This window comes from Bemisia tabaci, chromosome 3 (genome assembly GCF_918797505.1).
Source record: "Bemisia tabaci chromosome 3, PGI_BMITA_v3".
In the NCBI taxonomy this organism is placed as follows: domain Eukaryota; kingdom Metazoa; phylum Arthropoda; class Insecta; order Hemiptera; family Aleyrodidae; genus Bemisia; species Bemisia tabaci.
The window spans coordinates 57,200,564-57,488,921 of record NC_092795.1 but is presented as its reverse complement, the minus strand read 5'-3'; the positions used below and the strand labels follow the sequence as shown (position 1 = coordinate 57,488,921).

The 288,358-nt window shown below is 40.3% G+C and overlaps 4 protein-coding genes across 8 annotated transcripts; 2 read left to right on the top strand and 2 right to left on the bottom strand.

The window, feature by feature from the left end:
• The first annotated feature begins 59,684 nt into the window (after nt 1-59,684).
• LOC109034172 (high affinity cationic amino acid transporter 1) lies at nt 59,685-88,374 on the top strand. 3 transcript variants are annotated; one of them, XM_019047175.2, is made up of 13 exons: nt 59,685-60,134; nt 65,769-65,897; nt 66,464-66,622; nt 66,889-66,993; nt 67,352-67,501; nt 68,056-68,180; nt 68,619-68,719; nt 68,961-69,100; nt 70,226-70,328; nt 70,828-71,021; nt 71,895-72,052; nt 72,324-72,432; nt 88,349-88,374. In XM_019047175.2, exons 1-13 carry the CDS (start codon nt 59,906-59,908, stop codon nt 88,357-88,359), a joined length of 1,713 nt encoding a protein of 570 aa, XP_018902720.2. In that variant the 5' UTR covers nt 59,685-59,905; the 3' UTR covers nt 88,360-88,374. The 3 variants fall into 3 exon arrangements, with proteins under 3 accessions (XP_018902720.2, XP_018902719.2, XP_072154982.1); XM_019047174.2 differs by lacking the exon at nt 88,349-88,374 and adding an exon at nt 72,776-73,106; XM_072298881.1 differs by lacking the exons at nt 72,324-72,432; nt 88,349-88,374 and adding an exon at nt 72,776-72,918.
• Nucleotides 88,375-111,605: 23,231 nt separating this feature from the next.
• On the top strand, nt 111,606-276,664 carry LOC109034134 (acid sphingomyelinase-like phosphodiesterase 3b). Of its 2 annotated transcripts, none has more exons than XM_072298883.1 (10): nt 111,606-111,961; nt 161,560-161,641; nt 207,080-207,139; nt 211,684-211,822; nt 249,194-249,396; nt 258,242-258,396; nt 265,306-265,501; nt 269,011-269,126; nt 270,094-270,287; nt 276,307-276,664. In XM_072298883.1, exons 2-10 carry the CDS (start codon nt 161,566-161,568, stop codon nt 276,533-276,535), a joined length of 1,368 nt encoding a protein of 455 aa, XP_072154984.1. In that variant the 5' UTR covers nt 111,606-111,961; nt 161,560-161,565; the 3' UTR covers nt 276,536-276,664. The 2 variants fall into 2 exon arrangements, with proteins under 2 accessions (XP_072154984.1, XP_072154983.1); XM_072298882.1 differs by lacking the exon at nt 111,606-111,961 and adding an exon at nt 160,888-160,947.
• LOC109034135 (uncharacterized) lies at nt 191,000-203,656 on the bottom strand. The gene is made up of 3 exons (XM_072298880.1): nt 203,346-203,656; nt 193,400-193,654; nt 191,000-192,418 (listed from the first exon to the last, which is right to left on the bottom strand). Exons 2-3 carry the CDS (start codon nt 193,615-193,617, stop codon nt 191,272-191,274), a joined length of 1,365 nt encoding a protein of 454 aa, XP_072154981.1. The 5' UTR covers nt 193,618-193,654; nt 203,346-203,656; the 3' UTR covers nt 191,000-191,271.
• Nucleotides 276,665-277,318: 654 nt separating the features above from the next.
• LOC140224334 (HIG1 domain family member 1A, mitochondrial-like) lies at nt 277,319-286,118 on the bottom strand. Of its 2 annotated transcripts, none has more exons than XM_072298884.1 (3): nt 285,959-286,118; nt 284,807-284,898; nt 277,319-282,716 (listed from the first exon to the last, which is right to left on the bottom strand). In XM_072298884.1, exons 2-3 carry the CDS (start codon nt 284,877-284,879, stop codon nt 282,514-282,516), a joined length of 276 nt encoding a protein of 91 aa, XP_072154985.1. In that variant the 5' UTR covers nt 284,880-284,898; nt 285,959-286,118; the 3' UTR covers nt 277,319-282,513. The 2 variants fall into 2 exon arrangements, with proteins under 2 accessions (XP_072154985.1, XP_072154986.1); XM_072298885.1 differs by lacking the exon at nt 285,959-286,118 and adding an exon at nt 285,642-285,930.
• Nucleotides 286,119-288,358: the final 2,240 nt, after the last annotated feature.

Here is a 288,358-nt window from a genome sequence, read left to right as displayed (position 1 = left end):
GGTAACTAGGGATAACTACGTCCTATGTAAATGAAAAATAAAGAAATCTAGACGTCAAAAACTGTTGCGCAACTTTCAAATTTTTATTGACAATTTTATTTATTTACTTAATTATTACTACTTTATTTTTGACTTTTCTACTTCTTTACTACTTTATTTTTAAGTTTTCTACTTTACTACTTTGTTTTGAACTTTTCTACTACTTTCCTACTTTATTTTTATTTTTTAATTGAAAATTTTATTTATCTACTTTTTAATTTATTCAAGTCGAATTGTTATTCCCTCTCCTATCTCCTGTAAGCAGACTTTAAAAATAATTTTAAACGAGGCGAACGATGGGAAAGAAGTATTCAATGCAATAAGCCAGCAGTCATAATGTCACAATTATCGTATATTGAGGAATGGCAACTCTGATTTTATTGAACATTCGTTCGTTTGTTATTTTGAGGTAGAGCGCATTGTATTTTCGTGGAAGCCGACTATTTACCCAATGCGAGCAAAGCCCAACTGGTCCATTTCGCTCCAATTGAAGCAGGGAATTGTGAAGTTAATCGTGCAACCCAACGTATGCACGGAGGAAAAAAGTAAATGACTGTGCCGGAGCTTAGGCAAACACTTTCAAAAAGCATTTGCGATTGATTTACCTCCGTCCGTATTGTTTTTTAACGCTGGTCTATTTGCAATGGTCGTTAATGTTTAGGCCGAGAGCAACGCGACAATGCTAAGCCGAAATGGCAAATAAAAATGCTAAATGCCAGACGATGTTTACTCAAATCTCATGTAGCCACGTAATGTCACAGAGGCATAAACGGCAACTTTTTTCCGTGTTTCGTTGCTGGAGAAATATTTTCAAATGGAGCATTCCGGGATATTTTGCTTCTTCAGGATAAAATTTGTCGCATGGATTCCGAAAAGTAAGATAACAGTGGGCTGATTGTTGAAATTGACAGACAAAGCTATAGACAAAGACGACATAAGGAGTATGGAGCAATTCTATTGGTCGAAACGGGTGGTTCTTACCGACTAAGGGAAGGAAATGATGGACCACTAGGAAGACTCTCGTGGGTTGCCGTTAGTTAGTCTATGGCCTACGTCTTTAGTCCATTGCAACCACCTGCTTCAGGATCCCTCTATATCCCTTTGGCAATCTTTGTCTATAGCTTTGTCTACCAAATTCAACAATCAGCCTGCAGTGCCTGAAACTCAAATGACGCGAACATTCAAAGAAATGATTGGACAAGACTACACTAGAAAAAAATATGTAATATTTCTCAAAGTGATGAAAATTCCTTTAAACCTAAACAGGGAAAATCGAACTTAAATATAACTAGCGAATTATAAAAATCAAACTCATGTTGGTGATAACGGGCGATTTGTCGCACAATTTGATGGAGTCTTGAGAGGCTTTTGCAGATCTTTTTTCTCGCAACAAAGGAACTACGTCGCAGCGATCGCACTGCTCGTTAGGCGCAATGCGTGAAGTATTCTTGCAGTCTTGCAGGCGCTAATATGCTTTTCGAGCCGACCAGCGGCCGCACTGTGTTAGGCGCAAGAGGCGGATCCAGCTATGTGGCAACCCTGGCTTTCCTCTACTTAAACCTGTGTTGAATAATCGATTCTTGCTGAAGCACCTAGCCCCACCGAGAATCGATGGATTGCAGTAGGTTTAAATGGAAAAAAGCATTGTTTACATTATGCTAGATCCACCAATTTGCGAATTATGATCTATTTTTTCTTATCAAAAGTTCATTTAGAACACGATTTGTGAAATCAAAATTATTGAAAGGTACTCCTAACCAGGATATTTAACAGTTTTTGATACAAAAATTCAAACCTCTCCTTACTGACGTTTTTAAATACTGTGCTCGAATCAAAAAAAAAAAAAAAAAAAAAAAAAAAAAAAACGCGTATTTTCCTCGATGGTGAAGTCATAATCGTGTAATCTTAATCAATCTCAGGAAAATTTGCGTGTGTACCTCTAAAATTCACTCAAAATCAATCATTTTGATCATTCTTTGGCTTCTTGCTCCCTTTATAATTTTTTATTTTTAAATGTTTGGTTCATGGTGTCAAAATCGTGATGATTTCAAAATTTATAAAGAGGCATCCAGATGTATAAGCAACGTTTTGGCAACAAACTAGAATGCATGGTGGGAAACAAACAATAAATCTTCTCCAATCTGCAATTTCTCCTAATTACTACCATTCAAACATCATACCTCGGCAACAATTAATAATAGGCACATTTTACATGAAGGCGTTTGTGACTCTAGACCACAAATTGTTCACATAAAATAGCCCAAACTATGTTCTTTGTGAGAAACAAAAGGGGGGAGGGGCGTGGGAGAGAGAAGCGGAATTGGAGAAGGAGAAAAAGATACTCGGGGGAGAGAGTAGATCGGAACAGAAATTAACTTGTAATTTGCTTACTGACTGTACCACGCAGTCGAAATGTTGTATTTCTTGACGTTTTTGAAACGACCATCAGAGCAAATATGACAATTTCTTTATGTTTGATGAGGTCCCAATGATTCTGTTTTTACTTTGCCACGTTATGCCTCTACCATTGTGGGCAATAGGAGAGGGGGATTGGTGCTAAAGTAGGCCTGGAATTTATTCGACCGGAGACTGCGGGGACCGGAATATAATTGAACGCAATCAATTACATATAATGCTTGACTAGCTTTCAGTTCGGTGGACTTGGCTGCTTAAATAAATTGCTTAAATCGACCATCGACTGTCGTCAATCATCGAATCCTAATTCGCGTCCATTCATCACATCACCACATCAACCCTCTCGCCCCCATCGCCCTCGCCCTCCCATCCTTTCGCACCCCTACTTTATCAACAGTGCCTCGCCCACGCCGTTTGTTTGTTTTTAAATAGCTTTTTCCGCAAATTCGTAACCGAATCACTATTCGCGCTTACCCTATCAACGAATACCAGAGCTAGGCATCAATGTTGCCTAATTGCAGTCGTGCAGGAACCAATCAATGATCTTTCCGAAATTGTGGGACACACATTGTTTTTCGGCCGTTTCTACCATTTTTGGGTAAAAATAAAACCTCATACATGTTAATTTAGTTCATACTATTGCATTCAATCCATATGTTCCCTGCTAGTTTTAGTGTCACTTTGGATGGAAACCTTTGAAGCTTTGTGATTTCAATCTCAACATTTTACATGCAATTCAATTTTTTGGTAGAATTACCTGGTGCCAATATAGCTCATCTTGAGTTATGACCCAGACTACTTTTCTACATATACAACGCCTCTGACCCAACACCCTGGAGCGCTCAGTGACTCCCAATCGCCATTGACACTGATCCTCCAACAGACCATGAGGCAAATTATACCTTCTGATCTCCTCCTCCACTTTCTGCCGCAAACCTTTTTACTGTAAGACCAAGCCACCTTCTTCTACCGGGAGGAACCCGCAGTCAAACACCGGTTTGGGCAACCGACCATCTGTCATCCTCCGCACTTGTCCATGCCAAACTAGCCGCCTGATTTTGATATCGTGAGCAATATCTTTCTGAGCCTCTATTATTTCACGCTTTCGTTCATTACGAACGCGCTCTCTTCACAAGGTTCCGCAAATCCCCGCAAAAAGTCCATTTCGGTTGACTTTATGATTTCCTCGGATCTTTTTTTCAATTGCTGGACGTCCCTCCCGTATGTAATATCTGCTAGTTAATAACTAGTATATCCTGGCTACTGTTACCTTATTATTTAAAATCATTGGACTTGAAAATTTTCACGAGATTGATTTTCCCCTCAAATAACGTGTTCCTAGAATCCAAATACATTTCAATAACATATAATTTCTCCGGGATCTCAGCATCAGCCATAAACTATTTCTATTCAGCTTCGTTATGTAAGAGTCTCTATTGGGTGCATTTCTTTAAAACAGGTGAGAACGAAGGGGTATGCTCGTTAGTCGACGACCGGAAGAATACATGGGAATTATATAGCGCCAATGACGTCAGCGGCGACGCGATAACGGGGACGCACATGCTTGAGTCTCTTTAACTCATGAGTTCTGTCCACAATGCTCTTTTCCAATGCTCACGGCTCATGAGTGCCGCATACAGCTGGCACTTAGTTCCGTTTGATTTAATGTAAAACCCCGCTTTTCCATTTCTCCGAAGGGAATCGCGTTCACTTTTACATGGCTTCTTATGCAGCTTTCCAGGGCACACTCCATTTTCCCCTCTCGTCTATAGTTTCGTTTAGCAGAAATACGACCCATTTTCCCTTATACGCATAATGTTCTTCTTTGGATTTGGACCGCGTTTCGCGGAAAGGAACCAAACCGCATCAGCTATTGCCAAATCTTACCGGGCAATTTATTTGTGTACAAGAGAACGTTTGTGCGGATTCCATTGAACATTTTAAGGAATTTGCCTCGTACTAAGCAGAAAATTCACTGACCTTTGCACTAAAATCTGCACAACCGCTTTCATGTATAAAAAACTAAATTTCCAAATTGTCGGCCTCCTATGGTGTAGTGGTTGTAGCGCTAGGTCTATGATTGGGAGGTCCCGGGTTCGATTCCCGGCAAGGTGACCTGAGTTTGACGGTCTCAAACAATGGTTGCCTGGGACTGGTTGGAGGGACGGAGGGGGGACGGGACTAAAGCGCAAGGTTTAGCCCTCGTGGGCTGTTTGAAGCAGTAAAAAAAAAAAATTAAATTTGGCAATAGGTGATGTGGCTTGGCTCCTTTCTGTGACGCGTTTCATTTGACATGCGCTGAAATCGAACGTCCCACCAACTTTTGATTCCCTTTTAAAAATCCACTTTGGCAAGTCTGCTCCACGAAGCGGCATCAGAGTACCAGAGTGTATTTTTTATCTCAAAAAATATGCTCTGAAATTAACTAGCCGATTAAATTAATCCGCCGTTTGTTTCCGATTGTATAAAATACACAGTTGGGTCCATTTGGAAGTGGTGATTGGACAGGCTTAGTGTGACCTTGATGAATGTGTCACACATTAGCCCTGTCCGTCCCCAATGGAGAGCTCCACTCTTTTATCCCCCGAAAAACTCATGCCCGGAACGTGAAAAATGCTCTCTGCGACAAAAATTCCGATCATGGTTTCCTGGAGGGAGAGACGCATTTTTCGACAGTCACGGCTAATGCAACAACTTTGGACTCGTGTGTGGGTGCGTCAGCTAGGCTGTGTATGTGGTTCGAAGATATTTCCACGTGTAAGAGCGTACAGTTCCTCGCTAATAGAAATAATTAATCAGTAATTAACCCTCTACTGCATGGAATTGTTTTGCGACGCCAATTTTGATGAAAAAAAAATATATGTGATACAAAAATGAAATTAAAAACAAACGTCTTGGAGCGTGTTTCGAAATTTAAACTTTTTCTATACTTTTCTTTTTGAAGTTTAAAACAGCTCGTTCCCATAAGGCAACAACATGCAGGATAGGGATAGTGATACCAATGTATAACTCTTGCACGGGACATTTGAAAAAAAAAAGTTAAGAAGAAAAGTTTTTTTGATTCTTATACATACATACATAAGTCGCTTTCATAGCGCAGCCTCGCGCTCTGCGACGCCCAATCGCCATTGCCCCCTTTCCTCCCAGAATGATGGCTATACTCATCCTTAAAAAAAGTGAAAGGGAAACCTGCAACATCACAAACTAAGATGCGTGTTTTCGAAGTCTTAGGATCGATAAAGGCAGTTGGTTACTTAATTGTTAGAGAGAGTTGACCATCATTGAATTATTTTCCTTTGCATAGAAGGCATAATCTTTTAGCCTCTTATCTTTTTTTTAAATATTCGAATTTTTACAATGGTGGTGATATGAGTAATATTTTTATAGCTAGTTTTATTCGGATTTCGCTCTGTTGATGGGCTGAAGGTGATTCGATGGACGCCATATTTTGCGTCAGAACAGCATGCGATATATCGCATCAATTGGCTCAATTTTTTCAGCTACTCGTCATTTTTCTCCAATTTTGAGATCGCAATTCTGTTGTCAGGAGACTGAAGCACTCACTTACCAATTTTAACAAAGAAATTCAACGTAATAAAGGCGTGGTTTTTTTAGAGAGAAAACATCCCATTCCAGTGCAAATATCAGTCTCGAATACGATGTTTTCTCTCCAAAAAAACCACGCCTTTATTACGTTGAATTTATTCGTTAAAATTGGTAAGTGAGTGTTTTAGTCTCCTGACAACAGAATTGCAATCTCAAAATTGGAGAAAAATGACGAGTATCTGAAAAAATGGAACCAATTGATGCGATATATAGCATACCGTTCTGACACAAAATATGGCGTCCATCGAATCACCTTACTTAAGAGGCTGCCTTTAATGGACGCAAGGTGTCAGTTATGTAATGGAGAGGAGAGTCACGGTACGGTATCTAAACTGTGTCAAATTAGATCAGTGACATTGCATACATTTAAAAACGGGAGGGGTAGACACAAATGTGAGAATGCAAAATGGTGGAGGAAGTGAGGGCCAAACAACAACTTTACTTGTGCGCTCGTGGTTATTTTTGAGCATTTTAAAGTAAAAAACGATTTTTTTTCTCAGCCTCAGCATAAGTTAAATTCAGACTCATCACAGGAAACCAAAACTCACTTGATGAGCGCATTAATTTTGTGGATAAATTAAACGCTCTCCTAATGCTACAGAAAAGCCTATGAGTTGGACTTACGTTTAAAGTGAAAGTTAAGTCTGACGAGGGTCTACCAGAGGCCAAGTTCTTACAGGCCAAACAACAATATAGGGCAGTATTAATTTCAGTAATTTGCGTTTGGGCGCCGGAAATCCAATTTGACCGCTTTTAAGAGTCCGCGGTAGCTTTTTAGGAAATGTAAGTGCTTTCCTTCATCTAACTGCTTCTGTTAACGTGTGGTAATTAGGGACTCCTCATCAAAACTCTAAGACCGAGATAATCTCCGGAGGCGTGAAACAATACTCGTATTCTCAGCAGGGTTGTCAACAATGTGACAGAAATTGCCCTCGTCAATTGAGTAATGTATACGAAGGTCAGAATTTATATGCCGTGCGGCAGCAAGGGTTCTAACTTGGCTCATAATAAAATTGTGTTTGAAGAATTGTTAATGGCCTTATGGGCGCGAAGGATCAGAAAATAAACCTGCCAAGTCATTAGCACTTGAGCCGAGTCCGTGGTCTGGGAACATGTTTGCTCATAACTTTGCAACAATTTAAAAACGATCATTATTGTCTCCACCTCTCCCTCTTTGTGCCTACATTTTATTTTCCTGCCACTCTATTTACTTTATTGCTCTCTGATTGCCTTACTTTGCCCACTCAAATATCATTGGCCTCAATCTCATATTTATGCTTGATGGGCACCTCGAATAGCCTTGATCCATTTTTTCCCTCTTCTTCTCCTTTGTTTTTTCTTGAGACGGAAAATTTTCGGTTTTCATTGTAGCTCCGTTTGCGGCTCTCGTGGTCATCCAGGAGGCCTTTCAACGATAAAAAAATGTTGGTCTGCAGTTTTAAAAAAAGACAGTTTCGGCAGTACGTTTCGGCAGTTCGTCAAACTTTTTTTAAAAAAAAAAAGTTTTGACGAACTGCCGAAACGTAGCAAGCTGTTTCAATTAACAGGGTTGCTACATCGTCCCGTCGTCTTATTTTTTTATAGCTTTGTCTATCAGTATAAGTATATTTGAATTTTTGAAACTTATGTTTCGTTAGGTCTCACTCATTTTGAAAATACTTCACATGAAGTTTCACAATTTTAAATTTTGCCACCCTGTCCTTGTGTTGCTAACCCTCAATTTTATTCCGACTAGATTTCCAGCAATCATGTTGAATCGCCCACCCTTAAAAATATAGAAAAGGGAGCGGAGATTATGAAACATTGCAAGCGAGGTAAGTGGTTTGGGAGTTTCGTCGTCCTATTGTAAAAATGTCAAATGAAGAATGTCAATTGTAATGAGGTCCATTGTAACAATGCAATTCAAACTCCTGGCCCATGATCACTTCAAATACACACGGTGAAATGACTTTAGTCTGTTCTGTACGCTGTGGGTATCGTAGGGTGGCCGCGTTGATGATTAGCTGCAACGGCGAGTGACGATATCCATATAATTCGATGAGAAACACGGCGGTCCTTTTCGTTCAGTCAAGCGGATCTTTGCTCCAGAAATTCAACAGCACGGAACAACAATTATTTTATTCGCCTCGTATATTATTTAGGAAATAAGTTCGAGACGCACCAGAGCATTTGGACGTATTTCTGCCGAACAGAACTATGTGCATTAAGACATGAGCCCTGAGACCCATAAGAATGTATGCATAACAGGGCTCACGTCATAATGCACATAGTTCCGTTTGGCAGAAATACGCCCATTTATACTCGCTCCGCGCCGACTAACTAACGCGTGCCATTTTTTTAATAAAGTTTACGAGCTTTTCAGTAGCCGTAGATTGCGTTGTAGTTGGCAGTTGTGATTCATTATTTCCGAGAAAATGTGATCTTTTGTCTTAGCTCTCTCTTTCAGCTTCAGCGGGGTCGTGGACGACAATTTTTGTCTCCGTGCCAAATTCGCCCCCTCCACTCAGTCCGCCGAGTCTGACTTCTGGCCGCCCCTAACAACAGAACAAATTATCAGGTACAATATTTCTGTCTAGTACCCACGATATATCGAAGCTGTAAATCGAGACGACTTCGTAGGCACTTTACTTATACAGCAGAGCACCCCCAGGATGCAGCCAATCTGCGAAAACAGAGCTTGCCTTGTTATTCCATGCCAACAAAAAGTAAATAAGTAAAATAAATCGAAGCACTTCGTTGACCTCGTGATTTCTTTTTAAAAAAATTGATCGATCGCATTGCTTCCCAAGCGATGTGCTTTTAACTTCACTTTGTCAGTGCTTCATAAGACGACTAGAAAGCTCCATAGAGCCTCCTGCTTTTCATTTGGTTAACGCCTGAATGTTTTATTTTTATGAACACCATCGAGAATTACTGCCAGTGTCGCTATTCCTTGACTCCGATAATTGCAGAAATGGCGTGGCGCGCTTTCATTTTGACTGATCTGCCATTTAAACCTATGGAAAAGGATCGAAAATCAGTGTGTCCGCGCCGAACGCCCTAATAATAATCGATTCTTTACCATAGCTTCAAATGAGATAATATCGATAGTCGATTAATCACGCTTCGCCGTTGAACTCATATCGATGTGAAAGACAAGACCTTTCAGCCTGGCCCTGGCCCCCTTTATTTTTTAAAATTTCAAACACCGGAAAACAGACAATACAAATTAATTTAAAAATTCGAGATTAATCATATTTTAACAATAATTACTACGCTAAAATGATGATGAGGATCGAGAATAGTTGTTTTCCTCCATGACGGCTTCCAGTTAAGTGATTTATAGCGCAGACATCTACACTAGGGAAAATAGAGAATTTGTAGGTGTCTGATGGATTTCGTGTTGAAGTGGAAACTACTGAGTAAACTGAACACGAGGATACCCTTGGTCTATGAAGTGAACAATTATTGGAGAGGATATGACAAAATGATCTAATCTGCTCAAATGCGTATATTTGAATTGGAAATGCCGCCAGATGACGTCACTAGGCGGTACATTTTCTCACTGTTAATTTACTTTTAAACCAGTTCCCATATCAAAAAAAATTATAAAAAATACTGTGAAATCAGCTCTTCAAGCACTTTAAGATGAAGCAATAAAAAATGTGAATGCAAATTCTCCATTGAGCTTAAACACATTGCAAAATAGAGCACGGGTTTGTTAGATGGCATGGGCATTTCTAATTAATTATGATGGTACCCCAATAAACTAGGTTACTAATCCAAATGTTGTGCTGCTACCTCAATTTGAGTTGCGATACTACCAAAATTAATTGGGAATGTCCATATCATCCAACGAATTAGGCTAGTGCCACAATTTTAGGGGATAATCTCTAACATTTTTTTCCCCGTGAAATGCAAGGGTTTATTGGATCACAGCACCTCGAGTGAAAAATGAACTATTTCGAATAAGATATTTGGTTTTTAGAAGAAAACTTAAGGTTGAAGTTTAAGTTTAAGTTAAGAAAACTTAAAGTTGAACTTTAAGTTCCATTATTGCAAACAACGAGCACTCTTCAATCATAGCGAGTGTTAAGTTTTTTAATTTGCCCGAGTATTTAGGAGTCGGTGAGAATGGTTTCCCTATTATTTTATTTCACACACGTTTAATTGAGTTTTCATCGTTGATAAAGGAAAGAGAAGCTTTTTAAGTCGTTGAGTTGGCCGGAAAGTCATCAAGTTCAGAGACTGTTTAAAAACTCCGGTGGCAAATTGAACGGACGTAATTACATTAGTTGAGCTCATGTGACTTCTCTGTTCACTCCACTTTGTGAGCACCAGAAGAGGGCGGAGAGGGGGATAGAGGGGGAGAGGGAGGAGAGGGGAAGGAGACGTGGGCTCACTGCAGTTTCAGATAATATCATTAGACTAGGGTGCATTTACTACGTTTCAATGCCTCTTCGACGAGCCAACGGTTCTCGATCAGTCGCTAAGAATTAGCGTCTTAAAATAGACGACTGAAAACAATGGAGACTCGCAGTTGTCACCAGAGGCGTAACTTGAAATCTATCTTCCCCTCGCTTCTCTTCCTTTTTTAACTTAGTTTTCACTTTGAAAAGAAAATATAGAGGTTAATTAGAAAATCTATCTATCCTCTTTTATGAGCTAAATTAAACTTGTTTCTCAAATGCCAAATTCTTCGGGTAAAACAATATACCTATCGTTTCGGTAGTAGATCACACCTGGCCGCCAGGTTTACTCATATGTCATCAGCACACTACTGACTGAAGTATAAAAAACGAACCTCCCATTTCGACTCAATTCTCTGTTTTTTTCTCTTGTTCCTACATATGAAAAAGATTACCCAAAACATCTCTTAAAAGTTTCTGATTTCAGTAGAATACAATTATTAATAGACGATTTTCAGCATGTGCACACAGTTTTTTTTTGGAAAGTTTCCTCAAATTTACCTGATTGATCTCAAATAAAAGTATCGAAAATTTAAACGCGATATTTACGTTCGTTCTGTTCTCTTTTAATGTTACCAAAAAAATAAATTAAATATCATCCGAATTTCTGAATCGTTACAATGAGGATAAATATTTTCCCTTTAATTATGGCAAAAGCTGGAGCAGAAAGTTGAGAATGATGACACGCAGTCCTCCAGCATGCCTACGGTCTTGTAGGCGCTAATATGAGTTTCACGCCAACTGACCGACTGCACTGCATTTGGCGCAATGCGAGAAGTATTCGTGCAGCCTTGTAGGCGCTAATATAGGGTTTGCGCCGACCGCACTGTTTGGCGCAATGCATGAAGTATTCCTAACGTCTTGCAGGCGTCAATATACGTTTAGCACCGGCCGCACTGTGTTTGGCGCTTATTATTATAGTATTGACGATTATTCTAACTCGCGTTAGAATAATCGCGGCATCGAATAATAATAGATCTCAAAAGGCCTATATTGTGTTTCGACGCCGTATGAGCATTCCAACGATGCCTCGTCTCTTCCGAATAAATATTTTTTCCGAGAAAAGTTAAGAGAGTTCATTAGACGCACTAATATTATTCAATCTTTTCACTTCATTTTTCATCAGAAGGTAAGGCATCGATGACTTTTCAACAAACTAACCCCACCTCGTAATGTCTCCCTCTTAGTCCACCATGTTCTGATATCCTTTCTACAGTATCAGCAGTTAAAATTAAATTTTTTTTCATACTATTTTCTGATCTCAGTACCATACTTACCAAAAATTTAAAAAAATTCTGGTGCCTCTGCTGAAGCATAATAAATTGATTTATATCGAAAATTTGTACAAATATTCAAAGCAAACCAAACGGGTTAACAATTGATGGCTTTTCGTAAATATTCGAGGAAAAGCCTCGACCTCAAAATAGCAGTTGCCATTGTTGTTCCTAAACTTCGGCCCCAGTCATTATATGTATATACCTACTGATGATGCGGCGCCCTAACTGTAATTAGAGTAAATGTAATTAATCGTCGTTCAACGGTAGAACTTAGAAGAAAATGATGATTGTAATTTCGTAAGCGAGAGACGTCTCGGTTGAATTTTATGCTAAGACTCACATTCATTCCCTCGTAAGAACAGAGATACGTTCGCTCAAAATTATTTAGGTTATACGCACGCATTTTCCTGTTTTCTGCAGGCTGAGATTTATTCCATGCATTTCTTATAAAGGAAAATCCGAGCCCCGGCGGAGGCGTAGGAGACTCTTATAGGATCAGACAGTATGCGTGTTTTCCAAGAAAGTTGCAAACTTAATCGTAAAATACATGAGAAATTTATATAGAGTCCAATCAGCTTCCAGGATAACAAATCTCGACGCTCTAATCTCATCTTTACCTATGCAAATCCTTGAGGCGAGGCATGATATCTCCCAGGGGTTGAACCAATACCTCGGTTGTTTAATAACCCCCCTGCTATAAAGAATATTTTGACATTCTTGGCGGTATTTCTTTAAATATTGCTGAAATATTTGGTGATTTTAGAGGTTTATCTCTGACCCCTATCTAAAGAACACCGACTAGTCGGCAGTTCTCTCAAAGATATTCTTGGCCAATTTTCCCACGATATAAGCCACACGTCGATTAGCAACTCAATTTCGAAAAAATTTTACGCGCTGCCGCACACCGAGTATGCCTCAATCCAAGGTTGTAATAATTCATCATCACAATTCGTTACACGATGAACACGAAAAACAATAGAAGTAAAATAATTTATAGGTAAAAAAAAATGATTTCTCGGAAAATTTTCAGCGTCAAAAATCACATGGAATCACTGAAAACAATGCTACCCGGAAATTTTGTAGGGTCTCTTCCTCACCTGCCTGGACAATAAGACATCACACAATAGATGCATAGAGGTCCGGTTTTCTTTGATCAATTTTCATTCTGAATATTGAGATCTTTCATTGAAATAACCAAGGACTTTCAGCACTATGTTCGTGGATCTACAGAACGATTCTCCTAACGTTCGATGGGATTCACCTGGACCATCTTCCCACCTCTGATCCTTTCCGCTGACTTACTTCAGATTCATGTCGAGGGCGCCCAAAGCGGACTAACACAAAGCGGAGCGGCGGCGCACTGGCGCCTACAAACCTAACGGGGATACTTCAAGCATTGCGCAATGCGTGAAGTATCCCTGTTAGGTTTGTAGGCGCCAATACGAGTTTTGCGCTCTCTGCCTGCCCGCTGCGCCGCAGCGTGCCACGGCGTCTGAAGCAACTATTTCACACCAGGTGCACAGTGTCATAAGAAATTGAAGGCGCTGCAACATATTAAGAATGACAGGCATCCTTCAAAAGTACGGAGCTTTCCTCGCCAAATAAATCAAGATACTACGGCACAAAAAGAGAGCGGTAGTCCAAAGACTAAGTAAGTCCTAGTATCTGTATTTAGTAACGTTTAGCATAAACTTTATCGTCTGGCTGTTGCTTAATCGCCATTGGCTATGAAAGGCTATAAGAAATTGTACAGCCGGCTATAGAAGCTATTGGAAATCTTACAGCCGGCTTTACGTCTATGGTATTTTGGAACATACATTCTACTGCCAATTTTTATCAGGGCGACTTGCGATAAGTCGCATAGATTCGTTCCATAATTTCAGCTACTTGTCATTTTTTTTCGAATGTTGATTGGGGTACTGATGTCGAAACTGCACTCAAATGCGATATTTTTCTTCTTACAAAAACCCTGACTTTATTACGTTGAATTGCTTCGTCGAATTTGGTACATGAATTCTTTAGTCTCATGACAACAGAAGTGTGATCTCACAATTCGGATAAAATGACAGGTAGCTGAAATTATGAAACGAATCGATGCGATATATCGCACGTCGCTCTGGCGCAAAAAATCGGGTCCGTCGAATCACCTTAAGGCGGAATTACAGCTAAAAATCATGCTCTTCATATTAAGAAAAAGTCAAACGAAAAAATCCTCTGAAGAAGATGCATTCTCTGCCGTCACACGGTCAGTTTTTATTACGAGTGTTGAATTTGCTCCGAACGCGACAGCAGGGAACTGTTTTCAGAGCGTCCGGCTCTTGGTCAAAAGGAACCCGTGTAAACATAAGAGTTGAGATCAGGTCAGTTGAAAGCTCGAGACAATTTGATTGAATCAAGGCAAAGACTTGGGACACTTTCTAGCCACTAACTCCACCACGATCTTCAAATAGACCCGCAATTGGACATGTAAACATCAAGTCAGAGATGTCCAACAGGTTTGGTCACTTGTAAACGGCTCTTTGAGTAGACTGACTCTGTTTTTTTCACTCAGCGTGTATTGTTTTTACTGGTGTTCGAAATCCCCTAGTGGTTTGTAGAAATGTCAAGAATTTTACCGCCACAGGTAGCCAAGTAAACGTAATTGATTTATCAAATGTAGCCTTTATTCATTTTACACTGCCGTGCTAGGGGGTTAGAAATGCTGAATGAGAGAGCAAGAAAGGGGAAGAGGGAAATAGAGAGAAATAAAGGAGACAAGGGACAAGGAAGGAAAAACTTGAAAATGGTGTACACTGAACCGAAGGTTTTGATAAAAGGACCTCTTCATGGTTTGCAACTACGTTCAACCATACTTACACTTATTTTTATCTTTTTTAACTATTTTGGAAATAATTAATTAAATGTAATTAATGCAAATAGTGAATTTTGGAGACTAAGATCCCTCCCTTCTCATTTGGTCAATAATCAATCGAGTTCAATAGAGAGGAATAAGACGAAGGCATAAGTCAAATCTACAGGCTAATTATTGAATTTGATAGACAAAGCAATAGACTAAGAAGACCCACTGAAAATAAAGCGATCCTATTGATGGAAGTGGATGGTTGCAATGGACGAAGGCGGTAGGTAATAGGCTAACTAACGGCAACCCGTAAAAGCCCCTATAGTTAGTACATCATTTTCCTCCTTACTCTATATTGATAACTGCCCGTCCCAACCAATAGGATCGCTTAATGTTCCGTATGTTTTCGTTGTCTATCGCTTTGTCTATAATTTTCAATAATAAGCCCGTAGGTTGTAACCGAGAAAAACAACTTTGAAGTTGTGTCCCGTCATAAGTCTTAATGTTAGAGATTAGTTTGAACGCCTAATTTAGATTCAAAATATGTTTCCTCGCAATTTGAATTTTTGGTCGGTAAAAATATGTAACCAGTTAAAATCATGAATACCTTTCACTCCCCCCCCCCCCCCCCCGAAAAAAATAATGTAATTTAGCTTTTCCCGATTTGATTCAGTCCGAGCGAAAAGTGAGATGATGTTAATTCGATGTAAATTTGTCACGGCTAATTAACAGTAGGAAAGTTTTCAAAGAATGCAAGTAATTTAAAACGAAAGGGATAATCTAATAGTGGAATCGGTTGAAAGATTCCCTGATAATCTCTCTTCGATTTTTCAGTAAAATAAGAGCAGAATATGTATAATTATTGATACTTGGAAACCTGCAATTGAGTCAGGAGAGAAATACTAAGTCGGGAACAAGTTTTGGTGAGCAAGAAATTTAAACCATCGCCGATACTGAAACAAATTCGGGTTTATTGAGAATTACATATCAACACGCTATCGCGTAGTCCAAACCCCTTTTGTCGGGCTTTACCATTTCAACTAATTATACCTGCGAACGAGTTTCATTTATCGTGGTCGTAATTACGTAAAACTGCTATAAAACAGCTAAAGTTTCCCTGCGAAATTTTATTCGTCTGCATTAAGTTAGCGCCGAATCCCTCGCTTATCAGTGGCGGAAAAATCGAAAAAGAAAGCGGAGTAAAAAAAAATGCAAATATTTTATGAGCCGCTTCATCGTCATCCTTTTTCCAGTCAAATAAATTTTTTCCTTTGACTAACGGGTTGTGTTTTATTACCGGTCGGGTCCTGTGTTTTATTTGCCATTAATTTCATTCTCTGCTACAGATTTGTGGTTCGAGTGTATTAAAAAGTACCAGAGCGTGGAGCTTAAAGCATGATAAAGCAAAGGCTGAATTTCGGAGGGGAAGGGGAGGGGGGGGGGTCCGGGCGGGACGATTTTAGTACACGGGAGGCCCGCGTTTCATCGCAGTTTTTTTCCACAAAGTTCTTTAAAATTAAATAATTCAATTTTATTTTGTTTCACGTCGGATTAATTAATTTTGCGTATTGCGCGATGTGTAGGTAGGCGAGGGCGTGCTAGGTGGGAAGCCTTTATGACGGAGCAAGCGAACATGTAACCGCAGGCATAAACCATTCTCTTCGGCACTTTCGCAAGATAGATGAGCGGCTCTGTTGCGCAGCGAGAATGACTATTCAATCATGCAAGACTCAACGATTTTTTCGTGGACAAACTGATCGATCATGCAACTCATCAAATGGACTGCATTTTTCAATTTGGCGAGCTATAAATTCTGGCTCATGTGAAAAAACACTTGTGCGCATAGGGAAACTAATGGCATATATACGTTGTTTTTAAACCGGGCCGGAAGTTATAGTTCCTAATTGCAAAATGAAGTTCAAATAGCTTGCTGTATCATGGTGAGTAAGCCTCCTACTTTTAGCCTAGCCTGTGTTGTTGGAAAAGTCGCAGATAGAACGATCCAATCATTTCCTCTGAGAGGTAACATCTATTGAAAAAATTGTTGAGTAGGTAGATAATCATGATACTAATATCAGAAAATTGTTCGCTTTTCTTAGCAATTGAAAGATATTTTCCTCTAATCTTTTCGTTTTGAAAAGTATAAATAGTGATACAGTGGTTAGGGCACCGCTCAAAAATAATTTTACCCCTACCAACACTATAGTAGCTACTACTACCACCACTTCTAATACTACCACTACTACTACTACTACTACTACTACTACTACTACTACTACTACTACTACTACTACTATTACTACTACTACTACCACCACTACTATCACTACTATTACCACTACTATCACTATTACTACTACTACTGCTGCTACTTTTTCCGAATTAGCTGCAAGATCCCTCTCGCATACCGACTCGATTGTCGTCTGATAACAATTTCTGTTGCTAAGGTACAATAATTAATTAACCAGTCATTTTCAGGCATGTTTTCCTCTTTTCAAACGCTCAGCCGATAGGGAGCGCTTTTAACCTAACCTGCTTTTAGAATTCTAGTGCACTAGTGGAAATGCGTCAAATGGTGCACCAGCTCAACAACGAGATGGCGGAGAGGGGCCTAACATATTTCAAGTAGATGAATCTATACACCCTAATTGAATGTTTCTGAAGTCAACGTGCGGAGGGCGATGCTCGTTTTTCTGGTATAATTTATTTTTTTAGCGGTATAGTATAGTTTTCTCGAATCGATAGCTCGAGTTCGTCTTCGAGGAGCTTAAAAACGCGCTTACATGAAAATAGCTCATCGCTTCTCCAATACGAACGTATTAGAGCTTCTCCGCGTGTTTTTTTCTTGTTGTCTTCATCCTTACAATCTCTTTTTTGTTCTAAGAAGCGGCAATCTTATCAGAAACGTTGTTTACCGAGGGATAATTTGTAAGACACGGTGGTGTGCGGGGCGTAGGGCGTGTGTCGTGTGCCAGGCCAATTCGTCGCGCCGAAGGCTTCAAGTGGCTTCACATACGTAAGTCCTGCCTCACTCTGTACACGCAGACGCCAAATTGACTTAAAGAGGCAAGAAGAAAGAGTCATGTGAATTTTGATATTCGTTAACGTTGCAATGCTGACTCGACGCATCTTACTCATTCCATGAAACTACTCGAGTACGGTGGAGTTAAAGTTCCTCCTACCTAGGCCAGACCAGCACCACTATTGCCGTGCTTAGGAAAAACGCTGTATGAACCTTCAGGCGTTGCCAAATTTCCTTTGATAAAACACGAAAATCCTGGTAAATTTATTAATATTTGCCTTCCAATTTTTCAGAGAATTTTGTTGGTATTTTGATCTAAAGCTCCTGAAAATTTCAAGGACAAATATTCATAACTTCCCTCAATAATTAACATTTCATTGAAAGAAATTTGGCAACTCTCGAATGCTCATACGGCGTTCTTCCCTAGCACGGCAGACTACCTTTAAGACCCCCTCTCTCACCTGCAGTCGTTGCTACCATCCCCCAAAGAGCGACCTCCTCCACGGGAGCGAAAGTTGTCATGGTGCCTATTTCCTCCGTTTAATCTCCCGCCAAGTCAGCGTTCCAGATTTTCTCCAGCTTCACAGCGTTGTCGTTTTTTCATTTTTTATCGTAATTTTTAACAGAGGTGAAATCATACGTTTGAAAATGGTTGTTTAGGCGTATCTACATATGGAATTTGCATTGATGTGATTACTCTAACCAACGCTTAGATGAATCATAGCGATGGCCGAAGTCGGAAATTGCTACGTTAAAAGATCTCAGATTATATATTTCATTTTGTCAGGAACGAAGTTGTCAAAGTTTCATCTTGAAGAATTCAGTGAACGTTTTTAAATGAGTGCTAATAATGGAGAATTTGCGGGTGTCTGAAATTTGATGAATTTTGTGTTTGAATGGACGCTACCAAGTGAGCTGAACACAAGGATACCCTTGATTCATAAATTGAACAATTATTGGAGGAGATATGACAAAATTATCTAATCTCTAAGATACATGCGTTTAAATGGGAAATGCCGCCAGATGACGTCACTAAGCGGCGCATTTTCTCACTTCTAAATCTATTTATATACTATTTCCCATGGCTGAAAAAAACATATAAAAAATACTGCAAAATCAGCGCTTTAGGCACTTTCAGATGAATCAATAAAAATTTGCGTGCAAACTTTCCATTCACCAAAAATTTCAAGGAAAACTGTCAATTCATTTTCTTATAGAAAAATTAAATCTGAGTAGAGACTTTCAACGTCGCAATCGGAGAGACAAATTTTTCAGCTGTAGCCATCTATAATATAATATTTTTTGATATCGTAATCTGGAGTTGATTAATTTCACCTTATTAGCACTAAAGATTTTCAGAATCAACTTGCAAAGATGACTTTCAAAGATACATAGATGGTCTCATGAGCCACCAATGTCATCCTTTTGTCACAGAGTAAATGCACCTTCATTCACTGTTCACTGTCATCTGTAATGTCGCGTGTCCCATGATTATGTATGCATTATCTTCGGATCTGAAATGAATTAATACGTCGGCTCATCAGGCTAGTGGGTCTTAGTCAGCCGCAGGAACAGCGACAAAAAAATAATAAAAATTAGAAGAATCTTATGTGACAGTAGCGTTTCGTGTTAAATCCCAGTGGATGGTTTTTTAGTGCATCTGTGGAACACTAAACATCTCAGCTAGCGCTTTAACGGATTTTCCCGTCAACCCGAGATTCTTCGAATCGAGAGTTTCTTGTGAGCGAGTCTTCGCTACCAGACGCGCTCAGTTGTCAAACACAACGCCGTTTTATTACCTATTCGTTTAACATTCGTAAGTTTATTAAGTTTCAACATCATATTGACTGCTGACTCAAGACGGTCTAAGAATCCTATCGCTGTTTCCCTAACTTTCCCTACCTCCACCCACAGTCTACCTGCTTCAGCATCAGAAATGAATAAATTCCGCTTCAATCAATCTTGATGTGACGTTGCGTTCCTGGAAATACGAAGTTGAAGTCTCTTTGAGCACTTTAAGTTCATGGTGACATTTTGTCGACAATGCAAAGCTGCAATTGGTCAAGCTTCCTCTGTTCATGATCTTGTAGCATTCCAGCTTTGTTTGCATATTTATAGCTTTCCAAGACTTTGTATTGGAATTGCAACGTAAATAGTAGTTACAAACTGCGAAGAGTAAATAATTGACACTTTATGTAAGTTTCGAGCTTGTGAGAATTATTTTACAGTTCATTTTAATAAGGATAATTATCACCGTATTCAGGACCGGATTAAGGGGGTGGCCACATACGCCGCGGCCCATGGCGGCAAATCTAACGGTGGCGGTAAATTTTGCAACTTTTTTAAATGTAGGTATAAAAAAAAATCGGATTTAGAAAAAAAAATTACAAACGAGAAAAGGCGATAAAATCTCTAATTTTCTGAGAGTATAGTAATTTCTACTTTTGTCGTCTTTCAGTGATACAAGAGGCAGCACCTTTAGTCGAGTTAAGAGAGAAACCAAACACGCAATTTGGCCTGGAACGGCGCGACTTACCTAGAGAGAAATGATGACGAGGACTTGAGATGTAAAGGAGAAGCCCTCGGCGCGGCGATCGGCATGTAACACATATTAGCGCCTACAAGACTGCACGAATACTTCACGCATCACATCAAACATGGTGCGGTCATTGCGGACGGCGTGAAACGGATAGCGCCTACAAGAATGCATGAATACCTCACGCATTGCGGAAAACACAGTGCGATCAGCGGGAGACGCATAGCGCCTACAAGACTGCGTGAATACTTCACGCATTGCGTCAAACACAGTGTGGTCTGCGAGGCGCGGCGGCGGAAGTTAAAATAATTAATCCACATTTATGTTTGTTCTTTCATAATTTTTTCGTTCATTTCATATGAGTGGAGGGCCTTGTTCACACAGAGATAGGTTTACGAAACTTAACTTTCGCGCAAAGTTCCGTGAACTTTTGCTAGTAGTGTTGACAGGGCTTTCCCAAAAAAATGTGTTCAACCCCGGTAAACGCGTCTTATGCACCCCTCCCCCGCTGGCACGTTCATTTGTTGGTTTTCACTGATGTTTCAAAACGAATGAGAAGGGGGTGGCGAAATACTAGCGGCCCATGGGCGGCAAGTAGGTAAATCCGGCCCTGACCGTATTTGATGCTTACATTTAAAAATCTACTAAACCGTTGTCCATTACTTATTTGGCCGTATCAGTGGACCTTCAGATGAGTTCGTCGAGTTTAGATTTTTGAATGGAGACCAATGTCTTTTATTGTTGTGAAACGATTCTTTGATTGGGGGGGGGGGGGGTGCTTGTTAAGAGTCAAACAACGTATCGGCCTACGGGTTATGAAAATCTTCATAATTTGAATTCAAGTTATTCCTTATAGAGAAGGAATTGGATTGTGCAGAAAAGAGCCAAAAAGATTACCGTGTTGTCATAACTTTGCAACTTCCAGATTTCTTTAAAATATACTAAATGTGTGCATCAAAAATAAAATGAACCTAATTGTTTTCCTTTGAAATTGACACTTTTTTGGTAATGTAACACAGACTGTACACTATTCTAGACATTTTTTCCGATGATGAAGCTGCCCAATTTTTATAACATTGTTATCAAGTTGGTCCCTCTCTTTTAAATGTAATTCAATGCATTGCCAAAAACGTTTAAGTTGACCTTTTGTGTGTGTAATTATCTGTAACAAACAGATTACAAAATAAAAAAGTTGAATAATCAACTGCATAAAGCTATATCATGCAGTCCATCATTCATAAACATTTGTGCCACCAAAAACGTATTTTGCGGGTTCTGAGTAAAAATTATCCCTAAGAGGGTAATTCTATTCCTCGAAAATTTTCTAGGGATGCTTTGAGCTACCTCAATGGCCGTGAAAGGGTACACTCCTTTAGTAACACGCAATGTTCGTTTACATTGTTTTCACTCAAGTTCAAAATATGTTTTACTGCTTATATTTCATTGAGAACCTATAGGATTGACGAATTATAGGTTTCTTTAAGTATCATCAAAGTCTCACGTTTGAACGTTTTGCGAAATACATCAAATAATTCATATTGAAGCATACCTGGGTTATTTGTTTCTGGAATTTAGGAACAACAGCGGACTGGTCTTGATATATTTTTGATCAAAACATTATTCCGCAGATATATTATACACGCCTGAAATATGATCTTCAAAAATGTTTCAACATTTATATCAGTTCAGAGATTTCTTGGCACGATATCCTCTTCTTTAGGACCTTTAATTGCAACAAGATTGAGCACATAATAAGCGTAACTCTCGATTATTGATAATCGAACTTGCGGATCTTAAATGTAGGCTCTGTCGCTAAAATCCTGTGGTTTCTGTGTGATAGAAAATAACCCTTAATCTAAGTAATATAGCTTAAGTCCGCTTTTATGGCTGTCGGCAGAGCTACAAAAGGCTCAATACATCGAGAGGGTTTCTGTAATTTTCCTAAGTGCGACACACATGAGAAGGAGGGTGATACAGATCCGAAGGACTCAACAAGGCCATTTAATATCCGGTGCCGGTATACCTTTGAGCAGTAGAAATAAGTAAACATGGGTACGTTTCAGCCTTATTACACAGCTTCAGTCGGCTTCACGCATTGTGTTATCCGAGGCCACAACTAAGTTTCACCACTCTTTACTCTTCGTCTCACCTGCGAGCTTTCAGATATCTTTAAGTTTGTCTGATACTACCCAAAAACTTCCTGTCATGAAAAATGTCTCAATTACTTCTCTCTTTTCATTGGCTGTGTTGATCTCGTCACCTTTGAAGCACCACTACAAATAAGACAAACAGAACTGACCCAACATGTAAATAGAGCAAGGAAAAGGATGTTCGTTGCTCACGGCGCAGAGATACAACTATTCGTACTTGATGGATGTCCATGTTGCGTCTGCAAAATTGAAGGCGCGCTAGCGCGAGGCGTAAACTCGCAATGCTTTGATCTTTGCTGCCAATGGGGTGTCGTTCAGATTCACGAGAAAAGTTTAAGAAAACGATGCCCGATTACGTCTCTCGTATCTTCCGCTATTTTCACTTTTAATGTTTTCTTTTTTTTTCAAATTGACGTCTGATCATTCTTCTAGGACGTTTTTGTGGGTAGAGCTACATCTACCTCGTGTAAACCAGTCCTACACACTCCGTGGGACATGTATTTTTAGAAAACCTCGGGTCAGTTTGACCCGGCTCGAGCTAAATATACCCATATTTATGAGGTTTGAAATAATATTTAGTTTTCTCTTTCAATTTTCTAAATTCTTGCACACTTTATTGAATGCACCTTTTCCACGTAGATCGACTAATCTATTTACATAGTATACCATCAAAGATTGTTCGACCGCAATTTGCCTGTAATCAAATATTTTTGTTTTACTTCATAGATAATTACGGAAGGTTGGTTAATGCAACATGCCGCTGGCCGTAGTCAAGAAAAAGGTATTTCCAATTGAAACATTGCTTACTACCGCGCTCATGTTTCATTTTCTAAAAATAAAACTGAAAAGTTTTGGGTAAAGTTTCCTCAGTAACTGAAAGATACTCAAGAAAAATTTCCATGAGTTTGTCTGGGTTATCTCATCTTAGGGACATAAGTATAAATAAACAAATACTCAATTAAATTATATTAAATTCATAATTGAAGATCTTAAGACTTAACATACGCATTTATCTACTTTCGCCATTGGTTATTTCGTATTTGCATGATATGAGGTACGTTGAGATTCAACCCGCAGGGTGCGGTAACAAAACTTATTGACACCAAATGTGTACGTACAATTTTCGCGGGTCACATAACTGGGTCTTGCGTTAGCTGCAAAATAATCGTGAAAAATGCGGAGACTCTTTTGAATATTGCAGGTCTTTACTTCGGAGTGTTGCTTTTGTGTTCTATGAACTGTAAAAACGAATGCAGAAAATTCACTCCTGGTGCCTGCTGTCACGCACCCCTTCAACTCTTCGTCCATTCATTTTATTCTCATAAAATTTTTCTGCACGGAGGAAAAAAAGGTGAGAAAGTGAGAACAGCTCCTGAGAAGTGTCACTTGCGATTTGCTTCGTTCACGAGCACGTATTGGCTCGAATTGTCGAGGGCGATAAAAACAGGGATGCCTAGCTGTCATAGAAAATCCACAACTGTATTTTAAATCAAGTGAACTCATCGTAAGTTAAATACACCCTCGTCCTGTTTTTCATAAGACCCTAAGGAGTATTGGAAAATATGCCGATGCCACAAATTTTCAGCGGGAAATGTGTAATTTTTAAAAATATATTCTGAGCCAAAAAAAAGGAGTGTACATATAACAAGCAATTAAGCTAAATTAAGTCTATGGAGACCGTCCATAAATTACGTGATTCCTTTCTTTTATTTCTAGGACCCTTCGCTTACCTCTTAGACAACCTCCCCTAAAAATATTACTTAATGCTAATCAATCCTATCCCATTTGTTTTATTTAAAAGGGAAAAACGTGAAAATTATGAGGAATATTTACTGTTTCTCTCTTCGACGCGATTCATCATGCGCGAATAATTTTATTCTTGTGTGCAAATGCTTGGATATAAATATCATTTTTACTAGTCATGTAAGGAATTTGAAAAAGCGGTGTTAATGTAACTTTTTCCGACACTTGGCGGCAGACGTAAACCATATGTATAAAATCGAATGATGATGATGATGATGGAACAATTCATAAACACAAGCGTGAGATGTGAGAGTTACATTAATTTGATGTTAAAATGATTTATTTATTAACACAAAAAATTAATTAATCCCGACAGCATGTGTTGATATGGCACGTCATTGATTCATACAGCAGATCACTTAGTTTAAACTCAAAAATATTATAATTAAATGAAAGAGGTCACGAAGGAAAAGTACAGTTGGAATGTACAAACAACTTAAATGGGATTTGGGATTTTTTTCCCCAAACGTTCCAAGGATTATAATTGTAAGGGCAGTGAGGGGTGTACAAAAAAACTAAAAAAAAAAAGAAAAAAAAAAAATTATATTTCTATTATTTATTTAGACGTTCCCGGCACATGGCATGTCCGCGCAGAGCGGCTACCTAGGGGACTGTGCCCCCTGGACCTCTAGTCACTCGTGTTAATCTTCAACATAATAGATCGTATTCGATACATCAAACGGGTGAGATTGTATCGATTTCGATTGGTTCAAAACGTAAACATAGCCTCAAAAGTCAATTGGGGAATCTGACGGAACGGGTTTTTTGTGATGGATTTTTGATTCGCGCATAATTTTTGTTACTAATTGACCAAGCGTAGTGAAATTGCTACAAAATTTCTCATTTTCAGCTCTTCTGACAAATGTCCAGAGACAAGAGACCCTCCACTAGTATCTTGGCCATGGTGGAAGCTTTTACTTTCGGGACTTCAGCATTCCACTGTTGACTTACCTACATGGTTGATGTTCAACAACGTGTTGGCAGTTTCGTTTTGCAAACAAGCCGAAAATGACCGACGTTTGGGAAAGTTGTTTGGCTCATGACGTCATCCGAAGCTCATCATCGACCATGTAGGTAAGTCAACAGTCGAAACTAGGGTGATGACTGTTGCTCCCTAATAATTGTCCATAAGGAATTGTTGAAACCCCGAAAGTAAAAGCTTCCACCTGTCGCTAGGAGACCAGTGGAGGGTCTCTTGTCTCCAAAGACATAAAGACGGAGGGCTAAAAGCAAAAAATGAAGCTTCTTTTCAACCACCTCTACTATTGGCTAGAGGATTGGCGGCGAAATCGGGACAAGTTTGAATTCAAATATAGGGCGGGAACTGAGTAAAATAATTGCGGAAACAAAGTATTCTAGGTTGATTTTTGCCCAAATTCACTTACCCACTCATATTTCTTTAACTTTAGGTTAGCTTTGGTCCGTCGTCGACCGATTAATTTCATTTGGGAGTGACGGTCATCTAGAACTGTAACGACCTGTTTGAACCTGCAAAACCACCATGAGCAGAAGAAAAACTAACTTTATCTGAGATTACTGCCTGTTACTGAGCAAAAGTAGGTGTATTATATAGGACGCAGACCGAACTTTCTGATGGTAACGATATTCTGGTCTCAGTAATTTTGAGAAAACTTCCTTTTCAATTGCGCACACGTCTTGAAGACTACAGAGGCGTTAACACAGATTTTCCAAAAATTGAGGAGATTCTAAAATTCTTGGAAAAAGAATGCATACAACTTGAGGACATAACGCAAGCGGAAAAGAAGCAATCCCAAAATTCCAAAGGGGCCGATGCTTCTGCGGAGCAAGGCTCCTCAGTGAGATTTCCCAAATGTCCGTTGTGTCGGTCTGCGCATAAACTGGCACAATGTCGGGAATTTTTGGCAAAGTCTCCAGAGTCGAGACGAGTTACAATTAAGGAAAATCAACTCTGCTTCAACTGTTTTGATGGAAAACACGGCATATACCAGTGCACCTCAAAAGGGCGATGTCGAGAATGCGGAGGAATGCATCACACCCTGATTCACCTCCCAAATAGATCAGCGCCTGATGCCCACGCAACACATTGTGCACAGACGCACGATGAAGGCGCATCTTGCGACGAAAACGAGGAAGAGAACTCTCCCACGCACAGACACGAAGCCAGGGCCAGGACAAATGTTGCACTTACTTCGCGTGCATCCACAACAGTGCTCCTGGGAACGACGTCACTCATGGTGAGGGGACGAGATAAGCAGTTTTTTAAGGCAAGGGCATTAATTGACAGTGGCGCAATGACATCATTTTGCACAAAAGCGTTTGCAAAAAGGGCGGGACTCGCTCTCGAATCCGAAGAACCCGCTATTTATGGGCTAGGAGATCACCGCGTCGACACTGCCACCGGTGCCACATGTTGTTTGATCAGACCTTGCAAGAAGAAACAACCCTTGCTAAAGACCAGAACCATCGTAATTGATCAAATCACTGGTAAATTACCTACAAAGCAAGTGCGAACTGATATTCGTAAAAAGTACAGTAAACTTAAGCTGGCGGATGAGGATTTTGATAAGCCTGGAGAAATTGACTTTCTCATCGGCGCTGACGTGTTTCCGTACATTTACACGGGTAGGCGAATCTCACACACTCAGGATTATCCGGTAGCGCTAGATAGCATTTTTGGCTGGGTTATAACTGGACGGTGTCCCGCCAAAGAAGGATCCAGTCCTGTCGCGTCAGCGTATTTTACACGCGCCAATGAGGGTGTCAATGTTGGGTTGCCAGTAACCAAGACCGCTCATCCTACCACGGAAGACCTATCTGGAATTGAGCGGCGTAAAGCGCGCTACCTACGTTTCAAGCATAAAACTAGAGGTTTCGCGTCTCGTCCTCGCTCATCCGCTAAAGCAGCTTTTTAGCTTTTTATTGAAAAGCCATCGAGGCTATTACGGACAGCCAGTCCTCTCATGGCATATTTTGATGATGTTTTTTTTCTCCCTGCTGAAGCAGCCTTTTTGTTATTTTTGAAATAACGTGGTTATTTCAAGGGGCGCCGGTATGTACGCGCCTCTAGCGCGTAATTTCTGCTGCCGCGCCGCGCGCCGTCTAGCGCACAGCTAATCGCGCCGCGACGCCGGCCGCGGCCAGCTTCAGCGGCGCTGCCCTAGAGAGCGCTCGCGTCGCCAAGATGTTTTAAGTTTTACTAAGGTCATTTTATTTTGTTTACGAAAGGAAAATAATAAGTTGTCTGGTTCCCAGAGTTGTAAATAAATGTAAATAAAGCAAAGAAGGTTTCAAGGTTAAAGGTGTTTAAGTTATTTTCTCAGAATTACTTTTTGTTCTCCAACGTCCTATGCCGGGCGCGGGATACCGATTTACCCAGGTCCTAGGTGCACGCCGATACAAGTGCCATTTCATCGCCATTCAGCTAGCAGCAGTCTACGGCTCCACAGCTCCAAGGTGCGCCCGGCAATTCAGTGCTCACAAGGTAAGGTTTCCCCGGTACGCCCGGTGTCACAGGTAATTCCCCGGTACGCCCGGTGTATTAGTTTGTAAGCCCCGGTTAGCCCGGAGAAGTTTAGATAGGGACCCCGGTTCGCCCGGAGAGTAGTTTAGGGACCCCGGCTAGCCCGGTGAACTGCAGAGTAAAGAACACAGTGGCTCCTTGATCAATCTGCGTTAGAGGCGGATCCAGAAATTTGGCAACATCGGATTTCCTCCATTTAAACCTATACTAAACAATCGATTCTTCTCGGAGCACCTGGCCCCTCCAAGAATCGATACATTTCCATAGGTTTAAATGGAGGAAAGCAAGGGATACCGATCCCAATTCCTGAAAAAACACTGATCAAGTTACGTGATTTCAAACATTGTTTGGATGAAATTTCGATATATTTGACGGAAGGGAGCACAGAAGGAACTGCAATCTCTTTGAAATATGCTCGTGCGTAAAGCTTCGTGTGACTTCGAACTTGAGAGCTCAGAACTGGGGCAGGATGAGTTGGTTCCTCTCTGTGAAATTAGATCCAACCGTATTTTAAAAGATATTAGCTCCATCATTTTAATTTGGCGTCAGCTCCTTACTCTTAATGCTGACGATCAATTTCTACCATAACCGATCACGTCATTATTTCACTTCAATTTTAGGTGGATTAAATTGTGATTTTAGAATGATCAATCTCTCCTCTTGGTTGACTACATTCAACTGTACCTGAGCCTTTTGTTTCAATAGTATGGTTCTTCTCCGCGCGAATCGAACGAAGTAATTGAGATTTCACCATCTCGCATCCGTAGCATGCCAGTTGGATGCCATCCTATCGGAGCCCCCAGCGAAAATATTACCTTGCGGTGAGCTAACCATCACCTTGCGGTAAGGTATCGTCCTTGCCACCCTCTACGAGCCCTAACCGAGCCCTCACCGGGTCAGTTCGCGGCCTATATATAGCTCACCGCAAGGTAATATTTATGCTCGGGCGATGATAATAACCAAATGGGAACCTATCAAATATTGCGCTCCATGGTGCCCCAATTATGGACAAAGTGCCGTATTCATACCGAAATATTTGCCATTATTTCCGCTAATATTCGCCTATGTATCTCAGGCTACGGTGCAATGAGCCACAGATCTTGGCGCCGCGCTCGGATGGTTAAGAATGCTCATAAATGAGCGCTGTTACGCAAAAATGAGTGAATTAATGCAAGAACTAAGTCAAATACGTGCTTCGCAAACGATGGGTCGTACTAATTGGACGTATTTCTATCAAACGGAACTATGTGCATCATGACTTGAGCCATGTTATGCATATATTCTTATGGGTCTCAGGGCTCATATCTTAATGCACATAGTTCTGTTTGGTAGAAATACGTCCAATTGAGGGGCTTGGAAGAAAAAGCGCATAAAATCAGCTTTTGCTATTTCGAGAAATACGCGCGTATTTGAAGTTGTGAAATTGCATGGACCTTTATGGCGAAAAGAAAGTTGAAACCGACTTTTTGATGCTTAAAAATTAGAATTTGAGAGTGAATTTCTCACATGATATGCATTAAAACTAATTTTACTTGAAATGATTATTTTCCTCAATATTTTCAAAAACTGCACTTATGCGCCTGGTCTTCCGAGCCCCTGAATTATAATACTAAGTCACTCTGGATAATTTAAATTCATAGGTTGGCTGCCCTTTTTGGCCCTAAGAACGGAGAGAATAGACCCTCTATTGGCCTCTTGGCGACAAATGGAAGCTTTTACTTTCTGGGATTCAACATATCAAGTTTGAAATAAATGACGATATTTTCATTCGATCTTATTGGTCCAATCGCTTTCAGCCAGAGAGAAATTGGACAAATGAGAGTCGGTATGAAAATCTCTTCATTTTTTTTGGTTGTCCTTTTGCCAAAGCGGGCCTAAGAGAGGGCGAAACGCCCCTTGGGGGTTGGGCCGCGTAGCGGCCAGGGGCCTTGGTCCCCTAGTATGAATAATGAGCTCCGGGTAACGTCGGTAACGTTATTTGTTTGCCAAACAAAACTCCCAACACGTTGTTAACCATCCACCGGGTAGGTAGGTCAACAGTTGAATGTTGAAGTCCCGTAAGTAAAAGCTTCCACCATTGCCAAGCTACCAGTGGAGGGTCTCTTGTCTCTGCTCAAAAGCTCCATGACCTAACCTCAAAAATCCCGACGTGTTCGAACTCTCCCTTCATAGGTACTCGAAGTAAAAGCTCGGAGCACCTACGATTCGACGCGATGAGAAGGAAGACGAGAAGTCGCTCGACTAGAGAACGCAATTCGGCAACTGGGATCGGAGTCGGGAGTCGGATGGAAGACACGGGAACTCGAGGTGTGTTTCGTCGCGAGGATGGAGCTGCCCCGAACGCACATCTCCGTAGCATTAGTCAAATTGCTTGCTTATATCGCTCGCTCCGGCATTATTTCAATCTCATTCATTTCTCCTCTTTTTTTATGAATATATTTGTCGAAGCGGAGCCGAGCGCGAGATACGTTTGAAATCAATTTTTTTAGGAGTGTTTATTCCTTGTTTCCTCTCTTATCCATCTTTCTCTCGTCGAGTCGCTCTTGTCTTCCGGTGCGCCCTTCTGTTCCTTGAGCCCCCCGGGGGGGGGGGGGGGGGGGCTGAGGCGCCTCTGCTCCTCGTGGCCTCAGTCCCGGCCCCCGCCGGTCGCGCACCATCGATCTCTCGCCTGAATAGAATCTTTCCACTTCCACTCGCGACTCGCAAGTCTCTCTAAAATCATTCATTCATCTCTTCGCCGGCACCCGGTTTTGTTTTTATCGCCGAGGCTCCCAGCCCTCGCCTCCGTCCCTCGCCCCTCGGTGAGATAAAATCCGAGCCCCGGAAAGAGCACGTGATTAGGGTTACGAAGACTCAACGAGAGGGAAATGCCTCCTTTGATTCGGGCTGATTTTTCACATATCGATGGCTAAAGTGTGAAACCACGCATCTCCGTTGCGGCGCTTCAACATTTCCGCTCCTGTTTTATTTTTCCAAAGAGGAACAAGCCAAGTTTATTGTTTGAGCTTCATACATGATATCGACAGCGGACAGTGGATCGATGCAATAGGAGAGGTCGGACAAAATTTGGAAACTTTAAAAGCTTAACTCCGTTTTAACAAAACTCTGAGGTTCTAAAAGCGGCTCCATTGGTTTCTTCGTGAAATTTTCTATCAAAAGTACCCCTTAAAGTTAAAATTGTGATTAGATAAAAGTAAAATTTTACAATTTTCGTCAAAAATTTCATGTCCAACTCCTTCTATTGACTCGATCCACTGTGCGGCTCAAGTCCGTAATTACATATTTCGTTTGCGGTGTCTGAAAATCTCTGCCTCTATGTTATTTTTTAAAGGAGAACAAATTGACATCATTTCTTAAAGTTTATGCAGAATTTTCTTCGCACAGAGAAGAAAAATCACGGCAGTTTTAAAGAATTGCCGTTGAGTAGTTTTCCGTATAAAAAATAAAGTATGACAGGAAGTCTGCGACGTCGCAAACCGAGCTATGTGACTGCCGACTTACACCGTCGATATTCTGCTTACAGAGCAAATACATCGTGAGGGTTTTCAAAAAATCACGACGACTAATTTCCTAAGGAATACATAAAGTATGGCTGGAAATCTGCAACGTCGCAAATTAAGATACGTGGTTCCGTACTTTGGCCATCGATATTTGTGTTTGATGCGTACACAGTGAGAGGAGGTAACTGAAATAGCGTGTCATCATGTAAAGTAGAGTACAAAGTAACCTTAACGTGCCGTTGATTTTTTCTGGTCAGTATTTCTTTTTTAGATTAAATTAAGCAAATATTTGGATCAACATGCAATTTCGTCAAAAATTAGGCGCAAGTATCAAGCATTGAAGCTGGATCGTATAGGCAGGTCATGGTCCAAGGAGCTAGCCTCTACTTGCAACAGTGGCGTGGCGTGCTTTGCGATATATCGATTGATCTGCCATTTAAACCTGTAAATAGGATCGATTAACAGGGTGTCCGCAATGGACACCTTAATAATCGATTCTTCACCATAGCTTCAAATGAGGGAAATATCGATAATTGACCACTCACACTTCGTCACTGACTTACAAGCTCCAACCTCCGAGTGACCTCGAGAGAAAGAAGAGTATAGTGGATCAATAAGATGCTTTCCTTATCTCCAGATGTCTCAGTGTAACCTACGCCACGGTTTCGATCCCTTTAGCAAAAAATTTAGTCGATTAATCGAGACCTTTCGGTTATTCTAACCGGAAAATAGTAACTCTAAGTAACCCCACGATAAAATCATAATCGCGGAGGCTGAGTGTGTAACTCACGGAATGTGCGTGAATTTCAGGATGTCTAAAACATTAACACAGATGCGAGATGCTGATACAATATAAGATCTCCGTCACATAAAGTATCATAAAAATACCAAGCACAATTGGACGTATTTCTGCCAAACAGAACTATGAGCATTAAGACATGAGCCCTGAGACCCATAGGAATTTGTGCACAACAGGGCTCGCGGCATAATGCACATAGTTCTGTTTGGCAGAAATACGTCCAATTCATGCAATGCAGGATCTCCATCACTCAGAGGATCATAACAATATCTATTTTAGCATTAATTTTTAAGTACTCCTACGAATACGTACCAACGATTCTCCTCCAAGCAGGATAATGAAACATTGAGGGAAAAATTGCAGAAGCGGATCACAAAAAGCTCTTAAAATGATTCATGCTCTCCTAATCAGTTAATGGGGGCATGTGATACGCCAGAACCGCCCGAGGAAGCAACACATCGTCAAAAGTTTTGAGGTCACTGCACTGTTTTAGGCGTTGGTAGTTATCCTGTTTCATTCTCAGAATCTCCAAATAAAACGACAGATATAACTCTATATTTAGTCAACTTTTACGTTCCTTATTCCTTGAAACTTATGCAGATAGTGTGCTTCAGGCTCGGACTGGCCACAAGGTCAATCTGCCATTGGTAGATACGCCTCGCTCGCGCGCCGAAAATACATCCCTTTGACGGACAGCAGAATAAGAAGAGAAACAAAATTACAATCGAGAAAATATAAGGAAAATGTATTAAATGAACAGGAGAAAAGAGAGTAAGGAATATAGAAAGGTGCTCGCACGCATTACAGTGGTGAACGGCGGTCCAGGAACTACTTTCTGAAGTGGAAACACTTTTCTCTAAAATTTTCACATTTTTGTTTACATACAGACGCTTCATCATCCCTCTTCTTCATTTACCATGTGTAACTCTCTTAGAGGCGATGGTCGGTTCGATTTTTGGACGTGCGCTTTTTGTGGAGTTCTTGAGAAACCTTCAAACATATGTTTTCCCTTTTCAAAACGAATACTGATTTGGACATACCATAGCATACTTCAAGCGAACTTAACGTTAACTCATCTCAAAATTTCAAGAAAAGGAGACATCTGAACGTGATACAACTATTAGCGCAAGATGGATGTCTACATTGAATATGAAAAATTCAGTGCGCGTGGTCGTGAGGCGTGAGCTCGCAATTCTAGAGAGATTCTAGATTCTGGAGAGATACTGCTACAGAGATTCGGCAGAAAAGTTAAAATAAACGGGACCCGAATATGTCTCTCCTATCTTCGGACGTTTTTCTCACGTATCATTTAAAGAATCACTGCAAATAACATAAACGGAACCAACACATAATGAAGGTTGGGCAAGGAAAAGGATGCGCGTAGCTAACGGCGCAGTGATACAACTATACGTACTTTATGGATGTCCGTGTTGCGTTCGCAAAATTGAAGGCGCGCTGGCGCGAGGCGTGAACTCGCAATGCTCCGCTATATACTGTTAATGATGTGTCGCTCTGATTCGGAAGATAAGTCAAAGAAGAGGCCGGAGCACATCTCTCCTGTCCTCGGCTGTGTTGATACTAGATTTTTTTTTGTTTTCAGGTACAGGTCTGATTCTTTTTTCGGATGAATTTGCAGACTCACATCCAAAGCTTTCGTAGACCGCAGCTTTGGCTCGGTTCTTTTGGAAATAATGGTGCCTGGATGCGTCTAGTAGCTTAATTTTTCATTATTTTTTTCATTTCAAAAGTCTATCGGTTAATTCAATGCGCTGAATTTTGCAAATTTTACTGTGTACGGTTTATCAACGTTGAAACTGAAATTAACGTAGACTTTTGCTGCTTTGCCAGCATTTTCTGAGCCCCCCCTCTCCACGAAGAGGATACCCGCCCGGGAAATATCAAATTACGCCCTTTTAACCAGCCACGGGTCTATGTCCTCAGATGCGAGCCAGTCTGACCCTGGTATGCTAAAAACTTATTTTAATAAAACAGATTACGCCAAGGAACGCGGAAATTTAGACGCGGAGAGCTGCGGCTAGTGGCGATTTCTGCAAGTTGTCAACTAGGTTTTTCTCAATTTAAATGCATGCTAAACAATCGACTCTAGATGAGGCAGCCTGTCTCACCTTATGGAGTATTTACAGTGTTGCCAACTTGCTGGAATCGCTACTGGCCGCGGTGCTTCCACCGCGACCGACGACCAAGTAAGAGACGCGCCGGTCAAATTTGACCGCATTGGCTCGTGTTGCATTTTGGCGGGAAAAACGCTCTCGCTGCACCGTCAGCTATCAGATTAATACAAAATTATATTTTAAATCTATATAAATTTTTCTGAACCGTCCCGGCCTGAAACGTATAATACAACATAATTGTACAGATCTTACTTTTCTCGGCCAAATTACGTACATTTGAACTTTTTCGAAAGGAACTCTTAAGCAAACACCCCGGCCTCGTGAAATGCAGCAAAAACTGCTTGGCGATCTAAGTGTGAATGGCGAATTTGTAGGTGTCTGAAATGTGATGAATTTTACGTTTAAGTGGAAACTCCTGAGTGAACTGAGCACGAGGATACTCTTGGTTCATAAAATGAGCAATTTTTGAAGGAGATTTGACGAAATGATCTCACCTGCCAAAATACATGCGTTTAAATGGGAAATGCCACCAGTTGACGTCACTAGGCGGTGCATTTTCTCACTTTTAAATCAATTTTTAGACTATTTCCCATTACAGGAAAAAATTACAAAAAATATTGCGAATCCACTCTTTACGCACTCTCAGATGAAGCAATAAAAAATTCGCGTGCAAATTCGCCATTGGCTACGACATCACGAGAAGTAAGCACCGTCTTCCAGAACAAAGCGGAGAGCATTGGCGGACTTTTTCGGTGACGAAACAATTCTGCATGGATGGTCATTGATGAGCACTTGCCGGGTAGGAACAGGAACAGATCAGTTTCAAAGAAGAGGCTGCCGGCACGCCACGCCCCCCCCCCCCCCCCCCCGACGCCACTCCTAAAATTCATTGAAAGGCAAAGTGCCCATGGCTCCCTTTAACAGCACTGTATAATGAAGTGGAGCGAACGCAGTGAAGAGGGCTTCAGTAATCGGTCTAACGCTCCTATCCATCGACTGCTACCACTTGTAGGCTTTTCCGGTTTCATCCCGGTTGCCACATCCGCCCGGTTCCCCCCCGCCCCCGCCGGGTTTCGCCGAGCCCGCGGCCGATCCGAGCAACCCCGCGAGGAGCCAATCGTCGTTTTAATTCGATTCTGCGGTGGTTTGACGCGACGTTCGTTCCTCGTTCGCGCAGCAGCGACGCGCTCCGCCGGAAAGGAATTTCGGAAGAGGTTTACATTTCAGCCGGCGTCTTTTGCCATCGCTCAGCCCGATAGATTCGCCGATCCGCCGGGAGAAAGCCCCAACTCCACGCTCACGTGAACCTCAAGAAACGTGGGGATGTATGCAGGATGAGGCTCATCTCGGAATGTAGTTAGGCTCTTTTGCCAGCGGATCCGCGGATTGTCTCTCGTTTCGAAACCGGCGCTGCAATTTCGAACGGAATGCGCTTCCCCGCCCCTCTGCCCCTGTTGCCGCGCTAAGGGCCAATTACGAGGGACTCTCCGCCGACTTTGTGTTGGCTTAACCCGATTCCCTAGTTATTTGCGCCAATCTCCACCCCCTTGGATCGTTTTTCATAAGCTCTGGCAAACTCTCGATCCCTCAAATCATGGTCAATTTTGGGATACCTAAGACCCCGGAGCGGTAAATATACGATATTGCTCTCCGTCCTAATTTAAAATAAACAAGATCATTCGCTGAATCTATGAAGCTTACAGACTCGATTCGATTTAGAAGTTTAAGCTCCTCGACAGAAGGCAGCTTCGATATCTTCACATCGTTCTCGATGGACTTCGCAATCATTTTACGGGTGCAGGTAAGTTGCGCGACAAAGGCTGAAGGATAAAAAAATCCAAAAAAAGACAAGAGACTATTTACAGATTGTTGGACGCAGTACTCATTGTTCACCGTGAATTCCCGTGTGTGTTCGTGTGTATTTTTGGGACAGCCACAAATTTTTCTATATATTTCTATATTTCTATAATACACTGGAAAAAACACATTGGATCTAGATTCAGACTCTTGAAAACATTGACAAAAAAAATACTCTTGATTCAATCGGATTTTTGCTTAAATCAAAACGAAATCCGCTTAAATTAAAGAGGCTTGGTTCTTGATTTAAGCTAGATTCTGATTGAATCAAGAGTACTTTTTCTTGTCGATGGTTTTAAGAGTCTGTACTCCAGATCCAATGCGTTTTTTTTCCAGTGTATAAATTTCCCAAATCCTCGCCTTTCAACTCGCGTTTGCAGGGGCTCCACATTGCATTGAAACTGATATTATTTTCAAATAGCTTTAATAAATAGTTTTAGTAGCTTTAAATATTGGACGTATTTCTATCAAACGGAACTATGTGCATTATGACGTGAGCCCTGTCATGAACATATTCTTATGGGTCTCAGGGCTCATGTATTAATGCACATAGTTCCGTTTGATAGAAATACGTCCTATTTATATATGGCGCAACAGAATTTCAGAGCTACTTCCTCCCGTTCTTTTTAGATGTAGAACAGTCTGATTCTTTTAAATGTGAATGAAAGTTGTTGTTAATACGCATCACGCCAATGATTTAAGCTTTAGGGAGAGATATTGTGGAATTATTTTCATTTCACAATGAAAGAAATTAACATAAAGAATAAATTCATCGAGTTAGACATTTTACTCTCTTATTGTTAGACGAGGTGTCAGCTGCAATGCTGAGTGGATAGAAATTTTGGGATTAGTTTCCTTAAAAGTTACCACCAGAATATTGGAATTTTAGGAAATGCGTGACAGTTTGAGTTGAAATAAAGAGAAAAACTGATGAAATAAAACCGTCGCTTAAACAAACGGAGATATTCGAACAAAATTTTCCTCAGGGATGAGATTCGCCGAAAATATTTAAATTGGAAACTTTAGCCCAACTCGGATAGAAGAATAAAATGACAAAAAAGTAGATGTTGTTTTCATTTGATGTAGATTTTCTTTCAGATCTAGTCTAAAAATTTCTAAGAAAAAGAAGAAGATAAAAATATTCTGCCTATATACTATACCCTTTGGCTGAGATCTTAATTTCTGAGGAAAACCTTGAAATGATTATCCGTAATTCTGTAGTAATGTACTCATTAGTTCAAGATATTTTTATTACAGATGAAGACTGACTTTTTTGAACTGTCACCAGTGTGAAATGTATAGACAAAGCTATAGACAAAGAAGACAAAAGAGATCCTATTAGTCGAGGCAGGTGCGGTTGCAATGGACATAGGAGGTAGGTAATAAACCAAATAACGGCGACCCACGAGAGAATCTATGGTTAGTCCATCCTTTTCTCCCTTAATCTATAGGAACCACCCATTTCAACCAATAGGATCCCTCCATACTCCTTATGTTTTCTCCGTCTATCGCTTTGTCCATCAATAATTTCAACGATCAGTAAATTGATCCGGTAAAATAACTCTCAATTTTATTCACACGGAAAAATGGTGAAATTTGTGGGAGATTAGGCAACTTGTAGCACTCCTCTCGTTCGACACCGGAAACGGAAGTCGCATTAAAGGGGAGGAGGTGCGGGAGCGTCTCACCGAGGAAGGAGGTTGGCCGACGGACGATAAAAGGGAGATGCCAGTGTGAATGAAAGAAGTGGCAGCGAGAAAAAAGTAGCATTAAAATTTGAAAGCTTTTAAAGCAATTAAGCTGAAGCATCTAATAGAAGGGTTTAAGTGCTTGTAATAAGATTAAATGTTATGGCCTTTACTCGTCCTTAGCTGGAGAGCATGCCAGATATTGCGCATTATTTGCTTCGCCATGACCGCGTGAAAACCGGTACGGAGTTTTCCTATTAATTTGAGTTTTTTCTTGTTTGGCGCCCCGTCCGGGTGCGGGGAGACATTCTATCTTGCTCTGCTGCCGTGCTAAGGAAGAACGCCGTATGAACATTCGAGAGTTGCCAAATTTCCTCCGATAAAACATGTATTTTTGACTACATTCATGCACATTTTTCTTTGAAATTTTCATATGTTTTAGATAAAATTGCGCACGAAATTGTCTGAAAATTTTGGAAAATAATATTCACAATTTTCCCAGTAAATTCGGTTTTTATTGAAAGAAACTTGGCAACGTCTGAAGGCTCATACGGCGTTCTTCCTTAGCACGGCAGTCTAGTGCTCTCAATGGCGACGAGATTTTTGGAGCGCTCCCTCAGTCTAGGTATCCGTGCTCAATGGACCATGAACTGCGTCTCATCCATATCCCAGATTATTCTTGAAACGCTGTTCCGGTGAATTAACATGACCCTTACCAACTTAACGCCCTCTCTCGTCCTTTTTAAACTTTTATCTTCGACTTTTGCTATCTCAGTAAATCTATAAAAGCCCTCTTCGAGGGCATCCTCAAACCATGCGACGCAATGTAATGATTTTCGATTTCAGCGTCCGCGTAACGCCCACACGCGGACCCGCCCTAAAAATTAGGTAACTACATTTTAATGCCATATTTGGCTGGCTCAGCTATTGAGACAAGGTAGATCAAGCGAGCTAAAAGCTTAAAAATAAAATAACAATTCAATGTATTCAATTGCCTACATGATATTAACACGACAAGCAAAAGACACACGTTTCGCGCCTCTTCATTGAATAGTTTTTTTTTTTTTTTTTTTTTTTTTTTTTTTTTTTTTTTTTTTTTTTGAAGGGGAAGTTTTCTCTCCTGTACAAAAGTTTATGCTTAAGAGAGGAATGTATCCGTTCTTAAGCACCAACTACTTTTTAATGAGACAAAAAAAAAATCCCTTCAGGCACCAAATATTTGCTCAGGTGAAAAAACATCTCTCTCCTTAGCATCAATTACTTGCTCAGGAGAAAAAAACATTTCTCTCCTTAGCATCAATTATACTTGCTCAGGAAAAAAAATATTTCTCTCCTTAGCATCAATTACTTGCTCAGGAGAAAAAACATTTCTCTCAAGATAAACCAAGCCTCCGGTTGACTCTACGGTTTCCAAAAGTCTCTCCATGTTTTCCCCCGCTCGCAATTCACCACAAACTTTACCACAATCAACACAAAATTTAGGTTGGCCTGTGTTTCATTTCCTATTCTAACCGAAAGTATCACAAGAACACTAATATTTTTATCAGTGAGGGATAAACATTTTGGAATTGTGTCAGATAATGAATAGAACTAAATGAACTCATTATTGTTCATGACAAAAGTAGATTAAACTAGTTTTAATTTAAATTTCACTCAGCTGACCTACCGAGCGGGCAGGAGCAGTGCGCATGATTACAAAATTCATCTGCATCATCATTTGCATTTAAGGTAGCCCCAGCTCGCACGTGTGCAACTAATTTAATATTCCCTCCAGTGGCGTGGCGTGCTTTGCGATATATCGATTGTTATGCCATTTAAACCTATGGAAAAAGATCGATAAACAGGGTGTTCGCAGCGAACACCTTAATAATCGATTCCTTACCATATGTTTAAATGGCAGGACAATCGATACATCGCAATTCACGCCACGCCACTGCTTCCCTCCAATTTTAAAAGTGAAATCACAACTCATGTTACGGTCATTAGACTGTTTACCTCGATCCAACCCTGTCACGATGCCGAACTCACCTAACTGTCTTTTTATTCATTTACTCAGAACTCCATTAACTTCGCAAAAATACAAGTATCCTTATATGTTTCCATTGCCGGATCCAGCAAATTGGCAACCTTGTCTTTTCTCCATTTAAACCTGTGTAAATGTATCGATTTTTGAAGGAGTCAGGTGCTCTGACAAGAATCGATTATTTAGCATAGGTTTAAATGTAGGAAATCAGGTGTTGCCGAATTATGCTGGGTCGTCTCTGTGTTTTTCGAACATGGAGCTGCCAGTTTAATGTGACCGTCTTTACTGCAAAGATGTTGAAACACATGATTGTGATATGGAAAGTGATTTCAATTTTAAGTTATTTTCTCACGGATTGCAATTTTTTTCATCATCGAGGTGTAACTTGATTCCTATTCGACTACTACAAATACAAATCTTCTCGAACTCTTTTCGTGCTTGCTTAAAGGAACAGGAGGAACTTAAGTGCTTTTCTACTTAAGTGTCTCGCAGGTCTTACCAACTCGGGGTCCGATCTATGTGCAAACTCATGAAGGTGAATTCAAGACGCCAAATTTTGAATTTTGCCTTGGGTTAGCAGGGCCGGATTGAGGAGGTGGCCACATGGGCCGCGGCCCATGGCGGCAAATCTATAGGGGGCGGCAAATTTTGAAATTTTTTTAAATGTAGGTATAGAAAATTCGAATTTAGAAAAAAAAAATACAAACGAGAAAAGGCGACAACATTTCTAGTTTTCTGAGAGTATAGTAATTTCTACTTTTGTCGTCTTTCAGTGATACAAGAGACAGCACCTTTAATTAGTCGAGTTAAGAGAGAAACGAAACACGCAATTTGGCCTGGAACGGCGCGACTTAGAGAGAAACGGTGACGAGGACTTGAGATGAAAAGGAAAAGCCCTCGGCGCGGCGATCGGCATGTAACACATATTAGCCCCTACATGACTGCACGAATACTTCACGCATTGCGGCAAACACAGTGCGATCAGCGTGAAACGCATAGCGCCTACAAGACTGCGTGAATACTTCACGCATTGCGGCAAACACAGTGCGTTCAGTAGAGGTCGGCGTGAAACGCATAGCGCCTACAAGACTACGTGAATACTTCACGCATTGCGCCAAACACGGTGCGGTCTGCGCGGCGTGGCGGCGGAAGTTAAAATCATTAATCCACATTTATGCTTGTTCTTTCATAATTTTTTCGTTCATTTCTTATGATTGGAAGGCCTTGTCCACACAGAGATGGGTTTACGAGACTTAACTTTCGCACAAAGTTCCGTAAAATTTTGCTAGTAGTGTTGACAGGGCTTTCCCAAAAAATGTGTTAAACACAAGTAAACGCGTCCTATGCACCCCTCCCCCGCTGGCACGTTCATTTGATGGTGTTTATTGACGTTTCAAAACGAATGAGAAGACGGTGGCAAAACACAGGCGGCCCACGGGCGGCAAGTAGGTAAATCCGGCCCTGTGGGTTAGGTTCGAATAGGATTTGGTTGCCTATAGCAAAAGGAGAAAAAAGTTAATCTCCGCTTCAATCCCCGAAGAACGCCTAATTGAATCTTCGTGTACAGTATGACCATGTTTTCCTTCATTCAGTCTTATCTGCTGCCTGATTATTAAAATTCAAGTCGGCATGACAAGAATCGAAAATCGATATATTACACGGTACGGATAGGGTATGCTTTATCTTATTTTGCCGACAAAGACAGTTGAGGGGCTTGGACGACAAGGCGCATAGGTGCAGTTGTAGGCGAAGTTTCGAAATCGCATGGATCCTTCCGGCGGAAAAAAAGTTAAAACTGACTTTTGGGTGCTTAAAAATTTTTTGAGAGCAAATTTTTCACAGAATGTGCATTAAGACAAGATTTACTTGGAATCATTACTATCTCAATTTTTTTGAAAAACTAAACTTATGCATCCTGTCCTCCAAGCCCCTCAGTTAAAGTTTCAAAAATTGGACATCTAGTTAATTAATCGATAAGCACACAAAAATTCATCTCATTTAGAGGTTTTTGAAGAAGTATCAGAAAAAAGATTGGTGGGGATGGTAGGAAGAGCAAGGGGTTGCAAAAATCGATATTGCCTAGGGTGCGCCGAATAACTTAAATCGGTTCCTGTTATTCTCGTATAACCACGTATGATCATCCTCACTGAAAAATTTCAATTGTTATCTGTTGAGAGTAATAAGTGAAAGTGATATGATGTGTTCACTCGCACGAATCAAAACCGAATAGTTTTGAAGTACGCTCAGTACACTTTCCGGAGACGAATCGAGATATTTCTTGGCGTGTCTTCATTGAATGCTCCCTACGATTGGATTCTCGCGAGCGAGAGAAAGACAAGGGAAAAGAATTTTTGGTCCTCTCTTAAATCACTTCTTGATTAGAAAAACAAATCTTGTATTTACAGGGAAACTTACGGGAGCGCGGAGTGGTAAGTTTGATTGAAAAACTTTCTGTGTCTTCTTCTGTCGGTCGTGCAAGTTTGTTTTGTTGCGCCTGCCAGAGGCGTTTTGCGCGGAGCCTCAAACGAGTGTATCTTTTCGCGCTCGCTCGAGTTTTTGGGGAGTTTATTAATTCGATTCCGCGAGTCCTCCTCCATTTATTCAGATCGCTTTGAGTTGATCAGCGCTCCTCCGCCAGGTGATCCTAGGAGTTTCCCATCTCTCTCTGCTCCTTCAAACTTATATTGCTCAGGCGAAGGAATACACTGATGGTGTAGAAATATATCTGGCTCCTACAGCAATGTTGTGGAAGAATGTGTCAAAAGATGCGAGGTGTTACCTGCTAAAAAAGACGAGTGGGCTATTCAGAATCCGCCAACTCACATGAGTAGCGCGAAACGCGCACCGACGCCTACAAACCTAAAGGGCTACTTCACGCGTTGCGCAGTGCTTGAAGTATCTCTTTAGGTTTGTAGGCGTCGGTGCGCGTTTCGAGCTGGCAGCATGCCGCGCCGCAGCGTGCCTGTTAAAATGTAGGCAATTTGACATCAAATTCGGAATTAGCGACTCAAAAAACATCAGCTACGAAACTTTCGTGATCTTTCGATCACTATCCGACTTATTTCTTCCTATTCTGGAGTCTTGGACCATAGTGCGCCGTGAGCGGTGGCGGAGATCATGAAATTCTCCCCTGTGCTCAATCGGCAAAATTTGGAAATTTAGCGGAAAATTGAACCAAATGGGGAATTTTGAATCTTGGTCTTTGGTAGGGTAAGTGAATTGAAGGTATGCTCCCATGCTACAGACTATCAAAAAGCAACGACACGCTCCGTTCCGTTTCGTTTCAGTCTTGGCGTGAAGTTTTAAATAAATGCCGATTTTTTCATTCGATTCTTATTGGTCCAATTGCTCCCGGCCAGAGAGATATTGGATAAGTGAGAGTCGGTTATGAAAATCTTTTCATAATTTTTGGTCGTTCTTTTGTCGACGCGGGCCTAAGAGAACGCGAAGCGTCCTTTGGGGGTTCGGCCGCGTAGCGGCCAGGGGGCTATAGCCCCCTAGTAACGTACGCAGTTTTTATGGCAAATTTGAAGCGGCTGGATGTATTTCTGTCAAACGGAACTATGTGCATTAAGACATGAGCCCTGAGATTCATTAGAATACATGCCTAATAGGGCTCACGTCATAGTGCATATCGACGGTGAAACTACCAAACCACGTATCTCGTTTGCGGTGTTTAAAAATCTCCGCTGCCATTTTATTTTTCTTGAAGGAGAACAAATCAATATATTTTCTTGAAATTTTCACTGAGTTTTCGTCACACAGAGAGGAAAAAATACGGATATTTTCAAGAATTGAAGTTGAATAGTGTTCCATTCAAAAAATAAAGTATGACAGGAAGTCTACAACGCCGCAAACCGAGATACGTGGTTTGGTAGTTTCACCGTCGATATAGTTCCGTTTGGCAAAAATACGTCCAGTACAACTTGTACACCAATACAACTTTTGCGCTGATGCGGTAGAGCTTTTTTAAGAGCAAAACACACGGCTGAATTTCGATTTAGGTCCGCGGTACCCGTTTCCTGATTGTATGTACAGTGAAAAACTTCCTCTCCCGCGTGATTCACGAACAAAAGAATGCGGAAGAGAGACATCCGTGTCTACTTATGTAACGATTATAAATCAGGATCATTGTGCTCTCTGCTGACAAACAAAACCGAAGCGCCGAGAACGCCGCGCCGCGCCGCGCCGTGTCGCTCTGCCGAGAGCAGCGCTCGTTTTATTTTATCAAAGACTTTTGCATTTTTGTTCGCAATTCGGCAGAATCAAATTAAACAGCCAAACTCTTCTGGGGGGTAAACGGAAACTTTTACCTCTTTCAACAACTTTTCAAAGTTCCTGGTTGACAAATTGTTTTAGCGCCAACAACGCGGTGCGACGCCTCGCGGAAATTATCGCCCGCTGTCAAGTTCACTTGGAAGCCGCGCCGAATTTCGCCCGCTAAGCGTTAAATTGGAGCGAACCCTTAAAACCCACCCATGAAATTCGGAATTTCCGCCCGAAAATTGAGGCGTGACCGGAATGAAAGGTGCGAGTGGTTCAAGTCGGAAAAAAGAGGGGGCATACGCAGCCGAAACAACGGAACGAAACTCCGCCGTTCTTAACGAATATATTTCCAAGCAGCACAACAGAGCGTGACAATCTACAAGAAAAAGACGGGAAGGGACCGTAAATATATATATAGTGATTACGGCGCTAAAAAATCAGGGATTAAAAAAGGAAAAATCAAGCCCTCCTCTTGCCCGCGCTCTTGGTTTTATCCCCTTGCGACTGTGTACTTTCCCCATTCAACAGCCGTACTATTCTTCTCCGTCTCGTTTTAATTTGCGTCTCCTTCCAGCTCCTCTCCCGCGGAGCTATTTGAAATTTTAAGCTAGAAGTTAAAAAGAAAGTTGAAAATTGAATTTTCCGTCTGAATTGAAACTTAAAACTGATTTATTTTCTAACAATCATTATAAATATTCCTTTTTCCGAGTGCCTGGCGAACAACGAACGTTATTCTTGTTATCTCCCGTTTAACGTTCCCGTAAATCGGACCTGTTTTCAAGCTCTTATTTGCGCTTCTCATTTTAATAGTTAATTGTCTCTTTCGTGTCGAACAACTTTTTCTTACGCATGATTTATCCTGAATTTCCTTTTCACCTGTTCTTCTATTATTCAAAAAAGTTTTAAAGTTCTCGGGAGATTATCTGCTATGCACCATTGACATGTATGCAATTTTAAAACCAATTGATTTTTTGACTGTTTCTTTTTGCCTGCTGTTATGACAAACACTCCATGTTCCATAGCAGTTTTCTTTTTCTTACTTTTTCCTGTTGAAGCCCCTAAGTAACCCTTTTCCACTTTCCACAGCACTGGACTGATCAAAATGTTCCCTGAATGTATCTTCACCCAGGAGAAAAAGTTCCCGGGAAAGCACCGAGTCAGAAAAGGAAATTCCTGCGGATGAGAGACTCCTGTAAGAACTTTCCTAAATATGTTCTGTTCCCGCGGTAGCTGTTGCAAGTGTGCGTAAATTTATACCCGCACGTGGTTTCATTTCTATTAAAGTTTCTAGAAAAGTAGACTCTAAGCAATGATTCCCGAGAACGTAGAAAGTCCTCACTTCGATTCTACGCTTCAAAATCTCTGTCGATGAAGTATAACAAAAGCTCAATTCTCAGTAATTCAGAGCTCTGAGGCGGAAGAACGTGCATGATTATAGGAACTGTCGGCGATGGCGTCAGTCCTTGTTAGCCCGTGTACAATGACAAACGACGCAACGAATCAACAAAGCACTAATTAAGAAGATAAAGCTATTCTCTGACATAGTTCCAGACGCAGTAGCGTGTATCACCCTACCAAAAGCACTTCCAACAAACGATTTTAAATAAATTCCACAATTTGTTGATGCCGTAAAGTGATGCTCCACTAGATTTTTTATGGTAAATGAGATTGCCTTTGCAGTGAAAATGCAGGTACGGTACCCCGTTTGCCTGTTCGAAGCCAAGCGTCGTGATCAAGAACGCGAGAGTGCCTGCAATCTTTCGTGTATGCAACACGGACATCATTTGACCACGAATAGTTGCATCCAGGAGTTGGTATGAAGGAAGCGAGAGCCCTTTCAATTTTTTCGCGCGTGGTAGTATGTTACGTATTTTTACGTTTGCCCGCCGTCGCATCGCTGCCCAGAAAGAGAGCAATAGGCGCGACGAGTTAATGAAACTGAAAAGATTGAAAATTAATAGAATTTACTCTTGTTAGGAGAACAGACTCATTTTTTGCAGGGGTCACTCTTTCAATTTTCTTTGAATGATTTGGTTCCTTTTGAAATAAGTACAAATCGAATTTAGGCGAGGCAAGCTGCCCCATCAAGAATCACTTGTTTTAAATACATTTAAATGGAGGAAATTTGGTGTTGCCAACTTTCAAGAATCCCGACAGGTCGTAGTCAGAGTAATGGAAGGTATTGGAGAGGGAGTATTAGAGGAATTAAAAGTTGGAAGTTAGGCGGAGACCAGTCGTTTGATTGAATATCGAAAATTTCTTTTCCTTTCGTAAATATTACATGTGACAGGATCGAGGAGTCACCTTAATCTAATCACGAGCGAACAGGAGGGGGAAAAGGTTTTGACAAAATGAAAGGAGGAATGGATAATTTTGTCCCTCATAGCCTCAGTCCTCTGTAATTAAAAGGAAAAAAAAACTATATCTCCGAGAAGATTATAAGAGACTTCTTGTCTAGCTTAATGTATACTTTACCCCAGCATTCAATAATAATCCGACCAGTTAAGAAGTTTTCCCCCTCCGTTTTTTATTTAATTTTTCCCTCCTTTTCGCGTTGGCTTCAAGCTGTTAATAAAGAAGAATGAGGATACAACCGGAAATCCCTTAGAAAATTAGCTTCCTCCTCTGTGCGAGGAAAATTAAAAGCTATGTCTCAAGAAAATTTGAGTTGCTTTTTCATAATGAAAAAGAAGATATTTATTAGAGAGTAAGAGTTTAAATAATTAATGCTCCTCATCATTGGTCGACCAAAGTGCTAAAAATAAACCTTTGAATTTAAAAATATGGACATTAGCATATGCCTCTTAATTTTATGTTCATTAAGAGAGGTCGAGAAATGTCAGCGCTCCATGAAGGTTCAACGTAGACATTTGAAGATCGAGATAAGCTTCCGTCAACAGTTAGGAGTAACTTCATAAATCTTACATCAAGGTCAAGTTCTGCATACCTAGGATCAAGCTGTTTTACCTCTGGGACAATCCGATTGCTAACATAAAAATAAGCGTGTCTACAGTTTCAACGTTACGAATATAAATTCATTTGTTCGGTTTATTTATTTCTAATTTTTACTTTTTTGTGCTTTTTTTTTAAAATCTGTATTATTTTTTTTAAAGAAACTAACGAACATTTTTTCCTGAAAATTTCCGGGCATTCTCTCCACTTATTGAAAAATATTCATAGACAGTTTCAAAAATGTATATAGATCGGTGTACTTTCAAGAAATAAAACCGAATCGAGCATTTTGAGTTGTTGCAATTGATGAAGAGTTCCATTTTTTGACTGGAGCTTCCAAAACTCCCGGATGCTGGGTACTTTGTAGTCGAAGTGGTTTTTGAAGTCTCCACAGCCAAATAAACGTTGTTGCTTAACTGTCGTGCTAAGGAAAAACGCCGTATGAATCTTTAGCGTTGCCAAATTTCCTTTAATAAATCACACATTTTTGTGAATGGTTACAAAAAATTTTCTCTCGATTTTTCAGGGAATTTTGTTTGTAATTTGATCTAAACAGTCTAAAAATTTCAAGGAAAAATATTGATAACTTTCCTCAAAAATAAATTTCTTCGAGAGGAAATTTGGCAATTCTCGAATATTCATGCGGCGTGTTTCTTTAGCACGGCAGTAATCGAATTCATCGTGACTGAATCTGAAGTTTCTTTCGAGGGGGGTGCGGGATGCTGACGGCTACGACAACGACGAATAGTGCTGTCAAAATCTTCTGAAGCTTAACATTATAGACTTTAACTCTCAGTGCTAGAAGTAAATTTTTTATAGATGATGAGTGGAATCAATTTATTTTCAGCTTATTAAAACATCTCACCTGAAGCGCGTATTATCTAATTTGAACGCTTTAGGCCAAAAGGACCTATGTGCATGGGGATTGCGTGCAACATAGTTCCTTTTGGCGTAAATACGTCCGTTTGACGCCGGGGAGGGAAGAGATAAACCTATGAAATGTTGACACAGCCTACCGGATTATTGCTATCCTCCCCCAAATGATGAATATTTATTATCATTCCACGACCCTTTAAACTGATCTGTAGTCCAAAAAGCGCTTTCGGCCGTTGAATAATGGATCCTCTCGCACAGCAACTTAATTTGTCCATTTTTGAGAGTTATTGTCCAAGCAGTTACCTACTAATAACCTATATTCATATTTGAGAATCGACTTTCGCAGATTTCTGAGGCACGCAGTATTTTTCATGGATGTTCATTTAATTTTCTCCATTTAATACGAAAAATATTGAATATATAATCGCAATACTTGCATTAAAAAAAAATCTCCCCCAAAAAATAGAGAAAAAAGTTTAAATAAGCATCAAATTCACGAGTAATTTAAAGTATTCTGTCAATTTTTTTTAAAAAAATAATTTTACAGGAGGATGTATAAATATTAGACAGTTGTATAATTTTTGTACTTACAATGTAGTAACTTCATACAATTTATCAATTTTTCCGGACTAATTTTCATTCCTTAGAGGTCAAACGTGGAATGCGATAAGAAACAAGACGTCGTGACAAGGCAAAAACTTACAAAGAGAATTGTAGGCTGCAAAATATTGCAACAGGTCTTACCGACAATCAGAGACTGACTTCATGAGCAACTGAGTGATAAGTTCTTTCCTGTGCATAGTATTCCAACTCAAGGGAGAAATGGCTAGTATCGTAATATGTTTAACGGACCATAGGAAGCAACTTAAATTCACCTCACTGTGCTTTGCGGAGGATTTTCATGATTATAATCCCCTATGTCTTTTAACTAAACCCATTTACAACCTATTTCAAGAGACTATCAAGGAGGACCTATTAGGCTGCGTGTATCGCTATCCACAAAATTAATTAAATTACACTCATCCTTACCAAGTTATAGAGTCGCATTATTGATTTCACATCAAATCATGCCTGAAAGAGGCATTAACGTCATAATAACGGTGGCGGATATTTTTCTCCGCGCGTAAATATTGCCGTTTCAGTTCCCTTTTGAGGCAATTTAGTCAGGCATAACCAAGCAAATCATTCGTTTCATTCGTAATAAATCGGCCTTTTGAGTTTAGCTCTTGAACATTTTAGGAGCACACGTGTTCCTAAGGCCTCAATGGCACTCCGTAGGAAAATCACTTGCAACCAGAATCAATGGCGAAGTGTGAATGTTCGACTATCGATATTTCCCCATTTGAGGTTATGGGAAAAAATCAATTATTAAGGTGTCCGTTGCGAACAATCTGTTTATCGATCCTTTTTCATAGGTTTAAATGGCAGATAAATCAATACATCGAAAAGCACGCCACGCCACTGACCAGAATACAATCGACATGCCTCGTTGACTAGCTGAATTTCGCAGTAATAATTAATTGTAAGGTTTCAATATCCAGTGTAGATCCGAACTTACCGCAGTTAACATTGAACGGAAATCCTTTTATCGGGTTGAGTCCAACCTTAAAAACTAATTTCGGAATATCTCCGCCGGTACTATTTGATCAAATGTGCAGGGTTAGTGCTGAGATCGGAGTCTTTGACCAAAACATCGAGGGCGCATTTAAATTATATTCAGAGCAACTCATCCTGAAGAAACTTTGTTTCCTTCTTATCTTTGTATATCTCTTAGAAACACGGAATTCATGGACTGCTGAGTTGATAAATTATGTTTTATTACTTCCATATCGCTCCTCCAAAGTCTTAAGCGAATTTTATAAGTTCCGAGTAAGTTGAGAGGTTGAAATCTATGACTAAAGAAAGGAAACTTTTACTAGGAATCGGTTGGCTGCTGCGGCTTCCGAACTGAACGGATCCTCCCGATAAATTTTCAACTTCCACGACCTATGTTATTCAGAGTTTACCAAATCTAGCCGGCATTTTAAAACTATTCGAACCTATGGTCAAGGGTAGAAATTTTGTTGAAAGCGAGTTTTGCAGTTGCAAATTTATCCGGTAAGTTACATCTTTTGCGTTTCAAAAAGTCTGCTTGAAAATTGATGAGAGATTCATCAGTCTTCCTCGAAGCACTCTCTCTCTCCACAAAGCATACACAAATGAAGCGTTGGGTGCAGAAAGGGCGTTTCTCGGTTGCGGTGTTTCAGAATCTGAGCCAGAGGCGGATCCAGCAATTTGGCAACACCGGATTCCTCCATTTAAACCTATGCTAAATAATCGATTCTTGTCGGATCACCTGGCCCCTCCAAGAATCGATACATTTCCATTGGTTTAAATGGAGGAAATCCGGTGTTGCCAAATTGCTGGATCTGCCAATATCCCCTTATGTACAGGGTGTCTCACGAAAAAGGAGCCACCTTGAATGTCTGGCGAACGGGTTGGAATTTCGAAAAACGGTAAAAGACGTGTTCGTTTATATCGAGGGGGACACCTTTTGGCGTATTTGACATTTTCTCAAACCGCGGGGGGGGGGGGGGGGCGGCGGGGCGCGGGGTGCCCCCCCCGTAAATCGAAATTTTCAAATGGCACCCCTACTTTTTTATTTCAGAAATCAATTCTACGCAAAAAAACAAACCACCCTATCCAAACCGGATGTAAATCGGACAATTTTTCAGCGATTGGCAGAGGTTCAAACATTTTTTTCATGCTCTTTTCAAAAATTCCCTACGCTCAATGGAATTGCCGTATCAAACCAAACTCTCCGCCAAAAAAATTCTTAAACATTGCACTTTCAATTAAAAATAAGAAAAAGAAAGGATAAACCCCCAAAAAACCAAAAAAAAAAACCCCCAAAAAAAAAAAAAAAAAAAAAAATCTGTACTTGAAAACTTGAGCACGCGGAGCCCTTTTTTGCGATATTGAAATGCGTTTGACCGAACATATCCGAGGGGCGCTCATCGGGAGGGAGTGGTAAGTGTTTGACACGAATTATTATTTTTGTTTCTGAAGCATAAGGAACCATGTCCGTGAAGAAACAGCTAAGTAGAAATACAAATGAATTACCTTTTTTTAAGTGAGTTTCAATGATTTGAGCTGGACCTTGATACTTCTGAGGACGCTACTTTTCTGCGGTGCGTGGCAATTTTCCGAAGTTCATTTTGGATGACCCACGAAGAATGATTGGAAAGTTTTCTTTCCCATACAACTTGGCACAACTTGGGTTTCACACCTGACGATAAGATACGCTGAACTGGGGACTTACCTCTGATTTGCTGCACGGGCATAGGTAATCATTATCAGTAGTTCATCACATCAGTTATCAGACAATCAGGTGCATCTTTTCTTCTAATCTTCATAGGAAGATGAATTTGAGAATGACACATCTTGAATCGGCTTCAGTTTCGCGTTTCTTGACACCGGAAAATGTGCTCCCGTCCTGTTTTCAGTTTTCTTCGGGTTTAATCGTTGTCAAAATTGACTTTCCCTATACCAATTCTCCGAAATGCTTAGCAGTAGTTTGCAAGTTTTTTCTCTTACTGACGTAATTTTATTTTGCGTGATTTTGTTCCTTTTGTGCCTAGTTTTTGCTTTAATTAGTGCAGTATACACTCTAGTGGAACGAATCGACATCTTATCTCGGTATTTGGAAGGTGGAAGAAATGCTCGAGCAGCTGCTGCCGCATTTAACCAAGCTAATCCTGGTAAAAGTGTTCGTCATAAGTACGTGTTACAGCTTTTCTCGAAGTTTTCTCAGACCGGTAGTGTTGGACGAAAGCCTGGGTCGGGGCCGCAACCTCGTGAGGAGTTGACGGACTTGGTGATTCTTGGAGAGCGAACCCTGAATCCAAGACGCAGCCTCAGAGTCCTGGAGGATGATTTGAATAGCAGTACTTCTCGCGCTACGATCCACCGCATTTTCAAAAAGTACAAAATCAAGCCGTACAAAATGCGAATCCTTCATGAACTTGGTGAAGGGGACCCGGACCGGAGGCTGCAGTTTTGCGAGCACATGACAGCATGGCTCAATGAAGATCCTGACATCTTGGACAAAATTTGTTGGTCCGATGAAAGCTGTTTTTTTTTGGACGGCAGGGTCAACACCCAAAACACTCAATATTGGGGTGAAACCAATCCCCACGAATTTAGAGAAGGCAAATCACAGTACCCCAGAAGATAAACGTTTGGGCCGGGATCTTCAGAGGACAAATTGTTGGACCAATCTTTTACGAAGACAATTTGAATGGTCCAAATTACCTTCAGTTACTGGAGGAAATGATTGTCCCTGGTTTGCAAGCGATCTGTGAAAATCCAGACGACCCACTGCCATTCAATCAGATGTTTTTCCAACAGGACGGCGCACCACCGCACTATGCACTCGCGGTGCGGAATTTTTTGAACGTCGCTTTCGTCGGACATTGGATTGGGCGCCGAGGCGCCATTGAATGGCCACCGAGGTCCCCAGATCTCACTCCAATGGACTTTTTCCTTTGGGGACATTTAAAATCAGTTGTTTATAAAACCAAACCCTTGAACATGGAGGACTTGAAAAATCGCATCACTGCAGAGTGCCACAAGCTGACCGCTCAACAGCTTAAACATGTCACAGAGGAAACGAAGGATCGATTCTTCTTGTGCATCGAAAAGGAAGGTCAGCACATTGAACAATTTCTGCGGTGATCATCAAATTTCTCACCTCAGTGTTTTATTTTTTATTTCTTTCCTGTTTTCACGAAGAAAGTGATTTTCTTTTCAAAATCAAGTGATTTTTCGTTCTCTTTCTAACAGAGGAAAAGTTTTGAGTTAAAGATCTAGTCAGTAAACTAATCAGAAGTTGTAAGTGGAAGCTTTCATTTTCAACAAAGGAGGAGGGTAAACTCTCCGTTCATTCTTCGTGGGTCATCCAAAATGAACTTCGGAAAATTGCCACGCACCGCAGAAAAGTAGCGTCCTCAGAAGTATCAAGGTCCAGCTCAAATCATTGAAACTCACTTAAAAAAAGGTAATTCATTTGTATTTCTACTTAGCTGTTTCTTCACGGACATGGTTCCTTATGCTTCAGAAACAAAAATAATAATTCGTGTCAAACACTTACCACTCCCTCCCGATGAGCGCCCCTCCGGATATGTTCGGTCAAACGCATTTCAATATCGCAAAAAAGGGCTCCGCGTGCTCAAGTTTTCAAGTACAGATTTTTTTTTTTTTTTTTTTTTTTTTGGGGGTTTTTTTTTTTGGTTTTTTGGGGGTTTATCCTTTCTTTTTCTTATTTTTAATTGAAAGTGCAATGTTTAAGAATTTTTTTGGCGGAGAGTTTGGTTTGATACGGCAATTCCATTGAGCGTAGGGAATTTTTGAAAAGAGCATGAAAAAAATGTTTGAACCTCTGCCAATCGCTGAAAAATTGTCCGATTTACATCCGGTTTGGATAGGGTGGTTTGTTTTTTTGCGTAGAATTGATTTCTGAAATAAAAAAGTAGGGGTGCCATTTGAAAATTTCGATTTACGGGGGGGGCACCCCCCGCCCCGCGCCCCCCCGCGGTTTGAGAAAATGTCAAATACGCCAAAAGGTGTCCCCCTCGATATAAACGAACACGTCTTTTACCGTTTTTCGAAATTCCAACCCGTTCGCCAGATATTCAAGGTGGCTCCTTTTTCGTGAGACACCCTGTAGAAGATGCAGAGAAACGAGCACATAGGATATGATGAGAGCAACGAGGGTGGATTTCTGAAGGTCAGGGAGAACATCTAGAGCGTCCGTAATAATAGGGTGTATAAGTTAATGGACGTTGAAAATTAAATAATTTTTGACTCCATTTTCAAACAGCTAGTCCAGTTTGGTCATGTTAATAGGATGAGGGAGGGACAACCGCGAGAAAAGATCCGTGGTTGGGGTTCTCTGGGGTAGGAACGAAGGAGGGCCCCGAGAAAGGGTATAGTGACACACAGTGGATCGAGTTAATAAGAGAGGTCGGAAAAAATTTGCAAAATTTTAAAGCTCTTAACTTTGTAAATACAACACTTGAGGCTCTAGAAGTGGTTCAATTGATTTTCTCGTGCAATTTTCTGCCACAAGCCCCCCTTGAATTTTAAAATGTGACGGAGTAAACATAAAAGTTTGCAGTTTTAGTCAACGATTTCATGCTCGGCCTCTCTAATTGTCTCAATCCACTGTGCGACGTGTTGCGCCGGCGCGACACGCGCATTGGCGCCTACAAACCTAACAGGGTTACTTCACGCATTGCGCAATGCGTGAAGTATCCCTGTTAGGTTTGAAGGCGCCAATGCGCGTGTCGCGCTGGTCGATCTCGCCTGCCGCGCCGCAGCGTGCCACGGCGCCTCAAGCAACTATTTCACAACTGAGGTGTTGCTCAGTGTCATACGAAATTATAGGCGCTCCAACATATTAAGAATGACAGGCATCCTTAAGGATTTCAGGACAGGGGGTTATACAAGAAATGAGGGATTGCAACTATTTCAAGGTTTGCAAGAGGATACGGGACTGTTGCGGTTAGGTGCTGCAAGGCCCCAGAGAGTTGTTCGTTTGTTTGTAAGAGGTGAAGAGTTTTCTGAGACGGGTCTAATGTGGATTGCTTCCATCATAAGTTCGCAAAGGGCATGTATGGATTTTTCATGGTCAGAATATGTTTTGTGGCTCAGAGAAGTTCGCATGAGTTAAATGGCAAAAATAATCGTTCATAAACGCATAAAATTAAATTTTTTCGCGAAATTCGTTTTCAGCATCGTAAAATTAAAAAGAAAATTCAGTAAATGTTTCATCGATTCCATACAATTCGCTTTAATTTTAATGGATGAAATGTTAGCGGATATTCTGAGACTCCGCGACCAAAAAACGCCCTTTTTGCACTCAGCGTTTCAAATGTCCATGATATTGCCTTATCTCAAGATTACTCGACGTTCTTAATTGTGAATTAATTTTTTTCTCCGGCAGTAAATTATACCTCTCGACCGTAGTTGACTAGATTTTACATTCTTACCCTAACTCGCGCACGGTGAACGCACTTAAGATACTTAAAAAAGATAAATTTTTCACAAACGTGTCCTGAATCGCAGTTCTTGATTTCGGAGCCTTGCGAAACTGTGCTCCAGTGAATAAATAAAAAAAATAATCAAGGGAAATACCGGGAGGGTGTAAAATAGTATCATTCGTAGGTATTCATGGAGACTGCGTGGTATGCGCCCGCACCCCGAACATTATATTGATCCGCGGATGAGGTCTCTTTCGCTCTGATGTGTTTTAAACTTGATTTACCTCAGACGTATACTACTCTAACCCGAGCTTTTTTGCAAATAAAATAAAGCCCGAAACTCTATTAAAGGCGTTAAAGGCAAAATAAAATTCCGTTTTTACACGTTTGTTTTTGCGAGGGAATAATCTCCCACGGAGTCGGGAGTTTCTCGGGGAGGTGACATAAAACAAAATAATTTATGTCTGCAGACTTCCCATATTGAAACATTTATACCAGGGATCTTTACAGTACAGTTGCCATTATTTATTATCCTATTTAATATTATTAGTCCGTTAATGCGCTCAGTGCTCCAAGTGCAGCGAGGTCCGTCAAAGGAATAAACCGAGAAAGCCAGGCGAAAATTTACGATATGGGGACCAAGTTTTATGTACTTACAGGTGTATCCGCCCTTCCGTCTTTATTTATCCCTTTCCTTTCCCCGCCGAAAAGGCACGAGCTTGAACGACATGATGTTCTTTTAAAGGCGGCAAGACTACCCACTCTCCTCCTTCTCTCCCGCATGCCCTGTCTCCCTGTCTGTTTAATGTCACATCATTCACCAGGTGCTAAATTCGACATTCACCTAATTTACACTTGATCGTAAATGTCCATTTTACCACTTGTTCGCAGCGTGCTATTGCTCCATGATAAAGAGTTAGTCTGCCTCTGCCTTTTCGATAGATTGCACCAGCGGGAGTATCCTATCAGTTTAAACTCATTTTTTTGAGCAACAGAAATATTAAATTTTAGCACTGAAAATCTTGGGCTGAGGCGATTTGACGGTTGCCATTTTTTGTGTCAGAGTGACGTGCGATTTATCGCATAAATTCATTCCATAATTTCAGCTACTTTTCAATTTTTTTTTTCTAATTTTGAGATCGCACTTCTATTGTCACGAGACTAAAGAATTCATGTACCAAATTTGTTAAATAAATGGGCCTGTTGCATGCAAGAGATACAGCCGTGCGAATAGACTTTCCAGAGGTTAAATGACACGAAAATTACGATGGTCACATTAAAAAAATCTGAAATACACTCCTTACTGCGCATTTTGCGTTGTGAGGAACGCGCTTTTTCAAATTTCCCGCGTCTGGGGGCAGTTTTCTAACGGAAACAATGAACGGCAACTCGCGGCTATTTCCGGTCAACTAAAACTGACAACATAACCTAAAAATCGGAGCTCGTGATATCGTGAAATGAAATGTAGAAGGATTGCGTTGGATATTTAAAAGTTGATCGATTTGGTTACCGCATAAAGCGTATATGGACCACTATAAGAGATCACGTTGGGTTTGTAAACAAACTGAAGGAAAAAAAAAACGCTTTCCAGCCACAGTGGAAACGAGAGGTAGATTTCGACTAATCGTTTCTGTGAAAACAATTGCGCCTAATGAGCCTGACAGGTCGGAAAATCGTCCCCCTCGAACTTGAGATTTTTCGGATAAGGGGTGGTCTTAGAGGGTAGGTGAAGATAGGTTGTTTTGAAGGCCACGATGAGACGAGTTTTTTGACGTATCACCGACTAAGATCGGACGAGTTTGAAAAATCATCCCCCTTTGGACTTGAGATTTTCCGGATAAGGGGTGGTTTTAGAGGGTAGGTGAATATAGGTTGTTTTGAAGGCCACGACGAGACGAGTTTTTTGACGTATCACCGACTAAGATCGGACGAGTTTGAAAAATCATCCCCCTTTGGACTTGAGATTTTCCGGATATGGGGTGGTTTTAGAGGGTAGGTGAATATAGGTTGTTTTGAAGGCCACGACGAGACGAGTTTTTTGACGTATCACCGACTAAGATCGGACGAGTTTGAAAAATCATCGGACGAGTGAAAAATCATCCCCATTAGACTTGAGATTTTCCGGATAAGGGGTGGTTTTAGAGGGTAGGTGAATATAGGTTGTTTTGAAGGCCACGACGAGACGAGTTTTTTGACGTATCACCGACTAAGATCGGACGAGTTTGAAAAATCATCCCCCTTTGGACTTGAGATTTTCCGGATAAGGGGTGGTTTTAGAGGGTAGATGAATATAGGTTGTTTTGAAGGCCACAATAAGACGAGTTTTTTGACGTATCACCGACTAAGATCGGACGAGTTTGAAAAATCATCCCCATTTGGACTTGAGATTTTCCGGATAAGGGGTGGTTTTAGAGGGTAGATGAATATAGGTTGTTTTGAAGGCCACGATGAGACGAGTTTTTTGACGTATCACCGACTAAGATCGGACGAGTTTGAAAAATCATCCCCTTTTGGACTTGAGATTTTCCGGATAAGGGGTGGATCGATTTTCACGAAAAAGGAAACTTGATCTAGACCTCATAGCAGTGAAGAACCATGCTTAGTTTCGTTTTGATCGTATGGATAGTTCCGGAAAAAAACGGTCGCAAAGGTTCGTTAGATCCCAGTTATATATATATAAATATATAAATATATAAATATATATATATATCTCGTACTTTTTTTATGACCTACATTTTTCAACTCAGGGCTTCAGGATCGATGCTCTTTGAGCGAAAATTTCCGAAAATTACGATGTCGTACCGTCTGCAATAGGTAGATATTTCTTCGAAATCTACCTAATAACAACAACAACAACGACTCGGCATCTTCCGGAAATCACCAAGCCCGCCGTTTGCTCGTTTCCGGTGATTAGAAAACTGCCCCCAGACGCGGGAAATTTGAAAAAGCGCGTTCCTGACAACGCAAATTGCGCAGTAAGGAGTGTATTTCAGACTTTTTTAATGTGACCATCGTAATTTTCGTGTCATTTAACCTCTAAAAACACTATTCGCGCGGCTGTATCTCTTGCATGCAACAGGCCCATTCAACGTATTAAAGGCAGGGTTTTTTTCAGAGTGGATTTCAGAGTTTCGCATTCGCTGTTTTTAAAATCAGTTTTCTTAATCCAAATATTTTTGTACCCTTAATATTCTTGAAAGAGCAGAGCTAACCGAACGCATCTACGCAAAAAATGCCACTCGTAATCTACAAGAACGCAAAGAGTAATGCGAATGACCTTAAAATTCATTATAAAGACATACGTGATTGACGCCTTTGAGAATGGACGTTTTGACTGAATGAAATTGACAATGGACTTTTTGAAAATGAATTTGATTTTATCAACAAAAGGTAGTCACATTGACATTTAGTGGTAAAAATTCGAGTATTCAAGTATTTGAAGCTGCATTTAGTATCTACAGGGTTATCCAAAAGTCACTGACCACCCCTGTAACTTTTTTCCAAATTGAGATAGAAGTTTGAAACTTTGGGAATGTTCCTCGGTCTAAAGTAGCAACTTTTTGGTCCCCCCAAAATTTTGGGGGGCGGCCCCCCTTAAGGGGGGAGGGGGCTAACTTTTTTTTTTCAAATAGCAACCCCCCCTTTGTGATACCTCATTCGAAAGATAATAAAAAAAGAAAATTTTTGGCGCAAACCGCAGGTCAAAATGTTCATTTTTGACAAAATGGCGGCCGGTCAAAGTTCAAAATGGCGGAAATTTGGCATCTCCGTTGTTTATTGACGGATTGATGTAAAACTCGGAATCCTAGGGTTTTTCGAGATGAGAAAAACGATTCTGGCATTGGTTTTCCAGAAAAGTCAGTCCTTTTCAAAATGGCGGCGGTCAAAATGGCGGCCTCGAGCGGGAAGTGGATATTTAGGCTGCATATCGTTGGATTTGCATGTAACTTGGTATCTGGGGGTATTCTGGCACTAGAAGAACGAATCTTCCATTGGATATCTAAAATTTTGACAAATTCCAAAATGGCGGCGGAAAAATGGCGGGAAATCAGTTTTACGGCTCTTTACCGATGGATTAGCATGAAATTATTTGATATTTCAAGAATCTAATGAAAGATTCCTTTTTAACCAACCAAAAACCGCCAGGATATCGAATTTCATGCAAATCCATCGGTGAAGAGCCGTAAAACTGATTTCCCGCCATTTTTCCGCCGCCATTTTGGAATTTGTCAAAATTTTAGATATCCAATGGAAGATTCGTTCTTCTAGTGCCAGAATACCCCCAGATACCAAGTTACATGCAAATCCAACGATATGCAGCCTAAATATCCACTTCCCGCTCGAGGCCGCCATTTTGACCGCCGCCATTTTGAAAAAGGACTGACTTTTCTGGAAAACCAATGCCAGAATCGTTTTTCTCATCTCGAAAAACCCTAGGATTCCGAGTTTTACACCAATCCGTCAATAAACAACGGAGATGCCAAATTTCCGCCATTTTGAACTTTGACCGGCCGCCATTTTGTCAAAAATGAACATTTTGACTTGCGGTTTGCGCCAAAAATTTTCTTTTTTATTATCTTTCGAATGAGGTATCACAAAGGGGGGGGTTGCTATTTGAAAAAAAAAAGTTAGCCCCCGCCCCCCTTAAGGGGGGCCGCCCCCCAAAATTTTGGGGGAACCAAAAAGTTGCTACTTTAGACCGAGGAACATTCCCAAAGTTTCAAACTTCTATCTCAATTTGGAAAAAAGTTACAGGGGTGGTCAGTGACTTTTGGATAACCCTGTATATACATCAGCAATAATTTCATTTCTGAAACTGAATGAGCGTAATCATTCCCTTTGAACTGAAAAAAAAAAAAAAAAAAAAAAAAAAAAAAAAAAAAAAGATTCTGGCTCAGGCTTATCTTATCGATGAACATTGATTATGAGCTTCGAATCAAACGAAACACGGGCCCACTTTTACTATTAGTTCGGTCAACCCTTCTAAAATTTTACGCGCCGAAGAATTTGGATACTGAAACGATGACTCCACTCTTAATACAGTATAATTCGAGCTTTTAGAAAGCCTTCTTTTCAGGAATAGTTTCTTTTTTTTACAGTGGCCATCTCTAGAGACCTTTTGTGTTTTTCTTTCATTTTGTGTATGTGTTAACATGGTCTCATTTTGGGACTCGATATCGCAGCGAAAGACTTTTACGTCGATAGCGAAAGAGGAGTCTAAACTCAAAAGAGTTTTGACCACTTATGACTTGACAGCTTTGAGTATTGGCAGTACACTTGGAATCGGTATTTACTTTCTTCCGGGAGCTGTGGCCAAAAATGTTGCCGGACCCAGCGTTGTTCTTTCTTTTGTTCTTGCTGCCTTTGCGTGCGTCCTTTCCGGTAAGTAATGTACCTTTACTCTGTCAAAAAAAAAATTCCTCAATCGAAAGCATCTATCTATAACTTTTGAAAATAATAATAATGAAAAAAATTAGGTTTAATATCACATCATATTTTTGCATAATCATTTTAAGCGCTCAGCCGATAGGCAGCGCTTTTTGATTTCGACTTGCCTCTGAGTACTAGTATACTAGTGCTAATGCGTTTAAATGGCGCACCAGCTCATCGATGTGTAGGCTTTTTGGGGGGGGGGTCCATTTTTAAAATAAATAAAGCTGTGAAAATTGTATTTTATGCTTTTAACGTAATGCGCAGGTAGTTTCGCTCGTTTGACTATAGGAAAATTTCTTAGTGGTAGAGTAATTCTTATCGAAATTGATCGTTGAACTCAAAAAACTACAAAAACCCTCAAAAACATTTTTCGGGCAAAAAATCCGGTCGAGGAAATTGACGTGTCACTTCCTTTTAATCAAGTATAAGATAGGCAAAAACCTTTGATGAATTCCCAAGGTCCACTAAGACTAATAATCATCAAAAAATTCCAAAAAAAAATAAATCCCTTGCCAAAAATAAATAAAAAACCGATTTTGAGATAAATCCCTCGAATGTACTTGAAATCACAAAATCGGTCGAGGATGTCAACTGAAATTTTTCCCCTTTTAATTATGAGCTCCGCAACAAGCGTGACTCGCTTGTACCTTTTCATACACGAGCCGCACGAATTCATCTCTTCTTCTCTCCTCTCCTTCCGTCCATGGACAGAGGTCCAAAATTTTTCGGATTTACTGACGCGACCGGCTGCGGCTCGATGCTCTCAGTGAATCGGTGCCTTCTTATCATCCCTGATGTCGGCTTCAAGTCGGTTGCAATTTCACCAGTCGCCCCAATTTTTCCATAACCACGTGTTAGACTTTTTCGAAACATGATTCATCTGAAACATGGATTTTTTTTTAAGGGAGCTTACCATTTGCTTTGGACGGTAGGTAGATTGTAAGTAATAATTGTTCTTATACTCTATCAGTTAAGTATAAAATACATCTGTACCATTGGATGACATTTCGACAGACACGTTAGGTCCGGACAAGTGAGGGGATTTCTGAATCGCAAAATTATTAGTGGAATTGTTATAGTGGAGGAGTTGAGTCCCTTCACGGAATGAGCCCCACTTAAGTCGACAGGTTGTACGTGTTTCTCTCTGACTTATGTGTAATCTTAGTATAATCCACCCATGTTTACGCACCGAGCCGCAGCCGGTCGCGTCAGTAAATCCGAAAAATTTTGGACCTCTGTCCATGGACGGAAGGAGAGGAGAGAAGAAGAGATGAATTCGTGCGGCTCGTGTATGAAAAGGTACAAGCGAGTCACGCTTGTTGCGGAGCTCATAATTAAAAGGGGAAAAATTTCAGTTGACATCCTCGACCGATTTTGTGATTTCAAGTACATTCGAGGGATTTATCTCAAAATCGGTTTTTTATTTATTTTTGGCAAGGGATTTATTTTTTTTTTTTGGAATTTTTTGATGATTATTAGTCTTAGTGGACCTTGGGAATTCATCAAAGGTTTTTGCCTATCTTATACTTGATTAAAAGGAAGTGACACGTCAATTTCCTCGACCGGATTTTTTGCCCGAAAAATGTTTTTGAGGGTTTTTGTAGTTTATATCAGGTCGTTTTTGGGTGAATAAGTACCTAAAGGTCTGGCTGTACGAAGAACTAGCAAAACCGAAGCGTCGAAAAAACACAAGCAGTGTTGTTGATTTCTCCATAAGCCACCATGTTAGAAATGCCGGTTTGGTTCACACTTTGTATAAGTCAGAAATTAAATCCCTAAATGAATAAAATCCAGGAGTAACATACATGAATGGATTTATTATGGCTTTGACCATCTATTTATAGCAAAATTTACACAAATTAATATCGATTGACTTAAAAAATGTCGAAAAAACACAAGCAGTCGTTGCTTTTCCCGTAAGCCGCCGTGATAAGAAATGCTTGTCGGTTCACACTTGGTTTAAGTCTCAATTTACTTCCTTTTTGGAATATTATTCAAGAGTATGATACATTAATGGATTCACTATGGCTTTAACTACCCGTTTGCAGCAAAATTTGCAAAAATTAATGATGATTAAATTAAAAATGTCGAAAAAACACAAGTAGTTCTTGATTTCTCCATAAGCCACAATGATGATAAGTGCCGTCGGGTTCACACTTGGTTCACTCTTTTCGGAGCACAAGCGGCTCGGAAAGGCCCGTTAATGGATTGACTTCATCGGCGCTCCAATACATTGCGACTCTATTGCACTCTATGGTTCAGAGCGAATCGGAGAACCGGAACGAAAGTATAGCGCTACTCGTGGAGAAAAGTGAAAGTGAAAACTAGGGTTTCGGCGTTAGCCGCGAGAGAGCGCACCAATGCTGATTCTGAAACGAATCTGCAGGTGTTCATTGGTTGAGAAGTAACCGCATCATGAAGAATGTGGCCACCACAGAGTCCTTATTTTTACTGAACTTCAGACAGTGGGAAACGCACACAGAACTGTTGTCAAATTAAATGATGTTTTTAATTAATAATAATGGAAATATCGTGATCTTTTTATCCAAAGGAGTGACGCCAAATCACGGATCGGTTGGGGACAATTGAATCTATGAATCGCTGCATTGCAGCTAGTGTCCTTTGTCCACCCAATGAAAAAAAATTATGTTGGTACCTGCACTTGGTATAAAGATTGACAACTGACTTGACCTATTTAATTTATTATCTTATGTGTTCTTAATGCAGTAAATAAGTCTGGAGATCTAAGTATTGGCATGAGTTCATTAGAAAAAAAGGCTCATCTGAATGTGAGAGGCCAAAGCGGTACTTACGGTCACCATACCTGGGTTCGTAGGCTCACCCTCGTACCTACTGAGACGGCAATCTCCATCTCTTGATCGGAGGATATGCCGCACCTAGTTGGTAAGAGTGGAGAGGCATTTATGATTACATTGATACCATGGGGTCTAATTGTATTTAGCCTTGATTAACACGATCACACTTATTCCAATGGAACTAGGCAGGAACACGTACCTACGTATCTTAATACTGAAGTCCTCTAAACAGATGGGCGATACATTCTGTTACTCTTTTAAATAGAGGAGGAATGGACGCACCCATTTCACACAGCAATTTATGCAAGAAAATGAAGCCTTCATTGTATTTTTATCATCAACTTATGAAATTATGAGAATAAAACGGGTACATACCTTTCATTAAAGACCTTGTTATACATTGTTGGGCAAAATGAAGTTTCTAACAACTCCTGACGCAAAATCAAAGAGACTCAGAAGAAACCAATTTGAGCAAATGCTCACAGTCAAAGACCTTTGATTATGTGACATTAAGTTGACCTATGATTGAACTGTTCCGAAAAGGGATGGAATTGTGCCTCACATACTCAGGTTCGCAAGCCACGCGTAACAAGAACGGTAGAAGAGATAGGAGGATTCCAAGATAAATCATGAAGGAAACATGTTCTTAATGTAAATAACATACACTTCAGAGAAACATAATCACTCCAGAGCACATAGGTTGATGGCAAGATATAGAGCGAATAAATTTTGGTCGAAGTTCAGTGACAGTCGCATGTGAAGGCCGAGGCTCATATTCCAGTAATTTTTAGACTTTAGTAGTGAGAATACATTCTGTGATGTAAATGCTGCTTCCTTTGGAGAGTTTGGCACAATTTCGGTGTAATTTCGTTAACGTAATTTACCTGAATTACATCTATCGCTTAGGTCAGGTACTGACATAAACATGACGACATAACCTCACTTAAACTTACAGTTGCGTTCGTCAGTAAATCACATGAAAATTTTTAAGAAACCAATGAAGTAATGTATCGGGATAAAAGTGGACGTAATAATATAAGTGTGTAATATTAGTTAGGGTCTATCTAAAATGAATCGAACTTTTAAATTAAATCTGTACATTATTCACAAATAAATACAGGAGCTGGAGGTTGGTATAATCGACGACGAGAATTTCGTTCCGGAAACTCGGACGGACCTGAACAGAATCAACCAATAGCATTGATTGAACCACTACCGGTTTTTTTCTAAATTCAAAAGATTACAGCTAAAATTGTGAAAGATATTAGCCGATGCTGAATTATCCGTGCGATGAAGCCCTATTAAATGTGGTAGAAATGAAATCCTCATATCCTCAACCTTGATCCTTTGTAGGTTTCACTGGAATCGGCCAACGTGTAAGCGAGAAATCTGCTGTGAAAGGTGGTCTTGACGGGGAGGTCGGCAGTCAGTTTAGTCGTTTTTACGTAATTTCTCTTCTAAAACATTTGGAATGTTAAAATAAAGTCAAAAGCGGCACACACGGTAACATGGCGATTCTTTAGGTACCCACTTTTATGGGTCTAAGGTTTACCGTTATCGCGGAGTTTGAGTGACTTTCTCAGGACCCTGGATTCTTGAAATTCAAATTTCCCGGCAAAGTAAAAAGTAAAATTTTCCTTGTTTTGGGTCATTAAGTGCTTATAACTTTTTGAAAACTCAATGGATCTTAATGAAACTCTTCCACTTTGTAGTCCTAATTGAGATGCGTCCGTAGACACCAAGATCGTAGGAATCCGTGCCGTCGTTTGGGCTGCAGTCGAATGGCAATCGAATCAATTTTCAGATTAAGGGAGTTGCCTGTGACTAAGAGTGTCGGCCACCCGTTTGTTATCGGGACTTTAGTAGGACGTCATTTTCCTCGACCGGGGGTGGCTACCGCCACTCTAGATGAAGCCTAAAAAAAACGCGCATGATGAGCTCAACGGTGAGCTCATTTTCGGGAAACAAAAATACGCGTTTACGGTTTCCTTGGTAACCTTTGTTTGCTATCAGCTGATGTTTTATTTCCATTTCTCAGCCAAGTCGACGGAGTTTATACTTCCTTTCTTCACTAAATACATTTACTAACACCTGAGCGCTTTTCTAATACGACAGTATTAGAACTTTCCCGCTTGTTTTTTTCTTCAATAAATGAGGTGCACTTGTCATCAAATCTGTAAAACCAACCTAGCTACGGGACCAGAAATTTAATATACCACCCTAGATGATATTTTGCAAAGCTTCTAATATGCTGCATACTACCGTAACCACAATGCTAATTTTCTCTCATTTTCATCTCTCTCAAAATTTTGCATCCGTCTCATTTACAAGAGCAATTTACTCGCTTGATTTATAAAACTTTCGGTCCATCATTTTACTGCAGAGCCACTAATTCAAAGTGAAAAATAATTATCAGTGAAAAAAACTGCATTGGATCAAAGGCGTCTCAAAAGAAGAGATTTAAATGTACAAGATGAAACTTCAAGGGAGTTGAATCCAAGGTAGTTCCGAGGCGTGTCTGCAAACTCCGTATTCCAGGACCTAGGTTCATCCATTTTACTATTTCAAAAAATTATGAGTGAGCAAAACGTATGTGTTTATTTTCCTAATTCCATTTGGGATTAAAAACTCTGATGGTATAGCTCTAAACTCTGAATGTCTGTGTAATAGTGGGGAGAGGGACACCTTTGCTGCTTTCAGGTTAGTTCTACTCAACCTGGATGATACGGTATGAATATATTAAGTAATGTTGTTAATTTCTTCCCAGGAATTTGTTACGCTGAGCTCAGTTCGAGAGTGCCAAAGGCAGGGTCTGCCTATATCTATGCCTATGTAACGGTTGGAGAACTAATGGCTTTTATCATTGGATGGGTGGTCATCATGGAATACGTAATAGGTAAGGCGCGCATGTTCTCAAGGCACAGCTTTGTAAAAATAATATGCAAATCTTATGAAATGCGTACCTGCCAGCACAAAAGGGGAAACATACTTTCAACAATGTGACTTATCTACTATTATACTTAATGACCTCAATCCTTTTTTTTTCAAAAAAAGAGAAGAAAATTAGTACACGAATAATCTATGTACTCTTTCACCCAAAAAAATGGAAATTACATAAATTAAAAGCTTATCTTCAACCTGAATGAATCTTCAAGTTTCAATGATGTTTTCATGTTGCCCATGTTGACATTTGTTTTACAAGAAAATATGTTTCTAGAAACCTTTAATCCGATCCAGCCCAACTGAAAGACTGTAGTTTAGGTGAGTCTCAAAGTCTTATAGTTTATTTTACGAAGATACACGAACATTTTTCTGAAGTCAAATTGGTTAACTACACAAATTCTTCCAGTTGTAAAGACTTTTTTTTAAAAAAAAATGTAGATGCTTGAATTTGCCTGTATTATTTGACATTTGTCGTATCAAGAGTCTCTAGACCTTTAATGAGATTTTTTACTGTTTCAGGTGCCTCCAGTGTTGCTCGAGGCCTAAGTGTTTATGTAGACTCCCTGTTTAATGGGACGATGGAAGCAACTTTTCGTGAGGTCTACCAGATCGAAAATGTACCGTTTCTTTCTCCTTATTTCGACTTTTTTACATGTGCTGTCTGCATCATTTTAGGAAGTGAGTATAAATGATGGTAAAAGTTTTTCACTTCTGCATATATTTGAGAAATATTTATAACTGGGTGGATTACGCCCCCTGACCGCTCCGCAGTTCAACTTTCCGAAGGGATTTGCGCGAGGCGTTATGCATTATGCGTTACGCGTCACTCTTATGACTTCATATTTTTTTTAAAAAAAATATCAAAAGTGGAATTTTATTTTATTTCATATTGAGACTTCAGTTTTCTCATTTTTTTTTAATCCAACAATTTAATCCGTTTTTAGTTGCTCTGAGTGTGGGTCTCAAAGAGTCAGCGCGAATGAACAATGTGTTAGTGGTCATTAATGTCACCGTTATGCTGATTGTCATAGGAGTTGGAAGTCTGGAAGGTAAGCGATGATGTCCGGTTTTTATGCGTTTTTCCTTCTAAAAAAATTACATTAAGAATTATTAAAAATTAAGATTAAAGAAATGTATTAATTTAGATTAGAATCATTATAATCTCTGCCAGAGCTTCTTCAAAATTGCCTCACATCTATCTGACAAAACACTAATTCTTTACTTTCAAAAAGCTAATTGTTTATGTTCAAATTGTAATTAGGAGAGTTAAATTATCCATAGGAAAAAAACAAAAAAAAATCAGCCCCGTTTCATCCTTAAATTGCATTTTTTTAAAAAATGTTTTTATTTTTTTTATATTTTTTTTAAAATCATCAATGAACTTGTATATTATTTAAATTTATTCAGCCAACTTCCATAACTGGGCACTGACTCCCAAAGAGGTGCCCTCCGGTTTTGGGGTAGGAGGTTTCTTTCCGTATGGTGTCACAGGGGCAATAGCTGGAGCAGCGACATGTTTTTACGGATTTGTCGGTTTTGATTCCATCACAACCACAGGTAATGTATTTTTAACTCAGCCTAACGGTTAAAAGTAGATGAGAAAAAACTTTGACTATTGAACCTTCTTACAGCGCAAATTGTACACAATGTATGTTCTGCGCATGTATTTTGATGGCCCAAAAACAAAAATTCCGCCCTTTCGCAAACTGACGATTTTGCAGAACCAAGAAAAAAAACTTCGCCATTTTTGTAATTTTGAGGATAGAATTGCAAATTTTAGCATGCATTACAGCGTCATTACATTGTAAGAAAAATTAATAACATTATCTCGCGTATTTTATAGGTAGTCAAGAATACGACAAAGTTGCAAACTCATTTTCGCCAAAATTGTCTGTTAGGCGGTGCTGTTCCTTAGCCGTCGATTAACATCCTTTTCTTGTTCAGTAACTGAATCAATGTTTAAAACTTTTTAAGATTGGATTGAATTTAATAATTGGTCTCACATTTCCGATTGATTTCTTTTCTTCTTTTGCATGCATTTTTCGGCGAAGTATCTCGAAACCGTCATTACTTACCTAAAGATGATTATTTTTTTTAATTTTCTATCGTAGGTGAGGAGGTAGAAAACCCACAGAGAGCGTTACCTTTATCAATCATTCTTTCCCTGACAATAATTTGTGTCTTATATTGTGGAGTGGCAATTGTTTTGACATTAATGTGGCCCTACTATTTACAGGTATACTATCGTCATATTATTGTATGTAATTAAAGGGAAGTTCCATCCATAAATTTTTATTTGGTGTAAGATTGTGTTTTTCCAACGGCTTTTTTAAGCTATGCTATTTTAGGGAAAACATAATGGTGGTGAATGTACTAAAATTGATACATTATTCAAACTTCATCAACATGATTTTAAGGCTTGTTAGTCGACGAATGCCGACATTTTTCATCATACAAAAATTGCAAAACACAGAGGGTAGCTGTCTCTTCAATTCTGACAAAACTGGTTAATATTATGAAATATTATATTATTGGTGACAAAATATTTTTCGGACATTTACCTCACTTTGGACGCTACCTATGTTTCCTGTTAGATTATAAAGTTAGTTACTTTTCATTTTCCGATACATTGGTAAACATTTTTGTTTTCTTTTTTTTTAAATTTTTATTTTAGGACGTTAATGCACCCTTACCATACGTCTTCGGTCAAATCGGCTGGCCTTGGGTGCAGTGGGTATTCACAATAATTGGAGGCATAGTTGGGACCTTTGCGAGGTAAAACTATTTAATCAATTTTTATTTATACAGTTTTTAAATGCTTCTTGACACATGCGAGGGATTTGCTCTCCTTGAATTCTAAGAGGATCTTCAGCTATTGATCTTTAAATCTAGGAGGATATTTTTTAAAGCTCTTGATTGGATTTCATCCGTATGCTTTATGTGTATGTGTATGTGTTATTTTACTTAAATTTTGAACCAACTGAAATTGTTTGACTGCTCTCTTTCCTAATCTTAGTTTAATAGGCTCACTTCTCCCAATCCCTCGCGTAGTGTATTCAATGGCTGATGACGGCTTACTGTTTAAGTTCTTGGCTACTGTACATCCAAAATTTGGAACTCCTTTTACTGCAACTCTAGTTACGTCAGTCATCGCTGGTAAGTGCTATACAATATTTTCATCAGTGCTTTGAATTGTATTAGGTAGTCACACTTCATTTTTTGAAAAATGAACAACCATAAAGCAAGATTCCATCAGAAGTTATGAATTCACTTCTATTCCCTGTCATCAACAATGTTAAGCACTATATCCAACGACTGGATGTCTCAGGCGAGGATCCAGTGGCGTGGAGTGCTTTGAAATACATCGATTGATCTGTTATTTAAACCTATGGAAAAGGATCGATATATTTTTGTATTATATTTTTGGCGAAAAAATTGCAAGGACCATCAACATTCGAGCGATTATAGTCGATCATGTCGCAATGTTATCTTCGTTAAATCGGGTTCGATAAAATCGAAATGTTACCTCAATTAATCACAATTTTTTGTTCGATGATATTGCAATAAATTACCGTTGAAAAAATCGAGATATTATTGAAAAATTTAGACGATAAAATCACAATTTTTTATCCAATAAGATTGCAATAAACAGACGTCGATAAAATCGCTGTGCATTCTGTGATCAAATCGCAACTTTTCGCCAAACCACTACTTAGGACCTTAGCCGACCTCTCCATTGCCTAGCATGTAGCGACGCATGTCAATTCTAGAAATGCAGATATACTCGGATATGCAAGCTTAATCTTGCGCATTGCGTTTAACTCAAGTGTTTGGCGCAATGCGTGAAGTATTCCTGCACTCTTGTAGGCGCTAATATGCGTGTCGCACCGACCAGCGACCGCACTGTGTTTGGCGCAATGCGTCAAGTATTTCTGCTGTTTCGTAGGCGCTGATCTGCGTTTCGCACCGATCGCCGCGCGCCGGCCGCATTATGTTTGATGATACAGCATTAGATCGAAAGAAGAACCAGAGGAGAGATAATGAGTTTGAAGAATAATGGCTGGGTAAAATTTCATGCAAGTTCATGCAGAGTGCACTCAAAAATACTTAAATAAAGATCTATCGTAAATTAAGTGAAAACTAGAAGCAGAAGCTAATGCGAGTAAATCTTCACTCGTGAAAAAGAGACTTACATCGAAGGAAAATTTTGACGGAAATAGACAGTTATTTTGCCAGTAACGAGATTTTGCGGCGCATAATTCGATTTTATGTCATTTTTAGGAGTATTGGGAGGTATTTTCAATCTGAAGCAATTAGTTGACTTGATGTCCATCGGTACTTTGCTTGCATTTACTTTAGTTGCTGTCTGCGTTCTAATTCTGAGGTGAGCAGGCGTTCGTTGAAGTTTTGTATTCGATGATAATTGCATAAACTATTGGAATATTTATTTTTCTAAAACAAAACAAAAAAAACCAGTATTTGGACCAAAATGTTAGGTACACGGATGTGCAACAGTGGTATTGTATAGACGGTCCAAAGGCCTGTCATTACTTTCATCCGTACATTCGTGCGATATATTCCAAGAATCGTGCTTTTACAGTTGAGAGCCCAGAAATTCTCGTTTAAAGCTAAAAAATCTAGTAAAGGTCTTCTCTCACGGACCAACCTTTTCTCCGAAAAGTCTGTTTTTTATGCATGCTTTTGGGTTGATCCGACACAGTTAAACTCGTTTATCATCAAAGACTTGAAATTTTCATCGACAAAAAGTGGTCCAGCTGTGAATTTTTTCGACCTTACCCCTTCAAAGAGTGGAAAAAAAATTACTTACACCGAATAAGTTTGTCTCGTTGAATATTCAGGTCTCGTGTTTATTTCCGTTCCAGATATCGGGATGAACCGGATGAAAATTGCATGTTGATTAATTCGGAAATCGGAGAATCGTCACGACTGACGCAAGTTTGGCTCGGCGAAAAGACCACCGTCAAGAAGATTTTCAAACAGCTCTGGAATTGGAACAAACTTCCGATTCCCACCTACTTGTCCAGCGCAATTGTCACTGTTGAAACCGTTCTTTTCGGTTAGTGTATCAATGGGAAACATTTTGTCCGAGTCCGGCTCGGTATTCTAGGCGGCCACCTATTTTTTGAACTCACAATCAGCCCAGTCGCGTGGCGTGAATTGCGATACATCGATTGTCTTGCCATTTAAACCCATGGTAAAAAATCGATTATTAAGGTGTTCGCTGCGAACACCCTGTGTATCGATACTTTTCCGTAGGTTTAAATGGAATAACAATCGATACATCACAAAGCACGCCACGCCAATGAATCAGCCGGACAGCCCTACACCTAGCAGAAAAAAACATTTTAAAATTTTATATTTCACTGGCATTTACTTGAAGACATAGAAAAAGAAGTGGCTAGTTATTGGGATGTAGAGAGCTAGAATAGGGAGTAAGCTATAAAATGAAACCATACGCGCACTGCTTCCAAACATAAGAATTAATCGTTAGATAAAAAATACAAAAAAAAAAACCAATAAAAGAAACGAAATACGAACGAAAGTTAGCAACTGACTGCGTGAGAAAACAACTCTAAAATATCAGCTGAGGGAGAAATTTGGATTTGAGAAGATGGAAACTCCCAAGAAGTGCAGCGCTAACGCAGTTCAAAAGACGACTTTAGATCTGCCGATAGTACAATCTAGGTCCGGAAAACGTTGAAAATCCTGATATTTCCAGTATTACTTTGTTAAATACCAGGTGTTGGAAGGTTGGCCAACATATTCCAGTAATTATAATTATTGAAATGAAATCGGAGGAAATACATACCTAATTGATAGTAAATAACGTTGCTTCTTTTGGAAAATGGAGAAGGGTATCACAACATTTTAATAATGTAATGATGGCGGGGATATTGATTCATTATTATTTTTCTTTTCTTTTTTTCAGTCACATGCTCCATCGGACTCGTGTCATTAGTCAATTATAACGCATCGCTTGGTGCTTCAAATTTTGCAGTTTATACCATAATTACTGTTTCGGTGATGATTTTTCTTCTTTTTTCAATAAGTCTTCAGCCTACATCTTTGATTTCACTTCAGTTTAAGGTAATTACTCTCTATTGATGTCAATATTTTCCCAGTCTTCGAATCACCCCTTTGATTGCCCGAACTAAACTGAGGACTTTTATTAAAATTTGTCCTCTGAACTTGTAACGTTACTTCGACAAAACATGTTTTAAATTTTAGTATGACTTTGAAACAATTATTTAAGTCAAACTCTTCAAAGCTTCTGGTCACCTTATATTAAATTTTCCGCTTGTAATCTCTCTAAAATTAGGTATTCTGTAAAAATAATTTCCTGTCTTATCATTTCCAGGCTCCTTTCGTGCCTCTTTTACCTGCTATCAGTATTATGTTTAATGTATATTTGATGTTGCTCCTCGACTTAGCCACATGGATCAGATTTGTATCTTGGCTATCTGTAGGTGAGTTCATATTTTGATACTTTTATCACCGCGATTTGAGTCAGCAGTGCGGCTTAATTTTGTCTATACAGAGGTGTAAGGATTTCGAGTACTATCTTACAAAAGATGAAAACTTTTGGCTCCCGGCAACCAAGATAATGTGGCAAATTTCATGCAAGTTAATATATAAATTTTAATTGAGTTCTCGAACCGAAGTCCGGGAAAGAACGAAATCTCAAAATACTGTCCCTAACTGAGAAATGAAACGAAGCATTTACAAATCAACGTCAAGAAAATGATACCTAGACGTTTAACATTTTGATATATTATAACAAGATCGTGAATATTCTTCCCTTTTTTGCAGGTTTTGTAATTTACTTCTGCTATGGTATAACTCACAGCTCAGAGAGAAAATCTGCAATCCAGAATCAGCGGGAGTGTAGTGGTGGATATGATACTTTGAGCCCTAATATTTCCATAGTGAGGGATCCTATCCTGTAATTGTGCTCTATTTGTGATTTACCAACAGAAATAAATCGATCAAGTGGATAAAGGGAATGGATAAATCAATGAAAGAAGACAAACATTCACATTTTTTATAGATACTGATTGTCATCGGAGAAGGGGGGGCGCGCATACCTATCTAGATTGTAATTGTTTTTTAATAAATTTGAAAAATATCGTAATCGATCAAACTTGAATTAAGTACCTTTCAGTAATCACACATCGTTACAGTGTTTCGACGGTGGAACTACTAGACCACTTATCTCAGTTTGCGACTTTGCAGACATCTTGTCATACTTTATTTTTTAAACGAAAAGCCACTCAACGTAAATTCCTGAAAACTCCTTTGATTTTCCCTCTCTAAGCGAAGAAAACTCTATGAAAACCTCAAGTAATGATATTGATTTGCTCTCCCTAAAAAAATAAAATAAAATGGGAGCGAAGATTTTTAAACACCAGAAACGAGATACGTGGTCTGGTAGTTTCACCATCGATATGGAGAATCGTGATCAGTCACACATGAATAGATCACTTTAGAAATGTTCAATGTATCTACCATGAAACCACGAATGAATTTAAGTGCCTGGTTTTTAACCCCGTCTGGAGACCATCTATTCCCTTCCTTCAAAAAGAGAGAGAATAGAAGTTTCGACCCGAATGACTCCAAAATAACCCAAACCCCTATCCTAGTGGTCCGAGTTGAGCTGGCGAGCCCTCCGTGTTGCGGGGTGGTATAATAAACTCGGAAGCGACCAGAGTCGGAAGAACTTCGCCCTAACTCAAATTGAAGTGTCCATCATTTTAATTGGGCTTTCATGATCGCGTTATCAACTGTCTCTCGATGGAACATCGTAATTATGCCAGCTGCAAACGCCGCGGCCGTCAAAGTTTTCAAGTGTTTGATGATAATTACGAAAACCCCTCGATGGGCCGCCCGCGAGACGAATGCCAGTCTCAAGAAAAGCCATGCAAATTTCATGTCCTCGCAGCCCTGGCGCCGATACGTTGAAAACGAGCACATTGCCGATAGCCCCGGTTTATATTCATTTAGCCATTCTTTTCTGTCTGCGGGAAAAGGAAAACTGGTCCGCGTTAAGCAGAAAGGAACCAAGCCACATCAGTTACTGCCAAATTTAGCTGGGTAATTTAATTTTATACGAGAGAACGTTTGTGCGGATTCCTTTGACAATTTTAAGGAATTTGCTTCGTACTAAGCAGAGACTTCACTGAAATTTGTACACAAATCCGCACAACCGTTTTCATGTAAAAAATTAAATTGCTCAATTAAATTTGGCAGTAGATGGTGTGGCTTAGTTCCTTTCTGCTTAACGCGGTCCATGTATGAATAAGCTCCTTATTGAAAGCTGGATATGGAGTAATACCGGGAACTCCCGATAAAATATGCTTAAATCTGCACAAGCACAGAGACAGCCCCACAGCTATTTCGGCATTATCAGGCTTTTAAGTCACAAACCAGCATTTTCCTAGCTCGGATCCGTATTTGTAGGCACCGTTCCGAACACATGTGGATTATGTCTCATGTCAATCCTCCATATTCATCTTTTTACCTCGGTTCCTGTTCGTCAACTTTTTGTCTCGGAAAAAAGTGATGCATTTAAAATGCGATTGATTCCATCCTCTGTCCCTGTATATATATCGTAAAAAAATGAGCTTCCACTTCCACGTTATGGGAAGTCGAATTCAACCGTGGGTTTCCTCCTTTCTGTAGTGTTGCCAAGAGATATTTGTGGTCGACTTCAGCTCTGTATAATAAAACGTGAAAAAGATGAACTCACCAATTCTTCATTTTATTGTTTATATCGTCACCTTCCGGCCAAAGTATCACAAGCGCCATGCGACGTTTCAAAATTTCTGCCGTCATTTGATTTTTTTTACAGAGAAATTGTTGGTTGAATCTATTTGAAAATTTCACTGAATTTAATCGGCAGCACAAAGAGCATTCAGCGAAATTTTCGGACAGCTTCGTTGAAAAATTGATCTGTAAAAAAATAAAATGGCGGCGAAAATTTTGAAACGTCGCATGACGCATGTGATACTTTGGAAGGTGAAAGGTATGACGATACATAGTATAATATTCCCGAACGTCAGAAGAAATCTCAAATTGTGGACGCGCAGGAATTTCCAAACAAACTTTTTTCTAATGTGACCACAGACCTCCGGGATGGTAATGTTTAATTCATTTCATTCGAACCAGGAGGTACGCCCCCGACCGCCTGGCGGTCCAACCCCTCGAGGTATTCGCGCCTTAGGCGTTATACCTTACGCGCCACTTATAATTTTATGTAATTGTATCTTTGATTTAACTCCATCTTCTTTTCTATGTCTGACCTTTGTGCCATTTACTTACGTGTCAGCCTTGCTCATTGACGGCGATACGAGAGTGATGCACTTTGAAAATTCACGAAATTTGGCATCAGTGCGGCTGGACTTGTGGATTATGTGTCATCCCCTACGGTGTCATGTTAATTTTGAAGTGTCGGGAATTCATCGGATTTTAATGAGCGGTGTTTCCGCCCACCTCAATGTATTTTTCAATGAAACCGAAACAAAGCCACAGCCATAGGGCTATCAACTTTCGCATTATACTTTTTAGAGGAACTTTTTTTTTCTTTTTCAGGAATTGCTAATGATAATTTCAATTTAAAGCCTACTGGGTATGCTGAGTTCAGTTGATTTAAAGTTATCATGTAACTTAGACAAACCTGCATTTATGCACATATCGTTGACGTAAATTTCCTCTCAGCATAAAAAATCTTAGCCGTTTTTTGATTGACGTTACCGATTTTAGGCTATCGTGTGGCGTTCAGGAACCAATTTAAACAAATAAGATGGCAACATCGGTTTCCCAGTGAACAGAATTGAGATGAAATATTGGAAATTTCAGTGAAATGTTTCACGAAATTTTACGAGGCTGTGAAATATTTCATATTTTCAATAATTCACATTTTTCAGGAGCTGCAGTATGCAACCTGCACTCAAACACACAAACATAGAAGGAAGTCAAAAAATTTACATTTTACGAAACATGCAAAAGAACCATTATTTTTCAATATCTTTCATAAATTTCTGAAACTTTCACGAAATATTTCACATGAAACTTCAAGATTATATTTTTCATGAAATTGTGCCACCCTGGGCGACATGACACTATTTTCCCTGCATAGGCCTTCGAACGTAACCCATATTTTGAAGGACGAAATCAAGGAAAGCTGTGACAAAGTGGTAACATTGGACGAAGCTTTCTCTCCTCCGGTGACAGCGTCAGCGTCAAGGGACGGCGCGGCGGCGGCGGCGGCGGTGGGCGACCGACGCGATGGGCGATGGGTGACGGCGATAAAGTCACAAGGCTGAGTAACTTAACCACTCAGCCGTTGAGGACGGAGCCAAAGGCGGACAAAGACAAGAAACTGAGAAGAACCTTTCATTAATTACTCAAAGGCCCGGTCCCGGATTAATCTGCCAGCTGTCTGTGGAATCTGATCGCCGCGCCAGAGCATAAGCGCCACCAGACCGCGCTCCCTACCCCGCCCCCTCCTCATATCTCACCCCCTTGGTGGCGCCAAACCCCCCTCATACGTGCCCACCTCGGAGACACTGCCGTAATTAAGGGGGCAATACCCCCCCCCCTCTTCTCCGCCTCGGAGCAATGGGAACATCGCCCCTCCTTTTCATTTTTGGAACCGTTCATAAACTCACTTTTACGGCATTCTTGACCCCCCTCTCCCCCCTCGCAACGCTTTGTAAAGCAACCCCAAAACTCTCTGAATAAGTACGTAACGTTTGATGCGCCCCCCCCCCCTAGTACACCCTAAAAAATTTGGGAAACTGTTGAACTTACAGCTGGATACAATTTGAGGTGTTGTTAATGATACCGTGACAAATGAACGTGAAGAAATGAGGATGATAAATTTTGGATTTTGTGCTTTTTTTACCAATAGAGAGGGTTACGTAACACTGGCTCTGACCTGCCCCCACCTCTTGTAACGGAGGCTCATAGCGCTGTTCATTTTGAAAGCAGTTCGTTGAGGTATTTAAGAATTAACCCTCCTCCCCGTAGTATTTCTGAGCGTTCTAGGAGGCAACTTAGAATCCTTCTAATTTTGGAGCAGTTGCGGTCGGTTAATCTAGCGTTGCAGAATTTTTCATATCAAAGATGGAGAATCAGCCGATCATTTCGATTCTGGTGGGTAATCAAACCAGGTCACGGTGCATATGACTAAATGTTGATGATGGAAACGGTTTGCCGCGGGCATTTCAGAGCACTAAGTTACATGGTCGCACAAAGGGGGAATCCAAGGGGGACCTGCCCCCCTAGAATTGAAAATATTATCAGCTGCCCCCCTCAAAAAAAATCTGGATGGTCGGGAAAAACCCTCGTCGATGATGGTTAGATTCAGGTAGAGTCTTATATGAAAACATCGTGTTCTTGTTCACTCAGTTATTATGTTGTAAAATTTTCATCACCGAAGCCTCAAAATGTGTCCAAGTAGAGTTAAAAATTTTCCAGATGTGTTGAATGCAACAGTCTGGAAGTATTTTGTGCGAAAAGTGAAAAAAATAAACGTAATTTCTTCGCAGAAGTTGATGGAAAATCTGCGTTATGGAAGCCTAAAACTGCGTCAAAGAAGGTAGATTAAAACTTTCGAAAATTTGCGGAAGCTAGGGGGGCCGGGACCCCTTAGAAAAATGACCTACGTACTCCTATGCTTAGTTAATCAACTGGTAAAGGATCTTAATAAAAATATAGTCAATTTATGGCATTTACAGATAAAATCATGGAAAATTCAATCTGTCACGAGTTATTTAAATATGTGGCCGGATCGCTGCAGTCATCAAGGATGGTTGGATGTAAAATAAGGCAAACAGCTCTGAGTTATATATATTTGTAATCACATACATGAGAATAACGAATAGTACGTGAATGGGAGACATATCTTCGTTTCCGCGACGAAAGAACGTAACTCAATTTCAATGCCGCCAAATCTCGCCTCGCAAATTGCTTATTCGTCGGGAGAATTTTGGGCATTCCTAACTGAAAATGCCACTAATTTTCCCTCGTAATTCATGCAAAAATCAGGAAAATCTTAGATGAAAATTGTACCGGTACATTTTATTAGAATATATAAATCGTTTCGGTCGATTTGGCAACCTCGGAATGGAGTTACGCTCCTTCGACCGGGAGACGACGAAATCTGGCAAAACTGATAATGCCGAGGCTTTGCTGCGGTATTATTGCAGCGTGAAATTTAATTTGGAATATTAAATTTTAATACTTGTAAATTACTTCGTTAGAGCGTAAGTTAGTCGTTTCCGCGCGGCTCCTCGGTCGCGGGTCCTCGGACGGGCAATATGCTGCCGCGCTAAGGAAAAACGCCGTATGAACATTCGAGCGTTGCCAAATTTCCCTCAATAAAATGTTAATTTTTGAGGTTAGTTATGAATATTTTTCCTTGAAATTTTCAGGAACTTTAGGTGAAATTGCAAACAAAATTACGTGAAAAATTGGAAGAAAAGTATTTATAAGTTACCAGGAAATTCGCGTTTTGGAAATGGAAATATGGCAACGCCTAAAGGTACATACGGCGTTTTTCCCTAGTGCGGGAGTATGGTCCCAACATGGCTACTGGATGTTGCTCATGCGGCACTAATAAAGCAAAGCCGTAGCGTGAACTTGCATTCTGTTATACTCTGACGTCACACATCTCACCTGCGTGACTTGGATACGTTATAACCTGCCTCCAGCCAAATTAAATTGTCCTCGCTATAAACCGGGTTATGATTTTAATACGAAATTCCTCCCGAATGCGCTTTCTGAAAGCATTTTTTCCCCGGAAACATCTGTGTGCAGTTGCTTTTAATATTACCGTTTCATCCTTAGTTACCTCGAAAGCGGCTCGGTGTGCATTTGAAAGGAATTCTGTCTATCTCTAAGGATATTCTTCTCCGTTTTGAGACCATCGTGGGGTTTTACCTTCAGTGGGAGAGTTATCTTCCCGCCATTTAATGCAACAAAAATAATTTTATTTTATTTTTTTTTGTGGAATTTTTTGACCCCTTCCTAAGTATCAAAAACTTGTCGCTGAATAATTAAGCCCATTTTTCAAAAAAATTCCTGACGTTTATAGGCAGGACGGTTCCTTGAGTGACTGTTTTTGTTAGAAGCTGGAAGAGATAGGAGGAAATTTGAAAGATGCCCTTTGTCTTTCTAGAACTTTTTAAAGTAATCTAGAACCTTTCATCAAAATTCGGTGTTATGCGTGAACGATCGTATCCCAGCATTCTTATTTGAGGGGCTCGGAGGACAAGGCACATGAGTGCAGTTTTTGAAAAAATTAAGGTATTAATGATTTCAAATAAAAGTAGTTAGTCTTAACGCATATTCTGCGGGAAATTCGCTCTCAAATTCCGATTTTTAAGCATCAAAAAGTCAGCGAGGATCCATTTATAATTTCGAAACTCAAAACATGTGTTTCTCAAAATAGCAAAAACTGCACTTATACGCCTTGGTTTCCAAGCCCCTCATTTGTCTTTATCGACGCCGCACGGTGGATCGAGTCAATACGAGAGGTCGGATAAAATTTGGAAACTATAAAAGCTTACAATTTCGTGTACACAGAACTTCGAGGTTCTAAAAGTAGTTCCATTGGTTTCCTCGTAAAATTGTCTTGTAAAAGCACCCCTTGAATTTTAAAATGTGACGAAATAAACATCAAAATTTGCAGGTTCAGTCAAAAATTTCATGTCCACTCTCTAATTGACTCGATCCACTGTGCGCCGTATCATGTGATCAAAGGGGAAAATCATGTAATGTATCTCCACATCGAATATCATTTTATTACATTGGATTACGGTCGTTTCAGCGTGGCACAATTCAAATGTTTTCGGTCACTAATTTTAAAACGAATGCCTCAGAGAGAAACATCGTAGGTGCTGATAGGGAAAAAGAGAGAGAGGGGGGGGGGAGAGGAAGAGGAAGTTGTGCGGCCGAGGATAGAGGGTTAGGTGGTTAGGCCGCCCGATAAGAAATAAGTGAGGACGGAAGAGGTCGCAGGAAAACACAGGAACTTCGCGACGCGACGTTGGCAGGATATAATTTTGGCTTCGTGCCACTTGTAACATTTATGTATAAAGTAAGTCGGAGGGTCAAGGCGGAGAGGGAAACCCGAGAGGAAAGATGGCCGCGACAGAGGAAGTCTCGCTGGAAGTTCTGCCGTGCTATGGGAAAACGCCGTAAGAGCATTCAAATGCTGCCAAATTTCCTCTCGGGAAATATTTATTTTTGAGGAAAGTTATGAATATCTTTCCTTGAAATTTTCAGACTATTCAGGTCAAACTACGAACAAAATTCTCTGAGAAATTGGAAGAAAAATACTGACGAGATTCCTCGTAAATTTGCGATTTATGAAAGGAAATTTGGCAAAGGCTGAAGGCTCATGCAGCGTTTTTCCTTAGTGCGGCAGGGTTGGGTGGCCCCACTCGGAGGCTGAATTGACTCACTTTTGGGTCCGTTTAATTACGTTCGTTATTGCTCTTGTCATTATTGACTTTGCCGTTGTCACCTTATCAATGAACCAACAATCGATGACTGAAACATTTTGGAATGCTGGAAAATTCACCGCTATTCGCATTTTCTCAACAGCTGGTGTCACTGAATTAAAGCTGTCAAAGTTTTTTTTTTTTTTTTTTTTTTTTTTTTTTTTTTTTTTTTTTTTTTTTTTTGGTCTTGTTTAACTGGTCGCACGCTGGAAAAATTGTTAAAAAACGTTTCTTCATTTAAATGTTTGTTTCATTTTATTTATTTTTTTGTTACTTAATGTGTTTTAGTCAAAGGATTTTTTTTTATTCGAACAGAATTCATGATGCAAAATCGATCACATTTTTTTCAAAATGAAGAACGTGTTTTTGTCCCTTTTTTTACTGCCAGATATTCATTGATATTTCTGGGGGTTTGCGGGGAGGAGCACAACCGTGGCAATGTCGGAATGCCTGGACATTGACGACCAGTGACCATCGGATCTCGCGGCTTCCCGCTCCACGCCCCACCAATTCCACTTCCGACGTTTCCCTGTTCCTGTTAGACATCCCCTCGCCTCCCCTCTCACCCTCCTCTCATTTGACCTTCGTCCAAACCACCAGACTCCCCTATTTTTCTTCCTTTTCCGCCAGACTTTCAATTCGTTTTCCCCGATCAGATCTTCATCATTACTCTTGAGTCTATTTACTCACATTTCCCTGTGTTTTCATCCAGAGCTTACGGGCAACCTACACCGTCATACTTGATTTTTTACACGGAAAACCACTCAACGTCAATTTTGAAAACTTCCCTGATTTTTCCTCTCTGTGCGGAGAAAACTCTGTGGGAACTTCAAGGAGTGGGATTGATTTGTTCTCCGTCAAAAAAATGAAATGGGAGCGGAGATCTTTTAACACCGCAAACGATATTATTAGTCTGGTATACTGCCGTGCTAAGAAATAACGCCGTATGAACCTTCATGCGTTGCCAGATTTCCATTCATGAAGTACGAATTTCCTGGTAAACTTATGAATATTTTTCTTTCAACTTTTCAGATAATGTTGTTTGCAATTGCACCTGAAGTTCCTGAAAATTACAAGGAAAAATATTCATAACTTTGCTCACCCTGGTAAAAATTGGCAGTAGAATCTGTGTTCCAAAATACCATAGACCTACAGCCGACTGTAAGATTTCCAATAGCTTCTATAGCCGGCAACACAATTTCTCAAAGCCTTTTATAGTCGATGGCGATTAAGCAACAGCCTGACGATAAAGTATAAAGTGTATGCTATCCGTTACTAATTACGGATGCTAGGACTTAGTGAGTTTTTGGACTACCGCTCTCTTTTTGGGCCGTAGTATCTTGATTTATTTTGCGAGGGAAGCTCCGTACTTTTGAAGGATGCCTGCCATTCCTAATATGTTGGAGCTCCTTCAATTTCGTACGATACTGTGCAATACCTAGTGTGAAATAGTTGCTTCAAGCGCCGTGGTACGCTGCGGCACAGCGCGACGGGCGGGCAGCCAGCGCGAAACGCGCATTGGCGCCTACAAACCTAACAGGGATACTTCACGCATTGCGCAATGCTTGAAGTATCCCCGTTAGGTTTGTAGGCGCCAGTGCGCCGCCGCTCCGCTTTGTGTTAGGCTCTAATATTTAATCTCGTGGAGTCAGCGTTGTTCAACTCATGACTTTGAAATGTTTGCACACTCTGTATGGATTATTCTCATTTTAATTGATGAAAACATATGTAGTAACAATATGTAGTAAAGGAAAAATAAAGTGCGTTTTGTAAATATATATGGTGATTCCGTACAAACTTGCAGATTTACAAAACACACAAAGTTCTACACAATTTCTTATAGCCTTTTATAGCCGACTAGCCGCTGTGGCTCGCTTCGCTCGCCTCGCGTCTAGCCGGGGGCTCCGCCCCCTGGACCCCCGGTCACTCGCTTCGCGAGTGACTTACGGCTCGCAAGCGAGCCGTATTCCGTGCCGTAAATGCAAAAAGATGATAAAGTAATGTAATCCAATAAGAACTCTTCTGAATACATGAATGCGAGAGGCATTCCTTCCTAAATTAGTTTACCTGTTTTCAGTTCCGTAATGATCTTCCTTGTAAATTTTCAAAAGAAAAACGAAATTACGCGAAATTGCCAAGAAGCATTATGGATAGTTTTCCTGTAAGGAATTTTTCTTCGGGGGGGGGGGGGGGGCATTAACTGTGAGTTAAATAAGGCGAAGTCCCTCCGGAATATGACAATGTAAGCCCTGCGCACTTGGTATTGGCCAGGAGGAGTAGCTCACTGGCGTCCTCCAGGACTCCAGCCAACACCACGCCAAAGCTACAGACTTAAACAATCATACGTCGGGTGGCGCCAGTAGTTGAGAAGTTTAGGACTTAAGAAAAGAGACAATTTCGAATGTTACATGAAAAAAAAGCATCTCATGCATTTGGCAATCATATAAATGAATGTATTTTCAAATTAATTTCGCGCAAATGTATGAACGAACGGGGTACAAAACGTATTACCTTATAAAAGAAGGATTTTCGGTTACTCGGCACTGACCGGCAAAATACATGTAAATTTGGAGTTACTCCTCCTAGTCGTTAGCTACTCACTCAAGGAACATTCTGCGTAAAAAATTCGAGTGAATTGTTTGAATGTGTAAATTATTAGACTCATTAATTAGTATACGCACTAAAAAGAGACAAACTTCATGCACAGGACGCAACAATCTCGCACATTTGCACCCAGAAAGTATGAGTAGAAATTGTGTAGAACGTTTCTGGCGAAAACAGGTGTACAATAGCCTCGCACTGGGTTGGACACTAAAAAACCGAGGATATTCCGTAAAAAAAAAGAAAGGAAAGAAAGTATGAATAGAAATTGCTAAATATCCATTCATCGACTGGCGCGGCCGCAAAAGAACGTATCTCGCGAATACAGAGGCAAAATAGTATCACTCAATATCGGACACTCACGAATCGGAAATGTCCCGTGAAAAAAGAAAGAAAAATTGAGCAGATATTGTTAAGTACCCATTGATCTACTAACATAACCGTAAAAGAACGTATCCGACGAAAGCAGATGAGCGATGGGCAACCTCTCAAAAAGTCGCGAGATTTCGAAATCTAATCAGTGTTGCTCTCGAGATGCAGGATGCAGCTAAGTTGGCAGCGTACACGAATAGACTGATTTTCGGAGCAACTCAGAGGAAGCAATTCAAAGGAAGCAATTCAGTCCTGAAAACATTTTGTTTCCTGTTTTTTCCCACGGTTTTCCTTTGCTCTTCGATAAAGGTGGCTGATGTAGGGGTAACGGGAGGGACGAACATAATTCTGCAGTGGTAAGGAAGAACGCCGTATGAGTCTTCAGACGTTGCCAAATTTCCCCTAGAAAACCACTAAATTTCAGGAAAATTTTTGAATGCTTGTCTACCAATTTCTTGGATAATTTTGTTGTTAATTTAATCTAAAACGTCTGAAAATATCATGGGGAAAATATTCATAATTTTCCTCAAAAATAAACTTTTTATCGAAGAAAATTTGGCAACTCTCGAATGTTCATATGTCGTTCTTCCGTAGCAGGGCAGAATTGCAAACACTGCGCTTTAAAAAAGAGACCATTTTCGGCTTTTTTCAAAATATTCGGACATAACTCCAATAAAAATACAATGAGAGCATTAGCGCGAGGTCTGGATGTCGCTCCCTGGTCGGAAAATTATGTTTTGACTTGTCTGCCGACAAAATCTCGTCAAAGCGCTCAAGAATAGCTAGGCCTGGACATGAGTCAGGAGTCAGGAGACCAGGCGACAGCAATAGATCTCAATTCGTCATCCTTTTTTCCCTTCCCGCTCGGCCTAGTGGAGCTCCAAAAAAATTGATGAAATTTCTCTCATCGGGTTCGATTTCAACTTTCCCAGTAAATTTACGCTCTGCTAAAAAAGTATATTACAATGAACTAAATTTCGTCGTGATATGTTGATAAGTAACGGAAATATCGTTCAGCAAGTTATAAATGCAGCAGTTGTGGTATCGATCTTAGTGTACCGTAGAATCATGTATTTTCATTAGTTTGACCACCATTCTGCTCAAAATTTCACCGCGAATCGAAAAATGTACACTGTAAAAACAATTTCCGAATGATAGAAAAAATTGCATTTTTACTGTCTTTAAATTTTGAGGGTCAGATTTTGTTTGGCATATGAGACAATAGGGCTGCGATCCCGTAGCGAGCAGTCTCGGGCTCGAGGGTTGTTAGACAAAAGGACGGGAAAACCCATGTCATCGCGTCGCTTCGACAGTTTTATGGAACCACGTAGCTGGGGCGGCTTCCTTTTATTCAGACAGAGCAGTGCTGAGACAGAGTCCGAGTTTGACCTTCGGCGTTGGGTGAAGGCTGTGTAGTAGTAATATGGAGAGGGGTCTATTTGCATCTCTCAGCGGTTTACACAGATATGGCTGAAAAATTGGAAATTCTCATAGTTTTGCGAGCATCTAGGAGCTAGAAGCTTTCAATCGACCCAAAAATCGTAAAAATCGCCCCGGTAGATCTCTCAAAATAGGCGTTACAACAGGAACATAACGAATTCCCGGGAACTTAAGGCCGGAGGGGGGTGGATTTGGCTTTAAGAGCGTCTCAGGAAGAAGAGTCTGAAAAATTTGGAAGTCTGACAATTTTGCGAGCATCTAGAAGCTAGGAGCTTGCGGTCGACCCAAAAATCGTAAAAATCGCCCCGGTAGATCTCTCAAATTAGGCGTTACAACGGAAACATACCGCAACTCTCGGAAACTTAAGGTCGGAGGGGGGTGGATTTGGCTTTAAAAGCGTCTCAAGCGAAAGAGGCTGAAAAATTTGGAAGTCTGAAAATTTTGCGGACATCGGGACGTCAAGGGCTTTAACCAGAGTCAAGCATCGTCGAAATCGGTCCGGTAGAACTCCAGAAATAAGCGTTACAGTGAAACCCCCAACGATTTTATTTATATAGATGGCGAAAAAGCAACAGCCAGGCGATAAAGTGTAAAGCCCGGCGACAGGAACTATAGCCCGGCTGTTTAATTTTTTATCGCTTCGTGTAGCCCGGCCGTATGATTTTTTCCACTTTCTACAGCCAGCTATATGATTTTCTATCGCCTTCCTCAGTCGGCTATAAGAACTCCTATGGTATTTTGAAACGCAGCTCCTATCGCCAATTTTTACCACGGCAAAAATGAACATTTTATTGAAAGAAATTTGGCAACTCTCGAATGTTCATACGGCGTTCTTCCTTAGCACGGCAGTATAGTTTTACCGTCGATATTGATTTCATCAGAAAAATACATAGAAAATAAGGAAAATTTGAGCCTCATTGCTTCTTTGCCCATCCTTGAAACGAGTTCCGCGAGTTGACTGCTATAGTTAGCTGTTTTAAAATGTGGGTTTTTTTTTTTTTTTTTTTGGTAAAACACATATTGGGGAGCACTTTATTTGAAATAAAAAGGAAAAAATTAGCTTCTGTCAAATTTGCATTAAGTTATGAAAGTCTAGTTTTAGTAGAGGATGAAGTAAGGAAGGAGGGGGAAATCTGGTTGAGCGGTGAAGATCGATGAAAATCACCGGAGGCGAAACTTGGCTGGCGAAGCCCGGGAAAAGTCACTCGTTGAACGTACTCGGTTATTAAAGGCTCAGGAGGCGGACCCAACCTCGAGACTCAACCTCGCCAAAACCTTAATTAATAAATGGAGATGAAATAGTAGATCCTCCTATTGAGAGAATAATAACGGCTCATGCTCACTTCAAGTATGTCTCAAATCATATCTCCACATCAAAAATCTCCGATTCAAAATATTTGGATTATTATTATTCAAATATTTTTTTCAATGGTGAAACTGGACTACATTTTGCAATTTGGAGCTATAAATTCTAGCCCGGTTTAAAAACAACGTATGTGCCATTAGTTTTCCTATGCGCATAAGTGTTTTTCCAGAAGAGCCAGAATTTACAGTTCCAAATTGCAAAATGCAGTCCAACTAATGATGCATGCTGCCGTGTCGAGTAAAAACGCCGTTTGAGCATTCGAATGTTGCCGAATATCCTCTCAGAGAACAATTATTCTTGAAGAAAGCGGTGAATTTTTTTCCTTGAGCTTTCCGGATGTTTTCGATCAGATTTTAAGTAAAATTCCCTGATAATCGGTAGAAAAATACGTATACGAACTTCTTTCGTCTGCTGGATTTACAGCTCCCAAGTATGTAAAATTACTTCCTATTTTCAAAACTCGCATACATCAGCAAATAAAGCTCTAGACAGACCTTAATGCAAATGTGTCATATAAACGATGATGTAAGAACACTACTTGATCAAATTCTCCTCAAATTTCCTATTTTTCAGACTGAAACACAATTTCCCTAATCATGGATCTTTCATCATAATTATCGTTTGATTTTTTCCGAAAGTCTGTGTGGAAACAGCCATATAACTATTTAAGCTGTATTGTGCTTTATCGTTAACTATTTAAGTAAAGGAGCTATTGTCACATGCCCGAATTGTATATGCAACAGAACCTCCACGATAAAGTAATTCTAACTTTCATTCAATCTAATTTACTACGCACCCAGCTTTTTGTTGGAAGTTTCTCTTAACTTGGTGTCCTGAGAGCAAGTAAATGTGCTACACTGTTGCGCACTTAAAAATTAGGGATATCATTCCAACAGGGGTACACCGCTCTCAGAGTAGACCTAAAAATTCGCAAAAGTTCGAGTTCCCGAAAAGTTCATTCCAGAATGCTTATTTATTTTTCATGGAATACCTTAATCCCGTAAAGCTGTCTCCATTGGCTTATACAGCAACGAAGGACTAACTTCTCGACTGTTCTGAGTTGGATTAGCGTTCAGTTGGGCACAGTGCTCCCCGATTGAAACTTTGAAACTTATTCTGGCCTTTACTTTTCTGGCAAAGTAAAATGATAAAAAAGGAAAGAACTTGAAAGAAAGAAATCTTACACTTCCGACAGAGAGTGTAATTCCCGAGGTTACCTAAAAGCTAAGAAGTTTGACGACGGATATACTTTTTTTTGTCATTTTCCACGCTCCTAAAACTCTTTGGCTCAATGCTTGGCTGACAAATTTTTCATATGAATTTAACCAACTCATCAACGCTATTTGAAGTCTAAGTTTTCCAGTCGCGAACTTTTTCTAGGATATCGTGACGTTGCTTAGTTTTTAGAACCACTCCAATTTTTAAAAAGCCGTATGCATTTTTTTCTTTTCAAGCCTATACTGCCGTGCTAAGGAAGAACGCCGTATGACCCATTTGGCCTTGCCAAATTTCCCTCGAAAAATCAAGCATTTTCAGGAAAATTTGCGAATATTTCTGTTCCGAATTTTCAGATATCAAATTCTTGAAACTATATAAAAAGATACACCTAAATTACAAACCTTTTAAATACATTCCATCACTGTGCATTGTGCTTTCGAGGAATAAATGACATTCTGCCTATTCAAAGAAAATGTATACGCTTTACATTAAAACAGCTTTATGTAAATAAATGTCCAAAATGTTGACTGTAGCAGGAGATGAGTTGAATTTTAGTTCTGAGGGCGTTTTTCCCTAAGCTTTGAGACCTTTTCATCTAATTGTTTCGTACAAAGAAAAGCTTGCTTCAGTTCCCGCGCCTTTACCATTAATCGTAAATTTAGCTTCAAACGATTTCTTTATAATCATTTCAAGAATTCCTTTATTTTTTCTTATAACATTGGCTCATTTTTCTGATGCATGATAGTAAATTTATTTAGCTGTCCGCAATGAGAAGTTTGCCACCCATCCTTTCTCTCTCTCTCTTAAAAGAATAAAATGAATAAAAAAAAAAAAAAAAACTAATTAAATAAAATGGTATCTCCGAATTTCTTTTTACAGACTACATCTAAAGCCAGAATAAATTACCAAGTCTCGGAGGCAAGGATTAAGGTAGGAAATAAGGCGTATTTACATCAATGATTGATAACGGTGAGTTAATGGCTAATCTAGGCTGTTATTCTTTTACACGTGTAATTCAAGCGAAGCCCTAATCGGAAAGTTATGTGATAAAGTGATAAAAGAGTCACATGACTTGGACCCCCATCCAATAATGCGGACCCTCCAGCCCGCAGCTGAATCTTTTTTGTCGATAAATTTGAAGCCGGTAGCCGCGGCGCACTGCTAAACCATCCCGGGTTAAGGCCGGGCATTAAAAGGGTTGAATTTAGGAGAACATTGAATTACCCTCGGTTGCGGAAAGGGTACGCAAGCACCGTTGTCAAAACTTGTCTAAATCAACAAGTTTAAGCTAATATTTAACAAACTCTTTACTTGAGATTTTGAAAAGAGGTATCAAATTTTTGAACGCACAGCATTGAAAATTTCATTTTTAAAGTTATATAACTATTCCGAAAAAAACCTTTGAGTAGAGTATAGTTAGTTCAGAATTATAAGAAGTAGACTACGTCACCAGAGGCGAGAGCTCCGTAAGAACCAATGTTAACATTTTTCTTCCCGGGGTCGATCAATCTTAGTTCTTATTGAAACCTGCTTCGAAGTTATCCTAAAAATATAAATTTGCATAAAAAACATAAATTTTAAGCGTTTTCACGTTCATTCTCCATTTCGACGGTAGACTAGAGTTTAAATACGTTTTAAATTCCTAATATCGTATGTATCCACTACCATTCGACCTCCCCAAAACTGCAACTTACCACAGACGTAATCAGTACTTATTCATGCAGTTTCCCTTCGTTGACATGAAAATGGCGGTGGCTTGCGCTTCTGTCGACGATAGTCTCTTTAGTCTATGGCTCAGGGTTAGTTACGCTTGCGACAGAATCGCACGTTCAATATTTTAGATTATAGATAAGCAGAAAAATAATTAAGTCCGTCGAAACGCCAAGTTTCCACGTCGAACATAAACGGAGTCCTCGCCTTTCAAACATTTCAGCGTATGACGTCATTCACTGCGGTGGTGCATATGGTTTCTTTCATCTTGGTTTAATCCGTATTTTAAGTGAAGCAACTCGGTGGATGACTGCAAACACCGTGTTTTTCGGGGGACAATATCTCTCATGATGACATTGGAGGTAGAAACTTGACGTTTGGACAAATATTATCATTTTTGACTACCGTACTATCTTAAACCATCAAATTGCGATTTTGTGACCAGCAGAACTGACCAATTCATCAACCTTCGTTTGCCAGTAACTATTCAGGGAGGTCTGAGCCAGTCTGTTGAAACAGATGACACCACTCAAATTGCTACACGTGATGAAAGTTTATGCGAGGAACATCTTAATTTCAATGCACTACGGGTTTTTTTGTTCTTTGCATTTTAGCCAATCGACTTTGATGGGAAAATCACCCTTGGTTATGAAACATGGGATATTTGCTCCCAGTAAAATACAGAAAGATCCGAACCTTGTTCCAACAAATAAGATTTTGTCGAGATCCAACTTTATGTGGACGTATTTCTGCCAAACGGAACTATGTGCATTATGACGTGAGCCCTGTTATGCGTACGAGGGGCGTTCAATAAGTAAGTATCCCCCCTCTCTAAAATCCATAAGAATGGACCAATTTTAAAAAACTTGGGCTCAAAATCTTCCTTAGGATATTTTGAGTTCAACAAAACAAACCGCAACAAAATCGGACTATGTGCGGCCGAACGCGAGCCGTTTGAACGCGCCGAGGTGCTCGACGCTCCCGCCGAATCTGCGAGGATTTGAAGTCCGCTACAGGAGAAGAGCTTCTCTGCCAAAGCCTCAGTCGTTCATCACTGACGAAAAATCAAAGAAATTTTTGTAGAATAAGGGGCTTACCTCACTTCTCCACATAACCAGCTCGATCCAAGCAAGTCTGATACTGAGACTAAGACTAAGAGAACAGCTTTTGGATGCCTCGTGCGTGGAAGTCTTTCAGCTGACCGCGGATGAAAGAGTGGACGGCTTGTTTGACCTCTTCCACTGATTCAAAATTAACTCCTCCGAGTTCAGATTTCAGGAACGGGAATAAATGGTGGTCTGGTTTGCCATTTATTATCGTATCTGAAATCTGAACTCGGAGGAGTTAATTTTGAATCAGTGGAAGAGGTCAAACAAGCCGTCCACTCTTTCATCCGCGGTCAGCTGAAAGACTTCCACGCACGAGGCATCCAAAAGCTGTTCTCTTAGTCTTAGTCTCAGTATCAGACTTGCTTGGATCGAGCTGGTTATGTGGAGAAGTGAGGTAAGCCCCTTATTCTACAAAAATTTCTTTGATTTTTCGTCAGTGATGAACGACTGAGGCTTTGGCAGAGAAGCTCTTCTCCTGTAGCGGACTTCAAATCCTCGCAGATTCGGCGGGAGCGTCGAGCACCTCGGCGCGTTCAAACGGCTCGCGTTCGGCCGCACATAGTCCGATTTTGTTGCGGTTTGTTTTGTTGAACTCAAAATATCCTAAGGAAGATTTTGAGCCCAAGTTTTTTAAAATTGGTCCATTCTTATGGATTTTAGAGAGGGGGGATACTTACTTATTGAACGCCCCTCGTATATGCTTGCGGGTCTAAGAGGTAATGTCGTTATGCACATAATTCTGTTTGGCAGAAACACGTCCATGTAATGTAAGCTAACGTTTGAGAAGAAATAGGTTCGGTTGGGATGCGCCGAATCGTAGTGATTTCTGGCAGGGGACTCTTTTGTGGAAAGCCATCAGCGTGGGACTTGCAGAAGAAAGAGAGGAAATTAGTTGGATTTTCTTTTTAAATGACAATAATCCGTGCAGAGTGCTGACATTTCAAAATCATGGGTTGAACAACGCTAACCCTGCGAGTTTGAATATTAGAGCTAAACGCAATATATAGCCAGAGCAAAACGAGTATTAGCGCCTACTAGACTGCAGAAATACTTCACGCATTGCGCATACTCTGCGTTGCGGACGGCGCGCAACGCGTGAAGTATCCCTGCGTGTGCGCGCAATGTGTGAAGTATCTATGCACTCTTGTAGGCTCTAATACGCGTATCGCGCTGACTGTACTAATGAGTCTCGATCTAATACTCAAAGTGTAGTCATCGTTTTTCAACTCATGATTTGGAAATGTTTGCACACTCCAGGTATAAGGATTTTTTATTAAAACGATCGAGTTTTTTATTTTTTATTTTTTTTTTCCACAAAACAGTAAAAGCTGTTGTACTAAACTTTTCAAGTATTTAAAAACTCACGCTTTCACTTGGAGATTATTTATTAGACGCGTTTCGGCGGCTACCCGGGCCACCATCATCAGCTGACTGCCGACCTTGCAGTCTTTTTGGTCGCCTTACTGTTGGCCGCGCAGGCGCGTTGGTTTCCGGTATTTTCGTGGGCGGGCGGGGTGTCCGAGGTTCAAATACTTTTTTTGAAGGCACATATTGCAATAACCGATTTCGAAGACATTCGATCAGTGTTTATTAAATTCTCTTTATTTTTTAATATCTGGATAGGTTCTTTCCAAGATATTAAGCGTGGTGACTTTCTGGGCATTTCTTATCAGTTTCGGCTTAAAATTAATATCGTGCCCTTCCTCGCTAAAATTTTTGGCTACAGCTGATTTGTCTATTTCTCTGTTGAGGGCATTTCTTCTATACTCGATCCCATTTTGTCTAATGGTCCTACGGGTCTGGCTCAATCATTACATCGGATCTTATTTTTCTTTCAGGAATCACTACATTTGAATGTCGCCTCTACCAGCATAGTCGTGTTCCATGGTTGCGTATGTTGCATATGCCGTAATCTGAAGGCGCTGTGGCTTTTCTCCTGTCCAGCGCTGCAACGCCCTCCTTTCTCTCGGCTCTGCTGCGCAATGCCTCTTCATTTTCAGACACTAAAATTTCAGTACTTGATCCATAGAAGCGTGTCTGAAACTATGTTTTCCATTTAAGGGTTTATGAATCGCCTTCAGTTGGATAATGCTGTGGCAGTGAAGTGTTTGATGACGGCGCCTCCACGAGAATCCTCCGTGGAAAGGATATTTCAGCATGACAAATGCGAATTATCTTTCAATCTCTCCGATTTTAACTAGTACCCTGATAAATAATCTTCCTGTATGATGAACAAACACAAGTAGAGCCTTTTTCTTCGAATATCTTTTTGAAAGCTGCTCATATTTTCGTTTATCAAAACAAAATTGAAAAGTATCCAGACTAACAATGAAAAAAATGTCGCTCGCCTCAAGCCTGATGATTCTTAAATTTGTCGCCAAGAGTTTTTTTTTTATCTTGATTCAAGCTGCATTTTCCTGGAAATAAGAGAGAAAAATGCTCGAGATAAGCGAAAAAGTAGCTTAAACTAAGCAGCAGCACTCTTGATTTCAGAAGAAATATTTAAGTTGGAATTTTTTTAGCCAACGTGCGTTAAAAATCAGCGTTAAAAATCAGCATAAAGCTGATTTTTAGCAGTTTGGGTGTTAAATTTGCACCAAACAGCGTATCTCTTCGAAAGAAAATTGTGCTCATATGAGCTTTTACTCTCTGTATTGAGATTTTCAGCTTTATGCTCATTTTTAACGCACATTGGTTAAAAAATTCCAACTTACTGTCTTACGACTCTTGCGCCTACCGCAATCAGTTTGTGAAAAAATATTTCTCTGCGGCAACGTCAAGATTTTTTTTTTTCAGTGAAATTGTTTAGAATTTGTACCCATTATTTTAGAAATGAGAGAAAAACGAACGGGAATACTAAATTTTCCCTGTTTAATTTGTAACATGGTGTTTTTTTCATCCCTTGTCTCCATCATAATGCACCGTAAGTAAGATCCAACACCTCCTCTCTCCGTGGAAGCACGCAGTGCGCAATATTTTTAGGTCCCTAAATTACATCACTTGATCGGGTGAATGATCGGGAAGCATACGGCGGAGACTTTTCGATGGAATGTGGCAATAATGAGGAGGAAAAGGATTGCGACGGGAGTCGTTTCAATTGGCCATTGATAGCGGGAAATTAACGGTTGGGGTTGAGTCTTGTAAGAGGAGATACTGTGTAGATTGCGGAGGCGCGCTTTGACGAGGGATCTGTCAAGTTAAAAAACAACGTTGGGTCTGGGGCTCGGGTTCCGGAGCCGCACAGTGGATCCAGTCAATCAGAGAAGTCGGACATGAAATTTTTAGCTAAAACTGCAAATTTAGATGTATATTTCGTCACTTTTTAAATTTCAACACGTTTGCTTTCAGAAGAAAATTTTACGAGGAGTCACTTTTAGAACATCAAAGTTTTGTGTGTACGGAGTTATGAGCGTTTAAAGTCTGGAAATTTTATCCGACTTCTCCTATTGCCTGGACCCACTGTGAGCCAGGGGCTGGGGTTCGGGGTTCGGGGGTGTCGATGGAGGGTCTCGGGGCGCGGATAAGGAGCGGCGGGGGGGGGGGGGGGAGCGGGCATATCGCGAGGTGAGCTCGGGCAATCTGTGCAATTACCGAGATGCCTGCCATTCGAACGTATTCGAGTGTGTCGACTGTCGCTCCTGCCTGCGTGCTGCGTGTTGTGCTGAAGAAGCAACGTTTTAAGCGTGCATGTTTAGCCTGGATGATCAAATCAACTTATTTTATTCATCCGGACCCATCTTTTATCGTCATCAATGCTCGTCATTATTTCTTGTCTTTATTATTCAAAGCCCTCCTTCTTCCGCCAACTGTATCAATCATCGAGTCAATCTAGACTTCCCTCGCCTCCCCGTAACAAGTCGCGGATCGGGTGCTTTCGTTACGCACCCTTAGATCCGTTTTCACGGCTCCCCTACCCCTACCCTCCTCTCCTCCATTCATGTTAAATACCACATTGCCAAATGGATCGCATTCAACAGAAGAGAACATCGTCGGTTACAGTGTTATAAACATCATTTTCACCAAAAAATGCCTAGAATGGCAAATATTTAGGTGACGATAATCTTCCAGATCACACGAAATCTCGGGGAGCCACTGAAAAAAGTAGTAAGAAAAAATATATCATTCTACTCCTGCGAAGATATGATTTTGTCTCCCGCCCATTTTTCAAAATCGTACAGAATTTCGTCTGAAACATAGGATACACTATAATCTAACAATGAATATGCGTTTCTATAAAAAAATATAAAATAAAATAAAATAAATAAAAATAAAGTCATCCCTTTTCTTTGAAGATGCTCAACCGCGATCCGAGCAATTTTTAGAAGATTATCGACCCCTGCAAATATGTTGATTTCTCCACTAAAGATTGTAATTTCAAAGAAAATCGTGTAAACCATAACTTACCCATGAACTGTTTATTTGCTTCAATAATCGTGATAATCTTTTTTTCTCTAATGTAACGTAACATCCAAGTATCGATCGTGTTCAGCGTACATAATGCTGAATCTAAGGATTCTCTCTGAGAAAATTTGTTTTATCAATCCCAAATGTAAAGTAATGAAATAAAACAAGTAATGGCACGATATGTTTTCATCTGCTTAGCTTAAAATCATTTCCTCGTGAGCGCCTTGAGCAAGCATTCTATCTGTAGTACCCGTTTGAAAACTCAAACGCAGTTAAGTCGCTGAAGAGTACAGGAGTACACCTGCGCCATTTGGCGAGGAACCAAACAAGTTTACAAATCCTTGGGGTACCACAGTTGTCGGTTTTTTTCTTTTTTTATAAAAACCTAACTGTTATAAATGCTCAATGAGAGAATTTGTCCATCTTATTTGAAGAGAGAGGTATCTTCCATCTCTTAGCTACATCCTTCTTTTAGGTTTACAAGACGTAAACTAAAAGTAACATTTTTGCAAAACCAATTCGGTACAATAGACTTAGATAATAATACGCATTCATTATTACTGTCTGTCCAAGTTTTTATCACTGCATTCTATATATTTATTGCGTATTTTGCGAGGAAAGCTCCGTACTCTTAAAGGATGCCTGTCGTTCTTAATATGTTGGGTTGCCTTCAATTTCGTATGATACCGTGCAACACCTCTGTTGTGAAATAGTGAAGCGCCGTGGCACGCTGCGGGCGGCCGGCCAGCTCGAAGCGCGCACTGGCGCCTACAAACCTAAAGGGCTACTTCACGCATTGTGCAATGCTTGAAGTATTCCTTTAGGTTTGTAGGCGCCAGTGCGCGTTTCGAGCTGGCAGCACGCCGCGCCGCGCGCCGCAGCGTGCCTGTTAAAATGTAGACAATTTGACATCAAATTCGAAATTAGCGACTCAAAAAACATCACCTACGAAACTTTCGTGATCTTTCAATCATTATCCGACTTATTCCTTCCTATTCTTGAGTCTTGGACCATAGTTCACCGCGTTCGGCGGCGCTCATGAAATTCTCCCCTGTGCTCAATCGGAGAGCTTAGGAGGGGGGGGGGGGCGAAATTTGAACCAAGCGGGAAATTTTGAATCTTGGTCTTTGGTAGGGTAAGTGACTTGAAGGTACGCTTCTGTGCTACAGACCATCAAAGCATGTTAGATTAAAAGAGGGAAGTCTCTGAATAACAATAATACGTGAAAATCTCATACTGTACAAAATATGAGAAATTCTTGTTAATCTGAAGATTAAGAGGGCGATTGACGCATGTTCGATTAAAAGATGGAAGTCTCTGCGTAACAATAATGCGCGAAAATCTCATCCTGCACAAAATTTGAGAAATTCTTGTTAGTCTGGAGATTCAGAGGGAGATTGAAGCAAATGTTAGATTAAAAGAGGGAAGTCTCTGAACATGACAGATTCTTGTGGCGGGTAGGCGTCGCAGAACGCCCTAGCGCGCTGTAAAAGCGGCTTATACATACAAGTCTCATACTGCACAAAGTATGAGAAATTGTTGTTAATCTGAAGATTGAGAGGGCAATTGAAGCATGTTAGATTCGGCAAAAAAAAACCCGATTGGAATGGGTGCTCCTTCCTCCGTTCCTTCGTTCGATTTGGACATATTATAAATGATTGTGTCGGCGTGCTTGTTGTTTGGAATGAGGGAAATTTAAAGGCGCCACTCAGGGGCGAGGAGGGCTCCTCTTCGGGTGACAATGTGGGAGGATGAGAGAGAGGATCGAAATAACTCATCTTGATTAACCCCCTTTGTCAGCCACTTTTCATCATTAAGGACAGTCTCAGATAATTGCAAGCTTCCCCTGCGCCTCGCGAGCGCTTGCGGCTAATTTTGTCAGAGCTACCAGTAAATCCTTGAAATTTCTTTTCGACCGATCCTTGACATTTGAAAAGAAAATCCCTTTGATGATATAATTAAATATTGGCTTACGGTAAATTCTAGGTCCCATCATGCCACAATCATTATTATTTATAAAAAGGAAGCGAATAAAGAGGCTCTAATTTCAATTTGGTCCATAGAGTGGATTAAAAGCTAGAGATCTCTCTTCTGTATTTATTTTATTTTCTTGTTTCTTGTTTTTCTCATTCGTTTTTTTTTTTTCTTTTTTTCAGTTTCAAAATTGTGTGCTATTAAATACATGTCGGTGAAAAGAGTTACGAACTTGAAAGTGATTATTTTTATCGTCGATTGTTTATCAAACAATATTCAATGAATGAAATATAGTTAGATGCACGTTTACTTGCATTTAATTGTACATATTAGAGAAAATAAAAATTAAAAATTCCACCCGTAAATTACACTCCTGCATTGTTCTACTAATGTTGGACATTTTTCGTGATTTTGAGAGGAGTAGTGTTCTGGAATGAAGAATCCAGAATTAGGTGGACAATGCAAACCTTCAAAAAATGAAAAAAAAATGGTGATATTTTGTGCTGAAGGTTACTTACACTTGAGAAAAAGAAATCTAAATTTTATAATTCACTGATAAAACAACCATAACTAACAAGCCACTCATAGTGCTAGTTATGAGTAGAATCTCCGATTGTGTATAAAACCTATGGAGAAGGATCGATAAACAGGGTGTTCGCAACGAACACCTTAATAATCGATTCTTTACCATAGCTTTAGTTGGAGAAATATTGATAATCGATCATTCATGCCTCGCCACTGGCAGTTTTAAACTGTGCGTAGCCATCGATACAAAACCTAAATGTAACGTACTTGCATGAAAACACTAATCGTGTGTCAGCCACTTGGTTTGATCCAAAGATTTTCCTGGATAAGCTAAAAGACCCCAAACTTTCTGCTTAACACAATTCAGGAGCCAGCCGTCGTCGTATTACGTTCATTATCGTCCTACCTTTTCTCAAAATGTATTACATATTTTCTTTCCTCCTTGTCATTTGAGGAGTCTTCTCCTACCTGAGTTGTGTTTATTAAATAATATATTTGAATGAATAACTCGACGATCTCAATTGGACCTCATTTAGCAGAAAGGAACCAAGTCACATCAGCTTTTGTCAAATTCAAATGGGCAGTCTAGTTTTTTACAAGAGAACGTTTGTGCAAATACTTTAGAAAATTTCAGGGAATTTTTTCGTGCTATGTAGAAAATTCACTTAAATTTGCAAAAAAATCTGCACAAAACGTTTTATGTAAAAAATTAAATTGCCTGATTTTTGGCAATAGCTGATGTGGCTTGGTTCCTCTCTGCTTAACGCCGTCCAATGGGTCACTAAACCTTGTTTATTCTATTGAATATTCTGAAAGTACAATGTGAGTAGATAACGGGGTGATTTTTCCGCATTTTTATGGAGCCGAAATCGCGGAGAAACCCGCTTTTGAAAAATCTAAAAACTGCAAGACATTTCAAACGCACCCGAATGGCGGGAAACTGACGGTGATGACACACTGCGGTAGTCATATCGCAATCTTCTCTCATGTTCCTCTGATGTTTGTTAAAATGAAACGTGTTTCAATGAGGAATTGTTGCTCGTTTACTACAGCTAACATATGATTGAGATTCAAGTCTTGAATTCAAAAGATATAATTTCGACTTTAGTATTGTTTTCAAATACGAAGAGTAGATAGACATTTGACGGAAGTCGTGGAAACCCGTGCCCGCTTCTGATTGGTGCCGGATGACATCATTCGGCGCGGCGCGAAACCGGGGCGTTTTAAAGGAGGAGTTGCGTTTTTGGCCTTTTCCGGCCCCACCTGGATTTTGCTAAATGTTTCATATTTTCAAAGTACTAGTCTTAGGTAGACTCTGTGCCAAATATTAGACCGAACGGAGCCCATGCAAGGGCGCAGCAGCGCCTCAAACCCAAAATCCTGGAATCGAAAAACAATTATTTTCGTCGACTTTTTCCACTGTTATCACTCTTCCAGCACATGATTCTTATGTATTTTTTTGCGTACTTTTCGTTTCTGGCCTTTTTAAAGGCCTCCGATAAATTTTAAGGGGCCTTATGGCCCATTGTTGCCATTTTTGGCCCATTTTTAGGGGTTTTTTCCATTTAACACATTCAAAACTCAATTTAATCCAAAAACTGTGTACATTTTTGAAAAGTACGTAAAAAAATGAATAAAAAATGTTCAGTAAAATTTTTTCCTATGTTGCCAAATTTCCGAGAAAATTGGTCCCAAAGTGTCAAAAACGGCAAAAAATCGATAAATCGCCGCGTCTAAGGTTCAAGAAAGTGGAGTACATTTTTCATACTGTACCAGATAACAGCTCTTATCCATCCATACAACATACTAAAATATCATAGTTGTACCTGGATTCCCACGTTGTGAAAATTGACCGAGATGTCGATTTTAGCGGCCTTTTTATACTTGAAGGCAGCTCTTTTGAATGTTTTTCGACCTTAGTCACCCTCTATGGGTGTGCACTATATGTATTTTTCTACGTACTTTTCATATCTGGCCATAAAAATGGCTTCCTGTGAATTTTAAAAGGCCTAACGGTCCATTGTTGCCAATTTTCACCAATTTTTAGGGGTTTTTTTCAAGTTTACGTGTGTGAAACTTAATTTAATCTAGAAACCGTGTACAATTTCGGAAAGAACGTAAAAAAATACATAGAAATGTGATTTGTACCTTTTCCCTACGTTGCCAAATTTTCGAGAAAAATCGTCCTGAAGCGTCAAAAATGCCAAAAATTGGATAAATCATCACGTCGGAGGTTCCAGGAAGTGAATTATGACATTCATGTGCATCGTGGGACACTTTCTCCACGCATTTTCTGTTCCTCGGTATATTTGGCCTGTAGCAAGCATCTTGAGAACCAAGGATTATCTCGAGGTTACAGGAATAAAGAGGTGAACTGGAGTGAAGGATAAAGTAAACGTACCTTGAGGGCCCGTTTTGTCACGTTCATCTGCGCCATTACATGTTCCTTGAGATGCATTGCAATTTTCCATTTTCGATACGTTATTTGTAGTGAAAAAAAACTTGAAATTCACTTCCTGGAACCTCCGACGTGATGATTAATCCAATTTTTGGCATTTTTGACGCTTCAGGACGATTTTTCTCGAAAATTTGGCAACGTAGGGAAAAGGTACAAATCACATTTCTATGTATTTTTTTACGTTCTTTCCGAAATTGTACACGGTTTCTAGATTAAATTAAGTTTCACACACGTAAACTTGAAAAAAACCCCTAAAAATTGGTGAAAATTGGCAACAATGGACCGTTAGGCCTTTTAAAATTCACAGGAAGCCATTTTTATGGCCAGATATGAAAAGTACGTAGAAAAATACATATAGTGCACACCCATAGAGGGTGACTAAGGTCGAAAAACATTCAAAAGAGCTGCCTTCAAGTATAAAAAGGCCGCTAAAATCGACATCTCGGTCAATTTTCACAACGTGGGAATCCAGGTACAACTATGATATTTTAGTATGTTGTATGGATGGATAAGAGCTGTTATCTGGTACAGTATGAAAAATGTACTCCACTTTCTTGAACCTTAGACGCGGCGATTTATCGATTTTTTGCCGTTTTTGACACTTTGGGACCAATTTTCTCGGAAATTTGGCAACATAGGAAAAAATTTTACTGAACATTTTTTATTCATTTTTTTACGTACTTTTCAAAAATGTACACAGTTTTTGGATTAAATTGAGTTTTGAATGTGTTAAATGGAAAAAAACCCCTAAAAATGGGCCAAAAATGGCAACAATGGGCCATAAGGCCCCTTAAAATTTATCGGAGGCCTTTAAAAAGGCCAGAAACGAAAAGTACGCAAAAAAATACATAAGAATCATGTGCTGGAAGAGTGATAACAGTGGAAAAAGTCGACGAAAATAATTGTTTTTCGATTCCAGGATTTTGGGTTTGAGGCGCTGCTGCGCCCTTGCATGGGCTCCGTTCGGTCTAATATTTGGCACAGAGTCTACCTAAGACTAGTACTTTGAAAATATGAAACATTTAGCAAAATCCAGGTGGGGCCGGAAAAGGCCAAAAATGCAACTCCTCCTTTGCGTATAAGTTGAGCGATTTGAACTGCGCATTTCTCGGTTATTGAGTTACTTTTTCGCGTTTTTAATGTGCGCATCGTGTTCTACGCGTCATTTTCCTTCAGAAAACTATATTCGCAAGTCAAAATTCGTTCATGGTTTAGTGACCATTGTGTGTTGTTGACCGTTGACTCGGATTATGGTTCATCAGTGGTACTGATTTCCGGAAGTACCCCTCCATCTGAGTTAAAGGTAGAAAAAAATTAGAATGAAGTCCTCAAAAATACACCGGCTACGACCATATGCTTAATTTGGCGGCTAAAATCCATTCCCCAATCTCGTTTATTCTTCGGCGATTAGGGTTCATCCTTTGAAAAAATAATTCAGGGAGGACTTCCAAAGACTTGGAAAAGTTTGATAAAAAAAGAAAAGAAAAAAACAGTGAATACATGGTAAAAACCATTCATAGAAGAGCAATCACGGAGATAAAAAGGTGGAACAAAAGGCTCGGGTGTTCCGTTGGCGAAGCCGGCACAGATAGCGGAGGTCGCGATCTTCTTTGATCATGGAAACGCGAGACAAAAACAGTAAATGTTCATCTCGGTTTGCCGAGCCCGGCTCCAGTACCGCCGTGCTAAGGAAAAACATCGTATGAGCCGTTATACGTTGCCAAATTTCCTTTGACAAATCACGAATTTTCAGGAAATTTTTAAAATATTTCTCTTTCGAGTTTTCAGAGGATTTTGTTCGTAATTTCATCTAAATAGACTAAAAATTTCAAGGGAAAATATGCATAATTTTCTTTAAAAATCAAAGTTTTCCGAGAGACAACTTGGCAACGCGCGAATGCACATACGTCGTTTTGCCTGAGCCCGGCTCCAGTAATGTACACAGAGCGGAGTTTACGGGGCGCAATGAATAGATTTGTAACCTTTTCGGGATCCGCGGGAAATTTAAACTACCTCCTCTATTATTACTTCAATTAACACGTTCTCGGGGCGTCGAGAGTGGGTTTAAACTGCGCGGACGAGTGTAGCGTGGGCGAGGACGCGGCGGTTATGGGCAACTCCGCGGTGAATGGAAGGGGCCCGGGCGGCGCGGGGGGAGGTAGACAAAATGCAAATCTTATCGCGGGCGGTGTTAAAAAGAAAATCCTTTCCCAGCATCAGCGTAGCTTTAATGTGTAGGTTTCTAGTCAAAATATTTGCATTAGCATTTAACAAAGAGCTTTTTCGCAAATCGCATCGCGAGGGGAGTCCGGTCGACGCTTGATGGCGATGCTGGATGCCTCGGCTAAAAGTGTTATTGTGTCAATACGCCACACTCACACTTCCGTTCCCTCTCCTCCTCCTCCGGCTTACACCTTACTCCTTTCTCCTTCTCCTTCTACTTCTCCGTCTCTTTCTCTTTCTTTCCATCCAGACCAGACTCCTTTCCTTCTCGTCAACTATGAGTCCTTGCTCACCGCGCCAAGAGAAGGACTCGTATATCTCATTTCATTCATAGGTTAAAATTTCTAAAACAGCAGTCCGTGACAATGGTGATATCAAAAACATAGGAGGAAAAACGGGAACAGGGCTAAAAATTACACATAAAAATCCGAGACATTTCGGCCCAAAACTGAGCTACTTTCAGTCGGAGAAATAAAATAATAAGTATAAAAAATTCCAAATAGAAACCTGCAGACCACATGATGGCCGAGAAAATCAAAACCTTCAATATTCGGGATTTTTATATTTTAATATTTTATTCTTCTGACTGAAAATGGCTCAGTTTTGGGTCGAAACGTCTCGGATTTTTATGTTTAAAATTTTTCATTTAAAAGTTACATTTTAGTCTTGTTTCCCGTTTTTTCTCCTATGTTTTTTATATCATTTCATTCATACAGTCAACTCCGCTTATAACTGGATCGAAGTTGAAACTGAGAAAAAGAGGCTCAAAGATTCGTTTATCCATATAAGACTCAATGTAAAAATTTCATTTTATTCCCTTTTTTCACAAACTAAATATCTGTTTTGGATTAAGAATTTTTGGTAGAAAAAAATGTACAACTAGTTGAGCTCAAAACCACTCATAACTCAATTGTTTGAGATTATGAGATGGCAGACCACAAATCAGTCAACGCGAAGCCAGAGTGCCTTCAATTTTTGCGTATGCAATACGGACATCCCTCAAGCACGAATAGTTGCACCGAAGCGCCGTACTGTGAACAGTTTCGGTCACGTTGCGTTGGCGCAGCGGCATCGGTATGGCATCTTTATGTGGCCGCATTTTTCATAAGCGCATAATTTTGTTTGAGATAATATATTTGAGAATGGATATTTCCAAGTAGAATTGTAGAGTTCATATCCATCCATTTACAAAGGAATGGGACCAACGGATTTTTCGATTCTTTAAATCCTGTTTTTGATCGATCTTCTATGGGACTACTTTTTGCGAAAAGCTCATTAAGAGGTGTCTTCTGTTCCTCTTGAACTCAATCCACACACCAATGAACGTAAGTGTAAGTTGTACGTAAGTGCGTCAATTGCCAGCCGCACTGAAGTAGAATTGCCTCGCCTTAAGATAAAAATTACACCAACAGCTTTTATTTTGGTGAAAAAAGAAAAAAAGAGAGAAACTTAACAAATGAAACCTGGCCCAAAGTCACGTATTTTGATTTGGTGAATATGTTTTCATGCAGGGGTTAAATTACATCAAATTGATCTGAAAATACAGTATTTGACGGCAAGAATCTGGTGAGTTGTTTATTTGTTCGTTGGTTCCTCTATGGGTTTTTTTTTTCTTCTTGCCTTTCACCTTATCTCATCTAAATTATAAGGACCCATCCACAGTCACCATTTTCACGAACATGCGATTAATGTACAAACAGTGTAACCATGAAACCTAGAGGAAGCTGATAAACGGAATATCTTTATTATTCCGTTTTTTTTCTTTATGCATTTAAAGGAGGTAAATGGGATTAGATCAATCCAAGTTTCACCTGAGAAATTGATTGATTACATTATATTGTAACTTTAAAAAGAAAGCTCAAAAATATCTTTACAGGAACCAAATTAATGATTTACTTTTTAAGGAATGAACATGTTCTACTGCATTAAAAAAAGATAAATAAATTGGACGAATAGAATTAATTTTTCCAGGATTCTGAGAGCTAATGCAATTCTAATTTCCATGTGTTCAATATATTTCTCCGTGGATAGAACCTATTCAATCAAATAAAATGAATGAATAAATTAAGTAATTCAAGTTGAATTTCGCCGGAAAGCGCAGCTAACACAGGGAAGGTAATTATTGTAGGTCAGCTACAGATCGGCATGAGCGTGGATAGGTACAGGTGACAAGAGGTGCCGGGACGCTCGACTCCACTAGGGGAGAGATAAATCCATAAATATCTTGGACGAGCGTATAATAATTAAATAAAGAATGACCATAATCGTCGCTATAACGGGGCGGGGGGAGCGCTATAACGGCGGGAGAGGGGGCGATGTAATTAATTCGATGTACCCTCACAACATCGGATTAGAGCGTACAATAGAAAGTAGGTACATTCTGATCAGGAGGTCTGATATCACTACATTGAGTTTTATGAGCTGTCGGCCGGGCCTTGTAGCGCGATGGGCTATCTTGGCTGTGGCGCGGGAGTCGTAGCGCTTAACTGCCCGGTTACGACGAAAGGCCGGCTTATGACCGGGCCTTTGCCCATCTCGCGTCACCGCGTTACCGCGTTACCGACACGTCAACTTGATGTTGATCTGGATAGGAGCCCCGGAGCCCAGGACCCGGACCGGACAGCACGGGGACCGGGCATCAGGCCCCCGACCTGCACACACCGCTCCAGCCTTCGCTTCCCGCGCGCTTTGCTGACAATACACTCACTTAGCTAACCGCTTCTTCCGGGCTTGCCACATTACCCCTCGAGACATCCGTGCTGAGGAAGAACGCCATATGAACATTCGAGAGTTGTCAAATCTCCTTCGATTAAATGTTTATTTTTGAGGAACGTTATGAATATTTTTCCTTGAAATTTTCAGGGACTTCCGGTGGGATTGAAAACTAAATTATCTGAAAGATTGGGAGGAAAATATTCATAAATTTACCAGGAGATTTGCGTTTTATGGAAGGAAATTTGGCAACGCCTGAAGGTTCATACGGCGTTTTTCCTTAGCACGGCAGTACAGCTACCCTCAGAGAAAAGGCCTCGCTTAAACGAACCCAATATTTCGCTTAGCGATTCCCGGTCAGGGGCCGTTCAAGTATTACGTAACGCAATTAGGAGGGAGGGGGGTTTGAACTAGCCTTACGGTGCGTTACAATGGGGAGGGGGGGTCAAGCCCATTGTTACGTAACAAATCCGAGCCGAGAGGGAGAAAAACTTTGATAAAATCTGCAAAAAATTGAAATGGATTGGGATCGTTTTGATTGACTTAAGTCGATCAAAACGATTCCGGTCTATTGCCCTGGTAAATCCCGGTTAGTTACCCGATTGGTGGAAATAATGATCAATCGTTAAAATCAAAGTTTATTGCGAATCATCTAGACCCGTGACTTCAGTCCCGAGTTTTTCGCTCGTTGAGAGATATGCGCACTCACAATCAGATCCAGTACTCCCATTATATGACCGTCAAAAGCTCTAGAATTTGGAACTTCTTTGTTCAAATTTTTCCAAAAGTTCCGAAAAATGTATGAGATCCGAGACATTCCGGGAATTCCGAGAGTCCCGGGAAAAAAATGGAGAAGCTCTGGGGTATCGAAATTTGGAAGTGTTTCCGAGGAATTGGAGCACTGTCTGTGTTTCATAGCCGTCAAAAGTTCCGCGATTTGGAACCTCTCTCTTCCGACTTTTCCAAAAGTTCCGAGACATGCGTAAGTATCAGAGCAACTCGGGAATTCCAAAAGTTCCGGGAAAAATTCCAGGAAATCTCAGAAGCTCTGAAATTCGGAGCCATGATTCCGGGAGATGGGAGCACTGCTCGGATGAAAGTGCCTTTTTTCCGTGAAAGTTCGCGAGGCACGTTCAGAATTTTTTTTCCCGACAAGAGAAAAAACTGGCCGTGTAAAATATACTGATTGGTATAAAAAGCTAATTAGTTTGCGCGTGTTTTTTCGGCCCCTTGCGTAACAATCATGACAATGGAGGAAATCCCGACGGGCGAAGATACGGCCGATCTGTTGATAGAGGAGCCGGGAAACAAAAAGCTTAACAAGACCAGCCTGTCAAAACTGTAAATCAGAGGCCGCTGCAGTCGCGACGAGATGGAGTTTTAATAAAATTAATCCCCATCGACGGTGTTGCCAAATCGACGCGCATACTGCCGTGCTAAGGAAAAACGCCGTATGAACAATCGAGAGTTGCCAAATTTCTTTCGATAAAATGTTTATTTTTGAGGAAAGCTATGGATATTTTCCCTTGCGATTTTCAGGAACTCTAGGTGAAATTGCGAGCAAAATTACCTGGAAAATTGGAAGAATAATATTTACAAATTTTCCCGGAAATTCGTGATTTTCTAAAGGAAATTTGGCAACGCCTGGAGGCTCATACGGCGTTTCTCCTTAGCACGGCAGCATGAAGACCGACCCGTTTCTCGTCGGAGTTTTAATGTTGCCGGATCAACCTGGCAACGGGCGTCGGTAGCAAGGGATTTATCGCGGTGTAATAAACTTGGGAATTTGGGAATATCCGATACTCAACCAAGGAATAATGAGCGTGAAAGGTGAGCGAATACTGAAAGCAAGTCGAGCCCCCGAAGACTCCGACGGGAAGGGGATGCGAACCCTTATTTTTTCTGGCAGATTGTAAATCGTAGTGACGTTTATTTTCGCTGGACGGGATTTCCCTATGACTCACCATTGTCTCGTTTTTCATTTCTTTTTTTATTTATTTATTTAGTTTTTTTTTCTGTATGGATCGCTCTTCCTATTTTGCTCGTACCGCAGTGCTTAACAGGATTACGGTTGGCTTCCGGTTTTAAACAAGGTTATCCCACCGGTTGACAGAGTACTCTTTTGACGAGTAGCAGAGTTGCGATGAAAAATTGCCCTGGACAAACGCGGACAGAGCCAGCGGGCTGATTATTGAAATTGATGGACAAAGCTATAGACAAAGAAGACATAGGGGGTATAAAGCAATCCTATCGGTTGAAATGGGAGGTTCTCATAGACCAAGGGGGAAAATGATAGACTAACTGTCAGGTCTCTCGTGGGTTGCCGTTACTTAGTCTATTACCTACCTCCTTTGTCCATTGCAACCACTCGCTTCTACCAATAGGATCCCTCCAAATCATTTTTGTCTTCTTTGTCTATTGCTTTGTCTATCAATTTCAATAATCAGTCCGCAGATTTGGAGCTTTGCTGTAATCTAGATATTTCATCCCCATTTGGATCCGGCATTCTCAAATAGAGAGTAGAGTTGATCGCCCAAACATAGAAAGTTAGTATTTGGTGGTTTTGATTGGTGTTATAGCATAAATGCACCTTCTTGCAAAGTGAAAAAGTAGAAAGAAGCGGTAAAACTCCGAATACGTTCGTATTGGAGAAGCGCTCAACTGTTTTCTATGTAGGCGCGTTTTTAAGTTCCCCGAAAAAAATGAGCAACGTCGGGTAAAAGAACTAGCCTCGCCAAAATTCCAACTACGTATTTTGAGAAAAGTACACCATCGAAAACGAGTATCGTCTTCCGCACTTTGAAGTTCCCTTGCAAATTAAATCGAGTGACGACGACAAAAAGGGAGCGGTAGTCGAAAAACTTACTTATTATACGACTTTATCTTTGATCAAAATAAAATCTTCTTGACGGCACACTCAAGAATGTTTCTGCCTAAATGAAGTCACTTTTTCACTAATGAAAATAAAAAAATTATGCTAAAAGTTATTAAATACGGATGTTAGGATTTAGTTAGTTTTTTGGACTACCGCTCTCTTTTTGTGCCGTAGTTTCTTGATTTATTTTGCGAGGAAAGCTCCGTACTCTTAAAGGATGCCTGTCATTCTTGATACGTTGGATCGCTTTAAATTCTGTATGATATTGTGCAGCACCTCTGTTGTGAAATAGTTGCTTGAAATGCCGCGGCGCGGCGCCGGCGGGCGAGTACCAGCGCGACACGTGCACAAGCGCCTACAAACCTAACAGGGATACTTCACGCATTGCGCAATGCGTGAAGTATCCCTGTTAGGTTTGCAGGCGCCAGCGCGCGTTCCGCGCCAGCAGCAGTTGCTTTGAAAATTTTTAATTCGGGTCCGTGCAAGCGCCTGGCGTTGGACCTCGGATATTACTTTAGCATACGCGATTAGGTAGGTTCCAGTGACCTATTAACACTCAAATTTTCATCTGTCTAGATGCAGCCGTTCAATAGGTAGCTGGTTTCCTGGGCCTGGATCAGATCATTGAATCGATACACGGAAAAAAATTAAATTGCTGGTTTAACAATTAAAATCCTAAAACAAGTGACTGTAATGTTTCAATGTAGATTTTACAACAAAAAAATGCAACTTTACACCCTCGTGGTTAAATTAGCTTACAATAGTGGCTAAAATAGCATTTTTTTGTTGTGAAATCTACGTTGAAATATTGCAGTCAGTTGTTTTAGGAATTGAATTGTTAAACCAGCAATTTAATTTTTGTCCTTGTGTCAAATGACCTTAATCGATAAAAATCATTGCTAAGATAGGGATTTATCGATCAGGATCATTCTATAATTTCAAAAATCGACCCGCTAGAGCCTCCGGCCGTCCCTAGTAAGATATCGGCTTCATACCAGCATATTTTCATCGTAAATGCGCTGTTAATGCTGCTTAATTGCACGCCAGCTCGCCCACCGTGAACGCTATGGGTTTCATATTATCTGATGCGTAGCAATTTGCTCAAATAATTGATACCACTCTGAGAGGTCAAACTTTTACAGTCATTAAATTTGGATACCGCGGGAGCGTTGACGGACGACTTTGCCTCCGGCGAGTCTATATAATTCATAGCGGTCGCGCAGAACAACTTTCATCCTACGCCCTCAGGTTGATTATCGTGCAAGGCATCTCAAGGCGCAGACACGGACACCGTTCCGCTGTTCACTTCCTTTTTCCACAACTTCGGACGATTTTCGTGCTGGATTACTCTTTCCTTTCACTGAATGATAGTGAAAAAAAACTTGTGGGAACCCAAAATCTGTCAAATTTACAAGGATTTGGATTCTCCTTTCTTCTCTCCAGTGAACAAAGTTCCCAATAGAGTGAAAGTGCAGAGCTGCAATTTTATTTTACCTAAGATTCCGCGGTTCCCGGAATTGCTCCCGATTTCCAAAAGTTCCGGGGAAAAATTCCGAAATACGCCCGGATTTAGTTCCGAAGATCGTCAAACTTCATCAAAAAATCATCAAATTTGATCAAATAATTGGTCACACTAATAAAAAAACCCGAAAATCCGAATATTGCTGGAAATTCTGGGAGTTCGAAGGAATCGGAAATGTTCTGGAATTCAGAATTAATTCCGAAAAATGGCAACACTAAAAATGAATAACCATTCAATGTTTTTTAAGTTCGAATCTAACACGCCACTTGCATAGTGCGGTTCACTAGACAAGGTATGTATGTATCGAAGCACTTTACTGCCGCGCTAAAGAAGAACGCCGTATGAGCTTTCAGACGTTGCCAAATTTTCTTTGATAAAATATGATTTTTCAGGGGATTCTGTGTATATATTCCCTCCGATTTCTCAGAGTATTTTATTCATAATCAGATCTAAGTTATCTGAATGTTTTAAGAGAAAATATTCATAACTCTCCTCAAGAATAAGCATTTTATTGGAGGGAATTTGGCAACCCTCGCATGTTCATACGGCGTTCTTCCTTAGCACGGCAGTATACGCAACATGCTCTCCCTTCAAAAGTTCAAGAGGAAAATAAATTGCTTACGGAAAGCCTGGGGAATCAACTTAGGAGTTGAGGAAGGCGTAAATTTTTAAAATTAACATTGGCAGAGGGAGAAAAATGACGTCATTTGTATAATTTAACAGCAACGCCCATTTCATCTGTGTTGATAATTCGTGTTAATATCTCCTTCAGGAGTTGATTCTCGAGATTTCTGTCGCGTGGACCGTTTTCTACGCAAGAATTTGAAGAGAAAATTGTATGTTTTTGTCCTCGTTCAGACCTTGTCTTGTGGGTGTGGGCCTTAGGGCCTTAGGTGCTCAGGGCTTTATTCATTTCGTAAAAGCAAAATTATGAGTCATCTAAATTTTACATTATTACTGGCGGTCATTTTTGTTGATCGAGATTCAGATTTATCCCCAAGAGCTTAGCTTTAATAATACTGAGTCTACAGAATAATCGATCCTTGATTTGGAAATCCAAGGTGAACTTTTCCGAATAATTGGTGTAAAGATATTGTTTTCTTGTGATAAGACCGTTTGAAAAATTATACTGCTTTTTTTCTAACTTTATATTTTACACCTCAAATGCATTAATACGCTAATCAAGACCCAAATCTCTTCACTAAAAAAGTTTGATGTAGCTAATTCTCTATACATTTGAAGATTCATGTGTGCCGCAGGAAATTAAATTTTAAGGCAGATAGTCAAATTTTCACATATTCGGAAATTTTGTGAATTTATGAAAAAGAGCGCTTACAAGTTGTAAAATTTTTAAACAAAATAACCATCGAATCTACGAACGATCTTCGTTCCTCTTCACCCACGGCTCATGAGTCCCGCATACAGTTGTTGGCACATAGCTCCGTTTGGCGAATTTAAAATCCAACTTTTCCAATACTTGTTCAAAAGGAATCAAGCCCACTTTTAAATCGTTTCTGTTCCAGCTCACCACGAGCATACCTCATCTTTCCCACCCGCACATAGTGGCGTATGTAGAATTAGGTTCTGGGGTGGGGGGCGGGGGAGACAAACCTCCCACCGGGGATCTGGAGGATATGGAATACCTCCCAGGTGCAGGGGGACGGGGAAAATTTTCAGGATTTTAACCCCGTAAACCCCCAATTTTTAACAATTTGAGGCATGAAAAATTATAAGAAGCTCTCCACTATTTTCCCCCAAAAATACCTTAGAAAAATGGAAAACAGTATACTCAAGACCAAATGGAATGATTTGTTTTTAGTTTGAGATGGAGAAAATGAGATTGGTAGACTCTCCCATTCCTCACATTCAAAAATTTTGATCAAATTATTTTTGTGCCGAAGTAAATCAATAATTAAATAATCTGGACAAAAATATCGTCGTGTCCTCTCTCCACCCGATTTTTCTGCCTTTCCCTTGATTTCTCTTATTTTTCTCTCTTTTTTGGGAGCCCTGGGGGGTAGGGGGTCCGGAACATCAGCCCCCCTCCTAAATGCACCACTGCCGCACATAGTTCTGCTTGGTAGAAATACGTGGAAATGGGTGTTGTAAACGAGTGAAATGATTATCTCGGGCGCACTTATCAGGTGGCTGGGTGGAGAACCGCGGGTGGAAATTAATAAGCGAGTCCTTGCACGTGGTCTCGGGGAATGAGAAGTTGAAGCCGCATGAATAATGAGCTATAGGTGCGAGAAAAAAGGTGGAGCACGTAGGATCCGTGGCACGGGGCCGGTCGGCCGCGGGATGGCGGGAAAGCGGAGCCTCCAAAGTGGCGACAATGGGATTCCATGATGAAGTAGAAACGGAGCTCCTCACTCACGTTCCCAGGTTCTACATCAGGAAATGATAATTTCACCGACAATAACTGACACTGGTAGCTCTAATTTACGGCTAGTTTTGAATATTGCGTGAACCCCGCTAAGCTCGACTCGGGCTCTTATTTACGGCTCCGGTGCGTTGCGCCGCGCCGCGCCGTGTCGCGTCGGCGAGCCGGTGACCTGCGCCCTGCCGCCGCCGCGCCGGGGCTGCATCCCGCCGTGCACGACTCTCGTGGCGAGAACAGTTACGCGTTGAAATGTCCCCCTAACAGGTCGTTGCCGCTCCGAGTCGTGCGTTTTATCACTATGTTACGAACTTTCCGTACGTAAATTCCCCTTCTTCACTTTTATTGTTTTGTCATTTCTTCCTTTTTTTTATCGCGCCCGCGTTGTCTTTCAAGTGCTCTCATCGTGCTCGTCTCGTATTCCGTTTATTTATTTCATCTTGGTGCCCCGTTCCACTCTCTTTTCCCGCCCTGAAATGCTCTGTCAAGACTTACGTTTTGTTTGCCAGTCTGTTTCGTGCTGAATTTTTATTCCCGTTGATCTGACAGTTTGTTTAGCTTCCGCTTTATGAGTCGCCCCGTCGGCGCCGGCTAAAAGAGGTAAGCCTTTGCTCATTCGCCACTCTCCCGACACCTTTGTTAAAAATGCTGCGCCACCCACCGGCGACTCCTTCTTTATTCCTCTCGTGTCGTGTTTATCCTCTGATTTCATTCATAAATTTCTCAGCTTCCCGCATATTAAACAAAAATTTGAGTCGCATTTAATGCACACGGCAATCACTCTCCAGGGATGACTTATTTTATTTTCTAATTTCTCCGCGCATCTGTTTATTTTTCTCGAGTGTTCTTTTTCTTCGGTAATTCGTCCACTTACTCTCGGAGAAAATAAAGAGAGGAGCTATTTATTTTTTAAGTAAATACAATTCATTTGCATTTATTTATTAAATCATCCCCTCCTTTCCTTTATTTTAAACATGTTGAGCATAAAAAGGGTTGATTTTACCACGATAATGTTCCTCTAATTGTTGACGGCAAAAAATATTTGGAGTGACAGAATTAAATAAATAATCGTATTTGCAGTTATGCAAACATGCTGTCTAAAAATGCTGCTTCCGAAGGACTTCTTTGAATGATTTCACTCGAAGGCGCTTAAGTTAAAGAACGGTAAATTATTTTCTGCTTGTAGAGCGCCTTAAACATTTTGCTATGCAACCAGCATATGGGAATGTTTAAATTGTTGCTCGCGTGATAAATCCACATTAATGCCGTAGGATCATTGACTCTAAAGGTAACTTAACCTCGTGAAAATGTTACGTTGCTGCTCAGTAGTAAAAAAATAAACAATAAAATAAATTTTAAACATATCAGACTCGGATCAAACGCATGGTGGATTAGGATCAAGCTTAAAACTGATCTGTAATGGCTAATTTCGCTATAAATACTTGTATTTCAATGAATATTCATCCTCAAAATCTTCCGGTATGAGCATTTTTTGTGATATTTTAGAGAAGTAGTATGGGTTGACTGTAATTTTGATAGTGACTTCCTGACTCTCCTTCTTTTTGTGGTTTAGCAGTTTCCGAATCCGGTGAAACCGTGTAGCCTACAATTTGCGTGCTTTTAAGTTCAAATCACATCACCTTGAGCCTGGATTCTTTTAATTTCACAAAGTAGCGAGAACTAATTATAAATCATCAGTAAATTTAAGAGGCTTTAGAAACGAAAAAGAGTCATCATAACCTGCGTAAAATTACATTAGTTGTGAAGAGATTGAAGTTTTTAGCTTATCCATCGATAATGGGTGTCTTCAATCACAAAACGGCAGAACTGTACAAGAAAATAGCCCAATTTGTGACGAAAATAACAGTTTACGCAGAAAGTTGAGCCACAAGTTTTAACGAACCCAATTTTAATTCAATAACGATGCCCATTCAGAGCACTTTTCTATACCCCTTTACTTCCTTTTGACTGATACACCGGCCGAAAGTTCAATCAGCTTCAAAAGCTGGATAAATGTCTAGCTTTAGAGTATTCATGGACAGCGATTGATTAAAATAAGGACATCAGAATTAATTGTTTACAGCCTGGAGAGAAACATCAAGGGAGTGAGCCTCGCCGGTGTTCAATCGACTTGTTCACATATCTAGTAACAACTCAAAACAAATATTTTGAAGATTCATAATTCAAATTTTAAAGGCTTAAGGGCAACTTTAAAGAGGGAAAACCCTCTCTTCCCGCAGTTTTACACTTTGAAGTATTTGAGTTTCTTTTCCGAGTCTTTAATTCTAGTTCATGGAAACCGTTTAGGATCGTATGGACCGATACCTTATCATTCTGTTTGGTAATTGAATCATTCCACGTCAACACAATCAGGTCCAGAACCTCCTCTTTTCCTATTTGGCTCTGAATTGGCAAACGGGATCGTTAGAAGAAACTGATTTAAAGGAGTTTCCAATCCAACGCTCCGTTTACGAGATATCAACCCTTAGATATGAGATCAATTTTGGGGATATTCTAAAAAGCGCGTTTCTTCTATATGCGCTTTCCTAACTTCCGTTTCTTTGACTTTAAATGATAGTACCCGGTATCAATATATCATACGTTTCATGAATGCCTCTCGACCAATTTTACACGCAAGTTTTGATGCCATTGAAATGAAAGTAAATTTATTTTAAATAACCGTAATTTGAGATTTTTTAAAAATTACCTGTTTATGAATTTTGAGCATAATTGGTGGGGTCGGGTTCCGGACCTGGTTGTGTTGAGGTGGAATGACCCGACATTAAAATAATATGTATGGACGCCCAGTTGTGGTCATACAAGCATTGTTGATTTAAAAGTGATAGCTGGTCCCTTCGTTTTCCAGCTACATGCGTTGCACGGATTTAATCAGTGACATGTCATTCGCGTATCGAACGCACGTATTTCACGTATTATTCTTTTAAAATTCCGAGCGTTTGCCGCGCCATAAGTTCATTAGAGCCAATGTTGTCACGTCGTGCGGGGAAATCAGTGGAGCTGAAGTGTTATTCATGTGACCCAGATAACAAGTAAAGGTGTGATCGCACATACATTTTCAAACTAAAAATTCATGAGGCACATCACGCAAGCAGAGAAACTCAATAGAATAAATTAATAATTACTAATAATTAATCGCATATTCGGGGGTGATTATGACCGCGGTGGGCCGACTCGAAACGCGCGGAGCTCTTAGAAACGGCCTGGCAGGGTTTCATTATACGTTGCTAGTTGCACGAAGCTAACGGGGTTGATGCTTTGCGCCATCCTCAAAGGAATGTGCTTGCTCATCGACTTATGATATTGAGCTCGAGGTATGCTCCATTTGGACGTATTTCTGCCAGACGGAACTGTGTGCATTATGACGTGAGCCCTGTCATGCATATATTCTTACGGGTCTCAGGGCTCATGTTTTAATGCACATAGTTCCTTCTGGCAGAAATACGTCCATTTGCAACTTGGCCCGCACCCCGTGACTTGCAGCCTCTCGCTGGAGTCCATATCCGGCGAGAGGGATGTAGATTCATTTTCGGATGAGCCCCGCGATACTTGCAGCATTATGGTTTCTAAGGCTCATCCGGACAGCGAAGTGATCCCTTTCCACAAATATGGGGCCTACTTGTGAGTAGTTTAATGTATGCAACCGTATCATCTCTGAATCGGGGCCTCAAAAACCACGACACCAATATTGCACGCTGTGTCGCTTTGTATAATTTGAGAAAGGCTCCCGATCTCATCGATACATTGATTTGCACCGGATGTTCAATTTTAAAAATGCTGCTTTTACTTACTTTTATTTTATTTTTTTCGGAACATTACAAGGTTTGGAGTGCTCAACTTAGCACTGCTAAGAACGGAAAAGCAGGTTGCACAACCTAGGCAACGTAGAGTATTTACGGATTGCGGCTCTCAGGGTTTTACTTCTAATGTCCCGAGGGGTAACTTTAATTTCTCACGAAAACCTCAACTAAGCATCTATCTCTTGCCTGACGGCCTCAACTCCTCTCCAGTGGCGTAGCGTGCTTTGCGATGTATCGATTGATCTACCATTTAAACCTGCGGAAAAGAATCGATAAACAGGGCGTTGCAACGAGCACCTTCATAATCGATTCTTTACTGCAGACTCAAATTAGGAAGTATCGATAAGCGATCATTCACGCCTGCTCATCTCCTTTTCTTGAAGCGAATCCTCATTTCCATGTGCTGCGCTTTTCTGGAGAAATGAAAATTCCCACCTTTCTCATTTTAGATCTACTTTATCGATTGAAGCAGCCACTTAAATGAATTTGTCAAATTAATATCTTATCTAGAATCTGGATTGCATTTCGCAATAAGGAACCAGTATATCTGGCTCTTCCGTAAAAGCACCTTTTGGCATAGGGAAACCAATGGCAGATATGATGCTTCTAAAATGAGCCAAAAATAGTGGTTCCTTATTGCAAAAATGATGGAAAAAAAACAACTTAATCGGCCCGAAACGCTAACAAAGAGAATCACAATAACAACGGTGAGGCTCATAGTGTCCTTTTTTATTTTCTTGTTTCTTTAACGCATTAATATGCACTGAAGCTATTGCTTTACATTTTTTGCATCGTACTCTATCACATTGATGAAATGAAAACCTTTTTTCCGTGCACAAATCGAAGAAAGAAAACGGAAATAAAGTGTATATTTTTCCATTTGAGACAAAAATCAAAACTAATAGAAAAAAATGAGAGAAAAAGACGACCAAATCTGCTTAATCTAACTCGATCAGCATCAGCATCTAAAGCCGATTGCCAGGAAGCGGAAGTAGAGAGGGGTGGGTTTTAAATCACCGTATCCGCTTTACTTTTTGATCAATAAACTGTTGATTCCGAGAAGCCTCTTATCAATTTAATATTCTAATACAAGTTTGTGTCATGAAAATGTAAAAGCTCTTTTTTACTCATCAATGCGTTTAATTGCATATCCCGTTTCGTCTCCAATCGTATTGGGTCTGGAAGCTGATTATTGACATTGATAGACAAAGTGATAGACGAAGAAGACGTATGGAGTATGGAGCGATCCTTTTGGTTGAAATGGTTGGTTCCTATAGACTAAAGGAGAAAATGATGTACTAACTATAGGGTCTCTAGTGAATTACCGTTCGTTAGTCTATTGCCTGCCCTCTTTGTCCATTGCAACCACCCGCTTCCACCAATAGGGTCCCTCCTTATCCCTTTTATCTTTTTGTCTATGGCTTTGTCTATCAATGTCAAAAATCAGCCCGCAGTTGTGCTGGTCATAGAATTGCGTCTTGATGTTTTGGGTAAAAAATACAGATTAACACATTGGTTATTCACCGCCGCGGTGGATAACGCCACTTGCTGAACCCCGCTGATTTTTTAATCAAAATGTAAACTTTGTGTTTGGACGATCTTTTTTTTTTTTTTTTGCTGATCCACAGTTTGGAATCATCAAATCACGATTTTGTGACTAGCGCAACCGATCAGTTGCTTTATATTGCTTTCAAGCTTCTTTTGGGGGGGTTTCAGAAACCTAAAACACGTATAGGTTCAAGACAAAGATGAAAATCTTCACATGAATCAAGAGTGACGTCTCTTTATTGGCAATGATAATCAAAAACAAATAAAAATCTGAGAATAATGTAAGGGGATTCAAATCGAAATCCTTGTAGACAAAAATACAAAACTTCCTATCCTTTGTTACAGGGGGGAGGGCGGAGCTTTTAATGAAATTATCACTCATACAAAAAGTGAACAAAGTTGTCGGAAACTCTTTCATAAGCGTGTACGTGTTTTTGTGGCTGAGTGGGAGGCACAGCGCGGCGCAGCGGCACAACGCTCAAATTAAATCGCTCAACCCTTTCAAACTCCTTCGTCCGACCCACCGGTGGACAAAAAGTGGAAAATGTAATAATGTAGAAAATAGACGCTCTTTTCCCTCTTTTTAATTTCATCTGGCTCCAAACTTTGTTCTCCCTCCTAAGTTTTTTTTCCCTCTTTTTTTCGGCCTTTACCACCGTCAAATAAAATAGTCAAATCGAGGCCCGACCCCAAACTCATTTTCAGCACTTGTGGAAACCTCATTACCAAGTCGAATACGTTTGCAGAATTTTTTTTCTAACGGAAAATTGTACCATATAAAGCACATTTTTACCCTTCTTTTCTCGCTCAAACCCGATGACCATTATTCAAGGGTTCCATTTGCGTATCCAACAGACATGTAATAACATGCAACTTAAAATCAACATGGTCGAAAGTTTCATTACATCGTCGCTTCTCTGACATAAAAGGGCGTATTTCAATTTTTGTGTTTCCCATATAACTCTACGCCCTCCAGAGATCATGCTGAAATAGAGATATACGCCCTTATACATTAGAAGAGCGACTACATGACCGGTTTCAGAATAAATGCCCAGAGTAAATTCGTAAAAGTTTACTTTCGCACGTCCGCAATTTTCATCTAGGTTAACAATTTTGAACTTCAATCTACTGCATGAGGAACAATGCGGTCTATGAGTGCCATGACTGCAATGACTGGATATGCGAAAAGAACTTTTATGGATGATAAAAGTATACCACTTTTAAAATAAAACATCAGTATCAATTGAAAATAAAAACCCTCCTTTCCTCCCTGATTTAGTAAAATCATAAGCAAAACAAAGAAATAGTGGTAACAAGGCTAAAATGCTTAAAAATACACGGGACGTTTCGGTGCCTCACGACACCATTATCAACCGCTAAAAAAGTACAAAAATAAAAAAGAAATTAAAATCAAAAGAGGCCAGCACGGTGCACAGGGTGCAGTCTTTCATCAGAATGTAACACCGTGCTGGTCTCTTTTGATTTTTATTTTATTTTATTTTTTGTTGTATTTTTTTAGCGGTTGATAATGGTGTCATGAGACACCGAAACGACCCGTGTATTTTTATGTATTTTAGCCTTGTTCCTTGTTTTACTTTTACTATTTCTGTTTTGGGCTGCCTGTGTACCCTTGTCTTTATTCTAAAATTAAATATAACTTGTCTAAATTCCCTGTTCAAAGAAAAAATCGAACTCTGCCTCCATGGTGAAAATTATAGTGCATCATTCCTCATTCAGAAGATTTCAAATGCTTTCAACAATACTGGATCCTACATAGTCAAATACCAAATACAATCCCCTTTCCCAGAGTAATTGAAAGAAACACTTTTAGTGTAGTGTTTTAAACTTGTCGAAATGTTATGCGTAGAAAAAATCAAGCTGCGCTCTGATCATGAAAATTCTAACAAGGCATGCGCATCGATGAAAGTGCTCATTCATCACTCAGAGAAATACATATACCCTCGATTGCACAATTTTCATAATTTTCCCTCTTTTTTCATGTAGCATTCCGGTGTTTCGAGAGCAAGCGGGGAATAACAAACGCCCCGATCTGTCGAAAGGAATTTTATCGTGGAAATCGCTGGACGGGGAACACTTGGAAGTGGGCTACGGGCGGGGGAATTAGAGGTGCAGAAACACAGGCGTTCAATGATAATGCACGCAAAGCAGTCACTTGTGATGGATTTTTTATTCAATCTTGGGCGCTCCAGTTATTCGTTTGACGGTGCCGAGTGCCAACTCCTGCCGCCCTGGACAAATGGAAATTGCTTGCATGTCGCAATCAAATAGCGCAAATCGAAAGTGAAACTAGAAAATCCTGCTCCCCAGTCTGCGACTTGTTTCAATTTAACGATGTTTTTTTTTTATTTTTATTTATTTTTTTTAATAAAGAAGAATCCTCCGTTTCAAATCCATGGAATTTTGAATAGCCTCCCTCCGTGAAGAGGGCTTCTATCAAGCTCGCGACTATACTGCCGTACAACTCAAAAACGCCGTAAACGCCATTTTACATTTTACGGAAACAATGTATCATAGCAGAAAAACTTGTGTACCCGAGGACAATGTTTTTACAGAATTTTTTTGAAAATACTATCAAGAACTTTTTTTTTTCAAAGGGTTTTATTTATTGTAACTTCCAATTAGAGGACACATATACAATTATCATAAGTTAGAAATAATGTATGGTAAAGCAACGACTGGTAATTGCTTATTATCATAAAATAAAGAAACTAAACCTAAGATTAAAAGGACATTCATAAAAATCAATTGGGTGAGATGAGTGAAGATCTGATGTAGTCAGAAGATTGTCTTTAAAGATGAGAAGTCAAGAATTTAACCTAAAAATTTGAAGTGCAAGGGTAGAACAGGTTTTACTTTATAAAGTGTTAAGTTCCAAAAAACGAGGGAAAATCTTCACGAATTTACGGCGTTCTCGCTTAGCACGGCAGGAACAAAGCAAGGAAACGGACGCGTTTTGCTGACGGCGTAGAGATACAACTATTCGTACTTGATGGATGTCCGTGTTGCGTCCGCAAAATTGAAGGCGCGCTGGCGCGAGGCGTGAACTGGCAATGCTCCGCTATATGCTGCCGTTGAGTCGTCGCTTTTCTTCAGGAGAAAAGAACGAGGGAATATCTTGATGGATTTACGGCGTTCTTGCTTAGCACGGCAGTATACTCCTTAGTACTTGCCAGAAGGCCAACTCGATAACGGATACCAGTGATAATAATGGGGAGGATGGCTATACCTGACCTCTGGTCCAACTACCACCTTGGTGCGGTTTTAGCAAGCTACTTCGCCACGGTACAAAATCTGGGCCATGATTCGTCGGTTTGAAAATAGTGTCCCTATGTAAAGATTAATCTGCCAATTTTAGAAAAAATTATGGATACCGATCAGGAGGATCTTTAGATTGGTTTGTGAGCAGGACCGGATTAGCGCGTAGGAGCCCGGGGTGCTAAGATAAAGAACTAAACATAGTGGTAAAAAAAAAGAAAGAAATCACTCGGGGGTGGGTTAAGAGCCCCAAATGCTACAGGACCCCGGCACCTCGGCTAATCCGGCCCTGTCTGCGAGAAATAATGAAAATTTCGGGAGTCGGAGAGCTTATTGAAGTGAAGATTCTGAACTGCCCAAACACTGTTTCAATTCTTCTTCTCTAGGAGAGACGAAAAGTTTTCTGCTGCCAAGAATTGAGCAACCCGATAGTGATCTGGGGCAGAAATAGAGGCCGAGTCCATCGTTGTTATTCATAAAATCGACTGATTGGCTATCGGCCAACCGCCAAGCATCCACTTCTTTCCTGCATCCTTTATGACGAATAATGTATAGCGGCAAAGAATTTCCTCAGGAAACGATTTTGTCTCTGGTTTGTATGTAAATGCTGCTTTCCATGCTCGAATTATCAGCCGACCTGGTACATACGTATTATCCATCTAGGAAAAAAGGAAATGTTTCACATTCTACTAAGGAGGGACTTATTCATCTCTGTCAGGAATTACAACCAAATATTTAACCATTAGATGCCCAAGATTATTTTTACACTTTGAGTTCGAAGTAGGGTAAAAATGACTCGTATTTCAATTCATTGATTTCAATAGTTTTTGAACTAATATCTGTGTTCTTTCTATGAGATTTCTACGAGTATTCGTCCAAAAAAAAGGAGAGTTACAATATCATAGAATTGGTGCAGCACAAATGTGCTCGATGAATATCCATGTCGCATACGCAAAATTGAATGCGTGATGGCGAAGCGTGAGGCGTGTTCCTGCAATGCTCCGCTCTATATCGGATGCGTGTCTCTGTCTCAAGTATCCCTTAAATAACCACTACATATAAAATAAACAGAGCCAACACAACATGGATGTAGAGCAAGGAAAGGGACGCGCGTTGCTAACGGCGCAGAGATACAACTATTCGTACTTGATGGATGTCCGTGTTGCGTCCGCAAAATTGAAGGCGCGCTGGCGCAAGGCGGCGTGAACTCGCAATGATTCGCTCTATGATGCCAATGAGGTGTCGCTCAGATTCGGGAGGGACGTCAAAAAACGAGGTCCGAATACCTCTCTTCGACTGTGTTGACACACGATTTATAATTGATTTAGTTTTTCTCAATTAGATGTCTGCTGATTATTTTTTAGGATGTATTTGTACTCAAGCTTGTATATACCTGCATAACTCCCCCAGAAGAGATAATCAAGTCAATTTGATTGGGTCAATTAAAAGCGTATAATTATACGTCAAAACACTTAAATACTACTGAAAATTGATCTCGATATATGACATGTCTGCATGTTTTCTTAAGAATGGCGATTTGAAGGAAATTCCCCAAAATTTAATAAAGCATAAAGTCATTTTTAGATGGTTTTTTTTTTTTTTTTTTTTTTTTTTTTTTTTTGCAGCGTTGCATCGCAGTTAAGCTTCTATTGTGCCTAATTCTTCAAGTGGATTTATTGCTAACCGTAATAGCACATTTAAACCCTCTTTTTTGCTATATTTTGAAGTATATGGTGGTCTGTATGGATACGTTCTATAAGCTTAGCGAATGACTGGCATCTCAATTTTCCAAAAAACATCCTACTCGCTAAGGCAATGATTTAATCAACGTAATTACCAAACGTGCTAAACTAATTCTATGGATACCTTGTAAAATAACTTGCAAGTAACACGATGTTGCCATTCATTTAGTCTAAAATGTACTTCCAAGCTCACAAAAAGCATTTGGAGTTGAGGTCGTAATGGCCGCTGGAGATAAAATAATTGTATGGGAGAGTTCACCTCTGTAATTAATTAGTCACGCGCTCTATGCGGATATAGGGTCAAACAAATGAGCAATGTTGCCACATACCATGCTGAAATTTCTGCACTTGACATAAACGTCAAAAGATAGTTTACCCATTTTTTTAAGCTAAAGAGGAATAACAAAGACCGAGGCAATAAAAAATGAGATACTAACATTACCGGCCAAAATACTTATGAGTCACTTAAAATTACTGGCTAAAAGGCTGAAGGGAGATAAGGCAGAGACACATGGGTATGGCACAAGATATCACCAATTTAGCAGTTTATCAAAGAACGACGCATACCTCACAAAGGCATGGAAATTCTTTGATAAATTGCCAAATATTATACAGGAAAGCATATATAGACCAACATTCGGTAAGCTGGCCACAAGGCATTTAATTGCAAAATGCCCGTACTCAATCAATGAATTTTTGAATGTCAATGAATGAATTTAAGACGATTTGTATGTAAATATGTTTATACATATCAGTACCTTTATTTAGAAAATGACGTTTTTGTGAAGCCAAATGTGCAAAAAGCAAAAGAATAAATAAAGAAATAAATAAATAAATAAATGGATAGATAGATAGATAGATAGATAAATAAATAAATAATATTATGATGAAACTTAAGAAAACATATTTTTTAAATTTAACTAAAACCCGGAAAGATACGACCTTCATCAACCACAACCCGATCCGAGCGTCTGCACCTGAATGATGTGCCCTCGTAGTTATTCAACGTAAGAAGTTCCGTCTGAAAATGAGAACGGTTCTCACTACATCTCACACTTCACACAACTTGCTTGTGCTCTCAATCGTAAGAAAATCAGGTTAGATTAGTGAAACAGTTCAGTAGACGATGATATTTTTACAAAAAATGCGGAGCGCTATCCAGAAAGAACAAATCGAGCTTTCTTCAAAAGAACTCTATTCCTCCGACATACTTGAAGTTCAATCTTAGTCCAGTTGGCGGTTTCGTTGCAGAATCATATCCCCCATGCAGCTTTGAATCCAGCGATGGGACATAGGTCACCATGCTTAAGAACAGAGCTTCTTGATGTTAACATTCCGAAATTATAGATGTTGTCCGGATTTTCGTGGCTATGAACGCCTTTAATTTCGACTGCTAAGGATAAACTGTACACGCGCCTTCAAAAAGTCATCCGGTATCAGATTTTACCTCGATGAGAAAAATCACTATGTCAAAAATCACATTGAACATTCTACAGTCAATTCACATCTACTATTTCATCCCTGCCATGTAAATTTTTGTGAATTTCTAAAAAAAAAAAATATTAAGAAAAACGTTCGGAGGCAGATGCACGGATCAAAATACGGCTTACACAGGCTTGTCAAATTTGTCTTACGCCTCAAAAATCGTCCTAGTTCTTGTTATCAAATATTTTAGTAGAAATGACGATGTGATTTAACGACGTTAGTGTTTCTCGCTTTTCCATATTTTACGAATTTTGAACCGACTCTGTTCACGCATAGAGAGGGGAGAAATTAACGTCACTTTGTATGGTAAGAAGGTGGTCTTTAAACTGCACCGCCTTGGTTTATACCGATGTCTTTACTTTTATAATAATCCGGTCGTGTAGCTCTTTTACTGGTGTTAGCGATTTTACGATTAATAATAAAGAGGAGTAATTAAGTTATTTCACCTTTTCCGAGCAAACAATTTTCAGTTATAAAAGGATGTGAAGCCGGGAGAATTCTTAATTATTCGCTGGAAAGATTACGTTAGGACTGGCACAAGGCTGCTTCAAGGCCCGTGAATTCAATTTCAAGCATAAATAAGTAATCCCGAAGGCTGCGCGCGTGTGAAAGATACATGGGTTTATTGCGGCACGGCTACAAAGTGTAGCTACGTGCAGCGCCCGGCTATATTGCCAGGTTATAAAACCCTAAAATATTCGCCAAGTGTGAAATATGCAGCTTAGCCCTTGTTTATTACATCAGTCGAGAGGGGGAGTTTCATACAAAAGGCAAATCGAAGACTCCGCGCTCAACTTTCGCACCCATTACGAAAAGTTCCTCCCCGGGGAGGACATTCGACAGTTGTCGAGCTCCTGTAATTTTAAATGTTAATCAACCCCGCGATAATGACGAGTCACCCGAAATGGACGTATTTCTGCCGAACGGAACTATGTGCATTAGGACATGAGCCCTGAGATCCATAAGGATATATGAATAACAGGGCTCACGTCATAATGCACACGGTTCCGTTCGACAGAAATACGTCCAAATGAGGGAAGCAGTGCTCTGCCGTGCTGAGGAAGAACGCCGTATGAACATTCGAGAGTTGCCAAATCTCCTTCAATTAAATATTTATTTTTGAGGAACGTTAAGAATATTTTTCCTTGAAATTTTCAGGGACTGTCGGTAGAATCGAGAACTAAATTTTCTGAAAAATTGGAAGGGAAATATTCATGAATTTCCCAGGAAATCTGCGTTTTACGAAAGGAAATTTGGCAACGCCTGAAGGTTCATACGGCGTTTTACCTTAGTGCTCGGTCCCGGTGGGTGCCGCCGAGGCAAGACCCAAGACGTGGAGCCATGAATAAAATCCGCGCCCGCAACTTCGGATCCGAAACTTTCTGTTAACTGTATTTAAAGGAATAATAAAAGAAACTTGTTAATGAATGTCATTTCTGTTCGAAGCGTTTACGTCCCTCCGGCTTCTCCTTTTGAGACAAGTAAATTAACCGTAAGTCCTCCAACGTGCAACCTAGACTCGATGCGTTCCCCAGTTTCTGCCGCGCCGACCTCCGCGAGGATCCCCCCTCCCCCTCCCCCTCCACCCCCTCCCCTCCCCTCCACCCCCACCCCACCCGCGGTTTCCGTTGAGCTTAAGTACATAAAACTACCATGAAAAATTCATCCAGTCATCGTTCTTTTTCGCGTGTTTAAAGTTCGACTACGTGACTCGCACCCATCCACCCCTGCCAGCTCGAAGCCTGGAGGCCCTGCACCGTCTCATGAATCGTATTCGCGCTGGGATATTCCTTTATTTTGCGACTTGGCAGCGCGGCATCAATGAAATGCCAATGAAGGCTCGATTTTATTAAACACGTGACCTTTTTACCTGCCCAGTCGACCACCTTGTTTTCATTGGGCTGCATCTGATAGACAAATGTGACCACGCTAAGTAAATAATTCAACCGGGGTATTACCGCGGGTTGCGTAGGAACAGTTTCCGACAATGTTGTCTTAAAAGTCCGCCGATCACCGACGATTCTCCCGACTGGTTCCTCTATTGATGGGGGCGAAACGATGTTCAGAAAAAGCGGTGGATGAATGAGGGGAAAGTTGCCTTCATTTTTCAAAATAGGCAAAACGGGCTCATGGAGTCAAAATAGTGGTATCATCAATTGGACGTATTTCTATCAAACGGAACTATGTGCATTAAAACATAATCCCTGAGACCCATAAGAATATGTGCATAACAGGGCTCACGTCATAATGCACATAGTTCCGTTTAATAGAAATACGTCGAATTAATACTTGGTCCTCGAAGGAATTTATTTTATGATATACCGTACGTTCCAGGCTCAACGGCAAAAGTTCCGGGTGCTGGAGCCGTAGCTTCGACTGCGGGGGGTAGGCCTGGAACTTTCGGCCTCTGAGCCCGGAACGCGGACGATATGTCTATATAGCCCGTAAGTACGGTTTCCACGGCCGGAGTTTTTTTTTTTTTTAGTGTGCTGGAAATGGGAGGTTGCTTCGAAGAAAACGTATTTTCTGCCCTTCCAAAAAATACCATGGTATAATAGAACAAAAATAGGCCTCTGCCGTGTGTCGGGTTTTTTTTTTTTTCAATTCTCGTTCTACGCGTTTGAAGTAGAAACGATATTATGCTAAAATTAGTAAAAATTTTGATACATGGATGCATGTGTGAAAAACGAAGATCAACTCGAGACTGGTCAATAACAAGCCTTGTAATCGAACCGAGGTGCCAAGGTAAAAGGCGTTTTTCCTTGAACGCCCGTTCGCGTGGACGTTAGTTTTGTTCTCTCGCTTAGTAGGACAGCTCAGTTTTCGCTTTGAAGGTTTTTCAAGGACTATTGCACCAAATGGGACGCGATACACCTTAAATGAATTTTATTACTGACTGGGATGAAGAATAGTTGGACCACATTTTGCAATCCGGAGCTACAATTTGTATCTCATCATAGATACACCATCTGTGTCATTAGTTTTCTATGTAGATAGATGTTTGTTTTTTTTGTAAGAGCCAGAAATTGTAGTTAGTCAGATCGGATTCCCTAGATCAGAGGGATCAGTAGAAAACCACTAAAATACAATGCGTTGAAGATTTTAAAATCCCATCATCGTTATTCTTTAACATCATTGGATATGTTTCGTTTTCTTAAAACATCCGCGATCTTATTTCCTGTGAATTCTGTGAAGAATATAAGATGTGAAGGAATCTACCTCAGAGCCCTATTTACGACGTGCAGAAAACAGACTGACAATAGATCAAAGCATTGTGAGGGAGCGCGGCAAAAGTACTCCCAGGAAGAAAAATCTCGAGAGAAGGAGGTTGCTCACAAATACTTAATAGCAAATGGGAGTCGGTAATGATCCGACAAAAAAGGAATGAAATAAAATAAGAGGAGACGAGGTAATAAAAAATAACAATAAGAGAACAGTTTAAAATCGATTGATTCGCCCGGATAAAAACTCGATAAAAGCGAGACGGGAAGCACCAACATGCATGTTATCTTAGAAATGTTTGAATGGCGTGAGGCAAATTCTTATAGGAATGAAAATCCCCCTGGAAAGAGCTTCTATTGAATGGCTCGACCTTGCAAAGACCATTAGTGAGTGTATCTCGCCCTAGAGCCCACTGATCCTTTACCTTAAATAAAGTGCGTGCTTTTTCCCTTTTTTTCCGTCCTTCGTCCGCGCCCTCTGCCTATCACTCTCCACCATCACGCTGCGCCGCCGCCGCCGCGTCAACTAAGCCCCCGGTGTAACTCATCAGATTTTAGTTTATCATTCAGAGGTTTTCTTATTCATTTATACCGTACACGAATATGCTTTCAACCCTTCTTGCGCCAGAGTCACCCTTTACGCTCCACGTGAAAAGACCCGGCTCTCCCAACAATAAGTTTGCCAACAAATGGTGCATAGTGTTGTATTTAAAGTCCCTCGGAAACCGGCCCCTCCGAGAGCTAGCATAAGTGCATTCCACGAACCCTTTCCGTCCAAAATACGCACGAATAATAATGTATGAAAAACGCGGGGCAAAAGCGTGAAATAACACCAACTGAGCCAGAGGAAGCTCAAAACTGGCTCAGAGAAACTTTCCTCATGGCATGTACCAACTCAAATTTTTTTTTTCTTTTTTTGGTAGTAGATTTTCAACTAAGATTGTTGAAGCTCTATATCACAGCTGATCCAAAATAACTTTTTAGAAACTTTTTTGTGATTTTCTTTTGCCTATCTGAGAATATTCTTCAAAGATCTCACACCCATAAGGGTAGTTTTCTTTGGGGGAAAAAATTATTAAATACACACAAAAAGCACATTGTCTATTGCCCACCACGGTTTTCAGAATTTGAAGACCTGCTCCGGAAAGTTACACGTCTAGGTCACCAATGTCACTCGTCCAGGGAGCTTTGTCATCAACATAGCTTCACTTATTTCCACCTGTGCGCTAACAAAGATACCAGGACAAGTGATATCGGTGACCTAGACGTGTAACTTGCCGGAGCAGGTCTCCGAATTCTGAAAACCGTGGTGGGCAATAGACAATGTCATTTTTGTGTGGATTTAATAATTTTTTTTTTCCTCAAAGAAAACTACCCTTATGTGTGTGAGCTCGGTAAAGAATATTCTCGGATAGGCATAAGGAAATCACTTGAACATTCACGAATGCGTTTTCTCACCTTTATCACCTAATGCTGCGGTTCTTATTCCGTTTGAAGTATAGTAAAAATTGAAATTTATATTGGTGCGTTGTGTTGAGATTTTGAAAGGCCTTTCACCACCCCAAGAAAATGTTCATTGTTCCATTCCTTGAAATGAGGAAATCAACAAACTTTAAAGGGAACGCCAAAATATTGCCGATATTTTTTCTGATTGTAGAAGTATACGAGCCAAGACACAACACAAGGCAAACCTGAATGAGCGGTATAGTAGCGACCGTCACACAATTCAGTTTCAAACCCCATTTGAATACCCATGCAGACATTGAATTCTCCGTGCACCGAGGCAGGAATATCTTAATGTATGTCAGTGAGCCCTGTCCCGTGCACCTCTGCCCTTAGAATCTTATCGCTACGACATGGGAATCGCCTAAATCTGTCAGCATGCCCCATTATGATCCCGCGGTCGTGGATGCTGCTTCCAGGTAAAGATCACGATATCGCGGCGGTCGCATTCGGTCGAAGATAACGGCGCCCAATGCGATTCCGCTAATGATACGTTTCAATGCAGTATGTTCCATGCCAGGTTGACAGACCCCCCGATAAATCCCCGATTTCTTCGTTAGCTCCCGCGAGGGGCCCCGTCAAAAATCGGCAACTGCGACCAACACTAACAGAATTATATTTCTAATTAATAACACGTTGAATACCAGACGAGCGGGTGATAGGAGTTGATCTTGGATCAACAACAATCAAGCCTAAAGTAATTGGCATCGACTAATCCAATTACGAGTTGTCTCGCGAATTTAGGTTGCCCTCCCCGCAAGATAATCGCCTCCCCCGGTCGCCCCTCCCCTCGCTCGCGTCTCTCCCTCTCGCCGCCCCCTCCCCCTGCGGGCGGCCGGACTCGCTTGTTTCGGAGACAAGTCTGGATATGCTCCCAATTTGCGTCCGCCGTGGATGGAGCGCGACCCCCCCCCCCCCCCCCCAGCCCCCCCAGCCCCCCAGCCCCCCCCCCTTACCGCCACCGCCACGGTCTCTGCGGGAGCTCCGTTCCAGGATGAGAACTGCCGTGCTGAGGAAGAACGCCGTATGAACATTCCAGAGTTGCCGAATTGCTCCGGATAAAATGTTTATTTTTGAGAAAAGTTATCAATATTTTTCTTTGAAATTTTTAGACTATTTAGATCAAATTACGAGAGAAATTCCCTGAAAAATTGAAAGGGAAATGTTTATTAATTTTCCGGAAAATTCGTGATTTATCAAAGGAAATTCGGCAACGCCTGAAGGCGCATACGGCGTTTTTCCTTGGTGCGGCAGAGAACATCCTCGGTTTACGAATAATCCGGGACCCTGAACGGGAAACCGCAGACGTACCGGAATCATCTGAAGCGGGGCATTTCATATTTTTAGCCTTCAGACCTCAACCTCAGAAATAGTGTGCGTTACCAGGGGTTTGCCCCTTCGCCGCTACGCAGCCCAACCCCCAGAGTGTTGCGCAGTTAATCTTAACAGAACAGGCTCATTAAGGGGATTTCTCCTATCGGTAGCCGCGTAAAATCATGTGAATCGGCCCGGTAGATCTTAAGAACGAACTTTGTGACAGGAAATTAGGATTTACATTTTTAGAATGGGAGAGTTCCGACTTGATCACGTGATGTAAAAAAATCCATGCCATGCATATCTCCAGAATCTGAACCAAGCAAGCTCATTTAAGAAATATCGCTCGTTCATAGCCGCAAAAATCATGGAAATCGACTCGGCAGGTCTTTAGATCGGACATCACTAAAAATGGAAAATATGGTGGTCAGGAAGCTTGTAAAAATGACGAAAATAATTATTTTCACCCCCCCCCTCCCGTCACCAAGTGATATAAGTAGAATTTCAACACTCGTGCCATTCGGCACAAATAGAATTTTTAAATTTCCTGATCAGATATATCACTTGAAAAAAATAAAAATTGTACTAATTTAAGTAGAATTTATTTACTGGCATCAGTACAGCCCCTAATGATGTGAATAGAGTTTTTACTGAACAAGTAGGAGTAGACGCACTCACCGCTTAGGGTGGTAAGAGCGTCCCCACAGCCTTAAGGATCGGTCTGGTGGAAGGGAGTAAAAAATAGTAGAGCAATTTGTGTAACATGTGCGGTTTAAATTAAAATCAAAGTGTAAATAATCTGTGCATTTGTATTTAACTTAATTTCAAGGCTTGGAAGTATAAGCTGATTCCTTAGGTCCGTTTAGACTGGATTAGACAACTTCAATATGATATTTTCTACAACTTAAATGAGGCTTTGATCAATCTTATCAAGTTCAAACGGCTGTTAAAAACTTATACAATCACCCCGCAGTTCCCTGTAGTGTATATCATCAAGAGGAACTCCCCAGCGAGAGGGTTGAGGAAGGAGATTGAGGGCCATGGCTATAATAATAATTCTTGAACATTTGTGCCAAGGAAGGGAATGAAACTCATTATACAAATAGAGGCGGCGCGGTAAGGTGTTACTGAACTCGGGCGTTGGCAATTAAAATTGAGCCCGCAAGTTTTACATCAATCAGCACGGATCAATGAACCTACTCGATTTGCAGCCACCAGCGACCTACAGCGCTGCCAAATCACATCTAAAATATCAACATCTTCGGTTAAGCCTCTATAGCTAATGATTGTCTTTAGCCCGTATCATACAATCAAAGTAGAGCTCTCAAAATGGCGTCACGTGAGGTCACGTGACCCCACGTGACTCCACTTTGATCGTCTGATACCGGTTTTTGACGATGAGACCTTATCCGAAAAAAAGTGCTACCATTTTCCAAAGTTAATTCCGAATTTCGGAACTTTCGCAATTTCTCGGAATTTCGGAACTTTCGCAATTTCTCGGAATTTCCAGCTGTTTTCGGAATTTCGGAGTTTTTCGTCCGTGCGACCTAATATTTGATCAAATTTGATCCTCGCATAACTAAATCCGTGCGTATTTCGGAATTTTCTCCGCAACTTTTGGAGATCGGAATCAATTCCGAGAACCGCGGAATCTTCGGTAAAATAAAATGTCAGCACTGTCAGGCAATTCCCAGATAAGACATAATATTTTTACAATATTGGGCAAATATTGTCAGTACTGTCGCAATATTTACACAATACTGACAATATTTTGATAATATTATAATCAAAATTATTTGTTTAGAAAATATTTAAAGAATCATCATTTAGTATTTTTAAAAATAATATGTTTACCCAAAACATCATAAAAATATTTTCAAAATATTTGTATTTTAATACTGTAAAAATTTATATCGTGAGAGTATTTTTAAAATATCAGTACATATAATATTTATATTCAAAATATTTATTATATATTTTAAAAACATTTTAAAAGACAGTAATGCATTGGTAAGTATTTTCAAAATATTTTGAAAATATTTTAAACAATAATACTGCTATTCAAAATATTTTTGAAATATTTTCAATATCCTAATCGGTATAAGTCATCATACTAAATGCCTGCCCATAACGAAAAGTATTAAACATAATAAGGCTTAGATTTAAGACGTAGCTCAAATGTGTTCTTTCTGAACAATTATCCATTATTTTCAACCTTATTATTCATAAAGGTTATTGCAGTTGTTGTCAAATTTAATATAATATAATATAATATAATATATTTTTTTGCCTCCCAAGAAATTGTTGAATTTCCACCTCCTTGAGGTCATTTTCAATGTATTTGCGCGTGATCTCAGTTTATTTCTTTTTTTGTTTCGTTTGTAGTTCATGTACTGTTGTGAATATTATCATTGAATGAGAATGTTATCATTCATTCACATCTGGTTGTTTATTTTTTATTTTTCAAATTTCAAATGAAACATTTAAATTCAACTGAAGAAGAAATTATTGATCTCGTGTGCTTATTGGTCTCCTGTAGAACTTGCACTTAGTAGCTGTGCAGCTGTGAGATTATGGCAATCGCACCTGCATAGTCTTTATGAGGAAGACATCAAACTGCAATCAAATGCAAAATGCATCTCAGAATGTCGATGAAAAATTTAAAGAGAAAAAAATAAATAAAATAATAGAATGGTGGAAATAATAGAATAACAGAGACAAAAGAAGAGAAATGAAAGGAAGTAAATCATATTAATGATAAAATGAAGTCAAAGACTAAACTGAAGTAAAACATTAGAGGGAGCAAGGAGATGAAGTAAAAAAACTGAGATGAAGAAAAAAATAAAGTATAAGGGAAAAAACTAAATGAGGTTAAAGAATAGAATGAATTTAAAGAATTAACTGAAGTCAAAAAAATTATGATGAAGTATTAAAATAAATTTCAGTAAAATAAAACAAAGTAAAGGAATAAGAAGTAAATAATTAAAGAAAAAAAATGAAGTGCTTGAAAAAAAAAAAAAAATAGAGTGAAGAAAAAAATAGAGTCAGCAAGGAAATAAAACAAAGTAAAACGATAAAATAAATTTAAAAAATATAGTAAAGTTAAAAGTAAAATAAATACACGGACAAATCCAGGCAGATGGAAAATATCCTAGTTGCCCGTCCAACTCGACGTTAAATACCGGTTTTAAGTCACTAAAATACATCGTCTAATGAAGCTCAATCGGTAGGGTCGTCGGTTAGTGTTAGGTAGGTCCCGGGTTCAATCCCCAAGGTGGATGAAAAATTTCTAATCTGCAAAATCGATTCAATAACATCCCAGTGGTTTCATTATTTTTATTTTTCATGGTTTCTAAAATTATTTCCACAATTAACCCTTTTCCACCATCCCCTAGCTGCGAACCCCTAAATTGATTCAATATTGGTGTAGTATTGTCTCAATATTGATATCCAAATACTTTCCCTTTGAAGTACTGGCACAGTATTCTCAGCCAAAGTATTGGCACAGTATTTATGCCAAAAGGAAAGATGGTGTACGATTTTAACATTAGCTCAATATTTAACCAATATTGGCCCAATGTTTGCATAAATACCAAAACAATATTGTTTAAATATTGGCTAAATATTCCTGTCTTATCTGGGAACTATACCTGTTGGTACCAGCAATGGTTTATATATTTTCCTTACTTTTATTGATTAACTTCTAGCGTCAATATAACTTCTCCGAGAGCTCCATGCCTTGCAGAATAAACGATGTACATTTCTTAGGCAAACTGGAAACCATACATTTTTAGCAAATGTTGATCCCCGAACATTCTGAACCTAATACATATGATCTGCAAGCGCAATTTACTCACATCAGGCGTGACATAGGATGTGGGTTTTTGGGTAACTTTCTAGTCACACTCTCAAAATTAATAATTCAGTTTTCATCAATTGAATGGTGCGATTATCGCAAATTTTAGACCCAATAAATCAAAGCAAGCCCTCATATATTTCTTTTCTCAAGTTAGATTTTATCGAGAAGTAGAACCTACAAATTTAAGGTTCAAAATAATTTTTACCGCCATGTTATTTTTTTACAGAGATATTGTTTGGCTGAATCTGTTTGAAAATTTCACTTAATTTTATCGGCAGCACAAAGAACGTTCAGTAAAATTTTCGGACAGCTTTGTCGAACAATTTCTTTGTAAAAAAACAAAATGGCGGCGGAAATTTTTAAACGTCGCATGGCACTTGTGACACTTTGGCCGGAAGGTGACGATATGAAGAATCTCCGGACTCTAATACGAAGACTCTCTAAAAATTTCGAGGAGTTACTCTGGAGTCCATTCTCGGTTAGACGGAGGTTGAGCATGGCACCAGTCATCGATTTGATGCGAATTCGTCGTCTGGGGTGGGGGGGGGGGGGGGAGAAGGGTGGGAGCGAATGACGGCGGGACAGCAGATGAGGGAGGGAGGAGGTGGCGAGGTGGTGGAGGGTCTGAGCCTCGAGAGGATTTGAGGGTTGCCTCATAAAGATTTCGTAGATGACCTATAGCACAATTGAAGTTTGGAAGCGCTGCGGGCGTGGTGCAGTTGTTGCACGGATCCCACCCGCAACTTTCTTAACTTGTTGCCCAACTTATCAAATCTCGTCCAACTAGTATCACACTCGACCGGCCCGGCGTCCCGGTCCGGGTTCTGGTCCCGGCACCCCCGGTCTCTGGCCCCGGCACCCCCGGTCTCGGCCAAGTCCCCGTCTAGGCTCGAATTTAGCTCCAGGGCTCCAATTGAAACTTGCATCCAGGAAACCTCCCCGCCCTCAAATTGGACGTATTTCTGCCAAATGGAGCTATATCCATTAAGACGTGAGTCCTGAGACACATAAGAATACATGCATAACAGGGCTCACGTCATAATGCACGTAGTTCCGTTTGGCAGAAATACGTTCAATTCATCGACGCGGAGTTGCCTCTCTCTCCCTCTCTCGGCTGCAATCTTAACTCGCTCAGTCTCCACTGAACATGCACTTATCCACGTTTTAAAGCTCCTATCGAACTTATCCCTCCAGTACGGATTGCCGTGATAACGAACAAAACCGTAATTGAACCGATGATTTTCCAAATCACGTAAGCGCCGAAATTTTGAATGCGAGAGAAACAAGAAATACCGTTTTATTCGCTTTGTTGACAATCTTCGCATTCCAAAAAATGTGCGCACTATTAGAAGGCTATTTGAAAATCTGACATGATTGATTATACCAGAGAAAACAAAGGAAAAAGAACTCCTCTACCACCAAAATAGAGCTTGGCGCTTATGTGATTTGAAAAATAATCGGTTCAATCCTCGAATTGTCGGAAGCGAGTGTCTTTCAAAACCCGTCTTGTCCAAGTTAGATTGAACACACAGTTAGATTGTAGCTAGAACAGCGAAAATCGTATTCTTTGTATAGAAAGAAGACGTACGAAAAAGCCGTAAAACGCGCAAAAATTGTTGTAGTTTCTGATCAAAGAACCGTAAGGCGCATTACTGTGCCAGACACCCAGTGAGATCAGTAATTTCAAGTCAAATGGCGCCTTCCTCCTTTGGTTACTTATAGGCTCAAACTTGTAGGTATTTATGCTACAAGGAAGTATGCGGTAACAATTAAATCGGACTATATGTGCGTAAAATTTACATACTTCAAAGTTCCTTTTGATGAAATTAATTTTCACATGATTCCTTTCAGTATACTTAATTTCATCCAATTATAATTTTTTTGCGTGAGTTCACGCAATAAAATTCGAGAAATGCGGATCTCTGCTTCCAGCCTTGCAAGTCTTCGCTTCAGATGCATAACTCTAAAGTATGTTGCTTTGAACTTACTAAAATTTGCCGTGCTCAACTTACTATTTGCCGCAGTGAACTTCCTTAAAATTTATGGTGGACGATATGCGAAAGTTAACTGCCGTCAAATTATGTATCAACCAATCCAATCAATCTAGTCGAAACTTGATACCACGGTTGAAGCACACGTGTACACTTACATTTCGCTTTCTTGAGCCGTCTGCGGCAATATGCCTCCTGTCTGGTTGAAACGATCTCCTTGAATATTTTGGGAATCGAAAACATAAGCCACTAGTGTCTTTCAAGTTACTACCATGTACATAAGCACTCAGATAAATATTCTTGTACATGTTTTTGCACAGATTTAAAGTAGTATTTTGATTATGCGGAACAAAGACGATAACTTTGGAAAATTCGAAGATCTCGGCCTGGTATATTCCTACCTCATCATGAGCCGAGCCAAAACACGAGAGACACATGTTCTTTACAATTTATCAGACGTGAAACCAACAGAGCATCGATGGCTAAAGTGCGAAATCTTAATTGCGGTGTTTCAAAATCGTTGCTCCTATTTTATTTGTTCGAAGGGAAACAAGTTAACTGTAAAAGGATGTTTCTACCGAATATTCTACTTTTAAAGAAAACAATTCGAGGAAGTTTTCAAGAATTAAGTTGAATTTCCGGTGGAATAATAAAGAATGGCAGGAAGTCTGCAACGTCGCAAACGGAGATACATGTTTTCACACATTGGCCATCGGTGTGGAAGAAGGTTCCGACTCTCAAAGCGGCGACACCCAGAAAAAACGTCACAAATTAGCACACTTGGGTCGCTATTTTGAGGATGCATCTATTCGTGCTCCTGAGTAATGTTGTGTTGCGTCCTCATATTTGAAGGCGCTTTACCGCTCTCACTCATGATCTGCACCAAGGCTCTAACAAGGCGTTCCTTGTGAAGCTCTGTTGGAGACCTTGGCCAGAGCAAAAGGACAATTTTTTGTCCAGGATATAGTATGAAACATCACCATGAACGAATCGGTAAAGTCTGAAAATCACCCCTAACTTTAAAACCTGCAAAGAAAATTTGCGAATTCTCGAACTTCCTGCTGCAAAAAGTATATGTCCCAGGCAAATGGTCAAATTCTCAGAGTTTACGAAATGTTGTATTTTTTTTACAAAAACCTCTCAAATTTTCAGTATTTAGAGAGGAAAAAAGCCTTCAAAGTACAAACTGTCATTGTTTTTACCGTTCAAAAACGCTCCACATATTTCTTCAACCGTCCAAATTGTGAAAAATTTTCATTTTATAAAATGCTGCATGTTTTGAATTGAATATGCATTTTATGACTAAAAAACTCATTTCTCATTTTATGAAGCACATTTTTGTAGAGAATTCTTTCTAGCATGATCAGAGAATTATTTTATCTACGGCAGTATGTAAAATAATCAACGTTTCAGTCTAATTGTAAGTAATAATATTTGCCTATTCGCCTATAATAATTTGACTATTTGCCTGCAACATATAGAACGGTAAATACAAAGTTGACAATCATGAGTTATCTAGATTTCACAATTTCACTTCACACTACGTTACAGAAGGCATTCCTCAATTTAAAAAAAAAACACCACAACAAAAATACTCATACTTAATATACGTAATCTCAAAAATAAAAAAAGGTGTCAAATAAGTGACGTTTATCTTATGTTGTTTGTCAATTGAACAGATGTGACATACGACGATAGCCTTTTTTAGCTCCCCCACGAGGTGTGAAACTGCGTTGGTTCGTCTCTATTAAGTTATGTCTTTGCCGTGGTGTATTGTCTAAGCAGGACGCTCAAAAATGCGCAAATCATCCACACAAAATGGGATGAATGAACTTCAGACTTACCCGATAAGTTCATCATGTTTTTGAACCCGGTTTCCACTTTTCTTCGTTCTAATAGCGGTTCTTCACGCGCTTTTTGTAAGACGCGATGCATAACGCATAGATGCACGATGCATCGTAGCGCATAACGATGAAAAGCGGTAAAGCGCCTTCAAAAATCAGGACGCAACACAAAATGACTCAAAAGTACGAATAGATGCATCGTCGTTATCGCGACCCAAGTGCACTCATCCAGAAGTAGAAAACATTTTTTTATTCTTCGTAACTTCGAGAATCAAAACTTATTCTAATTTCTGCTCGTGTCGTATCTGATATTTTGAAGAGAGTTTCCCGGTTTCAGTTCAGTGCTGAAGATAAGGGTATCAGCAGAGGCATATCGAGATTTTCAAACTTTTCAGAACTGTCGCTTTTTTCTCCTTTTTTTCTTTTTCGAAGCATAATCGCAATATGTATCCCGCTTGCATTGAAATTTTAATGTTTATTGATCTATTGGCAGTCCCTTGACTTGATAAATCCTTGAAAATATTAACAAAATATAAAATGTTAGACCTCTCACCTATAACTTTACCTATTTGCGCGGACCCCCTTTGACAAGACACCGGATCGCCCTATGGATTTGGATAGCATTCATTAGCCAAAAAGTAAGTAAGTAAGTTGATTCCTTGAAGCTCAAGAATGAGAGAGTGCATTCTCTCAATGCACGCTTAAAATTACGATGTATCGGCAAATTGGCAACTGCGCAATGATTTGATTTGATCGTTAAAAATTAAACGAAGCGTAGAAGATAGATAAGGCTTGAGTAGACCGTTGTTGGTATCGTAACACTTGAACGAGCTATGCTGCTTGTATACAGGATTCAGAGAGGTATTAACGCTCATCCCTCCACCCTCTCAGCCTCTCACTCTCTCTCTCTTTCAAGCCTGGAGAGCAACAAAGTTTCCATCAGAGATAAAGCGTGTCAATATCCAGGAATTTTTTGGCGGTGAAAAAAAGGCATTATTCACAAAACAAAACGCAACAAAGAGGCTTTGTATAGAAAATGCTGTACCATATTCCTGATGAAAAGCATCGTGTGCTTGGTCACGATGGCAACATTGTTCAATCCTCATGCATAGATACGCAAGAAAATTAACCTCAAAGTTGGTCGCTATGGTAGCTTTAACTCCCGGGTTCCATGATTCAGCATCTTGGCTCCTGTTAAATCAAAACCTCCGCTAACTCACACAAGGCTACCATTGATTGCTCTTTTACATTCTTAAGTGCGTAATTGCACGATTCTCTTCTTAGACTAATGTATTAAGGTTTATCTACAGCTGCGTGAAGTAAGAAATTTCTCCGCGCAGGGGGCGCCACCGCTGTGTTTTAGAGTCCGTACAGCTCCACGTGAGTCCTTGAGCTTTTATAAAAGTTGAAGGAATTTCTGTTTAAATCGAAGAGTTATAAGTTCTAGCCATAACATTCTTCTTCCTATTAACCCTAAAAACAACGTGAAAAGTCATTTCTGAAGCTCTGCAATTTGATCCCAGAAAAAAGTAGGGTTAAGCATGATGACCTTGATGCAACCAATCGCGCTTGATCGCTCTCAGCAGTTGGCAGATATCTCTCTCCCACCGTGAGCTGTCTCTCTCGCACTTACAGATATCCCGTAAGAGAAACTGGGATCAATTTACAGCTTTTATTATTAGACTTTCAAAGCTCGCGTTTGTTTCTAAGGATTCCAGACGTATGCTGCTAGAACTTATGAGTCTTACACGGAGAAAAAAAACTCGTGCGTGGGATCCGAAGTTTAGGTCATATGGATCTCTGAAGTTTTCAGATTGAGCATCTGAACACTTTAGGTCTAGCTGCTGAAGTTCGGATCATACATCTGAAACTTCAGTTCTTACATCTGAAGTACTTCGGTTCTCACATCCGAAGTACTTCGGTTCTCACATCCGAAGTACTTCGGTTCTCACATCCGAAGTACTTCAGATGTAAGAACTAAAGTTTCAGATGTATGATCCGAACTTCGGCAGCTAGACCTAAAGTGTTCAGATGCTCAGTCTGAAAACTTCAGAGATCCATATGACCTAAACTTCGGGTCCCACGCACGAGTTTTTTTTCTCCGTGTAGAATTTAAGATACCTATTGTGATATTTAAATAATCACTGATTTCGGAGTCGGATTTTAGCAGCGCGACGTGTTGGATTTTTTCGGAACTACAGCTGAAGATTAACCTTAATAAGCATAGACATTACAGGATACGAAGCTTAAAATCAAACAAAAGAGACCTCCGCTCATATTCTCTCAGCCGGACAATTTTTTGAAAAAGTATGAGCATTCTATCCCATTTAATTGCGCTCCTCATTATTATGGAATCAACAATTATAATGTAAATCCTCCTGATTAGAAGCCTCTTCCGCGTAGTGAGGTCAGTCCTTACTGTCAGAAATAAAAATGTTACATCTGTGTCGATCACTATTCTCCCTAATTGGTCTTATCAAAATGCACGTCCCCTTGCGTGTTTTAACGGAGAAAATAATATTCGTTTGTTGAAAAATAATAGGATTTGGAAAATAATATTTATCATTATACTTCCTCCCGTTTCCCCTCATTTTCGTCCTTCTCTCAACTCTGATTCCCCTTCTACTACTCTTCATCTGTTATTATTTTACGTTCGCATTTAATCCTTATTAAAGTACTTCCAAATTTCAAACGGGCCTGTTGCAACTTCTGCTAGAGCAAAATTAAGAGTTGTGTCTATCAATAAGTGTCTCAAAAATCATGATGAGAGCATTGGCAAAGTTTGAAATGCACACCTAACTTCATAGTCTGCGTAAGAAATGTGCGTTTTTTTAGCCTCCCGCCTCAAAAACGATGTTACGGCACAGGTGAACATTTCGTTAGAAATTTCGCGCTATCCAACCCCTGTGCACTAGGTTGACACACAACATTCAACATGGCCGACACCAATCCGCCAAAAAAAATATGCTTGGACGAGATTCTAACCATTTGTTAACAACCCAGCGTGTTTTCTGTTTCATTCACGAGTTTCTCGCGTTGAAAAAGATTCGCTTTGGTTGACCTCGTGCTTCCCATTGCGATTTGTGCGCGGAAGCATCTGCTATTTGGGTTTTGCTATTGTGAAAGGGTTAAATGAAATGACTTCTCTAACGAAATTTTTACCTGTGCCGTAGTATCGTTTTTGAAGCGGGAGGCTCAAAAAAACGCAAATTTCTTACGCAGATTGTGAAGTTAGGTGTGCATTTCAAACTTTGCCAATGCCCACATCGCCATTTTTGAGACATCTACTGGTAGAAACAACTATTATTTTTGCTCTATTAAAAGTTTGCAACAGGCCAGTTGAGTGAAACAACTGAAGTATATGTTACTGTTTGCGACGTTCCATAATCAGCCTAAATTTTTGCATACACTGTTACAAACTTTGGAGTGAAATCCAGAGTGTCTTTCATCCGGGAGCCTTTTAGCCCCCGGAAAACCAAGAGCACTATGAATGAGGAGTGAAATGCCCTTCGCAAGAGCAAATGTAATTCCTGAAAAAGAGTCCTCCCTGTGAGAGCGGGGTCTACTCAACTAAAAGAGTAGACTCCTCTTTGCACTCATATCACTCCGGCTTGTCACAGGGGGAAATAGGCTACGTAGTGAAAATCACTCCAGACCTCACCCCGAGATATCTAACAAAGTAATTTAGCATTTTTATATACACTACATAGTCCTTTCAATTATAATGGCTCATTATGTCTGTCTGATAGCTAATTCAGACGCAATCTGTTTCATTGTTAGGTGCACGGGCCAGGTACTTGCAGGTGCACGCATAGCCCCCGGGCTCTGCAAATACGTGATAATGGAACGCGTGCATTGTAGTATGCGTGTACCCCTGGCGATAAAGCAATAATATCCATCCCATATAAGTGCTTATTAATTTATTAGGGTCAACAGTTTCTGCGATTCAACCCTGGCATGCCCCCCCCCCCCCCCTGGCGGCCGCTCCGTTCACGCTGCGCTAACCCGCCCGCGTTGCTAATACTCGCGGTCAAATCCGCTGGGCTTTCGACGCCTCTAAAATAACCACTAATCATTCCTCGTTTTTTACCAGCGGGGGAGAGGGCGTTAAAAAGTTTCCTGGATTTTCACGAGCCAGCGCAAGTTCATTTGGCATCGAGATCATCGAATACCTAATAACTGTAACAACTTTTAACGAGGCAAAGTTACGGAACTTGGATTCCGTTCCGCGGAGAGGTCCGGCGTGCGGATATGAAATATTTCGGCCTTTTACGCGCGTTTCTCCTTTCTGTAGTTTACCGTGATTTCATAATTTGCCGTTCGTTGACTGCGACTTTTTCTCTCGCTCTTTTCAAACGGTTCTGGATAAAATGCCCGTGGTAGTATGAAAGGGCGGATAACTTTGTGCAAGGCAAACGTCATCAAAGATTAAAAACTTTTGGGATTTATTCGGACCTGACATTTTTGTGATTTAATCTTCTCAATTCAGTTTGAGTAGAGGATAACTATCTTTTATCTTCCTTTGATATAATTTGTATTTGATCGGCATATTTTCATGATTTATGTGTTCAAGCCTCCTTACAAAATTTAAGAAGCGATGTGCATCAAGGCCATCAAACAAGGCGAGGAGACAGATGTCAGTATAACGTCCATGCGATGTCATCGAAGTGATGAATTTTAATATCTATGACAGTATTTATACTTACATTGAGTACTCTATGTAATGTTTTAACTTCCGTTTCGTTTCATTTCGGTCTTCGTTTTTTGTAATCACTTGATGATGACTGAAAAAAGCCGAAATGGTCAGCGTCTTTTAAGTTTTAAGTTGACAACCAACATTTCACATCGAGCAAAAAAGGAAAAGTGCTAAGCTAGAATGAAACATGTTTTTGCCCACTATAATTTTATGATAAAGTACGAAGATAAAATCCGACCAAGAGTTAAAGCGTGTAAAATGGGTTTCGAAAGCTCCTAAAATTAATTTCGCACGTTGATCCGAGCTCGCGGGAGAATTTAAGTGCGAATGTTGGTTAAGAGGAGTTGTTATGAAATCTTTGCCACCTGGAGCTCCGAGCTCGTTGAAATTCCGAAGGCGCTGCACGTGTTTGCCAAGAGCGGGAAAGTTGACAGGAAGTCAGACGCTGGTCCACATGTTGTCACCCCTCGACGCTAGGCGTATCTCGATTTCCGCTCGAGAGCCCCAGAAATCATGGATTCACATGTAAGACAAGGCTCACGCCGAAATCCAGATACGCTCTTTCGTCAGACACTCGAGGATGTGACTCGAGTGTTGAAAGCATAAAAATGATAATTTCCCGCCAAATGTGGGTCTGGGTATGTGGGCCGAGGGGTACGAATACTTAATTGAAGTAAATAATTGAATGATTAAATATTCATCGATAGTGGGGTCATCCCGCGGATACCAAGTGCGCGAAAACAGGGCGGAATTAATATCAAACGAAAGTACCAAGTCCAACGAGATCCGGGGGAGAGGGGGCGCCGCACAGTGGATCCAGCCAATCAGAGCAGTTGAACATGAAATTTTTCACTAAAACTGTAAATTTTGCTGTTTCATTTCGTCACATTTTAAATTTTAAGGGGTGGTTTTAGAAAAAATTTATGAGAGGAAACCAATGAGACCACTTTTAGAACATTAAATTTATGTGTAAACGAAGTTACACTGGAGAAAAAAACGCATTGGATGTAGAGTCCAGACTCTTAAAAACATCGACAAGAAAAATTACTCTTGATTCAATCGGATTTTTGCTTAAATCAAGAACCAAGCCTCTTAATTTGAGCGGATTTCCTATTGATTTAAGCTTAAATCTGATTGAATCACGAGTATTTTTTCTTGTCAATTTTTTCCAGAGTCTGGACTCTAGATCCAATGTGTTTTTTCCCAGTGTATAAGCTTTTAAAGTTTCCAAATTTTGTCCGACCTCTTCTATCGACTCGATCCGGTGTGCGGCGTTCGATCCGCGGAAGGGGAAAGCGTAGCCACCCGCTTCCGACGCCATTTATGTGCCAAGTGTGAAATTGTACGCTCGCAATCCTCTCCTCTGCCGCCCGGGCCGCCCGGCCCTATGTATTATTTACGCTTGCTTATTTGTGCCAATTTATGTTTATTACTCGGCACGGCACGGCGCAACGCGGGGCGTGTGTGTGTGTTCGGGGGGGGGGGGGGGGGCGGCGATCCGGGCCCGGCAACGGATCCAGACGCTGGCGCACGAGTGTATATGTGTTACGCTTGATGATTATTTCATGAGTCGTAAAACAAAATAAAATGACGGCGTAACTACAATGTAATGTTGAGACGTGATTTGAGAAGATAAGACGTGAGCGACTCGAGCCCAGATCCGACTTTTAAATAATTGATCGCGCGGCTCCCGAATTGAACTCTGGAACACGGCCACGCTCCCACTTCGACTCTCGATACATCGATATAATCGATATATCGCGTCCACCCTTCGCTCGTCGTCGCCGTCGTGTGGAATTCCTCCGCCGACCCTCCTCACCCGTCCAGTGGTGTCTGATATTTAAACCTATGGAAAAGGATCGATAAACAGGGTGTTCGCGACAAACATCTTAATAATCGATGCTTTACCACAGCTTCATACGGGGAAATATCGATAATCGAGTCAGTGGCGTGGCATGCTTTGCGATCTATCGATATTTCCCCATTTGAAGCTGTGGTGAATAATCGATTATAAAGGTGTTGGCTGCGAACACCCTGTTCATCGATACTTTTCCATAGGTTTAAATGACCGATCAATCGATATATCGCAAAGCATGCCACGCCACCGAGTCGAGTATTCACGCCTCGCCAGTGCACCCGTCTAATCATCGCTACAAATTCAAATCGGCTCCTCCCACTCCTACTTGTTAGTACAAGTTTGTTTCCACGCCACTCGGCTACAAGTATCATGGAACGAGTATCGATGTATCGACGTCCATTCGGGCGGGAAGACGAAAGAGAAGGAGCGAAGGAAAAGTAGCTGCTCTCCTTTTCCGGGTTTAACTTTCCCGCTTTCCCACCCCGACCTCCTGGCCTCCCTCAACTACCGCCCGGCGAATGCCGAGCATTTAATTTACCGGGATACTGATTTCATTTGCTTGTTTCGCCGGGGAAAGAAAACAAATCCGCTCCACACGTCAATCGCTGCGGTTTTCGACGGCCTTTTATCAAAACCCCTCCGGATTAGCTCTTACACGCTCGGATTGGGATGCGGGAGGGTTGGCGGGTCCTCCGCGGAATCAATCCGCCGCCAGAGTTTCCCTCTTCCCTACCGACTTAATTCCAGCTGGGAGCCGTTGAGAGTGGGTGGATACCGTGATAATGGCATTACCCTCCGAGAGCTACCGATTCAAACTAAGTTCTAATTTGCCGAGGAGAAAAAAAACGAGTGCCGAGCACAAAAAGGATAAGGAGAACACTGCCGTGCTGAGGAAGAACGCCGTATGAGCTTTCAGACGTTGCCAAATTCCCTTTGATAAAACGCGGATTTCCTGGTAAACTTCTGTATATGTCCCTTCCAATTTTTCAGATAATTTTGTACGCAATTTACACTGAAAAAAAACACATTGGATCTAGAGTCCAGACTCTTGAAAACATTGACAAGAAAAAGGACTCTTGACTCAGTCAGATTTAAGCTTAAATCAAAAGGAAATCCGCTCAAATTAAGAGGCTTGGTTCTTGATTTAAGCTTAAATCTGATTGAATCAAGAGTATTTTTTCTTGTCGATGTTTTTAAGAGTCTGGACTCCAGATTCAATGTGTTTTTTTCCCCCCAGTGTAATCTAAAATATCTGAAAATTTCAAGGAGGAGTATTCTAAAATTGCGTCCATAATACATGTTTTATTAAGGGAAATTTGGCAAGTCTCGGATGTTCTCACGGCGTTCATCCATAGCACGGCAAAATAGGAGGATTTCCAGCTCGCGACAAACTGGTTTCTCCCGTCTCATCAAGATGGGCCGAATCGGGTCGTCCAGAGGGTGATTTCACGATAACAGGAATGGTCATGTCGCCATGGGCTGTGAACAACATGGGGCAAAACGATTAAACATATATATTGAAAATAACTATGACCCTGAGAACTTGTTCATGCAAAAAAAACTTTACAAATTACCGCCATATTTAAAAAGATGAGACCTTTAAGACCAAAAATGTCAAGCCAGTTACGCGTCGCCAACTACGATTTTGAAGAAAAAGAGTAATTTTCGGCAATAATTCCGCCACACACAACACGCCAATACGAAAAACTTTATTTTTGAAGAGAGCCGGTGAATTAGAGGGATGCAGCACTAATTTCTCAGTCCTCTAAATCCTTAATTTAAAGGAAGTCACCAAAGTTTAAAAAACTTTTTAGGCTGCACTAAGTGTACCTAGTAGCTCAAGAATTGCCTCTTTCATCTTTTCTCTCATCTTTTATTTCAAGGTATTAGTTGTCGGTTACAGTGTTTTGGTTAAGCAGTCCCGCGCCCATAGGAGGAGCTGATACCTGACTCAATATATGACTTGGTTGTTAATCATTTTAACTTGGTACTAAATCAAAATAGTTCAAAGCTGGAAAAAGGTTGTTTAATACCGTGGTGGTTTAGGTGTTTAGGTGCCCGTTTAGGTGCTGTGGCACGCTGCGGCGCGGCGCGGCGGGTGAGATCGACCAGCGCGACTCGCGCATTGGCGCCTACAAACCTAACAGAGATACTTCACGCATTGCGCAATGCGTGAAGTATCCCTGTTAGGTTTGTAGGCGCCAGTGCGCGTGTTGAACTGGCAGCACGCGGCTCCGCTCGGTATTAAGCTCTAATATTTAAACTCCAAGTTTTATCTTTCCAAGTTTTATCTTTTCTATCATCTTTTATTTCAAGATTTTAGTTGTCGGTCATAGTGTTTTGGTTAAGCAGGCCCACGCCCATAGGAGGAGCTGATACCTGACTCAATATACGACTTGTTTGTTAATCATTATAACTTGGTACTAAATCAAAATAGTTCAAAGCAAGAAAAAAGAAGTTAAACACAAATAAAAGTAAATAATGAAATCTGGTTAAAAGTTGGTGTACTTTTATTTTTAAGGTGTTGCCCACATTTTAGCTATTCCTGTTATCGCGAAATCACCCTAGTGTTCACGAGGGAGAATGAGAAACTTGAGCGATTCAAAGGTGGAAGAATAAATAGAGGGGTAAGTGCAGGTTTATAAAGGACAAATTAAGTGTTTCATTTATGAAGAAAAAAGCGAAGCGGAAGAGGAAAATCATCCCTGCAGCTTGATTTCCTTGCATTATTTTTAACGAGGCTCGAAGGACGCATTCAGACCCTTTCCGAAACACGCGCATTGTCGTTCACACGGGACCGTTATAGTGCGACCGTTTCTCTCGAAAAATGAATTTTTCCGTCTAGTAAAACCGGGAGAATAAACCGTGCAAGTTTTTATTCCTTCCATTCTTTAATTCAATAATAATCCTTTTGGAAAAAAAACCTGCCGTAACTAAAACTGGGATTTTTCGTGCAGCGAAGAGTCAGATTTAGTCATAATTTTTTTTTTTTTTTAAATTCATTTTTAAGCAATGCAAAATAAAAATTGAGATGCGTGACAAGGAAATATAAATGTTCTTTTTACATACATAAAAACCGCTTTCATAGCGCTCTTTGACGCTCTGCGACACCCGGCCGCTAAAATCCCCTATCCTCCCGAAGCCCCTCAGAAAGTTGGCACTCCCTAAAACCCCCTGTCGCCACCCTTTTACTGGGCGTCCCCTTCGTCTCCTCCCAGGAGAAACGAAATCAAGTATCTTCTTCGGTAGCCCTCATCCGTCACCATGTTAACATGACCATACCAGACAAGCTGTTTGGCCAAGATCGATTACGATGTCATTTTCGATTCCCATGATCCGACGCACTCTATCAGTAAACGGTCCAGATCTCTTCTAGAAGTTCTAGCCGACCTTATCCAAAAAGTCCATCTCCATTGCTCTTAGCATATCCTGTGTCCGTTTCTTTAACTGCCGAATTTCACATCCATGTGCACAAATACATTATCTCCTATTCATAAATTCTAAATTATGAGGATCGAAATTTAATAGGGAGAGAACTTCTAATTTCAACTGTTGGACAAGAACAGAGTGTGAGGATTTGAACGTTCAATGTTTTGATCAATTATTCATGTTTAAAGCCTCAATCAAGAATGTTATTAGCTCAAAATTAGTAGAATAACAATTCAAAATCGTTACTAGGCCTGAATGTTGAATATCCTGTGCTTCCGATATTCTCATCGGGAGAAAGAAAAGGGCAAGCATCGAACAGTGGATCGAGTCAGTTAGAGAGGTCGGACATGAAATTTTCGACTAAAACTGCAAATTTTGACTTTTATTTCGTCACAATTTAAATTTCAAGGGGTGCTGCAAAGAGAGAATTTCAAGAAAAAACCAATGGAGCCACTTTTAGAACCTCAAAATTGTGTATAAACGGAGTTATAAGCGTTTAAAGTTTCCAAATTTTGTCCGACCTCTCCTATCGACTCGATCCACTGTGCGCCGCCCCTGTAGAATGGAGCGAGAAACGGCAACAAATCGCAGAGGCGGATTCGACCTGATTCAAACCCGTGCTTTAAAAATTTACAACTTAATCTTGAGCAACTCTCTTTGGCTCTCCGTTCTTGAGACGAGAATCAAGTACTATCGACGAATTTATTCACTCGCGCGGGCCATGAGTTCTCCACTTGGCGACTCTGCACTGCATCCGCGTCGGATTCGAATGGTCACTTATTTGAAAGGCAAGAACAGAAATACATATCCAGGGAGGGACAAGAGGAACCGCACCTTTTTTGCCGCGTTGGAAATTTCTCGCAGACTTTTATTTTATTGCAGGCTAACCATTTTATTCGTGAAAGTTTTCATAAGATTTCTCTGGAAACGTGTAAAAACGTTCGTCAGTTTTTTTTTTTTTTTCAGAACAATTAAATATGGGAGTTTACATAAATTATGTAACGCAATTTTTCGGCATTTCCAACCCCCTTCCCTCCCCTCCTAACTCTTCGCGACGCAATCTCGGACCCCCTCAATATGACTACATGACGGATCGATCCATCCCTCCTCACGGGCTCTAAAATTGCGGAAAAGTGTTGAATGTATAGCGGGATAAAATTTAAACTATTTTTGATTGTATTTTTGTACTATGCCTTCCGGAAGTCATGAGTGGCAATAGAGATACCCTCTTACGTGAGAGGAGCAACTCAGTGGCGGTTTTGCAATTCGACAGTACTGCTTTTTCCCCCCATTTAAATCCATTAAAAACATCGATACAGGCAAGACCAGCTACCTCATCAAGAATCATAGAGTACATAGAGTCTTAATGTATGTGGGAGAGATGGCGCCACTTTTAAGCAATTTCCAGGACCCGAATTCCGAGACACCTGTGCGGCGCTGGGTCACTTCGATACATAATCGATTGTTTGCGATACACGGGGACCTGGCTATATTTTACACCACCATTTTGGATCGAATATGTATCGAAAAAGTGACCCCGCACACCGGGCTTAGAACTCGTCGAGCAGAACATGGCGCCGCAGCTCTCCCATTTACATTACGACTCTATGTACTCTATGTCAAGAATCGATTGTTTTGCATACATTTAAATAGAGGAAAAACAACGTTGCCAACTTTGAAGAACCGCCACCGGGTGACGAACTGTGAGGAAGAAGGATTTACAAGTCGGCGGCGGGGAATCCACTCCGGGCAGGGTAGGCCAGTAATCCGTAACGTTTAACTTTTCGATCGGAATGACGCGGGGCGCAGTGCGCAACGCTATCATATGCAGATTATCTCGACATCACATCAAAACGTGTGTGATTCAGCGATATTCACCGGTTTTGTTCTGTTTGGTCACCAAAGGCCTAATCACCAGCGCAATCGGTGCTTTGTCGTCACCCTAAATTGGACCGAATGCCATTCCGGCCGTTTGTTATGAGTCCGGACTTTGTTCTCGGGGCTTTGCGGCGCTCAGCAATTTGTGGCCCCGATTTTCAGAGGATCCCCGTGCCAAAACCTCACGGTCGGTTCCGAATGACCATTTGTAAATAAACTCTGCTTATATCGTGGTCTGCGAGAATCCTTTTAAATGCAAGAGAAAAATATTTACAAAAAATATTTTCTCCCATCAAACGCTCGCGTGTCTTTGCACCAAGTCGTGTGGCATTTCAAGTGACTTAAAGGATGTAAATTTGCAAGCCTGAACGAGTTGTTCCCAAGCATTCACCCTCCATCTGTAGAAAAAAATAAGCAAAAATCCTCGGCCGTAAGGGAACGCTGAATTTTTATCGGATTTGAGTCTTTTGAATCCATAGCTTTTGTGAAAGTTTCGGTAGATTAAGGCGACCGTAGAGATTTATTTCTTTCAAATACGTATGGAGGTGATGGTAGACGTGTTAAAAAACCGAAGTTCTTATTTGAATTCACGGAAAAGCGTTGATAGCAGATCGACCTGCTGAAAAATACAACCATTTCATAGCGTGGGAAGCTGCTTTTGACTAATCTTCATGATGAATAAGACTATACAATGCTCTTTTAAAATTTCGCTTGGTTCACTCAGTGTCTGCATTTATTTTGAGGTTCACAATTGGGTAAAAATAGCTTCCCACGCGTCGGAAATACTACCACCCACGGAGATCGTCGTAAGCGCATCAGTTTCCTCCGGAATCCAGCAGAAAAGAGGGTGGAGCATCAGCCACCCACTCACAATCAGCTAAATTGAGAAAAGTAAAAAGTATGGTGAGGATGTAACTGCGAAAACGAGAATTTCAGTTTGCGATGATGCAGACTTCCTCTCATAAATTGCTTTTTAAAAGGAAAAATTTTTGACGTCATTCTTTGATAACTTCCAGGGTCCTACTTCCTGTTTGAAGAATAATCTATGAAAATGTAAACCACATGACTCGATGGATTATACTAATTATCATGGCAATTGAGTTTGAGCTATGTTTCATTCTGTGAAATCCATAAATCATCATATACAGATTATTTGATCATCGCGTTTTTGCTTTTGATTAACTATTTCTTCCGCGATGGACGATTTTTCTGCAGAAAAAGAGATTTATACTCAAAGTATCCAGGAGATTAATGGAAAATTACATCTATTACAAGCAAAGTCAGGTTAAACCATTCGACAAAATAATGATAAAAAAAAATTTGAAGGCTTTGAATGTGAATGAACGATCAAAATCATATTTTCTGCTAAGTTTGAAATCAAGATCATCTGTAGTTTTCTGAAAGTTAGATGTTATGAAGATGTGAATCCAATTTTTAATAAAGGCGCACATTTTCCTCGCAATACACGAGGAATGCATTTCACATCAAATTTTACAGCCCATCGTGGATTCTGCTCAGTTATTCGGTGCCAACGAATTGAGAGATTTCTCAGAGTTCATGAAATGAGCTCGTTATAGTAATTCCGGTCGGGAAGAGAATTGAGGGGGAACCAGTCCAGTTATTTAATTTGATTCATCCCGAAAGGGGACTCCATTTTCGTAAGGGCGAACCTGACTGAGGGAATAGAAGCTCATCCCGAGTTAAATAGTGATTTTTGTGGTTTAGACTTACGAAGTTTTACAAGACTCGCCAAGACCCAAATTTTAAGGGGCAAAAAGTGTAAGTCACGTGGCGGAGAGTATGCTTTACCGACCAACATTTTGAAATATGAACCACCGAATTCCCTGTCTGAACACGTATGCGTTAGCACGTTTAAGCAGAGTAATAATTGCGCTATTCCAATTCTGAGGAGAGGGAGTTATTCCAAGTAAACATTTGACCTTATTTCAGTCTTCGTGAATAATACTCCCGGATCTCATAAATTCTCAAAGTTGTGTTTAATGACAGTTTTAGAAATATTATTACTGTCATTTGCATTCAATGGTGCTAAAAGGGAGTTTTATGGGAGAAAATGTGGGAAGAGCTCATTTGTGGAATTATTCGGATTTGGCTAACATTATCATTATTTTTCATCAAGGCGGGGTACGGGGCAGAGGCACACACCACCAAAATACGGAAGTTGATTATGAATGCGCCGAAGAGGATATCTGTTTAATGAAAGGGTCATGCATGCCCCACGGCCCCACGGTCAGCCGCTCCTCTGCCCGTTATTTTGGGAGCAAGCCCAGGGATCCAGGGATCCCTTTCACGGTCCCAAGGTACCCTCCTCAGGCTCCACACCGGATTCTTCCCGCAAGTTCCCATCCTGGGGAAACCTGGGGAGCTCGCTATCTCGATTCGGGCACCATCATCCGTTTTTTGTCTGTGGCTTACTTCCTTCCGCCTTCTCAGAGCCACCCCTCCGCATCACTCGCTCCTCTTATCGATGTTTGCTCTCATTCTTAACTGAGGGGCTAATATTCCTTTCTATCTGTGAGGGTAAAGTTGGGTCGACGCGGCCGAAGGATTTTTTTCTACTTTTTTCTGACCCAGCACCTCGCTCCCAAGTGATCTGTACTCTTGGGGCTCATGCAAGGATATGTTGGGAGCCGAGATGTAATATTTATCTTTGACATTATTTTAAAGGAGAACTTTCCAATTCGATAATTTGTCGGCACACAATACCTACTGTATGAATATGCTTATATTATTCGGTAATTGTTTTTTTTTTTTTTTTAAATACAAAACCACTTGTCCCCTTGCTCTTGCCGTTCCTTTCTATACTTCTTCTGTTTTCTTTATATGCTAAGAAGCGATTGATAATAATGGACGGTCATAGGACATTTCGTCAATGATTTTTTGATCGCGCACCTGTTATTTCTAGTAGATTACGTCCATGCGTTTTTTTGGCAGGGGAGTTTGGTCCACCTACCAATTGAGACCCAAAGTTAATTGGTCCATGTGTAATTACAAACGAAAATTGCTCGCGACGTTTTTGGATGAAAATGTAAAATGTCTCGGAAGGATGAAGGTTTGCTTGGGTTTTTTTGTTTGTTTGGTCCAATGGAGAAAAATATACAATTGAGATTTTTGGTAAAAATGGGGGAGCGTCAATTCCATGAAGGAAAATTCACTTAAACTCTCTACACCTCCTCAGTGCAACAGGACTTAATTATCTCTCAAGAAAATCACATCTTTTTATGCCTGAACGGAATAAACCTTTTCATTTTCCACAGATGAAGGCTCTTAGGTTTTTCCTGTAAACGATAACTTCGCGACGGCACCGGCGTGCCGCGGCGCTTTAAGCTATACTATTTCACCACGGAGGTGTTGCACAGTATCATCCGAGATTCAAGGCACCCGAACGTATCATGATTGGTGGCACGAAGCTTCCTTGCAAATTAAATCGAGTGACGACGATAAAAGAGAGCGGTAGTCGAAAACCTTACTAAGTCCTAATATCCGTAATCAATAACGTGTAGCATGATTTTTAAACTTCATTGGAGGAAAAAGTAGCTTGACTCAAACAGAAATATGCTCAAATTCACCGCAAAGAAGATTTCCTTTTGAATCAATAAAAAAAATAATTCTCGTTTAAAGAAGAAAAGATGTGCATATAAAAATAAAAGTCACTTACATCAAGCAGAAACCCGCTTTCATTCAGCGATTTTTTATTCTTGATTCAAAATAAAATATTCTTGAAGGCATATTTAAGAATGTTTCTGCCTAGATTGAGTCACTTTTTTCTCTTATGAAATTAAAAAATTATGCTAAAAGTTATTAAATGCGGATGCTAGGACTTCGCATATTTTTGGACTACCTCTCTCTTTTTGTGCCGTAGTATCTTGATTTATTTTGCGAGGAAAGCTACTAAACACTCCTAAAAGATGCCTGTCATTCTTAATATCTTAAAGCACCCTCAATTTCGTATGATACTGTGCAACACCTCTGCTGTGAAAAAGTTGCTTGAGGTGCCGTGGCACGCTGCGGCGCGGCGGGCGAGATCGACCAGCGCGACTCGCGCATTGGCGCCTACAAACCTAACAGAGATACTTCACGCATTGCGCAATGCATGAGGTATCCCTGTTAGGTTTGTAGGCGCCAGTGCGCGTGTCGCGCTGGCAGCACGTGGCTTCGCTCTGTATTAGGCTTTAACATTTAAACTCACGGAGTCAGTGTTTTCAACTCATGATTTTGAATTGTTTGCACACTCTGCATGGATTATTTTCATTTAAATTGATGAAAATATAATATGTACTAAAGAAAAATATAATGTGTGTCTTGTAAGTATTAAGGCGGTTCCGTGTCTAATTTTATGATTTTCAAAGCATTTTAATGTTTTCTTTTGTATTTTGTGCTTTTACTGTGCTACAGCGTGGTATGCGCGCAACCAAACACTCAAAATTGGACGTATTTGACTCTAAAAGATCGATGTGCAAATGAGTTAAAACCAAAGATTGTGTGCCTCTTGGTTTTTTCCCCTCTTTTATTCCTATTTGTATAGTTCCATTCAACACAACTACGGTTCATTGATTTCAATATCGATGACATTGCTTTGAAAAGGTTTTATGAATATTTTCCACGTTTTAAAAATGTAAATGTTTTTAAAATGAAGCATTATTTTCATTTAAAAAAAGAGGTTTAATATAAATTCGATTTTTATAGAAAATTTTAAGGATACAAATAAAACCAAATACTCACCAATGAAAACTTGAAAAAATGAATCAAAAGAAGAAAGTAACATTTTACACGGGGACGTATACTACCGGACAAAACAGGTGCGTGGACAAAACATCGTTCATCTATAATGGACATGAGTGCACCTGAAATACTAATGTTTTCACAATTAATTTCCATTGATGGCTAAAGTCGGAACGTCCGTATCTCTGATTTTTGCTCGAATTTTTTTTTTTTTTTTTTCAAATAAAAGTGACCAACAGTTTCCCTGGTTATTTTTGGTGAATATATTTCATTCATTCAAATAAAGTTACAGAAAATTCCAAGGAGATTTTTTGGTTGAATTCCATTCAAAATAGAACGTAGTCGGAGATTTTAAAACGCTGTAATGCAGATACACATTTTTTCACTTTACCTATCGATTTCTTGAACTTGTTTCAAAATGTGTTGTCTTAAATCCGTACAGTCTAAATTATTCCGTGTTGGAAAAAAAAGTCCCTGTTTCGGAATACTGGTTGATACTGTGGAAATGGATGTTTTTTCGGAGGAGAAAATTGTAGTATCGAAAGTCACGAGTGTCTCTAGAACCCAACCAAGAGCAAACGAGACGAGGCACTGAATCACTCGCAGAACGAGGAGCTGAAGATTGAAAATAGGACGGAAAGATGGAGTACAAAAAGGGACAGGAAATTTTCAGTTTCCGGCAGTAAAAGTAGAGAATCGCTGAAAGGAGAGACAGCGATTCGTGCTGATTGCTCTCAATTTAAAAGAAACTTAAACAAAAATGAAGGACGGGCTCAAAAGACGAAAAACAGCGAAACTCGGAGGAAAATCAAAGCGAGTTTTGGTCGATACAAGGTTGTGAAAGGACTCGGCGAGGAAGCGAGACTATAAATCGCCGGATATAAAATTACTTCATTGCTTCGGGGGGAACTGGGAAGTCTCCTCGATAGGTTCCCCTTGGATGTGTCTCGCAACGGAACACTTGATTACCCACTTTTATTTTTTAATTAAATTATCATCTATTGTGCGCCGCCGTTCTTCATCTCAGCCCCCCCTCCCTCCCCGAGCGGTCCCTAATTTTTTAACAGCACCGCTTTCACTTTGTTTTCCTCCCAGATTTTTCTCCCGCGCTTTTGTTCGACCCGAGAAGTGGTTTTACGAGCGCCTCAGCCCCGTATTTTTCCTATTATCAATTTCTGTTCACTCATCGTCAGTTTTTTGCCTTTTGTTTCGTCTGAAGCACCCGTCACTTTGGGTTGATAACAAACAACTTGTTGGTGACACCGAACATTATGAGACCAATATCGCAAGGTGCTTTTAAAAACGTAATTTAGACCGCGCTAAGCAGAATAGAACCAAGCCACATCGGCTATTGCCGAATTTAAGTGGACCATTTTAATTTTTTACGAGAGAACGTTTTTGCGGATTCCTTGAAAATTTCAGGGAATTCGCTTCGCACTATGCAGAAAATTCACTGTTCGCACAAAAATCCGCACAACCATTTTCATGTAAAAAATTAAATCACCCAATTAAATTTGACAACAGTTGATGTGGCTTGGTTCCTTTCTGCTTAATAACGCGGCCCATTTTATCTTGCCCTTAGGTGGTTTGTTCACCAGAATCGGAGGTTGAATTTTTCGCACATTGGCATTAGTTCCTGCTTTGGCGTTAAACCCTTCATTTGTATAAATGTAAGGACAATTTTTCATCATCATCGAAAAGTTATGATCACGAAATTACAAACCAGTGCTGGTGCATGCACTTGAACCAACTCTTTTTTCCGCGTACAAATTTGGATTTATAGATTTTCCTAGCCTCGGTGTATGACGTATGCTATGATGAGCATTTTTGCATTGAGCTTGAGAATTATCTTAGGCATTTTCTCTCCGCTTTACTGACCCAGTACATGTTACATTACGAAAATTAAATACGGTAAGCTCAACCAGACAGTTTTTGTATCGACAAGTAGACGATTGTCATGTAATCCGCCTCTTTTCAAAATAAAACTTCGTGCAATTGATGAATTTAGAGGGACAATTTCTGGACAATCCACGCACAATTGAAAACATCAAAGTCTTTGAAAATTAACTGAGCACAGCATAAGAACAAAGATTTTATATCAGGTATTATCGATGTTGAAAATACCCTATAGAAATTCGTTCTGATCAGTTTTACATTTACATATTTCATACCTCTCTTTTTTATCCTTACATATTGACCGTAGGTCCGTCGCATATTTTTTACACGTCCTATAAAATAGTTATTAACTGTCTGTAAATATTCCGGAGTAATACAGATCTTCTGTAAAAGTTCCCATGATAAAAGGCCATAGGGAGATGACATTTTTTTTATTGTGTTTTTATTTTATTTTATTTCTTGTTCTACAAAAACAAAAAACTAGACGGATTGAAATAAACCGCCGAAAGCACGGTTGAGCATCTGAAGGTTTTCGAGGCTTATCAAATTAATTCAGACTTTGAAAAATGAGAGGTTTATACCGCCATTTTACCCAAAGCGAACAAGACCAAAACATTTCACATGCTGTTTACGGGGAGAATAACCGTAAAGAGTCCGCAGCCAGAGCGAATTTTTAGCAGATTCCGAGAGCATTTCCAGTGCGGCAGTTTGAATAAAAATTTCATGTTGGTAAAAGTCAGTTGATTGTAACCCAACAGTGATTTCAGGGCCTGCTCTTTAGAGCCACGCTCGACACCTCAGTTTAAAACCTATCGCGCCACTAAGCTGCGTCCGGCAAAACAAAATGGGTCCGGACGGAAATGCGCCCGTGTTTACCCTGTCCTTTTAAAGTGCTGACACAATTTACATAAAGTTTAAAACACCAAGAGCCCCCGGTTGCCTATTTTCCGAAATAAATGCGCAAAACTCAATTGCACCAGCGGGGAATGAAAGCAGTTGCAATAACACAACGACGCCGCAAGTGCGATTATAATGATGTGCAGCGGTGCCGCCGCTGGTTACGTGACACAAGAAGAAGGTGCCGTGACGCCCCGTTCCTTCGTCTGGTCCATTACGATGGTCACTTGGAAGTGACGGTTATGCTCCGTGACTTGGGGAGCTTGAAAGCAGAGACAGAGGCACCAAGTAGAAACAGTAAAGTACTCATGAATACGGTCCATCCCTCCTTTTATATTCCTCGCCTCTGTGAAAAAGAGGATAGATGAGGGTCTGAGTTCCTCTCTAATCCTCCTTTTGACCTCTGCGTTCAAGTTCGGAGAGAAATAAAGGAATATGGCCGTGACACGAGATTATATTGGAGTGACCACCAGCCATGTGAGTCCAGATACATTAGTCTCAATTGTAAATGACTCAAGCGAGAAGTCCAAGATGCACCGGACCGCGGAATGCTGACTGGGCGCAGCGTCCAAAGTAGAAGTTACAACTCAAACTTTTCATGCCGTTACACACCGATGGACAATTTTGTGTTCCGCAGTGATTCAGCTGACACTTTGTTTCCTCGCACGACTCACGTGCTGTCAGCATTGCTCGCAGTAATTATGCTTTCTGCAAATGAATAGCGTAAAATATTTTGGGGATCGTTCAGCTTACGCTGCAGGAATGCGCTTTTTCAGTCCTTTTGCAATACTGAACAATTATTACCGAGCAAATGGGACTGATCGCAAGAGGATCGTATGAACTTAAAACAGTGTATCTCAGCATTTAAAGTCGTAAAAATGTCGAGGATATGTTACTTGGTTGAGCAAAACATGGATCTGTATATTGATATGCGTTTGCATAAAAGTGAATAATGATACGCACACAGGCCCGCCACATCCCATCTCGGGCCCTGGTACCAATTTTCTGGCCAGGGCCCCTAGCACGGGGGGGGGGGGGGGTCCGGGGGGCCTCCCCCGGGAAATTTTTGAAATTTGAAATCTATTTGGACGCATTATGAAGCTCTTATGATGGAGATTTTCCATCAATTTCTGCAGAATAATTACGCCTTTTTGTTTACTTTCAGCACCAAAAACTTCCGATTTGCTGCATTCAAAACATCTATAAATTTTTTGTTTGAGGGGGCAGATGATAATTTTCAATTCTATGGGGAGCCGGGCCCCCCTGGACTCCCCTTTCGTACGTCTATGGCAAGGGAATTAAGCCATTGAAGTCGAGGATGCCCAGAAAGGAGCCTCTTAGCATCCGACAACGGAAGAAAATGAAACACAGTTACTAAAAATATCATTCTACATATACTCAAAATCTTGAAAATCTCTAAAAAAGTAAGAAAAATTTTATAGTGCCCTAGCGTGTTTTTGAAACTTTATTCACCTTTTGCGGAATTTTTAGGGTAATTTTTTCACTTTTCCCGACGAGACAAGGGTTACACATGAATTCGTAGTGGTTTGTCACCTGCGTCACGGGCCCCTCCAGGGCCCGGGCCCCGGTACCAGGGACCCAGTATCCCCCCCCCCCCCTTGTGGCGGGCCTGTACGCACAGGAACTAAAACCAACCATGTAAACTTGTCTCTGAAAATTTTCTGTAACAATTTTTCGCTGATATCATTTTACGAAAATGAAAGTGGAGCAGAAAAATGTAAAGCCTTGTAATCAAAGCGCTTGAAGCGCCGTGGCACGCTGCGGCGCGGCGCGGCAAGCAAGATCGACCAGCGCGGCACGCGCATTGGCGCCTTCAAACCTAACGGAGATACTTCACGCATTGCGCAATGCGTGAAGTATCCCTGTTAGGTTTGTAGGCGCCGATGCCCGTTTTGTACCGGTGCAACACGTCGCACAGTGGATTGAGACAGTTAGAGAGGCCGGACATGAAATAGTTGACTAAAATTGCAATTTTTTATGTTTACTCCGTCACATTTTAAAATTCAAGGGGGGTTTGTAGCAGAAAATTGCACGAGAAAACTAATTGAACTACTTCTAGAGCCTCAAGTGTTGTATAAACGAAGTTAAGAGCTTTAAAATTTTGCAAATTTTTTCCGACCTCTCCTATTAACTCGATCCACTGTGTGTCACTATACCCTCTCGTGGGGCCCTCCCTCGTTCCTTCCCCAGAGAAACCCAACCACGGATCTTTTTTGGCAGTTGTCCCTCCCTCATCCAATTAACATGACCAATCTAGACTAGCTGTTTGAAAATGGAGTCGAAAATTTTTTAATTTTCAACGTCCATTAACTAATACACCCTATTATTACGGACGCTCCTCCTGACCTTCAGAAATTCACTCTCGTTGCTCTCATCATATCCTATGTGCTCGTTTCTCTGCATCTTCTACATAAGGGGATATACATTGGCAGATCCAGCGAATTGGCAACATTGTTTTTCTCCATTTAAACCTATGGGAGTGTGTTGATTCTTTGAGGAGCCAGCTGCTCCGACAAGAATCGATTATTTAACATAGGTTTGAATGGAGGGAACCCGGTGTTGCCAAATTGCTGGGGATGCGCTTCTGGGGATAGAGTCATCCTTCTCACCAGACTTCAAGTGAATTCCAGGTCCCACCTAATTTTCTGGTCGTTATTACATAATGTTACTTTTGTGGTAACACTTCTTTCGGGTCCAATAACAACACAGCTTTTCTACCGGGACCGAAATTATTTTTACCGCAAAGATAACAATGTACACTGAAAAAAAATTCTCGGCGTTTTTACCACGGTCCGTTGGTACCTTTACCATCTCACTTTTTTTTACCAATTATTGGTAATTTTACCAAGATAGACTGGTAAGCTTACCTAAAAACCGGTATTTTTACTGTTTTTTTCAGGTAAGAATACCACTTTTATTGGTAATCAATTCCCGGTAACTTTGCCATTTTATCTCGGTAATTCTACCACAGTCGATAAAAAATATTGGCGTTTTTACCAAGGTCCAGTGAAATTACCCAGAAAGTTCAATAATTTTACCGAGATTTCTCGATAAAATTACCTATTCAATAAACGGTAATTTTACCAAGAAAAAACTGGGATCAAATAGAACCCTGAATTCTTGGTAATTTTACCATTTTCTTAGTAAATACACAGAGATTTTTTTTCAGTGTAACTACGATTGGAATAATCTGAGAAAGCGGACATTCACAATGAGTTTGAGGAATGATGATGAGTATGAGTGACTCTCAATCCAGCCCCGCCCCTCGGGGTTCCAGGCCGAGTCGCCAGCCTTGAGGTCCGATTAAATAGCCCCCGAAACTGCTTGTTAAAATCGGTAAAACCAAAATTAATGAATCACGACCTTTTGACGGTGAACTTTCCCCCAAGGCTCGGACGTCTATCAAGACCCCAAAAATTGGTTTCCCTCATTACGAAGTTCGTATTGATTTTTTGCCGGGAGAGTGGAGCCTTTTTTGAATTCAACGAGCACTCATTTTTATTTTTTTAATTAGGAAACTTTGTTTTCTTCCTCTCCTTTCGCATTTTATTCCTAAGGGTTTTTGATTATGAGGGGTGTTTCCGGTGTGGTAGGAAGAACTTTAAAACTCCTCCATTGGCAAACCATGCTTTACAAGCCGCCTTCCTTTCTGCTCAACGTGCTGAAGCACCTCAACTGTGAATTACACAAAGAAATCATTAAGACTCTTATTTCAATAACAACTTTCCCCGAGCATTGTTCTGATGGAGAGGAGAACGAAGAGGAAAGCATAGAAAATGAATTAATAAATTGAAGAGTGAAATTTTGAAGGTATTTTGTGAGGCATCTGGTGCCAGAAAAAAATGCCACCATCTAAAGTAGTTCTCCTTGAAATTTACAGGAATTGTAGAGAAATTATCATACATTTTTCAACTTGAGTCATTGAGAAATTCTGACTATTTCATTTTCCAATGCTTTCAAATGAAGTATAGACTTGAAAGAAAGTTAGAGGAGGGGGGGAATGGGAGAGAATGTGAAAAAAAACCAGAGTCATACGAGTAATTCAATATTTTCCGTGACCTTCAATCTCTTTAAGCCACTGGCCAGGCATGAATGATTGATTTTCGATAATTCCCATTCGAAGCTATGGTAAAAGTCGATTATTATATGTATTATCGGATTAAGAATCGTTTATCGATCTTTTTCCATAGGTTTAAATGGCAGATCAATCGATGTATCGCAAAGCACGCCACGCCATTGCTAAGCGCTAAGCATAATGAGAATGCTTCATAGTCAACCGTGTAGAGTGTGTCAGACCGATAGACATAGCATGTAACATCCTTTGACACAAATTCTATCTTCTACAGGGAGGAATGAAAAGGTTTGGACTGATATTAATCTAATGCAGGTATAGCTTCCAAACGAGATTAGCACACTATACCGTGATAAGTCGGCGAGGCAAATATACTTACCCAGGAATAACTTGCAAGACTGCATCAAAAATAGCTACATTTAAGGATAAACGGAAAGATAAAACAAGCTATTTTAGCTCATGTGGCATATGAGTTGCCACGAGCCTCGTTTTGCTGAAGTAAGTATATTATGAAGCCTTTTGGCAGAGCATTAAAGGAAACCACACTAACTGATACCCATCAGCGTTCTCATTCTGGACTCAGATACGTGCCAAAGATCAAACGGTAAAATAAATAGCTGGCGGATGCGCTCACGAGATCCGATATTTGGTCTACATTTTCCAATGGGGAACTACAACTTCTGACTCATTTTACAAACGACGTCCTCTTAGTTTCTTTAAACAGGTATGTGTCTTTACAGACGGGTCAGAAATTTTCGAAATTTCAGAAATCGTTCGAAAAAATCTCGAGCGCAAAAACAACCTTTACAACAACAAGTATACATTTTGACATGAACATAATATTTTTGTCTAAGCTGCTCTTGTCATTAACTTTTAATAAGGAATGTTTCGTTTTTCCATGCAGTACATCAAAATAAAATTTGACGAAACTGTTCATAGTGTTATCAATGATCTCTACAGAAAAAATCGTTACGATATGACACCACAAAAAAAGTGCATATTGAGTTTGATTAACCTGAAAATTCGGCAAAACTCGCGTGGTCATAATAATTACACGCAGCATGATTTACTGTAACCGTAATGTATAATCTCTCTTTTTTATGTTTGCAGGGGAAAATGGTGTCACCTCGAGTATTCAACTTAGTTGTGTTTTCTCTGAGTTGTGTCTTGGCGGACTCCAGCACGAAAATTGGTATGGTTACTTCCTACTCATTTAATAATATTGTAAATGTTATAGTCAAACCCCGTCATCTTGTCAAAACCGGTTTTGACCATCGCCATACGGTGAGAAGAAATTGTTTCGGTCATGCATGGAGCTCATCATCACATTTACATTTAACGTCTTGTTTTGTTGGATCGAACCTATGTTTGTAAAACATCCGAAACTTGTGTTTGTGTTGTGAGAAAAGAATTTGTGAGCGTACGAACATTTGATTAAGTGAAAACTAGAAAGACGGCTGAACATTGAGCGTGCCAGAATAGATGAAGAATTTTCCGTTAGGAGAAGTGTGCCGAGGGCTGAGGGTTGAACTTTCCCGTTTCAACGCAAAAGGCAACAGTGGGGGCGCGAGGACTGTAGCTAAAAGCTCTGTGAGCAGTGAATTTCTCACGGGGGTGCGCAAATGAATAATTGTATATAATTACGGGGAATCTTATCTATTGTGAATTCGTTTGCGTGCGCTGGGAGAGTTAATCATCGGGGTTTTCCTATTCATTTCATCGCCGACGCCGCGCCGCGCCGCCTCTGATAAAGACACACCAACACACTCGCACAGCCGGACTACAAAACCCAACAAACTGCAGCTTCGGCGAGAAATGAGAATTGCTCACAATCGATATCGATAAATAATTCGCTCGCAACTACTCGACTTAGGTACTCGCAATTACGACAGAGATTCTTTCATCGCAATCCGCCTCCACCCCTCCACCCCTCCCCCTCCCCCCCGCAGCCCGCCCCATGACCCGGGCGCCGGGCGCGATAAACTCTTTCCAATTTTCCACCCGTTCTCGCTTTCGGATTAGTGCCTCGAGATGGTTCTCCATTGAGCCAAAGCCCCGTTGTCGATTTTCGTCCTCTTCAAATAGCGGTTACTGGGTAGGGTAAGAATCAAAGCACCGCCATGCCTATTTCGTCATCAAAATTTTACGCGGAATTCGATGAACATGCTCAAAAACTCCAAAAACAACTTGTAAACGAGCAGTTGGTGTTTAACCGTCAAATCCGACAAAAAAATTTCATACGCGAAGTCCCAAGTCGGCTCAAATTGACTCGTATTTCATTACATTGATTTCGATAGTTTTTGAAGCACTATCAATGTGAGTTTTATATGATTTTGAAGGTAATAAGAAAGTATTTTTTCCCCAAAAATTTACATCTTTTTGGTTTCATTCTGACGCTTTCTCACCTCCTTCCTCATCCACCCTGTCTGACTCCTCCAGAAGAGATAGTCGGGTCGAATCGACCTAGCGTGGAATTAGCAGAAGTTGTCACAAAAAAATTCCCCAACACGACACAACTCTCGCCAGACTACCAATTTTTAGACGTGCGCCCTTTAACGCGCTTGACGTTTGAGAGACCTCTAAACATGTTTTTCCTTTTGTTCCCCAAAGTGCATGATTATTAATTTGGATACATCATAGCATACTCTGAGCAAACTCAAAACCTTGTTTTCTGATGGTTTATTGGCTTTGTGTCTAACATTTAACCTTAATTTCTTCCAAATTTCAAAAAGGAAACACCTTAACGCAGGTCAATGACAGAGATAAGATTCAACTATTCTTGCTCCAGGGATGCCTTTGTCGCACACGCAAAATTGGACGTAATTCTGTCAAACGGAACTATGTGCATCAAGGCATGAGCCCCGAGACCCATGAAAATATATGCGTAACAGGGCTCACGTCATGGTGTACATAGTTCCGTTTGGTAGATATACGTCCAATTTTGCGTGTAAGACAAAGGCATCCCTGGAGCAAGAATAGTTGAATCTTATCTCTGTCATTGACCTGCGTTAAGGTGTTTCCTTTTTGAAATTTGAAAGAAATTTAGGTTAAACGTTAGACACAAAGCCAATAAACCATCAGAAAACAAGGTTTTGAGTTTGCTCAGAATATGCTATGATGTATCCAAATCAATAATCATGCACTTTGGGGAACAAAAGAAAAAACATGTTTAGAGGTCTCTCAAACGTCAAGCGACAGAGATAAGATTCAACTATTCTTGCTCAAGGGATGCCTTTGTCGCACACGCAAAATTGGACGTATATCTACCAAACGGAACTATGTACATCATGACGTGAGCCCTGTTACGCATATATTTTCATGGGTCTCGGGGCTCATGTCTTGATGCACATAAATCCGTTTGGCAGAAATACGTCCAATTGAAGGCGCGCGAGGAATGAACTCGTGCTACTCCGCTCTATGCCGTTAATGATGTGTCGCTCATTATCAGAATTGGGAGAAAAGTTAAAAAACGAGGCACAAATACGCCTCTCCTCTTCGTCTGTATCGTTCATGTCTACCTCGAAGAACGAAGACGCATCACAAATAAGACAAACAGAACCAATACAACATAGAATCACGCAAAGGAACGGACGCGCGTTGACGACGGCGCAGAGATACAACTATTCGTACTTGATGGGTGTCCGTGTTGCGTCTGCAAAATTGAAGGCGCGCTGGCGCGAGGCGTGAACTCGCAATGATCCGCTCTGTGGTATGCTACCAATTAGTTGTCGCTCTTCTTCGGGAGAAAAGTCAGAAACGCGGCCCAAATATGTCTCTCCTATCTTCGGCTGTATTGTCACTCGGATTTTTTCGTTTCCTTTTCAATTTGATGCCTTATTCTTTTTCCTCGTAATGGTTGCATTTGTAGACCCATATCTGAGGCTCATAAGTATCAGCAACATTACTTCCCCAGGTAGAGTTATTCTAATGAGAGTTATTCACGGTAAGTTTTGAGCGGCCGCATTGATGGTTTAGACAATTTTTCTTCCGGTTTTATTTTTAAAAATTTGCACGGTATGCTCATGTTCAAGGTTTCACCATTCATAATGAAATTAACAAGGTAAAATTTTCAACTTAGCCAAAAAGGCATCGTGTGCATCTTAATTTTTGAAACTGTTGAAATAATAAGAATAAAAACGGTTAAAAAGTTAAAAACTCAAATCCTGATTGGATAAAATTGCCACGCAAGGCGTGTCAACGTAAAAAATACTTCGCTAATCTTCGTACCAGATGATACCAAGTCCTTTTAGTGCAGAGGCAGGACTTCTCCATTCATTTTAATTTTGATCTTATTAGTATCGACCCTCGATAAAGTAGAACATAAAGGGAAATCTGCTTTTCGGCAAATCAAGTTACTTACCCAACCGAAGAACAGTGTAATTTTCCAACTTCACTGTTAAAATTAGATAAATAAGTGTGTCGAACAAATAATCACTTTTGATATGCAACCAAATTTATTAAAGACGGCTCTTTGATGACGAACTCCTTATTGCCGTGCTAAGGAAAAACGCCGTAAGAACATTCAAAAATTGCCAAATTTCCGCGGATATTACAGGTATTTTTGAGGAAAGATATTTGTATTTTTTCTTAAAATGTTTAGATATTTTAGATCAAGTTGCGAGCAAAATTGCCGAAATATTGTGAAAAAAAAATATTAAAATGTTACCAGTAAATTGGGGTTTTATTGAAGGAAATCTGGCAACGCCTAAAGGCTCATAGGGCGTTTTTCCTTAACACGGCAGTGTACACTTTAGAGTCCCTCTATACCAAGAGTTCAGACAACCCCCCTCATGGAGTCACAAACAGGAATAAAGATTACACAAATTGAAAGTTTTTCGTAACCTTTGATCGGCTCATTCTTAAATTCCGTTTGTTTCTTGCCGAACCCGTTGTTGCCCGGTCCGTTCCAGATTATAACATTTGCAATAGCTGAAAATGTAATCTTCATTCCCGTTTGTCACACTAAGGAGGCCAAAAATACGGAAACCAATCAGAAATGGATTCACAGTGTCTAAACTCTCAGTATAAAGGGACACTAGTGTACACGGGCTCACAAAATACGGTGCCGCTGTAGATGGTGCTATTGCATGACTCGCATCCAAGTCAGCTAAGACCCGAGTCGGACGAAACTTAATCGTTTTCACTTTCCCGCATCTGACGAGACCGCCGATCGATGCTGATAGCGTTCGAGTTCAATTACGCCGCTGACGGGCCGCGCATTAAAATTGGATTCTCGACCCCCGCTTTTCGACGGAAACGGAGCCACGCTCACTCTCGATACTCGCCTCGTCCGAGGGTAAAAGTATCGAATTTCCACTCTTCGATACATCGCGATATCGCACGAGTCGGCGAGGGAAGGGCCTCCGAGGAGGTGGGAAGGCGGCAAGTGTCACACTGCTCTGCGTCGCGAGCGCTATGCCGTGGGGAAACGAAAGTTGGGAAAAAGTTTTGGCGCGGATGTTCTTTTGTGTTGGGCACCGTCAAGCGTGCGGGTTGGGTTGGCGTCCTCGGCGCGCGGAGTGGCCTGCTTGTAAATCAACGCGTGTAATGTTGAGTTAGTCCGCGAGTTGAGCCGGTTGCCGGCTGTCCCGAATGAAGGCGTTCCCCTTCCATACGTCGCGTAGGCAAAACGCAGCGCGCAGCGAGCGGACAAAGAAGACAGACACGGTCTAGCGAGCTGTTTGAAGCTTCGGGCCGGCCGCCGACCAAACTGCGCGCTGAATCACCTGCTCCCTCGTGCGTTTCTCCGGGGTCCCGGGTTCCATCTGGCGGCGCGGCGGTGGCGCCAGGCGAGGGTGCGGGGAGGAGCTTGGAAGTTGAGTCGGAGAAGAATAATGAACCGCCCGCCACCGATTATAACAATGAGCGTTTTCATAAGTTCTAACTTTAAATGAACACAAGTAGGTACTAGGGCGAGAGACCTCGATGTTTATTCACTGGAAGCAGCGACTTTAAAATATAATGTCAAATCTTGATAACTGCTCATAATTAGTACAGCTCCGAGACAATACGCTTAATTATTCTTGACTCTCTCACACCCCTGCCCTTCCTGCTCTCCGCGGAAGGGTTGCCCGCCGCCGCTGCTTATGGGCAGGCCGCTTGGCGCCGCGCCGCGCCGTCTTGGTTCCTCTTCAGGTTTGGATAATTTGGGTCTTGTTTCCTTGTTTCCTTGTTTGTTCCCCTTTGTGACCAGTGCTGAAGGCAAGAGCCCGGGTTGGAATGGAGTGTTGCCCGGATGAAATAATTGAAATTCTACTCTTCAAAGCTCATCCCGGTCCTTTTTCGAGGAGGGCGTTGACTTTATCTTCATTTTAATGAACCGTGTAAAACAAAACTTTTCCTATCTCCATTCCTACAGCGAACCATCTGTTGCTGTCCTTATTTCAGTTTTCACGGACGCACGAGTGCGAAAGAGAGGAGGAATGAAGAATCGGAGAGGAATGGGGCATCAAAAATATACTTGCAAGACGTCGGCGGAGAAAAAATTGAGTTCTCCTCTCCTCGACGGAGCCATTTCTCCACGGGAACTCCATCAGTGGAGTTTACGCGGGGGAGAAAAATCACCATGACTCTTTTCAAAAACTACTCCTTATCCTCCATTAGAGTTTTTCAAGACCTCTCTTTAATCATAATTCAATCCCTTTTCAACGTGCGCGTATTACGTACAAAATTGTCATCCGCATCCGACCCGGTGAAAATTTTCCAAGCGACCAAACCGTGCAAATTACAGATTCAACGTACGCAATATTTCATTTCTTCTGCATTTATCTGTTTCCTTCGCGTTCCACATAAATTCGCAATATCGCCTTGAATTGCCCGCTTTGCTCTTGTGTTCTCCTCTATTGGAAATTTTCAACGCGCATTTGCACTTTTAGTATGCAAGAGGGAATGGAAACGCTTAGTATTGTGTCTTGAACTTTCCTTTGCGGAGTAATATCTACAGAAAAACCATCGGAATGGATCATGATCGTCAACGAGGGAGAGAGAGATAGCGAGAAAGAGGAGGATAACGGGAGAGAAAGAGAGACAGCACGTGAGAAAGGGGGCAGGAAGAGGGGGAAGAAAATATTTAAACTCAACACTCTGCATGTAGCTTCGCACGATTTGAGTCGTCTTTCGGTTTGTAAATGGACGATTATCTGGGATATTAATTTCATTTTGAGACGCAGAGAGGAAACTGTATGGGAGAAAGGGGCAATGTTCCGTAATAATATTTTCATCGCTTAGATTCTTCCTTATGCTTGAATACGTGCTCATTCTGTCTGGAGGGAGAAGTGGTTCGATGTCAGCTGCTGATAGTATCTGCCACTTCATGCAAACCTCGGCCATGTAATACATGCCAATAACCCAACCTTTATTCTCCCTCCAGAAGTTATCTAACTCTAGTGTAATTTTCACTGGCCATTGGCGGATGCAGCAAATTGGCAACATTTCTTTCCTTCATTTATACCTATGGAAATGTATCGATTCTGGAGGGGCCTGGTGCTCCAACAAGAATCGATTATTCAGCATAGATTTAAGCGGAGGGAATCCGGCGTTGCCAAATTGCTGGATCCACCTCTGTGACTAGCGCGAGGAAGAAAGGCTTCCTCTTCCATTCAAGACATGCTCATCGATATGTTCGCAGATATGAACATTTTCCTCAGGTAGGTGTCAAACTAAAAAAATGTCGGTGGTGTCTTCCAAAAGCCCCCTTGTAGGAGTCACACACGAAGGGGCTCGCTACCTAGTCTACCCCTGCGAGAAGGATGGGGGTGGGGGTGCATGCGTGATCTAAAATCATGGACGCTCGAAGCCCAACTTTTGTTGGACATAACTTATGACCCAATCATGTCGAATGATCGCACTCTATTAAGTCCGGACGTTGGCAAATAGCGTGCCAGCTTCATGAGCGCCCTCGAAAGATGACCTGTTGCTCTGTGCGTAGTGAGTATTATTTCACCGCCCCCGGACGGTGATGTCGGGATGCGGAAGCCAATTTTTAAGACGCCGCGCCGCCGTTTGTCGTTGAACTGGGTCAGACTATAATTGATTTCCTGCTCTTGAATATTTCAAAAGAAGTGTCCTTACCGAGTCCGCGAACACGGAATGAACGCGGCAAAGAAGTGTCTCTGAGCGAGGCAGTGAGCAGACGGTGGAAAACCTAAGAGACGTGATGCCAAAAAATTAAGGAGTCTGCATGCATTGTGCTCGGCAGTTCTTCTTGCAAGAGCTCCTAAACTCGCTCGCATGCTGGCACTTATTTATACAGCTCGTTTCCCTTGTTTCCCTCCCTAATCAATGTCTTTCGTCTCTCTTGTGATAGAGCTCATCATTTCTTTTGTTATCTCTGTAGATCTGTAGAGCTATTCACGTACCAGCGCTTTCCCAGTTTAGCCGTACCCACACTTTTTCGCTTGCAACTTTCGCGTCAGACCCCCAACCATCAGGACGGTAGAGGTCCCTCAAGTTGTCATATTTTCCGAGTTTTCAAGCACAGCATTCTGAGAAAAATGTAAAAGATGGTCGTCGTAAAGTTTCATGTGTGTAAAATTTCAAAATTGCTGTATAAGCACAGAAATAAACAAAAAACCAAGAACGTTCAATTCCCTTCACGACACTGGTTAACACGATTCCATTCAGTAAAAAGCTATGAATTGATATTGGGAGGGCTTTAAGAGCTCATTCAAAAAATGACAGCTTTTTATAAATAGCTAATAGCTAATAAGCGCAATTTAGGCCGGGCAAATGGAAATTTTCTGCAAAATCGGGGGTTTCTAAGAAAAATTTAATTTTTTGGAAACATGGTGAATGACTGAGGAAAACCTAAGCCATTTTTAGATGTAGCAGCCAAAATTAGGAGATAATTTTTCCACGATAAGCCTTGAAACCCTGCTATCTCTGATACCGAAGGTTTCCAGTCAAATGACTTAATCCGTCCATTCACCATCACGTAAAACCACAAAAATTTCTGGACCAGTGCTATAGGAGAAGCAAATTTTGATGTAGGTACTCTACTCAGATACTCTTATATCGTGAATTTTAACACATAAATTTAATCTCCTCGTACTCGGGTCCTTTGCATGCCATCTCACCAAAATTTAGCATAGTAACCTTGTGATTTCCGCTTTGCAGAAAAGAGCATGAAAAACTTTGGCGAGTTGAAATTCATGCAGAAATTGACATAAAAAAAGACCTCTCGATTGTAAGTGTAAATCGCAAGAGCTTGGCATGATTTCCTCTGTTCTTGAAATGTTGAAGGTTTGAAGTTTTATTAAAGATTCATAATGTTTTATCTCTGGCGATTGCGAAGGTATGATTAAAAATAATTTTAACTTTCTCGGACTTCTCTTTCATTATTTTGCATTTTTGCCTCAAAGGGTCTTCACGTTGAGTGAGCAGTTATGAATGCGGCCCTAAATTTTTTTTAACGTTCAGAACTTAAGACAGTGGAAAAAGACTTGAAATTTTTTTTCATTTGTCCCTTCAATTATTTTGACTACCAGGTTAAACAATCATGCGCGTTAATGATTGACACGAGACCTCAAACGGACGCACAATAATTGCTCAAAGGAATACGTGAGCGCTTTCAAGGACCGACCCATTTTCCTGGCGCGCATTTCTCTTGTGCTCCCGCCTTTTTCTACTGTGTATAAAGGTTTTAGTCCCTTCTCTCTTCCACACTCGTGAGGTCGGCATACCTTTGATATAAATAAATTAAAAATAATTTGATACTTCTCTCGGAAAATAATGAGGCTGCATGGAGCGCTGCGTGTCATTTGTGAGCGTTGTTGTGATATGCCGACTGCCAAGTTCAGAGGAAAATTCCGTTCCCCCGTTACAAATTTAATTCGATTAAATGTGCCTTTTGAGCCCCCCTTCAAGGTTTTAAGATATGAGAAAAAATCTCAAAACACCCCTCACCTCTCTTGAAAAGCGACTCGGCATGCACACTGCTGTGAAAGATTTGTGAGCGGCGTTGCCTTCCTTGCCTTTTCGGAACGAACAAAATTCCCCGGGAAACATTTCGTAATCGAAATTCATTAAAGTCTTTCAAGCGGCCACTTTTCAGCTAGGAATTTAAGATGCTATCCAAAACTTAGGTTTACATGAAAAAGTATTATAATGTGTATTTGTATCGTATTATGAAAATCTATTGTCTCTTCCTTTCGAAAAAAAAAATAGTTTAGGTATTCATAAGACACTGTCAGCAAATATACAATTTTTTCAATCCTCTTATGTGATCCCACCCGATGCACGGTGGATCGAGTCAATAGGAGAGGTCGGACAAAATTGGGAAACTTCAAACGCTTATAACTTTGTTTATACGGAACTTTGAGGTTCTAAAGGTGGTTTCATTGATTTCCTCGTGAAATTTCCTCTCAGAGGCACCCCTTTAAACTTAAAATAGGACGAAATAAACATCAAAATTCGCTGTTTTAGTCATAAATTTCATGTCCGACCTCTCTAATTGACTCCATCCACTGTGCGACGTCTGCTTGACCGTCACATCTGTACAACCATGCTAAAATTTACAGAGACAAATATCAGGGGAGAGTTATACCCGTTTAAACTTATGCTAATAAATATTATCTACGGCCATGTAATGCAGTGAGTCAGTAGCACGAACTAAAGAATGATATTTTGATGGTTAAATTCAATGAATAGGGTAAAAAATTGAGGGGCTTGGAGGACAAGGCGCATAAATGTAATTTTTACAATTTCGAGAAATACGTGTCGGAAGCTTCGAAATTACTTGGATCCTTATGGCGGAAAGAAAGTTCAAGCTGACTTTTTAATGCTTAAAAATTTGCCTTTGGGAGCGAATTTTTCACAGAATATGCATTAAGACTATTTTTAGTTGATATCATTGATATCTTGATTTTTTCAAAAACTACACTTATGCGCCTCGTCCTCCAGCACCTCAAAAGATAACGTATCATCATTCGCATAGTAATGTGTAGTAACGATAACATTGGCGCATATTTTTCAAAAGTATCATTTGCGTAAATTTTTACCGGTAACGTTTGTGCTCACGACAAAATTTGGCAACCCTGCGGTGCACTGGAAATTTATTATGTTTAGCCCCGTCTTTTTAACGCACGAAATGGGGAGGTGGAGTGTAAAAGGAGTGTAAGGTGTAATAAAGTATTCGAGAGACTTTCAGTGACTATCCTAGTCAGTATGCAGGTGATTATTTTAAAATTAATTCAATAAAAAAGAGTGTAATAGATGAAGTCAAAAAATTAAAGTTGAAGAAAAGGAACTGGACGAGTTAGAAAACAGACATTTTTTTTATCAAGCCAGAATTGTTATTATTTATTTATGGAAATTGTATAGCGATTTCTCAGGCCTTTTCTCTGGATTGTTTTCTGTCGTATTTTCAGGAGAAGTTCCTTATCATGACACATTACTGTAGCACGCGGATAGTAGCAAACTCCACTGTTAAGGATAAGATGGATAGTACGGCACAGCTTTGCCAAACAGCACGGTGCGTGGGAACGATACCGATAAACGTGTGCGCAAGCAGTATTCGTGGAAATTGTGCGCAAATGTTTTCTTTATGGAAAGCGTGAAAAAAGTGGGAGCCCTCTTTCCTTCTCTACCACTGTCAATGTCTGGCGTAGAATTTTAAAAAAATTTGTAAAGATATTAATGTTTTCGTTAATTCTTCCTTTTACTGCCAAAACACAATTCTGCAGCACACATACCCGATAGATCCATTCCACGGCTATCACCACTCCAGGATGATCAAAAGGAGTGATTAATGCTGCCGTTTTAAAGAATAACGCCTTAAAAGCCTTCAGAGTTGCCAAATTTCCTTAGATAAAATACAAATTCATTGGGAAAGTTGTACATATTTTTCTTTCAATTTTTCAATAAATATCGTTCGTAATCCAGTCTCATAACTTTATTCCAAAATACATTTTTACGTGGGGAAATCTGGCAACATTGGAATGTTCAAGCGTTATTCTCAGCACGGAAGAATAGCTAGACGGTCGTTCGGGCAATTGGTGTCACCGATGCATACACCATTCAGCGCGCCCCTTCCGCAGTCAATGAGTGAGTAGATGTGTTCCCCTTTCTCCCTCCTTCACCGCGTCCTTAAAAAGTGCCCGATCGACCCACTTTACAAAATCATACTCAAAACCCAAGAAAACGCAAGCTATGCGCAATGCTTCCTCCCAATCGAAAAGTTTTCCAACTCATATCCTCATCTTCAGGATGACTTAGAAGACGCTCATCTCATGCCACACATTATGCCAGTAGGCCCTCTCCCCTACACTCCAACCACCCAAAAAATGCCAATAAAAATACAGAGGTTTAATAAAAATGAATTACGAGACGTGAGAGTCTTCTCTATAGATTTTAATTTAATTCTTATTAAAATAAAACCCATGAAAAATGCCTTTACAGAAAAATGGAGCATTTCAGCCCCCCCCCCCCTCCCCTAGAATTGGCGCCCCACGCAAGTGGGTGCTTATAGTGTTCATTGCAGCGAGCCCGTGTGCTAGTCTCCGGAAGCCGCTTCATGGGGTTGATCATTCGATTAACAGCAACTACGGAACAAGTTGCGGGAAAAGCGGAGGCGCATGACGTCGCACAGTGAATCGAGTCAATGGTAGAGGCCGGACAAAAGTTGAAAACTTAAAAAACTTTTAACTCCGTTAATTCAAAACTTTGAGGTTCTAAAAGTGGTTCTATTGGTTTCCTCGTGAAATTTTTCTTTGGTAAGACCCCTCAAAATGTAAAATTGGACGAATTTGACATCGAAATTTGCAGTTTTAGTCAACAATTTCATGTCCGGCCTCTCTAGCTGTCTTAATCCACTGTGCGACGTGTCGCGCCGGCACAAAACGTGCATTGGCGCCTACAAACCTAACAGGGATACTTCACGCATTGCGCAATGCGTCAGGTATCTCTGTTAGGTTTGTAGGCGCTAATGCGCGTGTCGCGCTGGTCGAGCTGTTCGGCTCGATCCACTGTGCGTCGGTGAACAGTCTCGATCACTTCAAGCAGGCAACAAACGGCTCGTAAGTATGGACGCTATTAGTCCCACGCCACAGAAAAACGATACATATCGATTTATTCTCATCAGTAGCATTAAAAGAGGCTATGTCATCGTTACTGTTTGGTACCAGTTCGATTTAATGGAAAATCCCAGTGTTGACGTCACCACTAATAGCGCCTTTACAGGGTGATCCGAAAGTCCCTTTCAACCCTTCTAAATTTTTACCACATTGAGGAGCTTGGAGGACAAGACGCATACGTGCAGTTTTTGAAAAAAATTGAGATATAATGATTTCAAGTAAAACTAGTCTTAATCCATATTCTGTGAGATTTTCGCTCCGAAATTTCAATTCTTAAGCTATTAAAAACGTCAGTTTGAACTTTCTTTTCGCTATTAGGATCCATGTAATTTCGAAGTTTCAAACGCGTGTGTCTCGAAATTGCAAAAACTACACTTATGCGCCTTGTCATCCAAGTCCCTCAATTGAGGTAAAGATTTGCAAATATGAAGGACATTCCTAGATCAAAAGAGCTACTATTTTCCCGCCCCCTCCCACTAAAATTTTCGAGGGCTCCTTGGGGGACAACGGACCCACACTTTTTTCAATAAAGAGAGACCCTTATTCTCGTGATACATCATTTGAAAGAACATAAAATAAACATTTTCGCACAAATCCCAAGTCATTATCTCATCCGCTTAAAACGGCGGCCGGTTGAAGTTTAAAATAGTTGAACATTGGGTACCCAATTTCTGTCGATAGATGTACATGAAACTCGGTATTTGGGTATGTTTTGGCACGACAAATGCGAATTTGACGTTATATGTTTAGAAAAAAAAAAAAAAAAAAAAAATCGAGTAAGATCGTCAACAAAACGGATAAAACGTGTTCTCTTGTTTCTCTTGTATCCGCAATTTTGGCGCTTACGTGGTTTGAAAAATAATCGGTTATCAATTAGGTGAAAAGTTGGTGGTTGGTTAAGTAAAGGTAAGTGGAAGGAACTTTCTGATCACCCCGTATGTTTAACGGTGCATGTGCACGCAGCGCGCGCGTGCCGAAGGAAAGACGTATTGAATCGGAGCTTTATGAGACGAGGGTAGGCAACGATCCGCGCCGGTGGGGGGGGGATAGGGGAGCGTGGTGTGGGGGGGGGGAGACTACAATTGGGATCGAGAGCGGGAAGTCAGGGTGGAGATTGGCGGTTATGGGCAAATGTAGTGGTTGCGCTCCCACTTCCCGCGCCAACGTTATGCTTTTGTGTTTGTGTTGAGGCAACTTATTTTGAAGTCATTATAAAAGTGCATGAAACTCCATTATTGGAGGAACAAAACGCATTTTCCGGTAGGAGACCATACGTAAGCCGCGCGGTATGCAGGAATTCCGCCAGACTCGTGGCAGGTTTATGACCAAATCAGAGGCTCAATGGTTGTTGAGTCTCTAAGAACTGCCATTCGAGGCTTAAAAGTTACGCGCTTGTTTTAGTCAATGTTCTCGGTCCCATTACCGATATTAGCTCCTTCGTGTATTTCGAGTGCTGTTTTGCCCCTCCACGTCACATAATTCTTTGTTCACTCCGTTTGCAATCCCAGGATTAACCGTGAGCCAACTGTGAACTGCTCTGGTATGGCATTTGAGCTGTACGGCCTGAATACGCGTCGTTACCATTTCAATTCCATCCATTCATGTTAATCTGTTTCGTCCAAATAATGATAATTGGATAGAAATTTGTTCCGACTTAGGTGGAGACGAAAATTTGTCTTCTTTTAGCCATTTTCAAAATTTTTGATAAAGCACTGCAAATCTAAAATTGGCTAAAAAAGTGAAAAAGTATTGTTCAAATGGACCACATTTTGCAATTAGGAACTAGAATTTCTGACTCATCCGTAAAATCACTTATGTGCATAGGGAAACTGATGACGCATACGTTGATTCTAATCTGAGCCAGAAATTGTTGAAATTGAGCTCAAATTAGAATCAACGAAGGCACAATCAGTTTCCCTACGCACAAAAGTGATTTTACGGATGTGCTGAATGATGTTCAAATAATATAATGTTAAGTATAAATGTATTGCCATGCAATATCAATCTGCCAAAAACTCAATGTTCGATTTTTTTGGCGCTTATGTCTTTTTGAGAATGACTGATTCAGTTGTGGCCAGTCATTGAAGAACAGTCCGCGGTCGATGGTCAGAGTCCTCGAATCAATAGTGAATTGCAAGCAGACGGAAGAGGAGGACTATATGGTTCCGATATACCCCCTGCACAGTTAGATGTCGGAGGCGAAGGAAAAAAGGGGGAAGAAAACAATGTGCTTTGATTGGGAACGAAGAAGTTCCCTTACCTAATTCGTTTCTAATTCGCTTCGCATTCGGCGCATTGAGCGCTTCAAGCATTTTCACGGTTCGGGGCTGTAGAAGATTTTTCTTTCCTCGTCGGAAATAACTTCGTTAAAGTTCGCTGAATTTTCGGACTGATTCCCGAATTAAAAACACACAATCTGTACTCTTTAAAGTTCATTACTTCACTCTAATGAAAGTTACTTGGATTGCATTTTTAAAAAAGGAACCAAGGAGCATTCAAATGTTGTTAAGATAGTGCAACTTTTTTTACCTTGCCAGTATAAACTGATCCTCTAAACAAGTTTTATCTTTACTCCCACTAGGTACCCCAAAATATGAATTAAGACAAAATCATGTAAATTAAATTTTTTGCATGATTTCAGTAATTTTTTTAAAAGAATGTAAGTCGCACAATCTTAGCAACATTATAATAATCTTGGTTCCTTTTTGTAAAATGCAATCCACCCTATCTTTGCCATTATGGCCTCTAGCTTTTCGTGAATTACATAGTCTCCCTCAAACATTCCTTGATCGATTATCAATGCTAACGTCGCTCGCCGCAAAACGTACACTTCTAAACGTACGTCTTAAGTTTGAAAACGTATGCGAGTATCGATGGCTACAGTGCAAAACTACTTATCTCCGTTTACAACACTGCGGAAATCCTTTCGTGCTTTATTTTTTCTTCAGAAATCTATTCAACTTTATCTCTTGATAGCTTCCTCGATTTCCCTATGCTGTGCGCAGAATATTCCGTATAAATTTCAAGCTGTATAGTTGGACTATCTCCCTTCAAAAAAATAAAATAGAAGTTGAAATTTTGAAAAATTTCTATGGAAATACGTGGTTTCGCAGTTTGGCCATCCGTATGCTTTTCCAAATGATCACTCCAGAAGGTTGCTTTTCAAAAGTATCTTCCCGCAACTGCGCGCGCCGATCAATGCAGTGATTCCATGAGTATCCGACTGAGTGAATGATCTGATAAAGTGATAGAATTTTCCTCGCAAGATACTCCAGTGAAATACGGAAGTGGATGTGGTTTCATGTAAGAGAACATCCGGACTAGATAGTTTGAAAATCCGACAGATTCTGTCGGCGGTTCGAAAATAGTTTAATAAAAAATTACACGCATCAAAGTCTCGGGAGGAAAGTGAATTGTTTGATCAACATTTGATTAGCCTTCAGGTTTATCGAGGAGCCTCCGGATCCGCTCTTGACCGACCCCTTTCCCGCACTCTCCATCCTTTTATTATTAGATCCCAACTGATTCTTGAAGCTGTTTTGCCCGACGAATTGATTGAATTTGAGCGTGAATCAAAATGAAATCTATCTCTGCGTTTTTGCGACCACCTGCGTTCAGTGGTCGGCAAGACGATGTGCAGCAGAGTATTTGTCTTCCGTTTCTTTTCGAGCTAGGAACGTCTTTCTGCCAAACGGAGCTATATGCATTAAGACGTGAGCCCTTTTATGCATATATTCTTATGGGTCTCAGACCTCATGTCTTAATGCACATAGTTCCGTTTCGCAGAAATACGTCCGATTGAGTAGTTTAAACCCTATCATTATCATTTCACTGCTTTGCTTTATTTTCTTTGCGTTTATTTATAAGGTTAGCTCCGGATCCACCGCTAGGAATTTTACCTCTGTGCAAATACTCTTTCAAAACACACCCATCTCGCCCCAAGAGTAAACCACATGTTTTTGTCCTTCGTATATTTTTTCGGTGCTGTATTCGCATAAATTTTGCTTTTTCCTTTTTGCTGCTATTTCATATCATGCATGATGATGGTGGAACTACAAAAATGCGTATCTCGGATTGCGGCGTCATATATTTCCTGTCATACTATATTTTTGCGTGGAAAAACTACTGAACGTCATTTTTTGAAAATTTCAGTGATTTTTCTTCTCTTCATAAAGAGAATTCTGTGAAAAGTTCAAGGCATGATATCGGTTCAGTCTTCCTCCAAAAAATAAAATGGTAGCGGAGATTTGGAAACACCACAACCGAGATATGCATTTTTGAAGTTTCACCGTCGCACAGTGGACCGAGTCAATAGGAGAGGTCGACAAAATTTGGAAACTTTAAACGCTTATATAACTGCGTTCATACTAAACTTTGATGTCGTAGAAGTGGTTTTATTGGTTTCCTCGTAACGTTTTCTTCTCAAAGTCCCCTTGAAGTTTGAAATGTGACGGAATAAACATCAACATTCGCAGTTCTTGTCAAAAATTTCATGCCCGACCTCTCTAATTGACTCGATCCACTGTGCGTCGATAACTGAATCTGAAAAATAAGAATGCCCTCCAAATCTGAGAGAAAGTTCTTCATTACAAGTCAGCTGTCTCTAGACTTCGTATTTTGCATCCTATTTCGTGTGAAAAGTTATTGTTGCAAAAGGCAAGCCGTAGAGGAAAGTTTCCTCATGAAAAATTAGCGTCATTGCGCTCTTTTCTCTTGTGTGTGGAAGTGGGTAAAATATTAACAGTGCAACGTGTGAATTCGGAATGGGTCTGTTGAGAACTTTTTCTGTTGCAAAAAGGAAAGTTGTTTCTCATGAAAGTGGCTCGATGAGCACATTCAGAACGTGTAAGTTGCACTCCTAACTTCACAACCTGCGTGAAAAATTTGCGATTTTTTAGCTTTGCGGGAAAGAAAATGATACTGGTGTGTCCACAACTCCACTTGCAACTGAAAATGACCGTAATTAAGTTAGATTTTCTCAATTAAGTAAAGACGTAACGAACATAATTTTTCCGAAGTTTTCTCTTCATTTGTTGCTCAAACCGAGTTTGAAAAGCAGGATATCTTTTGGTGGCTACGTGTTTTATTTAAGGAACCTTACATAATGAAGTCGCCCGTGTTTAACTTCTCTTAAGTTGCGCAATCGAGAAGATACATCTGTCTCAAATCATACCTGAGTCTCTAAATGTACTCTAGCAGAAGTTTACATCACTCTCATATTCGCTACTTTTGTCATCCTATACTTTTGCGACCGACTCTCTGATATCACTCGTGGCAAACAAAATGAAGAAGATAAAATAAAAAAATGTAAAAAAAATTGGTTGCATGAAAAGGTCAGTGGCAAGAAAACACCTATATTTAAAAGGTCTAAGCCAGGTGAGCTCTGTTATTTTGCAGCGGGGAAAAATTTACCAATCTATGCATTGACAATAATGGCGGTATCATACTTCCTTTTCCAAACTTTTGCTGAATTTTTTATGTGAGCCAACAAAAATTTCCTGAAGCCTTCAATCATTTAATATGCATTCGCTAAGGAATTAAAAAAATACTGATGAACTTGAAAATTTGCAACGTTGCAACGCAATTAAGCCCCTCTAACCTAACCTAACAACGAAGACGACGACGACGCCGTAACGAGAATGCGACATTGAGCCAACTCCAGGATACAACTATACGTGCTCGATGGATGTCCTTATTGCATATACACAAAATTGAAGGCGTTTTGATTTTCCTTGTCCTTCCGAGTCCCGTGCGTGGAGTGATGCGCAAGAATTGCATCTCCAAAACTGGCAAGACGTCGTTCTCATGGGAGAGGGATGTAAGAGATCTGCTTAGGGCGTAAACAGAATTGTGAATATACCCCGCAATCCCCCCAATCGCAGGTAATTAACTAATAGATATTTTGCTTACTCTGAAGTTTGAACTTACCTTGTTGACCTGCTGCTATAATACTAGTGGGAAAATATTAATATATTTTTAGACCCGCCATCTTATCCCTCTTTCTAGGTTCTTTCTCTCCTCCCTCCCCCTTCTCCCTCTTTCCACCTCTTTCCATCTCCACATCTCCCTTTCTTCCCCTCTTCCTCCTACCTCCCTTTTGATTTCAGATGACAGCATGACTATTCTCGCGCAATTATTCTTGGCAATTTTCGTACCTTTTCACCCATTTCGCTATCCCAGGATGTATCTAGTTTTTTGGACTAATTCCGTTGTGACTATTTCCCGATGTTTTCCACTTGTTCCGGCCTTTCCCAGTTACATTCTACTATCCTCGGCTATTTGTGGATATTTTCGTCTATTTTTCGATACTATCGACTAAATTTAAAATTTCTAGCTATTTCCGGTAATTTTTGAATATTCCTGTATATTTTTGAATGTTTTTGTGTGTTTCTGGAATTCTAAGAAACTCAAATCACTCTTTTGTTGACACCTTATATTAGTTACTACAACTTTTTGTCCTCGCTTTTTTTTTATAATGCGACTTTTCTAGGCTTGTGCAAGCTCATGCATGGGAGGGCTTCAGACGCTCTACTTTTTCAAAAAAGTTTCAACTACTTTGCATCTCAACCTTTTTTCTCCCATGAAAATATAATCACATATCACACACATCCCATAGGAATTTTATCGTTCTAGCTACTGAACTCTCACTTTTCTTTTTCCCCTTGATTTCGTCGGGGGCTAAGGAGAATTTCGGATGACTTTGAAGATGTTCGGGAACGGAGCATTCAAAAAGCGATTACGGGGGTTAGCGTGATTGAAGGCTGGCCCCTCTGTTCAGGTTTTATATTCCCGTGTGGTAGTGCGTAATGGATGTTGAAAGGACGAATGGAGCGGATTGCTGGACGTCCATCCTCTTTCGTTGCCGCGTTAACTGTTCACAATGGTAACAAATAAAAGTCGTTAATAAAGACATTAGCTATCTGCGGTTGAATGACCCCGCCTCCTGCCGTCGCAGTATCCTTCCGTCCCCTTTTTACGGCGTCCACGCCTTCCCTTCCTCCCGAATTTCTTGACCGTTCCTCATTCCCAGTCGCCGGACAAATAACACCTGGAACCTGGAACTGATGACTCGTGGACAAAAACCGTCAAACCCAACGTTTAGAAGCTCCGGAACAAGCTGGTGTAATTCAAAAATTTTACCTCTCTGTCTCTCACCTACCTCTTCATTTCCTCTGTCCTTACATTTTCTCATCTTCTCTCGTCTTCTCTTTCCTCTCTTTTTCGCTTCTTCCCTCTTACGAAGCTCCTATTCAAGAGATCCTCGGGTTTTAAATTTTAATCAAACCAGCATACTCTCTGAATCAAACTAACATATCCAAGCATGTAGACGTAAATCGGACCTGATCCTTATGAACTAATCAGATTTTTCAGAAAGTCCAAACTAGCGAGTTCCTTGATTTTTTGAGCCAGGGAGAAGAGTTTGTAAATTTCATCCAAGTTTTCAAGAATCTTATTCGAATAAATAATATTGAATCTTTAAGATGTTGAATATTTACAGTTGGCCTTAAGTTGCGAGTTATCATGTGTTGATTAAACAGTGTTCAGAACTAAAACACGAAGTCGCATGCAATTAAAATTGGAAAGAAAAAGGAAATAAGCTTTAAAACTAACACCAGACTCCATGTAAAAATACTCTTTTTTTCCATATTCCATTTGGTATATCGTCTTCGCAGACTCTGATTTTTCAGCAGGAGCAAGTAAAGTAATAGTTGAGTTGAAATTACTGACTATATTTTCCTATTTTTATTTGTGAGTCGACTTTTTACCTACAGGACCTTGCTCAGTTTGAAATGTTAGATTTAACAAAATGCTAGATTTGGTTCTCGCAACGTAATTAAAGATATATTTATTATTTTCTTTTTCATTTACTCATGAATCGCTCATTCTTTTTATAGTGCAAATTCTTACAACGAATCAGAAAATGTTCAGTTTTTAAATTATATCACAGATGAGCGCCAGTATTAGCATCTGTGTTTTGGTTTTTATGTTTAATTTATAATTTAATATCGTCAATGGATTCTTTAAAGGTAAAAACCGTGATGAACTGTGCGTGATAGTAGACGAAAGTTGAGACGCGGTACTTTCGAAAGCCTCGACGAAACCGAAGCAGAATTTACATAGAAGAAAAGAGGATCTGGCTAGTAAAGTATATGGTCATATAAAAGCACTGAGGCACGAAGCCAAGGAGTTGTTCCCTTTTGAAATTTTATACAGTCCTTTTCTTTTAAAGTGAGCTCAAGTCTGCGTTATTCTTCGCCATCGCACCTCGTCGTCAAACAACCTCTGGAGGCCTCAAGTTATATGAATATTTTCATAATTATTTTTATACTTTTGTTACCTTTATCCTTTATTTTAACTTCAGTCAAGAGTGCCTGGAGCATTAAACTTTTGACAGAGATATTCTTTTGAAACATAACACTCATAATCAAAGTTTGACTGTTATGACATTAGCATTTCAATATCGCGTTAGTCATTTTTCCGGAAAGTTATCGAAAAACTTGATTTAAGATGAAGTTTAGGTTTTTGTGCTTTCATCAATTTTATAGAAGCAAAAGTTCGTCGTCGTTAAGTATGGTCTTCATAATTTTATACTTTAAATTTAAACGATTCAAAGGGAATAATACTTATACTTTTCCTTTATGACTTAGTATAGAGTATTAAAATAAATAATTTACGTTGTATCAAAGTCGGAAAAGGACAGACTCTTTTCTTGCTCAAAAAATATTAAATATTTTTAATTTCATTCGTTTTTATTTTTATAATATTAATTAAATTTTAATCATCACCATTAATTTATTAACATCACATAAAAATAAATTAATAAATAAATAAAAAAAATTAAACATTAAAATATAAATTATTGGAGATTTGCGGCATCCCTGAACTTACAGGAAGTTTGGTGTGGCAAGCCAAAGAGTGGAACAAGGGGGATAAAAATCTAATTCATGAGATGTGTTGAATGGATGCAGCTCTCAGCTCTCGAGAAAGAACACTTAAAATGACAAATATTAACTTCTCGCAAATTACACTGCCACTCTCCAGTGTAATTCATACTTTTGTAGGCGTCCACTCATCATATTGTTTCCGTTTGGCCAACTTCAGTGCACTTTATTATCAAGCGCGGCACTTAAGCCGGAAAATTGAATTGTTCATAATGATTCATGTCCTCCTCCCTTCCCTGGTCCTTCCAGACATTTGAAGTGCTCAGTGAAAGTTGCGCACTCATTTGCGGCAAAGAATTAAGTCATATTTTAAAGAGTATTCATTGTCATCCTGGATATCCGAAGTCCTTGCTTATTAACTGGGCCGCGTTAAGCAGAGAGGAGCCAAGCCACATGAGCTATTGTCATTTGATCAGGCAAGTTCATTTTATGTACAGAAAAACGGTTGTGCGGATTTTTGTACAAAATTCAGTGAATTTTCTGCATAGTGCGAAGCAAATTCCTAACAATTTCAGAGGATTCCAAACAAACGTTCTCATGTAAAAAATTAAATTGCCCCGTTAAATTTGGCAATAGCTGATGTGGCTTGATTTCTTTCCGCTAAACGCTGTCCAATTTACTTCGGCTTATTTTTTACGTATCGCTCCCGCGGCGCAATTCGACGCTCTGCAACACCCAAACGCCAAGTACCTCTTCTCCGAAAGGTTCTAAAGCGACTAGCATCCCCTTGTCGACGCCGGCGCCGTGCCGTCATCCCTTTATAAACGCAAAGAATTCCCTTTTTTGCAGCCTTCTCTTCAAATTAAGTTGTTAATTTATATGTGAAATTTGGCTGATTAAGTTGTTTTTCACCCCTTATAGGACTTCTTCCACGGGGTACTCAATCCAAAATATCCCTTGATAATATCTCCTTCGACTTTCTTCGCACATCGCACCTTAAATGCACCTTCGTTTCAACGCATCATCTTGTCTCATGCTTCCTTGCAAATGCATTTTTATGAGGGTGCAATGAGTGTGATCAAACAAAAATAAATAATCTTGAGAATTAATCGGAAAGGGACCGAAAACATTGGTCACACTGGAAATAACGAAGACGAGCCAAAGGCGGTTTGTCGCATGCCTCAGCGGTGCTTGACCGGGCGATCAGAAAATTACAAGGGCCTACACTGCCGCACTAAGGAAGAACGCCATATGAAAGTTCGAGAGTTGCCGAATTTCCTCCAATAAATTATTATTTTTAGGAGAATTACGAATCGATTCCTCTTGAAATTTTCAGATAATTCAGATCTGATTGCGAATAAAATGCTCTGCAAAATTCGAAGAGAAAGATTCGCAATTTTCCTGAAAATTTAAATTTTATCGAGGGAAATCTGAGAACGGCGGTGAGCCCATACGGCGTTCTTTCTTATCGTTGCAGTATAAACTAACGAACGTGTGACTAATGAGCACGCGTGACGTGTGTAGTGCTCGCTTTCGCCTTGTTCTTCCTATTCATTTCCATTATTTCCTCTTCCTGCAACCCAACGAGTCTTGGGGCATGCGTTCGAGTTGCCAATTTCAACGATACTTAATCCTCCGATTTTCATAGGATTGAACGGAAGAAATGGTAAAAGTGTTGGCACAGATTGGCAACTAAGGTTGCGTGACGTACCCGTTCAACTTTCATCACGTGGCTACACAAACGAAGCGTCACGGTGGCAGGGAGCCTGAAAGTAAATCCATCCACCTCTGTTGCTCGATTTTATCAAAATCACTTGTTTTATCGTAAATAATAATTATACTTGAATTCGGAAGGTTTTTCTTCATACTCCCCTTCTTCTTCCTTTCCCTCTTCTTCTTCCTTTCATTCCTCTTCTTCCTTTCCTTCTTCTTCTTCTTCTTTTTCTTCTTCACCCTCTTGTGAATGTCAGAAATTCAAGATAGCACTCCCAATCAGAGCGGGATTATAATATAAAAATCGCGTCTAAGAGATTTGGCTTTCTGCTCAGCTCCAGTATACCTGCTTGTTTGTTTCAACCAAGATCTTGGGCTCAATCTTCATAGCTCAAATTATTTATTCCATTGTTTGAGCATGGAGAGTTTACTATTAAATCTTGCTCCTTTTAATTTTTATTCATTATCCATCCAGATCTATACTTGCAATGACCGAACCCAACTTGACCTACCTTAACCGAATGGCATACTACCAACGAAGAGTACATTGTTTATTGTCCTTATTTACAAGTGCCCTGATAAATAGATTTTAGACTCTATGGTTAACGATTAGAAGTCGATATAAATAGTCAAGCTATCTGTATTGATATGCCTAACATTCATTCATTATTACAATACAAAAGTAATGAAATATAGCTAAGGATATCTAGGACGCAATGTTATATCGCACGTAAAGTATGACTTACGTTCGAGATAACATTGTGTCCGATCGAAAAAATAAAGTAGGCGCAGGAATCTTGAAACACAATTTTGATGGGTTTTCCAAAAGTTTAGCAATGAATAGGTATGCAACTTGCCATCAGTGCGTCAATGCTTTATTTCAAATTCAGAACTTCAATAATTCATTTGAAAAAATGTTTGTGTTGATGCATTGATTGAGTATTACACACAACATATCTCTGAGCCATTGGTAATATTAGTATTCCTTTGATGTGTTTTGAATTTCCATTTAAAACGCAAGCTTCGCGTGCAAAAGGGGGGGGGGCCTATGTCGATGACTTGTTTTACTCAAACTGCACCAGTCAGAGAGATGTCTCAAAGAATATTATTCTGATTCAAAAAAGTAAATCGTTTACATGCACATTATGGGTTAGTAAAGGAAAGTATCCGCACCGGTCGCTTAGATCAAACTGTCAAAAAAAAAAAAAAAAAAAAAAAAAAAAAAAAAAATTCTTACTGTTTTCACCGTACTTATTGGATTGCATCCATATCGTATGTGTTCAAGAAATACATGGGTTAAAACAAATTCCTAAGCTAGTCTTTTCGCATTCTCATTAAATGAGAGTAAATCCCATCATAACAATACTCGGAAAAAAAAGGTTTTTCGACCTCGAGCCGTTACCTATCTATATTCTATCGCTACCACAGCATAGTCCAGGGTACGTAGAATCCGAAAAGCAGATGGGCGTAATAACGACCTATACGCCTATAGGCTGTTCTTGGTGCGGTGTTCTCAATTGTAATCTTCCGTCGCATTCCTAAGGCGCAATGATACAACTATTTGAACTCTCCGGAATGCGTGAGGTATCACGCCGCATTTGAAGGCGTTTTCAAAACAGCCAAGTTCCGCTATCCGGATTATTGTTTTGCATAGTTCCTATTATTATGTTTTATTTCCTACCATTTGTTTGTTTTCAATCCTCCTATAAAAACTACTCATTTGCTGAATACACTTCTGGCTGGAGCGCATTTTAGCTATGCATTCACCAGTGCAAAAATGTAAAAAGGAAATCGACAAAGCCAGCGTGTATAAGGCTATTTCGATTGTAATCTTCCGTCGCATTTCTAAGGCGCAATGATACAACTATTTGAACTCTCCGGAATGCGTGAGGTATCACGCCGCATTTGAAGGCGTTTTCAAAACAGCCAAGTTCCGATATCCGGATTATCGTTTTGCATAGTTCATATTCTTTTGTTATATCCGTACCACTGTTTATTTTTAATCTTCGTATAAAACCACCCATTTGCTAAATACAATTCTAGCTGGAGCGCACTTCAGCTATGCATTCACCACTGCAATTACTATCGACGGTGTACGTCCGCGACCGCACGTACATCGGTTTACGCCGTCACAGGCTTCCTGTCATACTTAATTTTTTAACCGAAAAACTACTCAACGGCAATTCTTGACTGCCGTGATTTTTCTTCTCTATACGAAGAAAATTCTGCAAAAACTTCAAGAAATGATGTTCAACTTCACTTTAAAAAATAACAGAGGCGGAGATTTTCAAACACCGCAAACGAGATACCTGGTTGCGGACTCACGCATGGAAGTCGATACATCAAGTATAATTATACATTTTTACTTAACTTGCTCTGGACTTAAAATATCCTCTAATTTTATTTGAAAACTTCGGCGGATGATTCGAGTTTTAACATTTTTTATAAAAATCGTATGGCACAGTTGTACAACTTCATAATTTTGTAATTTCACTGAAAAAAACGGCATGCTGTTTTGGCACCCACGATGTCAAAAATGTGTCTGGTGATCCTAAGATGCTGCCTTGATTGCCCACGCAGTTGAATTTGCATTCACAGGATGTAAAGTTAACTGCGGGGGCAGTAAAAACAGCATCTTGGGATCACCAGACACATTTTCGACATCCTAGATGCTAAAACTGTACATTATTTTTTTCAGTGTTCAGCAAAAATTAGCGTCTAACCGGTAATTACTTTTGCGAATTTCTTGTCGGAATGAAATGAGGAGAAAAGAAAACAACTGAGAAAAAAGCGGAGTAGAGGGAGAAAAGCGATTTAAAGAATTACCGTAGTTGAGAAGAGGGAGAGGGGAAGAGGATGCAGATATGGTATATCGTGCCGCACGCTAAGCTTTCCGGTGCTCGCTCTCGTAGCTAACTTAATACTAAGCTTTCACACTATTCAGTCTCAGTTACACAGGTAGGCGTGGAGCAGTTTTCGACTTATAAATGTCAAATGCATGCTTTCGGTCCCTCCCACTGCTGTTTTCCGTAAATTTGTCAAATTCAATACTTCGACGTGCCTCAAAAGCAGAATGTATTGAGTTTCCGTCAACCTACTTCATCTGAAAAGACGAACAGTGTATCCTTGGACGAGAAAAAAAAACTAAAAGATGGTCCGAGCAGTATATTTTACAAGGTGGTGAGATGGTGGTGAGTCCACACCATTTTACGGGGAAAACAAAGGCCATAAATTTCAATAAAAGCTCAGAATTTTCGACTCTAATTAAGATTTTTGGTACTTTTTGGCTTTGTTTTCTTTGCGAAATGGTGTGGGCCCAGCACTATTTCATCACTATGTTAGATCCTTGGATTGATCTTTTTGACCACTACTATTGGACAAGCCTTATGCTTCGGATGCCAAATATATGAATGAGAGTGAGTGAAGTGCGTAAGGAAGAATAAAAAACGAAGTAATTAAACCAGTAGGCTTACATAATTAATTTTTCCAAAAAAAATTCTGAGAATTCGATAATAATTGTTCTTTCAGATAGTTGTATCATCCAACGTCACTTTCTTGCTTAGTACCCATGTTTCACTTTAATTTAATTCGTTCGGATAGGTACAAGACAAATAGTTCTTGTAGTAGTTGCGTTATTTTTAAATAGATTTTGTTTAAATAAATGAGCAAAGAAAGAATAATGTCGAAACTTTAATGACTGCAGCCCCTGCCCCATGCTTCTACAAGTCAACGATCGGCCATAGTAAGATTGAGAAAGTTACAGCATGAACAAGGTTTTTAGACGAGAGCTGCACTAGAATACTGACTTTCATAATATGACGTATTTCTGTCAATCGGAACTATGTGCATCAAGACATGCGAATAAGAATATATGCGTAACAGGGCTCACGTCATAATGCATATCGACGGTGCAAGTCGGCAATCACATAACTCGTTTGCGGTGTCTGAAAATCTCCGCCTCCGTGTTATTTTTCTAAAGGAGAACCAATTGACATTATTCCTTGAAATTTTTGCAGAATTTTCTTCGCGTAGAGAAGAAAAATCACTGCAATTTTCAAGAAAAGCCGTTAGTAGTTTTCCGTTTAAAAAATAAAGTATGATAGGAAGTCTGCGACGTCGCAAATCGAGTTATGTGATTGCCGACTTGCACCGTCGATATAGTTCCGTTCGACAGAAGTGCGTCCAATTGCTTACGGGGGTTTTATACATCAGGATTATGGACTACGGTCCATAAGAGATCTCAAAAGTGAGGTGTAAATGCACATGACGAATGACGACAGACGATGTTAGGAATTAGCTCTGAGGTTATGGTAGGGTGGGGGATAAGGGGGGGGGGGGTCATTTCGTTAGGGTCGCGACCGGGTCTTAGAGAGAGGTCAACGCGAGGCACGAAAAATGTCCCCGCTTGCGGTCAACATTTCTACACCTTGTTAAACTCGATCAAATATTTAGTCGGCTCCTCGGGAGAGTTACCGAACCAGACCGCCAACTCACCGACGTGTCCCCGTCTCGGCCCGTGGAGAAACGGACGAAAGGTCCCGGGATTTTGACAACCCTGGTCGAAACATCCACCCGGCGCGGTCGCGGCGGACCCAAATCGACGTATTTCCGACGGAAGGAACTATGTGCGCTATGACGTGAACCCTGTTAGGCATCTACTCTTACGGGTCTCAAGGCTCAAGTCTTAATGCACATAGTTCCGTTCGGCAGAGGTACGCCCCAATAAGAGCGCGACCGCCGGCGACAGCGCCACGTAGTGGCGCAAATAAAGCACTCGAACAAACCGGAAGAAAAAAGGAAGGAGCGGCGGTGAAGTGGCCGAGACGAGGAGGGCGGCGGGGAGGAGAATATCGGAAGCACGCGCGATTCGGGTAAGAGTCGAGACTTCCCGAGTTGGAAACATAAATAAACTTGAGAACATGGGCTCAACCGAGACTCAGACGAGGGTGCCCGGGCGGGGGAGGGGTGGAGGGGGGCGGAGGAAAGGAGAAGGGACGAAGGGGGTCGCGGAAGATGACCGGGGTACAAGGTGAGGGAGCCGGCGCGGCGGTTGGCGGTAAGACGTGTACAGCAAACTGAGGAACACGTGACAGCTGAAATCCATTATGTATGAAAATGCATCGTGAAAAACCGCAAGTTAATGTGAAATATTAGTCGGACAAACAAGTAAAGAGCAGCGCTCCCCCCCCCCCCACCCCCGGTCGCCCCGCCCCCCCCCCCCTTTCCGGAAACTCGGCGCATAGTTGACATTGCGGCCGAGCCACCCCCACCCGGAGCACACTCTCAGTTTGTTACTTATTAATGTCAGTTTAGTTTGAAACAGCAGTTTGAGGCTGGAATGCGAATGCGCTCTGACTTGCTTCATCCCGCTTGCTTTCAGTCTCATCTCCTCCGCTGAGTTCTCTGCGCCCCGATCAACCTTCATGGCTGAGACTGTAATAACGTCCAAATCTTTTTCCTAGCTGTCGCAATGGGTCAGTTGCGCTGGTCATGGAATCGTGTTGTGATGCTTGATTCTTGTAAATCAGCTTGGATTTACATTCAATCCAAAAAAGTGAACATTGTAGAGAACTTTACTAACTTTTCTCGGAGAAAATATTTTATCGGGAGAAATGCGTCAACGTTGAAATGTTCACACGGCGTCGAAACACAACATGCACCTCTTAAGCCCCATTATTCGATGCCACGAGTATTCCGATGCGAGTTCGAATAATTGCGCCAAACACAGTGCGGCCGGCGTTAAACGCATATTAGCGCCTGCAAGTCTGTAAGAATACTTCACGCATTGCGCCAAACAGTGCGGTCGGCGGACGACGTATTTAGCGCCTACAAGACTGCATGAATACTTCTTGCATTGCACTAAACGCAGTGCAGTCAGTCGGTCGACGTGAAACGCATATTTGACAATAAGGATACTTCACGCATTGCGCGCACAGCACGGTGAACGCTATATTAATCGTTGTACTTTCTTGGTGTCAGCCCCACCGTGCGGTCCTATGCAGTGGACACAGTATCCAACTAGTGTAAAACGCGAGCCTGCAAGCCTCGGAGGCTTGTGATCCAATGTCCCTCCTCTGATATCCTAACAATCTTGTTGTACCTAAAATAGAATTCATAATTCAGGTTTTTCCTTTTTCTTAAATTTTGTAAGAGAATCATATCTATTGACGCATGAATAGAATTACGTAGTCACAGAACCAGCTTACTTGTTTTATACCTCAAAATATTAATGATCAAAAGTTAGCTCTGCGATTGGCACACCTAGCTGCTCCGCGGTAAAAATCTTTGTAGTAGTGACATTAAGCATTTTATTTGAACGACGGAAAAAAAAAATATTTCTCCACTGAGATGGGGTGAATACCTAGCAGAGTACTCAACCTTTACAGCCTCATTAAATAAATGCGCGTAATTATAGCAATGCGGTGCAAATTGCGCACAGTGTAAAAACGTGACAATCATGATTAACAGGGTTTGGTGGGCGCGCTTGTTTGAATTTTTGGCGTCGGAACTGAGATGCCACATACCTACTTCAGATTTGCACGCTGGATGCAGGTTGTGCAAAAATATTGTTTGGCGAACAGTAGTACTGAGAATTGAGTGACATCAAATCAAGCGAAGTGGCTGATTGTCAAATATATACTATGGTGAAGATGCATTCAACCTGTTTTTTTCGACTCCCTATAGTTCCAAAAATGAATGTATTGCTAAATTAGAGTCAAAAAATTTTATTTATTTTTTGGTTCAGCAAGTAACTGCTTAAACATATGAAGTCGATTGAAGTCGAAATGACCGATTATCAGTATCTCACAATTTGAAGCTGAGGTAAAGTATCGATTATTAAGGTATTTGTGGCGAACACCCTGTTTGTCGATCCTTTTCCATAGGTTGAAGTGGAAGATCAATCGATTATTTGAGTCAGTTAGATCTTGAAACGCACAAGGGGTGAATTCATTACGGTCTCAATACTATTTGATTCCATAATTTTACGTTGATCTCTTAGATCCACTGTTGGAAAGAATTTTTATTTACAAAAATTTCAGCTTATTCAATATATTTTTTCTCCATTCCTTTTTTTCCTGTTGTAGGCAAACGTTCGAATACAGTACAGAATTGAGTTGGTAATGAAAAAATGACGGATATTGTATTTGGCACTTGGATTATCTTAAATAATCGGCGCAAGTGAAGGCATAATTGATTTTCAAGTTAGGCATGGCAATTTTCAACTGCTCTCTGTGCAATAAATGAGATTCAGCAGAGAAGGTCGGCCGGTAGGTTAGTACTCGAAGGTTTGGTAAATACTCCGGGATCAAAGGCAAACTCGGGAGAATTACCCGTGATGAGATTTCGGAAAGTTTTAAGGTTTTCAATTGGGAACAGTTCTTTATGACGTGCTGCAGCGCTGATTTCCCTATATCAGAACAGTGGAGAGATGCCGATTCCAAATTCTTCAATTTGTCACCGATAGTCTGAAACACAGAGTCATCTAGTAGTCTGCTGTAACAGAGTCCAAGAGTCTTGAGCTGTCCCGTTAAATGAGGTTGAGAGAGGAGATTGCACCACACAGCGGGCGAAATTTTGTCAATTTTGTACAAATTGAGGTGCTGCAAGTGTCTCAACGCTCCCAACTGCTGGAGCCACGATTCATCCACGCAGGTCCACGCGATGCGAAGATGGAAAAAGTTCAAAACCACGCAGTTTTCACTGATTCTCGGTATACGGAACGGCACATCGGGGATCCCCAACTTGAAGCTTCTCAAAGTCGGGCCCATCTTTGCGAAAAATGCCTCGAGGGTTTTTTCCGTCACCCACGCAAATGGTCTGTACGTTGATTTTTCATAAACGAATTCTTCTAATTGAATATCACTGGAACTAAGCACGTCCATGATCGAGCCATCAGAATCGCACTCGTGTATCTCCAACTGTTTCAAGTTCTTCAGTCTTGAAAATACGTTCGCGGCGCCGTCCAGGTTAATAGTTATCGATTTAAGTGTTAGGACCCTCAAATTGGCGAAATGATAATCGTCTAGCGGCCGAAGCCAGTCAATTTTTAGGCGTTTACCCACAATTTTGAGCACTTCCAGTAGAGGATTATTATATTTGAGAGTCCGTAAAAATACTGACAAATCCCCTCGTCGAAAAATCTTCACCTCCTTCAGCAAGGGTGATACTCTCAGAAAGTGAACGTATACCGAACCGGGTCCCTTTCGTCTTATCGTCAGACATCGATTTGATATAGAGCATCTAATTATTGACCACCACAGCTTACAAACTTGGGCTGAGCTTCGTCTGTCTTTTATAGTCAACCTTGAAAAAGACCATAGTTATGAAACATTGTTAAATTATTCGATCATGATCTCTAAATATCATTCACCAGATTACTAACTTTGTAACTTAAAATTAACTGAATCGTAGTATCAACAAATCTAATCACATCAATAAAGGAGGCTGAATATTTCGGTCCTCACGCGCTTAACATTAATGGCTGTAATGGTGTAACTAATGATATCGATAAGTAAATGATCAGTACATTTAATTATCCCCAAGAGAGATGTAAGACGAGAGTACTTGTACATGAAACTCCAGTCGCCACTCCAACAACAAACTCCAATCGCTTTTCACAAAATAACTAAAAGTTTTATGAACTCAAAAAAAAAAAAAAAACGACGAATTATTAGATTATTTTGGATAATATTCAGCGAAGAGGCTACGCCCTGTGATCGCTTCGCAGTCCAACCCCCCGAAGCGCTTCGCGTCCTAGGCGTTATAGATTACGCGTTCTACTCATGATTTTACATTAGAGAGTAGGATAATTGATGATCTAAATGCATTCTTATTGAAGAGGCTCTGTCCTCTTGATCATAACTCATTTTGAGACAAGCTCCACATTAGAGATCAATAAAAAAAACATCGATAATTCCTCAGCAATAGTGTCAAATTAATATGAGCAATTTAATTTTTTACAGGAGAACATTTGTGTGGATTCCTCTGAAAATTTCAAGGCATTGGCTTCGTGTTATGCAGAAAATTCACTGAAATTAACACAAAAATCCGCACAACGGTTCTCATGTAAAAATTAAATTGCCCATACTTAAATTTGGGAATGGCCGATGTGGCTCGGTTCTTTTCTGCAAAACGCGGTCCAAGTGTCAAGTCGTCGCCTTTCCTGACATAAGGGCGTAACTACACTCGACGATGAGCCCTATTTTTCATATAACTCAGCGCTTTCTCGGGCTCATGTCAAATTGTAGTTACGCTCTTTTGTCAGCCAATGCGACGAAGTGTCACCTGGAGAAGATATTGTGTAGAATCTCGGGCGGGAGTAAGAAAATAGGGGCAGTCTGCCGGTGCTTGGTATCACTGCGGAGCCACGGTCCTCCATTGGGTTTGAATCCTTGCTCCAAGATGTTTTCAGCACGTAGTTGTCGCTCCAATCTCCGCTTCTTATACGGCGGTAGCACGTTTTTCTCATCTTCCAGACGCTGATTAGAGGGCTCCATGCCCATTCAGGCCCAGCCGGCACTTTCTTTATGCGCGGCACTCCTTCAACACAAAATACACATCACAGTTGTTGGGATATCGAGCTAAATAAACCAGATATCGATTTATAGACCAAGGTAAAAAATCATACTTAAAATAGATTTCGGTAAATTCCTAACTCCCGTATGAGGGAGAATAGCTAGCGAACTTTCTTCATGCGGTGTAATGCAAATACGAGGGGCGTTCAATAAGTAAGTATCCCCCCCTCTCTAAAATCCATTAAAATGGACCAATTTTAAAAAACTTGGGCTCAAAATTTTTCTTAGGATATTCTGAGTTCAACAAAAGAAACCGCAACAAAATCGGACTATGTGCGGCCGAACGCGAGCCGTTTGAACGCGCCGAGGTGCTCGACGCTCCCGCCGAATCTGCGGGGATTTGAAGTCCGCGACAGGAGAAGAGCTTCTCTGCCAAAGCCTCAGTCGTTCATCACTGACGAAAAATCAAAGAAATTTTTGTAGAATAAGGGACTTACCTCACTTCTCCACATAACCAGCTCGATCCAAGCAGGTCTGATACTGAGACTAAGAGAACACGCTTTTGGATGCCACGCGCGTGGAAGTCTTTCAGCTGACCGGGGATGAAAGACTTCCACGCGCGTGGCATCCAAAAGCGTGTTCTCTTAGTCTCAGTATCAGACCTGCTTGGATCGAGCTGGTTATGTGGAGAAGTGAGGTAAGTCCCTTATTCTACAAAAATTTCTTTGATTTTTCGTCAGTGATGAACGACTGAGGCTTTGGCAGAGAAGCTCTTCTCCTGTCGCGGACTTCAAATCCCCGCAGATTCGGCGGGAGCGTCGAGCACCTCGGCGCGTTCAAACGGCTCGCGTTCGGCCGCACATAGTCCGATTTTGTTGCGGTTTCTTTTGTTGAACTCAGAATATCCTAAGGAAGATTTTGAGCCCAAGTTTTTTAAAATTGGTCCATTTTAATGGATTTTAGAGAGGGGGGATACTTACTTATTGAACGCCCCTCGTATAAAATTAATGCGGTAAAATGATTGAAAAAAAATCGAGCTACAAGCCAAAAATAAATTAAACAAGTAATATTTCAAACTTCCTAGAGATGAGAAATAATAAAAAACTTACAAGAAACAAAACAACGTTTCTACCGCCAACCGTTTTGTTTCTTGTAAGTTTTTTATTATTTCTCATCTCTACGTAGTTTGAATTATTACTTGTTTGATTTATTTTCGGCTTTTTGCTCGATATTTTTCCCAATCATTTTACCATGTTCTATGTAGCTTAGCCAGCCAAATTTGGCATTAAAATGTATAAAATTAATAATCAATTATTATGAGAAACTATAAAACACCGATGGCCCAGGAAAAATTGAAAATCATTAAATAGGCCTGTCGCACAATAAATATAAGCACGGATAAATAAATGCAATAGTAATAGGTAACAACGCCCTCCCCCCCCCAAAAAAAAAAAAAAAAAAAAAAAAAACCAGTATGAGCACGTCAAAAAACTCTAGAATTAACTCCTCAACACACATTAACTTGGCGATAATGACGGAGTTTCAAGTTTCCTGCGTCCGTGGGCAGTTTATATGAACGTATTTCAGTCAAACGGAACTATGTGAATTATGACGTGAGTCCTGTTATGCATATATTCTTATGGGTCTCAGGGTTCATGTCTTAATGCACATAGTTCCGTTTGACTGAAATACGTCCAATTGAAGGCGCGCGAGGTATGAACTCGTGCTACTCCGCTCTATGCTGCAAATGATGTGTCGCTCATTATCAGAATTGGGAGAAAAGTTAAAAAACGAGGCACAATACGCCTCTCCTCTTCGTCTGTATCGTTCATGTCTACCTCGAAGAACGAAGACGCATCACAAATAAGACAAACAGAACCAATACAACATAGAATCACGCAAAGGAACGGACGCGCGTTGACAACGGCGCAGAGATACAACTATTCGTACTTGATGGATGTCCGTGTTGCGTCTGCAAAATTGAAGGCGCGCTGGCGCGAGGCGTGAACTCGCAATGCTCCGCTCTGTGCTATGCTGCCAATAAGTTGTCGCTCTTCTTCGGGAGAAAAGTCAAAAACGCGGTCCGAATACGTCTCTCCTATCTTCTCTCTATCTACTCGCCCTTCTTCTGTTGTTTTTATGACTACAGTTATGTTTTTTACAACTATCCCTTTTTAGTAAGTTTAAATGTTTTATAAAACACATGTATCTTATCATTCGACTAATCTTATTATTTTTTCTACTTACTTTAAACTTATTATTAATTTCAATTATGGTTATCATAATTAGATATAGTTAAAATATTACAGCAGCCCGTGACAATGGTGATATCCAAAACATAGGAGAAAAAACGGCAAACAAGGCTAAAAATGACACATGAAAATCCGAGACGTTTCGGCCCAAAACTGAGCCATTTTCAGTCGGAAGAATAAAAATAAAATTAAAAAAAATATAATAAATATACATATTTGGAATTTTCATATTTTATTTTTATTCTTCCGACTGAAAATGGCTCAGTTTTGGGCCGAAGCGTCTCTGATTTGTATGTGTAATTTTTAGCCTTTTTCCCCGTTTTTTCTCCCATTTGATAATTAAGATAAGATCGCTCAAATCGGGCTTGTTATCTTCTAATATTGGGGGTCCGTGACCCCCAAAAAGCCCCTTAATGTATGCAATACGCACTGTTCTCCACTTGAGTTAGGATCGTGTAATGCATCTAAAAAAGTTAAGTGACCGATGAAACGTTAGGATATTAGATTGCGGAGCGGAAGAGCGCGTCCGTCATGACGGAGCCGTTGGCGGTTCTCGGCGAGGCACGCAACCGCACTGATAACTCAATCCCCGCGACGGCAGCTTTCACCTCGTGATAAAATCTGACCCGCTTTCAAGTCTGACATTCAATTTCAGCCACTTTAAAGCTCCCCCACCCTCGCCTCCGCAACTCAACGAAACTTTCAGACTAACTTTTCCTTTGCATTTTCATTGTTTTTTCTCTCTTTTTCGAATGGCCACACGGAGGAAGAAAAAATAACATTCTCAATTTTCTCATTACGGTCCGCACGAAACCATGGCTCTGTCGCTCGTATTTTCTAGGCCCGTCCGTGTATAGAAAATAAGGGGAGTCATGGATTCCTACGCAGAGAAAAATTTCAATACAAAAGTTTGCACAACTTGCAAAGGTTGCTGGTTTTCACGACCCTTCGAGCTTGGTAGCAGGAAACTCAGGAGGCTGCGCTGCACTGTGGATTGGCCCGACAAGGCAGAAACGCGTCTGCAGTTGCCTTCCTAGATGGTCGTAACTAGTGTTGCACCAAACAGTACATCTCTTTGAGGGAAAACTGTGCTCAAATGAGCTTTTTCCCTCTGTATTGAGATTTCAGCCTTATGCTGAATTTTTAACGCACGTTGACAAAAAACTCCAACATACTGACAAAAGTTTGGTGAATACGGGAAGTAAAACACAAAATAACCTTAGCGTAGCCTTTGGTTGACAATTTAAAGAGAAAATGTCAGCTAGTTTTCTTGAAGAAATTTAATTAGAAGCGAGTTGTGAATACCAACGTCGTAATCGGAGGAATACATTTTCCCAGTCTCTCTATCGATTTTTGAGCTAAATTCACGGCAAACTGTAACAAAATCAATCTATTTTACTCAGATTCCTACTTCGTCTCCAAAAAAAATCTGTCTAGAAATGTGTTTGTATATTTGTTCAATAGTCAATTTACAAAAAAAGAAAAAAAAAAAAAAAAAAAAAATTGCCGATCAATGAGGTCGATCAACAAATGACGACTCTTCAACCCGCACCTTAAAGAGATGAAATTTTCGTCAGGATCGGAAACAAGGACTTGCTAGTAACGAATCCGCATAGGCGGATATTGTGAGTAGCACTCATGAGAGCCGATTGAATTATTATATTTATTCGGAAAAGCACCTGAGACGGGCTTTTGCGAGAATTCACAAAACGGATGAATCGAAGCGCAAAGGCTGCTTGTTAACGCCCGCGTATAACTCCTAGAACCCATGCAAACGATTTCCTTTTCCCGGCTGGATGCTCGGAGCGAGCGTAGCCGCTCCGTCATTTCCGTAACGAGTCGGTGAAGGGTCCCCTCGCGAAATATCAATATTTAAATCTGCTATTAAAATCAGATTATCAACTTTATCCTTACTCCGGCGGGGGCCGCGGGGGAGTTGCTCTTCAAACTTGGGCTTACTAGAATTATGGTCCGGGGCCGGGGACCCAGTCTGAGCGGGAGGACCTCGCAATTAAAACTCCGACTCATCGTCAGTCGGTAGAATTCGAGCCTTTGCCAGACTTTCCGGATGGAAAAAATCTCTCCCGAGTGAAACTTGGGCATTGCTCGCGGCGCTCGGCAAGCCTGGAGGAGACTTTCAAGTGTATTAATCCCAACTCTGGCGCCCGTGTTTTTTGTGCCAACTTATGACAATGCTATTTGACGCGGAAACAAGCTGGCTCTCGCTCCCCCCCCCTCCCCGCCCCTCCCCCTCTTCTTATTAATTGAGTTTCCCTGAGCCCCTTTTAAACAGAACAGATCAACCATAATTTGCGCATACAAATACGTACACCTTTCATCGATACGCCTAGTGCAGGCTCTTCAGAGTCCCGTTCCATTGATTGCATCCAACCACTGATTTTATTTTCCTCTCTTGTCTTCCTTAACGGATCCGTGCTGCCTAGGAGTAATCCTCCAGAGTGAACCGAAACGAGAGAGTTCTTTCTGCTCCACCCACGGCTAGACTCCCATGTCAGAGTTTTTCAATTCAAAATGTTTGCGCCGTCCCGTCCTTCAATTTTTCCAACTCTCGCCGTAACTTTTTTTTTTTTTTTTAAATGCTTTATTAAATATTTAGAGATACATAGACATATTAAAGATGGTACAAATTAAATACATTATTGATCTTAAGATTAAAAGAGCTAATCTAATGAAGCCCCGGAACCGCCTGTGGGCATTACATCGGGGGGTTTCGCCGTAACTTTGTATGCCGCGTCTCTAATATTTTCGCAGAAATACTATACTTCCAATATTATCTCAAAAAAGAGAAAAAGTGAGGATCCAGTAGGTTGCGAGATTTATATAACTCGTAATTTTTTGCAAAGCTCAAAAACCTCTCAATATTATAAGCATTTTAACTTGGCTTTTCCTCACTACTGCGAACTGACACGTAAATTTATGACAACGGATGTCAAAATATAATTTATCGTGTAAGTTTGACAACTTCGTACAGGATTATCGATGTTAATACTCCCCCTGGAGCTGGAACACGTAAATAAGGTTTTATTTCTTGGGAATTGATTTCTCAACATAAAAAATTATTATCATCTCGCACAATTTTATTTCTCGCGCAGACATCAAATTCTGGATTATTAGATTAGAAAATATATGAACCTTTGTCTGACTCAAATGTTTCATCTGAAAGTTCATTCATCAATTCCACTTCTGTCAATCTTGTAGAACATTTACCTCGGTCATGCACATGTACTTAAACATGCGCTTTCATTGTGAGTTCATTCTGCCCTATATCTCTATTTCTAATGTTTGAAATTTTAGTTCTATCCCCTTCATGCTTTCTTCTCTGAGCATTTCAGTTTTTTCTGTATCCTACAACTTTCTGTCTCTAATCAAATTAATTTAAGGCACAGACCTACTCTAGCGTTAAAAAAGTTCAACGCTAATATTTTATGCCACGGTATTTCATCGTATTAAACAGGTTTAAAGTTTAATCCACCGGAACGCATCCCTCCGAAATCTGTTAAAAATCAGAGACAGAGTTGTAGAAGTAATAAACTCATCTGTCGAATCCTACCCAATGTAGGTAACTGTATGCTCATTCAGCCGGAACCGTCATTTGTTGCCCAGATTTTAATATGTTATCGACTGCTCAAAAACAGCACCATGAACATTGTCACATTGCGCGAGGCAACCGCTTAGTTTCCGATGAGGTACGAGGATTTTCCCGGCAATTTGGCAAGCGTGGAAAGCGTTCTCCGGAAATAATGAGCGTTTGCTTCAGGAAGGGACAAGGACTCGAGTGACTTTTTAGCGGGAGGTATACGAAAATAATGTCACTGGCTCATGCAACCAACACGCCACCCTCGCCTCTCGCCATCGGCGGTTATCGCGAAACTTTAAAAGGACTCTTAAAATTGCCGGAGACACGACCATGAGTGGGGTGACCCGCGAGATGCAGGAATCCGGCCTTATTGAGAGGTTAAACTGCATTAACGACGTAGTCGGGCTATTAAAACTATTAATTAAATTATTATAAATGACGCAGCCGCGAGGGACTATATTTTTCCCATCGTAGAAATTACGCGGTTTCGCGTTTCTAACGAAGCACTTGAAGGAAGTAAGTAGTCGCCAGCGGTGCCATCCACTCAAAACCATTTAGAAATTCCAGGAAAACTCCCTCACCCAAAAATTATAAAACACCACAATTAATTCGGAAACAATTTTAATCATAATTTCGTGAAAACTAGGGGCTACGCCCCCTGGTCACTACCCGTCTCAACCCCCGGGGCGCTGCGCGCCGCTAAAGGCCCTCTTCTTACTCTGCATCTATTAGGATAAAGAGGATTTCCACTTACGGACTTCGAACTCCAGCCCATCGACTGTCTAACTCCCCTTCCTCACCCCGTTCATCGAGCGTCTTAAAAATGATTTTATTAGAATAGAGAGGATATCTCATACAAGTATCAAAAATATGGAGAAAGTCTTGAATGTGTTCCTTTTCGACCAACAAAAAGCGCCTTCAATTGCGCTTGACACTGTGCAACACACTCAAGTTAAAATATTTGTATCCCTCGCTCCTGCAAAGAACCCGAATGGACTACTAGATAAGGTACGAATTTAAGCATTCTTTTTAACTTGAGCTCAACTCCTGATTAGTGCCGAATTGAAGGAGTAGGGGAGGAACTCAAAGGGTCTGGAGCTCCTCCATTCCTCTATATGACTTGACATATTCCCCAAGAAAACGTCGTATTCTGTGGGTATCAAAGCCGATGAACCCTCGGACCTCCTCAACCATAATGACATTTTTAATTTGGACTCTCCTTCCTTTTTAAAATACAATAAGTCACGCTACTGCGTGGGAATAGGTGAAATAACACGAATTGAGGAATAATGGACTGGGCTCACCCTAATTTTTCTAAGAGACCGAGTTTTTTTTTTTTTTTTTTTTTTTCATTTTTACTCTTATTGCTTTTTTATTACTTATAATCTTGTACTATTTATTAATTTATTCACTATTCATTGGCGTTATCCTTTTTCGACAAGATTTTGAATCAGCCCAGACGTAAATAAATCTGCAATTTTCCTAAATTTTTGGTATAACCACGATCTCACAATCAGTCTAAACAAATTTGGCTGAACCGCGGCTATTTACGAGAGGTCAGGCAATAATGTCTGTCGAAATTGTGAAAGAAACGTTCTTAAATTATCCACTAGGCCTACTGTTCATTTTTCTGCAAAAAGAGACGTTATCATACTCCAGACTTCAATCGATATGAAATTCTTGTTTGATTACATATTGCTCCCAGCAATAACGTATTTCTAGCCTAATAATATATTTGTTCCTCCGGTAATCCCATCCAACTTGTGAGTTATATGATTAGTAATTTCTCCAACAGCATTTTTCAATTCCTCCGCCAAGTTAGACGGAATTTTAGGAGGAAATTATCAATTTTATGTCATCTTTGAGAGCATTACATGGATAAACGAAGGACATTGCGTGAAAGTCTGCGGCATGAAAACAATCGTTTTTATGTTTTGTTGTGAAAATTAATCGACAACTTCGGAAAATATGCTAGTCTTTCTTCCACATGTCGGACAAAAATCTCAGAACACATCATACACGAATGAACGCCGCTCAGCCAACTTTCATCCGATAAAAACTACTACTGTAGACCAAAATCACTATGAGCTTTCAGATTTTTACGTCCTCTTTATCTATGGCTTTGTCTATCAATTTCAACAATCAGCCCACAGCGGTAGATCCCGAGGTGAGGAGCCAGGCACCCCTAGCCTATCCCTAGGTCTTCCCATGTCTAGGATGACCTGGAAATTATCTGGCCTCGTTGGAAAAAATGAACGTATTTCTACCAAACAGATCCATGTGGAGGTGAGAAATATGGGGTGTGCTCGTTAGTTCTCTGGCCGTAAGAGTGAATGAGAATAATAAAGCGCCAGTGACGTCAGCGGCAACAAACGAGGGTGGGCACGGGGGCGCGTCGGCGGGGACATCGTCGTCGAGACACTTTAACTCATGAGCCCTGTCCACAACGCTCTCTTGCCATGCACGCGGCTCATGAGTTCCGCATTCAGTTGGCACATAGGTCTGTTTGATAGAATGTAAAATTCCGCTTTTCCAATTCTTCAAAAGGAATCACGCCCACTTTTACATTGCTTCTTATGCAGCTTCCTAGAGCACACCCCATATTCCTCACCTCTACATAGGTCTGTTTGGTAGAAATACGTCCAATATAAGAAGGTATGAGGGCTACATTTTTATCTTATTCTTTAAAAATAGAAGATACCCCTATGAAGCTCTTGAGTTATCTGTCCTCCGCCTGCGACTGGAGGTCCAGTGCACAGAGCGGCAAGCGTGACCGGTGGCGGGTGGCGCGAGGCGAGCAGGTGTTCTTGCAGGCCGAAAGTGACACTGTGCATTAACATGATTTAAAATGCTTGATGATGCCACCACACGTTTGATTACAGTGTGCCGTACCCCATCTAGCCTAGCCCCCCTTCTCCCCCCCCCCCCCGGTATCTGTGTGCCCGTGCTAGCCACTCCATGTGGTGATACGCTCCGCGCTCATACTTTTAAGCCATTTCCCATCGACCCTCTCTCTTCTCCAACGTCCCTACCCCTGCTATGTCTACGACCGAATTAAACTGTTGCGCTCGAACGATCTCTTGCCTCCAGGGTGCCGCGTCCTATTCTAATCATGTTTCCGCGTGTTGGAGTTCACTCATTTAAGTTAAAATCCCTTGGTCAATGCATTACTTCGCACTTAAGACAACCTTAAAGCCTCACATAAAATGATACAAGTACAGCCTGTGGAACCATGGTCCTACGCTTGTTAGACTAATTTCGTCCAATGAAACAGGATGTCAAATATCCTAAGGCATTGCGAAACTATACTCGATTTAATAACCAGTTTTGGAGAGGGGGGTCTGGTGAAAATATGTTTGCTTGAAAGAAACAAATGATTTTGTTGTGAATTTGATATCCCTAGAAAATGCACAACGTGAAAAATGGAGTGAAAGTTGACGGATGAATTGGGAGTTTGCACTCAGGAAAGAAATGGGTACCCTCTTTTTTCATGAATATTGGATTTTGGATTTAAGTACTTTGATTCGGACACTAGTTTCGGAATATTTCGGAGTGCGTGTAATATATCCTCGTAATAATAAGAATTGGTAGTAACCTCTGATTGGAATGTATAAGGTTGATGTAGGAGAACTGATCCGGACGTCTCTTTATTTTTTGTAGACATTCTGAGCAATACTGAACCGAGCATAACGAGTTGATAAATAAATCAAAGGTGTTACAGTTTTTAAATTGGGTGGAAACAGAGCAAAAATTTAATGGAAAATTGTATTTCCCTTCTCCTTTCTATGGATCGCATCGCCTTTACACTTATTTTGGTTAGCACCATTATTTCACGCCAAAGTAGGAAAATCAAGAGAAGAACTTACTTGTCATCAATGGCTCCAATCAATGATAACGCCTGTCATCAGGAACAAAGATGCAAGGATGCAAACGGTTTCACTCCACTGATAGAGACAAAGTATACTCTAAACGTTACAAAAATTTATGGAACCTTTTTCATCACAATAATTTTAAAAACTAATCCTCGCATTACGCTTGTTAGATTAATTTACGTATAGGTTCTATTAAACCAGAATTTAAATATCTTTCATTAAAATTTACTATGAATTTCCTTTTCATTTTTTGACAATATCATACCTCTAAGAGAGGTTAGCACGATGCGGAATCGGAGGGGAAAAATATTAGAGATGTCAGAAAGCATTATCACTCGGTTGCCTACCAACCTCATAATGTATTAAAAAACCGGAGCTCCATTTTTTCCGTATCTTTCGTTCCTGATCGTTTGTTTTCAGCTGTCAATTTGCTTGGTTCCATTTAATAGGTACACAGCGTGTCATATTCTTTTGATACGTAGCTGTCTTGCGTATAATTGAAAAAAATATACGTACATTTACCCTCGCCCATCCTTTTCATGACACGGAAAAATGTAGATTCAAAATATTCGTTCCTCCTTTTTCACACGCTCATCATTAATTCGTCGCTTGGCTGACATAAGGGCGTAACTACACATTGAGATGAGCCCAAAAAAGCATTGAGTTGTATGGACGACAGGGTTCATTGCGGAGTGTAGTTACGCCCTAATGTCAGGATGGCGACGAATTATGACGGGTTAGGGAAATGACGAACTTTTTTTTATTTATGTAACCTTACAATTGAACAAATGTACATAGTCATTTACGGACTGCCTTATTAGTCTTTAAATTTTTTTATCATGAAATAATCAAATATGAATATTGGTTCCACTAAAATTTTAGACTGCTGAAAGGTCTTAATACTGCAGAGAGGAGTATTGTTAAATGTTTCGCTTTACAAATTGAAGTCGAGAAAAACTTTGCGAATGCACGTAAAAGAGGGAAAATTGAGAAAATCGACGTAGAGGCATATATAGGCGAAATCACGTATCTCCACTGCGGTACACCGCAGTGGTGATCGCGGTGTCTCAAAACCTATGCTCCTACTTCATTTTCTGGTAGAGAAACAAGTCAATAGTGTAGCTTGAAATTTCTACGAAACATTTTGCTAATAGGGAGGAGAATTCAAGGAAGTGTTGAAAAATTAAGTTTACTAGATTTCTCATGAATAAATAAAGTATGACAAGAAGTCTGCGACGTCGTAAACGGGATACGTGGTCTCGCACTTTGGCCATCGATATCATGTAGTGGCGTGGCGTAAATATCCATTATCGATATTTCCCCATTTGTACCTATGATAAAGAATCGATTATTAAGGTGTTCGCTGCAAACACCCTGATAATCGATCCTTTTCCATAGGTTTAAATAACAGATCAATCGATACATCGCAAACCACGCCACGCCACTGATATCATGATGCTTCGCACTTTGTCCAGTAATACCGTGCTAAGGAAGAACGCTTTAATAGCCGTTAGACGTTGTTATATTTCCTGCAATGAAAAACGAATTCCAAATTCTGAATATTTTTCCTCCAATTTTTCAGACGATCTTTCTCAAAATTTAATCTAAATCATCAAAAAATTCAAAGTAAGATATGCATAACTTACCGCAAAAATAAATATTTTGTCGGAGAAAATCTATACAGCAGAATGCTCATACGATGTTCTTCTTTAGCACGGCATTGTCGGCCATTGTTTCAGCAACTCGTTTGAGTTTTGAGTGAGCATAGAGGAAAAGCGGTCAGATCGGTGAGGCACTTGAGGATTTTCGAAGGAGCCAGGGAGATTGGGATTTCTTTCAATCTCCCCCGGATGTTGCTCGAATAGATGTAGGATGAGCGAGTAATTTCGAGTGTCAACTCGAGCGAGGAGGGGGAACACACGCTGAAGCCGGAACAGATGAATTGGACGTATTTCTATCAAACGGAACTATGTGCATTATGACGTGAGCCCTGTTAGACACATAAGTCTAATGTGTCTCAGGGCTCACGTCGTAATGCACATAGTTCCGTTTGACAGAAATACGTCCAATTGATGAATAAAAGGGATGTGGACGCCCTCGACGCGTCGCGAGATGCCGAGCGGCGGCGGCGGTGAAAGACACAAGTGCGAAGAGAGATTGATCAGATTGATGGATCGATCGGAAACAGCTTAAAAAGAAGTGCAATCACTAAATTACCCTCCTCGACAACAGCCATGAGACACCCTCTAAATCCAGTGATTGATAAGTTAACAGCAACATGTTCGGCTCGGCTCCATCGCTCAAACCATAACTATCGTTGCCGGACTTTCGCCGCCTCCGCCCGTGTTTTGTTTCACCCCCGACGGAGCCGTTTTAAGCGTGAGATTTGAGTGCTTCGCTCATTATCAACGCCCCGCTCCCCGACGAGGGTCTCCCGCTCGGGCAGAAAAAAATAAATAAACGTTTGTTATCGTATAACCCGTAACAACTTTCAAAACTGACATCTAGCTCCACGAATTTTTTTTTATTTTATCTAATTGCGTCACTCCTCCCTCTCGTCCTGAGTCGTCCTCTGAAGCCGGATAAAAAGTCTTCGTTCGTGGAAGTCTCAAGCCTTCACTGCCGTGCTAAGGAAAAACGCTGTATGCACATTCGAGAGTTGCCAAATTTCCTTCGATAGAATGTTTATTTTTGAGGAGAGTTGTGTATACCTATTTCCTCTTGAGATTTGTAAATAATGTAGATCTGTTTGCGAGAGAAACACTCTAAAAACCGGAGGGAAAATCTTCAAAGAATTCCTTATAAATTCGTGTTTTATCCAAGGAAATTTGGCAACGTCTGAATGCTCATACAGCACTCTTCCTCATCACGGCAGTTTCCTTTCCTTACTCATTCTCAAAAGTTCATGGACCTTGGACCATCAGAGCATAGGAATTTCAGGTTTCAACATCGACCAATTCAATGGGCCTGTTGCATGCAAGAGATACAGCCGCGCGAATAGACTTTATGGAGGTTAAATGACACGAAAATTACGATGGTTACATTAAAAAAGTCTGAAATACACTCCTTACTGCGCAATTTGCATTGTTAGGAACGCGCTTTTTCAAATTTCCCGCGTCTCGGGGCAGTTTCCTAATCACCAGAAACGAGCATACGGTGGGCTCAGTGATTTCCGGAAGATGCCGAGTCGTTGTTGTTGTTGTTATTTTTTCCCTCAGTTTGTTTACAAACCCAACGTGATCTCTTATAGTGGTCCATATACGCTTTATGCGGTAACCAAATCGATCAACTTTTCAATATCCAACACAATCCTTCTACATTTCATTTCACGATATCACGAGCTCCGATTTTTAGCTTATGTTGTCAGTTTTAGTTGACCGGAAATAGCCGCGAGTTGCCGTTAATTGTTTCCGTTAGAAAACTGCCCTCAGACGCGGGAAATTTGAAAAAGCGCGTTCCTATCAACGCAAATTGCGCAGTAAGGCGAGTGTATTTCAGACTTTTTCAATGTGACCATCGTAATTTTCGTGTCATTTAACCTCTAAAAAGTCTATTCGCATGGCTGTATCTCTTGCATGCAACAGGCCCATTGAATTGCCCTTAATTCACATCATACCCAGCTTCGTGTATCTGTATTATATTTATATACCCTATTTCTAAGTTCCTCCCCTCCATCCTCTCCTCTTCGAAAGGTTATTAAATTAATTAATCGTGTGTTTCATTTACAGGTTACTTCTGGCATATCAGTGACATTCATTTGGATGAAGACCTTGGGACTAATTTCAGTAGTATGTAAACTGAACTCTTGGCATGTTTTTGCATTCATTGTCATAAATCAATGAAATTGTATGATTTGTTTTAATTTCCTCATTTATTTATTAACATTTTTACGCTTGCACTTAGCTCGAATTTTTTGAAGTGTCTGATTTCATATGGTCCTTAAAATTTTGCCGACGAAAACCGAAACTTTTGGAATGTGATTTGAGAAATTTTTGAATACGCACTTGTAACTTTTCAGCTGACCTCTAGGGGAAAAGATAGGAAAAGATTTGTCAAGTGTAAGGGTGGGATGAATGACTACCGAGGAGTACCTACCTACCCTCACCATAAAATTACAATTGACCTTTTTCTTTGAATGCACGGAATTTTATGAAACAATTCTTAAAATTTCTGCCATTTTTTAAATTATGCTCCAATACAGTATTCATAAAAAGAAGCTCGAAATTGCTTGAGAGGCTTCTCAATTTTCAAAAAAAATTCAAAAGAAGCCCTTCTTTGGACCCCTATTGGAGCTGAGAAAAGGCTCCAAAATCCTCTTTATTGATACTTTTCTCCAAAGAAATCCTTAAAGGGGTGTTTTTCTGTAACCTCTCTAAAAAAAATTCCCAACAAAAATTCCTCTAGCTCCGCTTACGGTTGAGTGAGACAACGGTTAGATTGTGATTACCCATAATTATACATATTTCAGCAAATTTAGATGAATTATATAAATGTGGCTGGTATTAGAAACTTTTTTGACCCAAATTTTTTGCGGAGAAAGGGACGTTTCAGTTTCTCTGACTGGTAAAATCGTTGCTAAGCATCGCTGCATGGGCTCGAGAATAAGAAGCAATAAATGCATCAATGCATCAGAACAGCTCCATTACGGACTCCCGCTTATTCCCAGAGGCTGGAGATGATATTTGCCTATTTGATGAGCCAGGCACGTATCCAAAAAACTTTAGGGTCCTAATAAAAACCAGCGTGCTCAATTTTTATTCAAGCTTGCATCCACTGAAAGTATATTCAATGGCATCTAATTGAAGAAGGGCTGCTTGAAGAGGATATCTAGTGCCATATACGAGGGGCAAAATTGAGAAATTCCTGCTATTTTACAAACTTTACCATGCAATTAAATATAATCCAGTCGGTAGATTATGGAAATTGCTTCCTCTTTCGTCCCAGAGAGTTTTTACTCACACGAAAATGTTTAAATCAAAAGTAATAGCAAATGAGAAATTGAAGCATCTCAATCTACAAGACGCAAAATCGCAAAAGTGAACTGAAAATAATACCAATTGTCGCACAGTTTACTTTGGCTCTTTCTTAGCTTCGAGGGCTAAAAATTTCAGAACCGTCTTTGTTTGTTCGAAGGTCTTCACCCATACTTATTTTCATCTTTTTGACGAAAGAATACAAATAGATTTTGAATGAAACATTATAATGAAACAATATTTCTCATCTTATTTCGAAAAAATCTTGGCGGATTTTAAAGTGTTCACATCGATTTGCCGGCAGTAAAATAGGCAGAGGAAAACTTGCAATGTTGCAGATTGAGGTATGAATGTTTTTCACCTTACCGTTAGTGTTGAGAACGCACTTAGAGTGTCAGCGGTAATCGTGATCCTTTGCCATCAAATCGAAGCAACACCGTCGAAGGCGCTCTGAGCAACTATTCCGCCACAGCAGTATTGCACAGTATCAGCCAGAAATGAAGGCGCCTTGCCGTGTGCAAATTAACTGGTACCGTTCACCATTGTTTATATGCCGATATGCGGCTTTTCTTTGATCGTTTATTGTAAAATTTGGCACCAGGCGGCATCTTATAACGAGAGACTTGAATTCCAACTCAATTTTTCAAAATTCGAAAATCCATGATGGTGGATGTGGCCTGAAACGCTATTTCGGCTCCTGTTCGGTTCGATCGATTCTTATGAAATTTGGTGCCAGGGCGTATATTTTGACTTTACAGTCGAATTTTCAGGCAAATTTTCAAAATTCAAAAAGCCAAGACGACGGAAGTGGCCTGAAATGCTATCTTAGCGCCTCCAAAGAGCATCCAATCTTGCGATCGTTCCATTTCAAAATGGATGTCCTCTCGGCTAATTTAGACCTTCATATCGGCGTGTTCTTCAATTTTTTGTGTGTTGGAACTGCATGCTTATTCATTCACGTATTTATTTTCTTATTCCTTTCTTTCACGCGAACCATACAATGACGCAAGATGGCAGAGCAATATTTGCAACGGTCTCTTTTCAGTATTTGCTTTAATCGATGCGTTCTTATGAATTTTTATTTAGGTCGATTTCTCCTCAGCAAAGCTGAATTGGATACTATTAATTTGGTAAATAATGAAATTTCGTGTGAATGAACCCAATTGTTGACTGGGTTTCTGCAGGATAGGAGTGATTCAAAAATAGTACATATACATGTCGATCTTGAAACTGCAAAATCCGAAAATTTTAATTAATTTATTAGACTTAGATTTTCTATTATATAACAAATCTCCCATTCTATTTCTTTCCATTTTTTCAGAGCACGTCACGCCAACAATGTATGACAACATTTTCCTTCCTGCAAAGTCCAAATATACGGGTTAAACTAGAATTAGCCTAATAATATCGGACGTTGCCTAATTTCCTCGCATGGTTTGTGCTCTTCAAAAGAAATACAAGTAATATTATTCTGTGTGGAATTTGTATCCATATTCTTTTAAATCTAAGAAAAACTCACAGAATTTTGCACGGCCTTATAATGTATAGCTCTCTGTTGATAAAATAAACCATGCTAGGAAATCAGCAAACGGGAAGTTTTACTACGTTCATTCAGGCCATAAAATCGTCGCATCTTGGTGACAGATATAATGAATCAGTAGTGATTGAGGGTCAATGAAAGAGACGTTTCCATCTGTCATATACATCAAAAGTTCTGAAGCAGACCTCGAACCAAAAAATTAGCACAATCAGTAAATTATTGTGTGCACCTGACAAGTAGTGGACAGAAATTTCAATACAAGTTTCTCTCAAAACTACATTTTTCCTAAACTCCGAACTTCAAACCGCCGTAGCTCTGATTGGATTTGACGTTTTAGAAGTTTTTCGTCCCGAGGTTCTTGTGGAACGGAACGCTCCTCTATGCTCTGAATAACTCAATTTTTAGATGTTGTAAGTTGAAATCCTTTCATTCGCAGACTGTGACACATGTATATTTTTTTCTTTACTTTTTCTCTCTATAAGTGTAATAGTGATACATACAACCCTGTCGGAGAGAACAGGAGCGAGAAAAAATCCCTCGTGAAAAAAAAATAAAAATAAAAAACATACCTCTGCGGTGACAAACGGCATAAAATCAACCAGACTATGACACGGCGTGGGCGCAAAAAAAGGTAAATTTAGCTGATTGCAAGTCATAAATTAACTAGAATACCCCCCTTCTCGACAAAACTCTCATCCAAGAGTTTCTCTTTGCAATTGGCTGTACGCCATGCCACGCCGTAATTCGAGATGCATTCCATCATGATCGTTAAACATTACCAACATGTTCGAGGACTATTCATTACAATTTTAAACTAGCTCACCGCTCATGGTCTGCACGGATCCTGAAAAATAATTATCTTTATAAATTTCCCTGATGAGCCGCAATCCGCCTGTAACACGCATGGCTCGATTATCTACAAATCTGATACCACCATGAGCTGACCAGAGGAGTTGCCACAGGACAAGTAAATTACGAGAGATGAAACTTAAACTGTAAAATCATCACGCATGTGTATAATTTCCTTAAAGAGGTGACAGAGTTGGACTTTTGGCCTCCAGTTCTATTGTATACATCGCGATGAGGTTCTTTGTATTCGATAAAGATGATGCAAGTGATGCTAGGATCCCAAAATACTTATTTTTCTTTATGACCGTTTAATTTGCAAATACAGTAATTTTAGTGGGTTTCAAACCCGTGTCATGGTAATCATCATCGATTTTACTATTTTATCAGTTATACTAAGCCGGTCGGGATGAATTCGCATGAATCGGGAAAATTTGGGAGCCACTATAAAATAAATAATAAATGATACTACAAATACATGATGAAAAGGGGTTCCTTGACCAGGATGAATAGTGAGATGAATCGGGTAAAATCGGGTTTAAAAGGGTTGCGTAGGGAGAATCGTGACAAATAGAGTGTATCAGGATCGTGTATAAGTTATTCTGGTATGAATTGAGATGAGATGGGAAAATTGGGATAAATCTTGAAAAATACTGATAAATCTTATTCGATATAATAACCTAAACATCTAGTACCAATAAACTATAAATTCAAGATGAAGATTACATGTTTTATTAGTTTTTTGCATGACTTCAGTGATTTTTATCGTAAAGAATAGAAGTTGCACGATCCTAACGACATTAAAATGCCCTTGGTTCCTTTTTGCAAAATGCAATTCACTTATTCTTGCCCCTGTTCAACTCACGATTTTACTCCCCTAAAACGTTTCTGAGTTTACTGTCATGATGCAAGTGAAACTATTGGCGGGTTATTAGAGTGACAGACTGAAAGGCTTCCTCATACGTTTGTCTAGATTGTTGGCGAGGCCCGCAAAGGCCCTCGGGGAAGTATGGGGATCACAACTGCGACAGTTCTCGGAACCTGGTCGAGTCAGCCGTCCACGCCATGAGGCAGAAGCATGGAGATAACGTCGAATTCGTCCTCTGGACAGGGTAAGTCTCAAACTCTTCGAGTTCTCTTCTTAGTGCTTTTGTTTTGATGTGTTTCTTTGATGTCCATTCGTCGCTCTAGCTCCCGAAAGAAAAGAGTAAACAGATAATGCTGCCCTCCGGTCTCTCAGTTCCTCGCAGTGCATCTGTCGGCAAAACCTGTCATCGGGGATCGAGACCCGAGAAAGCAAACGGAAAACCGCTAAAGCACATCTTTCACTCACAGTCCCGTTTTGTATTCAAACTCAGGATTTGCCAGCACGTGACATTCGTGATTTTCTGTCGCCTTGTCGCGAGGAAGGACCCCCCTTCATACCCTATGACTAGATATTGTCACAGCAAGAATCATTCCTGCCGCTGAGCATTTAAGTATTGTCAAAATCGGCCAGGATAATCGTTTTGAAGAACTCTCTAGCCATCTCCATCTATCTCGCCGAATTCCGTTCGATAATGCCGTACGTAACACGCAAAGGTAAACATGACGGCTAAAGCCTGTGTCACACTATCAAAGCTAGCCATCAAAATATCAAGGTCAGGTTTTGTGATTGGCTTATTCGATTACTTGGACCAATCATAGCTTTTGACCTTGACATTATGATGGAGTATTTTGATAGTGTGACATAGGCTTAAGAGAGATTCCCGCGGACCGCGGGGTGAGCACAAAAATTAGCTTTCTAATGCTCGAGTTGCATAGAAGTCTATGGTGAGTTGTCACTTCCTCTCGGCTGTCAGGACACGATGAGAATTGAATCGGGGCGTGCAGAAACCGCTAATGTCCATTTTTCCAGTCTTCGGTTTTTTTGAGTTAATAATACTTTTAAAGAGTTCATATAACCATTAAAGTGATGAAAGGACTTGTTTTGGGATTAAGGTAACCCGGAGACGAGTATTAACGTCACTTTTGTGGTTGCATCCAACTCCGAAAAGAATTATCAACTCAGAAAAACTGCAGACTAGAAAAATGGATATCAGCGGTTCTTGCACGTCCCGATTCAGTTGAGATTAGCGCGCGAAAAAAAAATTATTTTACTAATGATTCATCAGCAGGGCACCACGCTTCATGGTTGAAATTTGACGCTATTTACTTAGCGCTTATGGAAAATTACATTAAATTAAATGCACATTTTTCAAGGTGAGCAGACTGCGATGCAACGTGGGCTTCTCACCCAGCTCGTGTTAATTCCGGAATCACTTTGAAAAGGATGTATGTCAATAATTCATTCTACAACTCTGCCGTGCTAAGGAAGAACGCCGTATGAACCTTCAGGCGTTGCCAAATTTCCTTCGATAAAACGCGAATTTCCTGGTAAATTTATGAATATTTTCCTCCCAATTTTCCGGATAATTAAGTTTGCAATTTTGTTTTGTTTGTTTTTGTTTTGTTTTGTTTTGTTTTGTTTGCACTCTGAAAATTCAAAGGAAAAATATTCATAACTTCATAAAAAAATAAACATTTTATCGAAGGAAATTTGGCAACTCTCGAATGTTCATACGGCGTTTTTCCTTAGCACGGCAGAACTCTCCATTGATTCGCAATGCACTTCCAAAAAACTCGAAAAAACTCGAAATCCTTATCGACGAAGAGGTGTATTTCACTCACTTTTCGCGCTCCTCAGAATTTTGATGAAAGTTTTATCACTCGAAGGTTGGTTTTAGAAAGTGGTAGGAATATCCTTTCCGCGTCGTTTGAATAATATCCGGAAGTAGTTGCATCCGTAAATAGAATTGTTTTACATTTCTTGCTGAACATTTCGTCGAGCACTCTCCCGATTTCCATACGCTCAGAAATATTTACTCAGCGAGGGCAGTGAAAGTTTTGCTCCGACTTCAATCATGACTTTTATAATTTAAAGAATTCCTCCCGCGAACATTCAACCTTTAAAGGATTGGCTTATTAAAATGTATTATCTTCTTTTTTATAAATTCTTGATTTACCGCCGGTATTAATAAAGAGTGTGGAAGATGAAGTGTCTTCCAATTTGACTTTGAAATGAGTCATATTTTTCAAAGACTTCTCCCTTCTCGAAGTTTTAAACATCTTTTTAGGCAAATAGAATTTGGACTTATCTCAACTTTGCGACCAAGTATACGAGTGCACTGTGAGCCAGTCAGATCTATTCTCTTGAACATTTTCCAGCTCGCACTCTCTCATGAAATAGAGACCTGAAACTCCTCATAACCGGAACGTCGTGCACTATTGTCGATTAAGGAGTGAATATTCTGCAATGTATCAACACGTGAGGAAGGGACTACGTTTACATATCTCCAATTGCTCTTTTGATAGAAAGGTAGCATCAGTATAGTTTTGAAAAGGAGACAATCTCAGGCCACGGGGCATCTTACATGCATCATACAATCATCGAACGATAGTCATAACCTCTGTCATCATTTACGCGTATAATGTTCCTTTATTCAACTAAAAAGGTAGGCTGCATCTTGATTAATTTTAAGAAAATAGGACTCCTTCACAGATTGTGGAGGATGGATCTTGACAAAAAGTTGTTTGGTTACCTATAACTCTCATACAAATATTTTGAGAGTTTTGACATGAGTGAAAGTTTTTTTCTTGAACATTGATAGTAATCTGACTTGTAGGGAAATTATTGAATTTACACCAATGAAACAAAAGATTTATCAAAATCTTCCGTTCGTGGTTTTTCGATCCTTTTATAAATCACATTAAAAAGATATAATTTTTCGAATTAAAGTTTGGTACTTCCATAAAGTTACAAGATTCTTTAAAATTCAAGGACAATAATTTACATCATGCGAGTGAGACTATTATTTACTCTGTGTGTATTTGAATTTTTAAAATAAAGGCACCTTTATGAACCTATTATAAAGCCTTTAATCTCATTCATTATTTTCGATTACACTCTCAACTGCCGGGTCACAAATTGTTTTTTAAAAAAACACTGGAAGGATGACTAAATCCTTTTTACAGAGAATCATCTCGTAAAACTTTGAAACCGTTTTGTGAGGACACAAAAGTGGCTCCTTTGGGTGTAATAGAGCTCTGGACTATAAGACTTCCTTATAGTGATAAATGACTCAATTACCCCGGGTGGCGCTTCATTTTTATACCCGCATGGAATTCCATCCATTCACGTACAGAATATTTTACGGTGTATTCATGCTTAGCAATTTTTTTGCAACACCGTCTTCATAGGTCCTACCTATTATTTTCTCCCAAATTTTAATTTTTCCCGGCATCTTCTTTCATACATTATATTTGCATTAACAATAATTACGAAGGAAACTTTAAAATCATGTTCACGTGCCGCCCGGGTTGTATGGGGCCGGTACCTACGAGCTTTAGATTACAAAGTCTTAGAAAGTCTAGAAATACAGAAAGCTACAAAGCTTAGAAGTCTACAAATACATATTAAACAAAGAATCAGACATTAAATTGGAAAAAAGAAAGAATTTAGTCAACACAACTTTTCTCCAAAATCTGAACAACACCTCAATTGCAGCATAAAGCGGATCATCAAGAGTTCACGCCTCGCACCCAGCGCGCCTTCAATTTTACGGACGCAACACGGACATCCGTCAAGCACGAATAGTTGTATCTCTGCGCCGTCAGCAAAGCGTGTCCCATTCCTTACTCTATTTCCATATTGTGTTGGTTCTAGTTATTTTACTAGTTGATTTTTTTGAGGGTCCGCTGAGAATTTTCTGACTGAAGCTTCTGATGAGGAATGAAATATCGACGGTGTAAGTCGGCAATCGCATAACTCGGTTTGTGACGTTGCAAATTTCCTGTCATACTTCATGTTTTAAACGAAAAACTACTCAACGGAAATTCTTTAAAACAACCGTGATTTTTCTTCTCTGTGCGAAAAAATTCTGCAAAATCTCCAGGGAATGATATCAATTTGTTCTCCTTTAAAAAAATAACATAGAGGCGGAGATTTTCCGACACCGCAAACGAGATATGTGATTGCGGACTTACGCCGTCGATACATGTTCTTTTGACGGTGCACCTCTCATTCAGTTTCCAGATGCCACTTCCAAAAGGTTTTTACGTTTTTTATCATTCATCTCTTGAGCGTTCTTTTAGCCCTCTGTACACTTTGATGAATAAACAAAGGAACAATAGACTTGGCCCGAGTGCTATCCTCTCGAAATGAGCTGGCGTAAATCAGATAAAAGTCGTGATATTCAAAAATATAGAGTGCTAACTGGTAGACTGCCACCTCCACCGGGCGTCAATTTTTAAACAGTTACACTCGAGCGTATATTTTTGAACGCACCTCAAAACTTTCCTCTTGAAAGTTGCGCACTTTCTCACGCAAGTGGCGACGGCGGGCGAGAGGAGCGCGGGAAAGTTGGCGGGTCTTCCAGGGAAAGTTGATGGGAGCTAAAAAGGAAATTATGTCGAAATAAGACGAATACAGAATTTTATCGGGACTGTTCCGCACCTCGGCCCGGCACCGCTCGACGCTTTTAAGAGTTTCGCGCCGAGCCCAGTCAGTTAATGGTTAACCAAGCGACTTTTGTTTATTAACTCTTATCCGATTTTGAAGTTGGCTCTATTTCTCTAACCTCTTCCGCCCCGTCTACCCTTCTCGCATCGATCAAACAGCTTTTATTCCGCTCGCGTTACTAATTAACAAGATAGAAATTAGACCCGCGACTTTGTTCGCAGGAGCTCATTCCGAATCGTCAATGGCTATTCCCTTTCCTTTCATCCTTCTCTTCCCTCGCCTTCTCTCTCCTCCTTTCCGTTCTATCCCTCCCCCAGCTCTTCGACTTCATCTCAAACGAACCGATTTTCTTCCAAAACACGTAAGCGCCAATCTCTGTTTTGGTGGTAGAGAAATTGTTTTTTCTTTGTTTTCTCTGGTATAATCAATCATATCTGATTTCAAAATGGATTGCATTTTGTAAAAAGGAACCAGAAACATTGCAATGTTGCTAAAATTTAGCAACTTCATCCTTTGCAATCAAATTACTGAAATCATGAAAAAATATGAAATTTACATGTGTTTTAATTTTTAGTTTTAGCGAGTAACATAGAAACTGATAATAGATAATCAGATTTTCCTTCCTAGACAAAAGAAGTTGCACAATCTTAGCAACATTGCAATGCTCCTGGTTCCTTTTTGCAAAATGCAATCCAAATAGCCCTCTATAAGAACATACACTTTTTGGAATTTGAAGATTGTCAACCAAGCGAATGAGACGGCTTTTCGTGTTTTCCTCTCAGTCCCAATTTTGGCGTAAGCTTTTTTTATGTTTAAACCAGTTTTCAGTGATTTATGTATATTGTAGAAGAGTTGTGGTCAGAAACTTGAAATTTAAAGAAAACCCCGACTTGGCACAAAGTTAAGGTGGATTATCTGGCCAGCATTACAAGTTGCGGGTTACTCGGACCGTCTTAAACAGAAAGGAACCAAGCCACATCAGCTATTGCCAAATTGAACAGGGCACTTAATTTTTTTACGTGAGAACGTTTGCACGGATTCCCTCAAAAATGTTACAGAATTTGCTTCGTACTAAGGAGAAAATTCACTGAAATTTACATGAAAATCCGCACAACCGTTATGATGTAAAAAATTGAATTGCCCAATCAAATTTGGCAATAGATGATGCGGCTTGGTTCCTTTCTGTTTAGCGCGGTCCACTTGTCCTCGAGTTTAAAAGGGCAGTGGATTGAATCCTGCAAGACCTTGGTAACTCGGTCGGTTGTAAAGTGCCAAACTGCCAGTCAATCTTGGATCGACACGACGTTGGTTGGCATCTCTCATTAATGAAGTCGAACCTGGGGAGCAGACGTGACAGAAAGCACACTAAAAGGTAATTTGGGTTGCGGGATAGCGCGGCGCAACTTGGGAATTTAGGCGCAGTCGGGCTGGCTTTTCCGCCCTCAGTATGAATTTATTTGCATATCTGTTGGGTTAATTATCTCAGATTAGCTAGTGCCATGGAGGGGGTTAAAGTTGATCGAATTCGAGGCTATGAATATGCGTGAAATATATAATTTGATAAAAGTTTCATATTGATTCCTCACGCCGAGAGAGTTGCAGAGAGGGTCGTCTACTGAAAAGGGAAGGATGGATCTTGTTCAAGAGCAAAGCCACGAAAGTGTGCGAAACACTTTCTCTAGCTTTTCAAGTTCTCGCTTCTTTTTACGCCTTTATTTCTAATGAGATGCCTCACTGTATTTCATGATGAGCATTGAGAAGGACTTGTAAGTATCTTGGGAAGTAAAGTATTTAAATTTTTGATGGTGGTTGCTCACATTTACTTTCTTTCATCTCATTACCGACTGACAACACTGAAAAAAAAATCTCAATGTATTTACCAAGAAAAGGGTAAAATTATCAAGAATTCAGGGTTCTATTTGATCCCAGTTTTTTCGTTGGTAAAATTACCATTTATGGAATTAGTAGTTTTACCGAGAAATCTCGGTAAAATTATTGATCTTTCTCGGTAATTTTACTGGACCTTGGTAAAAGCACCAATATTTTTCATCGACTATGGTAGAATTACCGAGATAAAATGGCAAAGTTACCAGGAGTTGATTACCAATAAAAGTGGTATTCTTACCTTAAAAAAAACGGTAAAAATACCGGTTTTTAGGTAAGTTTACCAGTCCGTCTTGGTAAAATTACCAAAAATTGGTAAAAAAGTGAGATGGTAAAGGTACCAACGGACCTTGGTAAAAACGCCGAGAATTTTTTTTCAGTGTAAAGTATTTTTACAATTCTAGTCCCACGCTGAAAATTAAATTAAATAAGTAGAGGAATATCTAACACCCGACGAGATTAGGAGTGCGTGGATGTACTACCGGCTTAAAGTTTTTGATGCCAATGTTGATGGACTTGGAAAATCAAAGGGGTCAAACACCAAAACGATCTCTACGCCTGTCGGGTGGAATGTCGCGAATAGATATCAGAATTCGCGATCTTATCAAATGAGATCCGGTCCCATTGTGCGAGACGACGAAGTTTCCGAAAAAGGGAAAGGAAAAAGAAAAACACCACAAATATCATCAATATCTTTCACTATTTCCATCCGCCATTATTTCCTTTTTCGTTTGATAAATTATACAAAGCTCGAAGAAAAAAATTTATCGTTGGAACGGGGGACGTGTGCTGTGCCCACCTCCCCCCGCGAGCGTCCTACAGGTTTTTCTCACTGGAGTTTTATCCTTTGGTAGAGCCCATTTAATTGTGAGAGAAAGTGAGCTTCGTCGTCTAAACTCTCTTCCCCGGAGTGAACAAGCTGTCACTGATACGACGCTAATAAGCCGCTGATATTATTGAATGCCATTTCACAGCGAAAGGGTCAGATAGCGAGAGGAATAAAAATCGGAGGGTTGGGTTGGATCCGACGCACAATGACTCCAGTTAATAGGAGAGGCAGGACAAACTTTGGAAACTTTAAACGCTTATAACTATCCGTTCGTACAAAACTTTGAGGTTCTATAAGTGGTTTCATTGGTTTTCTCGAAAAATTTTCTGCTTAAAGTACCCCTTGAAATGTAAAATGTGACGGAGTAAACATAAAAATTTGCAGTTTGAGTCGAAAATTTCATATCCGACCTCTCTAATTAACTCGATCCACTGTGCGACGCGGGACGAGAACGAGGATTATTGCCGCCGATAAAACACTGGTCCCCCGCGTTTATTGGAGCATACGCTTTTGAGCGGCTTTATTTGCAGTTTACAGGCTCGCAATGAAGCTGTTATTCTTGGTAAGCTCAACTGGGAGCAAACGGATCGATTTCATGCGTTCTGCATCTATTCTTTTCAGCCGGCTCATTTCATCACCTTCCGGCCGAGGCATCACGAGCGCCATGAGACGTTTAAAAATTTCCGCCGCCATTTTCTTTTTTTATTGAGCGGTATTCTGCCGTGCTAAGGAAAAACGCCGTATGAGCATTCGAATGTTGCCAAATTGCTTCTCAGAAAATGTAATATCTGAAGCCAGTTATGCATGTTTGTCCTCGAAATTTTCATAAACTTTAGATCAAATTACGGACTAAATTCCTCCAAAATATTGGGAGAAAAAAGTGCAGAAACATTCCTGAAAATTCGAGATCTCTCGGAGGTGATTTGGCAACGCCTGAGGGCTCATACGGCGCACACTGGCGGGTGGGCGGAAAAAATTCAGGAGGTGGACAAATTTTTTTCCAACCCAGAAAGCAAAAGTATCTGGATGATTTTGTAGCTTATGCTACAGACTATCAAGTTGTAGCATCAATTTTATTTATTCCTCCCTCAAAGATTTTCAAACAGACCCTTGTCGGGCATCGAAGAAAATAGCTACTTTTGGTGCTAAAGTAGTCATCGCCTATAAGTCAATAGGAAGATTTTTTTTTTCAAAAACCGACATTATACTCTGTAAGTGCGTAGTCTAAGCTACAAAATCATATATTAACATGCTCATAAAAATCTCTTATTCGTGCCAATATTGACACTTGAACATAGGTGGAGAAAATGTCGAGTTTTTTTTGTTTTAGATTTCATTTTAAAAAAAGCTCCACTGAGCTCCACTTTGAGACTTATATAGGCTCATAGGTAATAGTCTGAAGAGTGAATGGTGAAAAAAGATTTTGCAGATAGCTGCAGGTTTGAGTGCTAGAGAGGTTTTAGTGAGCGTAGGTGCGAGTTGGGAGATGAGAAATTAGGCGCGTCGCACTGCAACACGTCGCGTCGCTCTGATAAGACTCTTTCAGCGATGACATTTTATCTCATTTTTGACCTAATCTAAGGAATATGGACACGATACGGAATCAAAAAACCTTTTAAACAATGACTTCTCCTAGTGATGGGCATGTCATGGGTCAAGATACCGGGCATTTAGTCGGCGATTTATACCTTCGAAAGAAGCTCGATGTTTACGATTGCACGCGGATCTATGCAATGCTTTATTTGCAGAATATAACGTGGTAAAGTTTATTGAAAGCAAACACAAGAATTTAAGTGACAGACATAAGAAGCTTGTCATTGCAGAATTGAAAAAACGATTTGTTCCTCACTTTAAAAGCAAGTAGAAGCAAGTGCATCGAACACTGGGAAAAAAAGTCGCTTGGGGATCTAGAGTTCAGACTCTTGAAAACAATGACAAGAAAAAATACTCATGATTCAATCGGATTTTGCTTCAATCGAGAACCAATCCTCTTGATTTAGGCGGATTTCTTTTTGATCCAAGCAAAAATCCGATTGGATCAAGAGTATTTTTTCTTGTCATTGTTTTCAAGAGTCTGGACTCTAGATCCAAGCGACTTTTTTTTCCAGTGAATAAGAAAATACTTCGAGTTAAAATCTAAAAAAGTGGCTCATTTCCAATGCCTATACAATTTATGGTTTCAAGAAATTGTAATTTGGCAATGAATTACTTATTTTCGTTCCTATACACATTTTTAACAGTATTTGTCAGGACAGTTTCGACATCATTTACTTATTGCAGTCCATTTCATGTGCGAGTTGCTCAACAGTTGTGAAGGGGGGGGGGGGAGGTTGGTGTTTACAACTTTAATAATGATTTCCGATAATCAAGTGATCATACCAAACTACTACTGGCCATGTTTTAAGCATTTCAACAATTTGGAATTATTGCCGCAAAAGCGTGACTACCCGCCAGTGTGCGGCGTTCTTCTCTAGCATGCAGTGGTGTGGCGTGAATTGCGATATCTCGATTGTTATGCCATTCAAACCTATGGAAAAGGATCGATAAACAGGGTGTTCGCAGCGAACACCTTAATAATCGATTCTTTACCATGGGTTTAAATTGCATAACAATCGACATATCGAAATTCACGCCACGCCACGGCAGCATGGCAGTATTTTTGGTTGAATCTGCTCGATCGAAAATGTCACTGATTTTCATCGGCAGCGCAAAGAAAATGCAGTGAAATTTTCGGACAGCTGCGTTGAACAATTTCTCTGAAACCCGAAATGGCGGTGGAAATTTTTAAACGTCGCATGGCACTTGTGATACTTGGTCCGGAAGGTGACGATTACAAGACGACTCGGTCAAATTGAGCTTGCGCTGCCTTGAGTGGCGGCCGTGACGTATTTAAGTGGCGCGCGGGGATTGGATGAGGGTCTACGTCAATTTTGGTCGCGGGGGCCGCTTGAAAGCAAACTTGCGCCGCGCTCGGGTCGAGATGGAGTTGGAGTTGCGGTCACTGTACAGAGCAGTGGCGTCGCGTGCTTTGCGATCGATCGATATTCTCCCATTTGAAGCTGTGGTAAAGAATCGATCATTAAGGTGTTCTCTACAAAAACCTTGTTTATCGATACTTTTCCATAGGTTTAAATGGCCGATCAATCGATATATCGCAAAGCGCGCCACGCCACTGGTACTGAGAGACCGGACCTCGACTCGAAGGCAACGTTCACCCCAATCCTGGTCAGTTCACACGCTGCAGCGCCGCACGGTGGATCCAGCCAATGAGAAATGTCGGACATGAATTTTGTTCACTTGAACTACAAATTTCCACGTTTATTTTGTCAGTTTTTAAATTTTGAGGGGAACTCCTTGAAGTAAACTGTACGAGAAAACCAGTACGACTATTTTTAGGGTCCTCACAATCTTGTAATAACGGAGTTATAAGCTTTTCAAGTTTCCAAATTTTGTCCGACTTATTTTATTGACTCGATCCATTGTGCGCTGCTTGGACGGAGCAGAGGTTAAATACGTGTAGAGTGTACAGTTGCCGTGCTGAGGAGGGACACCGTATCAACGTTCGAGAGTTGCCAAATTCCGGCCGGTTGAAATTTTAGATGTCAAAAGTTATGCATCATATTTACCTTTGAAATCGTCAGATATGTTAGATCAAAGTACGAGCAAAATTATCCGAGGAGTTGAATAAAAATATTTAAAATTTCCGCAGAAAACTTGGAATTTATTGAAAGGAATATGACTCTGAATATGGGTCTAAAGGCTCAATCGGCGTTTTTCCTTAGCACGGCAGTATAGAGTAGCTTAGTCACACTCAGAAACATGGTGTAACTCACATTGGTTCACAAACTTGGGTAAATTTTGCAATTGAGAGCTTTGATTACTGGTAGCGGTTAGGTTAAAACACGTGATGCGACTATTCGAGCATGTGAGTAGTGTGGTGTGGTATCTTCTCTATTTGAAGGCACCTCTTCAACGGTCAAATGCGACTCACAATCAGTGAAGTCGATAGTGGCGCATTGAGGCGCAGCATAACTTGTTGAGTGAGAGTAAACATTTAAAAGTGAACTAATGGTTAACTCACTGATAAATAAGAATAAACATTTAAACAAAAATATTCAAATGCATCATTGAGATGCCTGGGACTTCATTCCAAATAAAATTAACATATTTAAAATGGTACAATTTTTAGGTAGCTCTCAATTAACCCTAGAATTTGTGGAAGAAAAATGTTCAGTACAGACAAAACTGGACATCGAACTTTTCTGGCTCGAGTGACCAAAATTTTCGGACTTAGAGACCGACTTCTGGTCCAGCTAACCAAAATTCAGTTCCTTCAGTTATAAAACTTTGAGTCCCTGAATCAAAATGACTTGATATTTAGTAGAAAGAAAGATTGAGGCTCTGTGACCGAATTTTTTTCTTAGTAATTCATATTAGTCAGTGATCCAAAATAACGAAGGTGCGGACCTCTCCAGCATGACTGCGTCTTTGACAGAGTCAAAGAGAAATTTTAAAAAAGTAATTTAGAAGAGAAATTTCAGTGTCATACATGAAAAAGAACACGTTCCACGGAACTTTTTCCATCACAGAATACAGAATACCAAAACTCCCCATTGCAAGTCTCTTTCCGTACCTTTTTCTTTTAACTCACTTCCACACAGAGGCGAACAAGGCGACGTCGCACAGTAGATAGAATCAATTGGAGAGGTCGGACAGGAAATTTTTAGCTGAAGAGGCAAATTTTGATGTTAATTTCGTCACATTTTAAAGTTTAAGGGGTGCTTTCAGAAGAAAATTTCACGAGGAAACCAATAAAACCACTTTTAGAGCCTCAAAGTTTTGTATAAACGGAGTTATAAGCGTTGAAAGTTTCCAAATTTTGTCCGACCTCTCCTATTGACTCGATCCAGTGTGCGTCGAGCAATGGCGACACCCACTCAAAAGTTTCAAGTCTTCGGCACTAAGAATCCCAATACAGAGCCAAAAGTTCCATGCCCTTTCTATTTCCAAATTCCAGGGCGAACAAGTTTCCTGCGTGATTAAATACTTGTGTCTCCTCTTTCCTTGTGAATTTTGCGCTCAAGTCGGAGACGATATTATTGTCATTTGGAGCCGAACGACCAGGCATGTGTCAGGCCGAGACTTCTCTCCGAGGCGGCGTTTTAAATACTCTGTTTTCTTAACTTGGCGTAATCTCCAGCTCTTTGAATCTATTCATCAAAGGCTTTTCGATCATTGTGTGGAAGTGACCCGATAAGGGATGAAGGAAGAAGGGGCGGCTCGTAGGCCGGGAGTTTAAAGCTCTCGACGCAAGGCAAGGCGTTGCGTTGCCTGTCGTTACGCTATCGCAGCAGCTTCGTGTCGCTGAAAAACAGGCTCCCTCGAAAGTTGCAAGAATGTGTGCGTTATCCGAGGGATTTCCTCCATTAATCATTATCGAGCGGGTATCGCCGTGAAATCTGGCAACGATGAAACTGGAAAGTCGAGGCGTTACGGCGACGTTTCTTTATTCGCTCGCACTCCAACACATCACTTTCCGATGTAATCTTTACTCCTTTTCAAAGGAGAAAATCTCATTAAGCGTTCCTTTTTTCCTTCAGCAAACGTTTCAATGATTGTCTCTTATGTCTGCAAAAACTTTTCAAAATCATCGTCTCTTTACTCATCGCTAGCAGCGTCTCTCCCTCCGACTCTCATTGCCCTCCCCCGCCCGGCAGCGACCCCGAATTCCTGTATCCGCCCGTATCGTATTCACTCGACTTCGAACTTCATATTTTCGACGAGCTTTATTGGATTCTACGCTCGTCCGTTTGATCCTTACGCTCCTCATGAAAGTGTAAAACGACTTGCAGTGCATGGTTGTGCATTACTTAATTTATTCAATTAAATAACCCAAAAAATACATAAATCCTGATAAGAATAATGAAACGTTATCACCGATCAAAACGGACCTGATTGATAACTATCCAAGTATGAATAACGATGATGACGAAAGTATGAGGTCGAATGTAATAACCTGAATAGTTTGTACAATAACTGGGATGAAATCAATTAAATACCAATATGTTATTAACAGGAAAAAACGTACAAATTGTGGCTCGAACGATAAGTAACAAGGTGATGGAATCCAAGGGTTTCTTGAGCCCGCCGGTAACTTTCCGGTAAGCAACTCAGGCACTCGATACATTGTATCGAGTAGGGGGTCGAAACGATCGCAAAGGCGGTATACTACGTATACACGCCAAAAAAAAATCACTCAGGAGGCCCGTTTGGTTAGGGGCCCGGGTGGAACAGCACCCCGGCACCCCGGCTAATCCGGCCCTGAGGACCGCCTCAAAATTTTGGGGGACCGTATAGTTGCTACTTTAGACCCTCCAAACATCCCCAAAGTTTCAAATTCTTACGTCAATCAGGAAAAAGTCATACGGATTGTGGGTGACTTTTGGATAACCCTGTAGACTATCGATCCATGTACCTTTTACTAACGGCCAAAAAATGATACGAAGCCGATAATATATTTCAATCGTACGATGTTTGCCTCTTATTTTGTAGCGTATTTCCCTATTTCATAACGAAAGAACTTGTTACCTTGATTTGCCTGTACGATTATGCCCATTGACACACTAACACTATTTGGATGTAGAGTACGGATGAAGATTATCGAGGTTCGCCGCCTACATGTAGCACGAGAGTGAGCGGCGTGTCGGAGGAGTGTGAGTACTCATAGCTGTGAGTACGAGGGATGTTTTCGAGTGGGAGATTTCATGAAAACAAACATGAAAGGGATATCGTTAAAGTGGGAGATAGCGAGCCGGAACGGAACGGAACGGGGGTGTTGAGGCAGTAAGTAGTTGAAAAGGAGAAGCTTGGAGTGAGTTTAGGGGTGAGTTAGGGGTGCAAGGGAGCGGGAGCGGGGTGAGTGAGAGGGGATGACAGTGGAAAGTGGAGCACAAGTCCAAACCAAATTCGTTGCAGCTCTCGATGGCGGCGGAGGCGAGTACATTCCTCGGGAGCTGGGCGGGAGCGGGCAGAATAAACAAGGCTTTTCGATAAAGGCTTTATCGAGAAGGAGTGTCTTCAACAATGGCCGCGGAAAATATTCCAATTAAGCCGGGAGAATGACTCCCAGGTCCTGGTTGAGCTCAAAACTAAACTGAAATAGCCATTTGAGTGGGCGACTTTATATAAATAAAAGCCGAAGGAGCCATGTTCAAATGACCCTTAAACTTAATGGTTTGAACTCTTGGCAAAATAAAGTTGGTCCGGGCTCCTATTGACGAATAGTATCATTAGTTCTCTCGGGGTCCTTGTCCAGAGTCACTTGAGCGGCGCCGCAGTCGACCTCCGTTCCTATTCATCACGCCCAAGGACTTTGAAATTAAAACTTTGGGCGGAATTTAGCTCAAAAGCCTCACCGCTCCCTGGTTCCTCTCGAAAAGACGATAATTAACCCGGCGACCGAAACCGGAGCCGAAACTGAAACTGAAACGCAGCGTGGAAAGAGCTGCGTGAGTGTGAGCTGACTCGAACAAAAGGCGTGTAATGGACTCGGTATTTGCATGAAATGTTGCGCATGGCCCTCCGTCCCTCCGTCCCTTGCATTTCCGCCCGTATCACCCGTCTCCCTTTCAAATGGGAATAATCAATTTGAATTAAAAATCTTCCTTGTATCAGATCAATCAGGTTAATTGAACGTTATTTATTATGCCGACTCCTCCAGCATAGACGAAAACCTTTTCAAAATGAGCTGCGCCCTTTCACCCGTGTACTGAACAGACCCTCACTCGTAGATTTTAAGTGTATTCAATGAAATGACCCATTTTTGGCCTCATCCTACGGTCCAGCTTCAATCGGCTTAAAATCAAAATAAAAAGCCTTAAATTACGGGTGGTAAATAATTCATCCTGTTTCAGCAAAATTAGACCAGGCCAGTGTAAAAAATTCATATTTGCACTTGCTGCAGAATTTCTTAGGTTAATTTTAATGATAAGTAAAATATTTTATCTCTCCAAACGCTAATTCAATACGTTTCACGAAGACGCATACATACTGCCCTCTGAAAACCACAGTTTTTCCATTTTCATATCTTTAAAAACGCACGCATGCTTTGAAAATGTGTGCATTTTTCTATTTTTTCTCTTCAACAGGAACAATTTTATTGATTTTAGTACGATGAAAAGGCAGTAAATCATCATCCACATGGCGCGTCGGTTACCGGGCCATCAAAGTTATTATTTCTCATCTACCAAAAAACGTGGAAACTCTGAGCTTAAACCGACTTAATTACTGTTTTGTGAATGAACAGGAGTCGATCATTGAGGTACAAGTCTGTGCCTTACGAAACTGGTACGCACCGTAGTGAACGCGCAATGCGTGAAGTATCCCTAGTCGGTGTACGCGCAATGCGAGAAGTATCCCAGCAGTCTTGTAGGCGCTAGGCCGTGCTGGCCGCACAGCGTTTGGCTGTATTTAAACTCGCAGTCAGCGTGTTTCACTGTGGTGCGCAGATTACGTTTTTGTAGGGCAGTACAGACTCTTTGTCTTTATGCCCGTGTAATGTAATCATATAAAGTAAGTAGAGTGTCAAGAAATAATGAGTAATCTCGACACACATAATACGATTTCGGTGACAATAGGTGATTTCCGCTGGTCATAAAATCGTGTTTTAATGATCAATCCTTGTAGATCAGCCAAGAATAGCAAGATCTGTCCAAAAAGCGAATCTCCATGTTCAATATTAAGGGGATATCGCGCTTTGAAAACATTGGTTTATGACGTCATCCACCGCGGTAGTGACACCCGTGGAATCTTCCTTGCTGCCATCAATAAGCAAGACACACATTTTTGCAATGCTCACTCGAAGTGAAACTCGGATGAATGCAAGGTAAGGGTGTCACGATTGCGGTTGATGACGTCTTAAACCGGATTTTTTTGAGTGCGATTTCTCGGTTGCTGAAAAGCGTAGAAAGTTGCTGTTGGAAGGATATCTCCATTATTAGCTAAGTGGGCGCATTTCTGTCAAAGGGAACTATGTGCATTATGACGTGAGCCCTGATATGCATGTACTGTTATGGATCTCAGGACTCATGTCTCATTGCATATAGATCCGTTTGATAGAAATAAGTCCAATTTACAAGAATCAAGCACGAAAACACGATTCTGTGACCAGCGCAACCGACTCATTGCACAACTCCTATTTTTTTTCCATTTTGTAAATCTTTTGTCACACAATTAATCGATCGTTCAAATTCCTCTTGCCTTGTAAGACGATAACTTGTAAGATGGAGAGAAAATTCCGCCCTGATTAAAAGAGACATCTAATCCCAGCCTCTTTTCTGTCGGATTTCAAATCGAATCCGTTAAAAAAATAATATTCTTCTCTGAATGAGCAAGAGGTAATCCGGGAGCTTTCTCGTAAATAATTCAGCGATAAAAGTAAACTCCCCAGCGGGAACGGGACCATGAGCGCGGAGCCCCCGGTATCGGTTCACAACGACGTCTTAAACAACTCGGCTGTTGGTGTAGCTATCGCTCGGCGGTTTGCGCCGCCAAGACCGCGCCGCTAGTGTTATGCAGATTGAAGAATAACAGAGCCGCTTACAATCCGCGTCACAATGCGACAGATCGAAAACAAACACGGGCAGCCCAGCGACTCCGCGCTCTTGGAAATCCGCTCGGCACCTGTCAGGTCCCCTTCGCCGCTCGAGCAATCGATGGATTCCAGCTTTTTGCCCGGGCGGAACAGCTTTCCATCCCATAAATATGTATCCGAACATGAATCGTGACGCGTGCATTATTGGACGCGCGAGAGCGATACACCTCGACTTGTCGCCGCGCCGCGCCGCCAGTTGGGCGGGTCCGGACGTGACGTGGTGTGACCAGAGTTAAGAAATTTCATGAAAGATTATAAAAAGAAATTTCATTTAACACGCAGAATTCAGGATTAAACCCTTGAAACTTATGAATCTCCTTAAGTTCATTTAAAGGAACATGGTAAACTGTGAAAGGGAACTTTAGAAATGCCTAGAAAGTTGAGTAAAACAGCAAAAACATAATTTTGAATTTTTTATCTTAAATTTTGGTTGAACACACAGCCGTACCGGTTGAACACCAAAATAAATCTTACGGATAAAGAAAGACGTTAGCTTTCATAATTGGAGCAAAACAAATTTCTTGACTATAAAGAATCCTAGTGCCCCCTAATAGTATATCGTTCTTTTTTGGTACAAAAGGGAGGGATCTTGAACTATCTTTGAAACAATTTAAATGATTTTTTCATTTGTCTCTGATTTTTTCAGAAATTAACAGTTTGAAATTTGAGGTTAGGGTCCCCGGTCCCCCTCCCCATGATGAGCCAGAACTGCCAGAAGAGAAAGAGTAGTAAGAGAAGACCAGAAGAGAAGAGCTGAGAGAAGACCGCGCTCCAACTGGTCTAATTGACGAATATTATTCTCTTTGAAAATAAAAACAAATTCTGTTAGAAAAAATAAGCATTTTTGACATTTTGTCGGTCGAAAGAAATTTCATTGGGAAAAAAGAAATTTCATTTAGCAACTCTGGGTGTGACGTGGTCGTGCGTGCTTTCCGTGGGTCTCGGAGCGACTTGGCAACAGCGCCTCTCAATCGCGGAGCAGCGTTCACTTAGAGACCGGAATTCGGCGCCACCCTCGCCCCTCATCCTCGGCCTCACATGCAGACATTGAGCACCCGTACATGTATGTCCTGCACTCCCGTGCTAAGGAAAAACACCGTATGAACCTTCGGACGTTGCCAAGTTTTCTCTGATATAAACCGAAATTACTGGGAAAATCGTGAATATTATTTTCCAAAATTTTCAGAAAATTTAATACGTAGGTAATTTAATCTAAAATATCTGAAAATTTCTAAGAAAAGTATGCATGAATATTGTCAAAAATACATGTTTTATCAAGGACAATTTGGCAACGTCTGAAGGTTCATACGGCGTTCGTCCTTACCACGGTAGCATGCATGCATGTCCTGCAGTTCAAGTTCGATTTAGATGCGCCATATGGAAAAACGAAGGGTTGGTTCCAGCGCACGGATGTTGGAGGGCGTTCACCGTGCGAATCTTTCCATTTTTACTTGGAAATAATTGAATTGTTATTTAAGATACGGTGACATTACCTGTTGACGTAAGTACGAAGTGAAAACTGAAAGATAAACGGCTCCAAGGCCAAGTTTGATCAAAAGTTGGTGTCTTTCACATTCATACAGTTTTAAATTATCTTATAAACTGTGTTTACACAACATCATATTTAAATAAAAAATGATTTTATAATTTCAACTCACCAACGTCAAATAAGTTGATGGATGCAACGGCTGTACAGATTGAACTTTCTACCGGAAAAAATTGTGAGTGCCGGATTTTTAGACTGTTGTATATAATTTTCATGCCTCAGTGTTTTCCCTCTTTTTTTTAAATATTTCTCCGCGCCTCGCCTGAGTAAGTGAATTTTAGGAAGGATGGGTTATTTGGTATCTGATTCAAAGTGAGAAAGAAGGTTATTCTCATAGTTGAATCCGTTTCGAGCAAAATTACTTGCCTCAGCGCTCAGGTTCAGTAAATTGCTTTCTCGCCGTTTTTACGCTTCAGAAAACATCTTGGCTTTTCTCGACGGAACACAGTTGGTGGCAAACAATTATTAGCCAAATGTGGACTTTTTCCTTTTCTTTTCTTTTTCGAGCGTAACAGCTCGAAATGTTCGTCCGCCATTTGAAGGAATCTCAACATGTTTCGTGATATCCTAAATGAGATTGATTTAAATATAGGACGAGCGTAAGGTAGAGAAGAAGGGAAGTAAGGATTCCTTTGCTTAGCTGTCTTGGCTTCGGAGTGACTGTGGACCGCGAACAAACGAAGGAGGAGGCTGAGGATCAGCAAGAAGAATTGCCTGCAATAATCATCGCTTTGAACTGTGACAAGTTGAACAAGTTTAGGTGAAAGGGGACACGAGGAGAGGGTGCTAGCAGGGGACATCAGGGGGTGATAAGGGGGAGAGAAGGCAGGGGAGGTTGGGAACGGCTCAACCGAGAAAGTCTGATTTACTGCCTGCCACATTTCTTTGCTTAATACCTATACCTTGGTCGCAGCTTCGGCGGGGCTCACCTTCTTTTTCTATTTCTTCAGTCACTTACCGCTCTCCACTTTTTCTTTCTTTTTTTTTCTTAGTCACCATTTCCTTTCCTCCCCTCTTCCCCCTTCGCCTGTCCCTTCGTGGCCTACTGAAAGACTGAATCGGTCCGTGCTCTCTGAGCCTCGCCTTTTCCCACGTTGGGGGAAAAAGCGACGACTGTATCAAGATACCGGACTAAAAGATAAAAATGACCTCATAATGCTCTTACCTTCCAAATGTTTTTCCTCGAAAGTAGTAATGATTGAAAAAAGGGAAAATTTCTCCGCGATGTTTTTCTTGCAAGCCAGGAAACTTTCGAGCTAACTTAGCTCATACATTTCCTCCTCGGAACGAGAGAATGCTTTCAGCTCCTTCGTCCTCTGCCGGGACGGAGAGGTTCATGTATCGTAAGAATCATCTCTCCAAACATTGCGGAGTAAAACTTGATCTATTTACTACTCCGCCAAACCCTGGCTCTCGATTTTCCCACCCGTGAAACTAATATTAGGTTTAAAGTTCGCTGGGGAAAAAAGAGGGATGGAATTTGAATTGATTTATCTCTTTCAGCTCTCAGGACATTAAATAACTATTTCATGGGAGAGGTTGAGATTTTTATTCATGTGAATTGATGAGATTCCAATGATAGAAACTGAGGTGTATTTCGGGTTCCTTAATATTTTTCTCCGGGGGACAATTTAGCCTCTCTTAAAAATTAAAAATAACTACTAATTTCTTCTTGAATTTTATGCGTACTGGAAGCAAAAACTGACATGTTTTTCTTCAGAGAGATATAAAGGTTTTTTAGAAAGATTAGTTTCGAGACATGACGATTACAAAACGTATTTTCCACCGGTTTAAATGGTTAACGGTGCACTTAAAATTAACTCTTCTGCATTCCGATCACCGCTTATGCCGCGACGTTGAAAATACTAATTTCCTTTGAAAATTCATTATAATAACCTCAAATTTTAAAGACAAAATAAAACGCGGGAGGTTTTCCCACATGCGATGTGATTGTTAAATTTTGGAAATTAGACTAAAACAGGCTACTTCCTCGTTTGCACATATCACTCAGTGGCGTGGCACGATTTGCGATATATCGATTGATCTGTCATATAGATCTACGGAGAAGTATCGATAAACAGAGCATCCGCAGCGAACACCTTAATAATCGATTATTTACCACAACTTCAAAGGGGGAAATATCGATGGATCGCAAAGCACGCCACGCCACTAACGGTCTCCGCATCTCTTTCCTCCTGCGACTTATATTCCCATGCTGCCCTTCAAACGTGCCTCACAAAAAAGCGCCCCAAGAAGCTGTGATATCATGCTGGGATAGTTGAAAAACGGGAAATGGAAATAAGAAATCTTAGATGCGTTTTATTCCTTCATGCTCTTATTATTTTCACATATTTTTGCTCTAAAGCCTTCTTCATTTATCTTCACACGGACAGGCGGCATGGGACCATTAAAAACTCGTTCTTTCCTCGAATTATCATTTCACGATGACTGCTGTCTTTGCGGCGCATGAGAAACGTATCAGTTAAAAGAAAGAAAGCGTAGAAAAGAGAGAGGAGAAGGGAGCCTTGTCCTTACGCTTTGTTCTCCGGTCGGTGCTTTTTTGCCAACCTTTTAAAGCTAATTGCTCTTACCTATGCTTTTTCACTTTTTTAATTACTAGAGTAATTCAGTCTGCGTTATAATTAGTGTCATAACGGAAGCGCGTCTTGAACGCCCGTGTCAGGTTGAATGCCCACCCCTTTTTTCTCGTCCCCACTCACTTTTTGCACTTTCATCTTTAAGTGTTGACGCAGTCAAAACAGAACACTAATTTCCACGTCAATTAAATTGAGAATCTATGAAATCTCCCGAAGTCAAGAATACTGATAAACATCTTGTTAGTTTTTAAACTTGCTTCGTATAAGGCATCTCTGATGAATTTCCCGAAGATGAAGTACCCTCTCGCCCTTCCTGACCCTTCAAGGCCAAAGACTTCTTTTATGCACCAAGTTCCAAGACGGACCAAATTGACCCGTGGTTGAATAGATTTCAGTTAATAGTTTTTAAAGTATTAATATTTATGTTGTTTATATGTTTCTGAAGGTAAAAAATACTTTTTTTTGAAATTCTCACCTTTTTTGATAAGATAGTGGCGCTTTCTCTACCCCCTCCTCAGCCACCGTAACTCCCCGAGGAGAGATAAGTCGGGCCAATTCACCTGGCTTGGAATTTTTAGAGGTAGTCGTCAAAAAAAAAAAAAAATACCCTGACACGACACATTTCTCGCCAATATACCGATTTTTAGACGTGCACCTTTCAGGGCACTTGAGAGACCTCTAAACACTCTTTTACTCTAAAAATGATTATCTATTTGGACACAACATAGCATATTTTGAACCAAGTAAACCTTGACTTTTCTGAGGTTGAATAGTAAGAGACAAGAGACAACTCAAAGCGCGTTATTGACGGCGCAGTGATACAATTATTCGTGCTTGATGGATGTCCGTGTTGCATCATGCGAAATTGAAGGCGGTATGGCGCGAGGCGTGAACTCGCGATGCTCCACTTCACGCGGCCGATGATGTGTCGCTCAGATTCGGGGAAAGAGTTATACAAACGAGGCCCGATTACGTTTCTCCTATCTTCGGCTGAGTTGACACTCGATTTTTTATATCATTTCTTCGCGTTGATGTTTGATTCTTTTTTTTCTTTTTCTTCTTTTCTTTTTTTTTATTTATTTGTGGACATACGAGAGAGCTCGTAAGTAATGGTAGTACGGGTTTCTGGCAAGCCTCGAGTCAATATGACCCGACTTGGGCAACTGGGGGTTAAAATAGAGTCTCCTTTTGAAATTCTAGTTCAACCCTTATTTTTTCTGGCTATGTTATCCACCAGAATGAGATGAGGCACAATTAATCCAGGCCCCGATTTTAGAGTATTTTTTTATTATTTATTTCTTTTCTTTCCAACTTCCATCGCGTTTTTATAAAAAAATAAAAATATCACAATCACACACAAAGGGATACCTCTAAGAGAAAATTTCACGAGAAAACCAATGAAACCACTTTTAAACCTCGAAATTTTGTATAAACGGAGTTATAAGCGTTTAAAGTTTCCAATTTTTGTCCGACCTCTCTAATCGGTTCGTTCCACTGTGGACCGGTGCGAGGGCGGAACTTGAATGAAACAAAAATTTGTTAACTACATAGTCTAGATGTTTGCCGGCATGGAACATGAAAAATCATGAGCGGGTAAAACATTGAAGAGACATATTCTGAATAAGGAGAGCAATGAATTTCAGAGGGAAGGGCGTGGGTGGAGCGAAGAGGGTCCTGTGGGAAGCGAACCGCGTGTAGAGCAAAAACTCAAAATAAATGATGAAGTTGATAGAAAAAGAAGCGAAACACGAACGAGGAGTGGAGTGAAGTGATTGATTGTGCTCTCTTTTTTTCATATCTTATCTTAACTGAGCAGTGCATTTCTACGCGGGGCAACGGCCCTCATTCCAATGGAAACAGACAGCCATAGTCTTCAAGCGATTTTTGTGCTCCTCTCCGAGCAATTTCAGACCTTAATCCATGAATATTTACAAAAATGGAGGCGGGAAAAATCAGAGATGGGGTGAAAATTAGCTGCATTAAGAAAGTTCACTGCACACCGGGGTCTTACTTTACTCCGACAATTCTAAGGTTGAGAATCCAGGTAGAGTTTTTTTGATCTGCTGAAGCCGGAGATGAACATGACACGCAGTCAGAACATGAACAATTTTTTTTTCCTTTCTTTCTTTTTGTTATCCATTCGGGGATCGAGGGTGAAAATCGGCTAAAAATGTCCCTTGGGGACCATCCGAAACTCCATACAGGTTCGGTGATTGACCTAAACAGGGAGTGGGGGCGTGCAAGCAGCGAGCACCCACCAATTGGATATCAGGACAAGTTGGAGACGCCAGGCCTTATCCATGAACAAAATTTGTCCTTTATAATTTCCTATGAGTCTCTTGGACGTTTTATGATCTTTTTCCTACATGTTCTCTCATTTGTGATATCACGACAGGGTATTGATATTTTACAGAGCTTCGCACAAATCCTGGGAGTAGAAAATTCTTAACATTTTAGTCTTAAAAATTGAAATCTTAAAAATTTTCAGAAATTGAAAGATTTATATCCTCAGATCTTGATGTTTGATCTGTAAAGGGTCAAGCAGACTTCTTAACCGCGCCGAGTTACAATGGACCGCATTCGATACATCAAACAGGTGAGATTGTATCGATATCGGTTGGTTCAACATATAATCATAGCCTCGAACGTCAGTTTAGTAATCTGAAGGAACCGGTTTTTTGTGATAGATTTGTTATACTCATGAGTACTAAATGGCCATGAAGAGTGAAAAAGTTGAGATTTTTCTCATTTTCAGTTTTTTTAACTTAAATCCTAAAATATTTGTTTGGGGTTACGCTCTATTGTTTTGCACCAAACGATACATCGAGCCATTATCAAATACGATCTATAAAGCAGTGTCGGATCGTGGATTTCCTTCTCTCTCCTTGAACAGCAGACCAAAATATCTTAATTTTTTGCCATCATTTTAAATTTTCTAAAAGACATTCCTCATCTTTTTTCTCCCATGTAAGATTATATCCGGCGTTTACTCGCTTGCCCACGCATCAATTTTTTTAAACGGTCGAGAACAACGCAAATGAACTACTCGGGAAGCTCCTATCTCCCGCGAGTAGCCTGAAAATTAAAGACACGAGAGGTGAGATAAAAATTACTGCAACGAGTTTACTCACAATTACATTCACTCATGATTAAAAGCGACTGCACAGAACATAAGAGAACAGGTAGGTAGTTTCATCACTAGGCAGAGAAAGTTACCCGGCAAAGCACTGCGGAGGGAAAATTCATTACGGAGGAATAAATTTTAACTAAAGTCGCGCTCTCGGCGGAGTAACGCGGGGCAGCCGAGGAACGGAAGAGAATGAGGCAGCTTCTATTAAGATATTATTTTCACGCTGTAAATTTGCAAAATGTTTCACGCAAGTTAATGAATCTGTTATAGGTTGCTCTAAAGGGTTCAAGAAAAACTGAAAGAATGGAATGGGGCATGGCTGAAGGAAGTGTTAAATTTTACGGAGTTGCGCCTGGGTTTTCTTTTAATTATTTAAAATTCCGTGAGCAGTAAAAGAATACAAACGTATACATCTTCCCCAGCGAGAGCAAAGCCCCGAGTCATGCAGTGAGGGACAAACATAAAAGAAGAGGAAGAAGAAGAGATGTCTATGTTTATTTAAGCTGCTTCAATATTAAGTCTTTATTGTCAACTCGAGAGCAGAGCTAACACTCGAACTTCGTCGGCGAACGATTCCATATTTTTTCTTTTTGTGCACCCTCTAAGGGCAAGGACGGAGAGGGAAAATATAAAGTAAAAACGAGGAAAAACAATGTTAATGCACTCTACCTTCGGGGCAAATATTACTTCTTTATCTGAATATACATTTAGGGGTCGCTTTATTCCGACTTCTGTCCGATGATCTTCAGTAACGTTGCGGATTCCTTCGCTCTAAGTACCTTGACACCTACAGCTTTAACTTCTCGTCATTATCATTTTACACATTGAAATTTCAGTTACCGCAACATTCATTTGTAATTTCATGTTTTCATAATGTGCATGTGGTGATTGACAAGCCGAAGGGGCTTTTTTCCGACAGCGAGACTTTACTTTTAGACTGAATTTCAAGCGCTTGATGGTAAAATCACCAACTTCCTCTAAATTTTAAAAATGATGTAAATAAAATGTAAAATTCAATGATGTAATGTTTTCTAAATAGTAATTATATTCCAATATAATAGCACGTTTAAAGAGCTCGTGACTATCAACATCAATCGGTAATGCATCTTTGCAATGAAGGAATCCATCACAGGTGAAGGGTGAGAGGAAAAATAAACCCGAAATTATCCTTTCTCTTAGGGATGAGAAAAGGAAGTTGAACAAATTATTTGCTTTGGCTAATGGGTCAAATGTAAAAGTTGTGTTTTCGATCGTAAAAAAGTTTTAAGTGCTGGCTACGCGACAGACATTTTCCACTTAATCGGCACCAAATAGTTTATTTTCGTGCCGCAAGTTGTACTTTCTTCGATGTAGCAGTTCCTAATTTCCTGAGTAGGTGTACCGCAAGGATAATGATAGCCTCACTGCACTATTTCTGTATAGAACGTCTGACCACTGGTGGAGGAAGAAAAGTTCTTATTTTTTGTGTGCAGGATTGAATGTATTGGAAATAAGTGCAAGTTAGTAAAATATATATCACTGCGCGCAAATAATTCAAAAGTCTATCGATCATCTGCCGTGTGTAACGCATACAATATTATCAGGAACTGTTTTGTGTTCATATCTCTGATATAATTTTCAGTATCATTGTTATAGAGATTTTATCACTTTAAATTAATGCATATTGAAGCCTAATGCTGCTGGTTTGAATCAATCGGCATAATCAGGCAGATGAATACCTCACCAGATAAGTCAAGTCAAGAAAAAAGAGGCAGCGTAAAAAGCGCCTTCAAAAGAGCAAGCAGCAACCGGGACATCCGCAATGCTCGAATAGTTGTATCATCCCCTAATTGTGTTTCACAAAACCGACTCGCGGCTCTTTCTTCGCACAGAAGTCGGACGAGACTAAGATCAATCAGACCAACTATTTTTCACATTGCCTAATTTTCTCTCGTGATTTGTTTTTTCAACAGAAAATTAATAAACAGAACTCCTTGAGACTTTCTGTCACCTATTTTACCGAGATTAAAAAATAAACTCACGTCAGATTGCTTGGTTTTCTGTTACAACCGTGGAGCAAGAAAGAGAATCGGGCAACGCGTTTTTCAGTCAGGATTATTGAGGTAGTTTCGTCACATTTCGATGGCTAAAGTAGGATACCATATATCGACGGTGAAACTACCAAACCACGTATCTCGTTTGCGGTGTTTAAAAATCTACGCTCACATTTTATTTTTTTGAAGTAGACCAAATCAATACCATTCCTTGAAATTTTCACGGAATTTTCTCCGCACAAAGAGGAAAAATCACAGAAATTTTCAAGACTGGATGTTAAGTAGTTTTTCATTTAAAAAATAAAGTATGACAGGAAGTCTGCGACGTCGCAAACCGAGATACGTGGTTTGGTAGTTTCACCGTCGATATCTTCGTTGCAGTGTTCCATCATGTCCGCTTTTATTTTATTTTTTCAAGGAGAAACAAACCAACCTTATACCTCGAAATTTTTACAGAACCTGTTGCTAACGGAGAGGAAAAATCAAGAAAGTTTTCGATGAGTTACGTTGACTAGTTTGACAAGAAGTCTACAACGTCCCAGGCGGAGATACGTGGTTTCGAACTTTGGCCATCGATTTGTGTTCGCCTTTTTTTAACAGTAAATAAACTGCGTAACAGCGTGGCTCGCTACCGTCAGGTCAACATAAGCAATAATCAATCAGCACATAGTCTCAATGATTATAGGCATAAAGAAAATGTAAGAGGTGGAGAAGGTATGAGTGTTTCGAGGTTATAAATCCAATAAGATGATGAAATATAGTATTCGCTCGAAGAAGTGAAACATTGATAATTGATACGGGAAAAATATTGAAGTGGAACCCTCAAAAGAAATTTACTCCGGTAATACTCGAGTAACATGCATATCGACGTTGTGAGTCGGCAATCACATAACTCGGTTAGCGCACGTCGTAGACTTCCTGTCTTACTTTATTTTTTAAACGGAAAACTACTCAACGGCAATACTTTCAAACTGCCGTGATTTTTCTCCTCTGTGCGAAGAAAATTCTGCAAAAACTTCAAGGAATGATGTCAATTTTTTCTCCTTTAAAAAAAATAACATAGAGGCGGACATTTTCAGACACCGCAAACGAGATATGTGATTGCCGATTTACACCCTCGATATGCATAAGTAAAGTGTACCTGTTTTGCATACCATTAAAAACGAAAATGAGAGAGACTGGAGGAGATCGCCGAGAAACAAAATCTAAGGTCGACGCCGCTTTTCGGACAATGGATAGACGTTGAACTTACTTTTATGATTCGGTACTCGAGAATTACTTTTCCCGCGATTGGGATCCCGCAAAAATGGTCAAAAATGGTCAACCGCACGTATTCACCGCTCAGCGCGGGCGTCTGCGATGGGGGGCTAAGCCCAGACGCGTAATTATAAGCTCATAAATATGCAAATTTTCCCAAATAAAGGGTGAAAAAAGGTCCAGTTCACGCATGCATGGTCTCGTTTTGCATAAAAACAAAAATCCTTCGAGTGAAGTTGAATTTTCGCTTTAATCTACTCGGCGGGGTCTTTATTATTGTGGAGTCCATTGAAAAAGCTCTCGGCACCAGCTTCGCATTTCGTAGGTGGACACCGAAGATTTAACTAACGGTGATGTGACCATGGCCGGGTGTCAGGGGTAGTCGTGTAAGGGACCCAGGCCGAGGCTGCTGTGCAAAGGAAGAACGCCGTATGAGCATTCGAGAGTTGCCAAATTTCCCATGATGAAACACTGAAAAAAAAATATCGGTGTATTTATTAAGAAAAGGGTAAAATTACCAAGAATTCAGGGTTCTATTTGATCCCAGTTTTTTCTTGGTAAAATCAACATTTATGGAATTGGTAATTTTACCGAGAAATCTCGGAAAAATTATTGAACTTTCTCGGGAATTTTACTGGACCTTGGTAAAAACGCCAATATTTTTTTCGACTGTGGTAGTATTACTGAGATAAAATGGCAAAGTTACCGCGAATTGATTACCAATAAAAGTGGTATTCTTGCCTGGAAAAAACAGTAAAAATACAGGTTTTTAGGTAAGCTTACCAGTGTCTGTCTTGGTAAAATTACCAAAAATTGGTAAAAAAAAGTGAGATGGTAAAGGTACCAACGGACCTTGGTAAAAACGCCGAGAATTTTTTTTCAGTGAACATCGGTTTATCGGAGGAAACTTGGCAACGTCTGAAGACTCATACGACGTTTTTCCTTAGCACGGCAGCACGGGAGGGATCCCCGCACCCCAGAATCAGCTTCCGCTCGACTTATCACTGTTTTTACTTCTCAAAGGATTTAAATAAACTGAAACTGGTTAATTAATAAGCGGCGACCCTAACCTGAAAGGGTCCGTGAATAGGATGGCGGTCCCCGCGTCATGTGATTTTCGTTCTGGTCCCATCTCTTTCTTCCCGCCGCTTTTTGCCGCTCCTCTCCTTCGACGGGGACTTGGCGGTGTAATTAGACTTTGTGCTCGACATTCTGCCACAATGAGTGCGAAGGTCGCAAAATGTCATTCTACGCGTGGGCAACGTTGCCGGTGCACGTCAAATGAATCCTCGCGTTGCACGCCGAGACTCGGGAGTTTCCGGCACATCCATGATATTTGGCAACAGCGCTTATTTCACCCGTCCCTGTTCTTCTTTTTAATTTCTGATTTGGACGTATTTCTGCCAAACGGAACTATGTGACACGAGCCCTGAGACCCATAAGAATATATGCTTAACAGGGCTCACGTCATAATGCACATCGTTCCGTTTGGCGGAAATACGTCCATTTGATAGATCAAAGAGTGAGTGGTTCGGTCGATAGCTCAACTTGGTCCATTTTCTCCTAGTTCCATGCTCAATTTCCATGCTTTCATCACCCGCACTAACCTCAGTGGACTGATTATTGAAATCGATAGACGAAGCTATAGACAAAGAAGACTTGAGGAGTTAGGAGCGATCCTATTAGTTACAATGGGTGGTTCCCACAGACTAAGGGAGAAAATTATGGACAAAGTATAGGATCTCTCTTGGGAGGCCGTTAGTTAGCCTCTTACCTAACTTCTTTGTCCATTGCAACCGCCCGCCTCCACCAATAGGATCCCTCCATACCCCTTTTGTCTTTTTTGTCTATAGCTTTGTCTAACAATTTCAAAAATCGGCCCGCTGCTGCAGTTTATAAAAACTTAATCTAACTTGAAACCGTTCCGTCTTTCAGGAAGTTTGCTCTGGTGCTCCACTTTTGCACAAATTATATCATAGGCTAGGGGCTGAGCCCTTCCGACCGATTCGCGACCCCCCCCCCCCCAGCGCTTCGCGCCTCCGGCGTTATGCATTACGCGTTACGCTTATGATTTCATATTACAGAGTATGATATTATTAGTTTCAGTAGATGACTAACGCTGTAATGTCTTTCAAATCGTCATTTAAGTAATTCCGTTAGTCGTCACATAAGCGATTCGAGAGTGTTGGAACACAAAATGAAATATTATTTCAAGCATTATAAATACTATAAAAAATACTTCAGGAATCTTCAAACTTAGGGAAACGCGCGAATAAACTGAGATTGAACTGCGCTCGTAAGAATAAATCTAGGAACGCTTAAGTTTATCTTGACCTTTACATTTGTTGTTATGTTTGAGAGAATTTTTCTTTTTCTTTCTTTTTTCTATGGTTCGTGGAATAAGCCACATGTAAGTATCCCTCCCGCACCCCAGTTAGGGAACTCTAGTTTACCCGTGCATATAAGCACGCCCTTGTGTTGGCGAGACTGTTTTATGTTGCGCATCATATAATTAATAAAAAAGTCATTAAATATTTATCCAAATAATAGGGAGTGCCCAAGCCTTTACTTAATTTATTAACAAGTATCCGCTATTTTCTTCCAGAGAAAGGAATAAAAACTAGACGAGGCGTCTCTCAGAAACGGTTGCTGTTGCATCCTGATAATCAAGGGTCTCGCCGGAAAATAGGTCATAAATTTCACGCCAGTTATATATCACGTGTATTTGGACGTTATGGCCAATTTCTATTGAGAGGTTAATGCTAGCAAATAGGTGGTATAACTTTCGCGCAGTTTTTTACGATCTGACAGGAAAACAAGCCTCCCCATAGTTGTGTTTCTGAGCGAGCTTTATGATCTTCGCGAACATTTTGCATTAGCTCATCCGGTTTTTACTCTTAGCGTTCACTCAATGCTGTATCGTCGTTTTCTTGAAATTATTCTTTTCACTTGTAAAATTCCATTCAATTAATCTGATAAAAAAGGAATTTCGAATATGTACTCGTAAATTAATTTTGATAATTCTCTTCCAATATTTCAAAGTTTTAATCTGGACATCTTTAACTAGTTTTCATTCATGGAGTATGATGTACAGTAAAAATTAGCAAAAAAGCCTGTAGTTTAAAAAAAAATTAGAAAAAACAAGACAAGTTCATGAAAATCCATCCTGTAAGTAGAAAAAATGCTAGGAAGAAAAACGAAACAAGTTTTTAAAAATTCATCCTGCACATTCTGAGAAAAATGTTCCCTGAGGTCAAAAAACGTTGCTTAGAGAAGAGCATGTTTGATTTTTTAAATAGACAAGAGGATTGGATCTTTCTGTGCTTAACAAAACGTTGCATATCTTATTCAATAATACTCAGTTTTTAAATACTTAACTTTTTTCTTGAAATATAGCTGAAGGTATGTAAAATTCCACCAGGAAAAAAAAAATACGATTTTTTTTTCTTTTTTGAAAACTACTAATACTTATACCTAAATCCCTTTATCACAGCAAAAGGAAAGAAATCAAGTGCGCCTTTGATTTTTTGATCAAAGGAGGCGACCAGCTTTCGAGGGAGAATAGTTGTATTCTATACTTTCGGCATCGATGTTGTTGTTCTTTCACTCATGAATTGCATCCTGTTACTATCTCGTATCGCAACAACGAGTGCGGAACTTCCGAAAGACTACCATTACTCGTCTCGTGAATAAGAGAAGAGTATGGAAAAATCTGACTCATCATAAATGCCAAAATATTTTTTAAACAAATTAATTTCCAAAGGTTAAGAGGACCCCTCTAGTTCCTTGAAAGATTCTCTCTCCCAGGTTATTTTTGTAGCCTGACCCTTTGTTATTTTTCGCACCGTGCAAGGCATTTCAAAATCCTAATCCAATGAAGCAATTAGCACCGTTGCCACTTATGTTGCCAAATAATTTTATATTAATAATCTTCGGGATTCATGGGCCTCACATAGCCAACATTAAAAAAAAAAAAAAAAAAAAAAAAAGAAGAAGAAGAAGAAGAAAAGTACCTGGAAGTATCGTAGAGTGAACAAAATAATATCTCGTCAGCACTAAACATTATTAAAACAAAAAATCTGGAGCATTTCGGAGCTCTATAGTCCATCCTTAGCCTGTGCTGCAACCCTAAGTTTAGGTACCAATGTAATCATGCCGTATGGTGGTTACCAAGAAAAACGATACAGAATACCGATGCTAAAAGTCGCCAAATCCGTATCTCGATCTGCGACGTTGCAGATTTCTTTTAACCTAACGAGAAGTTTTGAGGTGGTACTCTTCATTTAAGCGAAAATATTGAAAGTTGGATCACGCGAATAAAACGACGTTATCTATCTAACGAACTGCAATTTCCCTTCAGCAAATCCAATGGTTCGATCGATATGGAACACCGACCGTTTGTAGTGGCGTGGCGTGCTTTGCGATACATCGATAGATCTGTCATTCAAACCTATGGGAAAGGATCGGTAACAGGGCGCTCGCAGCAAACACCTTAATAATAGATTCTTTACCATAGCTTCAAATGGAGAAATATCGATAATCGATCATTCACGTCACGCCACTGAACGTTTGTCTCATAATATCGAAATTATTCTTTCAGAGTACTCTTTCAAAAACTACAGTCATCTAAAAATTCTCCAAGTTTAATGGATTTTCACATGGTTATATCCATATTGCGAACAAAAAGCACGGTTCACGGAAAAAAAATGATATTGCCGATTTAACAATTTCTTAGTTAAAAAAAGTGTCCTACATGTTTCAATGTAGATGGTACAGTAAAAAAATGCTAATTTAACCGCAATGTAACCAAATGTGCTTAATTGACGTGATGCACATTTGAAACGTATTTTTATGTTATATATTTAACAATTAATCATATTATATTTTTTAATAATTTAATCCTTAAATCAGCAATCCATTGTTTTACCCGAAACCCACCCCATGCTGAGGCGTAGTATGCGAAACGGGTGGAAGTCAAAACCCGCGGGCCTTGATATGCCGGATCTGATGGAATATGGTGGTTAATCCCTCATATCTTCGAGAAGATTCGCCATTTTTTTCTCTCGGTTACGTACTAAAAAAAAATCCATTTTTTTTCCGTGTTCGTTAAAAATATCTTGGGCAACACGACGGACAAAAGAATGGACAGAAACATTGGATCTAGGCGTCCTCTCAGGTTGAGAATGGAGGGGGAAGGAAAGTTCCGCCATGGGGGGGGGGGGGGGGCGAAAGAAAACGGAGCTCATGGAAATAATGGAGAAAAGTTGGCGGTTTGACGGTAATTACAAGGCAATAGAACTGAGACGTCAGCACTTGTGACGTATGTTAACTCTCACGATTACGATGCAACATTTTATCAGATATTCCCTCTCTGTTTATCAGATATTCTCTCTCTGTTTGGCGTTCCGTTTCGCGTGCGCCCCCGATATTACGCCCGGCAGCGACCGTTACCGGCTAATTATGATTAGCCGCGCTCAGTTTCATAACCAAACACGACTCCTCACCACCCGCGGCAATGGCGTTTCCCTCGATTCTCCCCGTTTTCTCCCGGGAGCCAATGGGGCTATTAGGCCTAACAAGATTTTTCCTCCCGCCGCTATTCAAACATCAACAATGCTCCCGGTGAAATGCTGAAAACTCCCTGTAATTTCCAAACATGGGTGGAAACCATAGAGATATAAAGGAGGTGTTCGCATTTCGATTTCGGGCATCTTGGATTTTTTTTTGATGACGTAGGTCGGTGCGGACGATTTTTCGATTTCCTTGGAAAAAAGTTATGCTTATGGAAAAAAATTATTCTACACTAACTCATGGCCCGGGAATTTATGAAAGTAGCCGCTAAAGTTTAATTTGACGCACTTTTCCATGATTATTATTCCAAATAAATTCCTAATCTGTTCTTTAATTGACGTTGAACGACATTCTCTCACCTGGAAGCCATTTTTTTTTTTTGGACGAGGGAGTTTCGAGTCGAGGAGATTTTCGAGTCGAGTAGATTTTCGAGTCGAGGAGTTTTTTCTCGAGTCGAGTGAGTTTCGAGTCGAGGCCGTTTGGAGGTTCTTCGAGTCGAGGAAATCCCGAGTCGAGGAAGTTTCGAGTAACGTCTTAAAATTCCGGCCAAAGTGTTTGAAATTATAACAGCGGTAACACCATCGCTCTGTCTTAACGAATTTTCTCCTCGGACCTGGTGCGAAACGCAATAGCGTATCTCGGTAACATTCGATCTTAGTACAATTATAAACCATGAAATGATGTGCCCCATGATGCCTAATGATGCTTTAATGATGCCTGATGAGTGATGAAACCTATGAATGTGCTGGCCTTACCTATAGCGACAAGTACAGATAGGTATGCACAAAAAAATAAGATCGATTGCTTAAATTATTGTCAGTCGTTAACGAGGATTAATGTACATTTTGGTCTAAAAGTGAAGTTTATACGAACTGCGGGAATACTACAATCAATAAACTTGAGTCAGAATTTCAGAGAGACGAAGGGAGGGAGAGGGAGAGAGAGAGAAAACGCATGTTTACCTTGTAGAGGTGGAGTTTTAATTTTAAATAAGGGGATAAACCAAACATTTTAAAGTTTTTCAATCATATTATGAACTTATAATATTTTAATGTGCCACACCTCATCGGACAGTTTATAAAAAATGTTTAAGAATGTAGAAAGAAAAAACACGCAAGGAGAAACTTAGCTATCCAAAAAGTTTTAACTTACCCTCTATTCCGAAAAATATATTTTTATTACATTAAGAAACAAGGAAGTGTAGGGGGAATGGAGGGTGGTCTCCGAGAGGGTGGCTTATGTGTGTAGCCGATTTTTTTTCTTTTAAGAAGTATTCAATTATTGAAATTGCCCAGTTTAAAATTCCATCTCATATTTTATCGCATACAAAAGCGGGCATTTCACGTAATGCCTCACGAAAGAGATAAATTATTATCATACGCATTTAAAACACAGGTTGAATAGAATAAATTATTTTCAGTGAGTGTGAAATTAGTTGGTTACCGTGCAAAGTCACAACCAGACCTCTCCTTGCATATAAAAAATGGGATGCGCGTGACTTCCTTTTACACTTTTTATCAAATGTTTTGTCGAGTCCTTTTTTTTAAGCGTGCCAGTAGGGCTCGCTTTTTGAAATCACTCGGATGTACCATAGTACAGCACACCGATCAACCAATGCTATTCAACGGGCGGGCGGTCCAAATTTTTTTATTCCTCGGATCCGTTTCTTTGAATTTGAACCGTTATACTGTCAAACCCTGGTCAAAAAATTGGAAAAAAAATTACGTAATACTACGGATCTGGGTGTTTCCTTGGAAATTTTAAACCACCTCGTGTGACACAAACAAAAAAACTTGAGCACTCCCTCACGAGTAGCAATGAAAGCAGGCTGAAAGGGTGTTTGATAAAATTTACGCACATGGGTTTTAAAGGAAGTAACAATTTTGGTGTTCCGTCTGATTAATTTCTAAATTTCAAGACTTTAAGCTCAAGGAACAGGGAAAGATGGTTGATTAAAGAAGCATTCAAATGAAAGTTAATTCGTAAAAAAAAGAAAGACAGTAAATTCGACTAATTTTGTAAATATAAGCCACGGTAAAGTCATGCAAGATCCTGCACTAGGTCCCCCTTATTCTTGCATTTATTCTTATCTATGTATTTTTAAGTGGCATACATGTAGTCTGGGTGATGTGTGAGAAAAGGTCATATCGACGGTGAAACTACCAAACCACGTATCTCGTTTGCGGTGTTTAAAAATCTCCGCTCACATTTTATTTTTTTGAAGTAGACCAAATCAATATCATTCCTTGAAATTTTCACAGAATTTTCTCCGCACGAAGAGGAAAAATCACGTACATTTTCAAGACTGGACGTTAAGTAGCTTTTCATTTAAAAAATAAAGTATGACAGGAAGTCTGCGACGTCGCAAACCGAGATACGTGGTTTGGTAGTTTCACCGTCGATATATGGAAAGCTAAAAAGGAGTAGACGTTAGCTAGTTTGTACGTTTATTATATATTTGTATAAAACCAAGATAATTAACGCTGTTATAGGTGGTTGTATCACGCTTTGGAAACTAATAAAATAAAAAATAAAAAAAATAATTAAAAAAAGCATGGGTTCAAGCTGTACTCGAATATTTAGAGAGGCCCGTGGACTTGAACTGATGTTAGGCATGGTTAATCTGGGAGGCACTGAAACATAGATGCAAGACGTGAAGGCATGGAAATTCCAGGAGAAAAACCTCAGCGGGAGCATGTCAAGTCTGGATCTACGTGAATTCAGGGAAATAGACGGGACATTTGTTCCGTGCGACGAATCACTGAATTGGGCTGGAAGATTTGTGTGCATCCGTGGCGCGGCGCGGCGTAAGGGGCATATTTAATTAAAATGTTTCAGCGATTCCGATAATCACGCGTCGTGCCGCGCCGCCGGCTCCGGATTACGAGGAGAGCGCCAACACATCAACACATCTACTTAACACATCAACACATCTACTTAAGAAGAAAACTGATGACGAGGGCGACGCCCGAGTGTTGATCGCACAAATTATGCCGTAGACGGAAATAATTATCATATCCGCGCGCATTCAGCTCATGTTAATATCGTTTTAAACACTCGTTAAAGAGCTCCTTCATCAAAGGACGTGTCTGTTATCCTTTCATTACTAAACATAATATTCGCGCAAGACTTAACACCCCTCGCCCGCCCAAACCCTCACCTACATTTCACCGCCTCCCCCTCTCCCCCTCGCCCACCCCCGGCACCGCTTTCACGCTCAGAGTCGTATTGATTGTCAACAGTGGCTGCCTCAAGTGCATGCTTGTAAGTCACGACACATATTTCATATTAGGATCGTGTCTGATCAAATTTTATCCGAATGTTTTCAATGCTCCAGATATTTAAATCTGTCCCAGTGATTGATTTCCGCCACCAAGTCCGTGTTGGGGCTTTCGATCGATCGGGGACCCTCCTACCTTCCCTCCACTCCGCATCCCCCTCTCCCACCGTCCCGTAGTTCACATCGTTGGTCGGGGACGAAACAATCAAGGAATTGGAACGGTATCAAAACAATAATACCAAAAAGAAACTTTTTGTTACGTTTTATGTTGTATTGTATGTGTTAAGGTGAGATGATTTTGCCTCGTTAAAAATCTTGGATCGGAATCCTCGGTGCATTTCACTCCGGAATCTATTTTACACAACCGGAAAGGAAGAGGAGGCATGCTTAGGGCAACTGAGATGGGCTTTTGGCAGAGGTCTGCTGGAATCTCGAGAAGAGAGCGTATTTGCAATGAAAAGGTGCGCGAGATAATGGATGTGGAGAATGACATCGTGCACGATATTGTCCGATATATCTTCATCGAGTTATGGGTCAATTTGAATAGAGATTTCTCAAAGTACAACATACACTGAAAAATGGTTACACTCGTTTTTATACTTTAATTTTTTTTTTTATTTTATTACTATTTTTTGGTCAAAGAAATCAAGAAAAAGAGAATAAAATTCAATAGGCATATTCATGTACTAGACATTTGGATTGGAGCAATACAAACTATTAGACTATTCCACAAACTGATTGCGGTGGACGCACAGGTCGTAAGACGGTATGTTTGGGTTTTTTAGCCACCGTGCGTTAAAGTCAGCATAAGGCTGATATCTGACGACAGATGAAAAAAGCTCACACACAAGCACAATTTTCCCTCGAAGAGATACGTTGTTTGGTGCAACACCAGTAATAACCATTCAGGAGGGCAACTGCAGACGCGTTACTAGTGTTGCACCAAACAGCGTATCTCTTTGAGGGAAAATTGTGCTTGTGTGTGAGCTTTTTTCCTCTGTTGTGAGATATCAGCCTTATGCTGAATTTGACGCACATTGGCTAAAAAACTCCGACATACCGTATTAGACGATTGGATGGAGCAAAAGCTCATGAAGAGTTTATTTTAATAAAAATAAATATTCATAACTTTAATTTTTATGTGTTATTATTCGGTTTGTTGCAGTGATGGACTCAGTAGAAAATCCGGGAAAACACTGGAGCAGCAAATTGGGACTCTCCGAAACTTGACGATTCTGTTAAGCGCCGCGTTCAGCAGTCACTTTATTTACCCTGTCCTTGGCCACGAGGATCCTGAGTCGTATACAATTCTAGCCAACCTCTGGAAACTTTGGCTTCCCACCGAGGCCCTCTTAACTTTTACTAAAGGTAACTATTCATCCGGCACACTTAAGTTTTTTATCTACAATCTTCTTGGCAATGGGTCAGTTGCGCTGGTCACGGAATCGTTTTCTCTAGTAAAAATTGGCGATAGGAGCTGCGTTTTAAAATACCATAGGAGTTCTTATAGCCGCCTGAAAAAGGCGATAGAAAATCATATAGCTGGCTGTAGAAAGTGGAAAAAATCATACGGCCGGGCTACGAGAAGCGATAAAAAATTAAACAGCCGGGCTATAGTTCCTGTCGCCGGGCTTTACACTTTTATCGCCTGGCTGTTGCTTTTTCGTCATCGACTATAAAAGGCTATAAGAAATTGTGTAGAAATTCGTGTGCTTTGTAAATCTTTAACACGGAAAGAAATTAAATGTTGATTTAGCATTTATACTCTTAAAAAGATGTCCGACAAGTTTCAAATGCTGATTTTACATTTTAACAAATGCTAACGTAACTACGCCCTTTGCAAAACGTACAAATTAAAATGTTATGTTTGCATTTCTGTATTGTAAAATCAGCATTTGAAACCTGTCGGACATCTTTTTAACAGTATAAATGCTAAATCAACATTTAATTTTTTCCGTGAAGTTTGTACGGAATCACCATAATATTTACAAAACGCACATTATATATTCCTTTACTACATATTTGTTTTCATCAATTAAAATGAGAATAATCCATACTGAGTATTACAGAGTGTGCAAACATTTCTAAGTCATGAGTTGAACAACGCTGACTCCACGAGATTAAATATTAGAGCCTAACACAAAGCGGAGCGACGCGGCGGCGCACTGGCGCCTACAAACCTAACAGAGATACTTCACGCATTGCGCAATGCGTGAGGTATCCCTGTTAGGTTTGTAGGCGCCAATGCGCGTTTCGCGCTGGCTGCCCGCCCGCCGCGCCGCGCCGCAGCGTACCACGGCGCTTGAAGCAACTATTTCACACCAGAGGTATTGCACAGTATCATACGAAATTGAATGCGCTCCAACATATTAGGAATGGCAGGTATCCTTCAAAAGTACGGAGCTTTCCTCGCAAATAAATCAAGATACTACGGCCCAAAAAGAGAGTGGTAGTCCAAAAACTCACTAAGTCCTAGCATCCGTAATTAGTAACGTTTAGCATACACTTTATCGTCAGGCTGTTGCCTAATCGCCATCGGCTATAAAAGGTTATAAGAAATTGTGTTGCCTGCTATAGAAGCTATTGGAAATCTTACAGTCGGCTGTAGGTCTATGGTATTTTGGAACACAGATTCTACTGCCAATTTTTACCAGGGGTTTTGATGCTTGATCTTTGTGGATTAGCTAAAAATAAAAAGATCCGTCCAAACAGCAACTTTCTACGTTCAGTGTTAACCAAGATATCGCGCTTTAAAAAGTCGGTTTTTTGACGTCATCCACCGCGGTGGTGACACCCTTGGTTTCTTCCTCTTGTGTTCATTCAGTGTTGCAGAGGGCACAACGCGAAATTCAAGGACATCAAACATAAGTAAACCGCCCAATCTCTTCGCGTCAAGTGCATCATCTCCTGATAAAAAATCCTTGAAGTGCGAATCCGCCTGTTTTTTGAGCTTGTAATGTCCTTGAATTTCGCGTTGTGCCCTCTACATCACTGATCAAACAGAAGAAGAAACCAAGGGTGTCACCACCGCGGTGGATGACGTCAAAACCCAACTTTTCAAAGCGCGATATCCGGTATACCATGGTGATTCTGATCTCAGTTAATAGAAGTGCATCTTCATTAGCGTTTATTAGTTGATTTCATTTCAATTAGGGGGCCACTTTTCCTGACCACTTCGCGCCTCAGGCGGTATGCGTTACGTGGTATACTCTTATGAATCTATATTCAAGAGAATGATACAGTCTTAGAGAATAATATAATTCAGGAGATGATGCACTAATTTAATTAAGGGAAGATTGAAGACACATTTTGGAGAATGTTTGAGAAGAGAGACGGTCAAAAAAAGTGAAAGGAATCGATAGAGATGAGAAACTAAGAAAAATAAAAGTTAAAGAAACAGTAAAAGGATCGTCCGTTTGATTTGATGAAACTCAGGCGGAAGTTTCTGTTTTGAGAACTTGAGTCGGCGAGCTTTCATCATTCGTGTCAGATGAGACCGAAAAAAGGAGGAAATCCAGAAAGAAAGAAAGGAAGACGGAAGTGCGGCCCCGTTTTTACTTTCCGATGTCATCTTGCAACAAAGGGAGTGCGTCCCTGGTACCGTGCCGTGCGGTTAGTGTCAGGAGGCGGTGAAGGGGATATCCGTCTAAAGGGAGGACCCGAGGGGGGGGGGGGGGGTTGTAGTTAGCGCAACGCTCAGTATGCACCACATGAATTAAACATAACAACACGACGCGACGCGGCTACTATCTCTTTATTTATTTCGCAGGCTCCCAAGAAAAAGATGGCATCGTTTCATCTGGGCCAAGTTACTGCGCTCGCCGACCGCGGCGCCTCATAACGCTGAATATTTCATTTCTACTAATTTAGATTAAAATGAATTATCGAGAAAGAATTTCAAAGCACGCGAAAACTCGACTGCGCCTCTGACCCGAGTCCCAACAGTTGTTTCTCGGGGCATCCCACCGGGAGCCGACTCGAACGCTCCGTTTTATTTTTTCAGGGCTCCCTATCTATCCATCTATTTTCCTTCAGGAACTTCTCTTATTTCGACTCTCAAAGTCACGCGTGCAGAACCGCTAAACCCTAGAGTAAAAAAGTGGAGCGCGCTATTATTTTGCTCAGGCACCGAGGCACCGCTCTCCCCGGGATAATTGTGAACTTGGGGGTTTCATGTCCAGACATAGAAAATTCCAGATAGCTTCCCGAGTAAAATACAATTTATATTCTGTAGAAATCTCATTTATAGGCAAATAAAGAGCGTGAAGACTGAAAAAAAGGAACTTGGCTGGGCTAGATTTTCTTTTTCTTTTTGCGTGCTCAAGAGTGTAGATCTCTCGCTCGCCGTCACATATTTGAGATACCCAAGGCAATTCACTTCTAAAGCGTTATTCATAATAAAACTTGAATATTTAGCCACTTATGTGAGCAGCATGTGCTCTCAAGAAGCTCTATGTACCGATATCTTTCGCTCCATTCTATCTGCGCATTCTATTTTTCCCGACAGATATTGAGCAGATTCTATTTTGAATCACTAAGTATTTGTACAAATCTGCCTTAAAAATGTACGCAGTTCACGCCATGTTTCAGGAAATACTTTCGTCAATCGCAACAATATTAGTTTTGATTGAAGTCCTGAAGGGATATGCCTAAACTTGATATTCTTTTGGTAAAAACATCGTCCTCGCCCCCACTGATACCTCGAAATATTCAATCATTATTAAAGGTCTTTTTTTATAAAAAAACATCGATAACGATAGAACACACCAAAATCGTGGTTCAATCAGCAGATAATCTTCACCGACATATTTTTTTGTCTCCTTCTCCAATGCTGCCGATGTTTGAAAACGTTCAAATTTATTTGTTGAAAAACACGAGTTAAATTTTTTTGTGCTCGTTCGTTATTGCGCTTTGTTTTAAAGTGGGGGGGGGGGCAGACTCAGTAAAATTAAGCCAAAGATGATAATGTATCCTAAATTTCTCGGAGCTCATCATTGTTTATTAATATACGAATTTGTGCTGCTTTTCAACGATAAGATCAATAAAGCTGTATCAAGCTTAGCGTGACGCCTGTGTTGACGTCTTGTGGACTCACGTGTGGATCCCATGGGTGTAACATGAATACCTACCGACTGAATACGTTTTTCATGGTTTTTCACGTATTTTCCAAAATTAAGGGCGACATTTTTTTTTATGAATAAGCTAAAAAAACATTCCAAATTTGTTCCTTTGTAGGTAAGAAACTCTCCAACCTAACCACAAAGGTGCTAATGACCGTAATTGCTATGGCACCGCTTTAAAATTAACGAATAGTACTGCTAGTCATACTATATATCTTAATCATGGGGAAAATGACCAGTTTCGGGTTTTCTTCACTTAGCGACACCCTGACTCAGCAAATAAATTTAATGCGATCACATATTTCAGGACGCTAATCAGTAAATCTCGGCTGCTTAAAGCTGGGGGTTCGCTCTATGCTGGGTGGCTCCCCTGGAGCAAAAACAGCACTATGTTAATATGAGATTAGCGTATTTATAATGATAATAGCCCCAGGGAAGCGGAGAAACTTGAGAAGCTCGAGCGTCACTTACGTGTCGCATCCTCTCAATGCAATATTTTGCGTCTGAGACAGAGTTGTCAGACGCTCCCAGGACATCACTGAGCGACACCCGTTGTTAGCAGGGACCAGTTCTATAGGACCCTGGACTCCCGTAAGAGTCAATGTAAAAATTCGTGAGCAGGTACTAGTGCTGCATTCTCGCGTAGGATCCTCGCAACTCACTGCTGTTATCAGTTGTTGGACTTCATTAAAATCCGTAGGATCGCGTATAACTGCAAAAAAATCGAATTTTTCACCGTATTAATAAGTGCGGCGGGCCCTTCCTAGTCGAAAGGGGTCGAAAAAAGCCAAAAATATACTTATTTTTCAAGAATTCAGCCGCCTTAAGTGTTATTTTTCAATCTCCGGCTTAACCTCACTTTTGGAGCGGGCGATGGATGAGTCGAGGTTCGGGGGGAAGGATCCTCTGAGTTGACTAGGATCCTACGCGAGAATGCGCTGCAATCACCCGCTCACAACAGAACGGCGTCCTATAGAACTCGTCCCTGTTGTTAGCCAACGTTGCAAGGAAAATGTCCGTTTCCCGAGATTCATGTCCGATTTCTGATCCGGCTCGATAATCCTTCCTCTTCTGCGTTCTGCGAATATAGGCTATCAAGCTCAAAACCTAATTCAGGGTGTCTAGTTGTTTTTCCATTTTGGGAAATCCTGATTTTTGACTGCTAATCCTGCTTTCATGATTTTTCCAAATCCTGATCAAATCTTGATTTTTTGCGGAGAAAAATGGATATCGCAAAAATGGCTCGAAAAAAAATCTGATCGAACGGCCGAATTTTCTCGGATCCTGATTTTACGACCGATTTTTCCTCAAATCCTGATGAAATCGGGATTAAATCCTGATAGAATCGGGAAAATCCTGATGCTAGGCACCCTGTAATTGGGTTTACATTCGCCTGGACATCTTGTTAAACCACACACCGATTATGAAGCCAGGGCATTTCTTGAGTTTGTGACAAATGTAAAAACTCAACCTGGAGAACTTTGAGAAAAATCAACCGTTCATATTCGTTAAATTCACCATGTTCCTTTACCCATCTGGGAAAATTTTACCTACCTATAAATACCATAAAAAATAATTTCAGTACCTTCTTTGAAATCGTTTAAAGCTGATAGAAATGTTTAAATAATGAACAAAATACGTGCCGCTACAGATGTGCACCATCAATAACATTCTGTGTAAAAAAATTAGGAATTTTCATCGACAACGTACAAGTGCAAACCGTCGTCTCTACGCTTTGTAAAGCTGATAAACTTTCGTTCCGGTTTCAAGCAGTGGCGTGGCGTGACGTGCTTTGCGATCTATCGATTGATCTGCCATTTAAACCTATGGAAAAGGATCGATAGAAGAGGTGTCCGCAACAAACACCTTAATAATCGATCTTTTACCATAGCTTCAAACGGGGAAATATCGATAGTAATCGATCATTCACGCCTCGCCACTGTTTTCAAGTTAACGCCGGAACGTAGGAGCATATTGTCCGTTTATTGAACGTATACTAAAATAATATAGCTCCACGATTGAAATCAATTTTCACTGTAAGACATATTAACACCGACTAAAAATTACCTACAGTCAGATTTAAATTGCAGGAATTTTCTATTAAACACCACCTAGTAGCTCCCCAACTCCTACTCAATAGCAAATAACTTCTACATATACTGATCATTGCTAGGATGAGCTAAGCCACTCATTCGTATAGCTCTCTTCTTAGGTAAGAGAAGTAGTTTATCGGAATATTTGAGAGTAACTAGAATAATAGAGGGACGTCTGATGAGCGCTGATGAACTGATGAATCAATTTACACTTGGAGAATGAAACTATTTATGAACCCTGTGACAACGTACAAATCTACATTCTCATAAATATTCACGACCCCCAGCTCCATGATTTAACGAGATATGTCGGTCAACGTCCCAAATATTAATGATGTTATACGTCAAATGAAAAAAAAAAACTATAAATGTCAGTCTGCGTTGAGAATCGGTCATTCCAGCGAGATCGGTGCTGCTGCTTTAAATGATTAACATACATCCCAATGTCCGTTGACATGGACTTGTTAAAAAAAGTGGGGAAAATTGCACGTTGCCGTTTACGAATACGTAGAATCCGAGGAGTATGAGCTCTCGGACTTGAGTTATGGCATATTTTTCAGCACAAACGGTGCGCTTTTGGGACAAATGATGAGACACGATGTATAATGATAACCACCAGTTGTTTAAGGTCGTATCCAATCACCGAAAAAAAAAAAAAATTAAGTTGATTTAGCATCCTGGATGTGAAAAAGTGTGCGAGAACTTATAAAATACTGAATTCCCCTCCACAGCAGTTAGTTTTACATCTTGGCATTGCTAATGTAACTGTTTTAGCGGGCAATTCAGCATTTTAAAACTTCCCGTACAATTTTTTACATCCAGAATGTTAAAAATCATTCTCTTTTTTTTCGGTGAAGGTGAAAAGGCGATTTCAAGCTTTAGTTTTTCCAAATGTTCATTGGCTTAAAATTCGAGGCTTTCAGCTCAGGCACATAATTCCTACCGCAAGTGACTTGGCACTCCTGCTGAAAATGTTTGAGGAAAGCGTGGAATTCCCGTGAGAACCCGCGATTCGGTGTGTGAGATTGCGACGACCTCGCAAAATCTCACCGCGTCAAATTAATCTTATCAGCTCGCTGGAGCAAGTAACTAAAACTTCCTTCGGGTGAATCCACCTACGTCTCACAAAACCCAAAACTAAGGCAAGGTCACTACCATACCTGAAGTAAAACAATCTACCACTTTGTTTGACTTTGTTCAATAGTATCTTGTTCGTTTTTGCAACAAATACAACTATTAATTACTGACAAAAACTATTTGCAAATAATTATACGTGCTTACACAACCTGAGAACAAAAGGAAAGCTTTGCGAATTGATTAACTCCTCACACGATTCAAAAAAATACGTATCTCAGCTGCAACGATAACAAATCTGGAGGCCGTCCCTAAATTATGTAACGCTCCAGGGGAGAGGGGAGTCAAGGAGAGTGTTACGCCACGACGTGTTAAAGGATCTACGTCAAAAAAGCGTAACGAGAAGGTGAAGGGTCAAAAATTCCGAAAAAATGTATTGTACGTAATTTAAGAATGACCCTTGTTATGTTTTTAAATTATTTTATTTTATTTGTAAACTTTTTTGATACATTATTTTAAAAACGTAACCGAAATACCTTCTCCAGACTGGCGATGAACTAGCTTTTAATTGTATGACCTGAGTTGAAATCCGTTGACGCCGCAAGTTTGAATAATAATCGCGTTAAACACAGTGCGTTGGCGCGGGGCTGGCGCGCTCGGCGCGTCACGCATAGCAGCGCCTTACAGAACCGCAGGATACTTCATGCATTGCGCGTACAGCACGGTTCCTTACAAGTCTGCAGGATATTTCATGCATTGCGCGTATACCTCGGTGCGCGCGCGCTCAAGTTGTTGAAAAGTCGTATTTTCTTGGTGTCGAGCCTACCCCGATCCACACCATTTCCGAACAGTGCACACCTCCCAGCGTAGCCAACCCAACCCAATTAGACTAGGTTGGCTTGTAAAGTTCTAAAGGGTCTTCTTGTCTTTTGATTTGATTTAAGATTTTTCACTTAAATATTAATTTGTACTATTTTAGTTAAGAAAGTTTGTTTCACATTGTTTCCTTCATTCAAGATAGCTTTTAATTATAAAGCAATTTATTATGCTACCTTAGCACAGTTAATTTACTGCAGCTATTTAACTTTGCCATTAAGCAAAAAGTGCATGAAAAAAGCTGTGTTGAGCACCTCCCAGTGCTTGTAATCCCAGGATCACACGATTGTAGAGATTTTTCAATCCTGAGTGTTTTCCGGTGAAAATATAATTTACGAATGGAAATTTTTCAAGTTGAAATGCTGTTACGTTCTATCGCCCGGAAAACGTCGAACTTGGCTAACTTCCAAGGAGAAAAAGGGCATTTTATTTATCACAAATGTGGCAAAATTTCTGAGGAGATATATTCTCGGTGTCCCATTCACACAAAAATGAACTTTGGCAATCCAACCTAACTTCGGCAATTTTGGCCAAATGACCTAGGTCCCCAATGGCTGATATCGAAAAATTATGGGGGGGGGGGGTGTCCAACTGTCCACCGCGGCACCTCGATGGCCTGGTCGGACACTGATTTTCTGGGACGATTCGAGGAGCCAGTCCACCCCTGGCCATCGGCAAGGGTGAAACCCTATTCTGCCGTGCTGAGGAAAAACGCCGTATGCCAAATTTCATCTGGCAAATCACTAATTTTCAGGAAAGTTTTTGAATATTTTTCAGCCAATTTCTCAGGTAGTTTTGTCTGTAATTTGATCTAAAGTGCCTGAAAATTTCAAGGAAACACATTCATAATTTTCCTCAAAAATGAACATTTTATCCGATGAAATTCGGCAACTCTCGAATGTTTACACGACGTTCTTACTTAGCAAGGCAGTATTGCAAGGAGCGCGATCGACCATGTATAGATCTATATATTGTACTTTATATTTTTTCGTTTCACTTTGTCATTACGTTATTATCAACATGTAAATCAACGTCTTATCATTTTTCCAGGTGGGTACTACTCTATCGAGCAAAAAGTAAGGAAACTTCGGATTGTTGCTCTTAACACCAATCTCTTTACGAACAGCTCTTGGGACCAGGAAGCGGAGGAACAATGGGACTGGCTGGAGTCGGTCCTTATCAAATCATCCAGAAATAAAGAAACGGTAATCTTTTGCTGATATATTTTTATTTATTTATTTATTTTTTTCACCCTATGCTCTCCTAGCTATATCTCCTCTCTCCTTCTTTCTCTCCTAAGTTGCTTTCTTTCATTAAATTAAGTTTCTCTCTCTTCGTTATTTCTTACACTTTCCTTTTTTGGGCAGCTCAATCTTTTCTGAATCTACTTTTTCATATTTTTTTCTCGTGATACCACAGACATGGCATACCTCCTTCCATTCTCAAAAATTGGGTCTAAAATTCATTTATTTTGAAACGAATGTTATACTTATTGCAGACCGGATAACTTTGGGAGGTGTCCTGGAGAGATGACATATCTAATGGGGTTAATTGTATATTTTCGTCGTACGAGGGCTGAGCCTAGGGAAATGTATACTTAAATATTTTGAATGTAATTTTTCAATTTGCTTAAAGCACCCTAATGAATAGGTTCAAGTGTTTTTTCCTGAACCTAAAACCTAAGTCTCGTCGCTGGTTCGAAGTATAAAAGATGAAGTCAGAGTCATAGATTGGTTTTCGTGTTTTTCTCCTGAACCTAAAACTTAAGTCTCGTCGCTCGTTCAGAGCATAAGTGATGAAGTCAGAGTCAGAACAGTAAAAGTTGACCAAGTTAGCAGCTCGATCCAAACTTGCATGTTTTCGTTTTGTTTTTGTTGTTTTTCTTGGTATTTATCGTCAGTAACTTTCAAGGACTGGAGGATAAAAATAAATTAAAAGAAAGAAAGGAGCTAAAGCTATTGGGTTAATATTTAAAATGGAACATCATTTTAGGGAATAATATTAAACTTACTTATAACAAAACAAACTGAGCTCGCAGAATTGACATTTCTTTCGAAAAACGTAAAGTGGTATTTTTTAAATCATCTGCCAGGATGGATATTTCGGATAATCTAAATGCATTTTGAGCTCTCGGAATTCGAAGTAAAGATTTAAAGATAAAAAGCTCGTTACGAGGCGAAGCTTTTTAAATAGCTCCCATCCCTCTGCGCGGAGGCGAAGGAAACAGTCGAAAAAGTAAAAGCGTGAAAAGAAACATTATCGGAGGCGGAAGGGAAACGTGAAGAGCGTTGTAAACAGAGGTAACAAAGAGAATAAATCAACGAAATTTAAGTCGAGTATTTGAATGTTGAGAGGAGCGTCGAACATCTGAAACTTTTTCTGCCGGATGCTGGATGCTGCTCAAATCAATCTGGACGTCAAGAGGGGTGGCGGCGCGGGGAGGAAGGGAGGAGGGGAGGAGGGGAGGAGGGGAGGAGGGGAGGAGGGGAGGAGGGGAGGAGGGGAGGAGGGGAGGAGGGGAGGGCTAGATCCGCGTCCTCGGCAGCTACGTGGGTGTTTTAATGAAGCGGTCTTGAAGTTTTCGAAGAAAATAATTATCCAATAGCTACACCACTTTGAGGAAGCCACTTTAACTGCGCTCCTAATTGGAGTCGGTTATTCCCGGTTCCAGGTTTAATAAGTTAAGAAAAATTTTCAGCAGCTGAGCGGAGCTTGGTCTGCTAATCATGCCGTGTTTTTCCAAGTCGGTACTCATCGACCGCCACTCTCAAGTTTGAACCCTGAAATCCTGGGTAATGGGCGCCGCTAATTAAAAACCGGATACGCCCATTAATCGGACACTTCGTCGCATGGCTGGCATGAGGGCGTAACTACATTCGGAGATGAGCTCGGGGAAGCATTGAGTTATACGGACGACAGGGCTCATAGCGCAATATAGTTAGGTCCTTATGTCAGGAGGGCGACGACTTTTCCAGGCCTTCGCCCCTAAATACAGGGTCAAAAAATAAAGCGCACTCCAATTATTTATTTCCCGGATTGAAAATGTGTTTAGATCGTGGAGTCCCTCTGCCTTTATATACCAGGCATCCATTTGCTGGAATCGGCATGACCGTAATTTAAGGGAGAAATACAGTGACACGAAGATATTATGGAAAAAATTGACTGTTTGGAAAATTTATGTACCTAAGTAATGAAGCAGTTAACGATAACGATTGGATCCAATCTTATATTTCGCCCAATGGGCCTGTTGCATGCAAGAGATACAGCCGTGCGAATAGAATTTTTAGTGGTTAAATGACACGAAAATTACGATGCTTACATTAAAAAAGTCTGAAATACACTCCTTACTGTGCAATTTGCGTTGTCAGGAACGCGCTTTTTCAAATTTCCCGCGTCTGGGGGCAGTTTTCTAACGGAAACAATTAACGGCAACTCGCGGCTATTTCCGGTCAACTAAAACTGACAACATAACCTAAAAATCGGAGCTCGTGATATCGTGAAATGAAATGTAGAAGGATTGCGTTGGATATTTAAAAGTTGATCGATTTGGTTACCGCATAAAGCGTATATGGACCACTGTAGGAGATCACGTTGGGTTTGTAAACAAACTGAAGGAAAAAATAACAACAACAACAACGACTCGGCATCTTCCGGAAATCACCGAGCCCGCCGTTTGCTCGTTTCCGGTGATTAGAAAACTGCCCCCAGACGCGGGAAATTTGAAAAAGCGCGTTCCTAACAACGTAAATTGCGCAGTAAGGAGTGTATTTCAGACTTTTTTAATGTGACCATCGTAATTTTCGTGTCATTTAACCTCTAAAAAGTCTATTCGCGCGGCTGTATCTCTTGCATGCAACAGGCCCATTCGCTGCAACTTTCCCGGCTCTGTCACTTTGGAGTTTGTTAGGATATTTTGCCACATTTCAGTTTACTTCGCATGCTTATAGTGAAATCGCAAAACGGCGTATACTTTTTCCAATCCACGACCCTGCAGATTCTCTGTCAACTTTTCACCCCCTTCGGAGGACAACTTGTCGTCGTTATCCCAGAAAATATTTTGAGATTTGTCTTTGTCCCTTCATACATATGTTCGCTAAAAATTTCGCGACCTATCTAGACCTTAGACTCAAAATTTAAAAATGACGGGCGCCTGCGACTGACTGTTAAACATTGAGTCAGAAACTATTCTTCAGCCTGAACGAGATACCGCAGTGCAACCAACTGTACTATAAAAGTGTAAAGAGTAGGAGAAGAGAGAACCGGCCAGCAGTTCAAAACGTGGAGTCGAACATTGAGTTGGGAACATAACAAATAGTGCTCTAGCAGTGTACTATCACTTGAATGATTCTTATCAAAATACTCTCCGTAGGCAAGTACACATTTTACAACAAACAAAATGCAACTCAGAACAAAAACTTTAAAGTGACTAGTTTTTATTTTCCTATACTCAACCATCGAGTTGAGGTTTTGAAAAGGTCTCGATACTCTAATTTAATTCCAATCAAAGTAGACCATTTGATAACTACTGGTCACCGTGCAACATTCTACTTTGATCAAAATGGACTAATGGAGTGCCTCCGTTCATTATTTCTTGCCGCATGGAACATGTCTGCCAGGTTTTCATTTGGAAATAATGCGATAGGGTAACGAATGTAGGACTCCCAACACTCGAATGCGGATTGGTTTCGGGATTTGACTGTCTATCGAGGCCGAAAAAAATTAGCATGACGTCTGTCAAACAAACTCTTTATCCGATTTTGTTTGGTCCAAAGTTTTTGTGGTCCATTTTTAAGTTTGTCCGATAATTTTTTTGTGTAATGCTTTTGAACCAATAGTTTACTTTGTCCAGTTACAAGCAATGGATTTAGGTGCTGAGATTTCGCCAAACTATGAAATTTAACCCTCAGATGCCCAAAACCGGGTCAAAGTGACTCAAGAATCACTGACAACACGTGCCCCACAGGTTTTATGGGGCACTTGAGATGTAGGTCTACAAATACAACTTGAAAAAAGAATAAGACATCAAATTGAAAAAAATCTAATATCAACACAGCCGAAGATAAGAGATACGTTTAATTGGGTCTGATTACTTGAACGTTCCTTCCGAACCAGAGCGACAGTTGAACTGCATTTTGCAATTTGGAGCTCTAAATTCTGGCTCATCTGAAAAAACACTTATGTGCGTAGACAAACTAATGTTGCATACGTTGTTGTTAAACCGGGTCGGAATTTATAGTTCCTTATTGCAAAATGTAGTCCAGTTTATTGGCTGTCTTGAGCGGAGCATCACAAGCTCTCACCTCACGTTCTAGCGCCTTCAATTTTGCAGATACAACACGGACATCCATCGAGCACGAATAGTTGTATCTCTGCGCCGTCATCAAAATAAGTCCTTTCAATTACTCTGTTTCCTTGTTGTGTTGGCTCCGTTTGTTATTTGTAGCGATGTTTAAAGGGATACGTGAGCAACACAGTCAAAGCTTAACTTGGATTGCATTTGTTGGCCAAACTAAACATCGGATTAAAAAAAATTGGGTGAAGTGTCTAGCTACCATCTGGAGTAAGACTAACGGTCGTAGTCTGGTTAAAACGACATCACACTGCTTTTAAGTGACATGTCATGTAAGAAGTATTGGCTTAGCTTATGGGTGTTCCCTTGATGCCACACAGAGGAAAATAATCGGTAAATTAAGAGCTAAAAGATGCTTAATTACTTATAAGCAAGTATATGAAGAATAATTAATACATATTAAAACAAGCATCAAGTGATTGGCTGTTAGACGCCTGAAAAGAAATCATGAAAAATTCGTGAATAAAAGTGATAGAGGTGTACATTTGCGTCGTTTGAGTTCACGAATCGGGCAGTGAAACCAATAAATATTGGCTCACAGTAGAATTCAATTGTGGCTACCCACAGATAACAAAGTTATTGTGATGTTAATTCTGACGGAATAGATCGGGATGAATATTCATAGGAGCATCGCACCCGTAACTTTTTTATTGTTTATTTATACAGTGTGATCCAAAAGTCTCGCACCATCCCTGTGACTTTTTTGCTAATGGGACGTATTTCTGTCAAACGGAACTATGTGCATTATGACGTGAGCCCTGTTATACATATATTCTTATGCGTCTCAGGGCCCATGTCTTAATGCACATAGTTCCATTTGACAGAAATACGCCCAATTATGCTATCGGGTTGAAGCTTCGGTAATGCTACTAAGTGAAAGTGAACTACTTTTTGGCCCCTTAAAATTTTTGGGGGCCCTCGAGAAGGACCCGCCATTTTGTAACGGTTTGAGTTATTGACCTCATTGTCCACCAATAAATTGTCTTCTTTTACGCTGCGTCCATCCCAGAGATGTACCTCAAGAAAGAGAAGAACCGTTGCTCTCCATTTGAATAAAAATTGTATGGTCTGTGCTCCCCTTAAGGGAGTCCACCCGAAATTAGCGGGGGCTAAAAAGTTACTTCGTGACTTGGGAGCATTAACGAAATTTCAACCCGTTAGCGCATAATTGGCAAAAAAGTTACAGGAGCGGTACAGAACTTTTGGATCACACTCTATGTATGAATGCAGCCACTACGGAGTGAACCATAATTTTTTTTTTCTTTAGTTTCACACTCGTTTTTTCATGACTGCTATATCAAGGTTTTTACTGTTATGATTCTTGTTTGTCCAGCATTAATAAGTTTTATAGCTAACATACCACGAGTGTCATACCATACTATTGCCATGCTGAGCGGAAATGTCGGGTAAATACTCGAATGTTGTCAAATTTTCTTTCAGTAAAATATTTGTCTCTGAAAACGTTTATGAGTATTATTTCTTAAAATTTTCACATAAACTCGATTGCATTGCAAGAATGAAATCCCCGGAAAAATTCGAGATAACCTAATCACCGGCTTGAGAGAAACTTTGCATTATATCGACGCTATTAAATGGTCGCACTTAAATCAAAAGGAACACTATCCATCCAGTGGCGTGGCGTGAATAATCGATTATCGATATCTCGCCATTTGAAGCTATGGTAAAGAATCGATTACTAAGGTGTTCGCTGCGAACACCCTGACAATCGATATTTTTTCATAGGTTTAAATGGCATAACAATCTGTATCCATCGTAACATGAGCCCTACCATGTCATCTTACGGAAAGTGACGATTTTAGAAAGTTGGCAACACTGATTTTCCTCCATTTAAATGTATGTGAAAAAATCGAATCTTGGTGAGGCAGCCCGATTGCCTCACATGAAATCGATATTATTAATGGATTTAAATGGAGGAATCAGTGGCTTGGCATACTTTGCGATACGTCGATTAATGTGCCATTTCAACCTATGGCAAAGGATCGATAAACAGGGTGTTCGCAACAAATACCCTAATAAGTAATCGAGTATTCATCGTAGCTTCAAGTGGGGAAATATCGATTAACGATCATTCACGCCTCGTGGAAGGAATAACAGTGCTGCTAACTTGAAAAATCGTCATTGCTTGTGGGTCTCAGGGCTCTTGTCAGAATGGACATAGCTCCTTTTGATTTAAATACGTGGAAATTTGGCAATGTCCGAATGTTGATACATCGTTTTCCCGGCCGCACGGGGCACGGGCATGGCACAATATTATAAGCATTGGCGAATCCAGCAAATCGGCAACATTGCTTTTTCGCCATGTAAACCTATGGAAATATATCGAGTCAGAGAGGAACCATGTGCTCCGACAAGAATCGATTATTATTTGGACGGAGTTAAACAGAAAGGAACCAAGTCACATCGGGATCGAACCGAGAAAAAGAGGTTTAAAGTTTAGCTCTTGCATAAGACTCAATGTAAAAGATAAACTTCAAGTTCAATTTCTGCAAAATTTGCTCCAACAAAAACTTTGAATTTTTGGCGATAGATAGTAGAGCAGTGGTTGAGTTTAAAACCATTCATAACTCAATTTTTTCCAAAATGTGGGTTGGTTCCTTTCTGCTTAACTCAGTCCATTTAACATAGGTTAAAATGAAGGGAATCCGGTGTTGCTAAATCGCTGGATCCGCCTCTGATTATAAGCATTTTCTGCTGTTTCTTTGAGAGGTGCTTTTGTATAATGGAATTTTTGTTGGTATTGCAGGTTTACCTGGTGGGTCACGTGCCCCCCGGCATGGATGAACGGCAGTCTCGATCGCCCCACCAACAGCGAATCCTACTCATGCCTTCACACAATAGCAGATACTTGGCTCTTGTCCGCAGATTCGCCAATATTATAACTGGGCAATTTTTCGGCCATTTTCATACGGACTCATTTCGTATCGTATATGACGACAATGGTGAGTGGATTTTATCAATGTGAGGTATTTACGTATCGTCGTACTGTGCTGTTTCCATTAACTGCGTCTTGAACTGGAATTCTAAATACTTGGGAATGCGGTTGACCCAGGATGGAGGGACGGATCAAGCTATTGAGGAGAGGAAAACCCTAGCAAGGAAGGCTATAGCGATGATAAATGGACCGTGTTAAGCAGAAAGGAACCAAGCCACATCAGCTTTTGCCAAATTTAACTGTACCATCAGATTTTTTACATGAGAACCAGTGTACCCAGGTGCTCCTATCTTGAAAAGTCCGTACGCTCTCCGGATGGGCTCGTGGATGTCCGTGCCGCTCCGTGCTCCGTGAATCGCCTCCCGCGATTTTTAAATATTATGAACTATAGTGATGAATCTTGATAAATGAGAATTCTAGTTCAAAGTATTGTGAACTTTTAGCCATACCTACTAAACATCAATTCCTATAGGATCGTCCATGATTTTTCCTCTCTGGACAAAGCAAATTCTGAGAAAATTTCAAGGAATAATGTTGATTTGTTCTCTTTTAAAAAATATACCTAGCAGTGATTTTTGAATGCTGCGAACAAACTGTTGCAGCTACCTTTGTCCAAATCATGCTTGAATAGCGACGATGTAGAATCAGGGACCGTGTTTTTTTCCGGTAAGAACAAAAAAAAGGGAAATAGGACTAAATATAATGTGGCGACGAAATTTCCCGTGATTTCAATTAAAATCGTTCGGAAAATGCTTGAACATTTGTTAGCAATTCTGTGCGTATCTTTTAAAAAATATTGATTGAAATTAAAGCATTAACTGTAGTTTGCAACGTTGCAATCCAGGTAAATAGGCTCCTTTTCGCGTGGAACCATCGATATTTGAGTTCGTTTACGGCAGGCGTGACATACGACTATTTGACCTTGGCTGTAAGCATGTTGCAGCTCCGCCGGATTGAAGGCGCGTCAAACTGCGAAGATCTCTTCACCGCACTGCCGACCCTCGCTGGCGGGACGAACGCTAAAATCGCTGCGACACTTGAACGATGCGTCATTCTTTATGACTCCCTTCTAATTTTCACCGTAACAAACAAAAAAAAAACAATCCTAATAGCTACGATGTAGAATCGGGGACCGTGGTTTTTTTTCCGGTAAAAACAAAAAAAAAAGGAAATTGGACTAAATTTAATGTGGCGACGAAATTTCCCGTGATTTCAATTAAAATCGTTCGAAAAATTCTTGTAAATTTTTGAGCAAATCTGTGCGTATCTTTTTAAAATATATTGATTGAAATTGTAGCAATAACTGTTGTTTGTAACGTCGCAATCAAGGGAAATAAGCTCCTTTTCGCGTGGAACAATCGATATTTGAGTTTGTTTACGGCAGGCGTGACATACCACGCCTATTGACGCTAAAATTGCTGCGACACTTAAACGATGCGTCATTATTTATGACTCGGTTCTAATATTCCCCATAAAAAACCAAAATAACTATCCTAATAGCTACGATGTAGAATCGGGGACCGTGGTTTTTTCCGGTTAAAAAAGAAAAAAGGGAAATAGGACTAAATATAATGTGGCGACGAAATTTCCCGTGATTTCGATTAAAATCGTTCGGAAAATGCTTGAACATTTGTTAGCAATTCTGTGCATATCATTTAAAAAATATTGATTGAAATTAAATCATTAACTGTTGTTTGCAACGTTGCAATCGAGGTAAATAAGCTCCTTTTCGCGTGGAACCATCGATATTTGAGTTCGTTTACGGCAGGCGTGACATACAACTATTTGACCTCGGCTGTAAGCATGTTGCAGCTCCGCCGGATTGAAGGCGCGTCAAACTGCGAAGATCTCTTCACCGCACTGCCGACCCTCACTGGCGGGACGAACGCTAAAATTGCTGCGATACTTAGACGACCCGTCATTATTTATGACTTCCTTCTAATTTTCACCGTCACAAACAAAAAAAACAATCCGAAGAGCTACGATTTAGAATCAGGGACCATTGTTTTTTTGTTTTTTTTTTTCGGAAAAAACAAATAAAAAGGAAACTAGGACTAAATATAAAGTCGCGAAGAAATTTCCCGTGATTTCAATTAAAATCGTTCGAAAAATGCTTGAACATTTGTCAGCAATTCTGTGCGTATCTTTTAAATAGTATTGATTGAAATTAAAGCATTAACTGTTGTTTGCAACGTTGCAATCGAGGTAAATAAGTTCCTTTTCGCGTGGAACCATCGATATTTGAGTTCGTTTACGGCAGGCTTGACATACAACTATTTGACCTCGGCTGTAAGCATGTTGCAGCTCCGCCGGATTGAAGTCGCGTCAAACTGCGAAGGTGTCTTGACCGCTCTGCCGACCCTCGCTGGCGGGACGATCGCTAAAATTGCTGCGACATTCAGTTATTATTTATGACTCCCTCAGTGGCGTGGCGTCCGTAGGTTCGCAGTGTTCGCCGAACACCCTAAAATATTTTGAAACAATTAATAAATTATGGCTAAGAATGTGGGAAGCAATACAGAATACAGAATAGTAGATCGCAAATAAGTATCGGGCGCTTGGCTTTCGACAGCGGCATGTGGCGCGGCGGAGAGAGAAAATCCTTTGACGCGTGGTCCGCACCGGCTACCGAACCTGGATGATCTGCGTACGGTGAGGAGAGAGAACCTGGGTGCAATGATGAAGGGGCAAAGGGTACACGAGAGAGGAGAGGCACCGGCGCGCGGCGCAGAGCGGAGCGTGAGCATTGGGTTCGGAGACAAGTGCGGACCGCACTCGCGGAGGGAACACAGCAGAGAGAAGAGGGAGGAGAAAAGAACGAGAGAGGAGAGCCGCTCATCAGTCCAGCTGTTTCCTATAGCAGTGGTCCGCAGGGGTTTGCGAACCGCCGAATTTCCTCTATGCCGCGATTCGCCCTCCGCTTCCCCCCTTGCGCCTGCGGGCCGCATCTCCCAGTTTCCCAGTCTCCCTCTCCCACCTCTCTCTGCAGGTGCGTGTTGCGAAAATACGTTATCATTTAACAAAATAAATTACAGGAAACCGATCGGTAAAAAGAACAAAATTTCAATGACAATTTACCGGCACAATTTTCACCAGAAAGGGTTAAAATCGTGTTCTTGCGGCTTCATTTTTTAAAAAGTTTCCGGGGGAGGCCCCCCGAACCCCCTTTAAGGAAGGAGAGTGAACCTTTTTGACCCCACCCCCTAAAGTTAACACTCCTACCGAACGCCTACCGGATATAGTCACGCCACGCCACTGGACTCCCTTCTAATTTTCCCCATTAAAAACAAAAATAACTATCCTAATTGCTACGATTTAGAGTCAGGGACCGTGGTTTTTTTTTCCGGTAAAAACAAAAAAAGGAAAATAGGACTAAAAATAATGTGGCGCCGAAGTACACTTAAAGTTACCTGACAGATCAGACGATGATTGAATACCTGACAGAACGATGATTCAATCAATTCTTCCATGATTTCACCCTTCGAATCTCCCCAATGTTTTCTTTTTCATTTTCAGATAACCGACCGGTATCAACAATATTCATAGCACCGTCCGTAACCCCTAAGCGAAGCCCAAATGGTGTCAACAATCCAGGGCTGCGCCTCTATAAATTCAACAAGGACACTGGACAGGTACGTTATAATTCAACTTTGTCGTAATTTCCAACCGCATGCGTATACAATTCATAGGGAAATTTAGAATGATTATACCAACTTTAGCAAAACTGACAATGAGTAATCCTTGGTAAACTAGGAAACGACAAAATATATTTTCGTTCTTCTTTTACCACCGGCCTCAATCCCTGTGGTCAAAAAAAGATCGTCGGAGAAGATCGAAATTCAAAATCGGATTGTGGTTGTTCCAGATATTTTCCTACGATCTAAACGGAAAAAAGAGGAAAAAAACGAATCGGCGCTTGAGTCTTTTTGAGAACGAACGGGATTATTTTGACATAATTTCCCTCATTTGAAGTCAAATTCGTAGTATCTATGTTCAGCAGTAATATGCACGAAAACATTAGTTTACACTGTCTCCAAATTAAAGACGATGATAACTTTGCGTGTGGAAGCGTCGGTCGGTCATGTTGAATATTGCGTCGCATCCTAATGCGCAAGGGTTCGATGGAAGGACACCTCTTACAAAATGTTCACCCCTGCCATGGTATCATTTTTGAAACGGGAAGCTTAAAAAAATCGCATATTTGTTGCGCAGATTGTGAAGTTAGCAGTGAACATCAGACTTTTCCGATGCGCTCATCGTGATTTTTGAGCCATTTTCTTTCAGAGTTAACGCTTCTTTTTTCTCTAGCTGATGTTTGCGAGAGACCCATTTTCAAAATGTGCTCACCGGCCGCCGCGAGGCCTCTTTCGAGATGAAGGAGTCCTTCCAGACTTCCTTTGATTAGGTGTTTTCAATGCCTCCCCACACAAAATTCCAAATTCTGGCTATGCTCACACAACAGATGCGTCCGAAAATGAACTTCGGAACGAGATGTAAAATACATACAATATTGGCATTTATCAAATTATTGCAACGTATTTTTGATAATTTATGTTTTGATTTATAGTCTATTTTCACGATTGACTTATTCTTTTCCAGGTTTTAGATTACAATCAGTATTACCTAGATCTGTCAGTAGCCAACAAAGACGAGAAAGCCGAATGGACGTCAGAGTACAATCTCACGTCGTACTACGAGTTCAAGCAATCAACTTTCGAGCCTGTTTCGGCTGAACAGATGGATCAGCTGGCGGAGAGCTTCATCGTCCCCGCGGACTACGATCTGTTTTACAAGTAAGATGTAACCGCATCTTAAATTAGTCTGCGCAAGGAAAGTAAACTGCCAAGAGAGCGAGGAGAGCAGTAATTGTCAAATTTTCGAACTCGAGTTTCGGTCACGATTCGTCTAATCTCTTCTGGGCAATTTTACTGGAATTGCTAAAATAGCAAAATTAATCTTGAATACATGAAAACGAGACATATCGACGGTGAAAGTCGGCAATCACATAACTCGTTTGCGGTGTCTGAAAATCTCCGCCTCTACGTCATTTTTAAAGGAGAACAAATTGGTATTATTTCTTGAAGTTTTCGCAGAATTTTCTTCGCATTGAGAAGAAAAATCATGACAGTTTTAAAGAATTGCCGTTGAGTAGTTTTCCGTTTAAAAAATGAAGTATGACAGGAAGTCTGCGACGTCGCAAACCGAGTTATGTGATTGCCGACTTTCACCGTCGATATGCGAGCAAGCCATAAGTGCGCAAAAAATGCGTAGTTTGAGGCAAAATAGCCATAAGTGACATTATTCCTCCAGAGAGCCAATGGAAGCAGTGCCTCCAGGTGTCTCTGTCAATTTCTGACCTGGAAGTGTGTTTGTTGTGCGCCCAAAATGCAACCACGAAAGCATGCAGAAGATAGAACTCACGGCTGTCTTGCGTAGCACTCGCCTAACATGAAAATGAGTAAATACCCTTTTTATGTGATTGAAATAAAATCGGTCGATTTTAGGAGCCTTTCGGATGAAAAGCGGCAATTTAGGAAAGAACGGAGGCTTCTTTCGATAAAATTTTCCGGGCAGACGTTTCTGAGCCCGTTTTCTCAAAGCTTCGTTTTTGCAATTACTGCTCTCTTCGCTATCACGGCAGTAAAGAGCAGGATTTTCAATAGATTTACATGAGGGTAATAGGTACCTTGCTCGGACACCTCCACCACGTGCTGATACCACCCGCTCTTGTGTGAGACAATGAATTGTTGCATCCTAAAAGACTTGGCGTTCCTGTCGCGTAGTGGTGCGAGCCTTGCAATGCGAGAGATCTAACAGGAGAGTAGGGCCTCACAAAATCGCCTTCAATTGAGGCTGATACTTCCTGCAGTTACGTGAGACCATGAATACTTGCGTTCATCAACTTAACATTTCGCGTGTAGAGTTAAGAGGCTAGGATATGCGGCTTCCTTCGGGTATGTCGGAGAAACGACTGATCCCGGGTACAATCGATGCTACGTATATGAAAATAGGTAAGTAATCTATGATTTTAGCCAATTCAAAGTCAGGGGTAAGTAAGGCGCAAGTGATCGAAATTGCAGGTAAATTTCATTCAGCAAAAATGAGTTTTTGGCTATAAGATGCATACAAATGGGAAACATGGACAATCTGAGAGGTCATCTATGGATGATTCTATTTTGAACGAATAAAGTATGCTTTCCACCGCCGGGAAAGATAAAAGGTGTCATTCAGTAGCCGGTTTTGCTTGATGGGTACATTATGACCCGCTTACTCCCATTCAAAGGTCAAAAGTGTAGTTTTCTAGTTCACAATAGGCTCCTAGATTCCCTCTTAAGACATGGTTAAGTTTTTCCCCCATTTGGGCGTGGTTTACAGAAATTGGCTGATTCGCCTGTTATTTTTTCAAAATTTAAACCAAAATAATTACGTCTGGAATTTCCATCGCTTTGTGCCTCATCTTAGAATGTTTCAATTTGGCTCACTTTCTAGATAACTCATTAGTTTCATAAATAAACCGATTGGCCTCTGAGGGCAGTCAATTCTCCAACCGAAATAAGCCAGCACCTTCTTGTGAGGCTCACAGCGTGAACGATTTGATGAGAGAGCTTCGACGTTTCAAAATTGCCTTTAAAACACACGTTATATTTTACTTTGATACATATTTTTTTTTTCATAAATGTAAATGAAAATAATCCATGCAGAGTGTGCAAACAATTCAAAATCATTAGTTGAAAAACGCTAACTCCGCGAGTTTAAATATGTATAGAGCCTAATACGGAGTGGAGCTGCGTGCTGCCAGCGCGACACGCGCACTGGCGCCTACAAACCTAACAGGGATACTTCACGCATTGCGCAATGCGTGAAGTATCCCTGTTAGGTTTGTAGGCGCCAATGCGCGTGTCGTGCTGGCCGATCTCGCCCGCCGCGCCACAGCGCGCTACGGTGCCTCAAGCAACTATTTCACAACAGAGGTGTTGCACAGTATCATACGAAATTGAAGGCGCTCCAACATATTTAGAATAACAGGTATCCTTTAGGAGTACAGAGCTTTCCTCGCAAAATAAATCAAGATACTGCGGCACAAAAAGAGAGCGGTAGTCCAAAAACTCACAAAGTCCTAGCAGCTGTATTTAATAATTTTTAGCATAATTTTTGAATTTCATTTGAGAAAAAAGTGACTCAATTTAGGCAGAAACATTCTTGAATACGCCGTCAAGAAAATTTTATTTTGAATTAAGAATAAAATCGCTGAATGAAAGCGGGTCTCTGCTTGATGTAAGTGATTTTTCTTTTTTAATGAACATCTTTTCCTCTTTAAACAAGCATTATTTTCTTTATTGACTCATAAGGAAATATTCTCGGCGGTAAATTTGAGCATGATTCTGCTTGAATCAAGTCACTTTTTCCTCTAATGAAGTTCAAAAATCAGATATTGAATACGGATACTAAATTTAGTTAGTTTTTTTATTACCGCTCTCATTTTGCAGTCGCGTCACTTGATTTAATTTGCGAGGGTACCTCGTGCTTTTGAAAGATGCCATCGATCATGATACGTCGAGGTGCCTTCAATCTCGTATGATACTGTGCATGTGCAACACCTCCGTGGCGAAATAGTAGCTCGAAGCGCCGCGGGACGCCGAGCTGGCGCGAAGCAGGAAAAATCTAAAAGCCTTCAGCTGAAGCAAATCAAAAGGTTCATCCGGTTCAGGTAAACAAGATGGAAATTCTTAAAAAATAATTAAGTCCTGTTGTACCAAATAATGGAAATTGTCAAATAGAAGGAGAGCTGGGCGGATGGAAGCTAGGAGGAGAAAATTTTGCCTGATGGTGATTGAGGCCGGGGCTAGGAAGCCATCTCCATTGGACGTATTTATGCTAAAAGGAACTATGTGCATTATGACGTGAGCCTTGTCATGCATATATTCTTATGGGTCTCTGACTCATGTCTTGATGAACATAGTTCCGTTCGGCAGAAATACGTCCAATTGATTGGCCGGGCCGCGGCTTTGGCGCTTGGAAATGACCACAAGCCGATTTCGGTCTCAATTAGAGTGTCAAACGAAATTCAGCTGCGCTTAAACCACTGCTGTAAGCTTAACGCAGAGGTTACACCTTGTCCGATCCGTTCGGTTCCGTTTCAGCCTTCCAGGTGCTCCTCTCGGCCTCGGGCCTCGTCTAAGATGGAGGGTGAGACCGCAACGGCAACGGCGAGGTGAGGCAAGGCTTGTTGCTTTCCAACCCTCACCCCTAAAATGACTGTCCCTCCTCCGACAAGCATAGTGCTTCCGAAAAGAGTGGGTGCCTTTATGCTCTTGGGGATGGCGATTTGTTCTAATAAATCCATTTCGGAAAATCCATTTGATTTTCTGTGAAAAATCGATTCGATTTCAAAATCGGATGGAAAAAATCGATTTCAGAGAACACCGATTTTTTCGAAATCGATTTTGAAACAAAACAAAAAAAAAGAAAAATCCAAAAAAAAAAAATCCAATCCATTTTTTGAAAAATCCAAGTTCGGCGCCATAAACATAATTACTACTAAAACTGAACTTGAAATGAAACTCGGGTTTCACAGAGCCTAGACCTAGTGTGACGCATCAACGTTGGAAATTTCGATTTTTTTATCAATAATTCGCTTTCGGCTCGGAAAATTGATCCCGATTTTTAATCGACTTCAAAAACTCGATTCGATTTCATCGATTTTTCAGCGCAAAAAATCGATTAAAAATCGTTACTTATTCCTAGTGCTCATTACCTACTGCAAGAGAATATTTCGGTGCGCCCGAAGAGCGGCAGTATTCGTGATTACTTCAGTTCGAATCGCGAGTATAAGGAGGGTGGGTTATCGCGGTTTCGTTTCATCAAAGGCAATCTATCGCCATCGATTGCGCTTACATCGCGACAATTTTCGCTTGGGTTGCGATGAAACTGCAGCCATACTACGGCAATTCATCGGCGGTAAAATCGCTAGGATCACCAGAATATGAGCGACTATCCTGGATTTTATCGCAATAAAATGCAATCACTACATTCTAGCCGAAGTTAGCTTTTTCTCAAGGCCATATTGTACGTTATAGCTCTTAGACGTACTCGGAAACGGAGATACTTTGGTCTCAGGCGGAATCATTCACCGCTAATCAACTTGTGAAGGCAACTGTTCTGTTCGTGCTCTTCCGCAACAGCAGGTTGCGTGGCGTGAATGATCGATTATCGATATTTTTCCATTTAAAGATATGGTAAAGAATCGATTATTAAGATGTCCGTTGCGAACACCCTGTTTGTCGATCCTTCTCCATTAAGTAGTATATCATTCGATAAATCCGAAAGCAGGCCACGCCACTGCGCAATAGTAGGTGGTATCATCCTAAAATGAAGGCGTTTTTACGAGGTCCGCATGCTCACCATCAGTTAAAGCAGTTTTGTGCTCCTTGAGCCTTGTCTCTTCACGAATGGAATGTGGATGAAAAAAAAAAAAAAAATCGACTTTGAAACTCCCAACCACGTTATTCGATCTGCGATGTTGATTTTTAAACGGAGAACTGTCCAACGGCAGTTCCTTGCAATAGCTGCGATTCTTCCTCTTCGTGCGAGGAAAATTATGTAAAACTATCATGAATGATGTTTATTTTTCCTCTTAGAAAAAAAGACAAGAAAAAAAAGAATCTGAGATTTTAAAACATCGCAAACTATGTACGTGGTTCAGGAATTTCACCTTTGAAATGCGATAACAGAAGGACGGACAAGACGTATCTGAACCAATATTCAGACTTTTTAGCTCTTGCTTCGATGGCTTAAGTGCGAAACCACGTACCTTTACTGCTGAAAAATTACCTTTTAGTATTTCAAAATTTTTGCTCCTATGTCATTATTTTGAAGAGAGACACGTCAACTTTATAGTAAACAGAATATTCGACTACCTAACAGAGAGAGAAAATCAAAGAAGTTTTCAAGAATTTTCTTGGACTAGCTTTTCGAGGAAAAAATAGTCTGAAAGGAAATTTGCAACGTCGCAAATGGAGGTGCATGGTTACTTTCGTGCTTTAGACATCAACATGACAACAAATCCAAAATTAGAGAGCTGCTTAAACATCAAATTTCTTTGCACTCTTGGCTCTTTCCTGTGCTACCTACTAAAATACTACAAGGTACTATATCATTCCACTGTGCTACTCACTTCATCAGAGGTGACACAAGAGCCATTGATGGAGATTGAAAAATTAGAGGCGCATTTTATTTCACCTTTTTCAATGCAATCTTGATTACAGACATCAAATCAATTCTTTTGGTATTTGGAGTGTAGCCAAGTGCTAGAAATAATGTAACATTTTTTTTTAAAAAACTTACATTTTATTAATAAAATTTGACCGAAGCTTTTTGAAGCAAGCGCTTCATTGTCAGGGTCACAAAGTATAAATCACAAAAGCCATAACTTAATTTCAGACAAGGTAACAGATTTCAGTGGTAACAATTGATGACAAATTAACAGATCAAAACCATGTGCTCAAAACTAGGGATCAAAACCAGTGTTTTGATCTGTTAATTTTTTATCAATCATTACCACTGAAATCTGTTACCTTGTCTGAAATTACGTTATGGCCTTTGTGATTTATACTTTGTGACCCTGACAATGAAGCACTTGCTTCAAAAAGCTTCGGTCAAATTTTATTAAAAAATTGTAAGTTTTTCCCACAAAAAAAAATGTTACATTATTTCTAGCACTTGGCTACACTCCACATACCGACATATTCAGTGCTACTACCTTTTAGACATTGCTTCATACAATGTTCGCTGAACTCAATTCTTTTGTTACAGGTACTACGTGGCCAATTCTGTTAAGGCCTTACAGAATGATGCTGTGATACCTCATTCCACAATCAACGCCCATTACTGTGCCATAACCCAAATAGACTTCTCCATGTATCATAATTGCTTAGCAACCAAGTACAGTGCTTTAGCTTCTTCAAAGAGTTCCAAAAATCAGTTCCGTAACTGGATTGGACAATTAATATTTACATTAATCCTAGTATCCATATCCAGTTGATGAATACTTCATACTGTACCTTCTTGATACTCATTTATTTTTCTACTTTATGGTCTGAATACTGTACATTTTTGTAAATATTTTTAATGTAACGATAGCTGTAAATAAAATTTCGTGTTCCCACAAGCATTGTTCTTGTAAAACTTATTTTTCATCATTATTCTCCCTCATAAGAGGCTATGAGGGAGTATTTTATCAGTACCTATCCTGAATTAACAAAATGTTTCAATTTGTATAATTTGTGGCAGAATAATGAAGTGAGTTTTCTGGAACTCCAAGAATTTATCTTCCATTATGATAATTACTCTATCAAATGGTTTACCATTGGTTTTAAAGATAAAGTTCCCTAAGGAAGAAATAGAGAATTAGAGATCGCATGAGCTGGCGATTAAATGTATGCATTACCGTTATGGTATGACTAAAGGTATTGTACATAAAAGCTGATGCTTTGGAAATTTGATGAAGTATGCATTACTCAATTTTTTTAAAGTCTATGTTAAAAAAAAGAGCTTACAAAACAACTTGAACTAACTAAAATTTTTGTTTCAAAGATACCAAGAGTAATGTGAAGAGCTTCAAAAATTACCTGATGTAACTATGAATCAGGTTGATTACTACTAAAAAAATTTAAAATGTAGGCGAGATTGGTGTAATATTGCAGATCATGTGTTCATGGATGCATTGATTGTTCATAAAGTATCCGGGCTTCCCTGAGTGACTAAAGGGAATTGAAACTTTTATCAGTGAAAATTCGGTTAGCGTTGGGGGAAAAAAAATGACGAATTAAAAAATAAATACCTCTAATTATTAACTCAATGAGAACAAAGAATTCAATAAAACTAACAAAAAAGAAAGAGAATCATCTGAACAACATTAATTTATAATAGAGGTAGGTACTATCCAAAGGACATTTTCCCCTGCAGAAGAAACACACCTCTAGGTGGGGGTGACACCCAAACATAAAACTTGAGAAATTATGAAAGTCTCATTGACTTCATGCTAACGACTGGCAAAATTCATGAGAAGCAGTTTTGTGGTTGTTTATTTGTGCCCTAATTCAACTTACATTTCTTTCTGCAGAAATAAAAGTAAATGACAGCGAGTAAAATCTTGACTAGGTGACGAGTAGAGCACATTATCAACAAAAAGTAAAATTTCAACAAGGTTTGAAAATTCAAACTTACAGCCGTTGTCATCTTAAATTGGTGATATGTAGGAACTCTGGTCTGCCTTGAAGTTTCTCGTTTTGTTATCTTTCCAATGATACTTCGATGGAAATTTTTAGGAGGCAAAAAAACAAGACAAAAAATTTGATGAGAAGCCTGCATCGACCCTAAAAAGTTTCTGATTTTAGGTATAATCTTTCCAATGATAATCTGATAGAAATTTCTAAGAAAAAATGTTTGATGATAAGCATGAGTTGAGGTATAACCTGGCACCATAATTTTGGATCCTTCATTCAATTAGGTATACATAATTGAAAGGAAAAATTAAGTAATACATAGAATCAAAGCAAACATTTAGAGCCTCAACTCACTGTTCCTCTACTGTTTGTTTTCTGAAAGGCATTTCTAAGGTTGCCTTTCCACTTCTTCAGAGAATCTCCAATAAAATTGAATCTCATAAAATCAAACGATATAAATGAACCCTTTAAGCACATTTTACATCACTTTAACACTTTAACCTCACTTAGGGATGACAGATAAATCAAAGTAACCCAGGGTTTTGCAATACAATCAAAAAAAAATTGTTTTAACGATACTTTCGGTTGAATAATGCTGTCCGTGTATTTGTATTATGAAAAGGGTACATTGCCAGAGAGATGGCCTTGGTTCGGGATTGTCAGTAAATTTAACCCCCTAGAAAAGGATATTCCACAACAGATCCAGCAGTAAGCATTTAGCCGCTGATTCACTTGAGAGTAAAAATTTTGCAGATGGCGCCATCTTGAAATCATTGATTCAAGTTGGTGAGCAGAAAATTTTACAGGCAATCAAAATTGAGTATGCCTGCTGTCAGAAAAAATGAAAAAAAAGTTCAGTTTTAATACTAGTAATTGAAAACATTTCAGGATCTTGAGAAGTTTCTGAGCAGCTGAGTGACTACAGTAAAGAATACAGAGAACTGGAGTGAATTTCTTTTCCTCCCACCAGTGGATCTCTGATTGATCCTGGTTCAACTTCATCAACCTTGATTCCACTTTTCAGCGCCCTTTCACTTTTGTGGACAAGTGTACAGAGCAATTTCTCCTATTAACTAACAAGGAGAACGTACCGTCCTGTTGCCTCCAATTGGGCTAAATTTTTTGTTACTCTCTATGGACCAATTCATTAACCCATTATCTTCCATTTTTCCGATTGCGCAATTAGAGGGGCATAAAAAATTCCCTAAAGTTGCGATTTCGGCGGCTAATTTTGTAGTGCGGCGCGTGGCTCCACTTGAGCAGTCTGTTATACCGCTTTATCCCACCTGTTTACATAATGGAAACTGAAGTCGTGCTGCACAGATACTGGCTCTGTGTCCTTGACATCGGGGGTTCATATTCCAGGTCGGGCACTTTTATTTTATTTTCTGCATGATCACATATTCATTTTATTTTTAATTCTACACTTACTTTCTATTTTCTGCATAATCACGTATTCATTTTATTTTTAATTCTTCATCTGTACTTAAAAATTGAGCAGTTAAAATGTTAAGTGATCATGCGGAAAATAAAAAGAAAGTGTAGAATTAAAAATAAAATGATTACGTGATCATGCAGAAAATAAGATGCAAGTGTCCGATCCAGAATACGAGCCCTGGACCTTAAGAACACAGAGCCAGTAGCTGTGCAGTAAGGCTCTGGTCTCTGTTGAATGAAAAGGTTCGATAAAGCAGTAATGACAGACTTCTTAAGTGGAGCCCTCGCTCTGCGCGACAAAAGCAGCCGCCGAAAACGCAACTTTCACAAATTTTTTATGCCCTTTCTATTGCGAATTCGGGAAAACGGGAGAAATTAGGTTAATGAATTGGTCCATAGAGTCTGTAAAAAAAATTCGGCTGAATCGGAGGCGGCAGGATCATATGTTCCCCTTGTAAATTTTTTTGATGTTTAAGGAGGAAATGCTATTAATTAACCAAGGCCTTTAAAAAATAAATTCAACTGGCACGGCAAAGCAAACTTAACAACAAAAACACACATGTATGAGAAAACAAATATCTAATCATTATTTTGGAAGTAACGAAATGCTAATTCTCAAAGAGCCTCGCCAAAAAGTGGTGTTTTTTAGCCCCTTTTTTTATACCCGAGTTGGTCAACCGTAAAGTGCTCAAATGAAAGCCTATGGTAAGGCAAACTTCCATGCAAAGTTTCAACTTGAAGTGAAACCTCGTTTAGGCTGTACAGCGTCGCCAATTTTTCATTTTTATGCGCTATACTCAAGGAATACTGGATTCATCATGGTTGAACAGACTAGTATACCCGAGTTGGTCAACGGGACAAGGCTCAAACGAAAGCATATGGTAAGGCAAACTTCCAGGAAAAGTTTCAACTTGAAGTGAAACCTCGATTAGGCTGTACAGCGTTGCCAATTTTTCATTTTAATGCGCCATACTCACGAAATACTGGATTCATCATGGTTGAACAGACTAGTATACCCAAGTTGGTCAACGGGACAAGGCTCAAAAGAAACCTTATGGTAAGGCAAACTTCCAGGAAAAGTTTCAACTTGAAGTGATACCTCGTTTAGACTGTACAGCGTCGCCGATTTTCCATTTTTATGTGCTAAAATCAAGGAATTCGGGACTAATAGTCCAGTGCATCATAAGTAAACAGACTAGTGCATCGGTCTTCGGGCTGAATACTACTCTGAGATCAAATAGAAGCGCAACTAAAGGCCGTCGTGAACTTTTCGAAGCAATGTTGCCAATTTATTATTAATTTTTTTAACATAAAATTAGGGTTTTTTCGAGATTTTTGACGCTGTACAGCCTGAACGAGGTTTCACTTCAAAGTGAAACTTTCCCTGGAAGTTTGCCTTACCATAAGCTTTCGTTTGAGCCTTGTCCCGTTGACCAACTCGGGTATACTAGTCTGTTCAACCATGATGAATCCAGTATTTCGTGAGTATGGCGCATAAAAATGAAAAATTGGCAACGCTGTACAGCCTAAACGAGGTTTCACTTCAAGTTGAAACTTTTCCTGGAAGTTTGCCTTACCATAGGCTTTTATTTGAACACTGTCCGTTTGACCAACTCGGGTATAAAAAGAAGGGGCGAAACTTGGCGAGGCTCTTTATTAATCAATATATTCACTCAAATTCATCTCTTTCTTTACTGTCTTTCCATACGGATTTCTTACTTTAGTGTTTTCCTTCTCATATATGGTGGGTAATCTTAGAGATCCAATTCCTGATAAATGATAAGTACACTAGATAACAATATCTGTACTTAGTAAATATAGCATAATCAGTAGTCTCTCTCATTTTAGGCAGTTGAAATGCATCTTCCTCACAAATTTGTTACAGGAAACTTATTTACATCACATTCACATGGTTTAGCATACAACCTCTTGAAGACACTCTATGGACATCTATGTTAGTTAGTCGTTCATCTTTCTTTGTTCTTTCAATCATGATGAATTTCCAGTAGCCTGATTGTTTATTATTGGACTTAGTTGGCAAGAGAAGACAAAAGACATAGCCCTATCTGAGCCGTGTAATATATTGATTTTCGCTGTTTTGTAGTGCTGAAATAAATTTCAACGATCAGGCCTCACCTATATTTAGAAAAAGGATCTACCAAAACAAACAGCACAGCACCCTTATCCATTGCAAATTACTTTGAAATTGGCAGGTAAGGAAGACAATCAGCAGAGATTATTCATGGATTTTCCATCTTTCGATTTATTTTCCTTTAGATCATTCATAGCTAACAATCTCAAAATTCCTACTTATGTACATAGTAAAAAAAAAACAGGTAGAGGCGAGTATTCTCACCTAGAATGATGAGTCATTTGAAATCTCTGATACACCCATGATTTAATGAAACAGGAGTGGTGACACTTGTCGTTTACATTAATCTGAAACCTTCACAACGACCAGTTGGTCTTCACAATAGAACAAGTGTGCATGTAATGGAGGCATGGGATGTAAAATGGTATCAATATTCTTATATGATACCTACTTAAAATTGTTTAAGAATTGTGACTACTGACATTTTAGTATGAGGTGGAAACTCAACAGAAAAGACATTACTTGAACCATTTTTGAACTTCATTCCCAAAACAAAATCAAACACCTGAAATTAATTGAGCGTTAGGACTTCTTCTTTTGCTTTAGTGTATAGGATCACTACGATGAAAATAGCCTCCGAGATTGTAGTGCTAGTCTATTATTACAGGTGAGCAGAATGCCATTTCAAATACATAGTGATATGAGATGTAAAATCAGGAAAAAACAAAAGCTGACCCTGAAAATGCCTCGAGTGAAAAAGGAAGGATGCTTGACTGGGTTGCATTGGTTTTTTGGTCTAGAGTTTAAGTTATTATATCTGTGGGTTTTGTTTAAAGTAAACCAATGATTACTAGGGCTCTTACCATTAGTCTTGCTGGAAGTTGAAATTTAAATAATTAAAGAATGCAATAAAATAAGCAAGGTATTTTTTGGGTACAAGAAGATGGGATATCTAACACAAAAATTGATAGAAACATTAGATGGATACAATCGACAGATTTCCGAAAGCTTGTTTTAGATGCTTGCTCAGGCATCTAAGGCAAGATTTTGCAAGCATCGCTTGTTTAAGATGCATGGTATCAAGCTAAAGAGATCCCTATGCCTCTGGGCCAAAAATTAATATACATAGCTATTAAGCCTATAGAATCAATAATTATTACATTTTAAAGTGTTTTGTTCACATTTTTGCTGAACTTTAAGATCAATAATTTTTAATAACAATTACACATTTAAAAATTGAAAAAAAGACTAGAAACTTACACAAATTCAGGAATCATCTTTTTTTCCTTCTTTGAATTCGTTAACAAAGTATTTGATAGCGTCAGCAGTAGCTGCTATTGCTATGGCGCCAGCTACCACTCCTTGTGCCATAACTCGCAAGGATCCAAAATATGCAGTTGGATTGGTCATCCTCTGGTTTTTATAATTTTTTATTCCATAGATTGCAACAGCAAAGAACCCAACGACTCCTGAAACATAGATCAATAAAGTTGCACTTTGTTTCTCAGTAGTCATACTTTGGATCCAACAATAAATAGGTTGCTTTACATTCAATATGTTGTAATATCCTTAATAATGCTATATCAGGGGCATCGAAGTTCACTTCAAAACTGCTCTATCATAAGGATAATACATGAGACATGGTGCTTCAATTAGTACCTTATTTAGTGGCTTGTTGTAAGTTCTAGGGGTCAATTTTTCTTTCCCTACTTTAAATGGTTCAAACAGAGATAGAGATAGAAGAATACATATGGTAATCATTAGTAAGAGAAGAAAGGAGATAGAGGGATATACATAGTAATCATTAGTATGTAAGGGAGAAGAAGAGATAGAAGAATATAATGTAATTAATAATATTGAAGTGCTGTATTAGTAATAAAACAGTCAGAAAGTGCAGATTTAAGATTTATAAAAAATATTTAAATCCTTCTTTAAAAATGGGTGTGTGGTTTCAAAATAACGCTAGTTGAACAAATAACAGCTTTTATATCTTTTAATACCATTCCATTTTCTGTTGTTTTTATAATCATAATTATGTGTTTCATAAATATTATACTTTTTTCAGTAAGTTGATTTCTATACGAATATAACAAAAGGTTGAAAGAAGACAGCTATTTTGTACAGTTCCTTGTAGCTTTCAAGTCAATTTGTTTTAATTATCTGCAAATTTGGAGAACTGACAGCAGAACTGAGAGGTGGAGACGAGCTAATTCTTTCTATGACTGTCTTCGGTTGACATCAGAGACAGACCGAAAATTTTAACTTCAGTAAGTTTCATCATCTCTGAAGATATCTCAGACAGGCTTTTGCAGCGCTTCAAAGACTGCAACATAACCTTTAGGAAATTCATTGAATGTTGCTCAGATGAATTTAAAAAAAAACCACTCAACCCAATCTCCAAACTTTTTCAATTTTTAAGTTCATGCTACGTAATCATACTCGATTACGTAGCATGGTGTCAACGATCATGGTGTCAACAAACAGTTTTTCTAAGTTTTTGTTGACACCATGATCATCCAAAAATAAAAAATTCTGACCCTTATGAAAAATGATCACGGTGTCAACGATCACGACGTCAACGAAACTTAAAACTTGCCTCAGTAACACCTTTTAAATTTCAAGTCTTGTTTTTCTTGTGCTATTTACTCTAACCTAACCTAACCTAACCTAACCTAACCTAACCTAACCTAACCTTACCTAACCTAACCTTACCCAACTTTACCTAACCTTACCCAACTCCACCTTACAAGACCTATCCCACTTTCACAGAGCTTAACTTTCCCCGACCTTACCCTGCATAACTTTAACCTTACCTACTTAATCTAACCGTACATGTCCTGACCTAAACTAACCTAATCCAACTACACGTGACCCAGACCTCTCCTGTACACTTAATTTTTTAATTTTACTCACAAGGAGGATATTTTTCTGTTTGTTGACACCGTGATCGTTGACACCCTGCTCAGGGCCCATTTTTGCGTTTTACTGCCTGATCACGACGTCAACAATCGTTGACTCCATGATCAGATTTTTGGTTTGTTGACACCATGATCGTTGCCACCATGCAACGTTACCATTCGTTGCCACCATGCAACGTTACCATATACTCCTTTTTACTCAGGTGGACTTACAGGTTTTGTGCGATGCATTCTTGGTGTTATTGATGCTTGTATTCTAAATTCTTATTATGAGATGGATTATGATGGAAGATCAGAATTTTAGTCTCGACCTATATTAATCATTAAGGAATGCCCATGCAGAAAATCATCTTCCAAAATCTTAAAATAAAGTCAAAAGTACTACTTCCGATTCGCAACCAATTTCAATCCATCAATGTTGATGGTTAAAAGGAAGCGATACGTTGGTTTTTTTTCCCCTTTTAATGGGATGGTAGGTAGGTAATAGGCACAAAAATTCTTTCATGATTGGCATAGAGGCAGACATTTTCATCACTGGGAAAAATTCTTTCATCTTCTCCAACTGCTTTTCTTTTCTCCATTCTTTGCCTAATTGAGATAGGTCAATGAATTGAGAAAAATGTTTATACAAAGATTCTTACCTGCTGGTACAAATGGGTTCTCTTTCATTTTGTCCCATGTTTTTTTACGGGGCCCAGTTGGATCATAACTCATGTTTCTTCAAGTTCAGCAACTGAAAACCAATTAGAAACAAAACATTACAAAGTAAATACTTAGAAATTGTGAGTGAAATATTTATGAATTACTCCCTTTACAACTGGCATCAGGCCTTTCAATGAATCAAATTGATCCACTGTTAGTTAGCTTAACTATGCAATTGACATAAAATTAAATGTCTATTTGGTGAGGCGAATGAGTGATAATGATGCTTATTCTGAGCATTCATATTACATAAATGGAATATCATCTAATTTTGAGAGAAGCCTTACTTATAACCTAGCATATTTATGCACTTTGCCACCAGACAATTTTGCTTAAAATTACCGATACATCTACTAATTCATCAAAGATGTCACTTGCTACCTACAATACCTTGCTGTCTTCGATTCAATAGGGCTAGAATAAACTTCATTAGTTTTCTACAAACTTTAGGAGTACTATCATCATGATTTCACTTTAAAACTATACCATCAGTGTTGGGTACAGTATTCGAACCATGAAAGATTAACTTTAAAAAAGCCGTTGAGTACGAGTTCAGAAAAATTGAAAAATGTAATAAGGTAAGTGCAAAAAGGGAGATAAGAAAGATAGATACGTTACTCCTCAAAGTCATTACAAACAGAAATGAAGCAAAAACGAAGAGAGGGAATTGTTGGAATGGGTCATCTGGCCACGATAAGTGTGTATAATACCCATATCCTCCTGCTGTAAACAATTCTTTGCAAACTTACCGAGGGAAAAAATTGAATTACTTACTTATCGAACACAGATGAAATGTCAAATGATGAGGGAAGATCACACAGCAGAAAAAGAACTAACATTGATTGAAATTGTTAGCTGATATGAATCATGTTCTGACAGTGAACGACAAAAGAATGTCACAATTGCAGAATCTTAATGTGTTAATTGCAAAAACTTCCAGAATGTTAGGTAATTCTAAGTTACATCAGATCAAGCAGATCAAAACTGGGAGAGAAATGATCAAGTCTCATAATCCTCGAAAGCTAATTGGTCGATGGCATTGACGCTGAAAGTTTATAATACTAAATTTAGGGGTTTTCAACAATACTCACCTAGTTATCGATTTAAAAGGTCACACAAGGATGAATTTCGTGGAAACTTCCCATGAATTTGTTGTGATTTCGATGGTGCACTAACAAACCTAACCTAACCAGCCTCCTTGAATACACCATGGACTACTTCTTACAGCAGATGGAAGGAACATGACTATATCACTGTGAGGTGAATTGCGCCTGGCTTCACTGCAATACCCAAGGCAGTGAAGTCACACAGACACATGTCGGCCTCCTTAGAGTACCTTTATAGACTAGAGTCCCTTTATACCCAGAGTTAGAGTCCCTTTATACCCAGAGTTACGACAACTCACTTTTGGTTGGGCCAGGATTGGGCTGAAAGTGGCCTAAAAAAAAATCCAATTCTGATTGGTTCTCGCTCATGGAGGCCGAAACGAGTGCACCAAGATGGCGGTACCTCGAATGTGAACAAGAATAATGAAAATATTACCTAATTGTGGTTTATCAAGAGTAAATTGTTACTTCCATAGGTCCAAAATGAAAATAGATTAAGAAATTATTCACAAACCAATCTCATTTTCTTTTTAATTGATCACTTTGTTGATGTTGTTGTTTTTGTGTGACAGACATTGCAGGATTCCTGATCCTTATCCCTCAATATCGTTCGTTTGGGTGCACTCGTTTCGGCTTCCATGGCCAGCCAACACCAGCCAAGGCCGGCTGCCAGTCAGCTGATAATCGAGTTGTCGTAACTCTGGGTATAAAAGGGACTCTACCCAGAGTAACGACAACTCGATTATCAGCTGACTGGCAGCTGACCTTGGCTGGCCATGGAGGCCGAAACTAGTGCACTCAAACGAACGATATTGGGGGATAAGGATCAGGAATCCTGCGATGTCTGTCACACAGAAACAACAACATCAACAAATTGATCAATTAAAAAGAAAATGATATTGGTTTGTGAATAATTTCTTAATCTATTTTCATTTTGGACCGATGGCAATAACAATTTACTCTTGATAAACCACAATTAGGTAATATTTTCATTATTCTTGTTCACATACGAGGTACCGCCATCTTGGTGCACTAGTTTCGGCCTCCATGAGCGAGAACCAATCAGAATTGGATTTTTTTTTAGGCCACTTTCAGCCCAATCCTGGCCCAACCAAAAGTGAGTTGTCGTAACTCTGGGTATAAAGGGACTCTATTATAGACAGAGTATGGCCATTCGTATCTTTTTACTAGAGGAAAACTGTTCCGCTTTTTGATTGGTCGACGAGTTTTTAGGCTTCATGATGCTCTTAGGGCCGTATATAAACAAACAAGATGGCGACTCACCGTAACATCGATAAGAAGCTAAATTTGACAAAAATTTCAATTATACGGCAGTAACAATTTAAACTAGCATATCTACGAATAACACACGAAAAAAACAAAAATACAGGCTGGGCCTCGTAATTTGGTCCGCGGTGGTAGTGGCAAGCCCGAATCCGGGTGCCCCGAAAAAACACCGGAGTGCTTTCCGACCATGAGCCATGGAAAGAACGGCCGTAAACGGGGACTAAGGCTCAACTTGGATTGGTCCATACGCTATTTTTGTCCTTTCTCTCCCTCGCACTCATTGCTCAGATGCGGCACGTCAAAGGAGCACACTCGGCTTTGACAAGCCGCTGTTTTATCGTCTATCTCTCGCCCACTCATTGATCAGATGCGGCAACCCGCGGCTCGTCAAAGGGACAAACACACTCGCAAAAATACAGGCTGGGCCTCGTAATTTGGTCCGCGGTGGTAGAGGCGACCCCGAATCCGGGTGCCCGGGAAAAACACCGGAGTGCTTTCCGACCATGAGCCCTGGAAAGATCGGCCGTAAACGGGGACTAAGGCTCAACTTGGATTGGTCGATACGCTGTTTGGTCCTTTCTCTCTCTCGCACTCATTGCTCAGATGCGGCACGTCAAAGGAGTACACTCGGCTTTGACAAGCCGCCGTTTTATCGTCTATCTCTCTCCCACTCATTGATCAGAAGCGGCAACCCGCGGCTCGTCAAAGGGACACACACACACTCGCAAAAATACAGGCTGGTCCTCGTAATTTGGTCCGCGGTGGTAGTGGCAAGCCCGAATCCGGGTGCCTCGAAAAAACACCGGAGTGCTTTCCAACCATGAGCCCTGTAAAGAAAGGCCGTAAACGGGGACTAAGGCTCAACGTGGAATGGTCCATACGCTGTTTTGTCGTTTCTCTTCCTCGCACTCATTGCTCAGATGCGGCACGTCAAAGGAGCACACTCGGCTTTGACAAGCCGCCGTTTTATCGTCTATCTCTCTCCCACACATTGATCAGGTGCGACAACCCGCGGCTCGTCAAAGGGACACACACACACTCACACAAATACAGGCTGGGCCTCGTAATTTGGTCCGCGGTGGTAGTGGCGAGCCCGAA

What these genes read in the sequence shown, in the direction of transcription:
- LOC109034172 (XM_019047174.2), top strand. Translation starts at nt 59,906, where the DNA reads ATGGTCTCATTTTGGGACTCGATATCGCAGCGAAAGACTTTTACGTCG. An exon ending in TGTGGCCCTACTATTTACAG is followed by an intron (nt 68,181 to 68,618) that starts GTATACTATCGT and finishes TTTTTATTTTAG; the next exon opens with GACGTTAATGCACCCTTACC. An exon ending in TGTTGAAACCGTTCTTTTCG is followed by an intron (nt 71,022 to 71,894) that starts GTTAGTGTATCA and finishes TCTTTTTTTCAG; the next exon opens with TCACATGCTCCATCGGACTC.
- LOC109034134 (XM_072298882.1), top strand. Translation starts at nt 160,909, where the DNA reads ATGTGGCATATGAGTTGCCACGAGCCTCGTTTTGCTGAA. An exon ending in CCTCTTAACTTTTACTAAAG is followed by an intron (nt 249,397 to 258,241) that starts GTAACTATTCAT and finishes TCATTTTTCCAG; the next exon opens with GTGGGTACTACTCTATCGAG. An exon ending in CATCCAGAAATAAAGAAACG is followed by an intron (nt 258,397 to 265,305) that starts GTAATCTTTTGC and finishes TTGGTATTGCAG; the next exon opens with GTTTACCTGGTGGGTCACGT.
- LOC109034135 (XM_072298880.1), bottom strand. Translation starts at nt 193,617, where the DNA reads ATGGGCATGGAGCCCTCTAATCAGCGTCTGGAAGATGAGAAAAACGTG. An exon ending in CTACACAATATCTTCTCCAG is followed by an intron (nt 192,419 to 193,399) that starts GTGACACTTCGT and finishes GTCTTTTTCAAG; the next exon opens with GTTGACTATAAAAGACAGAC.
- LOC140224334 (XM_072298884.1), bottom strand. Translation starts at nt 284,879, where the DNA reads ATGAGTTATGATCCAACTGGGCCCCGTAAAAAAACATGGGACAAAATG. An exon ending in GAACCCATTTGTACCAGCAG is followed by an intron (nt 282,717 to 284,806) that starts GTAAGAATCTTT and finishes TCTATGTTTCAG; the next exon opens with GAGTCGTTGGGTTCTTTGCT.